The 249,168-nt window shown below is 35.5% G+C and overlaps 1 protein-coding gene and 1 long non-coding RNA gene across 3 annotated transcripts; one reads left to right on the top strand and one right to left on the bottom strand.

The window, feature by feature from the left end:
* Positions 1-141,115: 141,115 nt before the first annotated feature.
* On the bottom strand, positions 141,116-224,281 carry LOC101899248 (octopamine receptor beta-2R). The gene is given in 7 exon segments (XM_059120539.1): positions 141,116-142,688; positions 147,598-147,775; positions 152,065-152,429; positions 159,340-159,438; positions 174,021-174,119; positions 194,255-196,577; positions 223,982-224,281. Coding segments are annotated over 6 exon segments (2,637 nt in total). The 5' UTR covers positions 195,256-196,577; positions 223,982-224,281; the 3' UTR covers positions 141,116-141,793.
* Positions 198,811-207,636, top strand: LOC131801656 (uncharacterized). Of its 2 annotated transcripts, XR_009341893.1 has the most exons (3): positions 198,811-198,886; positions 198,981-199,939; positions 206,991-207,636. It is a non-coding gene; the product is annotated as an uncharacterized LOC131801656 (long non-coding RNA). The 2 variants fall into 2 exon arrangements; XR_009341891.1 differs by having other exon boundaries at positions 198,817-199,939.
* Positions 224,282-249,168: the final 24,887 nt, after the last annotated feature.

The raw sequence follows: 249,168 nt of genomic DNA on the forward strand, positions 1-249,168 counted from the left end.
CTCAGCAGTTGGGCATGGGTCGGTCCACTTTACAACGGATTATTCGCATTGATTTGCATTTGTTCCCGTACAAAATTCAATTGACGCAAAGAATGTTGCCTGCGGACAAGCCTCGTCGATTGGAATGGGCCCAAAGGTCCATCGAATATGGGCAACCCTGTAATTCGTCGAAATAATCGTTTTAGACCCAACAAAGTATATATATTCTTGATCAGCGTAGAAGTCTAAGTCGATTTAGCAGTCCATCTGTTCGTCTGTTGTAATCACGCTAGAGTTCAAATGACATGTGATATGAAGCTAAAATTTAGCATAGGGTTATCCTTTGTCTGCGGTCAGGGCAGATGAGCTATATTGGTCAACGTTTTCGTATAGCCCCCATATAATTATACCTTTCCATATTCAATATTTCGACGATTTTACACACACACTTTCTAGCGAAATAGTTTAAAATTCGGTATTAAGAGTTTATATTTGGCCATATAAAAGTCGACTCCACCTTCAGTGGTAGAACTTTGTCTTTACAGATCCACTTTTTCTCACAGTCCACATATATGTTATTTAGAGTTTGTATTGGGCTTTACCTTGTGTGGCAAAATACAGGGTGACATTAAAAACTGGAACAAAGTCAATCGTAAATTATGGCGATCCAATTTTTATAAGTTTTATTGAATGAAAGCAAAAAATGTCGCAAATAGCATCAAATTTTAGAATAAGTTTAGATTTGTTCGAATTGGTCACCTTTGGCACGAATTATGGCCTTCACTCGGCCAATGAAACCGTCACACGCTGCCCGAATGTTGCTCTGCGGTATTTTGACCTATTTCTTGCGAAGCGCTTGCTTGAGGTGATCGACACCTTGGTATTTTTTAGTGCCAATCTTGCTTTCCAAAATACAAAATACGGTATTTTGACCTATTTCTTGCGAAGCGCTTGCTCGAGGTGATCGACACCTTGGTATTTTTTAGTGCCAATCTTGCTTTCCAAAATACTCCAGACACATTAGTACAACGGATTGGTATCCAGAGATTTTGGTGATCATTTTGTAACCATTCTTGGGTGGCGCGTACTGTGCTGAGTCCTGTTGGTATGTCCAAGGTCTGCGGCCAAAATGTTTGCGTGCCCAAGCGTTTAATACACCCTCCAAAATATTTTCGCGATAAAATTGGACATTTATTCTCATGCCACGGTCTATTAATACGAGCGGAGAGCGGCCATCGGCTGTTATGGCGGCCCACACCATCACCATGGCCGGCGCTTGAGTTCTGGTGGCCAACCGAAGGTGCACATTTTCAGCTGACCTCTTTGGGAAGTAAACACGATAATTTTGTTTTTTTACAAACTGCTGGACAACGAATGTTTTCTGATCGGAGTAAACCAAATTCGGCAATTCACCACTTTCGGCCAAACAAGGCAACTCTTTAGCTCTTTTGAGTCTATTTTCTTTAGGTTGCGGTGTAAATTTTTGCACTTTTTGGAATTTCAATGGCTTTACCCCGAGCTCATTTTTTTAATATTTGCCGAATGGAATATTGGGATATGTTCAGCTCACGAGCCATTTTTCGGCCACTGCGACACGGGTTTCGATCAAGTCGCTTCTTTACTTTTCGAACCATTTCTGCTGATGTTGTTGTTTGCTTCCGTCCACTTCCTTGACGTCGGGCTACGCTATCAGTATCACGGTATCGAGCGATGGTACGAGGCACAAAAGATTTATTCACATTTAAATGCTGGATTGCTCTAACGAAAGCCACTTTTGGTTTTCTAGCCAAATACAAAGAAATCACACTATCACGCTTGAATTCCATCACGAATAATTTGTTTTAAGGAAAAATCTCACCCAAAATGCTTTTGTACGCTTGTAAACAATATAATAAGCTGTCACTGAAATAATTTTAACAGTTGTCGGACGAGTAGCTTAGAAATGACAGCAGTCTGAAGTTGGTTGCAGGTTTTTCATCTAACCCTGTATCAGGGTTGGCGAGACAAGCCATTTTTGGTCAGATTCTGACTGCTACTCCGAAATCGTCCTTTTGAATTACCCCGACTACGCTACGGTTTGCAGAAAATAAATCTTATTAGACCCTCATGGCTGCGGAGGTTTGTATATCAATTGATGCGGCCAAAACGTGTCTCATCGAACTAGCGGTTTTAGTCTCTTGGAACATATCCGTTTCAGGACATTTGGAGTGGACCTAGGTTGTCCGCCCGTCCGTCTCTATGTCTGACTGCCTGGTGCTCATTATAATTATCGAAAGGAGCATCAAGAGCAAAAGTTCAGAGATGAGCAAAAGGGACACCATTTTCATAAAACATAATGTTCCTAATAGAATAGAAAAGGATGTTCAAACTTTGCAAATCCCAATACTGGTAGCAGTGCTAGGTCAGGTATGAAAATGGACAACATTGGCCCACTTCATGTAACTCCCCCATTAAGGGTCATAATTCGAATAATAATAACTCTTATAAAATGTGAAATAAAATAAATGAGATATATCGGTCCATATTTTCGTATAGCTCCCATATATCGGTTGCTCCCGATATTCCACGGATTTGTCTAAAAATAGCTATTTGTGGGTCAGAATGGGTTCATTGAATATTCAAGTCCACATGTTCCTATAGCCCCCATATTCGGTATTTGATGATCTTGCCACTTTTTTCAACGGATTTGTCTAAAAATGGGAATTCGTAGTTTAAAATGGTTTCAAACTCCCGTGGTAGAACATTGAATATTGTTTTCCTATAGCCCCCATATAGTCGGTATTTGATGATTTTTGTCACGGATTTGTCTAAAAAATGGTATTTGTTGTTCGCAACGAGTCTTAGCTCCGGTGGCAGAGCATTGAATATCTAGGTCCACTTTTTCCTATAGCTCCCATATAATGGTAACTCCCGATATTCGGTATTTTGATAATTTTTGCCACATTTTACAAATTTATCTAAAAATTGGTATTTGCCAGAATATTGCATATGTAGGCCCACAACGGTACCATTGGATATTCGGCATTTTGCCGATTTAAGCCACATTTTCTAAAAGATTTGTTTTCATACAATGGTTCGGTATTTGATATATAGATCGATAGTCGGTATTTTGATAATCCTAGTCACATTTACCCACGAAATTATGTCAAATTTGGTGTTAAAGACTCGCAATAGATTACAATCTTTGTAATATAAAATTGTCTATAGGCTTCCGTTCTGGTATACCACCCCCCTCTATAACAGCCACTATATTGTTTTTATACCCTACACCACAAAGTGGTAAGGGTATTATACCTTTGTGCGTTTATTTGTAACAGGGAAAAAAGCAAGATAAGCCCATAGTTACTTTGCGGATCTACTTATAATCACTTTTTTAATCGATTTATGCATGTCAGTCCGTCCGCCGTCCGTCTTTGAATTCTTGTGAACAAAATGCAGGTCCCATTTATTATCCGAATGAGATGGAATTTGGCAAGCAATGGTGATAATCGGATCAGATTTAGATATAGCTCCCATATATCTTTAACGGATTTCGGTAAATTGTGCACCTAATGGCTAATATAAGTCCAAATGATCTGTATTTTGGTACATCCCTCCGAGTTCAGTCTAGAAGCAAGTGAACCCAATTGGGAGGAAATCGGTTCAGATAAAGCTATAGCTCCCATATATATGTTTCATCCGATTTGGTGTTATAACTCACTCACATTCATAATTTTCATTCGACAACAATAATATTTGGTACCAGTTATCAGATACAGCCCAGAAATACCTTTACCAAACTTTATTGAGATCGGTTAAGATTTGGATATAGGTCCCACGCATATCCTCAACCGATTTCGGGTTAATTGTGCACCAAATATCCAATATCACCCCAAATGACCTGAATTTTGGCATATCCGACCGAATTCAGATTAGAAGCATGTACATCAAATTTGAAGAAAATCAGTTCTGATATAGCTATAACTCGCATACATATATTTCATCCGATTTGGTGTTAAAGTCCCTCACATCCGTAATGTGCATTCGACAACAATAATATTTGGTACCAGATATCTTATTAAACTCGGAAACACCTTTGCCAAATTTTATGGAGAACAGCTAAGATTTGGATATATCTCCCATATATATCCTGTGATATCTATCATCTTCACACCAGATCTTGTTCTAATAGACGTAGTGGGATGGGTGGAATTTGAAGGAAATCGGATGCATAATGCGCATTTATAAGCGTTTTGTGGTAATTCAAAATGTTGACAATTTGTGCCGAAGGTACCAGAAAGAGTGGACCGATATAGTCCATCCTCACACCAGGTCTTATGTTAGCAGAAATATTGGAATGTGCTGTGTTTGAAAAAAATCGGATGCTCTTTTCGTGTTTTATAAGCTTCGTAGTTATTCAAATGTTGACTCGTTGTGGGTACCACCGCTCAAACATCGACTCTGAATCCTACAAAATTGTTCGACTCCAAGCCATAGCCTCAGACGACGACTCCTAAAACGAGCCTCACAACATCACCTTGTTTCCCTCTCAGAGTTTGAGGCGAACAAAACTGATGGACAAGTTCAAATGGACCTAAGATTTAAGACTAAAAAAAATTCAATTTTTCTTTGCATGGGTCCTCCACTAATGCTTCGAAATGTTCCCATCTTATAAAGGGGAATTTAAAATTTAAATTTTAACATTTGGCCATTGCATCAACAATTTCCCATTTTCCTGTCCTAAAACTTAAATTCTTTGCAACAATCATTTTCTTTTAGCATTTTCCTTTTCAATTAAATAAATTACTTTTGTACTTCTGCACACACACACACACACACCCAAACACAACTCGATGGCAAACAGATGAATGGATAGATAGACTGACATCAGGCCATAAACCCCATGTCTGTGACACATTAAATAATTCATTAAATGCTTAGAACGTTCATTTCGATGGCAAATGACAAAGTTGACGATGATGATGACGATGACGTTGGCGAGGACAAGGACGAGGACGAGGACAACGACGACGACACAATTCTCTAATGGCATTATTTCGAGTTGGTAGTAAATAATTTTACAGTTCCTTTTACAACTCAAAGAGAGAGAGAGAGAGAGAGTGGGAGAGAGAGAGAGAGAGAGGGGGAGATGTAAAGGGAGAGAGTGCTCCGTTTCTTCACTCACTTCTCAGGAAACAGAAATTGTTGGTTTAATGAAATGTATGACCGGACAAGACGAGATTTCCCCTTTTCCATGGGCATGATTAAACATTTCTGGGTTTTCCCGTCTGGCCAGTTGGCGGGAGATGACGAAGAAGTATCTAAATAAACAGTTCGTACGCACGAACGAATAAACGGAACTAGCTATGCATACAGCCAGCCAACCAAAAAATCTCTTGCTGCATGTCTGGTGTCTGGCCAAAAAGTATGAATTAATAATCAACTACCGTTTGGTTAACATGGCAGGAAGGAGGAAGTATGAAACACACACACACAACCACAACATTTCCTTGCACACCAGCAGTATACCAAACGATATATTACTCACAGACAATTCATAGCATTAAGGCGGCAACAAGCACCACCTCCGCCACAACGATACATAAACATCTACCTTGATTGGCACAATGATGACTTTGCAAAACTTTTACTCGTCCATGTTAACATAACATTACTGACTCATAGATGCGAGTGCACCACTCACACACACCCATACATTGATGCCGGATGCCGGTAAATTAATGCTGATGCAAAACTACACGATACATCGCTCACCGCTTACCGAACTCGTTGGGGGGAAGTCCAAACAAAAAGTATCCAACCGGAATCGACACTTGTTTGGTTAGCAAAACTATCAGTAGCCAAGACAAGAAGGCGTTCTGTTTGTTTTGTAGCAAAAACAAAAAAAAAACTTTGTCGAGCAAAATAAGTGCTGATGAAAGTGTCGGGCAAACACTGATAAGCTTTAATTAGTAGCTTTAAATAGATGTTTGGGGAAAAATTTTGAAAATACAAACATTTAAAATTTAAATAAGTTAGCAGAAATCAGTTGATTTGCCGTTAAATAAATATCCTCGGCATATATCCGATTATATACATGTGCATAAATATAAGGAGAATTTATAAAAAACAAGTTAAAAAGCCTTAAGTTCGGCCGGTCCGAACTTTGAATACCCTCCACCATTTAGAACGAATTTGGAAATAAGATCCTTTTAAAAATCCTGTTAAAATTTTAAAAATACGGAATGTAGCCGTTATATTGATGTCTATACGAAGTGAGCCTACGTGGGCATTGTTTGTCATAAGTCATTACCATATTCAAATTCGAAACTTGAAATAAACGGTGAATAATGTAGCTAAAATCATCAAAATATCGTATATAGGAAGATACCGTTATATCGGAGCTGTTCGAAGACCTGAACCTGCATAGACAATTTTCTGTCACAGACTTTAGCTTCCATTACGATCTTCAAATACGACATCTCAAACCATTTCGGTGCGTATTGTACCTAAAATCGTCAAAATACCGAATATAGGAAGGTAATGGTATATGGGTCCTATACGAAGACCTGGACCTGCATAGACAATTTTCTGTCTTAGAATGTAGTATCCATATAGAACTCCAAATACCAAATTTGAAACAATTCCGGTTAATAATGTTGCTAAAATCATCAAAATACCGAATATCGGGAGATACCGTTATATGGGGGCTATGTGAAAACGTGAACCTACATGAACCATTTACGAACTTAACCTACCAACTAGAAAAATAAACATGTGTGCAAAATTTTAGCCTTCTTTTTCAATTTTTCCGAAAGATAGCGTGATTACAACAGACAGACAGAAGGACATCGCTAAATCAAGAATATATATACTTTGTTGGGTCTGACATGAGTATTTCGAGGAGTTACAAACGGAATGACGAACTTAATATACCCTCAATACTATGTATGGTGGAGGGTATAACAATTGCTAGAGTCTGGAGTATTTCTCCATTGGCTTAATTTAATAATAACAAGGGTGTAGTCTAGATTTTGATGCTTGAGGGTTGTAGATTCCACTGTTGGATCTGAAACCAATATTTTTCATAAAACAATGTTCGCTAGAAGAACATTCTATGTATATGATGCACCTGCAAGTATCCACCACTTTGTCAGAAAGAAGCCACCTTAAGATTCTAGATTCGTTCCAACATGCGTGTTATGCCTTTGAAAAGGACTTCTAAATTTGAAACGACAATTTTTATTGTGCCTACGATCGTAAGTATTGAAAATATGATACATCCCTCCTTGTTTTTTTTTGGCCCACATATGAAGGTACCTCCCGATATTCGGTATTTCGATGATTTTGTCGTAAAATTGGTATTTGTAGATCACAATAGCTCCGGTGGCGAAACATTGTATGTATAGGTATAGGTTTAGATATAGCTATAGTTCCCACATATATATGTTTCATCCGATTTGGTGTTAAAAGTCCCTCACATCCGTAATGTGCACTCCACAACAATGATATTTGATACTGGGCATTATATACGAAAATATCTCTGCCAAATTTTATCGAGATCGGTTCAGATTTTTATATAGCTTTGATATTGCTCACCATATATGTAAATTCAGACAAACTGAATAGATTATTTCATATTCAACCGAATTTTACCATTTAGTGAAACTCGGTCCGGTCGGGTCTATTGCTCCAATAAATATTTTATACCCTCAACCATATGGCTAGATATGGTATATATCATTTGATACGACCAAAACATGCGTTATCGAACCAAATCCGTTTCAGGATCCGTCCGTCTGTCTGTCTGCCTGGCTGGTGCGCACGATAACTCTCAAAGGGAGTATCCGATTGGTACATCATAATACTATTATCAAACCTAGATCGAGTTCGTAGATGGGCAATATCGGTCCATTCCTTCTGGTACCTTCTCCACAAACTGTCGAAATTTTCAAAAAGAAAAACAAGTTAAAAAGCTGTAAGTTCGGCGGGCCGAACTTTTAATATCCTCCACCATTTGGTACAAATTTGGCAATTTCCAAAAAAAGAAATAAAATCCGTTAAAAATTATGTTAAAATCTTAAAATTACCGAATGCTTATACGACGACGTGGGCCTGCATAGGCAACTTTTGTCATAAGTAATTACAATATTTAAATGCGAAACTTGAAGAAAAATCTGTTTATAATGTAGCTAAAATCATCAAAATACCGAATATGGGGGCACCGTTATATGGGGGCTATACGAAAACGTGAACCTGCACAGACAATGTTCTGGCATGGGCTGAAGTATCCATTTTGAACTTCACATGCGAAATTTGAAACAATCCCGGTAAATAATGTCGCTAAAATCATCAAAATACCGAATATCGGGGGATACGGTATATGGGGGCTATGCGAAGACGTGGGCCTATATGGCCCATTTTCTGTTTTATGCTGCAGTATCTATTACGAACTACAAATGCCAAATTCCGCTAAATAATGTCGCTAAAATCATCAAAATACCGAATATCGGGGGGTACCGTTATATGGGGGCTACACGAAGACGTGGACCTGCACAGATAATTTTCTGTCTTAGGCTGTAGTATCCATTACGAACTTCAAATGCCAAATTGGAAACAATTCCGGTGAATAATGTCGCTAAAATCATCAAAATACCGAATATCGGGAGGTAGCGTTATATGGGGGCTATATGATAAATTGGACCTACATGGCCCATTTATGAACTTAACCTGCCTACTGGCAAAATATACATGTGTGCAAAATTTTAGCCTTATATCTCAATTTGTTCGAAAGATAGCGTGATTACAATAGACAGACAGAGAGACAGACGGTCATGGCTAAATCGTCTTAGAATTTTACGCCGATCAAGAATATATACATACTTTGTTGGGTCTGACATGAGTATTTCGAGGAGTTACAAACGGAATGACAAAATTAATATACCCTCCATAGTATGGTGAAGGGTATAAAAATTGTAGAGTATTTAGCTGCACAGAAAAAGAAAGGATAGGCCGATTTTGCTCCAACTGCAACAACAGTACTAGGACAAGTTCGAAAATGGATAATATCGCTCCACTCTATCATGTACCTCCCCCTAAAAGGGTCAGCATTTTGAATAATTATAACTCTTATAAAATTACATTCATTACAATATTTTTATTAACCCAAGGTCTGGTGTGAAGATGTAGTATATCGGTCCACTCCTTCTGGTATCTCCCCCACAAAGGCTCAACATTTTGAATATCCATGAAACTCATAAAACGCAAAAATAACAGCCGATGCACTTTAGACTTGGCACATCTCAATATTTCTATCTACAATAGATCTTTTATTAAGATGGTAGATATGGGGCCAATCCTTCTGGTGTCGCCCCCACAAAGGGTCAAAATTTTTAATAACAAAAACGAGATAAACATCCGGTTCTTCACACATCCCATTATTTCTACTAACACAAGATCTGCTGCGAAGGTTCGGCCATCTGCTTCTGGTTCCTCCCCCACAAAGGGTTTAAAATTTTGAATATCTATGAAGCGCGAAATTAGCATCCGATTCCATTCAGAATTGGAACATCTCAATATTTCCATCAACACAAGATATGTTATAAATATGGTAAAGATCGGACCACGCCTTCTGGCATCTCTCAAAATTTTAAATAATTGTATCTCTCATAAAAAGATGAAATAAGCGTCCTACTTTCTTAAAATTCCACACATCCCAATATATCTGCTAACACAAGATATGGTGTGAAGATGATAGATATCGGCCTACCCCTTGGGGGATCTCAATTTTAAGTACTTAAATCTCTCATATCTTACAAAAAAGAGTCAGTCAGATTCCATTCGAACCTGGTATATCTTAATATCAATATCTTATATCAACTCCCCCCAAAAACTCCTCCCCCACAAAGAGTTAAAATTTAGATTTCCAATTATTCGCATAGAATGGGAAATAAATGTTCGATTTTCTTTACATTTTGCAGGTCCCAATATTTTTTATTAGTATTATAAATGAGGTATGTGACATTTTCTAAAAAAATATCACATACCTCATATCTAGTGATGTAGTCCAAATATCATACCCATATATCAGAGACGAGTTGGATAATATTGGCCAAGTCCTTCGGAACCTCTCCCACTAGGGCTCAACATGATTAATAATAAATAAGGATAAGATAAGGGTAGATAAAGGGGTAGGGTAAGGATAGATAAGGGTATAAATTCGTCGGCAAAAACCGACTGATACTTTTTAACTCGTTTATCTCTAATTTTTTGTATTTGTAATGCGAATTTCATTTGTGAATGTTTCTAGAAAATACTTTTTAATTTAATTCCTAAATTGCCACATTGCATTTCCAAATAAATAAGTACTCACTTATTATTTCATTTCTTTGTATTGAAATTCCCATCCCAGTCCATTTTCGCCAATTACTCAAAATGTCCTAATTATTGAAATTGTGTACTCACGTTTCATGGTATCCGGATAACATTTCATAGCCACACAAATTTTCAAACACAAAGTTCACGAAAAAAAATTATCTGGAATTTCAAACCAATTTGTTGACATAGTTTTTGTTGCTACCAGCTGGCTCCTACAGCTGCCTGCCTGCATCCAATGAAGTGTTAAATTTTGTGTTTCAGTGATAATCCCTTTGATTGGCATTGCAATATGTTGCCAGGATAATGTTATCCTTTGAACAAGCAAATTGGGTATTGATTGAAAAAAGCAAGCAAAAGAAAAAAACCTAGCAACGAACAACAACACGGTTGACAGAGGTATTAAATCAAGCGGAAATAATTTGAGACTTATCAAATCAATGACTGTTGGAATGTGATGGAAATACAAAATCGGAAGAAAAAAACAGCAAAAATGCACAACGAAATCAAATGTAAGGCTTAAATTTGCATTAGTTCAAATTGATTTGCCAAAATTTGCAAAATAATGCAAATTCATCAAAAATTTTGACACATCACAGATATGGGGGTAAGTGGTGATTATTTGGCAATTGTTAGAGAGTGGGGAAACAATAGCTATATCAAATTAGAAGGCCAAAAAGGGTAGATATTGATCGTTGATTTAAATTCCAGTGAATATTGGCAGTTGCGCGACAAATTGGGCTTAATATGAATTATTAGTATTGTTTTGAATTACAATATAAATATGTAGTTCAGGTCGAATTATTTTGACATTTATAAGGAATTTAAAGGCAGAGAAGGTCCGCCATCCAACGTTTTTATACCCTACACCACAAGGTGGTCAGGGTATTATGTATTTGTGCATTTGTTTGTAACAGGCAAAAGGAAACGAGATAGACCCATAGTTCCTTTTGATGATCTGCATAGAATCACATTCTGAGTCGATTTATGCACATTCGTCCGTCCGTCTGTCTATGTATTTTTGTAAACAAAGTACAGGTCGCGTTTATTGCCCGATCCAGATGAAAATTTGCACAGATCATTTGCTTGGCCCAAGGACGAAGCCTTTTGAAATTGGAGATAATCGGTAAAAATTTAGATATAGCTCCCATATATATCTTCGTCCGATTTGCCTTTTATTGTGCACAAAGCGTGTAATATCAGTCCGAATGGTGTGGAATTTTGCACAAACAACCAAATTAGGCCTGAAAATAAGTATGCCAAATTTGATCGAAATCGGTTTAGATATAGCTATAGCTCCCATATATACTGTTCATCCGATTTGTCATATTTGTTACTCACAGCCGTAATATGCACTCCGTAACAACGATATTCAGGGTAATATATAAAATACAGCTCAGAAATATATTTGCCAAATTTTATCGAGATCGGTTGAGATTTGGATATAGCTCCCATACATAACTTCGTCCGATTTACTTTTAATTGTGCACCAAACGTCTAATATTTGTCTAAATGGGACGGAATTTGGCACTTACGACCGAATTGAGTCTAGAAGCTAGTGTGTCAAATTTGGTGAAGATCGGTTCGGATATAGCTATAGCTTCCATATATATTATTCATCCGATTTGTTATATTTTTTACCCACAACCGTAATATGCACTCCGTAACAACGATATTCAAGGAAATATATGAAATACAGCTCAGAAATATCTCTGCCAAATTTTATTGAGATCGGTTCCGATTTGGATATAGCTATCATATATATTTTTATCCGATTTTAAATTATTTGTGCACCAAATGGGCAATCTAAGTCCGAATTTAAAAGATACAAATGCTTCGGCATATTTTGTCCTTTGCACTTTAAATTATAATTACAATCGTAGCTTGTATGATTGAATTCTCCCATAAAAACTTTTAATTGTTATGTGGAGCTCTACTAAATTAGCAAAGTGGTGTAGGGTATCATAAAGTCGGCCCCGCCCGACTTTAAGACTTTCTTTACTGGTTTAATAAGTGCTTATTTAACTAGTCACATTTGGGGTTCAGACAACTCGCAGACATGCATTAAAAAGGCGATGCACCAAGACCGAGTTACTATTTGGTGCGGCTTTTAGTCCAGAGGCAGAATTGGGCAATTTCTCTTCAAAAATTAGCAAGAAGTGGCCATTACGATCCAATATCGTGTTGAACGAATTTTTGTTCACAAAAATTGCAGAGGATGCTATTGAAAACACTTGGTTTCAACAGGACGGCGCTATGTGCCAGACAACCGATGCTACAATCGATGTTTTGCGCCCAGTTCTTGAAGATGGCATTATCAGTTGCAGAACTAACATCAGTTGGCCTTCTCGGAGCTTTTGGGGGTATCTTGGTATTAGGGCTGGATATATATTGACAGTTTTTTTTTTTATAAACAGCATTCCAACATAATAACTACTTAAAATGCTAAAATTTGTGAGAATTACTCGTTAATGGAAAACATGACCAGAGCATAAAAAATCCGAAGTTATATTTACAAGGGGACTATATTAAAAAGGGGACCGATATGATTCATTTTCTTTACCAATGATTCTGGATATAATCCAAAGATCCCCATCAAATTTCAAAGCTCTCTCATAAAAATTGAGAGATATAGAGGATGAGATCAAAGAAACAGCAACCAACTTCAGACTGCTGTCATTTCTAAGCCACTAGTCCGATAGCTGTTAAAATTATTCCAGTGACAGCTCATGATATTGTTTACAAGCGTACAAAAGCATTTCGGTAAGAATTCTCCAGAAAAAAAGTTATTCGTAATGGAATTCGAGCGTGATAGTGTGATTTATTTTTGTTTGGCTGGAAAACCACAAGTGGCTATTGTTAGAGCACTCCAGCATTTAAATGTGAATAAATCTTTTGTGTCTCGTACCATCGCTCGTTGCCGTGATACTGGCCGCGTGGCCCGACGTCAAGGAAGTGGACGGAAGAAAACAGCAACATCAGCATCAGAAATGATTCGAAAAGTAAAGAAGCGACTTGATCGAAACCCGCGTCGCAGTGGCCGAAATTGGCTCGTGAGCTGAACATATCGCAATATTCCATGTTGCAAATATTGAAAAATGAGCTCAGGGTAATGCCATTGAAATTGCAAAAAGTGCATGAACTTACACCGCAACAGAAAGAAAATAGAAACAGAAACAGAAGAAACAGAAAGAAAATAGATTCAATAGAGCCAAAGAGTTGTTTCACTTGGCCGAAAGTGGTGAACTGCTGAATTGAGGTTTTTCCGATAAGAAAATATTCGTTGTCCAGTAGTTTGTAAAGAAAAAAAAAAAAAAATGATCGGAGTTTACTGGCCAAAGAGGTAAGCTAAAAATGTGCAGCTTCGGTTGGCCACCAGAACTCAAGCGCCTGCCATGGTGATGATGTGGGCTGCCATAACAGCCGATGGTCGCTCTCAGCTCGTATTAATCGACCGTGGCATCAGAACAAATGCCGAAAATATTATAGAGGGTGTTTTAAAGCCTTGGGCACGCAAACATTGGACATTCCATCAGGACTCAGCACGCGCCACCCAAGAATGGTTGCAAAATGAGGTTCCTCTCTTCATTTCCAGCACACAATGTCCACCAAAATCTCCGGATACCTATCCGTTGGACTATTGTGTCTGGAGTATTTTGGAAAGCAAGGTTGGCACTAAAAAATTCCAAAAATACCGATTACCTCAAAGCAAGCGCTTCGCCGGGAATGGACCAAAATACCGCAGTCCAATATTCGGGCAGCGTGTGACGGTTTCATTAGCCGTTTTTAAGGTCATAATTCGTGCCAAAGGTGACAAATTCTAAAAAAGCTAAACTTTTTCTAAAATTTGTTGCTATTTCCGACATTTTCCCTTTCATTCAATAAAATTAAAAAAAAAAATGTAAAAATTATGGCGTTTGTCTTTGTTGCAGTTTTTGTATGTCACCCTTGTCAAAAATTTTTCTTTTAATTTTTTATACTCTACACCACAAGGTGGTCAGGGTATTATGTCTTTGTGCATTTGTTTGTAACAGGCAAAAGGAAACGAGATAGATCCATAGTTCCTTTGATGATCTGCATAGAATCCGTCCGTCTGTCCATGTACTTTTGTAAACAAAGTACAGTTCGCATTTATTGCCCTATCCAGATGCAATTTTGCACAAATCATTTGCTTGGCCCAAGGACGAACCCTATTGAAATTGGAGATAATCGGTCAAATTTAGATATAGCTCCCATATATATCTTCGTCCGACTTGCCTTTTATTGTGCACCAAACGTGTAATATCAGTCCGAATAGTATGGAGTGTTGCACATACGATAAGGTTGGACCTGACAATAAGTATGGCAATTTTGATCGAAATCGGTTCAAATATAGATATAGCTCCCATATATACTGTTCATCCGATTTGTTATTTTTGTCCTCCGCAGCCATAATATGCACTCTGCAACAACAATATTTGGGGAAATATATCAAATACAGCTCAAAAATACATTTGCTAAATTTTATCGAGATCGGTTCAGATTTGGATATAGCTCCCATACATAACTTCGTCCGATTTACCTTTAATTGTGCACCAAACGTCTAATATTTGTCTAAATGGGATGGAATTTGGCACTTACGACCGAATTGAGTGTAGGAGCTAGAATTCCAAATTTGGTGAAGATCGGTTCAGATATAGCTATAGCTTCAATATATACTGTTCATCCGGTTTGTCATATTTTTTACCCACAGCCGTAATATGCACTCCGTAACAACGATATTCAGGGAAATATATCAAATACAGCTCAGAAATATCTTTGCCAAATTTTATCGATATCGGTTACGATTTGGATATAGCTCCCATATATATTTTTATCCGATTTCAAATTAATTGTGCACCAAATGGGCAATACAAGTCCGAATTTAAAAGATACAAATGCTTCGGTATATTTTGTCCTTTGAACTTTAAATTATAATTATAATCATAGCGTTTATGATTGAATTCTCCCATAAAAGTGGTGTAGGGTATCATAAAGTCGGCCCGACTTTAAGACTTTCTTTACTGGTTTTTAATATAATTCTTATCGAAGTCATATTATCCACTATACAGCAATGTTATTTGACTCTCTTGGTATGATAAATTTCACATAAATTCCCAATATAAACTTTTTTGTTACGGTAGCTCTACTAAATACGCATAGTGGTGTAGGGTATTATATAGTCGGCCGCCGCCCGGCTTTTGACCTTTCCTTACAGATTTTGAATTGTTTCACAAAAAGTTTGAAATCCTAAGAGCTGTCATATGTCCCGCAGGATCTGTCTGATTTCATATTCCAATTTATTTCTGCCCAAAATAAATTATTGCATTTTAAGCTTTTATGTTTTCCAACAAGACATGAATTTAAGAAATATTTGGGATGCCACATAACTTTTTCATTTACATCAGCAGATGACAATGCAATATATTTCAATTCCATTTCGAACAACAGTTTTAACGCATATTTTGGCCTCAAGCAGATATTGGGAAACAAACTAAAAATGGAAAAACAGAGAAGAACGAAGACAACTTTGTTTCCATTTCATTTGTGTCTTAATAAAAATCACAAACATTGAAAAGATACAACTTTTTTCTTTTTTTGTACACAAAACTGTCATTGTCTGCGGGAGGCCTACGTAGGACATAAATAACAACAAAAGCAACACTAACAACTATGACAAAAAAAAATGGAAATGAATGAAAACAAGCACTCAGGCAAAGCCAATGACAATGGCACCAATCTATATATCTGTGTGTATATGTGTATGTATGTATGGTCGTGTGCCATATACATATATACATTTGTGTGACAGAGCAACGTTCTTGAACTCTGCAGTTTGCACACACGTGCAGCAGACTTTTTCCGGCATATAGATGCACACACTCTCACACATACACACACTTTGGCAATTTTTCATTCATTCATTCATTTTTTTCCCTAATTCGATTCAATTCATTTTATTTCATTTTAGTTTTTCAACCATTCAATGGGTGGGGAGGGCCTTGTAACCCAGAACTTAATATTTTCTTCTGCTGCATTACGTTGCTTTTGTGCAACATTGGCCTGGCTGGGCTGGGTGGGTTTTTGTTGTTGTTGATATCCTGTGTATGGCTATGTGTGTTGTTGTTGCTGCAATAGCTGCAATGCAGATTTTGGCGTTATGCCAATACCAAATATCCCAATAGTTGTTGTGATATCCACCACACATCCTTGAAATACACTTTACCATTTATGTGTTGCATGAATAGGATGTGCAGTGTATACATGCATATCTGCGGTGCACTGTGGTCAAGAGGTTGACAAGAGAAAGAGAAAGAAAGGAATCTAGTTTTTTATATTCATATATTTTAAAGTGGAATCTGGGCTTATACTATAAGATATCCGCTAAAGATAATTGCAGGAAAATCGCTTATTTCTAATTCAGGCCTAAAAAAGCCTTCACACAGACCTTGTGTTAGTAAAATCGTTAGGAATTCTGAAATTTGTAGAGAATCGGATGCATATTTCACATTTTATAAGAGTTATAATAATTTCAAATTTTGACAATTTGTGGGGTAGGTACCCGAAGGAGTGATCCGACATTTTTCATCTTCACACCAGATTTTGTGTTGATAGAAATATTGTGCGAGCTTGAAAGGAATCGGATACTCGTTTTGCGTTTAATATTCAAATTTTTGACCCGATGTGAGGGAGGTGGAGGGGATCTTTATCTACCATCTTCACTCCATATCTTACGTTGATTAAAATATTGAAATCTGTGAAATTTGAGTAAAATCGGATGCATATTCGCATTTATGAAAGTATTCCAAATTTTGACCATTTATGAGGCAGGTACATTATGGAGTGGGCTATTATTGTCCATGAACCATGCACCTGACTAAGCGCTAATACTAATATTGGGATTTGCTAATTTTCAGCAAAATCGGATGATCATTTCTTGTTCTATGAGGTAGATTATTTGCTTTAAAATGTCTGCAACCTGCCCCTCGATCTTGACAATAATATTACGATGTACCAAGTTTGGAACAAATCGGGGTTATCGTGTGCATCAGCCACCCGGAGAGACAGTCGGATACACACCCCTAGATCGTCTCCAAATATCCTGAAACAGATTTGGTCCAAAGAGACCTAGGAACGTTTTTGCCGTGTCGAATGATACTCTTATATACCCTGTGTAACCATTTGCCTGAGGGTGACAGACTGACTGGTTCATATACGCCCTGGATTGAAGCTAGAATCTTGAAATTTTTCATTTGGGCCAATGTCGGTGGGTAGGGGTGAGGTAATGCTGGATTTTTGTAAATTCTGACTAGATGTGTCCGAGGGAGCAACAGGGATGGGTTGAAATGCGTTCAGCAAGTGTATGAAAGGTACTAAATGTCGTATTGCGTAAACGGATACTACTAGTTGAAACCTGAATTTTGGCATTAGGATCACAGTTTTGATACTTGGATGGATGATATTTGGAAAAACGTACTTAAAAGTACTAAATTGTGTAATTGGGTAAGGGAGTGAGTTAGAAGTCTAAAATTTGGCATTAGAATTACCTTTTGCGGCCTTGATTTGAAAATACGTACTAAAAAATACGAAATGTACTATTTAGCATTAACTTTGGTTTTTGGCGTACAAATGACGGATTGATACGGACATTTAAAATATTGGTAATGGGATCCCTTCTGGTGGGTAGAGCTCAAATATAGAGTTAGATTTGGAAAAGTGTTCAGTAAACATACGAAAGGTTAGTACCTTACCTTAATGGTACTAAATTTGGCAGACTCGCTGTTAGGATTGAGATTTTAAGGAGGTTCTGGAAATACGTTCTAAAAAGTACTAGATTGTACTTTATTTTGAACTGGCAATTTGTGCAATTTGTTTGATAAATGGCGGGGGATTTTGAAATACGTACTAGTGATAAATAGTATTAATAGTATATAGGGAATGAATAGAGCTGACAATTTGAAGTTTAAAAGTGAGAGTCTTAGACAACTTATAGGGTTTCTGAGAATACGTGTGCCAAAATGCACTAAATTTGGTACTATTTATAGTTATATGAACGAATACTGGTACAAACTCGAAATTTGGTATGAGCATCAATACTTGGAAATGAGGTTAATGTACGGAGGTGGTTTTGGAAATGCATACTGAGAGTAAGAATTGCATAAAATGGTACTAAATTTGGTACAATACAATTAATGTGAACGGAAGAATCTTCTAATTTGAAATATTGGAAAGGTATTAACTACAATTGATGTTGCTTAAAGTCTGAAATTTGGCATCAGGATCACTGTTAGTGTATAAGATTGAGGATTAAAGTTGGTTTCCGAAATGTGTACGGCAAGTGCACGAAAAGTACTTAATAGTACAGTATTTGGTACAATTTGGTATTGGATGAAAAGATAGCGCTTAAAATATGTATTTCGGTAATGGGGTCGCTGTTCATTCGTATGATAGACATATTGAGGTGGTTTCGTAAATGTGTACTATATTTGTACAAAGTACTAAATGGTACCACATTTAGTATTTGGTGAAGAGATAGTGATAAAATTCTGAATTTTGTATGGTATTTGTGTTTGAGACCTTTATTCGTACGAAAAGTACTAAGTGGTACTAAATTGGGCATTGGGTGAACGGATAGTGCTTAAAATCTAACATTTGGTGTTGGAATCGGTGTTTATGTGTAGCCTGGACATATGGAGGTGAAAGCATAGAGATAAAATTCGGAAATTTGATATTTAGATTACTGATGTTATCTGTGTTTGAGATGTGGCGGTGGTTTGGACATACATCCTTTATTTGTACGAAAAGTAGTAAATAGTACTAAATTTGGTGTTGGGTAAAGGGATAGGGCTGAAATCTTCAAAGTTGATATAGATGCCACTGTTGGTGTCTGTGGTTAAGATATAGAGAAATTCGTACTTTAATTGAACAAAAAGTACTAAATAGTACTAAGTTTTGTACTGAGTGAGGGAATATAGCTGAAATACACAACAATTTGAAATAGATGTCACTGTGTCTGCTGTTATGCTATGGAGGGGGTGTTGATAATGTGTCCATAATTGTTCGTAAAGTACTAAGTGGAACTAAAGTGGGTGTTTGAAAGACTCAAACATGTGTGTGGAAATGGAATTGGTGTTTCACACGCTTATCTAAATATTAATTAGTTTTAGTTTGCTTTATGCTAAGTACTTACATTCTTCTCAACATAGAATTTACTCTTCAGTTTATTGATAATTTTGTATTGAACTATTTACGTACGACTATGTTTAATAGTTTTTGTAAATTATAATCTACCCAACGCTGTGTTTGCCTGCTGCATAAGATAATGAGCATGTAATAAAGATTTTATGACCCCCACAAGAGATATGCAGGCAAGACAATGTACGCAAGATGAGTCGCGTTGGTTTATCACCAATTCATATTTATTCTTGAATAGAAAGTAAGGGTTGCTAGATAGTGTGTAAGGTTAAGAATTATTTTGTAAACTAGCACTTAAGATGGAATTATGAAAAAATAAATTCAGTGTCGAATCAAGCATCATACGAGCATTTTCATTCTCCTCCCGAACATTTGGTCCTTCGAGCCGGATCGAGAATGGATTCTACACCCGAACAAAGCGGTGGTCTATCCTTCTCGATGCAAGAATTGATTATACACCCGAACGAAGCGGTGTTATATCTTTTCTCGCTATAAGATTTAAATCAGCAACCCAAACGAGCGGTTGTGTTTTATTTCTCAGGAGTGAGATTTGGAACTGATCTCAACACAGAGTGGTTGGTTTCTCTTCTCACTTGTACATTTGGTCCTTCGAGCCGGATCGAGAATGGATTCTACACCCGAACAAAGCGGTGGTCTATCCTTCTCGATGCAAGAATTGATTATACACCCGAACGAAGCGGTGTTATATCTTTTCCTCGCTATAAGATTTAAATCAGCAACCCAAACGAGCGGTTGTGTTTTATTTTCTCAGGAGTGAGATTTGGAACTGATCTCAACACAGAGTGGTTGGTTTCTCTTCTCACTTGTACAGTGGGTATCTGTTGAATTTATCGAGTAGGAATCCCGAAATTTGATATTGGGGATCTAGTGGTGGTTTGGGAATGCAAACGTTAATTGTTGGAAAAGTATTATATGGTACTAATTCTGGATCACTATTGTTGTCTAGGATGGAGAAATGTTGATAGTATTGGATTTGTGTACTAAATGTTAATACATTTGGGATAAAACCTTCACCATTGGGGAAAAATATATATTTTTTTATATTTTCTATGTATTTTTTTATTAAGATGGGCTATATGTAATCGTAAGTCTATTTACATATTTTGGTCATAGTCATATCGGTTTCCAGACAAATCAATTGAAAAATGTGTTTTTAACCATCAAAATACCGAATGTCAGGCGGCACGGTTATATGGGGACTATAAGATAAGGTGGATCTATTTAAACCCTTTTTTTCAGGGGGTATAGTACCCGAAATTAACTTCATGTGCATAATTTCAAACAATTAGACTATCGAACATCTAGGGCTACTGTTATATGGGGGCTATAAGCAATGGTTAATCTATTTAAAGAAATGTTTGTCAGATTCATAATTGCCTGTTAAGAACTTCACACATCGGATCCCCCCCAAAAAAAAAAATAGTATCGGTCGGTTTTGCCTTCAGCAAATGTTCAATAATTGGCTGAGGGCAAAACCGAATCTTAAATTCCATATTCATCGCAGGATCCTGGTTAAGAGACATATATTTAGATGTAGCAAGTTGTAAAGAATCTCTAAGTTGTTTCGCAATCTATGACAGATAAAAGTATTGAAAATCATGTCCCTTTGTTGGTGAGGTACCAGAAGGGATTCTCAGATATATGGCATCTTCACAACAGATCTTGTGTTAGCAACAATATTTGTGTGTGTGAAATTTGAAGAGATTTGGATTCTTATTTCACTTTCTTTGAGCGTTTTGTTTTTCAAAATCTTTAACAATATGGTAGCAAAAGAAATGGTCCGATCTCCACCATCTTTATAACGTATTGATGGAAATATTTTATATGTACCATGTCTGGAAGGGAATTGGATGTTGATTTCGCTTTTTATGAGCTTCTTGGATATTCAAAATTTTGAGCGTTTGTGAGGGAGGTACCAGAAGGAGCGGACCAATATTGTCAATTTTTGCACCAGACCTAGCACTAACGCAAATATTAGGATATACAAAGTTGGAGCAAAATCGGATTATCGTTTTTCTTTCTGTGCAAATAATATGTATTTTTTGACTATTGGTACCAGAAGGAGTGGACCGACATATTCCATCTTAACATAAGACCTTGGGTAAATAAAAATATTGGGATTTGTAAAATTTGAAGACAATCGGAATCTTATATCACATTTTATGAGAGTTGTAATTATTCAATATTTTGACCATTTATGGGTACCAGAAGGAGTGGACCAATATATTTCATTTTAAGGCCAGACCTTGGATTTAAAAAGATATTGGGATGTGCGAAATTCGACGACAATCTGGCTCTTACATCACATTTTATAAGAGTTATATTTATTCAAAAATTTAGACCCTTTGTGGGGGAGGTACTTTATGGAGTGGACCGATATTGCCCATTTTCACACCAGACCTAACACTGATGCAAATATTAGGATATGCAAAGTTGGTGCAAAATCGGATTATCCTTTCACTTTCTATGCAAAAAATATATTTTTTGAAAATTCCGACATTTTGTGGGGGAGGTACCAGAAGGAGTGGACCGATATTGCCCATCTCTGAACTCGATCTAAATTTGACAAAAATATTTCGATGTATTAAGTTTGGACCAAATCGGATAGTCCCTGCGAGAGCTATCGTGCGCACCAGCCAGGCAGACAGACGGACTGACGGACATCGTTAGATCGGCTCCAAATTTTCTGAAACTGATTTGGTCCACAGAGACCTAGGGTCTAAAACCATTATTTCGACTAGGCACGTTTTGCCCGTATCAAATGATATATACCCTCTGTAGCCACATGGCTGAGGGTATAAAAAATCCATTGAAAAATGTGGCTAAAATCATCAAAATACCGAATATGGGAGCTATAAGATATCGTGAACCGATATATATTCGAACTTGACCTGCCTGCAGGTAAAAGACTGATATGTGCAAAAGTTTAGCCTCCCATCTTAATTCCTTTCGACTCTAGCGTGATTACAACAGACGGAAGGACGAACAGGGTTTAATCGTCAAAGCATTTTACGCGGATCTAAAATATACGTGCTTTACAGGGTCTAAAATTAAGTTGTCTTATTTGAAATCGTGTAGAATTGTTTGCCTTTCCAAAAGCCTTTATTCAGCCCCTTTTAATGAAATTTCAAAATCTAATACGAAAAAATTTATTTTAAAATTGGTATCTTTAGTATATTTCAAAAAATCCCTGATTATTTTGGTTATGAAATGTCGTTCCAACCAAATAAAAATACCCTTGTACTTTGTTCCCCAATAAAACGCAAGTTCTATTTCCATTTCAGTTGTAAATGGACAAAACTAGTTTTTAACATTTGTTTTTAAACCACTTTGCGGCAACTGCTGCAGCCACAACATACCAAAAAAAAAAAAAAAAAAAAAAACAAAACAAAGAAACCAACTATTTTCGAAACCATCTCCTCCACTAACCTACCAACCACCCACCCACCTTCCCACTCAGACAAACAATAATGGAATGACAACAGCCAGCAATCAACAACAGCAGTTCTGGTCGATTTGGTTGATTTGGTAGAGCTTTATGGGGGTTTAAAGGCATGCACCGCTTATTTTCCCATACAGTTGTGTACTTATGGTCGGTCTTTTTTAGAGAACACACGAACACACACTTCTCCCATGTACACACATATGTATCCACACATTTGGGAAAAGTGTGCAAAGGTTTTCTTTTTTCCAAAGAATATAAACTATTTGAAAAATTTGATTACAATTTTTTTGTTCCTCTGTTTGTTTGTTTCGATGTTTCTTTGTGCACACATCAGCAGCTATTTCCGAAAAAAAACCGAAAAGAATGAAAGCTCTAAACAAAAATCTCTCGCTTCTGTCAAGAAGTAAATCATCAGAAAATTACAGTTGAAGCGACTTGATATCCCATTTAAATTCACTTTTGGCCTCAATTCCTCTCCTCCTACCACTCTCTCTCTCTCCCTCTACGTGGTTTTCTTATTGTTGGTACTGATAATGTGAGAAAATGTGCTTTGCCATACGACTTTCTCTTATTTCTTTCGGTTTGTGTTTGTGTGTGTATGTATGTGAGTCTCTTTGTTATTGTGTAACATTTTACAGATAATCCTATCTTGTTTCTTTTTTGGCAACCGACATTGAAATTCGATTTTTGTGTAGGTGTTTGTTGCATTCCCAAAAAAAGTGCCACAGATGCTGTTGCATATTATATCACAGTTATCCTACCCCCAAAGAAAGTGACAAAGAAGGTTCTTGTTTGAGTTGCAAGGGGGATTATTTTTAATAGGATACTTTCTACAAAATTTTCAATAAGGAGGACTTAAATGCTATTGTTGAATAATTGAAATCTTATTGAAGTTAGGAGGAGTTCGGTAAGGTGATGATTTTCTATTTGTATGCTTCTCTTTTGGAATATTGTTGTCACTAAAGCCAGTTTATTTTAGAAATTGAAATACATGTGTATTGTAAAAAATGTGTATATTGCTATTGAAGAGAAATAAGCTTACCAGAAATATCGGAAAGTGCGTACCTGAAAAATAGACAAACAAAAACATTAGTTAGCAATTTAAAGCTTTAAAGGAACTATTTGATAATAGAGGAAATATTTTTTTTCCAATAATGAAAAAAATAGACTTTGGCCGACACGAATTTAGTTATGTGAAAATTATTATGAACAAGCAAAACTTAGCAATCGGTGTGCCAACAATTTTACAATTTCAAAATGGTATATAAAAGATATTCCTCAAAGACACTTTATTTTGTCACTAAAAAATCATTTTTCTGAAATAAATAATGGGATATTTTTTATTAAATATCCAAGGGAAAGTCATGCCTTTAATAATAATAAACAATAGCAGCCAAATGACCACCACATGGACACATACAGGATAATATCCTTATTAAAAAAAATTCCGTACAACCAAATCACAATATATCTGCCAAGACTCACGAATTCCATTATTGAGGGCATGAGTCACGGCTGAGTTCTTGGCTTAGACCTTATCTCTCACATGGATCGAAGGAAAATGGTGTTAAATCAATAAATATATCGTGCCTGATATCGGATATCGTATAGCACCCATATAACAGTACCTCCCTATATTGGTCATTCAATGATTTTGGCCACATTTTTAAATGGAATTTTGTGAAAATCCACACAAGAAGTTATTCTGAGTGTTTTACCCCTGGGAGAGTATTACATATAGGTCCACGATATCGTATAGCCCGCATATGACGATACGCCGATTTTATGATACCCTACACCACTTTGCTAATTTAGTTGAGCTCCACATAACAATTAAAAGTTTGCATAGGAGAATTCAATCATACACGCTATGATTATAATTATAATTTAAAGTTCAAAAGACTAAATATGCCGAACCAATTGTATCTTTTAAATTCGGACTCATATTGCCCATTTGGTGCAAAATTAATTTGAAATCAGATAAATATACACTGGTGGCCAAAACTAAAGCAACTGAAATTACAAGGAGAATGAATGCCCTGTAACTTTTTCAAAAATTAAGAAAATGAGAAAGATTTTCTTGTTTTAAATTAGGTACTTTATTCACTTTTTAAAAACCTAAAACATAAAACCAAAATTCATTTTTATATAAAAAATTATGTTTGGTAAATACAATTAACCCGATTTTGGTTTGGACAAAACAAAAGCAACTCTGTTGTACATTCATATAACCGCTGCAATTTTAGTTGTTTTTACTGTGATATTTATCGCTTTTTGCTTCCTTCGACAATTTCGCTTGTCTTTCCGTTTTTTAAGTACTGCCAAAAAAAATTTAAAAGTGGCTAGAAGCAAATACTGTACCTGAATAAAACAGCAAATTATCAGTGACTATCAAAACAACATATCACAGAAAATGATTTCCGAGAAATATTTCATAAATATTTATATGATTTCATAATTATGTCTGTGCACTAAGTCGGTTTTTTGAAACTGGATCAGTAGTAACAGTCCATAACGGATGAAGGCCGTGAAGAACTTCAGCCCATACTGATCCACAAATTGTGAGAGAAATAAAAACAACTATTTAAGAGTTCAACAGGATTGGTGAGAGAGCAATCATTGGATATAAGCTCGAGATCAGTGCGTAGACGAGTAGTGGCAGCTGGTCTGCGTGCCCGTAAGACATCAAAAACCATTTATATCTGAAAAAAATCAAAAAGGCTTTCGGAAACGATAATATTAAGTGGAATCAAGCTCAATGGAAAAAACATTATTTCTGGGATGAGTCTACGTTTAATATTAAAGGCTCAGACGTGAAAAATTGTACGCTGAGAAGACCAAAAAATGAAGGACTCAAACCGCAGTGTTGCAAAGGTACAGTGAAGCATGGGGGAGGGTCAAAAATGGCGTGGCGCTATTTTTCTTTCTATGGACTTGGGTCTATCCATAAAATAAAGGAAGTTGTGGATCCGTTTGTTTACAAAGATGTGTTGGACATCACGTTGTTCCCTTACGCTGAGTAAAATATTCGGCTGATTTGGGTGTTTCAGCATGACAATGATCCCAAACTTGTATCAAAACTTGTCAAATATTGGTTGCGGGAGTCAAAAATTCATGTTTTGTTATGACCGGCACAATCACCTAACTAAACTCCTTAGAAAGCCTTTGGAGTATCGTAGATAGGAAGATCAAGAGAGATTCGGAAATAAATAAGCACAACATTTTCTAAAGAATTCGGGGTGCCTGGGAAAGCACACCCAAGGATCAAATTGAGCGTGTTATAGATTCAATGCTTCGTAGGTGTGCAGCTGCTATCAAAAATAATGGTTATGTTATCGACTACTAGCCAAAATTTGATTATTTTAAAATAAAAAATCAAAAGTTGTTTAGTTTTGACCAATCAAAAATTGGGTCATTTTAGTTTTCCATATATTATTTTTCGTTCAAAATTATTTTTGTCTTTTTATTTTTAGTTTCTTAAAAGTGAATTAAACCCCTCATTTAAAACTGGAAAAATAATTAAGATTTGTTTATTTTTGTAAAAGTTGCAGGACATTTATTGTCTTTGCGATTTAAGTTGCTTTAGTTTTGGCCACCAGTGTATATATGAGAGCTATATCCAAATCTGAACCGATCTGGATAAAATTTGGCAAAGATATTTTTGAGCTGTATTTGATATATTTCCCTGAATATCGTTGTCAGGTAGTGCATATTACGGCTGTGGGTAACAAATATAAGAAATCGGATGAAGAGTATATATGGGAGCCATAGCTATCTGAACCGATCTTCACCAAATTTGGCATATTTGTTTCTAGACTCAATTTAGTCGTAAGTGCCAAATTCCATCCCATTTGGACAAATATTATACGTTTGGTGCACAATAAATGGTAAATCGGTCGAAGATATATATGGGGGCTATAGCTAAATTTTGACCGATTATCTCCAATTTCAATAGGGTTCGTCCTTGGGCCAAACAAATGTTGTTTGGAAAATTTCATCTCAATCGGATAATAAATGCGACCTGCACACAAGAATACATTGACAGACGGACGGACGGACATACATAAATCAACTCAGAAAGTGATTCTATGCAGATCATCAAAAGGAACTATGGGTCTATCTCGTTTCCTTTTGCCTGTTACAAACAAATGCACAAAGACATAATACCCTGACCACCTTGTGGTGTAGGGTATAAATACCGAATGTAGCCATATATTAGGGTTTATACGACGTGTCATGAGCCTGCACAGGCAATTTTTGGGCATAGGCTGTAGTATCCATTACGAACTTCGAATACCAAATTTGAAACAATTCCGGTAAATAATGTCGCTAAAATCATCAAAATACCGAATATCAGGGGGTACCATATATGGGGGCTATACAAAGACGTGGACCTTCAAAGACAATTTTCTGTCATAGGCTGTAGTATTCATTACAAACTTCAAATACCAATTTTGAAACAGTTCCGGGAAATTATATCGTTAAAATCATCAAAATATCGCATATCGGGAAATACCATAATATGGGGGCTATACGAAGATGTGGACATACATGGCCCATTTTCAATACCAAAAGTCCTGCAGACATAATACACATTTGAGTAAATTTTTATCAACTTACTTCATTTCATTTGGTAGCTAGAGTGATATCCACTGACGGATAGACGCACAGACGGACGGACATTCTTAAATCGACATAGAATTTAATGCCGATCAAGAAAATATATACTTTGTGGGGTCTAAAATGTATATTTCGAGGTGTTACAAACGGAATGACAAACTTAAATACCCTCCATACTATGGTGAAGGGTATAAAAAATGATTGTGTTTACTTGCCAAAGAGGTCAGCTGAAAATGTGCACCTTCGGTTGGCCACCAGATCTCAAGCGTTGGCCATGGTGATGGTGTGGGCCGCCATAACAGCCGATAGTCGCTCTCCACTCGTATTAATCGCCCGTGACATCAGGATAAATGACGAATATTACCACAAAAATATTTTGGAGGGTGTACACAAACATTTTGGCCGCAGATTTTGGACTTTCCTACAGGACTCAGCACCACCGCACTCAGCACGCGCCACCCAAGAATGGTTACAAAATGACGTTCCTCGCTTAATTTCCAGCGCACAATGGCCACAAAATCTCTGGATACCGATCCGTTGGACTATTGTGTTTGGAGTATTTTGGAAAGCAAGGTTGGATAACTTCAAGCATGCGCTTCGTCGAGAATGGACAAAAATACCGCAGAGCAACATTCGGGCAGCGTGTGACGGTTTTCATTTTTAAAAAATAAGATCAGTGAATTTTAGTTTGAGCAAAATTATATGTTTACATGAAGCAGAAGACTGCTGAGAATGCATAGCTATAACTAATCTGCTAATGAAGATAAGTCGATCTTAATATTTTGATTCTTGTACCTCTTTTAGAATTTAATCTAACCAAGCAAATATCAATTTGTTGAAATGGCCTTGAAATAATTTACGAAACTGCTCCTCCCTGCTGCTATTGTTGCTAAATGTAATAGGAACGAACTTCAAGTTCCATTGTAATTGTGTTTAGTTAGGAATTCTGTTCGTTTTGTTAGGTAGTCTGTTCGTTATCATTGCAAAACATGTTCGTCTGTAGGTTAAATTGTGGGCGTACAATGAAATCGGTTACATACATGAATATTTGATTTGATTCTTCGTGGGCCAACTAACTTTGGTGGTACTTGAATTAAATCGAAATTACGAAATATATTTTGATTATGTATTTAAAAACCATTTTACCAAATACCTCAATAGTGATGGTAAAATATTCAACATCAAAGTTAAATATTAAGGAAATTGTAATTTATATTTAATATGTAGGTAGTCTCTTATAAAAATGTGGAATATGGGTCAATATTTTAGAGATTGGTGTGATCGATTTATATATTGGCAGGAATCCACAGTTTAGAAATTGCAGGTGGCTGTTGATTTGGGACTCTACCGCTACAGAGAAAACCTGGTGATGCAGGTTTTTCATAAAATTTGAAAAAGACAATCGGTTGACGTCTTATGGAATTTTGTCGTGAATGCTACCAGGAGTGATGGAATTGGCAAGATGTGGATCTGTCTTCATAATCTTTTAATTGATTTGCAATATATGTTTTTTCAATAACTGTACAATGGTATCCTCGTGGGGGTTATATACACTAGACATTTCGACACAAATTTGTCCATTACTTGTAGCCGAAGAAGGCCATCTGGGAAATGGAGCGTTACAATATTTCACTTTTTACAGATCCAGACCAAGTATGATATTAAATATTTCATTTATTGCTTTCATTTTCTGTTTTACAAATGTGGAGATGGTTGCATTTCAGGATTATGTAGTGCGAAAACATTGGCTGGGCTTGTCTAATTCTATGTTAAATTAGCCTGATTTGGAATTTTAAAGCGACACAAATACTTTTGTTGGGAATAATTTGAGATTGGGACCTCGGAGAAAATTTTTTTAACGCTTTTGTGTCAAATGTTAGTGCTTAGTGAGACATCCGACGGTGCGAAATGTCTATCCCAAAATGTCTATCAACAAACGATCTGATACCGGCCCACTACTTCTGGTACCTCCCTCACAAAAAGTCAAACTTCAATAAAGGAAAATAATTGACCTCATGGAAAGCGAAAGGATATTGTGATTTTTTTGCAAATATTTTGCCAATCCCAATTTTTTCTCAGTGCTCCTTCCACGTGTAAAAATTGTCAATACCCCCTCCGCCGCAGAAGGATCCAAATTAAAAAAAATAATAACTTTTATAAAATGAGAAATAAGAGTCCGATTGGCTTTCAAACATCCCAATATTTCTACTAACATAAGATTTGTGTTAAGACGGGATATATAGCCCCTCCCCTTTCCCCTCGAAGGGTAAAAATGTTATATAACCAAAACTACCATAATATGCGAACTGAGCATTCAATTCTCTTAAAATTTCACACATCCCAATATTTTCACAAAAGCGAGATCTAGTGCGAAGGTGGAATATATAGGAACACTCCTTCTGGCACCTCCCCCCTCAAATGGTACAAACCTTGAATAAATTATCCTCATAAAATGCGAAACAGGAGTTAGATTGTCTTAAACTTTCACACTTTCGGACATTTTTATTAACCAAAAAAAATATATATATATATATATTTTTAGAGAACTCCGTGTAAATTTGGACAAAATTCATTACAATACTGAATATCCGGAGGTACCATTATGTGGGGGCTTTGCGAAAACTTGGACCTATATATTCTATGTTCTGCCACAGGATTTAGAACTACAAATACCATTTGTTAGACAAATCCGTGGTAAAATGTAGCTAAAACAATCAAAATACCGAATATTGGGGCGTACCGTTATATCGGGGCTATGCGAAAATGTTGAGGTACCGTTATATCGGAGCTTTGCGAAAACGTTGACCTATACAAACTATATTCCGCCACCGGAGCTAGAACCCATTACGAACTACAAATACCAATTTCTGGATAAATCCATGTACCTCGAATATCGGGAGGTAATGTTATATGGGGGCTATACCAAAACGTGGGCCTATATATACTATGTTCTGCCACCGGAGCTAGAACTCATTATGAACTACAAATACCAACTTTTAGACAAATCCATGGAAAAATGTGGCTAAAACCATCAAAATACCGAATATCGGGACGTACCCTTATATGGAGACTATACGAAAACGTGGACCTAAATGTACAATGTTCCGCTACTACAGCTAGAACCCATTAATAAATACAAATGGCAATTTTTAAACAAAGCTTCCACCGTGACTAAAACTTTCAAAATACCGTAGCGTGAACCGATATATCTCGTTTTCAATACCAACCATCCTCGACACAATGCAAGCTGCTACGCCAAATTTCAAAGTTCTACGTCAAATAATGCGAGCTCTATCGAGGTTTCAACAGACGGACAGACAGCCGGACATCGTTAAATCAACTTAGAATTTTATGCTGATCATGAAAAATTTAATATACCCTCAATTTCCAAGGTCCGCAATCTAATTTTTAATCACTTACTGACTTAATAAGCTCATTATTTGATAATGAGATTATTGGCTGGGTGATAGATCCATAAAATATTTCTCGAAAATTATAAATAAATTATAACAAGTAAAAAAGCTGTAAGTTCAGCCGGGCCGAACTGTTAATACCCTGCACCATTTGGTACAAATTTGGCAAATTACAAAAAAAAAAAAAAAAAAAAAAAATCCGTTAATAATTCTGTTAAAATATAAAAAATACCGAATGCCTATACGACGACGTGGGCCTGCATAGGTAACTTTTGTCATAAGTTATTATAATATTTAAATGCGAAACTTGAAAAAAATCTGTTTATTATGTAGCTAAAATCATCAAAATACCAAATATAGGGACCGAAGACGTGGACCTGCACAGACAATTTTCTGACATGAGCTGAAGTATCTATTATGAACTTCACATGCGAAATTTGAAACAACCCCGGTAAATAATGTCGCTAAAATTATCAAAATACCGAATATCGGGGGGTATGGTATATGGGGGCTATACGAAGACGTGGACCTACATTGCCCATTTTTGCTGCAGTATCTATAACGAACTTCAAATACGAAATTTGGAACGATTCCGTTAAATGATGTCGCTAAGTTAATCAAAATACCGAATATCGGGGAGTACCGTTATATGGGGGCTATATGAAGACGTGGACCTACATGGTTTATTTTTTTTTTATTTTATATACGAAGACGTGGACCGACATGACCCATTTACGAACTTAACCTGCCTACTGGCAAAATATACATGTGTGCAAAATTTTAGCCTTCGTTCGAAAGATAGCGTGATTACAACAGACAGACAGACGGACAGACAGACACACGGACAGACAGAAATGGCTAAATCGTCTTAGAATTTTACGCTGATCAAGAATATACATACTTTGTTGGGTCTGACATGAGTATTTCGGGGAGTTACAAATGGAATGACAAAATTAATATTCCCTCCATAGTATGGTAGAGGGTATAAAAATCACATATTCTCCAAATTTCGGTAAAGGACATCAAATTCCATTCTAGTGACCCAATGCTGTTAGGCACTATTTATTCTCACAGCTACATACTTATATACATATATATGGATGCTAGCCTTTGTATGCACTGCAATACACTTCTAGATATGTACTTACTAAGTGCATGAGTAGAACAGACAACGGATACTTTTGGGGATAGATTTTTTTCTCAGATTTTTTTCTCTTTTTTTATTTGCATTATCTTCTAGTTCTTCCAAGTCTATACTACATACAAATATACATGCATTTATATATGTATATGACTGGCATTTGCAACTCTTGTAGATGTAAAACAAATTTTTATTTCTGTATTTTGTGGTGGCAACAAAAGCATCATCGTCGTTATGTGAAGTGTATCTCTTGGCAATGGCGGTACAGCAAACAATTGCTGTTGCTCACTCTCTCTCTCTCTGTCAGGGTGCCTGCCTTGTCCGTTTCGAAGGATACCAAAATAGCTACGGCGGCGGCTACGACATTGACAGTGGCAGTGGCTGCTTAGTTGGTTGGCTCTCGACTTGGCTGGCTGGCTGACTGTCTCTGTCTGTACGTCTTTGTGGCATATCTGTGCCGTTTTGTGAATATCATATGACCATCAGTAGTAGTGCATTCTGTAGAAATACAACTCTTTAAGTTGTGTGATTTTCCTTCTTTTTGTGGTGGCTTTTTTATTCAAAATCCCATTGTAGATTTAATACACTTGTAGTTGTACTTGTGTGTGTGTGTGCGCGCTGTTGTATTAGAATGCTTGGTCCATTGAATGCACTGCACAATTGTCCCATCCTTTGGGTATATTGCGCTAAAACAGAAATCAAATGGATATGGGGACATAATCGTAATCGTAATCATAATCTGTATGAAATTACTCGCCTTGGGGTATTAGTTTTATTTTATTGTACGATATTTTTTGCATTTTTTTTCTCTCTCTCTCTCTCTCTCCTATTTCTTTCTATTATTATAAATATTGGAATTTAGCAAAATGGAAATCGAAAAAATGGGAATTACTTTCAAGCAATTTAAAATGCAAGAAATGTGAATAATGTGAAATATGTTGGTAGTGCAATGAAATGGAAACGAGGAGAATTGAATAAAACCTGTGGGAATATGGAAAATGGGGTAATTGATAAAAAGGATTGTATGTGGGAGGGTCAATCCGGTGAGTATTGTTTTGTAGATTCATAAAATATTAAAATTCAAAAATATTCTTACTTGTTTGGAATGGTGTAGAGAAATGAGGATATATAGAGCTCTATGTAATAGTGGCGAAAAGGATCATTTAAAAATTGCTTAAAGGTTAATATTCCTTAGTGTCTTGGGGAACACTTAGCTTCGCTGACTTTGAAAAATATGAAAAAAAAAAAAAATATTTATTCAATGTGTTTCTTTTCAAACATATTTCAATCAATTTCCTTTATAGTCAAATGTTATTGACTATGCAAAGTATATTTTCTATAGGCATGAGCCTGTATAGTCCCTCTTGAACTTTTAGAACACTAATTATTATCCAGCGGGAATATTCAAATTCTTGTAACATTCATAAAATGTTTGCTACAAAAAAAAAAAAAAAAAAAAAAAAAAAAAAAAAAAAAAATCCCAAGTGTAACCTTCCACTATATATCGGACTTGGTCTGTATGATAGTTATTTAAGTTTTCGACTGTCGAAAAGTTGTAAACGTCATATACCTGTATAAAATGTAGAAAAAGTATAAAACGTCATAGCATAATGTAATATCCCACAAAATACATCCCAAGTTGGTTGATAAACGTTTAGGTCGTATTATTGAAATCTCGTTGATATTATTGAGGATAGTTTCCTTGTGTAAGTCCCCCAAACCTGGCAAATTTATTGCAGAGAGCTTAAAACCTCAAGCTGGAGTTTTGTTTCAAAAATATAAAACTTTAAAGATTGAGTAAAATACAAATTGCCTTTTAATGTCTAGATCAGGCAATAGATGGCTGACAATATGCCAAACTAGTAGGGAAAAAGCCTAAAGTCGGATGGGGCCGACTATATGATACCCCACACCACTATGAGTATTTAGTAGAGCTCCCGTAATAAAATAACTTATTTTAAGTAGATCATACCACCTACTAGCATTTGGCTTTAGAGCAGCTATAATTTGGTTTCAGCGGGAATTAATATATCCGATTCTGGCGCATATTCAATTCTGAATCGATTTTCACTAAACGGAGACATTTTAATTAAATTCCTTCGGATGTTTCAAAATTAACGATATTGGCTTTTTGGTGACAGATATTGACTATTTGGTGCTCAATTAACCTGAAAGAAGATATATATGTGAGCTATAGCTATATCTGAACCGATTTCCACCAAATTTAATGTACTTGTTTTTAGACTGAATTCGATCGGATGGGCCAAAATTCAGGTCATTTGGGCATTTGATGCACAATTAATTCGAAATCGGTTTGAGGTATATATGGGAGCCATATCCAAATCTGAACCGATTTTGACAAAATTTATCAGAGGTATTTCTGAGCTCTACAAGATATCTGATACCAAATATCACTGTTGTCAAATGCATATTACGCGTGTGAGGGACTCAAATCGTATGAAACATATCGATGGGAGCTATAACTATATCTGAGCCGATTTACACCAAATTTAGAATACTGGTTTCTAGAGGGAATTAAGTCGTAATTTCAAAATATGTAGTCGATTTGGGATGATATTATCCATTTGGTGCACAATAAACTTTATATCGGAGAAAGATATATATGGGAGTGGACGGGCGGACGGACGGACTGACATGCATAAATCCGCTCAGAAAGTGATTCTATGAAGATCCTCAAAAGTAACTATTCGTTTATCTTGCTTCCTTTTTTCCTGTTAGAAACAAATGCACAAAGACATAATGCCCTTACCTATATATTAGGTGATTTTTTTGAGGTTAGGATTTTCATGCATTAGTATTTGACAGATCACGTGGGATTTCAGACATGGTGTCAAAGAGAAAGATGCTCAGTATGCTTTGACATTTCATCATGAATAGACTTACTAACGAGCAACGCTTGCAAATCATAGAATTTTATTACCAAAATGTTGGCAGAAAATCCGCTTTTTTATCGACAAATTTTGTTCAGCGATGAGGCTCATTTCTGGTTGAATGGCTACGTAAATAAGCAAATTGCCGCATTTGGAGTGAAGAGCAACCAGAAGCCGTTCAAGAACTGCCCATGCATCCCGAAAAATGCACTGTTTGGTGTGGTTTGTACGCTGGTGGAATCATTGGACCGTATTTTTTCAAAGATGCTGTTGGACGCAACGTTACGGTGAATGGCGATCGCTATCGTTCGATGCTAACAAACTTTTTGTTGCCAAAATGGAAGAACTGAACTTGGTTGACATGTGGTTTCAACAAGATGGCGCTACATGCCACACAGCTCGCGATTCTATGGCCATTTTGAGGGAAAACTTCGGAGAACAATTCATCTCAAGAAATGTACCCGTAAGTTGGCCACCAAGATTATGCGATTTGACGCCTTTAGACTATTTTTTGTGGGGCTACGTCAAGTCTAAAGTCTATAGAAATAAGCCAGCAACTATTGCAGCTTTGGAAGACAACATTTCCGAAGAAATTCGGGCTATTCCGGCCGAAATGCTCGAAAAAGTTGCTCAAAATTGGACTTTCCGAATGGACCACCTAAGACGCAGCCGCGTCAACATTTAAATGAAATTATCTTCAAAAAGTAAATGTCATGGACCAATCTAACGTTTCAAATAAAGAACCGATGAGATTTTGCAAATTTTATGCTTTTTTTTTTTAAAAAAGTTATCAAGCTCTTAACAAATCACTCTTTATAAGGTGCAGGGTATAAAAAGGTAACCATGCATTATAGAACTACCCAATAAAAATGAAGGTATTTTTTGGGTAATTGCTAAAAGATCAAGATCTCTTATATCTTATATCTTAGATATTCGACGGACCCATGTGTTTTTTTATTTTTTTGGCCCATTCCAATCAATTGAATTTTGTACGGAAAAAATGCAAATCAATGCGAATAATCCATTGTAAAGAGGACCGAGCAATGCCCAACTGCTGAGAACGGCGTTTTTGGGATGTTCTTGGGGACCTCTCAACACTGGCTCGTACGACAGCGATATTCTCGGCCGATCGCCTTGGTCGACTTTTATATGGCCTCTTCAAATAAGAAAGAGCCTTACCAGTCGAAAATTGTAAATTGGTTCATTGTGTATTGGTTCATGGTAAAAATCTGCTTGGACTGACGCTTCAAACGCGGTATGTCATTAACCGATGTGACATCTCTGTCAAAAGTTATGGCGTTGCCAGATGGGCAAACCTGTATCTTCCGGTTCATTAAATGAGGAGCGAAATGGACATGGAAATAATGGAGTTGGAAGGATGAAATGTTAACAAAAATATCGCCATTCAATTTCACTGAAGATATGTCATTTTACACAGATATCTAAGGCTATTTTATATTTCTATTGGTTCCTTTTGGGTTCCTAACTTTTCATCCACAATAAGAATTTTTCATCTCCGGACCTTGATCCCCATTTTGTGGTTGCTCAATACAAATGCTTAACATTTGGTACATTTAGTTTGTTATTTCTCAAACTAATTTAAAATACTGTTTTCACTGTTTCCAGGTAAATTTTGGTACCATTTGTACACTTTCACTAGGAATTTTAAAAAGAGAGGTACACAGAAATGCTTTCTGGTCGAAATCCTTTCCAGGACATTTGGAGTTCATCTGGTCATGTAAGCCTAGGTGCGGGACGAATCTGGATGTGATTACTCAATTTTGTTCCAACTTTGCACACATTCAAATATCAATCAATTCCTACATGTAACTTGGAAATCTAGAATTCGGAAATTTGGAACGAGCGCAGATTAGTTCTTTTTTTTTGGGAAATTGGAACTATGAGTGTAGAAAATGTACTACAAAACTCCAAAGCAGTTGGCCAATATTGTTCTATTCGTATCTGACTGATATAAATACTATAACGTGCCATATTTGGACTATATCGCCTACTTCCTATGCTTTATGTGAGATATTTGCACACTTTTGGAAAATGTGAAAATATGCGTGAGGTACAAGAAGAGGTTGGCAGATATCTATCATTTTCACAATTGATTTTGTGTTAGCAAAAATATTTGGATGTGTGAAATTTGAAGAGAGTTCGAAACATATATCACGTATTGTTTTTCAAAATTTTGAATCATTTGAGGGGACAGTACCAGAATGAGTGCGTCGATATATAGCATGTGTGAAATTTGAAGAGAACGGGAATCTTATTTTGAATTTTATGATCGTTTTGGTTATTCAAAAATCTGACCCATTGTGGGGGAGGTACCAAAAGAAATGATCCGATCTCTACCATCGTTTTAACAGATTTTGTGCTGATAAAAATATTAAGATGTGTCAAGTCTGAATGGAATTGGATGTTAATTTTGCGTTTTATGAGATTCGTGGTCATGGGGGAAAAGTCAGATTATTCTTACTCTTCAATATTTTCAATAAAATAGCTTACTACACTATTTTCTTGAAAATATTGGCATTTTGTGAGGGAGGTACCAGAAGGAGCTTACCGATATCGGCAATCTCCGACCTCGATATAAATTTGACAACAATATTACAATGTACCCAGTTTGGATATTACAATGTATCAGTTTGGAATATTGATCTTCCTATCTCGCCGAGCTTATCTATTATCTGGAGCTTTATATATGTCCGTCCGTCCGTCTGTATATGTTAATTTGTAATCACTCTATGGGTCGCAATTATGGCCCGATCTTAACGAAATTTAGAATGGAGGTGGGGCTAGTGTCAGAATAGAAACAAGTAGACGAACAGGTCAATTCTGACCGTTACGTAGATGGCGATAGTAAATATATCGGTTATATATAGCGAAATATATACAATGTGTATATACAATGGAAGGGGATGATAGCTATAATGCTTATATCTCAAGAATGGCTGGACCGATTTTGACCAATTTAGTCAATTTAGAATGCCCTCTTGACATTAAAGTATAAAATCTAAAAAAAATATTATAAAAATATTCCAATAATGACGTCCGTCCGTCCCAATAATGACGTTAATATAGATTTTGTAACATTTTTTTTTTTATTTTTTCATATTTTTTATCGCATGCGGTTTTTTCAATCTGACTTTTAATATTTTGTAATATTTTTCACCTTACAACACAGGTTGGGGATATTATATAAGTATTGCAAATATCGTACGATCCCTACGAAAATTTTCATAAGGCTAGGGTTGGGCTCAAAAGGGCTTACCCTTTTGTTTTCAAAGATGTCCGCAATATATTAGGGGGTTGACATGGACCAACAACTAAAAATTTTTCTGATTTTGCAGCCGTTATAAAGGTCACAAATAGAAACCAAAGGACATGAAATCTCGCATGAAGTTCGAGATTAGGACAGCGGGTACAATGGACCACTAATTTTGTTTGAAAAAATACCAGCATTACTTACAGGGGACATCCGAAATACACAAAAGGCGAACTTCTGGCTTTTTTATGCTGATTTCGTAGACGGATATAGCCAAATATCGTAGACAAGCAAATCATATAGATGAGTCTAAGTTTGAAGATACAGAGTGGCTTCTTGCTTTTGGAGGTGATTGCAAAATATTTAGGGGTTCAAATTAACCAAAAACAGAAATGTTTTTCCGATCACACAATTGAAGCCAATCGACACGGCTGTGAAGAGAGTTAAGGACAGGGAAGAATTCTAGCAGTTTGGATGACCATTGGCAGCCCGACGGACTGCATAAATGTTTGGCAAATGTCCCTCGTCAAAATCCTAATTTCAAAAGCGAAATCTTCCAATATGGGGCTTCTAACATATTGTAGTGTTGTAGGGTATTACATATTCGGCCCTGCACGACTATAGCCTTTGATTACTTGTTTTAATTTCACTTTTTATTTCCAATGCTACATAAAGCAATTGATATCCCCGTGAAATAAACTTCACAGTTTCGTCTCTAACCAACAAATTAAATTCTAATGACAAAATTTGTATTTTGTTTTCATATTCTTGGTACTTTTAATTTCTTAACGTTAATTTAATTTTAAATTCAATTTAGTCCAATGCAACTCTTCAATAACCTGAAAGTGTACTACAATCTCCACGTATGTATGTCAGACAGACATTTAGTTTCCTTTATGGAAATTTTCAATTATTTTCTATTTAATTCATTAATGTAAAATACCTTGAGACTTTAGCACTTTACCAATTGCTGCCAATCTTCTTGGCAAATAAATGTAAATTCATAGAAAAGTAATTGGATTTAAATAGAATTGCAAGGGTCATAAGGATGCATATGTACAAACACAGAGACCGAGGTGTGTAACCAATAAGGAAAGGTCAAAAGTCGGGCGGGGCCGACTATATGACACCCTATACCACTATGCGTATTTTGTCCGTTAACAAAAAAGTTTATACTAGGAATTTATGTAAAGTAGTTCATACCAACTATGAACCTATTTTGAATGCGTATCATGGTTTTAGAGAAGTCACAAATTGTGAATTATATCCAACTCTGAATCGATTTTCAACAACTTCAATAAAACCCCAAATCAGATGAAGCATATATGGGAACTATAGCTATATCTGAATCGATTATCACGAAATTTGAAGTACTTGTTGCTAGGATGAATTCAGTCGGATTCAAGTCCATTTGAGCTGATATTAGACATTTGGTACGCAAATGATCCGGTACCAAAGATCATTGTTGTGGAGTGCATATCACGCATGTGAGGAACATAAAACCCCAATTCGGATGAAACATACATATGGGAGCTATGGCTATATCTGAATCGATTTTCACCAAAATTGGAAGAACTTTCTTTTGGGCTGAATTCCTTCGGAAGTGCCAAAATTGAGGTCATTTGGAGTGATATTGGCCATTTGGTGCACAATTAACCTGAAATCGCTTGAAGATATGTATGGGAGATATGTCATAATCTGATCGGATGTCGACAAAATTTGACAGAGGTATTTTTAAGCTCCATAAGTTATTTGGCACCCAATACTATTCTTGTGGAGTGCATATTACGAATGTGAGGGACTTGAACACCAAAACTTGATGTCGGATATAGACATATTTGGATGTTATATACAAATCTGATCCGATCTCTTTACAATTTGACAGATGTATTTCTGCCCTGTATCTGGATCATTGTTGTGGAGTCCACATTACAAAGATCATTGTTGTGGAGTGCATATTACAAATGTAAATGGAATTAAGCACCAAATCAGATGGAACATATATATGGGAGCTAAAGCTATATCTGAACCGAATTTCATAAAATTTGATGTACTTGCTTCTAGACTGAATTCGCCCGGATTTGCCAAAATGCAGGCCATTTGGTGCACAATTAACTCGAAATCGCCTGAAAATATATATGCAAGCTATATCAAAATGTGAACCGATTCTCACCAATTTCAATAGGGCTCGTCGCAGGGCAAATTTTTAAATTTTATTTAATGAAAGCGAAAAATGTCGGAAGTAGCATCGAAGTTTAGATTTGTTCGAATTGATCATCTTTGGCACGAATTATGGCCTTCAAACGGCCAATGAAACTGTCACACGCTGCCCGAATGTTGCTTTGCGTTATTTTGGCCCATTCCCGGTGGAGCTCTTGCTTGACATGATCGTTTTACCACCAACCTTGCTCCAAAATACTCCAGACACAATAGTCCAACGGATTGGTAACCGGAGATTTTGGTGGCCACTGTTCGCTGCAAATGAAACCATTCTTGGGTGGTGCGTGCTGAGTGGGATTGTGCTGAGTGCTGTTGGAATGTCCAATGCGGCCAAAATGTTTGCGTGCCCAAGGCTTCACAATATTTTCACGATAATATTCGGCATTTATTCTGATGCCACGATCGATTAATACGAGCGGAGAGCGACCATCGGCTGTTGTGGCGGCCCACACCATCACCATGGCCGGCGCTTGAGTTCTGGTTGCCAACCGAAGGTGCACATTTTCAGCAGACCTCTTTGGCAAGTAAACACGATCATTTTGTTTGTTTACAAACTGCTGGACAACGAATGTTTTCTCATCGGAGGAAACCCAATTCGGCAGTTCACCACTTTTGGCCAATCGAAGCAACTCTTTAGCTCTTTTGAGTCTATTTTCTTTCTGTTGCGGTGTAAGTTGTGGCACTTTTTGGAATTTTGGAATTTTTTTTAAATGGCTTTACCCCGAGCTCATTTTTCAATATTTTCCGAATGGAGTATTGCGATATGTTCAGCTCACGAGCCATTTTTCGGCCACTGCGACGTGGGTTTCGATCAAGACGCTTCTTTACTTTTCGAACCATTTCTGCTGATGTTGCCATTGATGCTGATGTTTTCTTCCGTCCACTTCCTTGACGTCGGGCTACGCCACCAGTATAACGGTAACGAACGATGGCACGAGACACAAAAGATTTATTAACATTGAAATGCTGGAGTGCTCTAACCATAGCCACTTGCGGTTATCCAGCCAACAATAAAGAGATCACACTATCATGCTTTAATTCCATCACGAATAACTCTTTTTCTGGAAAATTCTCACCAAAATTGTAAACAATTTAATGAGCTGTCACTGGAATAAATTTAACAGCTGTCGGACGAGTGGCTTAGAAATGACAGCATTCTGAAATTGGTTGCAGTTATTTCATCTCACCTGTAATGGGTCTTCTTATAAAATACCAATTTGTCTTCTTATAGAAGACCAATCGGTTTTCCTACAGAATACCATAATGTCTCCTTAAGTTGACCTCTGGTCTTTCAAAAGATAACCTATTGTTCTTCTATAAGAACACCTATTGATATTCTGTCAGAAAATCTATTGGCCTTCTATAAGATCTATTGGCCAAATATTCTTCTATAATAACGTCTTCTGGTCTTCCAAAGACCTATTGGTTTTCAATACGAGGACCTTTAGGTCTTCTATATGAAGACCTATTGTTCTTCTATAAGAAGACCTTTAAGTCTTCAATAATAACCCCTATTGGCCTTCCGCAAAATAACCTATGGTCTCATATAAGAAAATATATTGAACTTTTATGAGAATGCCTATTGGTCATTTGTAAGAAGACCTGTTGAAGAAGATAAGAACATCTATATTTTGGTATTTTACAAGCAGGTCTATGTATTGATCTTCTATCAAAAACCACGTTCCTGAATATGTGAAAGTTTAATTTTATCAATTCCCAAAATTTCAAACTTCGCAGCAGATCAACCAAATTGTCAACCGCACATGTTCCACAAAACTGCGATGCAGCAGAAACCGAAAAACCACCTTGTTATTGAAACCACAATGTAAAACTATTAACCCGCTGCCAAAAAAAAATCACCGAAAATTGAATTCGAATCTTCAACGAACTATGCTCCAAATCGCTTGCAATTAATTTCCCCCAATAAACACACACACACACTACACACGTGTTGCTAACTGAATTTTTAAATGTGAAAATTTGTTTGTAAAACCTCCTCGTTATTTTTCTATTTCACTTCATCGTCGTTGTGTTCGAAAAGGTTTTGGGATTGTATCAGAATTTCTAATTGGATTGAAATCTTTTGTCCAGCAAAAACAACATTTGCAAAATCAAAAAAAATTTCAGTATCGGTCTTTTATGATCGAATGAATGTCGGTCGGACGGTCGGTTACTGCGGATATTTCAAAATCTCTCTGTGTGTTTGTGTGCATATGTGATTGTGTACATTTGCAAATTGAGGCAAATATTTTGAAATTTACACATCTATGCACTCTGCACTGCAAATGTTATAAATGAATGAATATTTGGCTGCTTTGTGCAGATGTTTGTGTCTGTGTTCGTATGTTTATATATGTATGTGTGAGAGAGTGTTTTTGGCATTCAATCCACACCACATAACCACATTTGCATCTGTGCATGTCAATGAAAGATATTCATGCTAATTTTGCCTGCACTTCACCCACTGCTACTACTGCACAGGTCCATAAACGAAGTATACATGTGAAAACAAAGGTTGTTATATTTTCCGAAGGCTTATGGGAATTCTAGGTAGCAAGTAATATTTTAAAAACGTTTCAAGATATGTCATAAAGCAAAATCTGCTAAAACATTCATTATTGCTAGATTATAACAATTAGTTCCATTAAACCATGTCTTTGGAGTAAACTATCTAGAGATCTGCAGACGTATTCAGTGATTTTTTAACAACATTACATTTGTTTATTTAACAAAAAAATTAACAAATTTTCAATCGTTAAAAATTTACAGAATAGGCCTTTAGCCACAGCAGAAAGGCGTATGCTTATTTTCCATGTTATATATGTCGCGTATACGCAATATTACCTCAGCCTATAGAGTCATTATTCTCAGAACTTTTATTTCAACTGGTGTTTATTCCGGGAATGGTAGCACTAAGCTCATGTCTGATTTGAAAGTTATTTACATTCATTCTTTCAATGAACAAAGTAATGTCTCAATACTTTGAAAATCAGGGTAATGTTGCAGCAAAATGGTCGCATTTGCGGTACAGACCCACAGTCAATTTTTGGTGCGGATTATTGGTCTAGAAGCATAATTGGTCCATGACGTGGTCGTTTCGTTATCGGATAATGTTCAGTGAATTTTTGTTCACAAAAATTGAAGAGGAAAATGTAGCCAACTGTTGGTTTCAACGGGACACAGATGAAATAAAAAAAAACAAGTAAATAAGCTGTAAGTTCGGCCGGGCCGAACTTTGAATACCTTCCACCATTTGGAACGAATTTTGCAATAATAAAAAAATAATAAAATCCGTTAAAATTTCTTTCTTAAAAATACCGAATGTAGCCGTTATGTATGTTAGGGTCTATACGACCACGTGGACCTTCACAGGCAACTTCTGTCATAAGCCATAAAAATATTCACTTGAAAAAAATGTAGCTAAAATCATAAAAAAATACTAAATGTCGGGAGGTGCCTTTATATGGGGGCTATACGAAGGCGTGGACCTGTATAGGCAACTTCTGTCATAAGCCATAACAATATTCAAATACAAGACTTCAGAAGATCTTCGATGAATATTGTAGCTAAACTCACCAAAATACCGAAATAGGAAGGCACAATCATATGGTTGTTACGCCAAAACGTGGGCCTACATGACCCATTTACAATACCAAAAGACCTGCGGACATAATATACTGGGTGAGATGAAAAAACTGCAACAAACTTCAGACTGCTATCATTTCGAAGTCACTTGTCCGACAGCTGTTAAAATTATTCCAGTGACAGCTCATTAAATTGTTTACAGGCGTACAAAAGCATTTTGGTGAGACTTTTCCAGAAAAGTAGTTATTCGTGATGGAATTCAAGCGTGATGTGTGATTTCTTTATATTTAGCTGGAAAATCACAAGTGGCTATCGTTAGAGCCCTCCAGCATTTAAATGTGAATAAATCTTTTGTGTCCCGTACCATCGCTTGTTACCGTGATACTGGTAGCGTAGCCCGACGTCAAGGAATCGAAGGGAAGAAAGCAGCAACATCAGCAGAAATGGTTCGAAAAGTAAAGCAGCGACTTGATCGAAACCCGCGTCGCAGTGGTCGAAAAATGGCTCGTGAGCTGAACATATCGTAATATTCCATTCCGCAAATACTGAAAAATGGACTCGGCGTAAAGCCATTGAAATTCCAAAAAGTGCAAGAACTTACAGCGCAACTGGAAAAAAGTAGTCTCAAAAGAGCTAAAGAGTTGTCTCGCTTGGCCAAAAGTGAGGAACTGCCGAATTTGGTTTTCTCTCTTTCCGATGAGAAAAAAATTCGTTGTCCAGGTGTTTGTAAACAAACAAAATAATCGTATTTACTTGCCAAAGAGGTCAGCTGAAAATGTGCACCTTCGGTTGGACACCAGAACTCAAGCGCCGGCCATGGTGATGGTGTTGGCCACCATAACAGCCGATGATCGCTCTCCGCTCGTATTAATCGACCGTGTCATCACAATAAATGCCGTATATTATCGTGAAAATATTCTTGAGGGTGTATTAAAGCCTTGGGCACGCAAACATTTTGGAAATTCTTGGCTTGGACATTCCAAAAGGACTCAACACCATCGCACTCAGCACTCGCACCCAACAATGGTTACAAACTGAGTTTCCTCGCTTCATTTCCAGCGCAGAGTGGCCACCAAAATCTCCGGACACCAATCCGTTGGACTTTTGTGTCTGGAGTATTTTGAAATGTAAGATTGGCACTAAAACATATCAAAGTGTCGATCATCTCAAGCAAGCGCTTCACCGGCAATGGGCCAAAATACCGCAGAGCAACATTCGGACAGCGTATGACGGTTTCATTGGCAGTTTGAAGGTCATAATTCGTGTCAAAGGTGAACAATTCGAACAAATCTAAACTTATTCTAAAATGTTATGCCATTTCCCACATTTTTTGCATTCATTCAATAAAATTTAAAACCCAAGTAAAGAAGCTGTAAGTTTGGCCGGGCCGAACTTTGAATACCCTCATCCATTTGAAGCGAATTTGACAATTCTCAAAAAAAAAAATAAATAAATAAATAAATAAAAAAATAAAATAAAATAAATCCGTTAAAAATTCTATTAAAGTCTTTAAAATACCGAATGTAGGTGTTTTATTAGGGTCTGTACGACGACATGGACCTGCATAGGTAACATTTGTCATAAGCCAATATTCAAATGCGAAATTTCAAAAAAAAATCGGTGAATAATGTAGATAAAATCATCAAAATACCGAATATCGGGGGGTACCGTTATATGGGGGCTATACGAAGACATGGACCTGCACAGACAATTTTCTGTCTTTGGCTGTAGTATTACGAACTTCAAATACGAAATTTTAAACAATTCCGTTGAATAATGTAGCTAATATCATCAAAATACCGAATATCGGGAGGTAACGTTTTATGTGGGCTATACGTGGACCTGCACAGACAATTTTCTGTTTTAGGCCGTAGTATCCATTACGAACTTCAAATAAAAATTTCAAACAATTCCGGTGAATAATGTTGCTAAAGTCAACAAAGTACCGAATATCGGGGGTACTGTTATATGGGGCCTATACGAAGACGAGGGCCTGCATAAACAATTTTCTGTTATAGGCAGTAGTATCCACTACAAACATCCAATACCTACTTTTAAAGAATTCCGGTGAATACTGTCGCAAAAGTCATCAAAATACAGAATATCGGGAGATACCGTTATATGGGTGCCATACGAAGACGTGGACCTTCACAGACAATTTTGACTGTGGTATCCATTACGAACTTCAAATACCAAATTTAAAACAATTCTGGTGAATATTGCCGCTAAAATCATCAAAATACCGAATATCGAGATGTACCGTTATATGGGGGCTATACCAAACCGTGGAGATACTTGGCCCATTTTCAATACCAAAACTTCTGCAGACATAATATACATTTGAGTAAAATTTTATCAACCTACTTCAATTCGTTCGCAAGCTAGAGTGATTTCCACAGACGGACTGACGGATACGCGGACGGACATCACGAAATCGACATAGAATTTTATGCTGATCTAGAATGTATATATTTTGTGGGGTCTAAAATGTATATTTCGAGGTGTTGCAAACGGAATGACAAACTTAAGATACCCTCCATACTATGGTGGAGGGTATAAAAATGTAAAAATTATGACGTTTGACTTTGTTGCAGTTTTTATACTCTCCACCTTGGAAAGGAGGGTATATTAACTTTGTCATTCCGTTTGTAACATCCTTAAATATTCGTCGTAGACCCCATAAAGTATATATATTCATAATCAGCATAAAATTCTAAGTCGATTTAACGATGTCCGTCTGTCTGTCTGTCTGTCCGTCTGTCTGTCTGTCTGTTGAAATCACGATACAGCCCACATTATTTGACGTAGAGTGCCAAAATTTAGCAGAGCAATTTGTATTGTGTCTAGGATAGTTGGTATTGAAAATGAGATATTTCGGTCCACGTTCTGGAATAGTCCCCATATAACGGTACCTCCCGATATTCGGTATTTTGATTTTTTCACTGATTTGTTTGAAAATTGGGATTTGTAGGTCATAACAGATCCCTGTATGTGTGGCAAAACATGACATGTATAGGTTCACGTTTTGGTATAGCCCCCATATAAAGGTACCTCCCGATTTTCGGAATTTTGATTAATTTTACCACATTTTTCCACGGATTTGTCTAAAAATTGGTATTTATTAGTCATAATGGGTTCCAGCTCCGGTGGCGAAACATTGCATGTATGGGTCCACGATTTAGTATAGCCCCCATATAACGGTACCTCCCGATATTCGGTATTTTGATGGTTTTTGCCACATTTTTTCACTGATTTGTCTAAAAATTGGTATTTGTGGTTCATAATGGGTCCTAGTTCGTGTGGCGAAACATTGTATGTATAGGTCCACGTTTTGGTATAGTCCCCCATTAACGGTACCTCCCAATATTCGATATTTTGGTGATTTTTGACACATTTTTTTCACGAATTTCTCTGAAAATTGGTAGTTGTAGATCATAATGGGTCCCAGTTCGTGCGGCGAGTCATTGAAATTATAGGTCCACGATTTGGTATAGCCCCCATATAACGGCACATCCCGATATTCGGCATTTTAATGGTTTTTGCCACATTTCTTTTAATGTTTCCTTTACCCTGAGGTGGAGGGTATTAAAAGTTTGGCCCGGCCGAACTTAATGTTTTTTTACTTGTTTTATCTCTCTCTGTATTTTGCTGTTGCAAAATGGTTAGGCTTAATCCTATTATCATTTGTTTATTAGTGGAGAACGATTTTTATTTTAAATAAATTTATGAACCTCAGCCATATGGGGTGATGTAAGAGTCCGTTGGATCGAAAAAACAATATGGATTAGTGTCGACAAAAGAAGGCTCGTATAAGAAGACCTCTCCACTCAATAACACCTTTCTATCTAAAATGTATTTTATCCTGACAGAGACTTACCAACAATACCTTCATATTCAACTACAGACTTACTGCGAAAAAAACCGAAATACATTGTATATGAAGATATCACTCAGTGGAGTATTCCGCATTAAACCTTGACATCGTTTTGCATATTTTTTGCAATGACAGAACAAAGATAAAACCAATCGGCATATTATTATTGTGTTCGTTAGACAAGTTCGCCCTGTTCAGGGAAATAATATTCAAGCGAAGAATTAAAATGAACGAGCATGAAACAAGAAACACATACAACACACACACGCACACATTCACACCCATAGAAACACACACACACATACACAAAACTACACATGTAACATAAACAAACATTGAAGAAATACAATAACATGAACATCGAAACAAATACGCATATGTAAATTTTTATGTTAATATCCTTTGTGCAGATAATGGCTAACATCCCTGTACGCAAACACTCAGGCACACACACACACACATACAATTTCAATAAAACGGATGAGGGACAACAACAACAGCAGCAACGACGAAACCTACTGCTGTCATACACAAACACTGGCACATATTTATATTAAACTATAAACTTTAATACAGCTACTGATAAAATTAGTATACAACATACACACACTCACACACAGCCGAATGCCAGTGGTGGTGGTGCTGGATAAGAATACAGATATAGGCAAATATATATACAATCCGTTGGATCTCCTCATATGATCATGTGTTTGTATCCGTGTGTTCGAAGATATGCAAATTTAACACAGAACATAAACAAAATGTGTTTATGGGCGTATTTGTATGGAAATTTATAGGAAATTGCCCTACTCTAGGATGAGGTGTCGGCTTGGTTGGCAGCCGGGCTGACAGCGCAGGCTGGCACTTTAGTTGCCAGAGGTGCCCACCTATGTTAGTTGGTGGTTATTGTTGCCGCCATTTTCTTCAAAACATATTTTTTGCTCTTGGCGTGTGTGTTGTGAATCTACCAACACATGTGAGCTTTTTATGTCACACACACACATTCGCAAAAGGAAACACATTCGATTTCCTGGAAGAGGTAAACTTTAAATTGAAGGTGAAAAGGCTGTTGAAACTTTTGTTGAATTTCCATAACAATGAGAGGAAATTGCTTTGCCAGCGGAAAGTCATTTTGCTGAATAACTTTAAAAGAGATGTTTAAACGCCAACGGCGATTAACTATTATATTCGCTATCAGCTTGTTTAGAAACTATGAAAATATATTCCGAAAAGAAAACGCGTACAGTTTGTGAATACGTGGTGAGGAACATTGTAGCGTATGGAGGACAACAATTGTCATACGCACCATAGTACAGCGATAAAATTAAATTTTAAACATTTTTATACCCTCTACCATACTATGGAGGGTATATTAGCTTTGTCATTCCGTTAATAACTCCTCGAAATACTCATGTCAGACTCAACAAAGTACATATATATTCTTGATCAGCATAAAATTCTAAGTCGATTTAGCGATGTCCGTCTGTCTGTCCGTCTGTCTGTCTCTCTGTCCGTCTGTCTGTTGTAATCACGCTATCTTTCGAACGAATTGAAATAGGTCTACGTTTTTATATAGGCCCTATATAACGTTACCTCCTGATATTCGGTATTTTGACGATTTGAGCGTCATTAATCCCCGGAATAGTTTCAAATTACGCATTTGAAGTTCGTAATGAGAACTACAGCCTATGATAGAAAACTGTCATTATTCACCGGAATTGTTTCAAATTACGCATTTGAAGTTCGTAATGGGAACTACAGTCTGTGACAGAAAGTTGTCTATGCAGGTCTAGGTCTTCGTATGGGCCCCATATATCAGTACCCCCCTATATTCGGTATTTTGACTATTTTAGGTGCAACACTCACCGAAATTATTTGAGGTGGCGTAATTGAAGTTCGTAAATGGATCCTGTAACAGAAAATTGTCCACGCAGGTCCAGGTCTTCGTATAGCTCCCATATAACGGTAGCTCCCTATATACGATATTTTGATGATTTTAACTACGTTATTCAACGTTTATTTCACATTTCGAATTTGAATATGGAAATGGCTTATGACAAACAATGGTTATGTAGCTCCACGTCATATAGACCCCCAATATAATGGCTATATTCAGTATTTTTAAGATTTTAACAGAACTTTTAAAGGATATTTTTTTTAAACTTCCAAATCCGTTCTTCTATTGTCCATAAAAGGGGCTAGAGGTCTTCTATTGTCCATAGAAGAGCTGGAGGTCTTCTATCGCCCATAGAATAGCTGGAGGTCTTCTATCGCCCATAGAAGAGCTGGAGGTCTTCTCTGGTCCATAAACGAGCTGGAGGTCCGCTATGGGTTCATAGAAGAGCTGAATATCTATTCTGGTCCATAAAAGAGCTGCATCTCTTTTCTGGTCCATAGAAGAGCTGCATGTCTTTTAGTGCCTATAGAAACCTTGAGGTCCTCTAGTGCCTATAGAAGACCTTGAGGTCTTCTAGTGCCTATAGAAGACTTTGAGGTCTTCTAGTGCCTATAGTGTCTATAGAAGACCTTGAGGTCTCCTATTGTCTATAGAAGACCTTGAGGTCTCCTATTGTCTATAGAAGACCTTGAGGTCCTCTAGTGCCTATAGAAGACCTTGAGGTCTTCTATTGTCTATAGAAGACCTTGAGGTCTCCTATTGTCTATAGAAGACCTTGAGGTCTCCTATTGTCTATAGAAGACCTTGAGGTCTCCTATTGTCTATAGAAGACCTTGAGGTCTCCTATTGTCTATAGAAGACCTTGAGGTCTCCTATTGTCTATAGAAGACCTTGAGGTCTCCTATTGTCTATAGAAGACCTTGAGGTCTCCTATTGTCTATAGAAGACCTTGAGGTCTCCTTCTATAAGCCCTTGAGGTCTCCTATTGTCTATAGAAGACCTTAAGATCTCCTATTGTCTATAGAAGACCTTAAGATCTCCTATAGTCTATAGAAGACCTTAAGGCCTCCCAGGGTCTATAGAAGACCTTAAGATCTCCTATTGTCTATAGAAGACCTTAAGATCTCCTATAGTCTATAGAAGACCTTAAGGTCTCCCAGGGTCTATAGAAGACCTTAAGGTCTCCCAGGGTCTATAGAAGACCTTAAGGTCTCCCAGGGTCTATAGAAGACCTTAAGGTCTCCCAGGGTCTATAGAAGACCTTAAGCTCTCCCAGGGTCTATAGAAGACCTTAAGGTCTCCCAGGGTCTATAGAAGACCTTAAGGTCTCCCAGTGTCTATAGAAGACCTTAAGGTCTCCCAATGTCTATAGAAGAACTTCTTCTAGTGCCTATAGAAGACCTTTATTCATCTATCGCCTATAAAAGACCTTGAGGTCTTCTAGTGCCTTACATGACCCTGAGGGCCTATAGAATACCTTAAAGGTCTTCTAGCGCCTACAGAAGACCTTGAAGGTCTTCTAGCACCTACAGAAGACCTTAAAAGTCTTCTAGCGCCCATAGAGAACCTTCTAGCGCCTATAGAAGACTTTGATGGTCTTCTAGTGCCTATTGAAGACCTTGAATGTCTTCTAGCGCGTACAGAAGACCTTAAAGGTCTTCTAGCGCCTATAAAATACCTTGAAAGTTTTCTAGCGCCTATAGAAAACCTTGAGGTCTTCTACTGTCTTTAGAAGTCATCAGGATTCCTCTCTTCCAGTCCCTTTGAATAACTACTACAAACTACATTGCTAATTAAGTCGATTCCTCTCATTGTCATTCCCTCAAGAGAAACGATAATTATTTATTCCCAACTTAATTTCCTTTGGTCTTTTTTGCGATAGCAAACTTTTCTCTGACGACTTTGTGTGTCGTTTCGTTTAACTTTTTTTCCCGTCCACTTCTTGAGCTTAATTTATTATGACATTTGGTTCAATGATTTAGCCCGAATTGGGGTATAAAATTAATGAGATCTTTTGTTTTTTAGACCCTGTCGTCCATATCCTTTTGCTATTTGCTTTTCAATTAACGTTGACGCGGCATCACGACGATTGCTGCACGATGTTCACTTGACAAGTTCAGGCAGTTTGTTGTTTGTGGCTGTTGCCGCGGCTGCCATCAAACGAAGACGTAGACCTTAGAAATGGTTGGCAAGACAGGCATCTAAACTTGTTGTACTCAGATGGGATGACAAGTGACATTAAGTTTTTGCGCTGCGAGATGATGGGGGCGGGCGGGAAGGCATCGTCTTATATGAAATAAACTAAAAGCATTTCTCTTTTTTTATGTTTTACAAGTTCGTTCGTTCTTTAGTTTTTTTTTTCGTTTCTTGGAATATTAATGTTTCATGAGGGCTGTGCGGTATACTTTTTCTGCTGCTGCTGCTTTACAGCTATAAACAATAGTTAAGGACATAGGAGTGAAAAAAAAGGATATGGGCTAGGAGTATATAAGCAACCTCTCACTCCTAGCTCCCGTGGTGGGGGGGCTAACCCACCACATCATGTTTATATTTTCTGAATGTTTTGTTCATGATTTGTTTAGTTTGCTGCCACAAACTTTTTTGTTCTGTCCAACATCAATGATGTTTTTTTAGCATTTTGTGTGATGTGCAGTTTTATGATGTTCGACGGAGTGAAGGTTCGCCTGAGCGTGTCTGCGAATATGTTTACCACGGAGGAGGTAGTGTTTATTCCTATGTTTGTGTGGTGTTGTTTTTTGTTCATCTCTGCTTCTTTTTCGTTTCTCACAGGCATGTTTTAACATTTGCTTGACTGAAAGAAAAAGAAAAACAGCAAAAAAAACTTGTTGGTGTTTTTCATTTCTACTCCTGCCCCTCTCCCCCTCCGTTAGTTTATTTATTGTTTATAGTGCTTTGTCACAGTTTGTTTGAGTCTAAGGACCCGGAGTTCTTTTGTGGGGTGTGGGTGCGGATGTGAGTGTGAGTGTGTCGGCGATTTATGTCTCTGCAGACAAGGTGTCGTTATATAAGTAGAGTAAAAATTGAATTATGTTAAGCGTTAAATCAATTATGTTATTAAGAATTACTGAAGGCAATACCCATCTCATAGTGACCAGTGCATTATGAGTATTTCCTCTCATAATAAGGTTTATGTCGACATTAGAGGATGGGCATTGGGGCATGTAATGGCCTGCCAGTGTCGACATCAAACAAGTAGAGAAGGCATAATGTACTATGGCCCTTTGAATATACAACACTCCGTGGAAATTAAATTATTGAGAGACATATGTCTTAAAATCTCCAAAATTGGGGTTTTTGTTTCATTTATAAACAAGTAAAAATGTATCGGTCGGTTTTTTCCGAAAGATGTGGGTACCCTCAGCCAATGTTCGATTAGTTTAAAATATTTTGACTTCTGTTATGATATTTCAAAATCTTGACCCTCTATGCAGTGGGTTTATATCAAAATTTTAAAAAATCATAAATTCTATATTTATGTCAGGATTCTGGATGAGAGACATATATTTAGATATAGCAAGTTGAAAAGAATCGCAGAGTTGTTTATGACAGATAAAAGTATTAAAAACTTTGTACCTTTGTGGTTAAGGTACCAGAAGGGGTTCGCAGATATATAGCATCTTCACAACAGATCTTGTGTAAGCAAAAATGTTTATATGTGTGAAATTTGAAGGGAGTTGACCATCTATGGAGTGGGTTTATATCCAATTTATCGGAAATCATAAATTCCAGATTCATCTCAGGATCTGAGGATGAGAAACATATATATTTAGATATAGCAAGTTGTAAAGAATCGCTGAGTTGTTTATAACATATAAAAGTATTGAAAATTTTGTCTCTTTGTGGGTGAGGTACCAGAAGGGGTTCGCAGATATATGGTATCTTCACAACAAATATTGTCTTAGCAAAAATGTTTGTATGAGTAAAATTTCAAGAGAGTTAGATGCTTATTTCGCTTTCTTAGAGCGTTATGTTTCTCAACATTTTTAACCCTATGTGGGGCAGGTAACAAAATAAATGGTCCGATCTCCACAATCTTTATAACAGATCTTGTGTTGATGGAAATATTGAGATATACCATGTCTGGGATGGAGTCGGATGTTAATTACGCTTTTTATGAACTTCATGCATATTCAAAATTTTGAGAGTTTGTGGGGGAGATACCAGAAGGAGTGGACTGATATATTCTGTCTTACTGCCAGATCTTGAGTTCGTAAAGGTAGGTAGTAGGATGCATGAAATTTGAAGACAATCGGGCTCTTACATTATATTTTTTAAGAGTTATAATTATTCAAAATTTTGACCCTTTGTGGGAGAGGCACTTGATGGAGTGGACCAATATTATTTCTGTTGGCACGAGACCTAGAACTAACGCAAATATTATGATTTACAAAATTAGAGCAAAATCGGATTATCCTTTCTCTTTCTGTCCAATTTTTTTTTTTTTTTTTTTTGAAAATTTCGACCTTTTGTGGGGGATGTACCAGAAGAAGTGGACCGATATTGTCCATCTTAACACCAGACCTTGGGTTAATATAAATATTGGGATGTGTGAAATTTGAAGACAATCGGGCTCTTACATCACATTTTATGAGAGTTGTAATTATTCAAAATTTTGATCATTTGAGGGGGAGGTACTTGATGGAGTGTACCGATATTGACCATTTCCACACCTGACCTAGCACTAACACAAATATTAGGATTTCCAAAGTTACAGCAAAATCGGATTATCCTTTCTCTTTCTGTGTAAAAAAATATATTTTTCGAAAATTTCGACCTCTTGTGGGGAAGGTACTAGAAGGAGTGGACCGATATTGCCCATCTCCGAATTCGATCTAAGTTTGACAAAAATATTACGATGTACCCAGTTTGGACCAAATCTTAGAAATGACAGCAGTCTGAAGTTGGTTGCAGTTTTTTCATCTCATCCTGTATGGTACTTCCCCGAAAAAATTTTAAATTGTTGAAAAAACCTAGTTTCTCTGTAATAAATGGTCACAATTGTTAATAACCTTAACTCTAATGAAAATTGAGGCTATTACCCAGTTCCCTTTAAAGTCATTATCTGACAAGTTAGTGTAAAAGGTGGCGATTTTAAATAGCAAGGATGATTCAGAAAAATCTAATCTTTTCTGACCCAAATTTTTCCTTTTTGAACTTTCTTAACAGAGTACGTTTTTGATAGTAGAATTAAATGATTGACCAGCGTTGTTCGTTTTTAAGACGATTCACGGTGATTTTATGGACCAAAGTGAATATGTCTCACATATTCACAGCGAAACAAAACACGAAATGCACATTTCGTGCTCTTTTTGTTCTAACTAATTTTAAAATATTTCATATCATAAATAAATCCAGGGACTTATTTTAAACAGAGATTATCCATGCAATCAACATCATTCCCTATATCAACAAAAATCCCCTATATTTTCATTTGAAATATTTATTTAATTTTTGAAAAAGAAAAAAAAAACTAATACAATAAAAGTCACAGGGCTACCCTTAGGCTACCAATGGGATTTATTTAATTTTCACACGAAGTGTATGCTTTTTGATTTATTTGTTTATTTTCCTGGAATACGAAAAATGTCTTTGACCACCTTTGACAAAGCAATCAGTCTCGTCCATAGAAACCTAATAAATTCCCCACCAACAAAAATGCCCTTTAACCCCCCTTCACAACCCCCAACCATTAAGATGCCAAAGAATAAAAGAAGTTCACATCTAAATGTAAGTTATTCTACTGAAAGGGAATGGGAGGGGACATGGAATAAACCCTGAAAGAAACGGCGAAAAAAAAAACTCTTCAACTGTCGTGTCTATGAAAACAAACAGTCTGGGAAAAGCAATGCTGAGAAACGAAAAAAAAGAGAAAGAAGAAAAACACTCGACCACAAATGACAGCAGTAGTGTCAAGCAGGACCCATGGCAAAAAAAGACAGCCGCCGTCTATGTATGTTTAACCGCTAACACACATATTCGCATACGTACATACATACATTGATGAAGTGAAAGAAATCCTTAAGCAAACATTAGCCCACTCAATACCGTGTCTATTCGAGGCGGTTTATCAATAGAAAACAAGTGTGATTTGGGATTCGTGTTTTTGCTTGGTTTTATGTGGAAAATACGTCGATAATGAAAAAAAATGATTTGGTTGTTATTCTTGTATATATATGGAAAATTAAAGAGAAAAACATATTTCAATTTAAATTTTAAAGTTATCTTTAGTGAAAACAAGGAGGAAAGAGGAAAACCAGAGTGTGATCGTGTAGAGAAAAAAATTAAAGATTTTTGAAAATTTGTTCTAAAACTTACAGGTCAAGTATCAAGGACTTCACAGAGGTGCGGTCTTTTGGAAATTTGTCTTTTGGAAATTCGTACTAAAAGGGTATGAAAATATACTAAAAAAAAATTAATAATTTGGAATAAGCTACAATTCTAAAAATTATATTGAGAGTCAATGACAAAGTGCAGGATAGATGCACCAAACGGTGGTAATGGTACTAAATTTGTAAAATTCTGGTTTGAGATTTTTAAATTCTCTATTGATGTCCTTGTTGGGTATGTGAGAAAGAGGTGATTTCGGAAATGTGTACTACAAGTGCATTAAATGTACTTAATATTACTGTATTTGGTACAATAGCACAGATAGTGTATGATATCTGAAATTTGTTATCAGGGTCGCTGTTCATGTGTTGCCTGGGCAAATGGAGGTGGTTTCAGAAATGTCTACATAAATTGTACGAAAAATACTGGGTACAAAGTTTGGTATTGGGTGAATGGTCAGAGTTGGCATCCCTAAATTTGATATATATGTCACTTTTTTGAAATGCGTACTATAATTGTACGTAATGTACTAAATATTACTAAATTTGGTATATTGCTTCACCCAATAGGTAATATTCTGTATTTACAGCTCCCTGAGTGCATATTACACATGTGAAGGAATTTAACACCAAATCGGATGAATGGGAAATAAAGCTATATCTGAACCGATTTTCGCTAAATTTGATGTACTTGCTTCAAGACTGAATTCTGTCGGGTGTGCCAAAAATGCAGTCCATTTGGGCTGATATTAGTCATTTGGTGCAAAAAAAACCTTAAATCGGATAAAGATATTTATGGGACAAAAAATTTTAGGTACTTATTTCCGAGTTGTATTAGATATCTGGTACCAAATATCATGGTTGTGGAGTGTATATTACACATGTGAGGGACTTAAAACCTCTAATGGGATGAAAAATAGATTTGAGAGCTATAGCTATACCTGAACTAATTTTCACCAAATTTGTACTTGCTTATAGAGTGAACTTGGTGGGATGTGCCAAAATTCTGGTCATTTGGATTAATATTGGCCATTTGGTGCACAATAAACCTGAAATCGGACAAAGATATATGTGGGAGGTATATCCAAATCTTATTCAATCTTGATCAAATTTTACAGAGGTATTTCTAGGATGCATCTGATATCTGATTATTCTTGTGTGTGTCTGAGGGACTTAAACACCAAATCGGATGAAACATATATATGAGAGCTATAGCTACATCTGACCCGATTTTCGCCAAATTTAATGTACTTGTATATATATATATATATATATATATATATATATATATATATATATATATATTTACATATATATATATATATTTACATATATATATATATATATATATATATATATATATATATATATATATATATATATATATATTATATATATATAAAGAAGAAGCTATATCTAAACATGAACCGATCTTGACAACATTTTAGGCACTTATTTCTGACGGTACCAAATATCATTCTTGTGGAATGTGTATAACGCATGTGAGGAACGAATAAAAAATAAAAAAATATATATGGGAGCTATAGCTATATCTGAACCGACTTTGATGTCCTTGCTTTTAGAGTGAATTCGGTTGGTTGTGCCAAAATGCAGGTCATTTGGACTGATATTGGCCATTTGGCCCACAATTAATCCGAAATCGGTTTAAGATACATATGGGAGCTATATCTAAATTTGAACCGATTCTCACCAATTTCTATAGGGTTCGTCCTTGGGCCAAAGAAACATTGTTTGGAAAATCTCAATTGGATAATTAATGCGACAGATCGACAGACGGACTCCATAAATCCAGAAAGTAATTCTTTTAAGATCCTCAAAAGTAACTATGAGTCTATCTCGCTGCCTTATCCAAGTGGTGTAGGGTATAAAAAGGATGTAAGAATGTTTTACCCTGTTCTCCGTTGGAGAAAAGTTAGGTAACCAACGAAAAGAGATCAGATATCAGAATGTAGTGCTGGATTATTGAGAGAATCATAGAACAATACATACTGTCTGCCTTTTGCTGCGGAGTCCATTATCCTTACCTTCACTATGAATTTCAAAGATTGATTTTTGTACTGTATTACATACATATGTATGTGTATACCATTTACATCAGTCAGTTACTACAACAATCTACCATTCATAAAATAAGTACAAAGTTTTTCATAGATTTTCCCTCTATACTTACCTTTTTCAAAACTTCAGTCGTTTCTGTGACATATATCAGACAAATAATGCACATGGCCCTTTTGACTTAAATCCTACATTTGGGGAAAAAAAAGCTTACAGATTTATCGAAAGTAGATAATAAAAATTTCAACTAAAAGCTAAGTTATAAAACTTTTAAAACTGCAACAAAAACGCAAATCTTTTCAAATACTTTTTACCCCCCTTCGAACTCAATTTAAAATGTCTGCCACAGTTGCAAGGACACATAAAATGGCAACCATAAAATTAAATACGCATTAGAATAGAACCAATAAAAAAACGATTGTCATTGAACTTGTACTTCGTAGAATTGCAGAACCAAACAAAAAGTAAAAAAAATCTCTCAAATCACTCAAATTTAGTTTGGTGGCATTTTTTATGTCCAAACCATAAAATTAAAGTAGCATAAAAGTGGCATTAGTTCTCACGGCATGGCGTGGCTTAGTTAGATATGAAGTTATTGGCCATAACATGTAAGCTTGGAGTAACGTACTGAAAATACGAATTGTTAATTGAATATTTATGATTTTTACTGCATTCGCTAAAAATCCCCCACAAAGCCCCCAAACATAACTATTATCTCTCATTAACATTATTCACAATTTCCTGCTCCTCCTCCGAAGGAAATAATGTTTTGAGGAAGTGTCGGAAATTATGTGAAATTTCCTACATTTCTTTGCACCACGCCACGAAAAGCTATAAAAATTCGACTCAACGACTTAATTAACGAATGTAATAAAGTGCGGTAAACATAAGTTGGATGTGTATGTGTGTGTTTTTGTTTTCATAATGTGGGGTTGAAAAAAAAAAAAACAACACAAGAAAATTGGGCAACGTAGTCGCAGGATAGAGGAAGCAAACCGGAAAAACATAATTGTTTTTTCCTTAAGACGCAAAAAAAATGTTGCCAAAAAAGATCGAGAAAAAAATTCAAAGTTGGAGGTTTTCTTTAATGTTGATGGCTTAATCAGCATAAGCGATTAAAGGAATTTTTTAACAAGTAAGAATGTTTCGGTCGGTGGTTGGCGTGAGGTATCAGATATATTGGACCACAGCATTTCACTCAAATCAAATGCTGATAAAAATATTTGGATGTGCCAAATTTAACGAAAAACAGACATCTATGTATAACCAATTTTTCGGGACTAATTGTTCATTACAATTTTAACCTTTTGTGGAAGAGGTACGAGAAGAAATATTCATGTATCATATTCACATCAGATGTCGTGTTGACATAAATATTTAAATATACAGAGTTCAAAAATAATCGCAAGTTACGAAAGAATAAGTAATTAAAATTAGGAACATTTGTGAGGGAGGTACCTGAAGGGGTAAACCGGTATGTATCATTGTCACACCACCAATTTTTTAAAATATTGGGATATGTAAAAACTGAAGGGAAACGGATGCTTATTTCGCATTTTATCAGAGAAAATTTTGAGCAGTTGTGGTGAAGGTACCAGAAGAAATATTGTCGGACCATATTCCATCTTCACACCTAGTTTTGTCTTGATACCATTATTGGGATGTATCAAGTTCAAAATAATCGGATGCTCATTTCGATTTTATTATCTCCATGGTTATTCAAAATTTTGACCTTTTGTGTTGGAGGTAACGGCTTATCCCTTCTTCTTTCCAGACATAGACTTGTCATAAATATTGGGATATGCGAAACTTCAAGACAATTGGACTCTTATTTCATGTAGCTGAGATTCTAAAAATGGACACGTTTCTAAATTTGAAAATGAACAAGTAAAAAATCTGTAAGTTCGGCCGGGCCGAACTTTGAAACCCCTCCACCATTTGGAACGAGTTTGGCAATTCTATAGCTGTTATATTAGGGTCTATACGACGACATGGACCTTCATTGGTAACTTTTGTCACAAGCCATTGCAATATTAAATCGGTGAATAATGTAGCTAAAATCATCAAAATACGAAGACGAGGACCTGCACAGACAATTTTTAGTCTTAGGCTGTAGTATCCACTACGAACATCAAATACCAAATTTGGAACAATTCCGGTTAATAATTTTACTAAAATCATCAAAATACCGAATATCGGGGTGTACCGTTATATGGGGGCTATACGAAGACGTGGACCTGCACGGACAATCTTCTGTCATAGGCTGTAGCATTCATTACGAACATGAAATACCAAATTTGAAACAATTGCGGTGAATAATTTCGCTAAAATGATCAAAATGCCGAATATAAGGATGTATATGGGGGCTATACCAAAACGTGGACCTACATGGCCCATTTTCCATTCCACAAGTCCTGCGGACATAATATACATTTGAGTAAAATGTTATCAATCTACTTCAATTCGTTCGGAAGTTAGAGTGATTTCCAAAGACGGACAGACAGACAGACGGACGGACATCGCTGAATAGAGATAGAATTTTATGCTGATCAAGAATATATATACTTTGTGGGGTCTAAAACGTATGTTTCGAGGTGTTACAAATGGAATGACAAACTTAATATACCCTCCATACTATGGTGGAGGGTATAAAAACTATCAGTCGATACCGGCGTATATATACCCTCAGCCTATTTCCATGCAAGCATAAAGTGTGAGTTTTTAAGAGATATAAGAAAATTTATAAAAACGCATATAACAAATGCAAAAAATCGTATTATGCCCTCAGCCATATGGCGGCTGGTCTAAATCCGTTTCAGGACATTTGGAGTCGATCTAGGGGTGTCCACCCGTCTGTCTATCTGGGCGGTGCGTACGATAACTCTCGAAGGTAGTATCCTATTTGATCCTAACTTTGTATATCGTCATTTTATTCTCAAATTTAGATCGAGTTCGGAGATGGGCAACGTCGATACGCTCCTTTCTCTGAAGAGGTCAAAATTTTCACAAAATTTTCTAGTAGAAAAAGAGAGAACAATTCGATTTGTTGTAAACTTTGCTAATCCCAATATTTTTATCAGTGCTAAATCAGGTGCAAAAATGGCTCACTGCATCATGTACCTTCCCCACAAAGGGTCAAAATGTTGAATACATATTACCCATAAAACGCGCTATAAAAGTGTCCGATTGTCTTCTAATTTCCCTCATCTCAATATTTTGAATAATTATAACTTTCATAAAATACAACATAAATTTGAAGAGAATTTCAAATCTCACACATTATAATAATATTATTAACACAAGATCTGATGGGATATATCGGTTCACTTCTTCTGGTACCTCCCACACAACAGGTCAAAATTTTGAAAAAAAATGAAGCTCATAAATTGGAAAAAAGCATCTAATTATCTTCAAACTCGGTACATCCCAATGTTTCTATCGCCATAAGACTTGGAGGAAAAATGACATAGATGGACCCACTCCTTAGCTGTCAAAATTTTGAAAAACAAAACGTTAATACAATTCGAAATAAGTATCCGATTCTCTTCCAATTTCAAATATCCCCATATCACTTTCAACACAAGGTTTGGTGTGGCTGAGGACTGTGTCTGTGGTTAAGGGTATACCCTGTCGGCAAAAGTGACTGATATTAAAAATATCAGTCATATTCATTATTAAAAATCCTTAAAAGAATCGAACGCATTTTGTTCAAGGAAACAAAGAGTCAAACAACCGAAATTTGGTGAACCATAGTTAACCATATCAGATGGCATATCCCTCCCAAAAGTCTTAGGGAATAACAGAATTCAAAGATTATCCTTTAAACTTAAAATATTTTTTTTTTTCAACTTTCCATTCAAAAAATCAAAATTTTTAATACTTGCTCTTTGACCACCAGCCAAAAAAAATCTTAAAAAATTGTCAGACATCATAAAATGCTTATGGCTTCCAACTGTGTGATATCCAATCACTGAAAAACAACACAAAATTATTCCCTAAAAACTTTCCAACAAAATAAATAATTAAAGAAAAAATTTGCAAAATTTCTTATTTAAGTTGTGTGTGTGTGTGTCTTTGTATTTTGGAATTATTCAAGCATTTCGAAAATTCTCAAGTCAATTAGGGCAAAGTAAACTGTAACTTTCCTCTTCTTTCGTTAATTTTACTTCGTCGTGGCATTGTTCGTTCTTTCGTTGGGTGGGTGGGGGTGGACATAGTTTAATTCGTTCCTAATGAGTGAAATATTTTGCAAATCCATTGGACACGTTTGTTGTTGTTGGTCTTGTTACTTTCTTTGGCAAAAAGAGAAAACGTGGCAAAAGTTTTTCCATAAATGTTAACTAGGGAATAGAGAGCTCGTGTTGGCCGTTCGTTCGTTCCACTTCAGCTCATCAACATTGACTTTTAACTTGCCTTTCAAGTCAGTCAGTCAGTAAGTCCGACAGTTCATTTGACACGCAGCATTTGGTAATGGGGCTACGTGGCTATAAATAGTCGATGGTTCATTTCCATTTCCAAAAATCTTTAAATGTTAATAAAAAACAAATCCGAAAGTTAAATGAGAATCTGAGAATGAGAGAATGGGGGAAGGGGGATTAAACGAAATCGGTAAACGATTAATGTCTTAACGGAAACCAATAAATTCTCACAATATGTTGCCATTTAAGGCCGGCCTAGAAGCAGCAGCAGCAGCAGAGCGACAACATTGCCAGTCAATTGAAGCAAATGTCGTTTCGACATTGACTTCGTTTCTTTTTTTTACGATTCGTTAATTGTGTACGTACGTCCGTACACACGAAGCATTTACCCCAAAACACATATTAATCTCCATTTGAAGCATATTGTCGATGGAAATCGTCTTAACGGCTTCAGCATGGGGCCGGGAGACATGTGGTTGGTGTTTGGTGAAAACGTTGTTTGGGGCGGGTTAATTCGCCCAGCTAACAATGACTTCCTTTTTGCCAAGTATTCGTTCTACGATTTTCTGTTGTTTCTATAACTTTTTTTTTGCTTTGCTTTGCCAATGTGTTTCTTTGCTCGTTCGGTGTTAACGGATTTCGACCTCGTTGTGTTGCAAATTCATTAACTCAAAGTAAATACCATTTAAAAACCAAAGTCAACTTGGCTAAATACACAAATCTTAAATAATTAGACACAGTGGGTTGGTAATGGCGAAGACAAATTTTGAAAATTGAATTCATTATTCAATACAAAAAATCAGTGTGAACATAGTTAAAAAGTATCAGTCGGTTTTGCCGTCAGATGTATACCCTCAGCCAATGTTTGATGATTTAAATATATTTGGACTTCTGTTATGATTATTCAAATTGTTGACCCTCTATGGTGTATTTGGGACAATATTGGGACAATATTTCGTATCGGACTTAAATAAATATGATATATATTGCGACGTGTATGTTTTTAAAAGAGATATGTGATCATTTTTAGAAAATGTGAGTGAGGTTCTAGGTATAGTCGACCGAAGTATTCCATTTTTATACTCCATTAAATACAGATAAAAATATTGGTATGGGAAAAATTACAAGAAAATCGAACATTTATATTCAATTTTGTGCGAAACAATAAATTCCATATTAATCTCAAGTTTCTTGTTGAGAGAAATATCTTGAACACTATGTAGGGAGGTATTAGAAGAAATGGTCTGATCTTTACCATATTTATAATGGAAGAGAAATATTGAGATGTGCCAGGTCTGTATGAAATCGGATGTTAATTTCGCGTTTTATGACGTTCATGGATATTCAAAAATTTTGATCATTTGTGGTGGAGGTACCAGAAGAAATGGTCCGATCTCTATCATCTTTAAAACAGATCTTGGGTTGATGGAAATATTGAGATGTGTCAAGTCCAAATGGGATCGAATGTTAATTTCGGGTTTTATGAGCTTCATGAATATTAAAAATGTTCACACTTTACGGAGAAGGTACCAGAAGAAGTGGACAGATATATCCCATATTCACAGCAGATCTTGAGTTAGCAGAAATAATGGGATGTGCAAAATATGAAGAGAACCGGATGCTTTTTTCGGATTTTATAATCATTTTGTTTATTCAAAATTTTGACCCTTTGTGGTACCAGAGGAATCTTGTATTGATAGAAATATTGAGATGTGCCAGTCTGAATGGAATCGGGTGTTAATTTCGAGCTTCACGATAGTATTTTGGCCCATTCTAGGCAAAGCGCTTGCTTCGACACTTTGGTATTTTTTAGTGCCAAACTTGCTTTCCAAAATACTCCAGACACAATAGTCCAACGGCTTGGTATACGGAGATTTTAGTGGCCGACATGCGCCGGAAATGAGGAACGAGGAACCTCATTTTGTAATAATATTTGGGTAGCGCGTGCTGAGTGCGATGGTATTCAGTCCTGTTGGAATGTCTATGGTCTAAGGCCCAGAATATTTTCGCCATAATATTCGGCATTTATTCTGATGCCACGGTCGAATAATGGGAGCGGAGAGCGACCATCGGATGTTAAGGCGGCCCATATCGTCACCATGGCCGGTCCTTGAGTTCTGGTGGTCAACCGAAGGTGCAAATTCTCAGCTGACCTCTTTGGCAAGCAAACACGATCCTTTTGTTTGTTTACATACTGCTGGGCAACGAATGTTTTCTCATCGGAGAAAACCCACCTTCGGCCAATCGAAGCAACTCTTTAGCTCTTTTGAGTCTATTTTCTTTAAGTTGCGGTGAAGGTTCTTGCACGGCTCACGGCCACTGCGACGCGGGTTTCGATCAAGTCGCTTCTTTACTTTTCGAACCATTTCTGCAGATGTTGCTGATTTCTTCCGTCCACTTCTTGCCATTGGGCTACGCTACCAGTATCACGGTAACGAGCGATGGTACGGGACACAAAAGATTTATTCACATTCAACTGCTGGACTGCTCTAACGACAGCCTCTTATAACGACAGCCAACTATGAATAAATCACAGTATCACCCTTGAATTCCATCACGAATAACTTTTTTTCCGGAAAATGCTCCCAAAAATGCTTTTGTACGCTTGTAAATAATACAATGAGCTGTCACTGGAATAATTGTAACAGCTGTCGGACGAGTGGAAGTTTGTTTGTTGCAGTTTTTTATATAACTCACCCATGACACATGGTTACTTTGGGAATCTTCATAGAATCGCTTTCCGAGCTGATTTATGTATGTCTGTCCATCTGTCCGTCCGTCCATGTATTTCTTGTGAACAAAATACAGGTCGCATTTGTTATCGGATATCCCATTGTTTGCCCCACAGACGAGCCCTATTGATATTGTTGAGAATTCAAACTCAGATTTTCAGATTTAGATATAGTTCCCATATATATGTTTCATCCGATTTGGGGCTTTATGTCCCTCACATGCGTAATATACACTCCACAAGAATGATATTTGGTATCCGATAACTTATGGAGCTTAAAATACATTTGTCAAATTTTATCGAGATCGGATCAGATTGGGATATAGCTCCCATATATACCTTTATCCCATAGCATGTTTATTGTGCACTAATATCAGCCTAAATAGACGGAATCTTGGCAATTCCGACTGAGTTCATCCTAGAAACAAGTACTTCAAATTTGGAGAAAATCGTTCAGATATAGCTATAGCTCCCATATATCTGTTTCATCCGATTTGGCATTTTAAGTCACTCACCTGCGAATATGCACTCCACAACAATTACATTTGATACCGAACATCAGATGCAGCTCGAAATTACCTCTGCCAAATTTTATTGAGATCGGTTTAGATTTTATATAGCTTCGATACACATCTTCATCCGACTTTAGGTGTATTGCTCACCATAAATGTAATATCTGCCCAAATTGAATAGATTTTTTCATATTCATCCGAATTTTAGCATTATGTGAAACTCCGTCCGATATACCTATTGCTCCAATAATTTGTTTTTAATATTATCCTTATCGAAGTCATATCATGTACTACATCAACGTTATGTTGTTCATAAGTGGTATGATCTACTCCACATAACTTCCCAATATACTCCCCTCGAGAGGAGCGTCCTCATCATCAGCCATACAGTTGAAAATTTATATGTCATTATTCATATATCTGAACGTTTTGTGAGTGGGGTACAAAAAAGTTATTCGTGGTCGAATTAAAGCGTGATAGTGTGATTTCTTCATATTTGGCTGGAAAACCACAAGTGGCTATCGTTAGAGCACACCAGCAATTTAATTTCGTCTCGTACCATCGCTCGCTACCGTAATACTGGTAACGTAGCTCTACGTCAAGGTAGTGGACGGAAGAAAACAGCAACATCAGCAGAAATGGTTCGAAAAGTAAAGAAACGACTTGATCGAAACCCGCGTCGCAGTGGCCGAAAAATCTCTCCTGAGCTGAATATATCGCAATATTCCATTCGGTAAATATTGAAAAATGAGCTCGGGGTAAAGCCATTGTAATTCCAAAAAGTGCAAGAACTTACACCGCAACAGAAAGAAAATGGACTCAAAAGATCTAAAGAGTTGCTTCGTTTGGACGAAAGTAGTGAACTGCCGAAATTGGTTTTCTCCGATGAGAAAACATTCGTTGTCCAGTAGCTTGTAAACAAACAAAATGATCGTCTTTACTTGCCAAAGAAGTCAGCTGATAATGTGCACCCTCGGTTGGCCACCAGAACTCAAGCGCCGGCCATGGTGATGGTTTGGGCCGCCATAACAACCGCTGGTCGATCTCCGCTCGTACTAATCGACCGTGACATCAGAATAAATGCCGAATATTATGGCGAAAATATTCTAGAGGGTGTATTAAAACCTTGGGCACGCAAATATTTTGGCCGCAGATCTGGACATTCCAAGGAAACTCAGCACGCGCCACCCAAGAATTGTTGCAAAGTGAGGTTCCTCGCTTCATGTGAAGCGCACAATGGTCACCAATCCGTTGGATTTTTGTGTCTGGAATATTTTGGAAAGCAAAGCTTGGCACTAAAAAATACCACTGTGTCGATCACCTCAAGCAAGCGCTTCGGCGGGAATGGGCCAAAAATACCGCAGAGCAACATTCGGGCATCGTGCGACGGTTTGATTGGCCATTTGAAGGCCATAATTCGTGCCATAGGTGACCAATTCGAACAAATCTAAACATATTCTAAAAATTGATGCTATTTCCGATATTTTTAGCTTTCACTCAATAAAATTAAAAAAAAAAATGTAAACTTTGTTGCAGTAACATACATATTGGTCATCCATCTTTTTTTTAAATTCTCAGTTTCCCTTCCCTTAATATTTTTTCTCACATCGAAGTACTAATTCGTTCCAACAAACGCATTATAAGAAAACAAAAATAATTTTAAACCGCCACCCCAGGACCATTGTGCCTACCCCCACACACACGCTCTTACATAAACACCCGAAGAACATTAATTTTTTTGTTTCCTTGAAAGGATATACGAAAATAATTTGCCTTTTTGACCGCAAGGCAGCGGCATATATTTTGTTGTTGACTTCTTACTCTTTGGCTGGCGGCCTTTGTATTTCCCTTCTACTCCATCTTCTTCTTTTTAGGGGCATAGAAATTATTCAGAAATGTGTGCTTTTTGTTTGAATGGACCTTTCTCAGAAAAATTTCGCAGCGGTAAGAAAGGAACCAACATTTTGCTAAATTTGCCATTTCCATGTTTGAAACGCAAACAAAAAAATCCGGTCATTTCACAAAAAAAAAGGAAAAAAACTTTTTGCCATTGTGATTTACTGGCCAAATGGAACCCGTTGTTTGTTGTTGTTGCTTGCCTGACCATCGACCAAATTAAAATTATTCAAATTTATGCACAAAAAACTGTTTTTAAAACTGTTTTAAATCGTATTTCATCTTTTTTTAGTTTTGTTGGTGTTCATGTGTGTCTGTGTGCGTGCGTACCCGCTGTTGTTATTTCAGTGGTTCCTCTTAGTTTGCTTACATTTTGCTTGTGCCTTATTCGTAGTAATTTGTAGATGATTTATTTTTAAATGAATTTCGTAAAAATTCTGCAGGTGGTGGTAACACGCGGCTTGTTCATTTAATATTCTCGTTAACGCTGAAAGTATGACGGGGGTGTGTCCTGTGCCGTTGGTGGGTGGGTGTTAAGATTTGCTGACATTTAAGTATCATTTAATACTGAATGCACACAAACACACACACACACAGATTTTTTTCTCTTTCCTTCAAATACATAAAAATACTGTAATGTTTTTAATGTGCGACCTTTCTAACACTAGGTCAGAATAAGGTCATGTGAAAATGTTAATTAAGGTTAATCGCATTTAATTATTATTTACTATTCCGGATTGTAAAGATTTTAATAGTTTATAGAGAGTCTTAAATACGGTATTACGAAATGAAGTGTATTTCGAATAATTACAAAACACTGTTCAAAATAGCTTCATCCCAAAAATGAGGAATTTGATATACTTGTCATATAAGGTGAAGTATTTTTTGTACTCTCCACCTATAATGGAAAAATAAATGTTCGACCCCATAAAATATATATATTCTTGATCAATAAAAAATCAATTTAGCCATGTCCATTCGTCTGTGGAAATCACTCTATCTTCTGAAGGGAATGAAGTAGATAGATACAATTTTGCTAGAAGTATTTTAGATAAATTTTTGGTATTGAAAATGGCTCATAAAGGTCCGCATTTTTTTTTTTTTTTTTGTAGCCCCCATATAAACTTAGAACCAGATTTAAGGTGTTTCAGCTATATTTTTAACGGAATTTTCTGAAAAGTGGCAGTTTGTATTCCCTGTAAGTACGAAGCATCTTTGTCCATAGAGACCCAAGTGTAGATATAGTTGATTTGTGTCACATTTTCATCGAAGGTGTATTAAATTTGGTATTTGGAGTACCCCCACTGACAGAAAATAGCTTAAAAAGGTCCGAGTTTACGTTTAATCTCCATACAACCTCCCACATTTTCAAAAAAAAAAAAAAAAAAAGAAATAAATAAATAAATAAAATAAACAAAGACTATTTCACACTTGATATTTGAAGTTCGTAACAGGCACCCTCTAGTTGGCGGATAATTGGCTGTAGAGGTCCACGTTTTTTATATATCCCCATATAAAAGCAACCCCTGGTATTCGGAGTTTTTACAATTTTGCGGCATTTTCAATGTTTTTTTTTTTTACATTCTGCCAATTCTTTCCAAATGGAGGATAGTTTCGGCCCGGACGAACCTACCTTTTTTATACCCTCAGCTATACAGCTAGAAAGGGTATGTATCACTTAATACGACAAACATGGCTTTATCGAAATAGCAGTTTTAGACTTTATGTCTCTTTTGACCACTTCCATTTCGGGGCATTTGGAGTCGATCTAGCGATGTCCGACCGTCTGTCTGTCTGGCTGGTGCGCACGATAACTCTCGAACGGAGCATCCGATTTGGCCGAACTTAGTACATCGTAATATTATTACCAAACTTAGATCAGGTTCGGAGATGGGCAATATCGATCAGCTCCTTCTGGTGTCTTCCCCACAAAAGGACGACATTTAAAAAAAAGTATTTTACTGCCCAGAAAGAGAAAGAATAGTCCGATTTTGCTCCATCTTTGATAATCCTAATACTTGCATTAGTGCAAGGTTAGGTGCAAAAATGGACAATATCGGTCCACTCCATCAAGTACCTCCCCCACAAAAAGGGTCAACATTATGAACATTTATAACTCTTCTAACATGTGATATTAGAATCCGATTGTATCCAAATTACACAGATCACAATATTTTTATTAACCCAACGTCTGGTGTGAATATTGAATAAGTCGGTCCACTCCGTCTGGTACCTACCCCACAAAGGGTCAAAATTTTGAATAACCATGAGCTCATAAAACGCGATCTGATTCCATTCAGACTAGGCACATCTCAATATTTCTATCAAAACTAGATCTCCCCACAATAGGTCACAAAATCCAAAATGGGCACCCGGTTCTCTTCATATTTCACACATCCCATTATTTCTACCAACACAAGACTTTCTGTGAAGATCGGATATATCGGTCCACTCCTTCTGGTACTTCCCCCAAAAAAGGGCACAATTTTGAATATCTATGAAACCAATAAAACGCGAAATTAACATCGGATTCCATCCGGACTTTGCACATCTTAATATTTTTATCAACACAAGATATATTATAAAGACCGAAGGGATCGGAACATTCCTTCTGGTACCACCTCCACAAAGGGTTCAAGTTTTAAAAAACGAAACGCTCAATAAAGCGAAATAAGCATTCAACTCTCTTCAAATTTCACAAATACATACTTATTTTATTTCCAAAAGATCTGTTGTCAGCGATTCTTTACAACTTACTATATCAGAATGTTTATCTCAATCAGAACCTTGAGATGAATATGGAATTTATGATTTCGCATAAAATTAAATATGAATGATCGATTTTCTTGTAATTTTGCCAATACCAATATTTTTAAATCAGATGAAATATGAAAATTAAATACTTCAGCCGACTATATCCGGTACATCACCCACATTCTGATATTTTCTAAAAACGATCACATATCGCATATAAAGTGAAGTAAATAACCAATATAGTCCAAACCTGGCACTTCGCAATATTTATAACATATTTATTTAGGTCCGATACGAAATAGAAAATATTGGCCCCTTCCTTCGGAACCCACTCGGATACCCATTCCGCGTTTCGTGAGCTTAAGGGTTATTCAATATTTGAACCCCTTGTAGGGGAGCTTCCAGAAAGAGTCAATCGATATTACCCATATTCACATCAGCTCTTTTGTTAGTAGAAATATTGAGAAGTGTGAAATTTGTATTTGAGAATGCTTGTTTTGTATTTTGAAGAGCTATAACTATTCACAAATTTTTCATTTTCTCCCCTAACGTAGCATTGATACAAATATTGAGATATGCCAAGTTTGAACAAAATGTGATGATTATTTCTTGTATTAGTGATAACTTTTTTATGAAAGTTTTGACCTTTTTTGGGGGAGATAACAGCAGGAGTGTACCGATATTGCCTAAATCTAAGTTTTAATAATAATATTACGATGTACCAAGTTTGAACCGAATCGGATACTCCCATCGAGAGTTATCGTGCACACCCGACACATCGATTCCAAATGTCGCGGAACGTTTTTGGTCTAAAGGGACCTAGGGTCTAAAACCGTTATTTCGATGACACACGTTTTTGCCGTATCAAATAATATATACCCCATGTAATCATATGACTGAGGGTATAATAATTTACTTTATATATAGCAATGAGGTTATCTGATTTTCGAAATCTTAGTATTTGATGAGAAAATGAACAAAATTGGTTCACTTCTTCTGGAAGCTCACTGACATAAAATGCAAGATATTTAAACGATATATCTTTTAACTCCTCCCAACGACATACTTCCACTTGCTACCCCTTAAAGGTTTAAAATCGTTAAGCTTACAGATTGTAAAAATATTACCGTTATAGTTCGCACTTTGCAATATTTGTACAAACATTAGATCTAGTATGAAAATGAAAATGTTGGTCCAATTTTTATGGTATATCTCCCAAAAGGGTATCCAAAAATAAATGGTTAAATTCTGAGGATGTATCTGTCAGAAATCGGATTGAAACTTTCTAACTTGTTTTATATATTTGGTGATTATCTATCAACCTACTGTCGGCTGATTATGTTTTGAAGGAGTAATGTAGTTTTACTGTTCAGCACTTGGTTTGTAGTTCAGATAGTTTCCTGTATTAATACCAGGGATAGCCCTAATGAATACATACTATACCTCAGTTGGATAATTGACAATTTCGGTAGGAGAATTTAGAGTTAAAAAAATTAAAAAAAAAAATACTTTACATTTACAATCCACAAAAAATAAATACATACTAAATAAATAAGTAAATAGAAGTAAAAAAGCTGTAAGTTCGGCCAGGCCGAATTAAAAAAAAAAAAATAAAATCCGTTAAAAAATCTGTTAAAATCTTAAAAATGCCGAATGTAGCCGTATATTAGGGTCTATACGACGACATGGACCTACATAGGCAACTTTTGTCATAAGCTATTACAATATTCAAATGTAAAACTTAAGAAAAAAATCTGTTTATAATGTAGTTAAAATCATCAAACTACCGAATAGATGGAGGTTCCATGGGGGCTATAAAACGTGTACCTGGACAGAAAATTTTCTGACATAGGCTGTAGTATTCATTACGAACTCCAAATGCCAAATTAGAAACATAGTTCCGGTGAATAATGTCGATAAAATCGTCAACATACCGAATATCGGAGGTACCGTTATATGGGGGCTACACGAAGACGTGGACCTGCACAGACAATTTTCTATCATAGGCTGTAGTATTCATTACGAACTTCAAATGCGAAATTAGAAACAATTCAGGTAAATAATGCCGTTTAAATCATCAAAATACCCAATATCGGGGGGACCGTTATATGGGGGCTATACGAAGACGTGGACCTACATGACCCATTTTCAATACCAAAAGTCCTGCAGACATAGTACACATTTCAGTAAATTTTTATCAACAGACGGACGGACATAGCTAAATCGACATAGAATTTTATTCTGATCAAAAATATATATACTTTGTGGGGTCTAAAATGTATATTTCCAGGCGTTACAAACGGAATGACAAACTTAATATACCCTCCATATAATGGTGGAGGGTATAAATATAATATCGGAGGACCTCCTGCGTACTTTATTGTCTTAAAGTCTACCAGGCTTTAATGCAACCTCGATAGATTAGCCTTCCAGAATCACCAGAGCCTGTCAAGACGTTTTTCAGTTTTAAAAGCGCATTGCCTATTGGAGACTGTGTAAGGTGTGTAATACTCCCACATAACTCCCGTGTCAGTTGCGCATACAATTAGGAGGGGAAATTTTTTCATCCCTACTTCATCCAATAACAGGATATTTCAATCAGAAATGTGAAATTCCATTCAGCATTTCGGATAAACCAATTTGTTTGGTATTCAATAACAAAAAAAGCAAACTAGAAGAACAATATACCTTAAGTCTGATTATGTTGACCGGTAATACCTTATGTCACGGTTGAATGCCAATGTTCGCACTTGTCTAACGAGCTCACGCGTCTCTACGAACACTTTTCTTTTCTTCATTATTTCCCAAAAAACACATTCTTTTTCCTGTTTTTTATTAGATCTTTTCCCCATCTATATCCTGATGATATTTCCATCACTTAATACAATTCCTATATATATGTGTGTGTGTGTATGAATGGCATAAATTCAGTTTCACTACAAAGCGTTTCGAGAGTTGGTCCTATTTTATGACTACCACTACATATACCGAATTCATTATGTGCCTCCTTTACTCATGTATTTTTCCCCAAAATTGGGAATTCTCCCCTACCTCTCTCTTTCTCTCTCCCATATTCATTCAAAATCATTGTTCTTTTTTTTCTTTTCTGCTTCTGTGTTATGTTGGCTTGTTACGGCGTTATTTATGGCTTTCATTCAATCTCATCATTTTGTTATGATTTTTATTGCCTTTTGTGTTGATGTTGATGTTGTTGTTCTTGTTCTCCTTCTTCTATGAGTTTGTGCGTAAACTCCACTCGTTGACCAATCCAGATATTGATGGCCAGTTTGTTCTACGTTCAAAGTACATTGCCGGGTCGTGTGCGTTTTTTTCGTCTACTGACCCCATAACACGTAGCCCCTTTTTTAGATTCGACACGTCTCTACAAAAAAACACATTGAATGGAGATCCTTTTTTTAATGGTTCGGGATAAAAATGGTCAACCACCTTACCCATACAAAGACATTGGGTTTTTTTTTTCTTTCTATGCTCATTTTGATTGTCTTTTATTGTCGTTCGTATTTGAGCGAAAAAAAAAAAAAAACTTTAAAGATTTTGTTAAAAGGAATATAACCAAAATGTTATTTTAACTGGGCGTTGATGATGCTGAAATTAAACCTTTTCCTTCTCAGGCTATTTGACCGTGATGTTTAACGGAAAGTGTTGGGTAGAAGACTTTGGAAAAATTATTTTATTTTGATGAAGTTTCTAGAATTAAATGTCAAAGTCCTTAAACTGATACTAAAAGGATACAACTTTTTCTCTTTTGACGAAAAACAAAGAAGTCAAGCTATTAAATCGATGGGATTACCTTTAATGCGCTTTAGCATGTGTGTATGTGTGGAGAAAACTGATATATACGCTTATGGTATGAGCGTTAATCTAAATTTAATGCATAAAAGACCAAGCAAATAAAATGAGATTGTCGGTTTTTGACATGACATCGTAACCAAGGACGGCGGAATGATATTGATGAAATTAAACAAAGAGCAAGTTAAAAAGTATAATAGCAATTTGTAAGGATACCAGTCCTCAAATATCCACTCTCTTTTTAATAAATTTATATTTTTTATGAATTTTTCATTATTTTGATATAACAACAATAATTTACTTACCTTATAATTTTCCAAAGAAATCAGCAATGATAAATGTTCCTCCTAAAAGCAGAAAATAGAAAAAATTATAAATAATTTTTTTATTCTTCAAATGTTTTGAAAACAGCAAATAGATACTAGAGCTAGAACATAAATGATTTTTTCATTAAATAATAAGGTCGGATTATTGAAAACCCAGAAGTTTTCTAGGAACTCTAGAAGACCTCAAGGGCTACTATGGACCATGGAAGATCCCAAAGTCTCCTATTGACAATAGAAGATCTCAAGGTCATTTATTCATTATTGAAGACAACAAAGGTCCTCTACTGACTATAAAAAACTTCATTGTTTTCAATAGAAAATAGGAGATCCAAAGTTCTTATATACTCAACCTCAACGTCTTTTAAGGACAATAGAGGACTTCCTGGTCCCCTACCTATCTTCAATGGACTATAGAAAACCTCACGGTCTTTTATGGATTATAAAAAACCTCATGGTCTTCTATGGACTATTGAGGACTATCAAGATCAGGGTTTTAGATCTATCGATAACCTTAAAGTTTGCTATTGTCCACATATGAGATCTTTTATAGTCCCTTGAGGCCCCCTGAATTCCATAGACGAAAACATGCTTTTCTATAGTCCATAGAAGAATTCGAGCTCTTCAATAGTCCATAGAAGAGCTGAAGGTCTTCTATAGTCCATAGAAGAGCTGAAGGTCTTCTATAGTCCATAGAAGAGCTGAAGGTCTTCTATAGTCCATAGAAGAGCTGAAGGTCTTCTATAGTCCATAGAAGAGCTGAAGGTCTTCTATAGTCCATAGAAGAGCTGAAGGTCTTCTATAGACCAAAGAAGAGCTGAAGGTCTTCTACTGTCGGTAGAAGAGCTGAAGGTCTTCTACTGTCCGTAGAAGAGCTGAAGGTCTTCTACTGTCCGTAGAAGAGCTGAAGGTCTTCTACTGTCCGTAGAAGAGCCACTCAAGGTCTTCTGTAGTCCATAGAAGAGTTCGAGGTCTTCTGTAGTCCATAGAAGAGTTCGAGGTCTTCTGTAGTCCATAGCAGAGTTCGAGGTCTTCTGTAGTCCATAGAAGAGCTCGAGGTCTTCTGTAGTCCATAGAAGAGCTCGAGGTCTTATATAGTCAATAGAAGAGCTCAAAGTCTTTTATTGTCCATAGAAGAGCTCAAGGTCTTCTATTGTCCAAACAAGAGTTCGCTATAGGTCTTCTATAGTTCACCGAAGAGCTCGGGTGTTCTAAAGTCCATAGAACACCTATGGAAAATAGAAGGCCATAAGGTCGTCCATGGACCATAAAAGACCTCAAGACCTCACGGTCGTCTATGAACTATAGTAGACCTCAAGGTCGTCTATGGGCTATAGAAAACCTCAAGGTCGCTTTTGGACTACAGAAGACCTCAAGGTCGTTTATGGACTATTCAGGGTGATATAAAAAACTGCAACAAAGTCAAACGCCATAACTTTCACATTTTCTTTTTAAATTTTATTGAATGAAAGCAAAAAATACCGGAAATATCATCAAATTTTAGATTAAGTTTAGATTTGGTCACTTTTGGCACGATTTATGGCGTTCAAGCGGCCAATGGAACCGCCACATGCAGATCAAATGTTGCTCTGCGGTATTTTGGCCCATTCCCGGCGAAGCGCTTGTTTGATGTGATCGACACTTTTGTATTTTTTAGTGCCAACCTTGCTTTCCAAAATACTCCAGACTTAATAGTCCAACGGATTGGTATCCTGGAAATGAAGCGAGGAACCTCATTCTCATCGGAAAAAACCAAACTCGGCAGTTCACCACTATCGGCCAAGCGAAGCAACTCTTCAGCTTTTTGGGTCTATTTTCTTTCTTTTGTGGTGTAAGTTCTTGCACTTTTTGGAATTTCAATGGCTCTACCCCGAGTACGGAACACAATAAGGGTAAAATAGTTTCTGGAAAATTCTTGAAATTCTTGAAAAATGCTTTTGTACGCTTGTAAACAATTTAATGAGCTGTCTCTGGTTTAATTTTAACAGGTGTCGGATGAGTGGCTTAGAAATGCAAGCAGTCTGAAGTTGGTTGCAGTTTTTTCATTTCACCCTGTATACCCTCTGTAGCCATATGACTGACGGCATAAAAATGTGAGATTCTAATATTTAACACAAACTAAAAGTATTTCTTTTTAACTTTTGAATTTCTTTAATTCATTCGTGGTTTATATTTAATATTAAAAAAAATGTTTGCCATCTTTTACCCTCTTTGCCACTGTGCCCTAATCGTATTCCTTCGCATGCCTTTTAATTAAATGGATTTATGGCTTATTCATTATTCCACATATCGACATTCGAGTGTTGTTGGCAAACAACAAAACAAAGATATTATATTTTACTCGAAATTGGCAAAATAAGAATATTATCCTACTTAAAATTAGTTTGTAAAATATGGCATTTCAATACACAAATACTTAAGGCACAAAGGAGAATGCGTTCGTCCTTAAGCCCTGGAAAAGCATCTACCAAAACAAAAAATCTTTGTTGCAAAAGGCACACCAAGCCACCCGTATGTGGAGTCTGTGAACTGGCAAGGACGACGATGGTTCATTGCACGAATCAGATATAAATACACGCACACACTCACACGCACTCACATTTGTATTCCATGCAACACAACTTAGCAGGGTTTTAGCATTTTAATTAAACTTTGAGTAAATTTTGTGCGGCTCTAAGCATTCGAAATGGATGCCACAGTCACAGCCTAGCACCAGCGCCATTCCCATAACCATCTCCATCATCCGGCGAGATTAAAACCCATAGAAAATTAAACATTAATTCGCAGGTAAAACAAATGCCGCACACGAAGATAGGTAGGAGCATTAACATTTGTTTGCATTAATTTTTATATAAACAAATTAAAAATAACGATATATCACGGCAGAGTTTAGCATGATTACAAATGTGGGGGGGGTGGAAGTCGAAGAATATCTAAAAGAAAGAGAAAAGGAGCAAGAGAGTATCTGCATTGTCTATGGTGGTTTTTGCAAAAATAACAGCCATTATAAAGGTGTGTGTGTGTGGTTACGAGAATGTAAATCTTGCCGTAATGGTGGCGAACCACAACTAAATTAAAGTAAATTTCTAGAACTTATTATATTGCAATATTTATAACACAATTACAATTAAATTGAATAAAGTTATTGGAACATGAATGGTCTGATTGTCTCGACATTAACGATGGACATAAATACGATAGCTTATTTCAGTAACTAAAGACTTATATATGTTGCGATATTTGTTAGCATTAGAAACTTTTTCAATTATTGACCCTGAAATGAACAGATGACATTGAGGCCTTCTATAGTCCATAGAGGAACTTAAGGTCCTCCATTAAGAGTTTGGGTCCACAGATGACCTTGGGGTCCTCTATAGCCCATAGTCGACCTTGAGGTCTTCTATTCTCCATAGAAGAGCTTGAGGTCCTCTATTATCCATAGAAGAGCTTGAGGTCTTCTATTGGACATAGAAGAGCTTGAGGTCTTCTATTCTACATAGAAGAGCTTGAGGTCTTCTATTCTCCATAGAAGAGCTTGAGGTCTTCTATTCTCCATAGAAGAGCTTGAGGTCTTCTATTCTCCATAGAAGAGCTTGAGGTCTTCTATTGCCCATAGAAAAGTTTGAGGTCTTCTATTGGCCATAGAAAAGTTTGAGGTCTTCTATTGCCCATAAACGAGCTTGAGGTCTTTTATTGGCCATAAAAGAGCTTTAAGTCTTCTATTGGCCATAGAAGAGCTTTAGGTCTTCTCTTGGCCATAGAAGAGCTTGAGGTCTTCTATTGCCCATAGAAAAGTTTGAGGTCTTCTATTGCCCATAGAAAAGTTTGAGGTCTTCTATAGTCCATAGAAATTGGGATCTTCTATTTTCTATTGAAGACATTGCGGTTTGTTCCGTAGAAGACCTTAAGGACTTCTGTAGTATATAAGAGACCCTGAGGACTTCCGTTGTCTATAAGAGACCTAGAGATCTTCTGTTGTCTATAGGATACTTTGGGATCTTCTCTAGTTTATTAAATCCTTGAAGTCTTTTAGAGTCCAAGGACTACCTTCAAGTCTTCTAGAGTCCATGCAAAGCCTTGAGCACTTCTAGAGAACATATCACTCGTATACAGGATGAGATGAAAAAACTGCAACCAACTTCAGGCTGCTGTCATTTTTAAGCCACTCGTCGGACAGCTGTTAAAAGTATTCCAGTGACAGTTAATTATATTGTTTACAAGCGTACAAAAGCATTTCGGTGAGAATTTTCCTGAAAAAAAGTTATTCATGACGAAACTCAAACGTGATAGTGTGATTTCTTTATATTTGGCTGGAAAACCACAAGTGACTATTGTTAGAGCACTCCAGTATTTAAATGTGAAAAAATCTTTTGTGTCGCGTACCATCACTCGTTACCTCGTCGATACTGGTAGCGTATCCCGACGTCAAGGAAGTGGACGGAAGAAAACTGCAACATCAGCAGAAATGGTTCGAAAAGTATAGAGGCGACTTAATCGAAATCCGCGTCTCAGTGGCCGTAAAATGTATGTATGTATATTCCATTCGGCAAATATTGAAAAATTAGCTCGGGATAAAGCCATTGAAATTGCAAAAAGTGCAAGAACATACACCGCAACAAAAAGTAAATGGACACAAAAGATCTAAATAATTGCTGCACTTGGTGAATTTCCGAATTTGGTTATCTCCGATGAGACAACATTCGTTGTCCAGCAGTTTGCAAACAAACAAAATGATCGTGTTTACTTGCCAAAGAGGTCAGCTGAAAATGTGCACCTTCGGTTGGCCACCAGAACTCAAACGTGGCGGTGGCGATGTGGGCCGCCGATGGTGGCTATCCGTTCGTATTAATTGACCATGGCATCAGAATAATAGCCGAATATTATCGCGAAAATATTCTGGAGGGTGTATTAAAACCTTGGGCACGCAAATATTTTGGCCGCAGACCTTGGACATTCAACAGGACTTAGCACCATTAGCACGGGCCACCCAATAATGGTTACAAAATGAGGTTGTTTGGACTATTGTGTCTGGAGTATTTTGGAAAGCAAGGTTGGCACTAAAAAATACCAAAGTGTCGATCACCTCAAGCAGGCGCTGCGCCGGTAATGAGCCAAAATATCTCAGAGCAACGTTCGGGTAGTGTGTGACGGTTTCATTGGCTGTTTGAAGGCCATAATTCGTGCTAAAGGTGATCAATTCGAACAAATCTAAACTTATACCAAAATTTGATGCTGTTTCCGACATTTTTTTTCTCTTTGAAAAAAAAAAAAAAAAAAAAATGTTTGATTCAAGTTCACTGATTGGTATAACCCCCATATAAAGGTAACTCCCAATGTTCGGTATTTTTAAGGTTTATGCCACAATTTCCAACCAAATAAGATGAAACTTTGAGGTTCTCGGAAAGTTTGTTCTTTCTTTACAAAAAAATGCTCGATTCAGTTCCAGTAATAGGTATAGCACCCACATAATGGTACCACTCGATTTTCGGTATTTTGAATGTAATTTCCACAATTTCTAACCAAATTAAAAGATAATATGGATTTCGTCATTTGGACTATTCTATTATTTATAGTACAGTATGGTATAGTATAGTATAGTATAGTATAGTATAGTATAGTATAGTATAGTATAGTATAGTATAGTATAGTATAGTATAGTATAGTATAGTGTAGTATAGTATAGTATAGTATAGTATGGTATAGTATAGTATGGTATATTATAGTATAGTATAGTATAGTATAGTATAGTATAGTATAGTATAAGGGTATAGTATAATATAGTATAGTATGGTATAGTATAGTATAGTATAGTATAGTATAGTATAGTATAGTATAGTATAGAATAGTATAAGGGTATAGTATAATATAGTATAGTATGGTATAGTATAGTATAGTATAGTATAAGGGTATAGTATAATATAGTATAGTATGGTATAGTATAGTATAGTATAGTATAGTATAGTATAGTATAGTATAGTATAGTATAGTATAGTATAGTATAGTATAGTATAGTATAGTATAGAATAGTATAGTATAAGGGTATAGTATAATATAGTATAGTATAGTATAGTATAGTATAGTTTAGTTATATATAAATACAGCATACTGGACCTACTTTCGACTTTTTAGGAGTTTTTCAAAAAGTTCCGGAACAAAAGTCATATGGCTACTTGTTGGAAAGATATTTCTTTGAGCTTTCAAATGATACCCATTTCGCACCTTTCAGTTTTGTCGTAATCAGTTTAAAAATACCAGTGATAAACATTTCAGGTCAATCCGAGCGTAGCCCCTAAACCCAACATAAGCCTTGTTTTCTTTATCACAGCAAACGGTCATGCTTCCCATGGGGAATATGTCCGTTTTGGAAGCGGACATAATCTCTAGACCAAAAAAACAGGACAAAATCCTTATAATTGAAAGGGGGATTATGTCTGCTCACCTAGTTTCAAGGCTACAACCGAGAGCTTTGGGAGTTTTTAGTACATCCACATGTTTTAAAAGTATAAAAAATTAAAAATAAAATATTTTATATATTTTTGTCATTTTGTATAGACAATTAAAGGAAAACAAAATTCTAATTTATTTTATGAAACAAAATATTATTTTTTGCAAACAGAATATCCATACCCCACACATCGTTGACGTCCCTTTTTTGTGTTATTTAATATTTGTCTAAACAATTTATCCGCTTTTCATTGTTAAAATGTGGAAAAACAAAGACGTTAATTGGACTGTAACTGGCAAATTACGATTTTTTGGCTTAAAGACCCTATGAGAATTGCTGGTATGTTTCGCTTGTCGCTCTGTTCTCTTTAAACATGTTAAAACCATAAGCTTATAATCCAAAAACCATAACGGCGTGGACGAGGACGACGGCGACAACAATTGCTCTTTCTTCGCCACATACGAAATGAACGAGGACACTAAATTCCCAACACGTTTTGGATTCCCAGGGTTGTTTACTTTTTTTACAAAAAAAAGGTAATTCCCTCTCTCTTCCAGGCCCTTTTGCCCTACTCGGGTCTTTGTGGTGAATGAATTCCGCAATACCTTGTCGTCGGCGAGCCTGAGAGTTGTGTTTTCGTTTTGGGGAGTGATGGTCTAAATGGAGAACAAATTTCATTCTAATTTTGGATTTATTTATTATTTATAAATTTTTGGTATGCTCTTACGCACAAACACACACACACATAGACCCACAAAGACGAAAACGTTATTCAATGGCACGGCTTTGGGGCAACGAGGGTAGTTAAATATTATTATTACTGTTTTTGGAGGAAAACTTTGCTGAAACTAAATATTTGTGTTAAGATAATAAATTATTTGATGTAGTTGCAAAAAGGGAAAGCATTTCTCTTGCCACGAAAAGCAATGTTTACTTTGAAGGTTACAGATTTAGCGGGAAATTGTGTAATAAGTTACGTAACAAATATGGGGCAGAAATTTCGCCACAACATTATTTCGTTGAAAAATTGTTTGATTATGTAATGAATCAGGTAAATATGTATTAACAGAATTTAGTATTTACAGAAAACAAGGTCAAAGGTATACTTTCAATGTGTTATGAAATAAAAAGAACTGAAATTATATTAAATTTCTGAAAAAATGAAGTTTTATTGAATTTTGCGGTAGATTTGTGCCCAATGGTGATGATTTTTTTTTTTCAAAATTAGAGCAAATAGCTGTGTTATCGGACAAAATTATTTCTTGAAAATTATCACATAATTGTAATATTCAAATTTCCCCAAATCGAAGATAGTTTTTGGATATTTCCTACAATTTTGGAAAAAATATGTATTCTGCCGTCAAAATACCACAACAACTCCTAAATTATTGAAAACTACTTTAAAAACCGATATTTCTGATGAACATTTCTTTATTTTCGGTAAAAATGTTAATAATGTTTCGATAAGTTTTACTTTTTAAAATTTTGTTTGAAACTGTAATATTTATTACCAGTTTCTTTAACAATTGTTTCCTATTCGTTCGAAGTTTTTGACAGAAAACATATTTTTATTTTTGGAATAACTGCTTTTTTAATCGTCAGAGACATGCAAAGGAAGGCTTCTTTTCCTCGTATTTTTATACCTTCCACCTTGAAAAGGAGGTTATGTTAACTTTATTACCCCGTTTGTAACATCCCTAAATATTCGTCGTATACACCATAAGGTATATATTCATAATCAGCATAAAATTCTCAGGCGATTTAACGATGTCTGTCTGTCTGTCCGTCCGTCGGTCGGTCTGTTGAAAACACGATACAACGCACATTTGACATAGAGCTTAGAAATTTGGCAGAACAATTCATATTGTGTCAAGGATTATTAGTATTGAAAATGAGATATATCGGTTTACGTTTTCGTATAGCCCTCATATAACGGCACCACCCGATATTCGATATTTTTATTATTTTTACCACATTTTCCACGGATTTGTCTAAAAATTTATATTTTTGGTTCCAAAATGGCTTCTAGATTCGGCGGCAGAACATTGAATATTTATAACGATATCCAGTATTTTGATAATCCTAGTCACAGTTACCCACGAAATTTGGTTTAGTGTTTTCTTTATCCATTGCTGAAGGAAATTAAAAGTTCGGCCTGGCCGAACTTAATTTGTTTTTACTGTTTTTTACTAAAAACATATTTCGATTTATGGAGAATATGCTTTTTCTTTTAGCGACGTACGCAAGGAAAACATAAAAATGATAACATTAGAAAGAAATTATAGGAAGGCACCTACCGTTTTGATCAGAAATTTACTGTTTGATACAGAATTACGACATGGTTGTACGTTAATGATGGAGACATTAAGACATCACAATTTTGCGAGCGTATCTTAGAGGAACAGGCTTTTTATTATACCCTCAGTCATATGGCTAGAGAGGGTATATATCATTTGATACGGTCAAAACGTGCCTAGTCGAAATAACAGTGTTCGACCCTAGGTTTCATTGGACCAAATCCGTTTCAGAACATTTGGAGTCGATCTAGCAATGTCCGTCCGTCCGTCTGTCTGTCTGCCTGGCTGGTGCGCACGATAACTTTCGATGGGAGTACCGATTTGGTCTAAACATGGTACATCGTATTATTTTTGCCAAAGTTAGATCGAGTTCGGAGATGAGCAATATCGGTCCACTGCTTCTGGTACATCCCCCATTAAAGGTCGAAGTTTTCAAAAAATATATTTTTTGCACAAAAAGAGAAAGGATAATCCTATTTTGCTTCAACTTTGCAGATACTAATATTTGCGACAGTGCTAGGTCAGGTGTGAACATGAACAATATCGGTCCACTCCATCAAGTGTCTCCCACACAAAAAGTCAAATTACAACCTTATAAAATATGATGTAAGAGTCCGATTGCTTTCAAATTGCATATCCCATTATCTTTGTTAACCCAAGGTCTGGTGTGAAGATGGAATATATCGGTCCACTCCTTCTGGTACCTCCCCCCAAAAAGAGTCAACATTTTGAAAATTCATGAAGCTCAGAAAACACGAAATTAACATCCGATTCCACTCAGACTTGGCACATCTCAATATTTTCATCAACACAAGATTTGTTTTAAGGATGGTAGAGATCGGCCTATTCCTTCTGGTACCTCCTCCACAAAGGGTCAAAACTTTGAATAACCCAAACGCTCATAAAAATACGCTCTTCAAAATACACACATCACAATATTTTTATTAGCCCATGGTCTGTTGTGAAGATGGGATATATCAGTCCACTCCTTCTGTTACCTCCCCCAAAAAGGGTCAAAATGTTGAGTATCCATGAAGCTCATAAAATGCGAAATAAATGACATCCGATTCCATTCAAATTAAGTACATCTGAATATTTCCATCAACACAAGATCTGTTATAAAGATGGTAGAGATCGGACCATTTCTTCTGTTAGCTCCCCCACCTAGGGTTCAAGATTTGTGAAAAGCAAAACGTTCATAGAAAGCAAAATAAGCATCCAACTCTCTTCAAATTTCATACACCCAAATATTTTGGCTAACGCAAGATCTGTTGTGAATATGTAATTTATCGAAGTTTATGATTTCGCTTAAAATTGGATATAAATGTTAGATTTAGCTGTATTAGATGAAATATGAAAATGGGATACTTCGGTCCGCTATATCTGTTACCTCACGCAACTTTCTTCATTTGCACATATCTCATATAAAATACGTTGTAATATTTTTATCAGTCTTAGGACAGATACAAATTGGCCAACTACTTCGGAACCAAACTTTGCACTTTACCATATTTATCATGCCTCAATGATTTATCATACCCCATATTGAATATTTTGAAATTTTTAATATATTCAATATTAGATCCGGCCATATATTATTTACTTGAAACAATAACAATTTAATGTTATTATTTCAAATTTTAATATTTATTAAGTTCCGAGAATAATTTATAGATATTGTTAATTCCATATTTTGATGGCAATTTTCCCCAACTCCTTTCCCCGTATAGATTGTCCCACCACACCTGGGCACGATTTAACCCAAAGGTCGTCGTCGCATGCCTTCAAATTTTGTAGCTATGTTTAGTTATCATTAAAACAAATTGTTCAGCAAAAAGGGTAGCAGCATTTTAGGCGTTGTATTTTTTTTATTTTTCCTCATTCACTTTGGAATTCGCCGGGTTGGAGCGCGCGCGTATGTGTGTGTGAGTATGTGTTTTTGGTAGAAAGGTGAATGTCGTATGCCATAGCGGAATGAAATTCGTTCGCGTGTAAATACCCACTCAGAGAAGTGTGAGTGTTGGCGAGAGAGCGAGAGTGTTGGTGATTATAATTTTGATTAGATGTACTTTTTGTTCATTGTCTGCGCTTTGGCGGGATTTCGCTATTACACGAAGGCTATTCTGTTGTTTTTGTTTTGCTTAAAAATCCCTTAGCGTCCTTGTCTGTTTTATTTTTATGGTAGTACAGCGATTTTCGTTTTTTTTTTGCTATTTTGCACTTGAAGAGGGAGAGAGAGAGTGGTAGATGAGGAAAAAAAAAAGGAAATTTAAACAACCTTGAGAGAAATTATGTAAAATGACGTTAATAGACAGGTCTTGTTGAAAAAGAAAAAAATGTTATTAAATTTTCAAAAATTATGAGCTGGGCACGCAAACATCTCATAGCGGAGAGGAAACAAATTCTCGCAATGTTTTTTTTCTCATTTTGAACCATAAAACAAGCTAAGGTCATCATTATTAAATAAAACGAAGTGCCTGCCCTTAATAGCACAATTAGCAAAAATTATTAGGTTTTTATGTTACTCTTATCATTCTACAACCACTTGTAAGGTAATGTTTATTATGCGACCCGAAAAAAATATAAAAAGTACCAGCAGCATAAAGATAAGAAAAGTTTTTGCTTTTTAGCTATAGAAAATAATTTAGATTATTTTTTAGCAGAAAAAAAAGAAATCAAGTAAAAAATCTGTAAATTCGGCCGGGCCGAACTTTGAATACCCTCCACCATTTGGAACGAATTTGGCAATTCTCAAAAACAATAAAATCCGTTAAAAATTCTGTTAAAATCATCCATTACGAACTTCAAATACCACATTCGAAACAATTCCGGTGAATAATGTCGCTAAGATCATCAAAATGCCGAAAATAGGGAGGCACCAATATATGGGGGCTATACGAAGACCTGGACCTGCACTGACAATTTTCTGTCCTAGGCCATAGTATCCATTACGAACATCAAATACCAAATTCGAAAGAAATCCGGTAAATTATATCGCTAAAATTATCAAAATACCGAATATCGGGGGTATCATTATATGGGGGATATACGAAGACGTGGACCTGCATAGACAATTTTCTGTCATAGGTTGCACTACGAACAGCAAATACCAAATTTGAAAGAAATCCGTTGAATAATGTCGCAAAAAAGTACCGAATATCGGGAGGTACAGTTATATGGGGGCTATAGGAAGACGTGAACCTGCATAGACAATTTTCTGTCATGGGCTGTAGTATTAATTTCAAACTTCAAATACCAAATTTGAAAGAATTCCGTTGAATAATGTCGCAAGAATCAACAAAGAACCGAATATCCGGAGGTATCGTTATATGGGGGCTATACGAAGACGTCGACCTACACATACAATTTTCTGTCTTAGGCCGTAGTATCCATTACAAATTTCAAATATCAAATTTGAAAGAATTCCGTTGAATAATGTCGCTATAATCAACAAAGAACCGAATATCCGGAGTTATCGTTGTATGGGGGCTATACGAAGACGTTGACTGCACAGACAATTTTCTGTCTTAGTCTGAAGCATCAATTTCGAACTTAAAATACCAAATTTGAAACAATACCGAATATCGGGAGGTACCGTTATATGGGGGCTATACCAAAATGTAGACCTACATATCCCATTTTTATACCCTCCACCTTGGAAAGGAGGGTATATTAACTTTGTCATTCCGTTTGTAACATTCTTAAATATTCGTCTTAGACCCCATAAAGTATATATATATATATTAATAATCAGCATAAAATTCTAAGTCGATTTAACGATGTCCGTCTGTCTGTCTGTCTGTCCGTCTGTCTGTTGAAATCACGATACAGCCCACAATATTTGACGTAGAGCGCCAAAATTTAGCAGAGCTATTTGCATTGTGTCTAGGATGGTTGGTATTGAAAATGAGATATATCGGTCCACGTTCTGATATAGTCCCCATATAACGGTACATCCCGATATTCGGTATTTTGATGATGAAATTGGTATTTGTAGGTCATAAAGGGTCCCTGAGCGTGTGGCAAAACATTGCATATATAGGTCCACGTTGTGGTATAGCCCCCATATAAAGGTACCTCCCGATATTCGGTATTTTAATTTTTTTTTGCCACATTTTTTTTACGGATTTGTCTAAAAATTGGTATTTGTGGGTCATAATGGTTTCCAGCTCCGGTGGCGAAACATTGCATGTATGGGTCCATGATTTGGTATAGCCCCCATATAACGGTACCTCCCGATATTCGGTAATTTGATGATTTTTGCAACCTTTTTTCACGGATTTGTCTGAAAATTGGTATTTGTGGGTCATAATGGGTTCCAGCTCCGGTGGCGAAAATTGCATGTATGGGTCCATGTTTTGGTATAGCCCCCATATAACAGTACCTCCCGATATTCAGTATTTTTATGGTTTTTGCCACATTTTTTCACTGATTTGTCTAAAAATTGGTATTTGTGGGTCATAATGGGTCCTAGTTCGTGTAGCGAAACATTGTAATTATAGGTCCACGTTTTGGTGTAGCCCCTATATAACGGTACCTGCCGATATTCGGCATTTTAATGGTTTTTGCCACATTTCTTCTAATGTTTCTTTTACCCTAAGGTGGAGGGTATTAAAAGTTTGGCCCGGCCGAACTTAATGTTTTTTTACTTGTTAATATTAAAAGTCCTGCAGACATAATATATATTTCAGTAAAACTTTATCAATCTACTTCAATTCGTTGGGAAGCTAGGTTGATTTCCACAGGTGGATAGACGGACAGACGGACGAACATCACTTAATCGACATAGAACTTCATGCTGATCAAGAATATATATACTTTGAGGGGCCTAAAATGTATATTTCGAGGTGTTACAAACGGAATGACAAACTTAATATACCCTCCTACACTATGGTGTAGGGTATAAAAATGCAAAGCATTCACAGCAGAAAAAATAGTTAACATTCTTTTATTACATTATTTTTTTAACCTTTTTCCTGAATTTATTTTTATACTTCTACCGCCTCTAGCCACAACCCGCCACTTATTACCTTATCTTACGACATTGTATTCGAGTCGTCAATTTCAATAGAGTTGTGGAAGAAACCTTGAAACAAGGTCGTTTTAGTTAAAAAAACACACACTCTTACACACACACACACTCACACACATAGAGCTAGTAACCTCACATTCGATTGACTGCCATTGGTTTCCATAATTGATATGTCGATGCCAAGGACTACTAGCGAGGAACCACCACCGCTAGCTAGCTGTTCTCTCTGTTATTTAGTTTAATAAATCATAAGCTATATGAAAGGAAATATTTTCGCAGCAGAGGAAAAAAACGAAAAACTGTAATCAAATTTATTGTTTTTCGCCATGGCATGTCTTTCTCTGCATGGATAGTAACAGTGGGATAGCAAATTGGAGATCTACCAAGCAAAAAATTTCAGGGGGAGTGGAAATAAATGGAAAGGAAGAATGATATTTCCATTTGTTTGTATGTCCGGATTTGACATGAAGTAATTGTTTTTTTTTTTTTTTTTGGCTTTTTTTTATAAAATATTTATTAATAAATAAATCCGGTATTGGGAATGGCTACCAGTAACACCAATTAACAAAAAACCTACAATTCTTCAAATACCTCCCTAAATTCCAAGCAAATAGCGTTGAAAATACAAAAATTGAAAATACCGTAGAATTGAAAATACGCCATTGCACTGTGTTTGCATCAGAAGGCTAATCAAGTTTAGTTAAGACAACAGCTTTAGCCGAACAATCATCAACAATATCGTGACTCTCTCACAAAAAGTCATATTGCCTAATGAGAGCCATTTCCACCTCGATTACAACAATAAGCAATTATTTTTAACTGGCATTCGGAGACCCATTTACTCTTGAGAATCATCTCCAAGCTCAACGTTGTTACATTTGAAAACAACTTTTCTTTCAGGGAGGTTATTGGTTCTTTTTTTTTAAAATGAAGATGGATCAACAGTTATTGATAATGAGTTGCGCTATCGAGAGATGATAAATAATTTTTTAAGGTCGGAGTTGAATGGTATTAATCACTACAACGGAACAAAAGCTATTTATAAAAAACTTATGTTGGTTTGGTTTTGTCTGTATCCCGAAAAAAAATCCAACACTGCAGTAAGGAAAGAACCGAATATATGATATCCTACACCACTTTGATATTGACAAAATTTTAGGCACTTATTGCTGTTCAACCAAAGATCATTGTTGTGGAGTGCATATTACACATGAAGTACTTATTTCTAGGATGAATTGAGTCGGAATTGCCACGATTCAGTTCACTTGGGATGATATCAGCCATTTGGCGCACAATACACCTGAAATCGGTTGAAAATATACAGGGTGAGATGAAAAAACTGCAATCAATTTTAGACTGCTATCATTTCTAAGCCACCCGTCCAACAGCCGTAAAAATTATTCTAGCGACAGCTTGTAATATTGTTTACAAGCGTACAAAAGCATTTTGGTGAGAATTTTCCAGAAAAAAAAAAGTTATTTCTGATGGAATTCAAGCGTGATAGCGTGATTTCTTTATATTTGGCCGGAAAACCACAAGTGGCTATCGTTAGAGCACTCCAGCATTTAAATGTGAATACATCTTTTGTGTCTCGTACCATCGCTCGTTACAGTGATACTGGTAGCGTATTCCGACGTCAAGGAAGTGGACGGAAGAAAACAGCAACATCAGAGGAAATGGATCGATACGTAAAGAAGCAATTTCATCGAAACTCACGTCGCAGTGGACGAAAAATAGCTCGTGAGCTAAACATATCGCAATATTCCATTCGGCAAATATTGAAAGATGAATTCGGGATAAAGTCATTGAAATTCCAAAAAGTGCAAGAACTTACATCGCAACAGAAAGAAAATAGACTCAAAAGAGCTAAAGAGTTGCTTCGCTTGACTGAAAGAGGTGAAGTGACGAATTTGGTTTTCTCCGATGAGAAAACATTCTTTGTCCAGCAGTTTGTAAACAAACAAAAGAGGTCAGCTGAAGATGTGCATCTTCGGTTGGCCACCAGAGCTCAAGCGTCGGCCATGGTGATGGTGTGGGCCGTCATAACAGCCGATGGTCGCTCTCCGTTCGTATAAATCGACCGTGGAAATATTATGGAGGGTGTATTAAAGCCTTGGGCACGCAAACATTCTGGCCGCAGACCTTGGACATACCAACAGGACTCAGCACGAACTACCCAAGAATGGTTACAAAATGAAGTTCATCCAGCGCACAATAGCCACCAAGAAAGCCATTTTGGAAAGCAAGGTTGGTACTAACAAATACCAAAGTGTCGACACCTCAAGCAAGCGCTTCGCCGGAAATGGGTCAAAATACCGCAGAGCAACATTCGAGCAGCATGTGACGGTTTCATTTGCTGTTTGAAGGCCATAATTTGATTAAAATTTTATTAACCTACTTCATTTCGTTCGGAATCTAGAGTGATTTCCACAGACAAATAGACGGACGCAATTTTTTTTTTTTTTTTTTTTTTGCATTTTTTGAGAGTTAAAATTATTTAATATTTTGACCCTAGGGGAAGTATCAGCTAGTGTAGACAGTTACATCACAACTTGTTTCGTATTAAAATAACTTATTAAGCATAAGTCGATTTTGCCGAAAGATATATATCCTCAGCCTATGCCAGTTTGTTAAAATATAATTTGATTTACCATCTTTACACCGGATCTTGTGCTAGTATAAATATTGGGATGTGTGAAATTTTGTTAAAAGCATCCATATGTATGTAAGTGTTACGTTATGGCAACACTAATCATTAGAAAGGCCATAAAAAGGTAAACTGTTGTTATTCTTTAGGTTTCGTGTGTAGCAAGTAAGGAGAATATGATCAATCTTAAAAAAAGATGCCGAACAGGTAAAACCTGCCTTTTTCCCCTGGACTCCACAATACTCTCGTGAGGATTTTGTATCAATCCAGTCATCTGTCGACTCAGAGAACTAAGATGAGTTCCTCATTTCAACAAATTTAAAGAAATTGATAAGATACAGTTTTGATATTTTGACTAAAAATTTCCTTAAGAGAACGAAATACAAAAACCTACTTGTTTTCTATCAGAACTCATGCAGATAATGACATCCTTTCATCTCTCTTTCCCTCTTTTAGACTTAATAAGCAAACCCGTTCTGGCTGTTTTTAATAATCTTTTGCAGAATCTTCATTTATTATCCGATTGAGATGAAATTTTGCAACCAATATTTGTTTGGCCCAAGGACGAACCCTATTGATATTGGTGATAATCGGATCAGATTTAGATATAGCTCCCATATATCTTCAACCGATTTTGGGTTAACTGTACATCAAATGGCTAATAAAAGTCAAAATTACCTTTATCTTGGTACATCAAACCGAATTCGGTCTAGAAGCAAGTAAATCAATTTTGAAGAAATGTTTCATACGATTTGGGGTTTTATGTCCTCACATGCGTAATATACACTCCAGAAGAATCATATTTAGTACCAGACATCATATACTGCTTGAAAATACCTCTGTCAGATTTTATCGAGATCGGTTCAGATTATGATGTAGCTCTCATATATATCTTTATCCGATATCAGGTTCATTGTACACCAAATGACTAATATCAGCCCAAATGGACTGAATTTTGAACATTGCGACTCAATTCATCCTATAAACCAGTACTTCAAATTTGGTATAAATCGTTTTTTTTTATAGATTTAGCTCCCATATATATGTTTTATCCGATTTGGGTTTTAAAGTCCCTTACAGCATTTTTTAGAGAGAAATCCAGAAAAAATGTGATATAGGGTATCATAAGGTCCGCCGAATCTAACACCCAATGAATTATGATAATGAAACACAGCAAAGCTCTCAAAGTAGGTGGCCTTAAATGCCAAATAAAAATTTCGATTTCTCTTTACATTATGAACAAACCCAATATGATTTTTTTTCAATACCAACTTAAAAAAGAAATATATATTTTTTGTTTTCTGACTCTAAGTAACTTTTTTACACTAATCTGAAAGCTGAGAACAAAAGTCGTTATTTAAGTTCATAATATCGACGTAATTGTACATGTATGATAAAAACAACAATAAAGGGATTGAGCCTGACCGTTTTGCAACAACAAAATACTATGGTATCCCGAACGAACAAGCCAACACTGTTTTTTCTCTCCCCTGAAATCCTCTCCCTCCTCCTGCCTTTCGTATAGATTTGCGTGCAAAAATAGAATTAACTAAATGGCATTAGTTCGTTTGGTTTGTTGGTGTCACAAAAGTCATTGGTGATATGGTCGAAATAATGTGTGACGAAAAGTCATTTCGGACAAGCCTTAAATTAATTTTTTTTATAAATAATTCCGTACCATAGATAAGCCTAAATGGCAGTGCATGCATTCAGACATATGTTAAATGAAATTCAATTAAACAAATTAATTTCAATTTTACAAAACTTACCTGACAGAGGCATACATGCAAAATGTGTGACTTCCAGTCAATTGAAAAAGTTTGTTTTGTTGATTCGTGCTGTTGTGACTGTTGGTTGTTGTATTTGTTGTAGATAACAAATGCCATAGAAGTTGTGCTAACGGTTCTCACTCAATATTCCACTGATAATTCTATAACATCATTTCTATTTCCGTTTCCCGTTTTCCAATAATCAATAGCAAATGGGCGGCGACAAGGATAAACTTTGTTGGGCCCATACAATTACAAAGCGACACACACACTCACACACATTCACTTGGAGACACAGACCGATATTCGTTTTGGAATTTATTTGAAATGACTTTGAAAACGTAACGAAGAACAAGAAAGAAACATTTCAACCAAAACGAAAGTTTAAAAGACGAAAAATTAGTTGTTGGCGGCGACGGCTGGCAGGCAGGCAAGCATTGCGTGTTTGACACGTTTATTTTTAGTTATATTATTATTATTTCTTGCTGTTGTTGTTGTTGCACTTCTTCTTTTAAGTTTCATCACGCAATGTTGTAAAAGGAAATCAAGGATAACTCATTTCTTTCTTTCTTTTTTTTCGAATTTGTTTTCTTTCATTTCATTTCTATTTTGGCCTTAGCGATTTTTTTTGTTATTTTCTCATTTATTTTTATTTATTTACTTAAACATTTTTGTTGTTGTTGCCAGCAGGGAGTAGTTTCTTAGCGGGAGAGCGGGTGGTAGTTGAAGAGGGTGGTTATTTTTTGTTTTTCATGTACCGGAATGTTGAAATTATTTACATATGTATGGCTATGGAGAATAGCATTGGCTTCGTATCGGTTTAGCTTTTGTTGTTGTTGTTGTTGTCGTCGTTTTTACCTCTGCAAAGAATGGAAAATCGAAAGCAATTAAATTTGTTATTAACACTGAACTTCATTCAGCAATCAAGCTAACGAAGCCACCGACCCAGACACCAGCCAACCAACCAACCAGCCAAACATTCACATTTCCACCAACACTTGTTCGCATAAGGATTGCTCATATGAATTTCAGATTGACTCACACACACACACACACACACACATATCCTAACACACACACAAATCGGTAACACCAATACACGAATAACGGCATTAGTAGGCTAGCATGGAAGAGCCGCAACAAATATATTATTGTTGCCTTTACTCTTTTTGGCCTGGTACATTCTCTTTGTAGCATTAGCACAAAAAATACTCCCCCCCCCCCCCCCCCTTTGCCAGGGACGGAAAGTTTTTTATACCAAAACAATTTTTGAAATGTTTGATATGAGTAACGAAACAAAATTGACAACCATAGATATATTAAGAAATAAACGGTCATAGAAGCAATTTAAACATTAATTGTATATTAAAGGTTTATAGTGGTTTAACTTGACTCTGATAAATTGATGTTGCATGTGACCTCTCGAACCAAATATCGCTCCAATAGATGGTATGTTATGACTTTCAGAATACTTAAATATAAAATCGAATGAAACTACTTTATTTTCTTAAATGAATTAAATTCTTGGTCTATTATATACATCAAACTAAAGGGAAAAATATATGTGAGAGAGGTATCCAAATCTGAAAAAGTCTCAAAAGTTTAAAAAGTTACATTAAGGATTGGTAGTCTTTGCCAAAATTCATTCTAATATTAGGCTGGAAAAGGTCGTTATAACCATTTGGCGCACAATAAACAAGAAAATCGGATCACGATATATATGAGAGGTATATCTAAATCTGATCCGATTTTGATAATATTTGACAGAATTATTTCAGGGCGGTATCTATCGTTGTCACGGAGTGCACATTACGGCTGTGAAGGGTAGCTATAGCTATATCTAAACCGATTCTCAAAATTTTACATACTTCCATCTAGGCTTAATTTGGTCGCATTTGCCAAATTTCATCCTATCGGGACTATAATTACATATGTTGTGCACATTAAAGACAAATCGGACGAAGATGTACAGGGTGAGATGAAAAAATTGCAACTAACTTCAGACTGCTGTCATTTCCAAGCAAGCTGTTAAAATTATTCCAGTGATTACTCATTATATTGTTTACAAGCGTACAAAAGCAATTTGGTGAGTATTTTCCAGAATAAAAGTTATTCGTAACGGAATTCAAGCGTGATAGTGTGATTTATTTATATTTGGCTGGAAAACCACAATTGGCTATCGTTAGAGCACTCCAGCATTTAAATGTGAATAAATCTTTTGTGTCTCGTACCATCGCTCGTTACCGTGATACTGGTAGCGTAGCCCGACGTCAAGGAAGTGGACGGAAGAAAACAACAACATCAGCAGAAATGGTTCGAAAAGTAAAGAAGCGACTTGATCGAAACCCGCGTCGCAGTGTCCGAAAAAAGGGCTCGTCAGCTGTACATATCGGGGTAAAGCCATTGAAATTCCAAACAGTGCAAGAACTTACACAGAAACCAAAAGAAACAGAAAGACTAAAAAGAGCTAAAGGGTTGCTTCGCTTGGCCGAAAGAGGTGAACTGCCGAATTTGGTTTTCCCCGATGAGAAAGCATTCATTGTCCAGCTGCTTGTAAACAAACAGAATGATCGCGTTTACTTGCCAAAGATGAAAATATGCACCTTTGGTTGGACACCAGAACTGAAGCGCCGGCCATGGTGATGGTGTGCGCCCCATAACAGCCGAAGGTATCAGAATATATGCCGAATATTTTCGTAAAAATATTCTGGAGGGTTATTTGGGCACGCAAGCATTTTGGCCGAGCCATATTCTGGCAGCATGTGATGGTTTAATTGACCGTTTAAGGGCCATAGTTCGTGCCAAAGGTGACCAATTCGAACAAATCTAAACTTATTCTAATATTTGATGCTATTTCCGACATTTTTTGCTTTCATTCAATAAAATTAAAAATTATAGCGTTTGACTTTGTTGCAGTTTTTGATCTCACCTGTATATGGAAGCTATATGTAAATTTTGACCGATTATCTCCAATTTTAATAGGGTTCGTTCTTGGAATAAACAAATGTCTTGTGCAAAATTTCACATTGATCGGACAATAAATGCGACATGTACTTTGTTTACAAAATTCATGGACAGACTGACGGACATGCATAAATCGACACAGATTCTATACAGATCATCAAAAGGAACTATGGGTGTATCTGGTTTCCTTGTCTATGTTACAAAAAATTTCACAAATACATAATAACGACCACAATGTGGTGTATAACAATTTTGGCAAGGAGACCTTTTGTATAGAAAGATTTCAAAATGTTAAAGAACAGTCACTGACTGACTGGAAGATTGACACTTAAAATCCCTACAAATTTTCTTCTCTAGCAAATGGGGGTCTGTTCTGAATATGAAGCTATATTTAAAAAAACATTTTATAGATCGAATTTTTATTCAATAAGAACTGAAATTGTCAAATAACAATCAATTATTTGAGTATTGAAGCTGAGTCCTTTTAAATGCGAAATATTGGAGAACTCTAAATGTTTAGTCATCTTTCTTGATTTCAATAGACATACAAGAATTAGAATTTTGTTCGCGAAAATTTGTGGGGTTTTAATAGGAAAAAAGGTCCCGAAAATGATAGCAAAATAGTGAAATTTAAGATATATTTTTTGGATATTAAAAAAAAAAATCCTTTTGAAACGGCACATTGTCATACTTCAATAATTTACCAATGTTTTTGAACATTATTGCAGAAATAGTCATTTTTTATACCCTGCACCACACTGTGGTCAGGGTATTATATCTTTGTGCATTTGTTTGCAACATAGAGAAGGAAGCGAGTTAGAAACATAATTCCTTTTGATGATCTGAATAGAATCAGATGCCGAGTCGATTTATGTATGTCCGTCCGTTTTTCCATGTATGTATTTTTGTAAACAAAGTACATGTCACATTTATTGCCCAATCGAGAAGAAATTTTGTACAAATCATTTGTTTGGCCCAAGGACGAACCCGATTAAAATTCCAGATAAAAACATTGGTAGGGCTCACATATATTTATTGTGCACCAAATGAGTACTATTAAAATTATATGGAATTTGGAATATACGAATATACGATCAATTTGAGCCTAGAAACAATTGTGTCAAATTTGCACACCGTAACAACGATATTCAGAGAAATATATCAAATAGTACATCTCTTAAATACTTTTGACAAATTTTATCGAGATCGGTTCAGATTTGGATATAGCTTCCATATCTATCTTTATCGGATTTTAAGTTTATTGGGCATCAAGTGGTTAATACAAACCCAAATTGAATGGATTTTGGCACATACAAACGAGTTCAGACGGGCAGAAAGTGTATCAAATTTGAAAATCGGTTTAGATGTAGCTATAGGTCCCATATATATTTCTCATCTTATTTTCCCTCACACGCGTAAATTGCACTCCACAAAGACGATATTTGGTGCCAGTTATCAGATACAGCATATAAATTAATCTGATTGGTTCAGATTTGGATATAGTTCCCATATATATCTTCTTCATTTCACGTTTATTGTGCCTAAAAAGGGTAATCAACTGAAAAATGAAGGATTTTGATGAATATCAGTCGAGATTCGCCGATTCAGAGGAGGATATGCTACCCATATAATAGTTCCTTTCGGCTTTACATTTTAACTGCTCCCATAAAATATTTATTACTTACGGGTAGCTCTACAAAAAATGAAAAGTTGTGTAGGGTATCATAAAGTCGGCCCCGTCCGACTTTTGCCTTCCATTACTGGTTGGCTATGGCGTCCCTCTAAAATGTTTACAAAATACACTATCAACTAGGTCGGTGTGTATACCTGACTTAATACTTCATATTAATACTTGCAAATCCGCTTTTCTTCCTAGAGGAAACCAACTAGTTCAAATGGAGATCGACCTGGTTCAACAAATGTACTGCCCGATTTTTCAGGCTCATAGTGTTGCTCTTCGCTAACTCCATTATTGTTTTACACAATTTGAAATGGAAATATTCAGAATAGACCCAACAAAGTATATATATTCTGGATCAGCGTAAAATTCTAGCAATGTCCGTCTGTCTGTCCGCCTGTTGTTATCACGCTATCTTTCGAACGAATTAAGGTAGAAAACTAATATTTTGAATACATGCATAGTTTACCAGTGGCAGGTTAAGTTAAGTAAATGGGCCATGTCGGTCCACGTTTTCGTATAGCCCCCATATAACGGTACCTCCCGATATTCAATATTTTCATGATTTTAGTGACATTATTTACCGGAATTATTTCAAATTTCGTATTTGAAGTTCGTAAAGGGTTCTATAGCCTATTACAAAAAATTTAGTAAGCAGGTCCGCGTCCTCGAATGGTCCCCATACAACACTTTCAGTTAAGTGGTAGTTTTCAAATTTTTTTGAAAAATTTTAAGTTCGTTGCAAATGTTGGAGGGTATATTCGGCCCGGCCGAACTTAGCTTTTATTTGTTGTCATTGTGATTTGTGAATTTGCAATCGATTAAGTAATTCATTTTAATGCTCCTTCTTCTACAGGGTTTTTTGCAGTTGTCTGGAATTTAAAACTTCCATCCCTGCATCGAACTCATAGAAAAGCGGCGGTATTGAAAACGTTGGATGGTTGTTTTATTTATTTATTTTTTTCATTTCCCTGTCAACGACTCTCTCGCTCACTCTGAGTATTGGTGATTTTTTTTTCTAGTTTCCCAGAGAGAGGGGTAGGGGGTGTTAAGTCTTAAGTTACGGTTATATGAATAATAAGAATAGTATCCTCGTTGTTGTTTTTGGTATTTGTTGTTTGTTTTTGTTGTTTTGGTTAGTTTTTTTTTCTGTGTGCCGTTTTCATGCAGTATGAATGGTGTTGTTGCTGTTGTTCTTTCTTGGCGAGATGGTGAGAGTATATTTATTATTGTTGGTTGGATGGTGGTGGTGATGGTGTTCCTGGGTTCTAGTTAGGCTTTCGCAGGTTGAAATTATTTTTAATTTTTATTTTATTTTTTTTTTTTTTTTGAATTAAAAAAATATTTTTGCAGAAACTCACTTTTATGACACTTTTTTGGGTTTTATGAACTTTTATATATTTTTTTTTATTTATTTTTTTTTGTATTTCTTATTTTATTGTGTTTTTTATTTCACCGTTTAAACTAATCGGATTAGATATTATTTTTTATTTACTTTTTTTATTACACAAGTTTTAAGCTTTATTTCTTGTTTTATCTCCTTTACAAATAATAAAAAAAAAAAAAAGTTAAACCAACACAAAAATCCTCATACAGAGAGACACAGAATAAAAATGCTTAATCCTCGTTTAGTTTTTTTTCTTTTGGTTTCAACAATCCGTCGCTATCCATGAACAGTAACCGTATTCGCCGTTGTCCTTATGATAACTAACTGCTGTTCCGCTATCTGAGCACCGACTTTCCAGGCCAAATCGCAAAGTTCCACATGTTTTTCTAATGAAAATATATTCGCCGGTTTATTTCACTCAGTCGCTCCCACTCTCTGCTCCCCTCTCAGAAAGATGGCGTGCAGCGGGGTTTTGCAGGTTTTATTGAACTTTTGTAATTTTACTATGTCCTGCTCTTCGTAGGATGTTGCTCTGTGTTTTACTGGCAGTTCTCTAAAGCGGCATATTTGCGGAACTGTTTTCGTTGTTGGTATGTGGAGATTTTTGCGGTAAGGCGAATTGGCTCTCTTTTGATTTTGGGATGGACATGCGCCGTAATGGTTTACAGGATTAAATACCGTTGAATTTTGAAAATCCGTTACATTTTGAATGCGGCACAGGGTTGAGTTTTATTTTGGACAAGGTTGTATGAATAAGGAGGATATAGACCGTTAATTTTGAAATCAAATAGGGCGAATTGAGAATTAATTCTTTATATATTTTTCACATGCCCTCCACTTTTTCATATACCCTCCACTTTTTCACATACCCTCCTTTATTATACCCTCTACCATACTATGGAGGGTATATTAACTTTGTAATTTCGTTTGTAACTCCTCGAAATACTCATGTCAGACCCAACAAAGTATATATATTCTTGATCAGCGTGCAATTCTAAGTCGCTTTAGCGATATCCTTCTGTCTGTCTGTGTGTCTCTCTCTCTGTCCGTCTGTCTATCTGTTGTAATCACGATATCTTTCAAACGAATTGATACATAAGGCTAAAATTTTGCACACAGGTTTATTTTGCTGTAGGCAGGTTAAGCTCGTAAATGGGCCATGTTGGTCCACGTTTTGGCATAGCCGCCATAAAATAGTACCTCTCTTTTTTCGGTACATTTTAAGCGACATTATTCACCTGGCTTGTTTCAAATTTGGTATTTAAAGATCATAATGGATACTGCAGCCTATGAGAGAAAATTGTCTTTGCAGGTCCATTTCTAGCCTTCCGATATTCGGTATTTTAATGATTTTAGCGACATTATTCACCGGAATTGTTTCAAATTTCGTATTTGAAGTTTGTAATGGATACTGCAGCCTAAGACAGACAATTGTCTGTAAAGGTCCACGTCTTCGTAAAGCTCCCATATAACAGTACCTACCGATATTCGGCATTTTAATGATTTTAGCAACATTATTACCGATTTTTTTAAGTTTCGCATTTGAATATTGTAATGGCTTATGACATGATCGTAATATGACAGCTACATTCGGTGTTTATACCCTACACCACAAGGTGGTCAGGGTATTATGTCTTTGTGCATTTGTTTGTAACAGGCAAAAGGAAACGAGATAGACCCATTGTTCCTTTTGATGATCTGCATAGAATCACTTTCTGAGTTGATTTATGCATGTCAGTCTGTCTGTCCGTCCGCCCTTCCGTCCGTCCGCCTGTCCATGTATTTTTGTAAACAAAGTACAGTTCGCATTTATTGCCCTATCCAGATGAAATTTTGCACAAATCATTTGTTTGGCCCAATGACGAACCCTATTGAAGATAATCGGTCAAAATTTAGATATAGCTCCCATATATATCTTCGTCCGATTTGCCTTTTATTGTGCACCAAACGTGTAATATCAGCCCGAATATTATAGATTTTCGCACATACATCCAAATTAGGCCTTATATAAATAAGTATGTCAAATTTGATCGAAATCGGTTCAGATATAGCATAGATCCTATATATATTGTTCATCCGATTTGTTATTTTTGTCTTCCGCAGTCGTAATATGCACTCTGTAACAACAATATTTGGGGAAATATATTAAATACAGCTCAGAAATGTCTTTGCCAATTTTTATCGAGATCGGTTCAGATTTGGATATAGCTCCCATATATATCTTTATATGATTATATGACTTTAGGACTTTCTTTACTGGTTATTATTATTATTATTATTATTATTATTATTATTATTATTATTATTATTATTATTATTATTATTATTATTATTATTATTATTATTATTATTATTATTATTATTATTATAATTATTATTTTAAATTTTAAACCTTTGTATTAAAAGTTATTACTATTACTATTATTCGTATTACTTTTTAATTGCTTATAATATTTTTTGTTTTTTTTTTGTTCTCCTTTTAACATTTTCTTCTTTTTAGCTTTTTTCGTTGCATCACTACGTGCACTTCACTGACTACTGAATCCGCAACATTTATTTTTTGCGAATCGTACTACCTCAATGCAATTTCGTATTCAACTAGAAAAAATCTTAATTAAGCGATTTAATGGAACCAGTTAAGCGGTTTAATTAACTCCTTAATTGCTTCAGGTTGATCGCACTCTCTGCAAAATAGCTGCTACGTGAATATTTTATTATGCAATTTTGTTTATTTTTAAGGCTGACGCAGTACCGGTTAATGAACTTCTGCTCTTTGAATATATTTGCATATTTTGAAGAACCCAGTTAAAAAAAAAAAAACAAAATCGTTTAAAATACTTCTTCGACATATTTTATTAATGAAGAGTATAATTTATATTTAATTTTAATTAAATAAAATCTACAAGCTTTCTGGTTAATTTGAGTGTTTCGAGAACCCAGTTTCTTCCTAATTGAATTTGAAATATATTTTAAATAAGTTATAAAAATTAATGGATTTGGCAACATCCGTATAGCCATATTTACCAACTATATACGCCTGAAAGGTATGTATTATAAATCTAGGAAGCCATAGCGACAATCGAATATAATACAAATAGCATTTGAGATGAGAAAGAGAGAGAGAAAAAGAGAACTACAATTGTTTATATAAATCTCATTTGACTGATGCAGGTAAAGTTCGAAGATGGCTATATAGGTCTGTGTTTTCCTATAAATACCATATAAAAGTACCTTCAGATTTCAGGTTATGTTTTGACGATTATAGACACATTTTCTGACGGAATCTTATGAAAAATATTCTGGAACAAAATTGTCTTCGTGGGTCCAAGTTGGGGTATAACTCCATAAACGGATTCAGATTTCAGGTTATGTTTTGACGATTATAGACACATTTTCTGACGGAATCTTATGAAAAATATTCTGGAACAAAATTGTCTTCGTGGGTCCAAGTTGGGGTATAACTCCATAAACGGTCCATTATAAAAAGTTGGTTCGGGTAAAGTTGTTCTTTTTAAGTTTACTGGTGGGGAAATGAAATTTGAAACAAGTTAGGAAGTATATTTCGGTCTGTCGAATTAAATATACAACAATTGTATAAGTGTATATGAACTAACCATATGCTACCAAAAGGTACATTTTGTATTCATGTTCCAGAAAATACATGGTTTTTGGCAAGGAAGTCCTTGGAATCCTTGTTAAAAAGATTTTTACAAATTTATTACTCTTTGGCAGGAAGGAATCTGAATCCAATATTTTTTCACGGCCTTGGATTTTTTAAGTCCAGATTTTGTCCAGAAAAATAGATTTTTACACATTTACAAGTAGTAATCAATATCTGAAATCGATAGAAATATTAGGATGTGCAAATTTTGGAAAGTCTGCAGAAATTTCCCGTTTTATACCCTACAACACAAAGTGGTAAGGCTATTATGTCTTTGTGCATTTGTTTGTAACAGGGAGAATGAAGCGAAATAGTCCCATAGTAACTTTTGAGGATTTTCATAGCATCACTTTCTGAATCGATTTATGCATGTCAGTCAGTCCGTCCGTCCGTCCGTCAATGTATTCTTGTGAACAAAATGCAGGTCGCATTTATTATCCGATTGAGATGAAATTTTGCAAACAATGTTTGTTAGATCCAAGGAAGAAACCTTTTGCAATTGGTGATTAGATATAGCTCCCATATATCTTCAATCGATTTCGTGTTAATTGGGCATAAGTCCAAATGTATTCTGGTACATCCCACCGAATTCAGTCTAAAAAAAATTAAATCAAATTTGGAGAACATCGGTAAAGATGTAGCTATAGCTCCGATATATATGTTGTTTAAGTCCCTTAAATTCGTAATATGTATTCGACAACAATGATTTTCGTAAGATATCTATCTTATAGAGCTCGGAAATACCTTTGCCAAATTTTATCGAGAATGGCTAAGATTTGGATATATCCTTAATATGATTTATTGTACAAATAATGGCTTATATCAGCCAAATAGAGTGAATTTCGGCACGTACGTTTCCATTTTGTGCAACTCGGCTCCGATACATATATTTTTAAAATGTAATCCTTCTCCAAGTGATATCATGAACTCTATAGTAAACTATAACTGTTCTAAAGCCAAATGTACATAGGTGGTATGATATACTTGAAAAAAATGCTTTTGTTACGTGACCTCTACTAAATATGCATAGTAGTGTAGGGTATCATATAGTCGGCCCGCCCGACTATTCCATACTGGTTTTAAATCTGACTATGATAAATATTTAACAAATTTCAACATTTGGATAAATATTTCTAAACAAAACTTCTGATTTCGGTTGAAACTTTTGGATGAGTGACCTTGAAAAATCTCGAAAAAATCGAAAATCGTAAAAAATCTCTTATTAAAAATTAAAACCTTTCCTGGGATAGATACCAAAACGATACGATGTGCAAAGTTCGGAGTTTGGTTCCCCACGGAAATCAATTTTTTTTATAATTCTAGACTTTTAGGAAAAAAGTGTAAATAAAAGCATTGGGATTTTATATACACCCTGTATTATTACTATTTATTATACCCTTACCCATATCATCGGTTTTCCACCCTAGGTCCACCCTTGGACCAAATCCGTTTTAGGACATGTAGAGTCAATCTAGGGGTCTTCGTTCGTCCGTCTGTCTGGCTGTCAGGTGCGCCTGCTCGAAGAGAGTATCCGATTTGGTGCAAACTTGGTTCATCGTAATATTATTTTCAAGCTTAGATCGAGTCCGGAGATGGGCTCATTCTTTTTGGTACCTCCCCCACAAGACATTGACATTTTCCAAGAAAAAAAAAAATACCTCCTACAATGAGAAAAGGCCTTCAAAAAAGGCCTCTTCAAACTTTGAAAATGCCAATATATTTGTTAGTGCTAGGTCAGGTGCGAAAATGGGCAATATCGGCCCACTCCTTCTGGTACATCCCCCATAACGGGTCAAAAATTTTAATAGCCACGAAGCAAAATGAGCGTCCGATTCCTTTCAAACGTTACACGTCTCAATATTTCTATTAACAGGAGATCTGTCGTGTACATGGTAGATATGGCAGATCTTTCGTGTACATGATAGATATTGAACCACCCTCTGGTACCCCCCCACAAAGTGTGAAATCTTTAAATAATCAAAGCGATCATAAAATGCGAATTGTACATCTAATTCTTTCACAATTGCACATAATCTAATATTTCTACCAAAACCAGGCCTTGTGTGAAGATGGAAAATATAGGACCACTACTTCTGTTACCTCCCCAACAAAGAAATTTTGAACATGAAGCCCGTAAAATGCGAAATGAGCATCCGATTCCTTTCGGACACGGCGCATCTTAATATATCTATCAACACAAGATCTGTTGTGAGTATGGTAGATATTGACCCACACCTTCTGGTACATCTCCCACACTCGTTTGTTTGACAAAGCAAAACGATCAATTCATTTCAAATTTCACAAATCCCAATATTTTTATTACAACAATATCTGGTGTGAAAATGTAATATAAAGGACCATTCCTTGTGGTACCTTCCCAAAGTGGGTAAACATTTGGAATAACCCAACTTCTCATAAAATGCGGAATAAGCATCCAATTTTTTCTAATCTATATCCATTAACACACAATCTGGCGTGAAGATAGAGTATATTGGCTTACTTCCTCTGGTAACAATTATTCCTATGGAATGTAAATAAGAGTTCGATTTTCTTTAAATTTTGCACATCCCAATATTTTTACCGGAATTAGATGCAGTGAAATTCTATGGTACACATTACGTAGTACATCACTCACATTTGGACATTTTACAAAAGTTATCACATGTCTAATAACAGGAAATAATCGATATAGGTCAAATCTCGCACCATGTAATATTTATATCAGACTTAGGTAAGATACGAAATGGACAATATTGGCCAAAACTTTCCGAACCTCCTCACAAAGGGTAAAAGCTTGAATAATCATAATGCAAGTCAATATAAGTGATAACCCCGACTAATACCTTTAAACTTGTCTTAATTAATAATTGCTTATATCACTCTAAACCATTAATTATTATCATTGTATATAAAAAGTCTCACGAAAACTTTTCCTTTAGGATTTCAACTTTTTCCAATTTTTTATTTTATTTTATTTAATTTTTTTGTTTTTTTGAAATTTATGTGTAAATTATTTGTCATTTCTAACTGCTTTATTAAAAAACATATGAAATGTTAATTCATTATTTTATATTTTGAACCATCACACTTGTAACGGTCAGTGACACACAAAATTTCCCAAAAATCATCTCTGCTGTTTAATTTCAAATATCTCCGCAAGAGGGCAACACAATTATTAAATATCCTTTAGGAAAAAATGCCTCATTCCTTCTTTTCCTCAGACCAACATTTCGTACTCAATTGACCTACCCTTAAAACGAGTAAACAAATATAAAGCACGTGGTGTCTGTGTTGTCAAACAGAGTCATATCACAATAAACATAGACTCATAATTTATAGGCGTTACATAGAAAAATGTGTATTTAATCTCTAGAAAACATTTATGTAAATTGTGTGGTCATTAACCCACTAAGCTCATTGATAATTGTTGTAATATTTGTGACAATATAAACGGGCATAAAATAATTTTGGTCGGTAGGTTTATACGTGTGACAAAAAAAATAGTTACTATCAAGTTTTCATTTGAAGTCTCAGCAAATGCGGGTTTACTGCTTCTTGAGTGTATTGTTTGAAAAATGTATTTAAAGATGTTTATATACCTTCAGTCATATGACTGCAGATGGTGTTTATTATTTGAGGGGAGTATCCGATTTGGTCCAAACATGGTACAATCATAATATTATTACCAAACTTAGATCGAGTTCGGAGATGGGCAATATCAACGGTCCACTCCCTCTGGTATCTCCCCCACAACAGTTCAAAGAAAAGATTAAAAAATCATGTATTTTTTCCAAGATTTCTGTGAAAAATATGTGAAATTAATCATAAGGTGATTGTAAAATTTTCTTGAAAATCAAACAAAAATTGTTCAGGAAGTAGTTAATTTTTTTCTGAAAAATCTTAAAAATGTATTATTATGGGAATTCCTAAGTATTTTTGAAAAATCTACGATTCGTTGGATTTTTTCTTTTGGTTTTTATTTTTTTTTTACAAAAATCGGAAAGAAATATTTAATTTTTCTTAAATATTTTAACAAATCGGAGATTCTTTCAAAATACCTTTTTTCACAAATATTAAAAAATTTTTATAAAAAAAATTTTCCCTTCCAGGAAGTCCTAAAAAATATGTAAAAAACATACGCGACTTTTGTTCGAGTAGGGCTATTAAAAACAGTTTTTAAAAACTAAGATTTACTTTAAGCTCGACTCGAAAAAGAAACAAACACATAAATCATAAACATATGATCTTCGCCTTAACAAGGCAAAACTCAAAAACAATGATTTATATTTTCCAGAAAATCCTCAAAAAATATTGTTAACATTTTGAAATTAGTAAAAAACCTTGGTTTTTGTTCAGAAAAATCTTGTAGCAATATTCTTAAAAATCGATTTTTATATGACAAGTGATTTTATACTTCTAAGCCCCCTTGATGTGGCTCAAGAAATTTAAATATATATTTTCAAATATCTAATATCAAAATGGGAGGGGCTTCATAAGAGATTGTTATTATTATTATTATTATTATTATTATTAAAAAAGCAGTAAGTTCGGCCGAGCCGATCTTTGAATACCCTCCACCATTTGGAACTATTCCGTTAAATTTCTGTGAAAATCTTAAAAACACCGAATGTAGGCGTTATATTAGGGTCTATACGATGACGTGGACCTGCATAGGCAACTGCTGTCATAAACCATAATAATATTCAAATGCGAAACTTGAATAAAAAATTCTGTGAATAAAGTAGTTAAAATCATTAAAATTCCGAATATAGGGAGGTGTCGTTATATTGGGGCTATATGAAGGCGTGAAGACGAGGACCTGCATAGACAATTTTCTGTCTTAGGCTATAGTATCTACTACGAACTTCAAAAGCCAAATTTGAACAAATTCCGCTGAATAATGTAGCTAAAATCATCAAAGTACCGAATATCGGGAGGTACCGATATATGGGGGCTATAAGAAGACGTGGACCTGCACATACAATTTTCTGTCATAGGCTGTAGTACTCATTACGAACTTCAAATACGAAATTTTAAACATTTCCGGCGAATAATATCGCTAAAATCACCAAAATACAGAAAAAAGGGAGGTACCGTTATATGGGGGCTATACCAAAACATGGACCTACATAACCCATTTTCAATACAAAAAGTCCTGCAGATATAATTCACATTTGAGTAAAATTTTATCAACCTATCTCATTTCGTTCGGAAGCCAGAGTGATTTCCACAGACGGAAAGACGGAGGGACCTCGCTAAATCGACATAGAATCTTATGCTGGTCAAGACTATATATATTTTGTGGAGTCGAAAATGTATATTTTGATGTGTTTCGAAAGGAATGACAAACCTCATATACCCTCCATACTATGGTAGAGTGTAAAAAAAGACGAATTGATAAAATATGATATTTGAAGTGAGTGACATCGTTTTATTTTATTTAACGGGTTATAGCAAGGTATGAAGTTTGAAAATGTTAATTAAATCTATTATATGCAGAAGAAGCGAAAGTAATATTTTTTTTTTGTTTTCAAAAAAACTTTGGCCACACATTTTGCAATAGAAGACTTTTGCTGACCATTACATAAAAGATGAATTACACTTTTCATCACGCATTTAACCAAAAGCAATGATGTGCTAAGCTAAATATATAGTAAGTGCATCGTCATAACTGGGAATTCAACATCAAAACCCTCTGACGAAAAGAGAGAAAAGAGAAAACTAATCTAGCCAGTACTTCTAAAGTACGTTTATTATTTCACATCAATGAACTAAGGTAAAACGTTGAGAAAATCAAACCGACGAAGCTTTAATAATTTTTTAGACAGTTTCCCCATTTCTAATTAGTTTACAAATTGCCATAATTCTCAAAAAAAAAAAGAAATTATTCTGATTTTAACTTCATACTCGGGATCTGGTAATTATTTTTATAACTTGCACCTCACAGGCAACAAATAATAAACAGCAATTCTCATAACTTACCACACCAGCCCCAATGAATATTTCCTTCCTTTTCTTCACATAAAAATAGGAGTAAACAGCATAAGAGATTGAGAGAGATGCAGCGACAGAACAAGAAATGTCGACGGCGATCACACAGGCACAGAAACGCTGACGACGACATTTGCATTAACAGAGGGAATACAATAACAATGATCAACTACGATTGCCTCTCGCGTTGGTAAAAACAGAACAAAATTTTAATGAAAATATAAAATATTTTAGATATTTGACACTAAAAGCAATAACTTTTTTCAAATTGTAACTTTTAATTGACAATTTTTAACACTACACTTCACAATTCTAATGATTAGCAAATGAAAACAACCGATTTCTCGAAACACGTACACCGGCCATAGAAAGAGCAACCGATAAGTTGCAAAGAACGAAGGAAACCGAATCGAAATAATAAGATGAGGTTGTCATTGCTCTGGATAATAACAAGTGTGCTGGATTATGTTGTAAAGTGTGACAAACCTTGAAAATGTGTCCCAAAAAATTAAATTGGAGAAGTCGTTGAATTTTTGTTTTAAATTCACGATATTTGGTATGAAAGACCTTGTAAACGTATTCTTTAAAATTTGTATATAAAAGTATATAAATTCAAAGGTGTTCCACTTTTAACTATAAATACCAGTAAGGCCGTTTGGACAATGCTGTTAAACTTTCCAAAAAAAAAAAAAACAAAGTGGGTGAGCCCGTTATATGGGGGCCATACAACAACGGGAAACTCTAGACAATTTTATACTTTAAGGACTGCCATCTACCATATCTTCTTAAATACCAAATTTGAAACAGTTTCATGGGTAAATGAGACTAGGATTATCAAAATACCGAATATAGGTGGGAATCTCTATATGTGCGCTATAGGAAAACATGGAACTAAAATTTTCTGTCACCGTCAGCTAGAACCCATTATGAATTACAAATACCAATTTTTAGACAAATCCGTGAAAAATGTGGTAAAAATCATCAAAAAATCGAATATTGGAAGATTTGGTGGTTATACCAAAACCATATATACTAAGTTCCGCCACCGAAGCCAAAACCCAATATAACCTCATTTCCAAGATGGAGGGTGTAAAACGTCTGTCACTACGATTAATATTACATTTGGGATTTTTTGAAATTTTGTAGTACATTAAAAGATTTTAACCACTAAAAATAATATCATCCCATGATCATAATAACATGATCACACCTTCTGACTAAGTTCAAAATTGGAGACAATCAAGCAGACCAAGGTGCAATAAACTTTTTGGACAGATTTCCACAGTCAGTTGTTCATATTTTTGTACATTCATTCACATACACAAACAAATAATAAAGAGCAGTTCCAATGGCCGCACTTACCATCCATAACATCTCCAATGTTTGTTTCCTTCCTTGTCTTGAAACAAAAATAGAAGTAAAATTCAAAAGAGATTGAGAGAGAGAGAGTTGGCCACACAATGAGAAACATCGACGGCGATGTTCACACCGACAGAGAGACGTTGACTACGACGTTTTCAGCGGCAGAGAAAATGCAATAACTATGATCAACTTCCATTGGTACTGCCGTTGGAAAAAGACGACACAAAGAATTGAATGAAAATATAAAATATTTTTGATATTTGACAATAAAAGTAATAACTTTTTTCGGATTTTAATTTTCAATTGGCATTTTTAACACTTTACTTCACAATTCTATTGATTTGCAATTGAAAACAACAAAATTCGCGAAACACTTACACTGACAATTCAAACGAACAACCGACAACTAACATAGACCAAAGGAAACTGAATCGAAATAATATGATGGGGTTGCCATTACTAAGGATAATTTAATGGGCAATGGATTATGGAAATTTGTCTTAATAGAATAGAAATTGAAGATCATGATATTTTCCCTGGAAGATCTTGTAAACTTATGCTTTAAGAATTTACGAGTTTTAAGATTTAGATATAAGCGAGCCGGTAACAAGTCCATAAATTACATCCAAAATCCACAGTATTAGTCATGACGTCATTGAGAATTTTCCTTAAAAATTCACAATTCTTATCTGGGAAGATTTTTTAAAGAGATTCTTAAAAATTCATCTAAAAATGTATAGTATACAAAAGAAACTTAAAAAAATCGACTGGTAAATTCAAGAAAAAATTATTCAAAAAATCAAAAAAATTGATAAATTAGTCACTACGCATTCGGATTTTTTTTTAAATTTTGTAGTATATTGACAGATTTTAACTACTAAAAATAATCTTATACTCCTTCTAAGCAAGTGTAAAACTTGGTGACAATAAAGCAGGCTATGCTGCCATATACTTTTTGAACAGATTTCCACAATTAATAATTCCTATTTTGGTGTACTTATTCCCGGTATCAGGCAACTTTTTTTAATTAGCACACACACACACAAAAAAGAACAGTTGCAATGGCCGCACTTACCATCCATAGCAGCTCCAAATTTTTATTTCCTTCCTTGTCTTGACACAAAAATAGTAGGAAACAGCAGAAGAGATTGAGAGGGATGCATCGAGAGAACAAGAAACATCGACGGCGATGTTCATACCGACAGGGAGACGTTGACAACGAAGTTTTCAGCGGCAGAGAAAATGCAATAACTATGATCAACTTCCAGTGGCACTCACGTTGGAAAAAGACGGCACAAAGAATTGAATGAAAATATAAAATATTTTAGATATTTGACAATAAAACCAATAACTTTTTTCACATTTTAATTTTCAATTGGCATTTTTAACACTTCACTGCACAATTTTATTGATTTGCAAATGAAGACAACCGACTTCGCGAAACACGTATACTGGTAATAAAAAGAGCAACCGACAAGTTGCAAAGAACGAAGGAAACTGAATCAAAATTATATGATGGGGTTGCCATTTCTCAGAATAATTAAAAGCGTGCTGGATTATGTTTAAAGAGTGACAAGAGTTAAATAAAAATATTGAAAACTTGTATAAAAGATGGAGAAGTCGTTGAATTGTTATTTTTAATTAATTCAATAACTTTGCTCTGAAAGACTTTGTAAACATTCTTAAAAAAATCCAGAAAGAGTTTGCAAAGATATTGCCTGGAAGATTTTAACCACTCAAAATAATATCATCCCATGATCATAATAACATGAGTGTGCATGACCATTGTCCAAGTGCACAACTTTTTGGGCAGATTTCCCCAGTCAATTGTTCTTATTTTGATACATTCATTCCCGATATCAGGCAAATTTGTTTAATTAGCACACTCACACACACAAATAAAAATAAAGAGCAGTTGCAATGGCCGCACTTACCATCGATAACAGCTCCAATTTTTTATTTCCTTCCTTGTCTTGACACAAAAATAGGAGTAAACAGTAGAAGAGATTGAGCGGGAAGCATCGAGAGAACAAGAAACATCGACGGCGATGTTCATACCGACAGAGAGACGTTCACTACGACATTTTCAGCGGCAGAGAAAATGCAATAACTATGATCAACTTCCATTGGCACTCACGTTAGAAAAAGACGGCATAACGAATTGAATGGAAATATAAAATATTTTAGATATTTGACAATAAAAGCAATAACTTTTTTCACATTTTAATTTTCAATCGATATTTTTAACACTACACTTTAAATTTCCAATGATTAACAAGTGAAAACAACCGATTTCGCGAAACACGTACACCGGCAATAAAGAGAGCAACCGACAAGAACGAAGGAAACTAAATCAAAATGAAATGACAGGGTTACCAATAATTAGGATAATTGAATGTCTGCAGAAAGGCAACAATTAATTCATTTTTACCAAATTTCAAAAAATATTTATTTTTTTTTACTAAAGTAGCGGTATATTGTTAATTATTGTATTGTAATGATTTCTATGCATTTATATTTATTTCACGAAAAAATGCCACATTAATAAATATTAAATTTATTAAGAGTGTTTACAATTTTGTGAAATATTTGCCGAAGAGAAACCTACAATGTATACCCTAATTTGTTATTTGACCTACTGATAAATTGCCATTTGTTTTGTAAATTTGAATCTTATATGTATCATTATAAACTCCAAAAGTCGTGGAAATTTTGCGGAGACAAGTTAGTGTTCAGATGCAATTTCTATTGGCAGTTGTCATGCAAATTTACAAGTTTTTCTGAGAAAGAATCATAAACAAATGGAAATGAAATACAATCGCATGAAAAACGAGTTTAAAACGAATTAAGTTGAACGAAAAATTAATGAAATGCTGTATTTACTTCTTTCTTCCAATCAATATTTGTTATACCCCCCACCATAGTATGGAGGGTATATTAAGTTTGTCATTCCGTTTGTAACACACCATATATTCTTGATCAGCATAAAATTCTATGTCGATTTATCAATGTCCGTCCGTCTGTGGAAATCACTCTAGCTTCCGAATTTTTTGAGGATTTTAGCGGCATTATTTACCGGAATTGTTTCACATTTTGGATTTGAAGTTCATAATGGATGCTACAGCCTATCACAAAAAGTTGTCTGTGCAGGTCCACGCCTTCGTATAGCCCCCATATAACGGTACCCCCCGATATTCGGTAGTTTGATGATTTTAGCGACATTATTTACCGGAATTGTTTCAAATTTCGCATTTGAAGTTCGTGAAGTTCGATATTACAGCCTATGACAGAAAATTGCCTTTGCATTATAAACAGATTTTTTTTTTAAGTTTCTCATTTGAATATTGTAATAGCTTCTGACAAAAGTTGCCTATGCAGGTCCACATGGTCGTATAGACTCTAATATACGGCTACATTAGGTATTTTCAAGATTTTAACTGATTTTTTAAGGGATTTTATTTTATTTTTTTTTTTGAAAATTGTTGAATTTGTACCAAATGGTGGAGGGTATTCAAAGTTCGGCCCGGCCGAACTTACAGCTCTTTTACTTGTTTTTAACATTTTATTTTTATCATGGTAGAACTAAGAAGGTAAAGTCATGCAATCATATGCTTACAATTTTTTTAATTATTAATTTATATTTACAAGTCCATTGTGTAGACAGAAATCCGAGACGGAACCTGTTTTTTTTTTCAGTGAGATTTGACAAGGTAAACTTCAGAAAATGCACAGATGGATATGCTTATTTCAAATGAGTTTATCCTCTTATTTTTACCATAGTTTTTATTTTTCAAAACAATAAATACATACACAATATTGGCAGAAGCCGGGCACACTTACCAAGAAATTGTAATTGTAGCTCTATCTATACTTTTTTTTGTCAGCTGAGTCTTTATTATCTAAAAAAATTAAGAAGGTTAACAAATAAGCATATCCATCTCTGCATTTTCTGTAATTTACCATGTCAAATTTCACTGTATAAAAACTAGGTTTCCATCTCTGATTTGTGTATTTACAATAGTTATATAAATATATATTTTGACAATGCGTCATCTCATTGACGCACGAATTATTAAAAAATTGTAAACATATGTTTACATGACTTTACCTTTTTGGTTCTACCATGATCTAAATTTCAATTTAGAATAATTTCCGTTTTGAGTTTGGAATATTAGCATAGACATACACATTTTTATACGCCATTATTTATAAGAAATAATTGTCTCTTTAGGCTGGGTTATGGTAGAATTAAGAAGGTAAAGTCATGCACTCATTTGACAACATCTCATTGTCAAAATATATGTTTACAAATCCATTGTATTTACTGAAATCAGAGGTTGGAACCTATTTTCTATACAGTGAAGTTTGACTTATTTGAAATGACTTTACCTTCCTAATTTTACCATGCAACCCAGTGCATAAAATCGTAACGATCGGCAGAGCTCCAAATAGTGTTGGTTAAATACATAGAAAATGTTTTCCCTTTTCTTGTTGTCCTAATTTCGAAGATCAGCATTTGTTATGAGCTCGTCGGTACCTTATGCAATCAAACGCGAATTTTAAAATGATATACCCTCTAAAGCCACATCTATTTTATTATCTCAAGAAATGGCAACCATGTCCTCTCATTTTAGTTCAGTTTACTTCGAGCTTTAATTGTTGTCGGTTGTTTTTTTAGTTTGTGGTGCTCGTGTTTCCCGAAATCGATGGATTTACCTTGTTAAAAAAGAAAATAGTAAAGTGTAGTGTAATAAAAGACAATTGGAAATAACATTTTCAAGAAAAAGTTATTGCTATTATTGTCGAATGTCTGAAATATTTCACATTTTCAAACCACTTCTTGTTTCGTTTTTTGCCAACGCGAGTGTAAATGGAAGTTGATCATGGGTATTGCATTTCCTCTGTCTCTGCCGGTGTAGACGTCAACACCAATGTCTCTTGTGCTGCCGCTTCCTCTCTCTCTGTCAAATATCTGCTGATTACTCCCATTTTGTGCCAAGAGCGAGGAAGGAAATACAAATGGGAGCTATTGTGGTAAGTTTTTTTTTATTAGAACAGCGTATTTATTTGTGTATGTGCATTGTTACCAGATCATGGGATTCGGGCTACCAAAAATTGAAAAATAGGATAATGGAAATCTTGTTGAAAGTTTTGTTATTAAAAGAAATATAAAGATATTGGTCTTTGCCGGAACCTGTAAGAATATATATCACACTTTTTATACCCTGAGCCATATGGCTACAGATGGTATATATCATTTGATACGGCCAAAACGTGCCTCATCGAAATAACGTTTTAGGCCCTAGGTCTATTGGGACCAAATATATTTCAGGACATTTAGAGTCGATCAAGCGATGTCCGTCCATCCGTGCGCACGATAACTCTCGAAGGCAATATTCCATTTGATCTATAACAAAAAGGTACAAAAAAGTCGAAACTTAAAAAAAAACAACAAAAAATTACTTCATAGAAAGGGATAGAATACTCCGATTTAGCTCCAACTTTACAAATCCCAATATTTGCATGGTCAAGTACCTCCCTCATAAAGGGTAAACATTTTGAATAATTATAACTATTATAAAATGTGATGTAAGAGTTCGGTTGGCTTCAAATTACACACAATACTAAATTTTTATTAACCCAAGGTCTGGTGTGAAAATGGAATATATCGGCTAACTCCTTGTGGTAGGGTCAAAATTTTGAATATTCATGAAGCTAACTCCAGATTTTCTCTGAAGATGTGTAATATTCCTCCACTCCTTTTGGTACCTTCCCCACAAAAGGTCGAAATTTTGAAAAAAAAAAATATTAGACTGCACAGAGAGGATACTCCGATTTTGCTCCAACTTGGAAAATCCAAATATTTGCATCAGTGATACGTCAGGTGCGAAAATGGACAGTATCGGTCCACTCCATCAAGTACCTCCCCCACAAAGGGTCATATGTAATAGACTGATAAAATTTTACTTAAATGTATATTATGTCTGCAGGACTTTTGGTATTGAAAATGGGCAATGTTGGTCCACGTTTTGGTACAGCCCCCATATAACGGTACCTCCCGATATTCGGTATTTTGATGTTTTGAGCGACATTAGTTGCCGGAATTGTTTCAAATATACTATTTGAAGTTCGTAATGGATACTACAGCCTAGGACAGAAAAATGTCTTTGTGCAGGTCCACGTCTTCGTATAGCCCCCATGAAACGGTACCTCTCTATATTCCGTATTTTTATGATTTTAGTGTCATTATTAATCGGATTTTTTTTCCAAGTTTTGTATTTGAAGTTCGTAATGAATACTACAGCCTAAGACAGAAAATTGTCCATAAAGGCTCAGGTCTTCATATAGCCCACATATATCAGTACCTCCCTATATTCGGTATTTTGATGATTTTAGGTAGAATACTCACCGAAATTGTTTGAAATGTCGTATTTGAAGTTCGTAATGGATGCTACAGCCTATGACAGAAAGTTGTCTTTGCAGGTCCACGTCTTCGTATAGCCCCCATACAACGGTACCTCCCGATATTCGGTATTTTGATGATTTTACCGTCATTATTCATCGGAATTGTTTCATGTTTTGTATTTGAAGTTCGTAATTGGAACTACATTCTATTACAGAAAATAGTCTATGCAGATGCAGGTCTTCGTATAGGACCCATATATCTCTCTATATTCGGTATTTTGATGTTTTTTTCACCGGATATTTTTTTCAAATTTCGGATTTGAATATTGTAATGACTTATGACAAAAGTTGCCTATGCAGGTCCACGTCTTCGTATAGACTCCAATATAACGGCTATGTTCAGTATTTTTAAAATTTTAGCAGAATTTTTGGCGGATGCTATTTTTTTTTTTTTTTTTTTTGAAAATGTCCATATTTGTTCAAATGGTGGAGGGTATTTAAAGTTCGGCCTGGCCGACGTTACAGCTTTTTACTTGTTACCATTTAACTCTACCAAATACATATAGTACTGTAGGATATCATAGAACTGTATCACATTTTCTTACTGGTCTTTAATATCACGGTACCAATTTGGAAATACCCACTCCTTTTTCTTCCCCCTTCTCGTCATCAATTGTCCCCTTCTCGTCCCTCTGCAAAATTTCAAGGTTTCAGCTTCAGTCATTTCTTCTGGGCGTTTATGAATCAGTCAGTCAGTCACTGATATTTCTTCTTGTTTGTATATAGAGATAATGTTCCGCTTTATATTTTCCACGTTGCTGCTATTGTTGAGGCAAAAATGTGTGATAAAGTCAACATTTACCCCGCAAACTTACCTTATTTACGCAAATATAAATAAAAGGAAATTCAGTTGACTTTTTGATTAATTTTTAACACTGTTTGTTTTTATTTAATTATTTGTTTGTTTTGTTTTCTTGTTTGTCTGTTAATTTAATAACTATATTTGTTGTTTTTTTTTTTTAATTTTATTCTCATCAGTTGTATTAAGTAATTTATTATTATTTTTCGTACATTTATGTAATAATAAATGGTAGTTAGTATGTTTTGCATTACAACTTAAGTTTTGTTTGGTTGTTTGTCTCTTTTATTTAATTTCACTCTTACAATTACATACAGAGTACAATGTTGTCATATTTTTTTTTTGCATAAAAATATTGATGGGTCTTAACAATTAATTTATTATTTATTTTTTTTTCTATTTAATTCTCACTATTGGCTTAATTTATTGCTAAGTATTTTTTTCATTATTATTAATAATATTTTGATTATTTTTTATTGTATGCAAATGGGCCAGGGGAAATGTTATGGAAAATTTTTATTTTTTTTATTTTTATTTATGTATAACGAATAATGTTTGTTTTTATGATTTACAACTACAGAAGACATAACAGTATTTGGTTTTGCTAACTTCTTTCACTATTTATTTCTAGTTTCTCATTTTATTTTTAATTAAATTAATTTCTTTTTATTAGCAACAGAAATTTAAGGAATTAACATTTGATGTTCTAAATTTTTGGCAATTGTCTTTCTTAAAAAAATAAATTAATAAATAAATGATAATAAATAAAATATCTTTAAGAAAATTAAAATTAGTTGCTAACAAATCTTGGGTTATGTGAAAAATTTTTGTTTTGTATTTTGTTAAACAAAATATTTGGTGGTCAAAATATCATTTGGTTGAACTGAAAACAATAGAAATTTCTTTATAAGAAATTGTAGCATTATTTTCTTTTAGTTTTTTTTTTATAAAAAAATCCATTTTTGACTTACAAAATATACATTTATAAAAATAAATTCTTTTAGAAAATATTTCTTGTCATAGATTAGTTTCAGGGAGAAGTTTTAAGTAGTAGTTTCCTTTTTGTTTGTTCACTTAGAAAAGGTCAGTTTATTTTTTTTTCTATTATTTTTTTTGTATTATTTTTTTAATATTTTCCTTATCATATAAATTTTTTCGAATCTATAAAAATTGTTTAGGTTTATTTTCGAATAATTTCACAATTTGTTTGATGATTGTTTAAATATTTTTTATTTATCTTTTTATAACAAAAAAAAAAAAAAAAAAAAAAAATTAAATACATAAAATAAAAATCAAGTTTGAAGACAATAAGAAGTAAAATTAGAATAAAATCCGTTTTTGATTGACTATAGCACATCATCCAATCGAACAGCTCTGAAAACAAAAAAAAATAAATAAACTTATGAAAAATAAACAAGTAAGAAAGCAGTAAGTTCGGCCGGGCAGAACTTTGAATACCCTCTACCATTTGGAAGGCATTGGGAAATTTTCAAAAAAACAAATAATAAAAAATAACATCCACTAAAAATTCTGTTAAAATTAAAAAAAAACAATGAACAATATTGCAAATATCACCAAAATACCGCACATAGGGAGGTACTGATATATAGGGGCCAATACGAAGGACCTGGACCTACATAGGAAATTTTCTGTCATAGACTGTAGTACCAATTACGAATTCTAGGTACGAAATTTAAAAAAAAACTCCGGTGAGAAATGTCCCTAAAATCGTCAAAATAGAGAATAACGAGGAGTACCGTTGTGTATGGGCTATACGATATATCGTGGACCTGTATACAAAATTTCTCTTCCAGGGAATAAAGTCCTTGAAAAGAACTTTTGGAATGGATTTTTAGAAAAAAAAAAAAAAAAAAACGCGTTGAAAAATTTTGCTAAAATCATCAAAATACCGAATATAGGGATGTACCGTTATAAGGGGGATATACGATATCCTAGACCTATATGGACAATACTCTTCCAGTACACAAAGTAAAGTACTCAAAACGAACTCCTTGTGTTTATTTTCAGATAATGTCATTGAAAAATGTGGCTAAATTCGGCAAAATACCGTATATCCGGGCTATCCAATATCGTGGACCTATATAAGCAATTATCTTCCAGAGGGTAAAGGACTCAGAAAAAAAATCCTTTTGTGGATTTTCAATTAGAATGGATTTTAAGAAAATTTCATCGGAAATTGTGGCTAAAATCATCAAAATGCCAAATATCGGGGGGTACGGTATTGTACCTACCTAATGACCTGAATATTGGTACATCTCACCAAATACAACCTAGAAGAACCTAGAGCTCCCATATAAATGTTTCACCCGATTTGGTGTTTAAGTCCCTCACATTCTAATATATATTCGGCAAAAGTTATATTTGGTACCAGATATCAGATATAGCCAAATTTGGATATAGGTCCCATATATAATGACTAATATCAGCCCAAATGGAATGAGTTTCGGGACGTACGTTTCAATTTTGTGTAACTCGGCTCCGATATATATTCTTAATATAATTCTTCTCGATGTGATATCATGCACTCTATAGCAATGTTATGTGGTATAAAAGATTTAAATGTCTCGGTCAAATTTAGTAAAAATCGATTCAGAATTGGAAATGCCTCTAATATATTAGTTCCCTCTGGAACCAAACTATAACTGCTCTAAAGCCAAATGTTGATAGGTGGTGTGATCTACTTTAAATAAATTCTTTTGATACGGGAGCTCTCTACTTCAGTTAGACAAAAATTTTTAATCAAACTTCATAAATTTTCAAACTTTCAAGGATTTATATATTATTAAAATGTTTCCTTTTTCAGAAAAAATAATACGAAAATGTTGAACCTTTATACCGGAAAAAATTTACCGAGGAGGATATTAGTAAAAGCATCACACTATGGACCCAAATCCAATTTTTCTGTACAAAACTATTTCAATGTCTCCATATTTAAACCCTTGAAACCAGCAGTGAACATTTATGAAATTTTAGATTTTCTGTTCCATCATTTCACCCAATACCAAACTTAGTACCATTTAGTACTTTTGGAACAATTATAGTACAACCAAAACAACCTTCATTCCTCAATTCCAGATACCAACAAAGACCTCAATATCAAATTTGAGGATTCCAGGCCTATCACTTACTCAATACCAATTGTGGTACCCATTTTCAAGATAATCTCCATATCACAACCTCAGATACCAGCAGTGACCTTAATATCAAATTTCAGGATTTCAGGTCTGTAATTTCCCACACAACTAAATTTAGTACCATTAGACTAGGCATATCAAACATTTTATGGCATTTTACACTTTTCGTACATTCAAAATTCGCATTTCCATATTAATCTAATTCTCTTAAATACAGACACGAACAGTGACCTTAATATCAATTTTCCTGATTGCATCTCTATCCCTTCACCCAATATTCAATTGTGTATCACTTAGTATTTTTGGAGCAATTATAGTTCACATTTCCAAAATCCCCTCAATGTCTTAACCACCGACACCAACAGTGATATCTATATCAAATTTCAATATTTCAGCACTATTCTTTCATCCAATACCGAATTTAGTGCTTTTCGAACAAATATAGGAAGCATTTCCAAACCCACCTCCAAATCTCAACCACAAATACCAACAGTTATATAAATGTAAAATTTTAGAGTTTTATCTCCATCCCTTCAATTTAGTACTACTTAGTACGTTTCGTACAATTATAGTGGACATTTCTGAAACCATATGTCCAGGCTATACATGAAGAGCGATCCTAATATCTAATTTAAGATTACAAGCGCTATCTTTTCACCCAGTACCAAATTGTATTAAATTTAGTACTATATAGTACATTTCATGCACTTGTCGTACACATTTCCAAAACCACCTCTTTATCCCAACAAGATCTCAATATAAAATTTCAGCATCATTCGTTCGCTCTAAACTAAACGAAATCTTTTAAACTTTATTATGTCGTAAAGTAGACAGAATGAGGTTATATATGGAAAGATATCGTGAAGATGGTCACCGCGGCTTTACCGGCACACAAGCTATATTTTAATGAAAATTTCAATGATGCTGCGGTTTTTCATTAATGCAGCGTCTAATTTTCTCTCTTAAGGTTTGGGCCATCGTTGACTTATTCGCGTAAACCACCGACCAACAAAAAATCCCAAAGAAAAAACCCACAGAAATTAAACCATACGATAAAGGCGGCCAATTCTGGTCTGCCAACACGAAATAACACGACCTGTACATGGCTGATGCAGCAATTGAATTGTATTTTTGTATATTTCGCCGTCTTGTTGAAACCACATCCACATTTATTTCTTCAGTTCTAGGTAAGAAAAAACTGGTTATCATTTCACTATACCGAACACCATTGACTGTTTTCACTTGACCTGCCCCATTTTCATAAAAAAGATCCAATGTTTCCTCCCGCCAAAACCACCTTCATACGTCAAATTTACTTTCCAACCCTGATTCTCCAACATTTTTTTATTCCTATCCATTCACATAATACCAAATTGTACCATTTTAGAACTTTTCGTAACCTATGGTACATCTATCTTGCACTCCACCAGTGATTATCATGCCAAATTTCAGAATTCTAATTCATTTCGTTTGTCCAATGCAAAGCATTACATTTTAGTACTTTTAGTATCCTTTTAGTACGAATTTCAAAAAACCCAGCACCAAATTTCGTGCGAAATTTAAAGATTCTGGCTTCAGCCGTTTCCACATAATACCAAACGGTACAATTTTAGAAGTTTAGTTCCATTGTAGAACCTTTCATGACCTTTGGTACATCTATTCTGCACTCCACCAGTGACTCCAATTCCAAAATTCAGAATTCTATCTCATTTGGTTTGTCCAATACAAAGTATTCAATGCTTAGTACATTTTAGTACTTTTTGTATCCTTTTAGTACAAATCTCCAAAAACCCGGTCTTATCACACACCTACGCACCAAGACTGACGCTCGTGAACATTTTCTAGATTTTAGCTTCAGCCGTTTCGTCTGGGCATTGATTCTCGATCAGTCAGTCAGTTATTTCTCTACTATTTTGTATATATAGATTCTTCTTAACCAGAGATCTGATTTGAATATGGAAGTTATCGGCCCACTCCTTCTTGTACTTCCGCACAAAAGATTAAAATTTCGCATAAAATGGGAAAAATTTTAGATTTTCTTTAAATTTTGCACATCCAAATATTTTTATCAATATTAGATGAAGTAGAATACTTCGGTCCACTATATCTTGTACCTCCCGTTTACTTCAACATCTACCAAAAATTATCACATATCTCATATTCAGTAAAGGAAGTATTCGATATAGTAAAAAACTTCCACCTTGTAATATCTATATCAGACTTGAGTCAGATATGAAATTAACAATTTGAGCCCCTCTAGAAATGGTCAAAACATGTTAAGGTAAACGGACAATGCAAAGTCGACTGATATTTAAACCCTACACCACATTGTGGTAAGGGTATTATGTCTTTGTGCATTTGTTTGTAATATGGAGAAGGAAGCGAGATAGACCCTTAGTTACTTTTGAGGATCTCCATAGAATCACTTTCTGAGTTGATTTATGCATGTCAGTCCGTCCTTTCGTATGTCCATGTATTCTTGTGAACAAAATGCAGGTCGCATTTATTATCCGATTAAGATGAAATTTTGCACAAATCATTTGTTTGGGCCAAGGACGAACCCTATTGGAGATAATCGGTAAAAAATTAGATATAGCTCCCATATATATCTTCGTCCGATTTGCCTTTTATTGTGCACCAAACGTGTAATATCATAATATCGAATAGTATGGAATTTTGCACATACAACCAAATTAGGCCTGAAAATAAGTATGCCAAATTTGATCGAAATCGGTTCAGATATGGCTGTAGCTCCCCTATATATTGTTCATCCGATTTGTTATGTTTGTCCTCCGCAGCCGTGATATGCACTCTGTAAGAACAATATTTGGGTAAATATATCAAATGCAGCTCAGAAATACCTTTGCTAAATTTTATCGAGATCGATTCAGATTTGGATATATCTCCCATATATAACATCGTCCGATTTACCTTTTATGGTACACCAAACGTCTAATATTTGCCTAATTGGGATGGAATTTGGCACATACCGAATTGAGTCTAGAAGCTAGTATGCCAAATTTAGTGAAGATCGGTTCAGATTTGGATATAGGTCTCATATATATCTTTATATGATTTTAAATTAATTTTGCACCAAATGGGCAATATAAGTCCGAATTTAAAAGCTACAAATGCTTCGGCATATTTAGTCCTTTGAACTTTAAATTATAATTAAAATCATAGCTTGTATGATTAAATTCTCCCATAATAACTTTTAATTGTTATGGGGAGCTCTACTAAATTAGCAAAGTGGTGTAGGGTATCATAAAGTCGGCCCCGCCCGACTTTACGACTTTCTTTAACTTGTTGAGATTTTTTAAGGATATATATCAGAATTCGTGTTTTTAAAAACGTTTAAAGGACTTCACATTCAAAAATTAAGGAATCTTAAGGGCTATACTCCAAAAATCATACCTATCTTTCGAACGAATTGAGATTGAAGGCTAACATTTTCCACACAGGTGTATTTTGCTAGTAGGCGGGTTAAGTTTGTAAATGAACCATGTCGGTTCATGTTTCCGTATAGCCTTCATATACCGGTACCTCCCAATATTCGCTATAATTTTATCGACATTTTAACGGAAATATTTCAATTTTTGTATTTAAAGATGTTAATGGGTATTACAACCTATGACAAAAATTCCTTATGCAGGCCAACGTCTTCGTATAGCCCCCATATAATGGTACCTCACAATATTCGGTATTTACATAATTTTAGAGACATTATAAACCGGAATTTTCTCAAATTTGGTATTTAAAGCTTGTAATGGGTACAACAACCTATGACAAAAAATTGTGTATGTATGTCGATGTCTTCGTATAGTCCTCAAACAAGAATACCTCCCCCCCTCAAAACATTCACCAGCATTTTTTCAGGTTTCGTATTTAAAGTTCGGAAACGGTAACATAGTCTATGACAGAAAATTAGTTATGCAGGTCCTGGTATTTGTATAGTCCTAAATAAAGTTTTTTATATAAACTGTATTTTCCTACAATATATTTTTTTTTTTTTAATTTTTTTCAAGTTCCTTCATAATGGTGGAGGGTATTAAAAGTTCGGCCCGGGCGTGTTTACTTGTTATTTTTTATTATTATCACACCGACTTGATTTATTTTAACTCAGCGCACGTTTGATAAATTAACGACCGACTCATGGTTACCTATTTTATTTCTATTAGTCGCTTGTTACTTTTCTTTAGCACACTTTAATTCATGTCTTTTCTTGGCAGTTAATCCTCTGAGTTTACTTCTTCTCGTATTTTTTGTTTTAATTGTTGAAATTTTACACAAAAATTTTAATTGTTTGGGGGTTTTAAGTAGCCGAGTTTGTCTATCCACACAAACACACACATAGCACTTAGATGGTTCCTTCGAAATGCATCTTAAGATGTTATTCTGACACCAGTGGCAGCTGTCGTCGTGGGGTTTACCAACGTTGTTGAGTGTTGCATCGCAATTGCTGGAATCAAGTTGCTGACTTGAGAATGGTGAGCTGAAGCCATTGCTTTAAAAAAAGGCTGCACAGTCAACTTAATTCCAGGTACTGCAATACACATTTCTGGGATTTCTTTGGACATCGTTTTTTGCTGCTACTTTTATTGCTGTTGCTTGGATGACTTGCCTTGGTGCTTGGATGGCTTACGTGGTCACTGTTGGTTTGTTTTTCTTGTTCTGAGGGTTTCTTCGAGTTTTCTTATATAACTTTGATTTCAGTTCTTTCGGTTCGTTGCTGGTGGTTTTGTTGTAACTTTTTCCAACACTTTAATTGTTCTCGAATACAAAACAAAAAAAAAAAATAAATTAATTACACTTGTTCGGTACTCGGCACAAATCATTCGCTTGCTCGCTCTCACGTTCACTCTCCCGCTTGTTACGGTAATGACTTTTATGGTTTGTTCTGATTTATCACTTTTTAATGCAGGAATTATTGCTGTTGGCTGAATGGCTGGATGGGGAGGATGCTTTGTTGTTGTTACTGGCTGTAATTCTCGATTGCTCAATCCTTTTGTTGTTCTTTGTTCCTTGTTAACAATTAAATTAAAACAACATCCACCGCTTGATAAGAATGGGATAATTTAGTTGTAATTTTTAGTTGAGAGTTGTGTGGCAAAATTTCTCTTTTTTTTTGCACAAATTTTTTTATTTTAATTTTAGAAAGACTTTTTCAGATTAAAAAAAAATTAATATTCAAATTTTCTATTTCAAATTTTCTAATTTTAGAAAGACTTTTTCAGATTAAAAAAAAATTAATATTCAAATTTTCTATCTTTTTAAATATTTGCCACCTTTGAAGCATTTAACATTTTTTGAAGTTTAATAACAAGGGAAGTAAGAATCCGTCTGTTTTATGGCATACAATACCTCTTAACATAATATTCTTCTCGATCACTTCAAGTTTCAGCTGAAGGGCTTAGGCTGAGATCTTTTATAACCTGTTATGTTAACGCTCCTAGAGATATCCAATAAAATGAAATAAATAAAAACCTGTCCGGGAAGAAAAATAGTTTATCCAGAACTAAAAGCAATAACCCTTTACGGCTTCCATTCCTCGGGACAGAAAATTTCGATAAAAGCACTAATAAATAATTACGTAATTTATTGTTTTTATACCCTCCAACACCCATGGTATGGCGGATGTATTAATTTCGTCATTCCGTTTGTAACTCATCGAAATAATAATTTTAGACCCATCAATGTATATATATTCCTGATCAGCGTAAAATCCTAGCAGTCCGACCGTCTGTTGTAATCACACTAGAGTCTAAAGATAGGAAGCTAAAATGCACAGATCTGTCTTTTTTCTGCAGGCAGGTCAAGTTCGAAGATGGGCTATATTTGTCCACCATATCATATAGCCCACGGTACCCCCCCCCAAATATTCAGTATTTTGATGATTTTAGCCACATTTTTCAATGGAATTATCTGAAATTCCACACAAGGAGTTCCTTGTAATTTTTTTTTACCCCCTGAAAGAAAATTTTCTATATAGGTCCACGATATCGTATATCCTCCATACATCGGCACCTTCCAATATTCAGTATTTTTAAGTTGTCCGTCTGTTGTAATCATGGTAGAGTCAAAACGAACTAAGATAGGAAGCTAAAATTTCCCACAGATCAGTCTGTTATCCGCAGGCAGGTCAAGTTCGAAGATGGATTATATCGGCCCACGATATCGTATAGCCCCAATATAGCGATACCCCTGGGTATTTTGATGATTTTAACCACATTTTTCAATGGCATTGTCTGGAATTTTACACAAGGAGTTCATTGTGAGTACCTTATCCCATGAAAGACAATTATCTACATCGGACTACGATATCGCCCATATTCGGAATTTTAATGATTTCAGCCACATTTTTCAACGGAATTGTCTGAAAATCCTCACAAGGAGTTCTTTTTGAGTACTTTATTCCTTAGAAGAGAATAGGTCCACGATATTGTATACCTCCATAAAACGGTACCCCCCGATATTTTGATATTTTTAGCCAATTTTTATACACCACAAGGTGGTCAGGGCATTTGTTTGTAACAGGCAAAAGGAAACGAGATAGACCCATAGTTCCTTTTGATGATCTGCATAGAATCACTTTCTGAGTTGATTTATGCATGTCAGTCCGTCTGTCCATGTATTCTTGTGAACAAAATGCAGGTCGCATTTATTATCCGATTGAGATGAAATTTTCCAAACAACATTTGTTTGGCCCAAGGACGAACCCTATTGAAATTGGAGATAATCGGTAAAAATTTATCATCATCAAATTTATGATCAGATTGAACCTGAAAATAAATATTTTTTTTTATTTTTAAATAATTTGATCGAAAGCGGTTCAGATATAGCTATAGCTCCCATATATATTGTTCATCCGATTTGTTATTTTTGTCCTCCGCAGCCGTAATATGCACTCTGTAAAACAATATTTGGGGAAATATATCATATACAGCTCAGAAATATATTTGCTAAATTTTATCGAGATCGGTTCAGATTTTGATATATAGCTCCCATATATAACTTCGTCCCATTTACCTTTGATTGTGCACTAAACGTCTAATATTTGCCCAAATTGGATGAAATTTGGTACTTAAGACCGAATTGAGTCTAGAAGCTAGTATGTCGAATTTGGTGAAGATCGGTTCAGATATAGCTATAGCTCCCATTTATACAGTTCATCCGATTTGTCATATTTGTTACCCACAGCCGTAATATGCACTCCGTAACAACGATATTCAGGGAAATATATCAAATACAGCTCAGAAATATCTTTGCCAAATTTTATCGAGATCGGTTCAGATTTGTATATAGCTCCTATATATATCTTTATCTGATTTCAAATTATTTTGGCACCAAATGGACAATGCAAGTCCGAATTTAAAAGATACAGATGCTTCGGCATATTTAGTCCTTTGACTTTTATATTATAATTATAATCACAGGGTGTATTATTGAATTCTTCCATAAAAACTTTTAATTGTTATGTGGAGCTCTACGAAATTAGCAAAGTGGTGTAGGGTATCATAAAGTCGGCCCCGCCCGACTTTAGGTCTTTCTTTACTGGTATTATATTAAAGGAAATTATGTTCAGCGATTTTTGAGTCTATAAATTACAAACAAACTATCAAACGTATAAACATCTTAGTTGAAACAAAAAATATTTTTTTAGAAACACTGTAAGTTAAAACACTATAAACCAAAAAGTAAATTTATTTTAGTAAATTTATTTTTTTCCTAAGTCTGGGTATGATGAACATTCATAAAAAATATCCAAAGGGCTCAGCCGTTCTCTACTGATTCCATTACCAACTAACGACATTTGATTTCTCAGTTGTATGTTTTAAAAAGTAGGCGTGGTCAGTTCCTTAGCCCCCAAATAAATACTTGGGGTTGGATGGATGTCAACAGTATCTCGTGTAATGGCTAAATCGGATTAGAATATTACGCTGAACATGTATAAATATACTTTGTTTGTGTGTTAAATGATTACTTTGATGAGAATGACAAAATTTAGTCTTGTGTGGTTTGGTGCAATTTTAAATGTCTATTTCGATTGGATTTAATATTTTTACACCACAAATGACTTGTAGAAATGAGTTCCTCACTCTCAAATAAATCCTAGTTCGAATTGCCACCGTTATGTACAGCATCCTTTATTTTGTAAACACATCAATATCAGCAACCCCGTGGCTATCAAAAGTCACAACCTTTATCGCAATTTGCGTGTTTAGTCTAACCTGTAATTTTCACCCGAAATTCACAAATGTTTGGCAAATCCAAATTACATTCGATTATACAGTTGATTGTAATAAAATAATATTTCAAAATTAAATTAACTTTAGTCACTTGAACCGAATATGAAATAATTGCAAATTGTTTTCATTTATTTGTTGTAATATCATTACAAAACAAATATTTTGATTACTGGAAAATTATGTGAACACACAAATCCGATCATATCAAAATAAAAAAAAAAACTGTTACAACAATTTATTTAATTTTGTTTTACTATTTGTTGTTGATGTTGAGATGTATTTTTTGTTGTTGTTACAAATGTTTTTGTTTTCAAATATTTAGGCCAAGCCTCTTGTTATATAAATAAATTAGGGTTAATATACAGGGTGAGATGAAAAAACTGCAACCAACTTCAGACTGCTGTCATTTCTAAGCCACTTGTCCGACAGCTATTAAAATTAATCCAGTGACAGCTCAGGGTATTGTTTACAATCGTAAAAAAGCATTTTGGGTGAAAAAAAATTATTCATGATGGAATTCAAGCGTGATAGGGTGATTTCCTTATATTTGGCTGGAAAACCACAAGTGGCTATCGTTAGAGCACTCCAGCATTTAAATGCGAATAAATCTTTTGTGTCTCGTACCATCGCTCGTTACCGTGATACTAGTAGTGTAGCCAGCAACAGCAACATCAGCAGAAATGGTTCGAAAAGTAAAGAAGCGACTTGATCGAAACCCGCGTCGCAGTGGCCGAAAAATGGCTCGTGAGCTGAACATATCGCAATATTCCATTTGGAAAATATTGAAAAATGAGCTCGGGGTTAAGCCTTTGAAATTCCAAAAAGTGCAAGAACTTAAACCGCAACAGGAAGAAAATAGACGCAAAGGAGCTAAAGAGTTGATTCGCTTGGCCGAAAGTGGTGAACTGCCGAATTTGGTTTTCCCCGATGAGAAAACATTTGTTGTCCAGCAGATTGGGAAACAAACAAAATGATTGTGTCTACTTGCCAAACAGGTCAGCTGAAAATGTGCACCTTCGGTTGGCCACCAGAACTCAAGCGCCGGTCATCGTGATTGCGTGGGCCGTCATAACAGCCGATGGTTGCTCTGCGCTCGTATTATTCCAAAGTGACATCAGAACAAATGTCGAATATTTTCGGAAAAATATTCTGGAGGGTGTATTAAAGCATTGGCCATCTAATATTTTGGCCGCAGAACTTGGACATTCCAAAATTACTCAGCAGCATTTGATCATCGCACTTAACATGCGCCACCCAAGAATGGTTGCAAAATGAGGTTCCTCGCTTCATTTGCAGCGCACAATGGCCACCAAATCTCCGGAAACCAATCGGTTGGACCATTGTGTCTGGATTATTTTGGAAAGCAAGGTTGACACTAAAAATTACCAAAGTGTCAATCTCCTCGAGCAAACGCTTTACAGGGAATGGGCCAAAATACCGCAGAGCTACATTCGGGCAGCTTGTGACGGTTTCATTGGCGGTTTGAAGTTCACAATTCGTGACAAAAGTGATCAATTTAAACAAATCTAAACTTGTTCCAAAATTCGATGCTATTTCCGACATTTATTGCTTTCATTCAAAGAAATTAAAAAAAGAAAACAAGTAAAATAGCTGTAAGTTCGGCAGGGCCGAACTTTGAATACTTTCCACAATTTAGAACTAATTTGAAAATTCTGAAAAACAATAAAATCCGTTAAAAATTCTGTTAAAATCTTAAAAATGCCGAATGTAGCTGTTATATTAGGGTCTATACGACGACATGGACCTGCATAGGTAACATTTGTCATAAGCCATTACAATATTCAAATGCGAAACTTACAAAAAAATCGGTAACAATGCAGCTAAAATCGTCAAAATACCGAATATCGGGGGAACCGTTAAATGGGGGCTATAAGAAGACGTGTACCGGCATAGACAATTTTCTGTCTTAGGCTGTAGTATCCATTACGAACTTCAAATACCAAAATTGAAACAATTCCGGTGAATAATATCGCTAAAATCATCCAAATACCGAATATCGGGAGGTACCGTTATATGGGGGCTATACGAAAACATGGACCTGCACAGACAAATTTTCTGTCGTAGGCTGTAGTATCCATTACGAACATCAAGTACCAAATTTGAAACAATTTCGGTGAATAATGTCGGGGGTACCGTTATATGGAAGCTATACGAAGACGTGGACCGGCATAGTTAATTTTCTGTCTTAGGATGTAGTAACTATTAGGAACCTTAAATACCAAAATTGAAATAATTCCGGTTAATAATGTCGCTAAAATCATCAAAACACCGAATACAGGGAGATAAATTTATATAGGGGCTATACCAAAACGTGGACCTATTTCAATACCCATTTTCAATACCAAAAGTCCCGCAGACATAACATACATTAGAGTAAAATTTTGTTAATCTACTTCAATTCGTTAGGAAGCTAGAGTGATTTCCACAGACGGACAGACGGACGGACATCGCTAGATCGACATAGAATTTTATGCTGATCAAGAATATATTAGCATAAAATTCTATGTCGATTTTATACTTCGTGGGGTCTAAAATATATATTTCGAGGTGTTACAAACGGAATGACAAACTTAATATACCCTCCATACTATGATGGAGGGTATAAAAATGTAAAAATTATGGCATTTGACTTTGTTGCAGTTTTTTTTATCTTACCCTGTATATGCTTGTTAGTGTGTGAGTGAGCTTTTGAGTTTATATTTCAGTTTTTGCTTAATTTCAATTTTAATTCAGTACTAGCAGTTGTTGTTTGTTATCTCTAATTTTTATGTACATTTACTAAATAGTTTTTATTTTATTTTATTTATTTTTTTCATTTAAATTATTATTATTGATATTCTAAACAACATTGTATTTATTATATTGCATATTGATTTTAGTAACTAAACATTATATGTCCTCTTGGATAAATATTTATTGATTTATTTATTCATGATTATATTCAATGTTTTGTTTTTTGTTGTTTGTTTATTTTTGGGATTAAATGTACGAATGATGGTATTGCTTACGATTGTCGTTATTTTTGTTGTTGTTGCTGTTGTTTGTGTATTTAGTTTATCTATAATTTTTAAGTTTGTTTATCATCAATTTTTGTCGCTTTGCTTTCATTAGCTGTTTAATTAGCCATTGGCATTCTCTAATGGTAGTAGTAGTGGTAGTCTGTGGGCATATTGTTTATTAATTAACCAATTTCAAAGTTATTATTTTTTGTTAATGAATTTTGTTTATCCTTTTTGGGTTTCGATTCATGCAGGAAATGCGTGAGTGTGTGTGTGTTTCTGTTTGTAAAAAAATTGGCACCTTTACATGAAGCATTATTTACTTTTTCTTTGTTTAGTTTTTCATTGGTTTACACTAGGTTTTTGTTAGGAATAAATTGCTCTATTTTTCTCTTGTTTTTTTTTTCTTTTTTAAATATTTACATTTTATTTAATATACATTTTTGTTTACTGGAAGTTTTTGTTGCTTTGAAAAACATGAAAATTAAATTAATAAAGGATAATGTGTCTTTAAATTAAATTAAATATTGATTTAATATATTAAAGCAATGAACTGAAAGTTATGTGGCCTTACACTCCTATTGTAGGACAAAAAGAGGAAGGAAATGAACGATGATATCCATATTTGGCCTTTGATTAATTGAAAAGCCATTGGAGTTTTGCTACCCTGAACTAATACCACCTCGTTTCCGTTTGAAAATGTCCATCCCCAGAGAAGGTTAAGGGTATGTGAGGAATACACCAAAAAATAAGAATGTTTTTTGACCCAAAGTAGCCTGAATACATTTTTTAGCCAAATCGATTGGAAAATCGATTCAAGACCCTGGAAATAGGTAAAATCATGGGGTACCAGAAAAGGAAATTGAAAATTTTCTGCTAAGAGGTTTCACACCCCCCACAACCAAATAATGGCCAAAATTAATTGAAAATCAGTAAAGAAAGGTAAAGTCGGGCTGGCCCGAATACACCAAAAGGTGGGATATTCTAAAAAATTCAGGTCATTTGGAGTGATATTGGCTAGTTGGTGCACAATTAACCCGAAATCGGTAGAATATATATGGGAGCTATATCTATACCTAATTCGATTACCACCAATTTCAATGAGGTTCGTCCTTGGGCCAAACAAATATTGTTTGGAAAATTTCGGATGTACCAAAATTCATGACTCTTTGACAGATATTGGCCATTTGGTCACAAATAACCCGGAATTGGTTGAAGATATATGGAAGCTATATCTAAACCTGATTAGATTAATACCAATTTCAATAGGATTCGTCCTTGGGCTTAACAAATATTGTTCGGAAAATTTCACCTCAATCGGACAATGAATGCGACCTGCATTTTCTTTGTAGGAGGTACAACAAGGAGTGAGGCGTTAAATTCCAATATTAAATTCCATATATCTTGTTAAATAAAAATATGTAGATGGATCAAGTTAAAAAAGAATCGCCAAATTGTTTCGCACGTTATGAGAGATATAGATATTTAAAACTGTGACTCTATGTGGGAGAGGTGCCAAAAGGGGAAGGCCGTTGTATATCATCTTCATACCAGATCTTGCCTTAGTAAAAATATTGCAATACACAAAATTTCAAAAGAGCCAAACATATTTCACATTTTAAAAAAAGTTATAAATATTCAAAATTGTTAACCGTTGTGGGAAAGGTACCAGGAGGCGTAGTCCGATATATTCCATCTTCACACCTGATATTTTGTTGATAAAAATATTGTGATGTGGTGCCGAGTTTGAAAATAATCTGATTTTTTTCGTGTTCATTCAAAAAAAAAGCTTCATTCAAAATGTTGACCCTTTGTGGGGTAGGTACCAGAAGTAGTGGATCGATATCTACAATCTTCACACCAGAGCTTGTGTTAGTAGAAATACTGGAATGGGAAGAGAATCAGAGGCATATTTCGCATTTTATGAAAGTTATAATTATTTAACATTTTGACCGTTGTGGGGGAGGTACCAAAAGGAGTTGTGCAATATATCCCATCTTCACACCTGACATTGTGTTGATATTAATATTTGGATGTGCCCAGTTTGAAAATCAATGATGCCCGTTTCACGTTTTATGAGATTTATGGCTATTCAAAATGTTGACCCGTTGTGTGGGAGGTAGCAGAAGTAGTGGACTGATGGAATGTTTCGCAATATCCCATATTTGCAAAATAATCTTATGTTGGTAGAACTATTAGATGGTATCAGAAGGAAATGGCCGTTTTATGCTAGCTTCGTACCAGACCTTGATTAGGTAGAAATGTCAAGACTTGCGACGTAGGAAGACGATCGTACTGTTTTTTTTTTTTTTTTTTTAATTTTTATACCTTCCACCAAAGCTAATATAAGCTTTGTCATTTCGTTTGTAACTCCTCGAAATATTCATAATAGACCCCACAATATATATATTTTCTTAATCTGCGTAAAATTCTAAGACGATCTAGCTGTCCGTCCTCTTGTTGCAATCACGCTATCTTTCGAACGAACTGAGATAGAAGGCTAAAATTGCATACATGCGTGGTTTACCAGTTAGCAGGTTAAGTGCGTAAATGGGCCATGTCGGTCCACGTTTTCGTATAGCCCCTATTAAACGGTACCTCCCGATATTTGGATGATTTTGGCGACATTATTCACCGGAATTGTTTCAAGTTTGGTATTTGAAGTTCGTAATGGATACTTTAGTCTATGACAGAAAATTATCTGTGAGGGTCCACGTCTTCCTATATCCCCCATACCTCCCAATATTCGGTATTTTGATGATTTTACGTATTTAGAGTTCGTAATAAGAACTACAGTCTCTGACAGAGATTTGTCTATGCAGGTCCATGTCTTCGTATAGTCCCCATATATCAGTACCTCCCTATATTCGGTATTTTGACGATTTCAGGTACAATACCCACCGAAATTGTTTGAGATGCCGTATTTGAAGTTCGTAATGGATGCTACAGCCTGTGATAGACAATTGTCTAAGCTGGTCCAAGTCTTCGCACAGCTCCGATACTACCTATATACGATATTTTGATGATTTTAGCTATGTTAGTCACCGTTTATTTCAAGTTTAGTATTTAAATATGGTAATGGCTTATGACAAATAATCCCTATTTAGGTCCACGTCGTATAGACCTCAAGGTAACGGCTATATTCGGTATTTTTAAAATTTTAACAGAATTTTTTAAGGATTTTATTTTTTGAAAATTTCCAAATAGTGAAGGTTATTCAAAGTTCGGCCTGGCCGAACTTATTGCTTTTTAACTTGTTTGTGGTTTAGTTTGCAGCTTTGAAAAAATACACATACATACAAATAAAACAACGGTATGACAATTACCAAAAGGGTTGGCAGGTATTAGGTAAGAATATAAATTTGCTTGATTTTGAGCTAACTTTACTCTCCCTCCAAAATTTTAAAATCTCCTTGGAAATTAATTCAACATATTTTTATAAGGGGACTATGCTCCTCGTGTCTGTGCTCTACAAGACAAGATATGTTCGCATAAATTCTGATTTGCAATATTTGAAAAGTTTTATTTTTTTCTATCGATTTTGACTTTATTCGAAGTTATGGGTATCTAAAATATAATCTACCGACCATATCCTTAGCAGTTTATGCAATAAACTTTCATGCACAGTAGTAGTAGTAGTACATGAGTGTTCATTACTTTTCGGTAACATTTTTCCTATTTATCTACATCCCAACAAATATTATTTTGATTATAGCTAGTATTCCATTGCTATGATTATCATTTGTTTAATGCAGTAAACTCTGGCAATAATAATATCAATATTTACTTTGTAATCTAGTAACGAAAACACATTACCATTACCATTACAAACTGTTACAATGATTATTGTTTGTTTGTTTTTACAACATTTTACTATTACACCAGTAAATGAACGTGGATCTGATGTATACAGCTACAGATCCACACCAACACAATAAAGTGTTTGCCAATTTTATTGCAATAATGAAAATTACTCGGGTATAATATGCCAATATATGTTTATCTCCGCAAATATTCATGCATAATTTTTTGCTGTTTTCCGAGGCAAGCAAACAAACCCGATATCCTTGACACACAATGTGTGGGTGTGTGGGAATCCTTTGCATATACTATATACACATGGAGATACTCGCCTGTTTACCAACTGCCATAATTTCCATTTGATATGATTAACCGACCAACCAACCAACCAACCAACGCAGCAATCAATCAATTCAATCTTCAACCAATATTATTGCCATTGTAAATGTGATGTGTTCCGTGCCGTACTAGAGGAAGGAAGGAAGTTGTAGCAGTAGTAGGACCAGATGGCATTAAAAGCAAATGTTGGCCATAAAAATTCTGTTTAAATGGCACAAAATTGAATGTAGTCCTTGGTTATCTCCGACTTTACTTTTTTTTGTTGGTTTAATGGCAAGTTATAAAATGGTAATGCGATTCAGGTTTGATCGTAGCTGCTTAATCTGTGTTTGTACAGTGTAAATGTTATAAACTGAGCAACGAGATAGTCGAACAGCTTGTTTTACAGAACGATGTTTATCTCACAGGTCAGAATTTGGGATATCAGAGAAAAGTCAGTTAATATGTGGGCGTAGGGAAAAAACTATAAATCACTCACAACTCACTAAATTTTAAGCGTTCGAGAGTTCAAGTTCGAGATAACTACAGGCAAAAGTTTAACAAGATTTAGGGATTGTACTTGTATTTGAATTGCTCCATAGCTAATGCCTTGAGGTGGCGACATTTACGACGATATTAAATCAGAGCACAGATTTACTCGTTTTCATTCGATAGTGAAAATTGCTCAGGAGCGGGATCTCTCTTTACCGCTATATAGGGATATACAAGAACGTGGACCTATACATACAATGTTTCGCCAATGGAGCTGGAACCTATTATGACCAACTAATTCCAATGTTTAGACAAATTCGTAAAAAAATGTGGCAAAAATCATCGAAATGCCGTATATCGGGAGGTACCGTCATATAGGAGGTATACCAAAAGGTGGACCTGTACATGCAATATTTTCCCACCGGAGCACGGATGACCAACAAACACCAATTTTAAGACAAATCTGTGAAAAAATGTGGCAAAAATCATCAAAATGCCGAATATCGGGATGAACCGTCATATAGAAGCTATACCAAAACGTGGACCTATACATGAAATATTTTCCCACCGGAGCTAGAACCCATTATGACGAATAAATAGTAATTTTTAGACAAATCCATGAAAAAGTGTGGCCAAAATCATTAAAATACCGAATATCGGGAGGTACCGTTATATGGGGGCTATACCAAAGTGTGGACCTATACATACAATGTTTCGCCACACGAACTAGGACCCATTATGAACCACAAATACCAATTTTCAAACAAATACGTGAAAAAAATTGGCAAAAATTATAAAAATACTGAATATCGGGAGGTACCGTTACATGGGGCTACATCAAAATCAGGACCGATATATCTCATTTTCAATACCAACCGTCCTAGACACAATACAAATCGATTTGCTAAATTTTGACGCTTTATGTCAAATAACGTGGGCTGTTATAGCTTTTTTTTGGTATTTCAGGAATTGTGAGGCTTTAATTACATTTCGCAACGGAATTGCCTTTAATTTGGTATTCGGGATTTTCATAGAACGTATGGTATGGTCCTCTTTTAAGAGTTTCCGTCAGCTATTTATCATTTTGAAGTTTTGGAGTATGTTTTCCAACAGAGTTTCACATATATTTATTTTTTTCAATTCCGTATAAAAAATTTGGAAATCGAACCATATTTTGGTTTACCTCCATATAACAATAACTCCGGATTTCAGATGTTTGAAATGGTTTGACATCATTTGGCAATGTAATTTGTTAAAACTTGCAATTTAATATTTCAATCGAAATATTAACGGAAATTGGTTTTTATTCTGGCGAATCTTAACTTAACCGGACGACCACTTGAAATCCTACCTCATTATACCCTACGCCACAAGGTGATCAGGGTATTATGTCCTTGTGCATTTGTTTGTAACAGGCAAAAGGAAACGAGATAAACCCATAGTTCCTTTTGATGATATGCATAGAATCACATTCTGAGTCGATTTATGTATGTCCGTCCGTCTGTCTGTCAGTCTGTCTGTCCATCCGTCTGTCCATGTATTTTTGTAAACAAAGTACAGGTCCCATTTATTGCCCAATTCAGATGAAACTTTTGCACAAATAATTTGTTTGACCCAAGATCGAACCCTAATAAAACTGGAGATAATCGGTCAAAATGTAGGTATAGCTCCCATACATATGTTCGTCCAATGTGCCTTATATTGTGCACCAAACTTGTAATATCAGTCAAAATAGTATGGAGTTTTGCACGTATAACCAGATTGGACCTGAAAAGAAATATGCCAAATTTGATCGAAATCGGTTCAGATATAGATATAGCTCCCGTATATATTGTTCATCCGATTTGTTATTTTTGTCCTCCGCAGCCGTAATATGCACTCTGTAACAAATATAAATCAGAAATACCTTTGCCAAATTTTATCGATCGGTTAATATTTGGATATAGCTCCCATATACAGGGTTGCCCATATTCGACGGACCCATGTTTTTTTTTTTTTAATCAAAGAAAAAATAAAAATTTGGCGGTTGGCAATGTTAATTATTTAATTTGTTCCAAGTAGATTTGTTTACATCAATTTTTGAATATGATATCTCTCAAATGGCCGCCTCTGGCGTTGATGACGTATTGTGCCCTTTTTGCTGCATTTTCCATCGTTTTTGCCAATATTTTGGCCGGAATAGCGGCTATTTCTTCACGAATGTTGTCCTTGAGCTCTTCTACGGTCCTTGGCTTGTTAACGTAAACCTTTGACTTCAAATATCCCTACAAGAAGAAGACGGGCGTCAAATCGGACAAACGCGGTGGCCAGTCCAAATCACCACTTTTCGACATCAAACGGCCCGGAAACAAATTCTTCAGAAAATCGATTGTTATGCGACTTGTGTGCGGTGGAGCGCCGTTTTGTTGAAACCAGAACTGCGTCATACGCTTTCGACGAATAATTGGCATCACAAAATTGGTCATCATGTCGCGATAACGCTCCTGATTGATGGTAACAGCATGGACATTTTCATTTTGGAAGAAAAACGTCCCAATGACCGTTTTCGCACTAACGCCGCACCAAACTGTGACTTTTTCGTCATGAAGAGACACTTCTTGAATCTCCTGAGGATTTTCAGTGGCTTAAAAACGGCAATTTTGCTTATTTACGGTCCCATTCAATGTGAAATGGGCTTCATCGGACATGATAATTTTGTTCCAAAATTGCTCGTCATCTTCGGCCATTTCGATGACTCTTTGGGCCCATTCCAATCGACGGGGCTTGTCCGCAGGCAATTTTGTACGGGAAGAAATGCAAATTAATGCGAATAATATGTTGTAAAGTGGACCGAGCCATGCCCAACTACTGAGAACGGCGTTTTTGGGATGTTCTAGGGACCTCTCAACACTGGCTCGTACGGCAGCGATATTCTCCGCCGATCGCCTTGGTCGACTTTTATATGGCCTCTTCGGATTAGAATTTTTCGTATAAATGCTTAATGGTGTTCTTAGAAGGCGCACTTCTCACATTTTTAATGTTTTAAAAGCACGTTGAGTTTTCACAATTGACTTCTTCTGTTGAATGTAAATTTCAAATTTCAATCGTGTTGTGTTGATGGAAATATTGGGATTTACAAAGTCTTGAATGGAATCGGATGTCAATTTCGCTTTTTATGAGCTTCATGGATATTCAAAATGTTGAGCCTTTGTGGGGGCGGTACCAGAAGGAGTGGACCGATATATTCCATCTTCACAACGTATCTTTTGTTAGTGAAAAAAATGGGATGTGTGAAATATGAAGATAACCTAATGCTTATTTCGGATTTTAAAAACGTTTTGGTTATCCAAAATTTTGACCCTTTGTGGGGGAGGTACCAGAAGGAATGGTCCGACCTCTACCGTTTGTTCAACAGATCCTGTGTTGATAGAAATATTCAGATGTGCCAAGTCTAAATGGATTCCGATGTAAATTTCGCGTTTTATGAGCTTAATGAATATTCAAAATTTCGACCTTTTGTAGGAGGTACTTGATGAAGTGGGCCGATATTGTCAATTTTTACACCTGATCTAGCACTGACGCAAATATTATGATTTTCAAATTTGGAGAAAAACGGATTATCGTTTCTCTATCTGTGCAAAAATATATTTTTTGGACAATTTCAACCATTTGTGGGGGTGAGATACTAGAAGGAGTAAGCCGATATATTCCATCTTAACACCAGACCTTGGGTTTTGGGATGTGTGAAATTTGACTCTTCATCACTTCAACTTCCTCTTCAATCGGACTCTTACATCACATTTTATGAGAGTTGTAATTATTCAACATTTTGACCATTTATAGGGTAGGTACTTGATGGAGTGGACCGATATTGTCAATTTTCGCACCTGACCTAGCCTCGATGTAAATATTAGGATTTGGAAAGTTGGAGCAAATTGTATCACCCTCTTTGTGTGCAGTACAATATTTTCCTTGAAATTTCGACGTTTTGTGGGGGAGGTCCTAGAATTAGTTAACTGATATTGCCCATCTCCGAACTCGATCTATTTTTGATAATAATATTATGATGCACCAAGTATGGGTCAAATTCTATACTCTCTTATCGTTCGCACCAGCTACCCAGGCAGACGGACGGACATAGCTAGATCGACTCCAAATGGTCTGAAACGGACCAAATCCAAAGACACCTAGGGTCTAAAACGGTTATTTTCATGAGGCACGTTTTGGGTGTTTCATATGATATATACTCTCCGTAGCCATCTGGTTAAGGGTTTAAAAGTCGGAGTAATGCAAAAAGCTGATGTATCGTTTCCCGACCCTGGTGCAAGGCAAGAATCATGTAAAACCCTCTCGACTTCTGTACTGGAAGTGTTTTCAGAAATTTTTACGTTGGCTCCTCACATGGAAGAATTCGATATTTTTAGATTTTCGTTGTCCCTTTTTCCTCACTTGAAATAAAAAAAAACTCAAAGTCCTTTTTGAATTATATTATGATAGAAAAGGACCATAATTTCTCTTGATATTTGTAAGTCATATAAAAATAATAGTATGTTTTTCATAAAAATGTCACTCCTATATTATTTCAAAATTAAATAAAAACAATATTTTCTAGTATTAAACACCTTGCAATATACTTCTTTCGAATCTACAAAAAACAAGTGTTATCAAAACATATGCTCACTCACTTCAACCATGAAAACTGTTTTCCATTGTCCCTAAGCGTAGATATTTACAATCGATTCTTATCTGCTAGGTAGAAAAGGTGTGTGAAGAATAGGAAAAATAGAAAAAGAAAGAGAGAAAGGAAAACAAAAAGATTTCTTTTTTTCTTTTTTTGGTCTATAATATCTTTATATGCATGTACGTATGTTTGTAGCACTAACAATATGTTTGTATGTGTGTATATCAAAGTACAAACGTCATATGGACGAATTGAAGAAGATGAAGAATAATAGAAAATAAATAAATAATAAAAAAACAATAAACAATAAATAAAGCTAAACAAAACAAATTCTAAAAAATAGGAAAGTCTACAACCACATATTTCACTAAGATGAGTTTCACAATTCGATTCAATCATTCGTCTCGCAAGGATATCCAGGCGATGGATGTTTCAGTTGCAGTTTGAGTTGCTGTCAGCTATTGCTGTAGTTTACTTTGGTTTCCGGTACACGTTGATTGTTTATGCATCACTTTGTTGCTGTTGTTGCTGCTGCTGCTGAAGGTTCGTTTCCCTTGCCTTTTGTTGAAATTGCTGTTATCCTTTCGGATGATCCTTTGGTATTTGTTAGTTTGCTGATGCATTGCAACTGCATATTTTCATGTATTATATTGGTGCAGGGGTTGGGGGTAGGTGAAGGGAGGCAGGGTCTTTGGTTACATGGATGGTGTGTGTGTATGTAGGTGTGGGATGCGTATTTCAGGAAACAAGTATATTTGAATGCTTCGGTATTATTCTACGCTTACATGCAGCTTCTGCCATTGTTGACTTTCATTCAGACCATTGTGTGAGTCGTGGTGGTGTTGGTACTGTGTATGGCTGTGGATGTTGGTGATGCGGTTGTTGCCGTTGTTGTTACTGTTGCTTGTACTGTACTGGCATTGGTATTGGTAGTGGTTTTGTTATTGTTTTTATGCCATTTGTTGACATATGCTAAGGGTATTTCAATTTGGATTTCCTGAATATTTTCATCGCCATCATCGTCGTCATCGTCCACAGCACCTGCTGTGCTACCACTTTCCAGATAACGGCCACCGGCTCTGGTGCCGCCCACACTGCTGACACCATCGTTCGCTTTGAGAAAACTGCTGGATTTATCCTTAACACTAATTTCACCGACACCTCCAACGCCACCACCACCACCACCACCGGTGGCACCGAAACTCTTCCATGTATCCAATGTACGTGATGGTGTACACAACAGGTTTGCGGTTTGGTTTGTCGACAAGGACAATGACGATGAGCCACCTCCCCCTCCTCCACCTCCTCCTCCCGTGCCCAACAAGTGTAGATTTTGCATTGATGCTGATGTGGGTGTGGGTGTAGGCGCCAATAGCGCCCCATCCCTACATTATAAACTTTCGACTAGTTGACTGGTACGCCTCTGGGCGTGGCTAGCATTCAAATAGCTCTCCGAGTAGACACTTTTCGCCCGATTGTCATAGCGCATACTGCCCCGTCGCATATCCATATCGAGCGCCATGTGACGATCGCGCCACCAATTGCAGAACAAACACTGCAAGGTATTTCGAAATGCCTCTCGAAAGTCACGATTGAAGTAAGCGTAAATAAGTGGATTCAGGGTGGAATTGAAATAGCCAATCCAGAAGAGAATGGCAACCACAATTTCGGGTACATCACATGCATCACAGAGTGTGGTAATTGTGTACCTGCAATAACAAAAAAAGCCAAATATGAAGAAATCTATTTTTAAAAAAATTGAGATTTTTTGGAAAATTCGATTAAATGTTAAAACAAATAAAATGGATCCAGATAAAGCGGTTTGAAAAAAATTATCTAAAAACATAAAATTATCTAAAAATATAAAATTATCTAAAAATATTAAAAATCTTCCAGGAACTCATTTCTTTAAATTTAATTTCAATATTTATTACATTCAAAAAAGAATCACGTATTTGACATACGCCCATAGGCATTCCTTCGAACCTTTCACAAAATGATTTTGAATTCTATTTTTCATGTCAAACCCCTCTTTAATCGGCGAGATCTACAATATATGACACATCTGGATACATTATAGGTTATCCCACTGAAAATGTAGTTAGGTTTTCTAAATATCTTAAAACAAACTATTCCGTCTAGGGATACGAGGTCGAACACACGGGTCAACTGCATCTTGATTTGTGTCTTCAACGTAAAAGTCTGATTTTTACTATTTCAAATCGATTCTTGATTTTGAAAACTTAGCGCAAATTTTTTTTATGTCCTCCACCTTGAAAAGGAGGGTATATTAATTTTAACATCCCTAAATATTCGTCGTAGACCCCATAACGTATATATACCGGGTGAGATGAAACTAACTGCAACCAACTTCAGACTGCTGTAATTTCTAAGCCACTCGTCCGACGGCTGTTAAAATAATTCCAGTGACAGCTCATTATATTGTTTACAAGCGTACAAAAGCATTTTGGTGAGAATTTTCCAGGAAAAAGTTATGCGTGATGGAATTCAAGCGTGATAGTGTGATTTCTTTATATTTGGCTGTCGTCAGAGCACTCCAGCATTTAAATGTGGATAAATCTTTTGTGTCTCGTAGCATCGCTCGTTACTGTGATACCTGTGGCGTAGCCCGACGTCAAGGAAGTGGACGGAAGAAAATAGCAACATCAGCAGAAATGGTTCGAAAAATAAAGAAGAGACTTGATCGAGACCCGCGTCGCAGTGTGCCGAAAAATGCCTCGTCAGCTGAAGATATGGCAATATTCCATTCGGCAATTATTGGAAAATGAGCTCGGGGTAATGCCATTAAAATTACAAAAAGTGCAAGAATTTACATCCCAACAGAAATAAAATAGACTGAAAAGAGCTAAAGAGTTGCTTCGCTTGGCCGAAAATTGTGAACTGCCAAATCTGGTTTTCTCCGATGAGAGAAGATTCGTTGTCCAGCAGTTTTTAAACAAACAAAATGACGTGTTTACTTGTCATAGAGTTCAGCTGAAAACGTGCACTTTCGGTTGGCCACAATAACTCAAACTCCGGCCATGGTGAAGGTGTGGGCCGCCATAATAGCCGATGGTCGCTTTTGGCTTGTGTTAATCGACCGTGGCATCAGAATAAATGCCAAATATCGCGAAAATATTCTGGAGGGTATATTAAAGCCTTAGGCACGCAAACCTTTTGGCCGCAGACCTTGGACACTCCAACACAACTCAGCGCCATCGCACTCAGCACTCAGCACGCGCCACCCAAGAGTGGCTACAGAATGAGGTTCCTTGTTTTATTTCCCGCGCAATGGCCACCAAAATCTTTGGATGCCAATCCGTTGGACAATTGTGTCTGGAGTATTTTTGAAAGCACTAAAAAATACCAACTGTCGATCACCTCAAGCAAGCGCTTCGCCGGGAATGGGCCAAAATACCTCAGAGCAACATTCCGGCAGCGTGTGACGGTTTCATTGGCCATTTGAAGGCCATAATTCGTACCAAAGGTGACCAATTCGAACAAGTCTAAACTTATTCTAAAATTGGATGCTATTCCCGATATTTTTTGCTTTAATTCAAAAAAATTAAAAAAAGTGTAAAAATTATGGCGTTGGCTTAGTTGCATTTTTTTATTTCAATTCTATGTACCAAATATCGCATATGACCGAATTCAGCCCTGAAAAAATAGGTCAACTTTGATGAAAATAGCTTCAGATATAGCTGTAGCTCCCATATACATTTCATAGAAAGGAAGCCCTCGTATAAAGAGACCCTCTATTTTTAAGAAGACCAACCATTGCATCGAAATATACAAATATACATTTTAGACTCAACAATATATATATATATATATATATATATATATATATATATATATATATATATATATATATATATATATATATATATATATATATATATATATATATATATATATATATATATATATATATATATATATTCTTGATCAGCATAAAATGCTTGCCAGCTTAAAAAAAGCAAATTGTTAAAACTTTACTCAGATGTGTTATAGGCCTGCTGCACCTTTGGTGTTAAAAATAGGCTATATAGGTCCATGCTTTATTTTAGGCCCCTGATCGAATTTGCTGTAAATATGTGTTCCCAGTATATAGTAAACATCCTTGGACCGGCATAAGTTTTAATAAAGCCCCATGAAACTGTGTCTCTGTATATTCGCTTTTTCTTAAACCGAGTATTTAATCTGGCATACAATTCACTATAGAGCTCCATATCTTCGTATAATTCCCAGATAATTGTTGCTCCCAATATTCGGTATTTTGTATTCGTTTTTTGGTCCCACAATTTGCAGTTTAGGATCCGCAGTGGATATGACAGAGAATTATCAACATAAATTTACGTCTTCGTATAGTCTCCCAATGGTACCTATATCGTTCAACAAAATTTGCTGAAACCTGGTGCTTGGAGTTCGTAAATGGCAGATCTTTGACTGTAAAGTTCAGCGTTTTCGTAAAGCCTCATATAACTGTAATACCTGATATTCGGAATTTTTAAGATTATAGAGGAATTTTCAATGATTTTTTTTACATATTGCAAGTTCCTTTGTTATTGCAAAATGGCTGCTCTTTACTTGGTCGTTATTGTGAGGAACTTGACTGTTTTTCTACCCTTCGCCACATAGTGTCTTTGTGCATTTATTGGTAACATGGGGAGATAGACCCATAGTTACTTTTGAGGATCTTCATAGAATCTCTTTCTGAGTCGATTTATGCATGTCAGTCTGACTGTCCATATATTTTTGTGAACAAAATGCTGGTCGCATTTATTATCCGATTGAGAAAAAAATTTTCAAACAATATATGTTTGGCCCAAGGACGAACCCCCTTTGAAATTGTTGAGAATCTGCCCAGATTAAATTATATTTATCTTCAACAGATTTGAGGTTATTTGTGCAACAAATATCAGTCCAAATAACCTGAATTTTGACACATCCAACCGAATTCAGTTTAGAAGCTAAAACATTAAATTTGGTGAAAATAGGTTCAGATTTGGGTTCATCCGATTTGGGATTTGATGTCCTTCACATACGTAATATACACTCTTTGGTACCAGATATCCAATACAGCTCAGAAATAAGTGCCTAAAATTTTGTCAAGATCGGTTCATATATTGATGTAGGTGCTATATATATCTTTATCCAATATCAGGTTTATTGTGTACCAGATGACTAATATCAGCCCAAATGAACTGAATCTTAGCAATTCTGACTGAATTCATTTTAGAAACAAGTACATCAACATTTGTAGAAAATGTGTTCAGATGTAGCTATAGCTCCCATATATATACAGGGTTGCCCATATTCGACGGACCTTTGGGCCCATTCCAATCGACGAGGCTTGTCCGCAGGCAACATTCTTTGCGTCAATTGAATTGTGTACGGGAACAAATGCAAATCAATGCGAATAATCCGTTGTAAAGTGGACCGAGCTATGCCCAACTGCTGAGAACGGCGTTTTGGGATGTTCTTGGGGACCTCTCAACACTGGCTCGTACGTCAGTGAAATTCTCGGTTGATCGCCTTGGTCGACTTTTATATGGTCTCATCGGATTAGAAAGAGCCTTACCAGTCGAAAATTTTTCGTATAAACGCTTAATGATGTTCTTAGAAGGCGCACTTCTCACATTTTTTTCACAATTGACTTCTTCTGTTGAATGTAAATTTCAACTATTTCAGAGCGCTCGCGTGGCGTGTATTGGTTCATGGTAAAAATCTGCTTGGACTGACGCTTCAAACGCGGTATGTCATTGAGCGATGTGACATCTCTGTCAAAAGTTATGGCGTTGCCAGATGGGTCCGTCGAATATGGGCAACCCTGTATGTTACATCCGATTCAGGTTTTAAGTCCCTCACACGCGTAATATAAACTCCACAGCAATGATATCAGATACAGCCCAGAAATATCTCTGTCAATTTTTTTCGAGATCGAATCTGATAAGGATATAGCTCCCATATATATCTTTGTATGTATATATCTTAATCCGATAGCAAACAGAGAACACGCCTCTGTATTGTCTCATGTTTCGCAACATATTTCACAAAATTATAAAACATATAGTTAAAAGAATAAATAAATAAAAACCATAAATCCCCAACCCCTTACATTTTCAGTGCAACATAAATTCTTTAACTAAAAATCAAACAAAACAATTTAACTGTAGTAGTGGCATAGAGTAGCAAAACACTAAAGTAGCAAAACAAAAAACTGGAAAACAAAATATTTGTAAAAGTTTATTTATGGTTAAATTGTTTTGTTTGTTTTCATTCTTTATTTTTCTATGACTAACAACAGCTGAATTTATGTTTATAGTCGTTAGAAATGTGTTGGTAAAAAAATACGTGTAAGGACCAGAAAAAAAAAGCACAAAACAAACTGAAAATAAAAACGGGTATACAAGATTTTCTGTGGAAATGTTGTGTTTTCCCAGAAAAAACGACCGAACAGTTAATTTAATTTTCCCATTTCATTTTTTTCGGATTTCAAGCGAAAAAATGCTTGAGTTTCTATTTAAAGATGAAATTAAAGATTTTATGTTTTTATGTTATATAACAATATTTTATTTTTGTATTTTGCTTTGTTTGCTATTCTCTTGAACTTACCACAAAAAGAATGGCAGCCAACAGAGTATGAATGTACCCATGATTATACCTAGTGTTCTTGCAGCCTTGTGTTCTCGTTTCATTTTAATTAAATGTTTATCTTTAGTCGGTGTATGATCCTGTTCGACCTCGTGCATTGTCAATTGTTTCGAGGAACCAGAACCGCTTAGAGCTTCACCTGGCAGGAATGGAGAAAGAGAATGAAGAAAATTAGAAAAAAAAATATTCTCCACTGCATTATAATGTGCAATAAAATAACACTTATAATAAATTATGAATATTTATGGCTTAAAACTAAAAAAAAATACTGTATTTCTTAACATAATAGTTGAAATAATTTCCACAACAATTCACCACCACCCGTTTGGCGTATGAGTAATATTGTATGAACTAGTTTCTTTCACACACACTCCATATATTTTCACATAACTCATACGCCACCCGTAGAATGATTTAGGTTAACAGCTCCATATTGCTGCCTAGTATGTAGTTGTTAACAAAACTATAGTTGGCTTGTGGCAGTTTTGTTTCTTTTTTTTTTGCTGAATTTGCAAAATTTATTTCACTTTGAGTTTTCAATTTTTCCATGACTGTTTTTATTACTTTTTGTTTACAGTTGCGTTCCGTTTTTTTTTCGTTTTTGGTTTTTTGTTTAGTGCTTATCTGCATGCGGAAGTTCATGTGTGGACATAAATGTGTTATAACCCAGCATAACGATTTTGTTTTGTTATTTTTCAAAGGATCCAGGGAGACAATGGTTTTGTACACATACATATTTTGAACTCGATTTTGGGTGATACCGCATATATATTTGGTTTTCTTTTGAGCACAATTTTATGATATTAGCTTTATTATGACAGTTTGTATTCATAGATTGGAGCAAAATACAGAGTATCTATTACGAGTACGATTTCTGGCATCAAAAAATTAATAGAGAGTAGCAAAAAAAATTAATACATATTTTTTAAAAATTATCCAAATTCATTAATTACTTTACGTGAAATTTTTCCGATTTAGATTTCTAACTTTTTTACTGTATAATTTTTATTTTTTAATATTAAATTTTAAGATAAACTCCTTAATTATAGCTTAATTAGGATATCATTAAAATGCTGAATACATATCAAATTTCAGACCATTCCATTTATAGGTAGGGCAGAAATCATTAGAATATCGAATTTCGGTATATAATAATATAATTCCTATCGTTTGGACCCTATCGTGATTACAACAGACGACTTGAAAAACGGACGTACAGGGCTAAATCGGTCTAGAATTTGACGCTTATATTTTTTCTGATATTCTTATTTCGATGAATTGTAAACGGAATAACAAAATTAATATACCCTCCATTTTATGGCAGGTGGTATACAAATGAAAGTATTTTCGATTTATGAAAGCAAATTCGTTTTATAACAGAGACTGTTATCCTACAAGGAATTTACCTATCTTTCCAGAGCAAAATAATGAAAAAATCTTAAATAACTAATGAAAAATTCTGAGTATTCTATCCTCCCGAAAGCCACTAATTAATGATAAAAACTCACACATTTACTTAAATTTAAATTTCGGGCGGGACCGACTTTATCATACCCTACACCATTTTGATTATTTAGTAGATCTTAACATAACAAATAATAGTTTTTATGGGGACTTTTTAAGAATTGAATCATAACAATTGTCGGGGCATCGGTATCTTTTCAATTCGGGCTGGTATTATAGATTTGGTGCACAATTAACTTGAAATCGGATAAATATATATTTGAGAGCTATATCCAAATCTGAATCGATTTCGATAAAAATTTGGCAAAGGTATTGCTGAGCTGTATTTGATATATATCCCCGAATATTGTTGACACGGAGTAAATATTACGCTGTAGGGAACAAATATAACAAATCGGATGAACAATATACAGGGTGAGCTAAAAACTGCAACAAAGTCAAGCGCGATCATTTTACATTTTTTCACGTTTAGATTTGTTCCAATTGGTCAACTTTGGCACGAATTATGGCCTTCAAACGGCCAATGAAATCATGACACGCTGCTCGAATGTTGCTTGCTTGAGGTGATCAACACTTTGGTATTTTTTAGTGACAACCTCACTTTTCAAAATACTCCAGACACAATAGTCCAACGGGTTGGTATCCGAAGATTTTGATGGCCATTGTGCGCTGGAAATGAAGCGACGAACCTCATTTTGTAACCATTCTTGGGTTGCGCGTGCTAAGTATGATTTTGCTGAGTCCTGTTGGAATGTCCAAGGTCTGCCGCCAAAATGTTTGCATGCCCAAGGCTTTAATACACCCTCCAGAATATTTTCGCGATACGTTTTACACCCTTAATACACCCTCCAGAATATTTTGCGGTGTAAGTTCTTACAATTTTTGGAATTTAAATGGCTTCACCCTGAGCTATTTTTTCAATATTTGCCGAATGGAATAACGAGCAATTTTTCGGCCACGAGCTCACGAGTAATTTTTCGGCCACTGCGATGCGGATTTCGATCAAGTCGCTTCTTTACTTTTCGAACCATTTCTGCTGATGTTGCTGTTTGCTTCCGTCCACTTCCTTGATGTCGGGCTACGCTACCAGTACCACGGTAACGAGCGATGGTACGAGACACAAAAGATTTATCCACATTTAAATGCTGGAGATCTATTCACATTTAAATGCTAGACTCTTCCTTACTGGTTCTGAATGCATTGGTAGCTTTTGTAGTGCTTCCGACTGATCTTCGCCCCAAATCGACGATTCTCCTTATTTACATTTGATCCAATTATGCTTTGGTGCTGGAAACTTTTTTTTTTTTTTTTTTTTTTTTGAATAAACAAGTAAAAACATTAATTTCGGCACCAAAGCTATAACCCATTATGATCAGCAGATACCAATTTTTAGGCAAAGCCGTGAAAAAATATGGCAAAAATCATCCAAATACTGAATATAGGGAGGTACCATAAGGGGCTACACCAAAGCTTGGACCTATACACACCACACGAACTAGGACCCATTATGACCTACAAATACCAATTTTCGAACAAATCCGTGAAAAAATGTGGCAAAACCATCAAAATACGAATATCGGGAGGTACCGTTATATGGGGACTATACCAAAACGTGGACGGATATATCTCATTTTCAATACCAATCATCCTAGACACAATACAAATTGTTCTGCAAAATTTTGATAATGTGGACTGTATCGTGTTTTCAACTGACAGACAGACGGACAGACATTACAAATGGATTTACAAAGTTAAGTCCAAGGATTTTTTTTTAAAGAGGATTTTTGGCTAACTTTCTAAAAGCCCATTCAACGAAATTTCTGCGTGAAAACAGGTCAGTCGGATTCAATTCTTTCAATTATATGTATTTTGAAAAGCTTCACCCGTAAATGTTTCCGCAAAATGTCACACTTTATTGATTAATGGACGCAATTGCTGTCACTGGCCGAACGCGTGGCATGTTGGTGATTAAATGTCAAACCTTATAAATTAGGTATGAAATTCAGACACTGTAGATCGAATAGCCGCATTGCTAAGCGTTTTGCAATGATGATTTTATTTCATTTGAATATTTTTTCCCAAATCTTTTAACTTACTATGCCATGGTGTCCTAAACTTCCTGGCAAAAATTGAGTCATTCTGGATTGCATATAAACACAAATTCAAATTTTCCATATTTCCTATGTTCTTTGAGTTTGATTGTTCTTCCAGATAGCCAATATACTCACAATTGATTCTGGATACCTCCCTGAGAACGAATTTTGTATCTTCTTCCATTTAATTTCATTCCGCATGTAGCATTACTCTTTGCTGGGTCACTTGTAACCAATGTTGGAGTTAATAATTAAAACACACACACGCCCACTTTTTTCACACCGAAAGTTGCGTCGTGTTTTTTTGTTTCTTATCTTGGACCTCATAAATAGAAAAACCCCATTATTGCACCTGTAGGCCAAGTGCATAAGCATAAAAAAAACTCTCTCTATCCCCCCACCGAACTGTCAGAATTTGCCATGTGGAACTTTTGCACTAGAAGCGTAATTCATGAAACTCATTTAGAGAATGTGTTGGCAAACTGTGGCCAAACATCAGCAATATTTTACTTCTAGTTGTTGTTCTTGTTGTTATTGTCGTTGTTAATTTCCACGAATTGCCATGACTTTTTAATGCAGATGAGTGTTCGGGCGATGGCTTGTGTATAAAACTTTGAAATGTAATAATTTGTTGTATTTGCCAAACAACTAATGATAAAATTTTCCATATTGAAATCAAAATATTTTGCTTGCAATGAGTTTGAGCTTGAGGGGGTGTGGAATTAATCATCATTTTGAAAATGATTTTCTCTTCTATTTATTTAACTACAACTCATTGCAAAGTTTGTTTTAATAGCACAACACCACCTCCTTTCCCCAACCCACCTTAAATATTTATTTTAATTTACAGTTATCTGATTGCACTACTTACTTCCGGTTCCCGCCACCGTCGAATGACGATGCATCAACATAGCATTGCCGTGACGCATCATCATCTGTTTCTCCTGACGATTCGCCTCACGGAATATGGCCAGGTAGGTGAATATCATTATCGTACAGGGTATCCAAAACGATATCGAACTGGAGATGACACAGTAGGGTTTATTCACAATAAAGGAGCAGACATCGGGATGCATTTTCACATAGTTCTTGTGATGATCGGTGGTATACCAGCCAATGAATATGGGCAGGAAGGAGAGCAGAGCTGGCGAAATCCATGTATTGAGTATCATAATGCCAACGACACGTTTTGTCATGCTGATGGGATATTTTAAAGGCTTTACAATGGCGTAATATCTGAAAAGAAAAACAATCAGAGAAATTGGAGCATTGCAAAAATGATAATAGGGAAAAATATGTATAAATATGAATGATAAAACCAATAAGGTAAGGTCAAAAGTCGGGCGTGACCGACTATATGATACCCTACACCACTATGGGTATTTAGCTGAGCTCCCGTACAAAATGATAATGATATGACTTCGGTAGGGATTATATTAAAAAATATTTATTGCCGCAATAGATATACCGGTGAGCAATAATCGTAAAATCGGATGAGGATGAATATCGAAGTTATATAAAATTCTGAAATGCTCTCGACAAAACTTGGAAGAGATGTTTTCGAGCAATATATAATGTCCGGTATTAAATATTATTGTTTTGGAGTGCATTTAACGCATGTCAGGGACTTAAACACCAAATCGGAAGCAACATATATAGGGTGAGACAAAAAAACTGCAACAAAGTCAAACGCCATACTTTTTACATTTTTTTTAAATTTAATTGAGGGAAAGCCAACAATGTCGGAAATAGCATCAAATTTTAGAAGAAGTTTAGATTTGTTCGAATTGGACACCTTTGACACGAATTGTGGCCTTCAAACGGCCAATGAAACCGTAACACACTACCCGAATGTTGCTCTGCGGTATTTTGGCCCATTCCCGGCGAAATGCTAGCTTGAGGTGATCGACACTGTTGTGTATTTTTTAGTGCCAACTTTGCTTTCTAAAATACTCCAGACACAATAGTCCAACCAATTGGTATCCGGAGATTTTGGTGGCTATTGTGAGCTGGAATCTCATTTTGTAACTATTCTTGGGTGGCGCGATCTGAGTGCGATGGTGCTGAAAATGTCCAAGGTCTGTATCCAAAATGTTTGCGTTCCCAAGGCTTTAATACACCCTTCAGAATATTTTCGCGATAATATTTGGTATTTATTCTGATGCCACGGTCGATTAATACGAGCGGAGAGCGACTATCGGCTGTTACGGCGGCCCACACCATCACCATGGCCGCTTGAGTTCTGGTGGCCAACCGAAGTTGCACATTTTCCGCTGACCTCTTCGGCAAATTCGGCAGTTTACCACTTTCGGCCAAGCGAAGTAACTCTTTAGCTCTTTTGAGTATATTTTTCCCTTCACCATTCTATGGAGGGTACATTAACTTTGTAATTCCGTTTGTAACTCCTCGAAATATTCCTAAAAGACCCTACAAAGTATATATTCCGAATCAGCTTAAAGTTCTAAGACGATCTAGCGATGTCCGTCTGTCTGTTGTAATCACGCTATCTTTCGAATGAGTTGAGATAAAAGGCTAAAATTTAGCATACGTGCATAGTTTACCAGTAGGCAGATTTAGTTTGTAAACGGGCCATGTCGGTCTACGTTTTCGTATAGCCCTCATATAACGATACCTCCCGATATTCTGTATTTCCATGATTTTGGCGACATCATTTATCGGAATTATTTCGAATTTCGTGATTGAAGTTCCTAACGGGTACTACAGCCTATGACAACAATTTTTATATGCAGGTCGACGTCTTCGTAGAGCCTCCATATAACGCTACTTCCTGATATACGGTATTTTGATGATTTCAGCAACATTTTTTACCGGCATCGTTTCAAATTTCGTACTGGAAGATAGCAATGGGTACTACAGCCTGTGTGAAAAAAATTGTGTATGCAGGTCTACGTTTTCGTATAGCCCCCATATAACGGTACCTCCCGACATTCGGTATTTTCATGATTTTAGCGACATTATTTATCGGAATTATTTAAAATATCGTATTTGAAGTTCGTAATGAGTGCGACAGCCTATGACAACAATTTTTATGTCCAGGTCTACGTCCCCCATATATGTCGACATTTTGACGATTTCAGCAACATTATTCACCGGAATTGTTTCAAATTTCATATTGAAAGATCTTAATGGGTACTACAACTGATGGCAAAAAAATCGTATGCAAGTCTACATCTTCGTATAGCCTCCATATGAAGGTACCTCCAGATACTCCGTATTTTCATGATTTTTGTGACATTATTCACCGTAATTGTAACAAATTTCGTATTTGAAGTTCGTAATTGGGCACTACAGCCTATGACAAAAAATTCGCATTCAGATTCGCGTCTTTGTATAGTCCCCATATAACGGTTTTCATTTAAGTGGTCGTTTTCGGAATTTTTTTGAAATTTGTCAATTTCCCTCGAAATGGTGGAGGGTATTAGAAGTTTGGCCCGGCCGAACTTAGCTGCTTTTTTACTTGTTTTGTATCAAATTTTTTCCCTTGAGAGTTTAGACCAACAATAGAGTTGGGAAGGATTTTTTGTTGGATTTTCTCAGGAAGTACTAAATTTATTATGTGCTCCATGTTCTGCTAAAGATTAGAGGATCTCGGAGGCATTTAAATATCCGATTTCCACACTTTGGTTGAAGAAATTTCATTTACATTTTGAATTGCTTCTGGTCTGCTCCGATAAGACCTTTAAACTTGTTATTAATCATTCACTACAATATAAATACCCTCGCTGCAATACTCTCTCCATGTTGTGCCCTTCAATCGTTGTTCCCCCTTGCCGCTTTACAAAAGAAACACGTAATAATTCATCCATATCCTTGCACAAATATAAAACACCGAACAAATATTCTTTCATTCCCTGTGTAAATTGAGATTTTACCAAATGTATGCCTTTCATTGTGAACTCAGAGTTTCTTTGAGGGTGCAGAAATAAAATTCATTGGTCAGTGTCGAGAGCTTTTAATTGCAGAGGCATACGCACACACACACAAACAAGCATTCACCACAGAGAGTAATTCAGGCGGGTGGCTTTATGAGGGCATCTTGTTGAAATACAGCTTTCATTTTGTTGGATGCTGTGAATTATGTTGATGGGGGGGGGAATGCTTTTCTGACGCCAGCCCCCAAAAACGTTTACACTCAAACGGTTACATTTGATCCCTTCCCAGCCCATGGCTATTGGCATGACCAGTAGCAGACTGCTGGACTGATGTGTGGTTATTCCGTTTCCCAAATGGCCATGTAAAGAATCGAAAAATCATACAGAATGGAAATTGCAACACTTAAAAGACGAAAGAAAGCAGACAGGCAACCAAACGAACGAGAGTGGCCGACACCCCATTTGGTTGGTTCATTCATTCAAAATGATTTTTGCATGGAATGGAAGGGGGGGCATAATTTTTCATTGTTCCCTCGCATTCTGCATTCGTCCAAAAATTTGACCAATTCGATTTCGCATCTTTGTGCGGCTGATGAAGATAATGATTGGCACCAATGCGAATACACACATTTTGCCCTGAATGGATTTCCCAAATGTGTGCCTCTCATCAGTATTCATTCCCAGCTACTATTCATGCGAACTGGAGTAACGTAATGCCCTGACGCATTAGCATTCACTTGGCTGTGTTTGTTCGTTCCTTCTTTTTTCCATGGTTACTACGGAACTGTCGATGATAAATATTCAGATTTTCACTTTCATTGTGACCTTTTTTAAAGGCTTAAATGCGAGCAGTTTTCGTTGGGCGGTGGACTTCAAGAAAAATAAAACATAAAATGAAAGGTGCCAAGAGCACCAAATTTCCTGTCGAAGAAATTTGAAGTGAGGGCAAACAACATAACGTTAATGGATTTTTCTCGGATTACCTACGAAAATGCATCATTGGCCAATGCTGGAACAGTTGGAGTTCAGGTTTTTTTCTCTTTTGTTACGAATTTAAAGATGAAGATAATGGCAAAAGTGTTTTGCCATTAAGGTTAAGTGTTAACACTTCAAAGAAGACTTTTAGCCTGAATTTGCATTTTATTACTTTAGTGGGAGTTTGAAGAATAAGAAAGAGAAGAAGCGATTTTTTTTTGGGTTATATTATTTTAAATGGATCTGTATTTCTTTTTTTGTTTAGGAAATTGTTTTAATTAAGCAGAAAAATGAATTGCCATTCAGCCTCGTGTCAAAGTAATTTGCATTCGTTTGTCATTTGATGGTTGCTTTATTAGGTTGGACAAATTTAAAGAAGAATTTTTTTTTAAATAAAAATAAATAAGGAACGAGACGATTCTCTTCGAAAAGTGACAATAAATTCTAGGGCTCGAAAATTGTAATTAAAACTAAATTATAAGGAAATCGGAATATCCGCCAATTTCTATGATTTTGGCAGTCTATTTATTTATAGAATGAATATACGACATTAAGGAAGGCTTGAAAACTTAAATTCAAAACATCTGAAATTTCCAAATTGCAAATTATAAGAAGTAATAGTTCAAAAATTGTTGTTTAGGTCATTATCGTACTGCAGTGGCCGCAATAACACTTGACATCAAAATATGGTCAAAGTCTGGGTGGTGGAAATTCCTCTTTGGTGTGTAATGAAGAATATTTTTTTTTATTTTATGCCAAAATCTCTCAAGGCTACCGGAAATGTGTACAAACAAGTTGAGAGTATCAGTAGGTTTTGCCAACAGATGTATAACCTCAACCTAGGTCCGTTAATGGACCAATATTGCCCATTTTGCATCTGATCAAAGTTGATATAAGTATTGCGGTGTAGCAGGTTTGAACTGATATGTGAAATATTTTCAAAATGTTGACCCCTATTAGGAAGGCCAGAAGAAGTGGGCCAATAAACTCATAGTTCTCATCAGATCTCTGAAAAAAAGTATTGACCTGTTTCGCATGTTTTGAGAGTTTTAATTATTCAAATTTTGAATATTTATGGACAGTATATTCCACATCACTGACGATCTTGTGTTAGAAGAAACATTGAGATGTGCCGAGTTTGAAAGTGATCGGATGCTCATTTAACGTTTAATGGGATTTAGGTTATTTAAAATGTTGACCCTTTGTGAAGGAGGTATCAGATGGATCGATTAAAAAAAAAAATATTGGGATGTGTGAAATTTAAAAAAAGACGGAAATCTGTTTCGCATTAGATTTATAGTTACCGATTTTTTTTTTTGAGGAGGTACATGGATATTGTCCATTTCATCCATTTTAACAACTGGCATAGCACAGATACAAATATTGCGATTTGTAAAGCCTGCGTAAAAGTGGATGATACGACAACCAATTTTCTGTAAAAAAATCAGATCTTTAGTGGGGAAGATACCAGAAGGAGTGGGTTGATATTGCCCACATCTAGGACGATTTATTCATATCCGCCCGTCTGAAATGAAATTGTCCACAAATTATAATTATATATAAATTATAATTATATAATTATATATAAATTGGTGAGAATCGATTAATATTCATAGTCGCCTTAATGGGATGTACTTCGGCATATCCGACCGAATAAAGGCTAGAAGCAGGCACTTCAAATTTGGTGAAAATCAATTCAGCTATATCTACAGATATAATAGTTCATATATATGGTTTATCCCAAGTCCTTCACATTCATAATATGCTCTCCACAACAATGATATTTGGTACCAGATATCCCACACACCCCAGAAATACCTCTTTCAAATTCTATTGAGATCGGTTCAGATTTGGATATAGCTCAAATATATATATTTCATCCGATTTAGTGTATAAGTCCCTCACATTCGTAATATAGAGAAGGTCATCCCATAACAGCAGATGGTCACTCTCCGCTCCTATTAATCGACCGTAACATCAGAATAAATGCCGAATATTATCACGAAAATATTTTGGAGGGTGTATTAAAGCCTTGGCCACACAAACATTTGGGCCGCAGACCTTGGACGTTATAACAGGACTCAGCACCATCGCATTAAGCACGACCCACACAAGAATGGTTACAAAACGAGGTTTCTCGCTTCATTTCCAGAGCACAATGACCATCAAGATCTCCGGATACCAATCCGTTGGACTATTGTGTCTGGAGTATTTTAGAAAGCAAAGTTGGCACTAAAAAATACCAAAGTGTCGATCACCTCAAGCAAGCACTTCGCCGGGAATGGGCCAAAATACCGCAGAGCAACATTCGGGCAGCGTGTGTATGTTTGATTGCCGTTTGAAAGCCATAATTCGTGGCAAAGGTGACAAATTCGAACAAATCTAAACTTATTCTAAAATTTGATGCTATTTCCGAAATTTTTTGCTTTCATTCAATAAAATTAAGAAAAAAATGTAAAAAATATGGCGTTTGACTTAGCTACAGTTTTTTATCTCAGGCAGATTTATATTTTCAGGATGGAGAGGCTTCGGAAAACCAAAGCGCTTGTGTTGAGAAGCCTCTCCATCCTGAAAATATGAATCTTTCGTGCGGTTATGGGTTCTTCGTGGTCATTGAACCATCCTTTTCGAAAATTAGGTGGTATCTTTAGAAGAGGTGATCACAATTGGCTACCGAGATCTTGTGATTTAACATCGTGCGACTTCTTTCCTTTGGAACTACGTGCTAAATAAGGACTACACCAAAAATCCAGCATCGATTCAAGACCCAAAAGATGATATTTTATCTCATTTTATCTAAGAGTGCCACATCTTCCAATTGTATCTCTCCTTCATAACAAAATTCAGAATTCTCGTTTCACCACTTATATCAGTATCAACAATAATAGATTCAGTACGTATTGCACTCTTCCAAAGATCTCTTTTTGTACCTTTTTGAACTTTTTTGGTTATTTTGTATTTTTTAAGCCGAACACACTTACAAAATTCACTGTTCTGGTTCCGTTCGCGCATTTTTGTTATTTTCGATCCAGAAGTGACATTGGTACAAAAATTCGCAATCCTATCTTTGGACGATTTATCAGTACATACACATAGTATGGAGGGTATTTCTTTAAGTCCAAATTTGTCAACTAATCCATATTTTCTATATGGCCTGATGCACAGTTTCTAATAATTGAAAAAAAAAATAATTTTTCTAAGAACTTTAAAAATTTGAATCGTTCTACGAATACAAAAATTTAATGGAATAAATAAATTAAACAATTTTTAATAATTACCTATCGACTGAAATACAGCATAAATGCAATATGCTTGCTGTTGAAAAATAGACATCCAAACTATTCCACAAATCGCATAGGAATGGACTGAAAAGCCAGCTGAAAGTAAATAAAGGAAACATACATATAAAAATATATTTAATTAAAAGTAACATATTAAAAATGAATTTTTTAATGCAAAGAAAATGTTGTATGTAAAAATGTATTTCAAGTTGCCATGTATGAGCTAGAAAAGCATGCATATGTGTGTGTTAAAAATTTGATCATAAAAATTCATTGAAGACTTTAATCTTGTGAGATGTTTCTATTAAATAGACTTCTAAATGTGTATATGTGTATGCATTTATGTTTGTGTGCGTTTACCGTTAAACGTTACCCACATTATTGGCCATTAGAGAAATCATTGAAAAGTGGCCAGATCAAAACATTTCCCAGTTGGCATATGAAAACGTTATCCTCTTAATGTCCTTAACGAATTCGAATGGCTTTGGCATTCCACATGTTGCATATTCATATGTGTTTTGAATATTTTATTTTCTTTTATTTATGAAATAAAGTGTGTTACCAAGCAAAAACAACATACAACACTAACTACTACTACGAGAATGACTATATTTGTTTATTTCGAATGGTATATGAAAAAAAATATTTTAAATTGAATTAAAGATGCATGCAAATGTCTTCAATATTCAGAGATTGGTTTAATTAAATTATGACATTTGGATGAAAATTGAAATTTCAAATACCACATATGTATGTTTATACATACGAGAGGATTTTTAAAGAATATTATGAAACGACACATAGCTTAAACCATGGAACCATGAATTGCGTATTTTTGGAAGTATTTTAAAGAACCCTTGGAATATTTTAAAGAACTTTTACCGCTGAAATCGTGGTTTATTTTTAAAACTATTTTAAAGGACCCTCAGTGCTACAATCTTGTTTTTTTAATAATATTAATTTTACTTATAATTCCTTATGTCTGTTTTTTAAAGACATTTAAAGCCCTAATTTATTAAGCAATATTTGTGGATTTTTAAAACACTTTTTTAAGGAGGGTTTTTAAATCGAAAAAAAAAAAATGTTTTTATTTTTTAAATATTTTTACAAACTATATTTATTGAGGACAATCAGATTTTAAATTAGAACAATCATTAAAGTCATTGTTGGTGCTTGCAGAAACTTTTTCAGGGGCTTCAGAGACTTAGTTCTGTGTTTTTAAATCCATTTTTATACCCTCAGTCATATGGCTACAGAAGGTATATACAATTTGATGCGGTCAAAAAGTGCCTATTCGAAATAACGGTTTTAGACCCTAGGTCTCTTTGGAACAAATCCGTTTCAGAACATTTGGAGTCGATCTAGCGATGACCTTCCCTCCGTGAGCACGATAACTCTCGAAGGGAGTATCCGATTTGGTCGAAGCTGGGCACATCGTAATATTTTTGTCAAACTTAGATCGAATTTGCAAATGAGCAATATCGGTCCACTCCTTCTGGTACTTCCTCTACAAAAGGTCGAAATTTTCAAAAAATGTATTTTTTGCACAGACAGAGAAAGGATTATCCGATTTTGCTCCAACTTTACACATCCTAATATTTACGTCAGTGCTAGGTCAGGTGTGAAAATGGACAATATCGGTCCACTCCATCAGGTACCTCCCCCACAAACGGACGGATTTTGTATAATTACAACTCTTATAAAATGTGATGTAAGAGTCTAATTGTCTTGAAATTTCACACATCCCAATATTTATATTAGCCCAAGGTCTGGGCTAAGCGAAATAAGCATTCAACTCTCCTCAGATTTCAGAAATACAAACATTTTTGCTAATACAATATCTGTTGTGCAGATGATTTATATCTGTGAACCCCTTCAGGTACCTCATTCACAAAGGGTCACAATTTTCAATACTTTTATCTGTCATTCTTCGACTATAGAATTCTTCGACTATAGCTGGTAGCACGCGCACGTTAACATTGAAAGAACAGTGAACGATGTTACCATTATAGTCCAAACCTGGTACGTCGCAATATTTATATCATATTTATTCAGGTCCGGTACGAAATGCACAATAGTGGCCCATTCATTCGGAACCTACTCCATAAGAGGTGAAACATTTGAATAATCATAACAGAAGTCAAAATATTTTTAAGTAATCGTACATTGACTAAGGGTATACATCTGTCGGCAAAACCGACAGATACTCTTTAACTTGTTTTTTTTTTTTTTGAAAATTGCCAAATTCGTTTCAAATGGTGGAAGGTATTCAATTTTAATTTTAGCTTTTTTAATTCTTTTTTGTTGTAATCACGCTACAGTCTAAACGAATTAAGATATTCGGTATTTTGATGATTTTATCCAATTTTTTTTAACGGAATTGTCTGATAATCCACACAAGGAGTTCCTTGTAGGTAATTTATCCCTTGACAGAGAATTTTCTATATAGGCCCATGATATCGTATAGCCCCCATATATCGGTACCCCCCGATATTCGGTATTTTGATGATTTTACCCACACTTTCCAACGGAATTGTCTGAAAATCCACGCAAGGAGTACCTTGTGGATACTTTATACCTCGGAAGAGAATTATCTATATAGGTCCACGATATCGTATAGTCCAAATGGTGGAGGGTATTCAAAGTTCGGCCCGGCCGAACTTACTGCTTTTTTACTTGTTTTAATTTTCATAGATCGTGGACCTAGACGAATTGTATATTAAGACCGTGATCGTATATTTCCAAGTTTTTTTGTAAGGATTATAATGGTGCATTTAAAGATTTTTTTAAAAATAACAATCTTATTTTTTTATTTGCGATTTTAATTTTAGTTGTGAGTTTTTAAAGTGTTTGCACAAACTCTTACTTGAAAGATTATTGTAAGGACTTTTATTCTTTATCGCAGTTGTTTAATGCATATTTTTATAAGGATTTAAATAAAAAATAGTTTTTTTTTTTAATTTTTGTTGTTTCGTCTTTTTATAGATTTTCCCGTGGATTTTTAGCATTTTTTTAAGAATTTTAATTTTAAGAATTTTTTATTAGTGATATTCTTTACTCTTTTCCTAAAGAATTTAATTTAAGAATGTGCAATTGTAAGATTATCTCTAAAGACTTCATTTGTGGATTTAAACCAATTGTTATGCGGACTATTTAATCAAAGATTTTGAAGTCTGTTTTTAAAGGATGTCTATAAAAAATATTATTTTTTAAATGGGTCCCAGTTTGCATAGTTGAACGATAACCCTCCAAAGGCCTTTGCCGTCAAACCACAAATATTTTCCCTACATTCGTTACACTCCGATAGTCATTTATACAAAACTCAAATTTAAGTACATTTAATTACCATGAAAGTTTTTCGAACTTTATTGCATAGTTGCAGTTGTATTTGTTACCCCTGCCATTCTCTTTGAAACTATTACCATTTGCAAAATGTCTGCTCAGTCAAGTTGTTAGGCTCATTGGAGTATTCAAATCAATGCACAGCAACAAAATGTGACCCAATTAAATTTAATTTAAATCATGTCTCTTCAGTGATATGCCACGACGTCGGCGGCGGCATTTCTTTGTCAGACTTTTTCCTAGAAAGCCACAAAACTAGGTTGGCATTTGTGAATTACAGTTTTTGCAATGCGGTAAAATTAAATTGTGTTTAAAGTTTGAAATGCCAAAAAAAAAAAAGTGAAATGAAAAGAAGTAGTTCAGCAAATAGAAAAATAAAATAAGTTGCACATTGAGGCCAATGAAACTTTTGGGGCAGACATTTTAATTGTGAAAATGAAATTATGTGCAAAGGATGGGTATTTTGTTGTTTTCTTTTGGAATGACGTGATAAGGGACTAATAGAGAGAGAGAGAGAGAGAGAGAGAGAGAGAGAGAGAGAAAGAGTTGTTTTTATATTGAGGTATTTTTAATGCCAGATGAAGCTTTAAAATGTTGTAGAGTATTTGAGAGGTATTCCTGATAGAGTAGATCTTCTGACTAGGGAAAACTAGAAAAAGGATCTCTTGAAAGTCTCTTTTTAGAAAATATTTTCTTAGGTAGAACATTCTCTTGGAATCTATTTCAATAAAATAGTAAAGTAATTGACAGACTGATTGACAGACAGACTGACTTAACGATTCCTCACCGCCCAGACGAAACGGCTGAAACTAGAATCTTGAAATTTTGGGTGAGTATCACTCTTTGTTCGAAGGTGTCAGATAATACTGGGTTTTTGGAAATTCATACCAGAACGGTACAAAAAGTACTAAAAGGTATAAAATATGATACCATTTGTATTTAACAAGACCGGAAAAGCTAGAACTCTTTACTTTCGGATGAGGTTTACTAATGGAGTATATTATAGATACATGGAGCTAAAAATGTTAAATTCGATATGAAAATCAGTCAAAGTCGAATTCAGGAGGTAGTTGTAGAAGTGTGTACTCATTTATACGAAAAGTACTAAACGATACTAAATTTGGCACAATTCGAATTTGGAGAAACGAATGAAGCTGGAAGCCTGAAATTAACATTATTGGCTTAGAGTAGGATTGGGATATGGAGGTAGTTTTCGAAATTTGTACTTATGTGCACAAAAGGTAGTAAATGGTACTAATTCGATTTGGGTGAACCGATAGAGGTGGGGTGCTGAAATTTGGAAGTAAGATCGCCATTGCATTGTAAGACTGAGGTATAGAGAGCAGTTTTAAAAATTCGTACTTATGTGTACTAAGTGATACTAAATTTTGTGCAATTTAAATTTTGGGAAAACCGATAGATTTGAAATCCTGAAATTTGGAAATAAGGTTCCTATCGGATTGCATGATGGAGATTTTGCACTTGTGTGACTAAATGGTCCTAAATTTGGAACAGTTTGGTTTATGGTTAACGAATGAAACTGAAATTTTGAAATTTAGTATTGCGGTTGCTGTTGCTGGTTTTGGAAATCTGTACTACAAGTGCACGAAAAGCACTAAATAGTACAATATTTGGTACATTTTGGTTTTAGGTGAACAGAATCGGCTTGTGTATCCTCTGCATATGGATATGGTTTCGGAAATGTGTACTATAATTGTACGAAAAGTACTAAGTGGTACTAAATTTGATATTGGATGAAGGGATAGAGTTAAAATTCAGAAATTGATATTTATATTACTGACGGTATATGTGTTTGAGATTTGGTGGTGGTTTGGATTGCGCCCTTTATTTATACGAAAGGTACTAAATGGTACTAAGAACTAAATGGTACTGGTATCGGATGGAAGAATATGGACAGAATGCTCAACTTTGATATTGTGGCCCCTGTTAGTATCTTAAATTGAGATATAGAGGTGGAGAAAAATTTGTAATTAAATTGCACGAAAAGTACTATATAGTACTAAGTCAGGCATCGGGTGAACAAATAGAGCTAAAATCCTGGAATTTGATAATTGGTGCCTGGCGTTAAGATATGGAGCAGGTTTTGGATATGCGTACCATTTTTTACTATGTTACTAAATTGTACTAAATAGTACTAAACATGGAAGTGGGGGAAATTGCAGAGCTGACATCCTGAAATTTGAAATTTGATTAAGGTTGAGTAAGGACCGTTGTTATCTTATGTCGTGATACAGAGATTCTTCTTAAATTCTGTACTATATTTGTACGAAAAGTACTAAATGGTACTAAATTTCGTATTGCGTGAAGGAATAGGTCTGAAATCTTCAAATTGAATAACGAGTTTTCTTTTGGTATCTGGAATTAGGATATGGTATTGGTTTTGGAAATGTGTACTAAATTTGTACGAAAAGTACTTATTGATACTAAATTGGTTATTGGGTAAGGGATAGGACTGGAATCCTAATTTGATATTGAGGTCTCAATTGTTGTCTGACGTTGACATATGGAGGTGTTTTGAAAATGTGTACTACACTTTTTCGAGAAGTACTAAATGGTACTAAATATGGTATTGGGTGAGCAAATAGAGCTAAAATCCTGACATTTTATATAGATGTTACTGTTGGTGTTTGTGAGAGAAGGAGCTGGTTTTGGGTATATGTACTATTTTTGTACCACATGGTACTAAATTTAGTAGGGGGTTAAGTACAGAGCAGTTAACCTGAAATTTGATATTAAATTCACTGTATGTACTGCATTTGTATGAAAAGAACTAAATGGTACTAAATTGAGTATTGGGAAAGGGATAGGGCTGAAACCCTAATTTTAAATTGAGGTCTCTGTTGGTATCCAGAATTAAGACGTGGATCTGAGGTCGAGATACAGAAATTGTTTCGAAAATGCGTACTATATTTGGACCAAAAGTACTAATTTGGAATTGGGTTAAGTGATAGGGCTGGAATCCTCAAATGTAATATTGAGGTCGCTGTTGGTATCTGCGTACTATAATTTTTCGAAAAGTACTAAATGGTACTAAATTTGGTATTGGGTGAAGGGATAGAGCAAAAATTCTGGAATTTTATATTAGGATCACTGTTGGTTCCCAGGGCTTATATATAAAGACTTTGAAATAGTTTTGGATAAACAAATTGGATGTGGGTCTGATGTGCTTCTCTACGGTAAACTTCAAAATGAGAGATTTTGAAGACTTTTTGGTGTAAAAGGTAAATATTTCCGTATTATTCATTCCGAAAAAGGAACAATTTTTTTTCAAACTGAACAAAATGTGAATTTTGAGTACTGAATAGGCCTAACACAAACAATTGGAACGAATCTTAATCTTTAAGGTGGAATTTTCGCTGATGGAGTAACAGGCAATTGCTTTTCGGTATATGTAGGGTATCATATAATCGGTCTCGTCCGACATTTGTCCTTTCCACACTGGTCTATACTGGTTTTATTTTTTAGGTAATTTAATCTTATATCCCTTTTGAAGATATTTTTATACTCAGAATGTCTCGTCAGGGGTTTTATGTGGATAGAAACAAGTAATAGAGACCTATATACCACTTCTATATTCAGAAGATTTAGAAACATTTTTTTCTTCAACCTTTAGCAGAGTCAAATCTCTGCTGCGTTTCTTAACCCCCTCCAACTTACTAAAATCTTATAAATCTAACAATCTTGCCATCATTCTACCCTTCATCCACCTACGACATGTTGACTTCTTGTTTGCTGCACATTACTCGCAACCCAAGTTGATAATAACCCTAACTTAAAATATTACGGAGAAAGAAAAAAAAAACAACAACGAAAGAAGATTTTGCAACTAATTTACATTATGAAAACATTCTTAAGTATACTTTTGGGTGGATTACAGGCAAAGGCAATCTTAGCTACCCTTTTGTCGATGGCAAAAAGACCAAAATGTTGAAACTAAGTTTTTCGTGAGTAATAACAGCTAAAGCAACTTAAGGTTATGCAAGAGGGTGCATGAATGCACCCCAAAAATTTGCTCAACGAAGAACAGAAAAAGCTAACAACTTATGACAGGCAACAGTTTGCGGAAAACGTAAGATTAAAAGCCACAAGAGTAACAACAAAAGCAACACCACCAACAGCATCGGTTAGTTAAGGAAAATATTAACAATGAGTTTGTTGTTCTCTATGGCTGCTTAAATTAAACCATGAAATAAAAAGCCCCACTAACAAATTGTTTATTTTTCAAGAAATCTTTTGTTTCCATAGCGCGCGTTGGGATGTAGTTGGAATTGAATGGGAAGAGATTGTCGGTTTGGTAAATAGGACGATACAATTTTTTGGGTTTAGACGGGTGCGGCCTGGATGAGCTACACTGATATCATTCGCATCAGGAAAACGTAGTATTTCAAGATTTAATTAGTGTATTTTTATAGGAAAAAATCAAAAAATTGTGTTGTACTTGATGGGACCACAATTAGTATTTTGAGGTGTAGCAAACTGAACGACGAAGTCGATATACTGCTCTCCTTATGGTGGAGAGTATAAAATTACAAAGAAGCATATTTTTACAAAAAAGTGAGATTTTGAAATAGATTATGAAACGAATTGGGTTATCAAAATCAATTTCTAAATCAGTGAATATTTTCAAAATTCTGGCATAGTACTATTGTTGTAAGAAATTTCATAATATTAAAAGAATAATAAATAAAAAAGCACCAAAATTCGTAAGGGCCCAACTTTTAATACTCTCCACCATTTGGAAGCACCTGAAAAAAATCCAAAAAAATCGAAAACTACCACTTAAATGACGTGGACCTGCATACGAAATTGACCTATGTTGATTTAAACAATGCATTCTTGAAAAAAAAACTACTTCTCGATGGATTAATTTTTTATACCCTCAGCCATATGTCTAGAGAGTCTATATCATCGAAATAACGGTTAAGACACAAGGTCTCTTTGTACCAAATCCATTTCAAGACATTTGGAGTCAATTTAGCGATGCCCGTCTGGCTGGTGCACACGATAACTATCGAAATGACTATCCAATTTGGTCAAAACTTGGTATATCGTAACATTATTCTACAACTTAGATCAAGTTCGAAGATGGTCATATTGGTCGGTTACTTACGGTACCTCCACAACAAAAGGTCGAAATTTTCAAAAAAAAATATATAAGTTTTACATTTTTTTTATAAAATTTATTGAATGAAAGCAAAAAGTGTCTGAAATAGCATCAAATTTTAGAATAAGTTTAGATTTGTTCGAATTGGTCACCTTTGGCACGAATTGTGGCCTTCAAACGACCAATGGAACCTTCACACGCTGCCCGAATGTTGCTCTGCGGTATTTTGGCCCATTCCGGCGAAGCGCTTGCTTGAGGCTATGGACACTTTAATATTTTTAGTGTCAATCTTGCTTTAAAAAATACTCTAGACACAATAGTCCAACGGATTGGTATCCGGATATTTTGGTGGCCACTGTGCGCTGGAAACAACGAATGTTTTCTTATAGGAGAAAACCAAATTCGGCAATTCACCACTTTCGGCCAAGCGAAGCAGCTCTTTTGAGTCTATTTTCCTTCTGTTGAGGTGTAAGTTCTTGCACTTTTTGGAATTTACCCCGAACTCAAAATTCTCACCAAAAAGGCTTTTGTACGCTTCTAAACAGTATAATGAGCTGTCACTGTCGGACGAGTGGCTTAGAAATGACAGCAGCCCGAAGTTGGTTTCAGTTTTTTCATCTCACCCTGTATAGAGCACTATGGGTGTTGATGCCACAAGCCCGTAAACCGCATTGAACAGGTACTTAGTCGCTCAACACTGTTTTCCGTTTTTAGTTTCTTAACAGAGCACGCATTTTTTACCCTTCGGCCAATATCAGTTTTTCACCCCAGGTCTCTTTGGACCAAATCTGTTTCAGGATATTTGGAGTTCATCAAGAAAGGATAATCCGATTGTGCTCCAACTTTGGAAATCACAATATTCGGATCAGTTCTAAGTCAGGTGCGAAAATGAACAATATCTGTCCACTCCATCATATACGTTCCCCCATGAGCTCCAAAAAGGCGAAATTAACATACGATTTCAATATTTCCCTCAACACAAAATCTATTATAAAGATGGTAGAGATCGGACCACTTCTACTGGTATCTTCTCCACATAGGGTTTAAGATTTTGGAAAACAAAACGCTCAAAGAAAGCGAAATAAGCATTCAACTCTCTTCAAATTTCACACAGACAAACATTTTTTTACACAAGATCTGTTGTAAAGATGATATATATCTGCGAACCCCATCTAAAACCTATATTTCTCTCAACCAGCAACATGTGATGAATATGGAAGTTATGATTTTGCATTTCGATTTTCTTGTAATTTCACCCATACCAATATTTACAGGGTGAGATGAAAAACCTGCAACCAACTTAAGACTTGTGTCAGTTCGAAGCCACTCATCCGACAGCTGTTAAAATTATTCCAGTGACAGTTCACTATATTTTGGTGAGAATTTTCCAGAAAAAAAGTTGTTCGTGATGGAATTCAAGCGTGATAGTGTGATTTCTCTATATTTGTCTGGAAAACCACAAGTGGCTATCGTTAGAGCACTCCAGCATTTAATTGTGAATAAATCTTTTGTGACTCGTGCCATCGCTCGTTACTGTGATACTGGTAGCGTAGCCCGACGTCAAGGAAGAGGACGGAAGAAAACAGCAACATCAACAGAAATATTTTGAAAAATAAAGAAGCGACTTGATCGAAACCCGCATCGCAGTGGCCGAAAAATGGCTCGTGAGCTGCACATACGGCAATATTCCATTCGGAAAATATTGAAAAATAAGCTCGGGGTAAAGCCATTAAAATTCCAAAAAGTGAAGAACTTACACCGCAACAGAAAGAAAATAGACTGAAAAGAGCTAAAGAATTGCTTCGCATGGCCGAAAGGGTAAACTGCCGAATTTGGTTTTCTCCCATGAGAAAACATTCGTTGTCCAGCAGTTTGTGAACAAACAAAATGATCGTGTTTACTTGCCAAAAAGGTCAGCTGAAAATGTGCACCTTCGGATGGCAACCAGAACTCAAGCGCAGGCCATGGTGATGGTGTGGGCCGCCATAACAGCCGATGATCGCTCTCGGTTCGTATTAATCGACCTTGGCATCAGAATAAATGCAGAATATTATCTCGAAAATATTCTGGAGGGTGTATTAAAGCCGTGGGCACACAAACATTTTGGCCGCAGACCTTGGGCATTCCAACAGGTTCCTCGCTTCATTTCCAGCGCACAATGGCCACCAAATTCCACCAAATACCAATCCGTTGGACTATTGTGTCTGGAGTATTTTGGAAAGCAAGGTTGGTACTAAAAAAATACCAAAGTGTCGATCACCTTAATCAAGCGCTTCGGCGGGAGCGAGCCAAAATACCGCAGAGCAACATTCGGGCAGCGTGTGACGGTTTCATTGAAGGTGACCAATTCAAACGAATCTAAACTTATTCTAAAAGTTCATGATATTTCCGACATTTTTTGCATTCATTCAATAGAATTAAAAAAAAATTAAAACATGGCGTTTGGCTTTGTTGCAGTTTTTTTATCTCACTCTGTATAGTCCAAACCTGGCACGTCGCAATATTTGTATCATATTTATTTAGTTGCGATACGAAATAGATAATATTGACCCATTCCTTCGGAATCTGCTCCATAGAGGGTAAACAATTTGAATAATCATAGCAGAAGTCAAAATATATTTAAATAATCGAACATTGGCTGAGGGTATAAATCTGAAGGCACAACAGACTGATACTTTTTACTTTGTTAAGCATCTTTTGGCTCAAAGCTAATTACAAAATGAATCCCCGGAGAATTATTTATATTTTTGTAATTACTCTACGTTGTCACAGAACAACTTAATCAAGATTATTTTTGAATGTGTTGTCAGTGAACTTGTATGGCACAGATTTTCATCAATGCACCGAATTATTTTTGTTTTGTTTTGCAAGACTCTAACGAATTTTATGCTTAAGAGTCTTTAGTCCGTGGTAGAGAGCAAAAAAACACATGCATGTTACAAAAAAGTTCAGCTCTCCAAGGTAAATGTATTTTTCCTTTGTATGTTTTTGTTTTTTTTTTTTTTATCCAGATTGTACAGGTTAATTAAAAGAAGCCACAAATATTAAAATTAAATCCATGGTTATATTATTTTTTCAAAAATCCAATTTTTTTTGGGCCAATTAAAATGACTTTTGTAAGGGAACATAAATTCCTGTAGGAGTACACAAAACCAACAATGCTACTGACTTCAAATGTTTCCTCACATGACTTACTTTGTATTTTCTTGGGAATTATGTCTGGCGGGTAGATGACATGTTCATGTGGAATTTTCAATGGTACTGGTTTCTTCTTCGAACGAGATTTATTTGGAAAGGTATGTAATTTTAGATAATATTTTTTTTAGGAAATTTGAATTAAAACAAAAAAGGAATATTAGCGCTGGAGATAAATTCCTTGGAATAAAAACATGAGTGGGAGAATGATAAAAAACCCATTTTAATTATGTTGAACTGTGTATAAAATGTTATCAGGACAAAAAAATGGCAAATGGAATGGGATATGGAGACCATACCAAATGTAATTTTCGTAAAGACTTTTTCGGAATTAAAGCTAATTTGATTTCAAAATGTAGAAAAATTCTGAGGCTCAATTTTTATTCCCTGCAAATGTGAAAGAAAAACTTGTATAAAGAAAACAAGTAGAGAAGCAGCTTAGTTCGGTCGGGCCGAAATTTCAAATTTCATTTCAAAAATACCGCTCAAATGAAAACCTTCATATGGGGGCTATACGGAGGCGTAGTGCTAGGATGTAGTAACGATTCCGAAAAAAAAAAAAAAACAAATAAATAAATAATACAAACTTAATATACTCTCCACACTATGGTATAGGGTATAAGAACGGTAGTAAGATTGACCGGCTAGACGTTATTATAACTTTCACCACTTCAGACTGCTGTCCTTTCTAAGCCACTCGTCCGACAGCTGTTAAAATTATTCCAGTTTCAGGTCATTATATTGTTTACAAGCGTACAAAAGCATTTTGGTGAGAATTTTTCGGAAAAAAGTTATTTGTGATGGAATTCAAGCATTTAAATGTAAATAAGTCTTTTGTGTCCCGTACCATCGCTCGTTACCGTGATACTGGTAGCGTAGCCCGACGTCAAGGAAGTGGGCGGAAGAAAACGGCAATATCGGCAGAAATGGTTCGAAAAGTCAAGAAGGGACTTGATCGCAACCCGCGTCGCAGTGGCCGAAAAATGGCTCGTGAGCTGAACATATCGCAATATTCCATTTGGCAAATATTGAAAAATGAGCTCGGGGTAAAGCCATTGAAATTCCAGAAAGTGCAAGAACTTACACCGCAACAGAAAGAAAATGGACTCAAAAGACCTCAAGAGTTGCTTCGCTTCGCCGAAAGTGGTTAACTGCCGCATTTAGTTTTCTCTGATGAGAAAACATTCGTTATCCAGAAGTTTGTCGCCGAAGCCGAAAATGTGCACCATTGTGCGATGGTGTGGGTCGCCAAAATAGACGATGGTCGGTTTCCGCTCGTATTAATCGACCGTGACATCAGAATAAAATGTGAATATTATTGGGAAAATATTCTGGAGGGTTATTAAAGCCAAACATTTCGGTCGCAGACCTCGGGTATTGCAACAGGACTCAACATCATCGCACTGAGCACGCGCCACCCAAGAATGGTTACAAAATTATGTTCCTTACATCATCTTCACCGCAATGGCCACCAAGATCTCTGGATACCAATTCGTTGGACTATTGTGTCTGGAGTATTTTGGAAATCAATGTTGGCACTAAAATATACCAAAGTGTCGATCACCTCAAGCAAGCGCTTCGCCGGGAATGGGCTAAAATACAGCAGTGCAACATTCGAAGTCTATAATTCGTGCCAAAGATGACAAATTCGAACAAATCTTAACTTATTCTAAAATTTGATGCTATTTCCGACTGGTTTGCTTTCTTTCTATAAGATTTAAAAATAATGTAAAAATTATGGCCCTGTATAGGCCGATCGAAGCTTAATTTTGCGTAAGGTTGGAGTTTAGAAGAGGAGAGAAACCTACCATTTGTGTGGTCATCGGATTGTACTTTGCGAAAATATATAATTTTTATATGAAAATTTCAATTAAACAGCGAATATTTGTAATACTGGAATTGTGACACATCTGGCCTTTAAATTGATGCTGATATCTGGCACTTATATAGTCTGAGATCGTAGAAATAGCAAAATAAACTCATGGATTAAAATGTTTTTCCGAATTTACATAGACACGACAGACGGGGTAAATATAAGGCATTTGGCAGGGAATGTGGCTCTGGTCATGTTCGAAAGGTCTTGAGGCATTGGTTCATTCCAGTTCAAAGGGGTTCAAATTTATATACATTTTATGGTAAACTGTGCTATTGTAGGGTATCCCATTATTGGCCCCGCCATGCTGGTTTAGCCTTTGCAGGTTTATTCATCTGGTCTAGTTGGTTGAGAATCAAAAAACCTTAAATCTATAAAGATCAGGCTTTATATGGAGGCAGCAATAATATGCGACGGTTTTAAAAAATGTGATTTCTGCGACTTATACAGCCTATAAAGACCTAGATTTAAACCGTAAATGTTATAAATGGACCTTAATATTGAGAAAATAAGATGTCGATCGCAGACTCGTTTTAGGGGAGTATATAAAATGTATTAATTTCCATATGAGCCAAATAGGTCATCAAATGAGAAATTAAGAAAAGGAAAAATATTACAACTTTAAAATTCAAATATGGTCCACGTTCCTTCCACACCTGATTTTCCCTTTTATATATACACAGGTGCATACATATTTTATTTAAAAATGCTTTAAGGACATGATATATTTATTTTTTATCATTTCTCTATTGCACTTTAATGACAAAGTGAAGATATCACTACCACATATGGCATTACATAATGTGCATTCGTTTATTTGTTGTTTGTTTTTTTGTTTCACTCGCATTTTTATGCAGCTGGTGGTGCTTGGATTCTCCAAACCATTTATGCCGGATGTCAACTAAAAAGCAACAACAACAACAACAAGTCCATGTGCAGCAGGCTCTTTTGAGCCTTGCGTCGTCTACATCCAATGGAACATACAAATGAATGGTTGACTAAATGAATGAATGAATGAATTCATGTAACAGGGTGTTTGATTGTGCATGTGCTTGGCTACATGTGTATGAGTGACTGTATGTAAGGGCATGCATGAATGTTTATAAATTCGTTCGTTCATTCGTTTTGTATTTTTGTACTTACCGTCCCGTTACTTGTACACTAAAGTTAAATGTCATGGCCATTATGGCGACCATAATATCAGCCATGGCTAAGGAGACTACAAAATAATTCGTTATGATTCTGTAAAGAGACAGAGAAAAAAAGAAGAGAGGGGAAAAATTATAAATCAGAAAAAAAAAAACTTTCATGAAGAACATAATGAAGGACACACAATGAATACAAATACATACATGGCTATACAGTTGTCATAAGTTAAATAGAAGTTATACATATTTATGCCCTTGAGCGGAATCTTAGATGTGTGAGTCTTTAGAAAATTACTCCAGAATGTCATTCGATTACATATTCATTGGATCATTAAAGCCAACTGATTCTTAGTTGGTAACGAGCGTTTTTATTCGTTGGCCATCAGAGAAAAAATTGAGCTATTTAACGTTAAATTGAATCATAGAAATAGATGCTGATCTACATTGTTTTTACTTTAAAATAGTAAAAGTGCTTGATACTCAAGATTTTGTAAAAACTTTCACAAACTATTGCTGGATACTCTGCGATATCGTAATTTCCAGTAAGTAAGAGTGAGTTATAAAAGTAATGCTAATAGTTAATTTATTGAGAACTTGCAAAACTTACTCAGCAAAAATGCTCATATTAGATTAGCAGATTTCTGGCCATATGAAAATATTTAACTCGCGAATTCATTAACTTTAATGTTGAGGTTTGTTTACTTGCTCACCGGTATCCACCAAATTGATCTGAAAGCCCACCAGAGATGTTGGGTATATAATATGTAATCGGCTATCGAATAAGAACAGAATTTGTTAGAAAAGTCTGCACAAACATATGAATTTCTAGTACCTTTTTATACCCTACAACACTATGCGTTGGGGGTATTATAAGTTTGATTGGGCCAAAAATTATGTAACACCTCGAAATATTGGTTTCCCACATAGGAAAGTATATATGGATCTTCCTATCACGCCGAGCTGAGTCGATCTAGCTATGTATGTCCGTAAGTCCGTCTGTCCGTCTGTCCGTCTGTCCGTCTGTCCATGTTAATTGGTAATCAAGCTACAGGTCGCAATTATGAACCGATCCTCACGAAATTGAAAATGGAGGTGGGGTTAGGGTCAGAATAGAACCCTATTGTTTTTGGAGATGATCGCATGCTATTTAGGGGTTGAAATGGACCAAAAACTATTTTCCTGACTTTGCAGTTGCTCTATAGGCCCATATTATGAATACATTATAATAATTAGCGGGTAAAATAGATCCTAACTTTTATGTTAGAAAATAGGAAAATTTCCACTAAACCGCAAATATTTTTAATCCCAGCCAAATCACAAATATATTAAAAGATCACTTCTGACCAATAAGTGATGCTAATAGCCAAGAAATCGGATATTGCTATATATATATATATATAATAGGTATGATATATATGTAAAAAAATTGATCTTATTTATTCTGCTTATAAATCAAGAACCGCTGGGACGATTTTCACAATTCCCATCAATTCGGAATAGTCTCTTTCGAGAAAAGGATAAAATCTAAGAAAATCGCGGGATAATATACCAATAAAAAAGTTATATCATTTGTTTCATTTTTGTCATATTTTTATCGCTCGCGATTTTTTCAATTTGACTTACAATTTTGAATTTTAAATTTTCTAAATTTTTAACCCCCAACACTACGTTTTCAGTTTATTATATCTACGTTGCAATTATTGTCCGATCCGATAGGGTCGAAATTGAAGCCTACTGTTCTTAGGATGTACATTTAGAGGTTTTGAATGGCTAAAAAAAAATTAAATTTTTCTAATTTTGTAGTCGTTCTATAGGCCACAATTGAAAACTATTCGACACGGAATTTCGCATCGGAAGAGAGTTAAGGACAGGGAAGAAGTCTAGCATTTTGGAAGACCATTGGATTATATTTAGCTGTAAAATGGACCACAACTTTCGTGTGCAATTGTTTTGAATACTTAACCACACTACGGAGTGCGTACATATTGGCCAAATTCTCCTGGTCAAAAACCTAAGGGTAACCTCTGGGCTGGGCTCTCTGGCATTATTTCAAAAACGAAATCTTCTAAAATGGATTTGGATATAAGGGCACTTCGAACATATTGTAGTGTTGTAGGGTATCATATAGTCGGCCCCACACGACTATAGCCTTTGCTTACTTGTTTCAAACTCGAATTGAAAGGGTTAGAGAGTTTAGAAAAGAAAAACAAGTTAAATATAATCAGTCGGTGTCGCCGTCAGCTACATACCCTCAGCCAATGTTCGGTTATTGAAATATATTTCGACTTGCGTTATGATTTTTCAAACTGCTAAACTGCTTCATTTCCAGCGCACAATGGCCACCAAAATCTCCGGGTACCAATCTTTTGGACTATTATGTCTGGAGTATTTTGGAAAGCAAGGTTGGCAATAAAAAATACCAAACTGTCGATCACCTCAAGCAAGCGCTTCACCGGGAATGGGCTAAAAAACCGCAGAGCAACATTTGGGCAGCGTGCCAAAATACGGTTTCATTGGCCGTTTGAAGGCCATAATTTGTGCCAAAAGTGACCAATTCGAACAAATCTAAACTTATTGTAAAATTTGATGTTATTTTCGACATTTCTTGCTTTCATTCAATAAAATTAAAAAAAAAATGTTAAAAATATGGCGTTTTCTATCTCACCCTGTAAACTAGGTACGAACTGCTTTTAAGAATATTACATTCAAAATGTAGGTACTACAGGGAAAATTATTAGCAAAATCTGGCAAATAAGGAGAATTCCTCGAAATTAGTAAAATCAGGAGTATCCCGTATATGGACACTACTCCGAAACATGGACTTTTTAATTATTTTATCAAGAGTTATTATTATTTTTCGTACATTTTACATGGAAAATTTAATTTTTTGTTAATGGGCTAAAATTTAATTCTGTGCACCTCTCTGCCACTATTTATACCCTGATCTCCCGAAATTATTTTTAATGTCCATTTTAAGAGCCAAAAAAAGGTAATAAAAATAAAACAATAACAAAATAAATAAAAATTCCCTCATCACACTACCGCACAATATGCCGCATAATAAAATATTGTTATTTAAAGAGTTCTTATTGCACGGCAGATAACATTAAAAAAATTCCACGAATATAATGTGCATATAAAAAAGCGGGCATATAACAACTTCAGCCTACCATAATCTGGTTATTTATGATTATATAAAATGCCTCAAATTAAAGGTAACACCTGGACAAAGTATTTCCGTTGCAGTACCGTTTTTGTACGTGGCTACTGTCTTTATCATTTTCGCTGGCTGCCTCTCTCCTCCTTCCCCCATTCCCTCTCTCTCTCTATTTATGGTCCTTTTCAAGTACTTGCCAACATGCCATCAGGAAATTATTTTCATTTTATTTTCAGACGAAATAACTCAAACATTCCTTAAAATATGAACAACATCAACAACAACAACGATGAGGACGCCAACAAAGAGTCTGCAAAAACAAAAGCAAAAAAAAAAAAACTCCACTGAGTTATGTCGCTGTAGACGAGAAGCTCCCATCATGATAGGCATAAAATGGCAATTCCGTTGAATATGGAAAAAAAGGAAGAAGAATCCACTTTAAGCACTTTGTTAATGGGGCCTAGAGAGTAACGACGTTATGTGGGGAGGCGGTTGGGGATGGGAAACAAAGTTTGATAATTAACGTTGATAATATGGCGGTATCTTAACATATTTTTATGCCATAAAATAAATTATATTACTGTGTGTTCACACACACACACAAACAGAGTGATGGAAGTTTTCAGTCAGAGTAAAAGTATATAAATTGCTGAGAACATTATTCCAACCATTGGGTATTTAAAAATACTGCTGTTGGAGAAGCTGAGAATGTAATAAAACGACTAAAAATAATGATTACAGTCAAAAGAGGTACGAAATGTTTTCTTTGCTGAAAAAATGTTCTTTTTTTGTGATTTTTGTTGGAATGAAATATAATAAATTTTACATTGCAAATTAAACATTTTTCGAAACTAGGGAACTTGTGGGATTTTCTGCTTTTGTCGTTAGCAATAATCGGTAACTTTTACAAGTATAAAAGTTGACAACTAAGGTGATCTAATATGAAAACGAATTTGATGTCAACTTAAATTAGGTATCTCTAAACTCGTATTACATTCCGCCAAATTGAAAATGTATTTTTTATAAAAGAGGAAAATGTTTGTATGTTTGTTTGCAATTTATGAACCTGAAAATTTCCAAGTATACTACAACATCGCCTGAAAGTAACATAGGCTATATAAGTTTATGAAATTCAACTTGAATCTGGAGATATAGTATCCGAATCGGAGGTACCTCCCAAAAATGTAGATTTTATATTCACATATCTATTAATCGATTACAGATATAGTCTACAAATTTGGAATGCGTAACGGAATTCGGAAGAAAAACAAATTTTCCAAATTATTTTGAAATCGATTCAGATTTGGATATGGCCCCATATACATTTTTGGCCGATTTCATGTATTTGATGCATCACACACGCTATGTATCTTCAATTTCAATGAAATTTGGAATTTGTAACGGAATTTAAAACGAACATACATTTGCCAAATTATGTTGAAATCTGCTCAGATTTGAATATGGCTCCCATATATATTTTCGACCGATTTCGTTTATTCGATGCACCAAACATGATATGCGTGTTCGATTTCAATGAAATTTGAAATGAGAAACAGGATTTGATTAGAATATAAATCTGTCAAATTATATTGAAATCGGTTCAGATTCGGATATGGCTCCCATATATGTTTTCGACCGATTTTACATATTTTATGCACCTAACGCGATATGTATGTCTGATTCCAATGAAATTCGGAAAGAGAGACGAAATTTGGTACCAAAAGAAAACAAAACGAAATTATATTGAAATCGGTTGAGGCTTGGGCAAAGCTCCCATATATACATTTCGGCCGATTTCATGTTATGATATGTATGTTCGATTCCATGGTCAACTGTTCCTGACATGTCCACGCGTTGGTAGACCGAGCTATTTGTTTGTTTACGCATTAAAATATTACAATAATTACGTTTTTAATTTTTTTTTATACCCTCAACCATACTATGGAGGTTAATTTTGTCATTCCGTTTGTAACTCCTTGGAATACTCATGTCGTAAAATTCTAAGACGATTTAGCCATGTCCGTTTGTCTGTCTGTCTGTCTGTTGTAATCACGCTTTCTTTCGAAAAAATTGAGATAGAAGGCTAAAATTTTGCACACATGTATATTTTGCCAGTAGGCAGGTTATGTTCGTAAATGGGCCATGTAGGTCCAAGTTATCATATAGCCCCCATATAACGGTACCTTCCGATATTCTGTATTTTGATGATTTTAGCGACATTAATTGTCGGAATTGTTTCAAATTTGGTATTTGATGTTCGTAATGGATACTACAGCATAATGCAGGTCCTCGTCTTCTTATAGCCCCCATATAACGGTACCTCCGGATATTCGAAATTTTGTTGACATTATTCACCAGAATTGTTTCAAATTTATTTGAGCTTCGTAATGAACACTACAGCCTATGATTGAAAATTGTCTGTGCAGGTCCACGTCTTCTTATAGCCCTCATATAACGGTACCTCCCGATATTCGTTTTTTATGATATTAGCGACATTATTCTTCGGAATTGTTTCAAATTTGGTATTTGAGCTTTCTCATGGATACTGCAGCATAAGGTAGAAAATTGTCTGTGCAGATCCACGTCTTCTTATAATCCCCATATAACGGTACCTCCCTATATTTGGTATTTTGATGATTTTAGCGACATTATTCTCGGAATTGTTTCAAATTTGGTATTTGAGCTTTGTAAGTGATACTGGAGCCCAAGGCAGAAAATTGTCTGTGCTGGTCCACATTTTGAAATAGCCCCCATATAATAGTACCTCCCTATATTGATGATTTTAGCTACATTATTCACCGACTTTTTTTTTTCAAGTTTTGCATTTGAATATGTAAAAGATGCCTCTACATGTCCACGTCGTCGGATTTTTAACGGATTTTATTTTTTTTTTTTTTTTTGAAAATTGCCAAATTCGTTCCAATTGGTGGAGGGTATTCTTAGTTCGGTCCAACCGAACTTACAGTTTTTTATTTGTTGCTTTAATTTTTTTACCAACAAATGTTCGTTTATAAAATTTTGAATTCATATAACATCAAAAGGTGTAATGAGGTGCACCGGGTTAACTAGTATTTAAATAAACCAACATTGGCTAAAGGTATACATCTGTCGGCATAACTGAGTGACATTTTTAAATTGTACTACATATCAAGAGTTTTCAGTACGAATTTCCCAAAAAATCAGTTTTGTCACTGGTCTACCCATCGAGCTAGTTTGCCTTTATATAGGGTCCATAGGGATCATTTTCACAAATTTAACAAATTCCTAAAGATATCGCCAATTTTCCCCATTTTGAATATCATCACAAATCTTTTCTTGACATTTCATTTCGAATTTTGCAAACTCTCTCCATCAAACATTTTAAAGCACTTAAGAGACTTTTATTAATTTTCCAACAAACTAATTTTCATATTTTCCTTTCTACCATTCAGTCACTCCGCAATTGTATAAAATGTAGATTAAGTTGGAAAACCGCGCGTAATCCAATAAGCATACATAATCAAGGTGGTGGTGGTTGTGGATGGAGAAAGCCAAAACTCTTGCACGTTTTGGACTGACATTTTTGCTTCTATTCGAATCCAAAAAAAAAGAAAAAAACGCTGTTGAAGTGCTTCAGCGGAAGGTGTCGCAATGTCTGTATTTTGATTTTCAATATGATGAATGAAAAAAATAACAACACTCGTATATACAATCCCTCCCCGCTTATCATATTTAAGCCCCTCTTCTATACCTGTTTTTTGTTGTAGCCATTTGAGCAAAAACTTGACTCTGCCTATCCTAACATCAACTGATTGAATCAACCATCAACCAAACATATGTATGTATGACTGTTGCCATGTATGTGGGTGATGGTTTTATGTCGATCTCCTTGTGCGGTTGCATGATTCCATGGGCTTTAGTTTTCACATCCCCCAACGAAATTGCTATGAAGATATTCCGAAAATGTCTATACCAGGATTTTTCCAGCTTGCCTGAAGAAATTTAATAAAGACAATATTTCTCAACACCATAGCTTTAGCTATTGTTGTTGTTGTTGTTTGTGACTGGTATTATTATTAATATTAATATTGATAATGCGGGCGGGAGGTGGTATTGCATGTGTCAGGTCGTTATGTCGGTTTATTGCTATTTATACAGAAGTGTAGTCGAACAAAATGGAATTGAGTGCCAAATCAAGAACACGAAAAAAGAGAACCCAAGTTTGGCAGAGGCAACGAACGAATCGATGACTTTGGTGTGTGAATGTGAAAATTATTAAAAATTGATCAAAAACACAAATTTGATTATTGAATTGTTGTAATGGCTTTCTTTTCATTGTTCGTGTTCGATTATTTGGTCTAGCATAGAATTTTGTTGTACCAAGCTTTTAATGAGTTCTTGGAAATTCCAGTAGGACTTCGGGTGATGAATACCGAAATAGAAGAAGAAAAAAATCATGCAAAAATTACGTGTAAAACAGAGCCAAAGGAGATAATGAGGACTTTTGTTCTGCTGTATTAAAAAATAATATTCAAATTATGCTAAAGCTCTTAGCAATATTCCCAAATTTATGAATTTTTACGAATGAATGGGAGACAAAAAAGCAAATTGACTGTCGTCATAATATCCATAGGCATTAATAGATAATGAGCAATGTTCTGTTTTCTATTATTGTTCAATAAAAATAATCTTTAAATAGAATTGAAAATAAATATGAAAAGAATTCAATGCAATACAATTGCGAGTAGTTTTCAGTAGGCACTTCCAAATCCCCCGCCAACCGCACAAAAGGTGATCCTAATCCAAATTTTAAACTTTCAACTCAATTCCTTACCCAATTTACCGGATTATCATTTCTCTTTCTGTGCAGAAAATATTCTTTTTTTTTTAATTTCGACCTTTTGTGGGGGAGATACCAGAAGGAGTGGACTGAAATTGCCCATCTTCAAACTTGATCTAAATCTGACCACAATATTACGATGTACCAAGTTTGGACCAAATCGAATACTCGCTTCGAGCCAGACAGACAGACGGACGGACATCGCTAGATCGACTCTAAACGTCCTGAAACGGATTTCTAGGGTCTAAAACCGTTATTTCATACCCTTCATAGGCTGAGGGTATAATTAGTACCATTTCTACGGTACGAAAACCAAAACCACTTCCGCTTCTCAACACTACATACCAATTCTGACCCCAACATCAAAACTCAGTAATCTATCCACACACTCAATACTAAATCTTGTTCCATTTATTACCTTTTGTTCTCTTGTAGTACTTATTTTCAAAAATAATTCCAAATTTCAGAACTCCAGCTCCAAATTTTACCAAATTTTGTTCACTTTACTACAAATTTTCATAGCTACCTTCATCATACAGTCCAATCGAAATCTTATTTCCAAATTTCAGGATTCCAAATTTTGCCAAATTTAGTACCATTTCGTACACATAAGTACGAATTTCCAAAACTATTTACATACCTCTGTTCTATTATGGAATAGTTTTCATATTTTAAAATTTCAGGATTTCAACTCTATTGGTTTTCTCAAAATTTAAATTGTACCAGATTTAGTACAATTTAGTACATATAAGTAAGAATATCCATACCCCAATTTTTTGGGCACATAACATTAACGAGTTAGGGAAAAATGCTTCCTCATTTTTTTTCAGAATGATTTGCCTGAAGCCATTATATTATGGCACAACTTTAAATAGGGTTAGACATTGGGTTAAACAAATAAAGTATGGATAATGTCATCCGAGGACAAAATATTTTCGTCATGTGCAATCATTTGGAAAAAAAATGGTGACAATATCTGCTTCTACACTGCAGCAAGGTGCAGCGCAAACTCCAAACCATTTAATTAATTCCCACAATGTCTCAAAAACAAAACAATTTTATAGACAATCTTCCGACAGTAATGATCCATTTGTCTCGGAAACAGTCATCATTCCCGTAACATTTACAGAGTATTTAATTCTAACGAAAAAAACACACATTTAAATTCCAGTACCTGAACAGGTGTACAAATGGCTGGATGATGAGTGACTGGCTGTGGGACCCTTCTATTTAATATCAACAACAAAAGCAACAGCAACAACAACAATGAACAACTCATTAATATTTGCTCAGCATTTTTCGTTAGTCGATGTTTATCGCAAAACGTGATTACTTCATTATTCATGGCAATAATTCAATTACAAGTTCTCAACATTTATTTACTTAGCTTCTCATATTTAATGCAACTACCGACCGACCGAACAACAGAGAGACAGACAAATAGACCAACTGGCCGACAGACAGACAATTCATTTGCAAAACGTAAAATGTCCAATTAAATATACATTTGAGAATACTGGACAACGGGCATGGACTGGAGCTCAACTAACCGTTGCGAATGGCCTGAAAGAATGATGAATGAATGAAATTTGAGAGAGAGACACAAATACACACACACAAACATAGCAACAGCAACAACTACTTCGAACAACTGCGAACTTATGAATGAATGACGAATGACTCTTGATGATGAGACTGTAATTTGAAAACAAGCAACACGCAAAAGGAAGCCGTTTGAATATTTGCTAAGGAATTTCCCTAACACCACAATTATAGGAAATATTAATTCGGAATGTCAACAACGTCTATTACGTTATGATAGATTGTCGGCTGAAGCGCAGAGGAGGAGGCAAGATTTTTATGAATAATTACGGCATAGCTAAACAGACAGTTTTACTTTCGTTAAAAGATTTAAAAAGATTTTCAAAAAAAATGTTGTTAATAGGGAAAGTAATTACACATTTTAGGGGATGGATTATGGTAATGTTGTAAATTAATGTTAAAATCGTTCTCACTGCCATAAGCTGAGTTTGGAACCAATTATATCACCCAATGCGGGACAACTTTCTATTGATGTTTTTCTTTTAAATTTCGAGAAAACAAATTGGAAATTATCAGTCATTTAGCAGACAGATATTCACGTTGGTCCCATATATGTATATGTGTATATACCCTAACTTAGACAGAGAATAAATTTAAAAAGTACTAATTTTTAGACAGAATTTTCTAATATCTTAAAATCTATTTAAAAAAGTCGAAAATTTTTCTTTACTTTGAAGCACAAGACAATACAAAATTTGGGTGACTGGAAATAAGAATCTGAAATATGTTTAAAAATCTAAGGACTAGCAAAAAAAAAAAAAAACAAATAAAACAGCTTTAAGTTTGGCCGGGCCGAACTTTGAATACCCTCCAACATTTGGCAAAGACTTTCCAATTTTCAAAAAAAAAAAAAATCTGTTTAAAATTCTGTTAATATCTTAAAAATAACGAATGTAGCCGTATATAAGGGTCTATACGACGACGTGGACCTGCATAGGCAACTATGCAAGCTATTGCAATATTCAAATGCGAAACTTGAAAAAAATCCGTTTATAATGTAGCTAAAATCATCAAAATACCGAATATAGGGAGGTACTATGGGGGTTGTAAAACGTGAACATGCACAGACAATTTTCTGGCGTAGGCTGTAGTATCCATTACGAACTTCAAATGCGAAATTTGAAACTATTTCGGTAAATAATGTCGCTAAAATCATAAAAATACCGAATATCGGGTGGTACCGTTGTATGGTGGCTATATGAAGACGTGGACCTACATGGCCCATTTTCTGTCTTAGGCCGTAGTACCTATTACGAACTTTAAATACCAATATTGAAACAATTCCGATAAGTAATGTCACTAAAATAATCAATTACCGCATATCGGGAGGTATCATTATATGGGGGCTATGCGAAGACATGGACCTACATGGCCCATTTTCAATACCAAAAGTCCAGCAGACATAATACACATTTGAGTAAAATTTTATCACTTATCACTTATTTTATCACCTACTTCATTTCCTTCGGAAGATATAGTGATTTCCACAGACGGATAGACGGACGGGACGACTATTGCTAAATCGACATAGAATTTTATGCTGATCAAGAATATATACCTTGTGGGGTCTAAAATGTATATTTCGAGGTGTTACACACGGAATGACAAACTTAATATACCCTCCATATTATTGTGGAGGGTATAAAAAACAATCAGCAGGGCCGAACTTTGAAACCACCTCGAACGAAACCACCTATTGGAACGAATTTTAAAAATCTTAAAATCATTAAAATCTTAAAAGTAACGGAGTTGTCGTTATATTAGGCTCTATACGAAAACGTTGACCTGCATAGACATTTGTCTGTCAAAGACTGTAGTACCCATTAGGAACTTTAAAAACGAAACTTGAAAAAAAGAAATACGGTAAATACTGTAGCTAAGATCATCAAAATATCGAATACGGGGAGATACCGATATGTGGCGTTTTTACGAAGACCTGGACTTGCATAGATCATTTTCAGTCATAGGCTGTACGAAATTTGACAAAATTCCGGTGTATATTGTACCTAATCTCGTCTAAATACCGAATATAGGGAGGTACCGATATATGCCATACGAGGTAATGTTTACAGGTTGTAAGGCAGAGAATAAAATACTTTTTAAAATAACTCCTGAGGAGAATACCCCTGACAAAAAGCAAAGGGAACTGATGAGGATTGGTGGATCTTTCGGAAACCTAGGTATTCTCTGCCTTACCCCCTGGTAAACATTACCATCATTCTCCACTAATAAACAAACGTTGTTTTTTTTTACAAAAAAAAATGGGATTAAGCCTGACAATTTTCCAACAGCAAAAGTCTTTGAAGAACATTTTTATACCCTCCACCGTCGAAAGGAGTGTATATTAAATTCGTCATTCCATATGTATTCGTCGCAGCCCCAATGATCAGCGATTTAAGTCAAATTTAAAGATATCCGTCTGTCTGTTGAAATCCCGATACAGTCCACATTATTCGGCATAGTGTCTATAATGGTTGGTGTTGAGCAGGAGGTATATTGATCTATGTTTTCGTATAGCCATCGCAACATTCAGAATTTAGATTATTTTACCCACTTTTTCCACGGAATTGTTCTAGAATTTGGTATTTAAAGTAGAAAATTGTCAACGGTGGGCCATGTCATTTTAGTACGTTTTAATTCAGATAATGTTATTTAAAGGTATTTTCTTTAGATAATGGTGGAATGTATTGCAAGTTCGACTGGACTGAGCCTTATGTTTTTTTTTTTTTTTTTTTTTTTGATAAAATTGATTTTTATATTTTTTTTTTTATTTTTTCATAAAAATGGTGTTATGCCCTCTACCATACAATAGAACAGGTTATTAACTTTGATATTCCGTTTGTAACCTCTCGAAATACCTCCCGATATTCGGCATTTTAGGATTTTAAACCAGCCAGCCCATGTTTCTGTACTTCTCCATATTCGGTACTCTGAACATGTTCCTGTCTTTTATGACAGAAGACTACTGGTATAGACTCATCCGAATATTTCCAATTTAATATATTTTTAATACCCTCAGCGATATGGCTAAAGGGTATATATAATTTGAACAAAACGTCCCTCATCGAAACGACATGACATGTTAAAAAAAAAACACATTTTCTGATTTTTTTGATCAATTTTTCCATAAAATCTTTGAAGCCTGTGTTCCTCAGAACCGTTTCTAAACCAGTAAAGAAAGTCTTAAAGTCGGACGGGACCGATTTTATAATACCCTACACCACTTTGCTAATTTAGTTGAGCTCCGCTTAATAATTAAAAGTTTTTATGGGAGAATTCCATCATACACGCATTTGTATCTTTTAAATTCGGACTTATATTGCCCATTTGGTGCAAAATTAATTTGAAATCAGATAAAGATATATATGGGAACTATATCCAAATCTGAACCGATCTCGATAAAATTTGGCAAAGATATTTTTGAGCTGTATTTGATATATTTCCTTGAATATCGTTGTTACGGAGTGCATATTACGGCTGTAGGTAACAAATACAACAAATCGGATGAACAATATATATGGGAGCTATAGCTATATCTGAACCGATCTTCACCAAATTTGGCATACTATCTTCTAGACTAAATTCGGTCGTATGTGCCAAATTCCATCCCATTTGGGCAAATATTAGACGTTTGGTGCACAATCAAAGGTAAATCGGACGAAGTTATATATGGGAGCTATATCCAAATCTGAACCGATCTCGATAAAATTTAGCAAATATATTTCTGAGCTGTATTTTATATATTTACCCAAATATTGTTGTTGCAGAGTGCATATTACTACTGCGGAGGACAAAAATAACAAATCGGATGAACAATATATATGGGAGCTATAGCTATATCTGAACCGATTTCGATCAAATTTGGCATACTTATTTTCAGGCCTAATTTGGTTGTATGTGCAAAATTTCATACTATTCGGGCTGATATTACATGTTTGGTGCACAATAAAAGTAAATCGGACGAAGATATATATGGGAGCTATATCTAAATTTTTACCGATTATCTCCAATTTCAATAGGGTTCGTCCTTGGGCCAAACAAATGTTGTTTGCAAAGTTTCATCTCAATCGGATAGTAAATGCGACCTGCATTTTGTTCACAAGAATACATGGACAGACAGACTAACATGCATAAATCAACTCAGATGGTGATTCTATGCAGATCATCAAAAGGAACTATGGGTCTATCTCGTTTCCTTTTGCCTGCTACAAACAAATGCACAAAGGCATAATACCCTGACCACCTTGTGGTGTAGGGTATAAAAAGCCAGAAAATAATATTATTTTGTTTTTGAAAAATACTAAAAAAATTAGATAATGAAGAAATTTTTAGAAGCAAAAATATTTTTAAATATAAATCATATAGAAATTCGAAAAATTTATAAAAATCTATAAAATTTATAAAAATTGGAAATGGGTGCGTAAAATTTTTAGGAGCAAAGATCCTGGAAAAAAAGTAAAATGTAATAGCAACATTGCGACCTTTTGTGCAAAATATTATCCCTTGTCCCTTTTAAAGTTATACATAGGCATATAAAACGCCTGAGTTTCCTTTATTCACCCCCACTATTTCTATTAGCTTTTCATTTGATTCAAAATTATTTCTTCCTTTTTCCAATCTTGATATCATTAAACCCAGCTATTACTCTTTCGAAAACGCATAATTATTTATGGCACGAAAAAAAATATTTTAAGAACTAACCAAATACCTCAACGCCGCTGGCAAACAACTCATGCATTTTTTTGCTGCATTTGCAAAAAAAAAAAAAAAACGCAACTAATTGACCTAATTTGCATATTTTGACTTAATTGCAAAAATTCGTGATATTCTTCCCCATCTCATTCGTATTCTTTATACAACCCGCTTTTTAACAAATTAAAAATATATAATTTTTGTATTTTTTTTTTTTTTTGTGTTTCTTTGATAAAATATGCAAAATACCTTTTGACAATTTCTAGAATTAACGAACATTCATTTACATGAAATTTCCTGCGCAGTCCAATGGCAATCGTTAAGGTTAAATTGTAATTAAAGACTTTTTAATACCAGTCAACAGCAGAAAAAAACAAAAAATTCTGTCACAAATTAAAAAGTCAAATAATTAACATAAGCTGTCGTCGCAGCCGTTGCTGGTGATGGTGAAGTAGCTGCTAGTATTTAATGGCGAAGGTGAAATTTTGTCCATTCAGTCTATTTTATTGTATTCAGTGAGAATACGGAATGCCACCCCCTCAACCCCTCTCTCTGTTGGCTCTGCCAATGTAACTTGGTTAACAATATTTTAAACGATTTTATGCAAATTTGTCCATTTTCTGAATTGGCTACGCTGACTGTCACATACAATGGCTCCCTTGCTCTTTTTGTCTCACACCCCTCTCCCTTGTAAAAGAGGAAATGAAAATTTATTTGTTTACAAGGCAACAAATTCTATTCATTTGGCCACAAATGATTTTAAAATAATTTCCGATTGTGGGAAGGTGGTAGTGACATTGGGGGAGGTTCTATCATAAGTTAATTTATTACTGTAGACCAAATTAGAGAGTGTAATGGAAATGTGTTTTATACCCTCCACCATAGTATGGGGGGTATATTAAGTTTGTCATTGTAACACCTCGAAAAATACATTTTGGACCCCACAAAGTATATTTTTGATCAGCATAACATTTTATGTCGATTTATCGATGTCCGTCCGTCCACCCGTATGTCCGTCTATCCGTCTGTCCCTCTTTGGAAATCACTCAAGCTTCCGAACAAAATGAAGCAGATTGATAACATTTTACTCAAATGTATATTATGTCTGCAGGACTTTTGGTATTGAAAATGGGTAATGTAGGTCCATGTTTTGGTATAGCCCTCATATAACTGTACCTCCCGATATTCTGTACTTTGTTGATAATAGCGACATTATTTACCGAAAATGTTTCTAATTTGGTATTTAATGTTCGTAATGGATGCTGCAGCCTATGACAGAAAATTGTCAGTGCAGGTCCACGTCTTCGTATAGCACCCATATAACGGTACCTCCAGATATTCGATATTTTGATGATTTTAGCGACATTATTCACGGATTTTTTTTTTTATTCAAGTTTCGCATTTGAATATTTTAATGACTTACGACGGAATTATCTTATGCAGGTCCCTGTCGACGTATAGACCCTAAAATACTAGCTACATTTGGTATTTTTAAGATTTTAACACAATTTTTAACGGATTTTATTGTTTTTGAGAATTGCCAAATTCATTCTAAATGGTGGAGGGTATTCAAAGTTCGTCCCAGCCGAACTTACAGCTTTTTTATTTGGTTCTTATTTTGAATTATTGAAGTTTATGTTTTCAAAAACATATTTTTGACTTCGTGCTGTTTTGTTGACTAACTATTTAAGTTTACACAGGTGTTGGTACAAGATTTCAACTTCTTAACTTCAACAATAACTGCCGTGTTTATTTATTTCCCCCATAGTACTTTTTTTTGAAAATTCAAATAAATTTGAAATATTTTTTTCATTATCCATTTGCAAGTTCATTGCCTTGATATAACATTTGAATACTCAAAATATATGCCAAATGCAATAGCGTAACTTTCTCGACAACTGTTCAAATATTCAAAAACAGTTATTAGATTAAAAAACAACCTTCACCGCATTCGTTGGAATGAAAACATCAAAAGCAAATTACGATTATCTTAAATAATACAAGCTCCGTTTTATACAGGTATTTAATTTTGAAAAAAAATGTCTACGTTGATAATTTAGTTCAAGGTCGCATTCAAGAAGAGAACAATAGATATATAATAAATGGAAATGAGATTACGATTGTAGATTAATAGCACAGGGCATATAAAAGTCACAAAGACAAAGTTTAATGACATTTGAATTTGGAATAATATAATATTAAAATAATTTCAAATGGGGTCCACGTTTAATATAATTGTACATTGTTTGAAGGTTTATATCCGTATTTTCAATAGATGCACAATAGCTTATGCAACAAACCACAACTACAAATAATTATATTCCAACAGTATTTGTTCTTTTTAAAATGCATAGTAGTCTCATTGCCGAAAAAATTCGTTAATTACTGAAATTATAAGCATTTTACTTTTACAGATTTTTGTCGGTAACTCAAATCACAGATTTATTTTTTATAAAAAATTTAAACGTTTGTAAAAACACCTTCGTTAAATTAGAAGAACTTGCTAAGCTTGCAATTAGAAAAAACTTGCTGAATTTCAAAAAAAAAATCTTTTGAAAAATGCTGTTAAAATTATAAAAAGACCGAGTATCGTATGGTACAGTAAAATATGGGCTATATGAAAAATGGACCTGTATAGCCAATTATCCACCTGGGAAAGCAGTGTTTTTTGCTAATCCATATACCAACTTAGAGATACTTCCATTTAAAAATGATGTATCAAAACATCAAGATATTGAAAGTGGGAGTTAACATCGTATGGGGGCTATACGAAGACGTAGGCCTGCATTGACAATATTCTGTAATTGGAGAAAGTACTCATGACGAATTTCAAATACCAAATTTTGAAAAAATTCCGGTAATAAGTATGGCTAAATGCATCAAAGTACCGTGTATAGGGAGGTAGGGTTATAGGGGGAGCTTGGTGAAGAAATGGACCTGCATAGGCAAATTTTAGCCATATGAGGTAGTACCAACTAAGAATTTTAAATATCAAATTTGAAACAATTCTCCTGAAAAAAGTGATACAAATCATCAATAAAAAAACGAACATCGGGAGGTATAATTATATGAGGACTATAAAAACAGCAAATTCGGTTTAAAATTGCGACTAAAATACCGGTAATAAGTATGGCTTAATGCATCAAAGTATCGTATATAGGAAGGTAGAGTTATAAGGGGTGCCTGACGAAGACATGGACCTGCATAGGCAAAATTGAGCCATATGAGGTAGTACCAACTAAGAATTTCAAATATGAAATTTGAAATGATTCTCTTTAAAAAAGTGACACAAATTATAGAAAAAAATTAACGAACATCGGAAGATATAGTTATATGAGGACTATAATAAAACAAAAACGGTTTAAAATTGTCACTAAAATGCCCGAAATAATTCCAAATTTTCAGAACGATTATATGGGGATTTACCAAACCATGGAACTGCAGGGTGAGATAAAAAACTGCAACCAAATTTAGACTGCTGTCATTTATAAGCCACTCGTCCGACAGCTGTTAAAATTATTCCAGTGACCGATCATTATATTGTTTACTGGCGTATAAAAGCATTTTCATTAGAATTTTCCAGAAAAAAGTTATTCGTGACGGAATTCAAGCGTGATAGTGTGATTTCTTTATATTTGGCTGGAAAACCACAAGTGGTTATCGTTAGAGCACTCCAGCAGTTAAATGTGAATAAATCTTTTGTGTCTCCTACCAACGCTCGTTACCGTGATACTGGTAGCGTAGCACGACGTCAATGAAGTGGGCGGAAGAAAACAGCAATATCAGTAGAAATGGTTCGAAAAGTAAAAAAGAGACTTTTTCGAAACCCGCGTCGCAGTGAGCTCAACATATCGCAATATTCCATTTGGCAAATATTGAAAAATTAACTCGGGGTAAAGCAATTGACTTACACCGCAACAGGAAGAAAATAGACTCAGAAGAGCTAAGGAGTTGCTTCGCTTGGCCGAAAGTGTGAACTTCCGAATTTGGTTTTCTCCGATGAGAAAACATTCGTTGTGCAGAAGTTTGTAAACAAACAAACTGATCGTGTTTACTTGCCAAAGAGGTCAGCTGAAATGTGCACCTTCGTTTGGCTACCAGAACTCAAACGCCGGCCATGGTGATGGAATGGGCCGCCATATCACCCGTATTAACCAAATCAGAATAAATGCCGAATATTATAGCGAAAATATTCTGGAGGGTGTATTAAAGCCTTGGACACGCAAACATTTTGACCGCAGACCTTGGACAACAACAACACTCAATACGCGCCACCCAAGAATGGTTACAAAATGAGGTTCCTCGCTTCATTTCCAGCGCTCAATGTCCACCAAAATCTCCGGATACCATTCCGTTGGACCATCTTATCTGAATTATTTTGGAAAGCAAGATTGTCACTAAACAATACCAATGTGTCGATCACCTCAAGCAAGCGCTTCGCAGGAAATGGACCAAAATACCGCAGAGCAACTTTCGGGTAGCGTGTGACGGTTTCATTGGCCGTTTGAGGGCCATAATTCGTGCCTAAGGTGACCAATTCGAACAAATCTAAACTTATTCTAAAATTTGACTTTGTTGCAGTTTTTATCTCACCCTGTATACACCATACCAAAGATACACTACGTCAAATACATTCTAAGAATATCTTTGCTAATTTTTTTCATTATCGGGTAAGTTTTTGGTATAGCTCCCAGAAATATCTTCATCCGATTTAAAGTTTATTGTGCACCAAATGTGTAGTTAAATGTAGGCAGCGAATTGACAGGTCCCGCGAAATAAAATTTGTACTGAACACTCCCCTCAATAAGTTCATTCTTACTTCTGCTGTGTAGCATGTGTCACCGTGTTACTGAAACTAAATGTCATTCAAGTCATGCTCTTGCAAAAAAGTTGGATATCATCTCACGGTGGCGCTCCCCATTCACAGTTGTTTTACCTCACAGCAGCTGTGACCTTTGTAGCTTTTACGATACGTAGGGCTTAACTCACTCCTAAATCGACAATTCTGCTTATTATCGTACACATTGAGCCAAAAATGAGCTTCGTTGCTGATGAAATAAGAAGCGCGCTACGCTATGAACTTTCTTAACAGAAAGTAAAATTCAATTAGAGAAAGATTTCGGATTTTCATTAGGACCAGTTTTCTCCTCTTAAAAAGTTTCTTCAAATATTAAGCATTTTGAAAAAAAAAACTTCCAGAATTACAGATGTTTGTATTATGCCTTAGATGTTCATTATTGTGATACATGTGATTTAGTGATCCACAATGAAGAATTGCCACATACAAAGGTGTCCCTAATATTCGGTTCTTCAAAATTTTTGGATTAAATTTTCAAAGAAATCAGAACGTTGAACAAAAATATTTAATGACATCCTTCTTATATTAGATTTTGAACCGAACCGAACCATTTTGGGGATGGGGTCTAACAGATAAATATGAAACTTTTTGGGCAAAATGTTTTCAAAACATCTAAAAATGCCATTTTGGAAGGGGGAGGTTCGCATTTCGGGCTACATCAATAAAATCAGGTTAAATTTGACTTTTCGGGTTCTTGATAATTTAACTTCTCTCAAAAAATACTCAGCATAGGCATAATCTCATATAACGTAACTGAAGCATTTTAAGGATTTTGCGAATAACCGATTTGACTATAAATCAAGTTTTAACAAGGTGGAGGATGTAATAATGTAGTTGTCTGAAATTCTACACAAGGAGTTCCTTCTGAGTACTAAAAAGTAAAAGTTTAGTCCACACGATATTATGATTGATAAAAATTCTCATGCTAAGGAGTTCGAGGAAGATATTATGGGAAACAATCATTGGAGGAACACTACCAAAATTGTAAGTTTCAAAACTTGTTGGATTCCTAACAACTGTATAGCATATGAAAACATCGGAAAACAATACGATTTTCTTCGCAAATGATCTGAAATAAGTTCAATTCCATTTTCAACTTACCTTAATTTTCTAACACGCATCACAGAAATAATAACAAGTAAATTTCCAAATATGGCGGCAATTATGATTATCAACATTACGGAAGCCTTCATGATCAGCGCCAAATCGTCCAGCCAATCTCCGCTCGAATCTGTCACAGTGTCATTGCCGCCGCCGCCGGCATCATCGAAAAATGTCGAATTAACAGCGGCCGCTGCAGCGGCCAATGCTGAGGTGGCAGTGGATGCCGCTGCATTGTGTAGATATTGAGCGGCGGTTGTGTTGGACGACGTTGAAGCCTCTTCCAGCTGCTGGGCCATGGAGCCGTCTAGCAATGACATGGAATGCGGTACATCGGCATCGTAGGACAGAAATGTGGAGAGCGCAGGAGCAGGTGGTTGTGATTGTACTGAATGATGTGATGGCGTCCGTGATGCATGGGCTGCCGCGGCAGCAACGGCATTAATGCTACTGGCGGCATAACAAACGGTGGCAGCCAATGTGGCAGCTAAACATTTTGTTGTACTTCTTGTTGCGGTGGTGGTGGTGATGGGAGTGTGCGGAGTTGTTGATGAAGATGCTGGAAGATTAGGCGACAAAGTCTGTCTCTCAAATGCCAATGATGCTGTCGATGATGTAGATGATGGGGGTGGTGTGGCGGGTGCTACGGAGTATGCTGCAGGTATTTGGTTTGCTATTGAATCTTTGGTTTTCGTTGACGGCCTGCAATGATGATGGTGATGATGATGCCGATGCCTTATTCGATGTAAAACATTTTGTTTCAATGTTTTTCCTGTTACAGCTTCATCAACCTCCAACGTTGGATCTTTCCGTGGGGCCACCACCGTTTCTGCTGCTGCAGCAGGTGGGGTGCCGTAGCCCCATATCGTTGTATCGTTCCCATGTAATGCTATTGCTTGGCTTGTAGTCTTTGTGGAAGTGATGTTAGAGGTTAAGGTGTTTTTGTTGTTGTTGCTGTTTAGGTGTGTAAATGTGATGGGATTTTTGGATTTTGTAGACATTACAAATATTTTTTTGTTGTTGCTGGATTTTGATAGAAAAATTTTTGATTGCGTTTTTTTATTAAATAAATAACTTAAATATATTTTTTTGTTTTTTTTTTCTTTCTCTCCCTTTATTATTTGAATTTTTTTCTGGGGTTTCTTTCTCTCCACTTTTTGTTATTTTCCTTTACTGTTTGCACTTTTCACATTTTCACTTTCACTTGTTTTGTTTTGCTTTCGCAGTGAATTCCTGCAATTTTTTTCCATTCACTTGCAGGTCAATCTGAATACTTTGTAAGCACTTTCAACACGTTTTTTTGCTCTGGTTAGCTTTCGTTTGGTTGGGAAAACACACGCGCGCGTTTATCTTTTTATGCCATCCGACGACTGAGGACTCGATTTCAGAAATTTTTTATTCAAAGTCTTAATTTTCCAAAAAATGATGAAGACAATAAACGTTCCGCAGCGAAAGTGAAAAACTCGGCGATTTTTTTGCTTTTCATTTTGACTGCCACGGCCGTGCCAAGAGTTGTCTCTCTAGTGCTTTGTTGTTGTCTATTTCTATATATTTGTTTTTTATTTTTTTTTTTAATTTTTTGTTGTTGTTGTTGTATTTGTTTGCTTATATTCGATTATATTTGTTTCGCATATTTGTTTTTTTATATTTTAAAATATTATTTTATTTTTTTTTTTTTCAAAAAAATTTCAAACAATTTTTTTTTTTTGGTTCTTTTGATTATATTTTTGAGGTGGCGTTGTTCTTCTTCATGATTGTATTGTGGTTGTTGTTGTTCTTGCTGCTGCTGTTGTTGTAGTGGCTAATGCCATTGATTGGAGAAATTTCCCTCATTTTGCTGTCGTGTGTTGGTTGGTAGTGGCTGTGGCGGGGATGCTAATGTTTTTTGTTGTTGCTGCGGAGAATGATGGTCGAGGTTGCGGTCACACCGCTCAACGACATAGCTCGTGCTGATATTGGGGCTAGAGTGTGGGTTGTGTGAGTCGGTTTTTTTTTTGTTTCTTGTAGAACACAAAAATATGTTTCTTTTTTTTTTTGCTATTTCACTCTCAGAAGTCGTTGTATTTTTCTAATTTAAATACCTATTTCGTTAATTGTTGTTGTTGTTGCTAGTTTTTTTTTTTTTTCTATTTTCAAATTGTGTTGCTTCTTATTTAATTTTATTTTTGTTTCTTTGTGATAAATTTATTTTAAGTTCTTTAGTTTTCTTCCACTACTTGTTGTCTAAATTAATTTTAGTTCTTTTTCTTAATTGTTGCTCTTGTTGTCGTCGTTGGATTTGATGCTCTTGTAGTTTTATTTCCGTTGGCGTTGCCATTATGCGCTAAAATACAAAGAGAAAAATAAAATAAATTACTATTTTGTTTTTGTTGATTTTTTTTTTCTAAAAAAGAAACACTTCTGTGTTTCTGTGGCATGTTTTTTTGCCGGCAAACAGGGTGTTAAACAGTTTTACGGGCAAGAACATTCGGGTTAATAAACCAATTGTTTATAATTTCAAAATAATTGTTAACACACAAAATAATTTGATTTCAATTATTATACACTCTTAAGGCACTGTGGGATGAAAAAAGACAAAAATAATTACATTTTAAATTCTTTCGGCGCCACATAAAATAATTGTATCGAAAAATAAAATCATTGCCAAATATATTTAAGGATTTTTATGTTAGAGCTATATTAGAGCTTATGTCTAAATAGACAGCCCTGTTCAATTTCAACATTAAAGCGGTAATTCGTTCGAAAAGTTGGAAAAAGTATGCCAAAACTGGACTAATCGGATGGATAATAGCGGTCAAAACTTGTATGACATAATCTTCAAATATTAAATTGTATCGACGATTCTCAATACAAATAATAATTTCATAATTATACCCTACAACACTATGTGTTAGGGGTATTATAAGTTTGATTGGGCCAAAAATTATGTAACACCTCCAAATATTGGTTTCCCACATAGGAAAGTATATATGGATCTTTCTATCTCGCCGAGCAGAGTGGACCTAGCTATGTCCGTCCTGCTGTCCATCTGTCCATGATAATTTGTTATCAAGCTAATTATGGCCCGATCCTCACGAAATTGAATATGGAGGTACCCTATTGTTTTTCGAGAAGATTGCAAAATATTTAGGGGTTGCAATGGACCAAAAACAGAAAAATTTTCTTGATTTTGCAGGTGCTCTATAGGCCACAATTATGAGCTAATCGACACGGAAATTTACATGGAGTTAGAGTTTGGGATTGGACAGAATCATAACATATTATTTAGCGGGTAAAATAGATCCTAACTTTTACGTAAGAAAATAGGAAAATTTCCACTAAACTAAAAGGTCACTTCTGACCGTTAAAGTGATGCTGATAGCCAAGAAATCGGATATAGGAAAATAGGTACAATATATATGTAACTGAATAGATCTTATTTATTGTGCTTATAAGTCAAGTACTGCGGGGCCGATTTCCACAATTCCCATCAATTATATGTTAATATCTTTTTTTTTCCATTTTTTTAAATTATTGTCATACTTTTTTATCGCATGCTATTTTTTAAATTTGACTTACAATTTTGGATTGTAAATTTTCTAATTTTTTATACCCACAACACTACGTTTTTAGGGTATTATATACATGTCGCAATTATCGTCCGATTCTCACGAAATTTAGCATGGAGGTAGAATTAAAGGCCATTTTTCTAAAAATTTACATTTAGAGGTTCAAATGCAGCAAAAAATTTAAAATTTTTCTAATTTTGTAGTTACTTTATAGGCCTCAAAAGAGAGGGACATTATTTTTCACGTTATTTCAAACCCGAAATCATGCAAAGGGGATTTGGGCATAAGTGGACTTCGAACATATTGTAGTGTTGTAGGGTATCACATGTTCGGCCCTGCACGACTATAGCCTTTGCTCACTTGTTTTTTTTCGGAATTTGATACTTTTTTATATGTTCCACCTTAAAAAGGATGGTATATTAACTTTGTCATTTCTTTTGTAACATCCTTAATAATGATCAGCCGACGTTATTTAATGTAGAGCTTGTAATGGCGCTTGCAACTTGTTAAAATATTTCAAAACTTTCGTTATTATTATTTATTTTTTTTTTAAATCCAATTTTTTTCAACTGCTTTTTTGAATAGGCGACCTCTATACGACAGGTTTCAATGGAATTGCGAAAGATTTCTATCAACCCTTTTGTCGTTTTTCTGCACATTCATGCTAGCCATTTTCTAAAGTTTTTGGAAACAATGATTGCTTGGAAGATTAAAGAAGGTTTCATCTCACCAAAAATCATAAGAATCGTCCATTTTGCCGTAACAGAGTCCAGCGATCAACACCTTCAATTACAAAAATTTCTGAAGTGGTGCAAATTTCCCTGTCATTTATCAGTAGATAATTTGGTTAATTGCAGTTTTTTTTATATTGTGGAAAAAGATTTTAATTTTCTGTAAGTACTCTGCCCGTTGCCGATTCGAATTAATATTAAAGAAAGTGTATATATTTTTGCTTAAAAATTTTCTTATTCTCAGAATATACCTTCGCGCAGTATCGTAATTTCATACTTTTATTAAAATCGTAAGCTCAGTTGATCATCTATTTTACTTCGCTTCCATCTTCCCGCATTGGCCTATTAACAAGGTAAATGGATTTGTTTTTGATATTGTCTATATTCCTTCCTTTACTAAATTTTGTATTCTCAGAAATTAATACGCAATATCATTTGGTTTGTCAGGTATTTATCGTAACTTCGTATGGAAGGAGAGAACCGAAATTGGAACAACTGTGCTGCAATCACATGTGCTTTATCCTCACTCATTTTTTATGATCATTATTGTTGTTCCACATCATAATTCGTCCCAACATACCTAGGCTTGATCATTGGTTTCATTTAGCAACGATTAGTAGTGAGTAAATAAGCTAGAGAAGAGCTACGAAAAAAATAAGGAAAGACGGTACAGCGTTGTCGTGTACAAAAATCTGCAATTTCCATCATAAAATTCTCAAAACTAAAGCAAAAATGCAAGCGGAAATCTACATATATACATAAACTAGAATGTGACCGAAAATTGGAATGGCGACAAAATGATATTTAATTCTGCAAAAGAAATAGTTCCCACGTTCGAAATATTAAGAAAAAACTCAAGCGAAACAACGTAAACTTCATTATAATATTTAGTGAATATTGTGAATCCTAATTTTTCTTTAAAAAAGTGTTACTTTCATTTCTTTGATTTAAATTAATTTTTCTGCATTCTTTTGTTTTTTTTTTCTTCTTTGCAAAAGTATAAAAAAAAAGAAACAACAAAACAAGAATTTTGTAAATTCCGTGGCGTTTGGTATAGAACATTAGCTGCTACACACTCGAATTACATATTTATCACCTGATTACAAAATTAATAATGATCATTAAACCTGTCAGTTGAATGTGCTGTGTGTGCAGTTATGTTCGATTTCAAACGTTGCGGTTGATATCATAAAAATCTCCACTAAAGATTATTGTTTGATCTCAACATGTCAGTCAAACATACAACGACCCAACATGCATGACACAACAATTTCAATTATCACAGTCTCTTACGTCTGAATTATCCGCATCTCTTATTACATGCACATTTACACCATTAAGCTGTTGTTGCTGTAACTTCATCTCTGAGAAAGTACTTTCAACGAGGGAGCATATCAACAAAGCACGTAAGTCATTAACCTCTTATTTTGATTTTTTTTGGTGAGAATACGATAAAGAAAAGAGAATAGCAATACAAACGAAAGGTGAACATATGATTTGATATTTGAAATGAAATTACTTAGAATTCGTCATTTTAATAATTTAAATGAATTGAAAGATTATGAATGAAGGAAATACAATCAAAAATTAATATGTCGTTTTTTTTCAAATATGATTTGGCCACCTTTCTTTAATCCCGAATAATTATTTTGTTATTCTCTTTGATAAATCTGTATAGAGTTATGTATAAGCCTGTGAATATGCTCTTATTTATCTGCGATATGAGTATTAAATGGTGATTTTGTTGACCTTTAAATGTTTGATGGGGAAATTTTTTTGAGATCAGAGTTTGAAGTAAAAGAAGTGATTTTATTTAAAAAAAAAAATTATGCCAAGAAATGGTACTCTTTCTTACAAACAATTTAGACTTGTTATCTTGTTTCTTGTTTTATATATTTAATTTTACTATAAGGTGTTAGATTAAGTCAAATATTTTCATTTTTATTTTTTTTCTTTACTTTGTTAATCTGATTCTTAAGATTACCAGTTAATCATGTTCAAATTTAATATTAATAAAAGCGCAAGCATGTGTTGCGAATAATAGAATAAAAATATCTGTTTGATATCTCTCGGATGTAGGCGAAGGTTTCCTGTAGCAATTAAGGGTTGCAACACGACTTGTATTAATGGAATTTGTTTTGTTGCAACTAGGTTGGGTGGGCATGTCGAGCAACACAACATCAGTTCGCTCTGCAACATTTTGGTTTATGTCCGTTTCCTCTTTCTACATCTTTCTCTCCAAACATCTAGGCATGCGTAGGTAGTGTCTTCCGTTTCCTAACATACACTTTTGAGATTTATGTATTTATCAACATCTTTTTCATGCACGCAAATAATATATAGTTCATGTAGCACAATGGCATTGGGACATTGATATTTTTGGAACCCCCCCCTCCGGCGAGCAGAAGGCTGGCTTTAAAGCGTGCATACCATTCAGTGTATAACCCAACAACAACACCAACCATACATACAGACGTTATATGCTACAGAATTATAAATGGCGCCCAACGTGTCGGCCCGAACAATAATTTTTAATATTTTTTTCCACCTGACTGATTGTCACAAATGTTCGGCTTCACAAAAGTTATAAAGTAATCTCATAATTGTGTCTCTTTAACTTTCTTTTCTTGGATTTACCAATCCTTTTGTCATTATTAAAATATTAGGAACTGCTTGGAATTTATTTAGGGTTGGAATATCCTGTGATAACCAGCATATTTCTATATTTTATCAGTTCGCTACTTGTCAATTCTAAGAGACTTGATGGAATACAGTTTTCTGGGGTTTTGTACTAGATCTGGCCTCAAATATTTTAGACTGACAAAATCTAAATCTGTCTCATTCTCGGGATTTATAGGAAATTCTCGGGATTTCTGTACCGGAGTTTGAATTCTTTTTCTCTTCTAATATATCTTATATTTTCTTCGCCACCAAATGTTGATGTTAAAGGGAAACCTGTCTAGCTAAAGAGAGTAATCAAACAGATAGAAATAAATTTGTAAATAAATTTGAATTTTGGTAATCCGATATTCATATCAGAATTGAGTACAGTTGAAATATGTTCCCAATTTTTGTTTTGGTTTTTTGAATTTCCAAAATTGTCAATCGTATTTCGATACATTATATACATTTATATGTATTTTTCATAATATCAGTTTTTAAGGGAATTATATTATTATTGTTGCTAACATAATTACAATCTTTGTTAATTTTCTCAATTAGGTGTTGGAAATTTTCTCTATCATTTAATTTTATATGATTCTAATGATTTTTTCGTTCATTCGAAATTAGAATATATTTTTAGTTTTACAAATCATACATTTTATTTTTATCAGGATTATAGTCGTTGGTCTACTGGGTTGTGGAATTTTGTCTGCGGTCTATTAGGATATTCATACAAGATGTCAGTTGAACAGAATAGTGAGGACGTTGTTCACGAAGCTTCTGGACAAACTATCCCAACATGTGGAGCATGCTCTGCATTAATTAATGTGAAAACACAGTTTTTCAGAACAAATTGTGGACATACCTTTCATAAGGCGTGTCTATCGAAATGTGAGAAAATTAGACCCTATTGCCCCATCTGTAATGCCAGGTTGTTTAATGAACCCTCTACCCCTAGTACATCGGGGATTAGTACTAGATCTCAATCCAGATCCACATCAGCTCAGCTAACAAGTAATAAATCTAGTATTGAGCAGCCCAGTACTGCTGCAAATGTACGTCCAAGTGGGGATGCCGCTGGCAATGATGTGAGCATGCGTCCTAGCGAACTTCAGGAGATGGTTAGATCTATTGTGTTTGCGCAGCAAGAACAGTTATTAGCTAGCTTAGGAGATCAAATATCGCGAATTGTCCAGAATAGTATTGAGTCTAAATTGGAGGGACTCAGTCAAAACGGTGCGAGTATTTCTACAGGTGTTGTTCCACAACCGAATACTCATAACACTCCACAGAGGCAAATGCATACTTTGCCTGCAGTTGAGGAACAAACTTTCCGTGAAATGTTAGGTTTATCCCACAATCACTCTCAGAGTAATGTAAATTTAAACGTTAGCCGTTGTGGACCTTCTGCGTCTAGTCACTCTTCGTCATCGGATTTGTCATCAAGACCTGATAAAGTTTTAAATATTATGTCCAATTGGAGGATAAAATTCTCAGGGAGTCCGAATGGTTTGACGGTAGAGAATTTTATATATAGAGTGAAGGCCCTGACAGTACAAACACTTCAAGGGGATTTTGATTTACTCTGTCGAAATGCTAGTTCCCTTTTTGAAGGTAAGGCTGCTGACTGGTTTTGGCGATATCACAGATCAGTTTCCAGGGTTTCGTGGAATGATTTGTGTATGGCATTAAAACAGCAGTTTAGCGATTCCCGTTCCGATGTTGACATAAGGGAATTGATCCGGGACCGAAAGCAGAAGCAAGGCGAAAGCTTTGATAGCTTCTATGACTCTGTAGTGGAATTGACTGACAGATTAAAAGAATCTCTATCAAACGATATGTTGGTCGAAATTTTACGGCGAAATCTTTTGCCGGAAATACAACACGAAATATTGAACATACGTATAACTTCTATTCAGGAGCTTAGAGACATATGTAGGAGACGAGAGTTTTTCCTTCAGGATATCCGCCGGAAACATTCCAGTGGTTTATCGAAACCATCTCTTATGACAAAGAAAGTTTATGGACTGGAAGAAGTTTTGGTCGAAGATGACATGGAATCATCAAGTACTGAAAATGATCATGTTGCATCGATTAGCCTTAGTTGTTGGAATTGCCGCCAGATAGGGCATCGATACCAAGATTGTCTATCAGATAGGACTATTTTTTGTTACGGATGCGGAACTCCAGACACTTACAAGCCATCTTGTAAGAAGTGCAATCCAAAAAACTCCCGATCGGGTGCGCTGGCAAGTGCACCGAAAAGGAAACCGGATTCAGAATAAATATTCTAAAAAGACCAGAAACCAACCCTACACCCAAATGTGACAACAAATTTACAAAGATTACTCCCGAATGCGATACGACCGATTCGATCCTTAAATTTAAGCCTTTGCATATTCGTATAAAGGAATACTATGAAGCCAGGGATAGGATTTTCAACAAGAAAAGTGCACCATCTAGATCGGCCAAGAGAATTCGAGAATTTTGGAGGAATATAAAGAGTTTTAATAGAAAATTCATGTGCTCTGTATTGGACAAACCCTCCGATATCCGGCCGTATGCTGAAGTCATTCTTTTTGGTCAAACAATGCTAGGCTTAATGGATACCGGTGCCTCTCTGAGTTGCATAGGGGCTACAGCTGCTAGAAACTATCTAGATTCAGGTAAACCTTATAAAAAGATAAGTTCCTTTGTTAGAACAGCGGATGGAAAGAATCAAGACATTGTTGGATGCGTAGATACAAAGATAATATTTAAGGGATCAGAAAGGAATATTACGATTTTTATTATTCCAAGCTTAGATAGAGACCTCTTTTTGGGAGTAGACTTTTGGAATCTTTTTGATCTTCTTCCTCATGGTTTGGTCCTGAATGACTATATTTCAGACAATTCGTCATTTATTTCCGAAATGGCTCCACAAGTTCAGTTGTCAGATAAACAGAGACTGCAATTAGATAGAATTGTTAGCTTGTTTCCATCATTTTCCAAGCAAGGTTTAGGTAGAACCCATGTTATAAATCATGTCATTGACACAGGATCCGCCAAACCAATTAAACAGAGGCATTTTCCAGTGTCTCCCGCTGTGGAGAAGCTAATATACGCAGAATTAGACAGGATGCTTGAACTCGGGGTCATTGAGGAATCCAATAGTCCGTGGTCGTCACCTGTGGTTCTTCATAGAAAACCGGGGAAAAACAGACTCTGTCTAGACAGCAGGAAGTTAAATTCCGTGACTGTTGGGGATGCATATCCTCTGCCCCACATTGATGGCATTCTAAGTCGTTTGCCGAAAGCTGAATTTATAACGGCCTTGGATCTGAAGGATGCCTTTTGGCAGATTCCGTTGGATCAACAATCGAGAGAGAAAACTGCATTTACTGTTCCTGGGAGGCCGTTGTACCATTACACGGTCATGCCTTTCGGCCTTTGTAATGCGCCTCAGACGATGTCACGTTTGATGGACAAGGTCATACCACCGGCTCTCAGGACAGAGGTGTTCGTTTATCTCGACGATTTGTTGATTGTTTCGGAATCTTTTGAAAGGCATTTGGACGTTCTAAGGCTCGTTGCAGGCAAAATTAAGGAGTCCGGCTTAACTATTAATGTGGAGAAGAGCAACTTCTGTGTTTCAGAAGTTAGGTATCTGGGTCACCTGGTTGGTGGCGGTGTAATAAGAACAGATCCGGATAAAGTTTCCGCTATATCAGATTTTCCAACGCCCAAGTCTGTTAAACAAGTAAGGCGATTCCTAGGCATGACGGGTTGGTATAGGAAATTCATCAGGGACTACGCGTCGATAGCCACGCCTCTTACCGATTTGACTAAAACCAAAAGAAAGTTTATTTGGAATGAGGAAGCTCAGAAATCGTTTGAAGCTTTAAAAACCTGTCTGAGTACCGCGCCAGTTTTACATAGCCCAGATTTCTCACAGCCGTTTTTCATACACTGTGACGCTAGTAAAACTGGAATAGGAGGTGTACTGGTCCAGAGAGATTCGGAGGGTGAAGAGTTTCCTATAGCATTTATGTCAAAGAAACTCAATCAAGCCCAACGAAACTATTCGGTGACCGAACAGGAATGCTTGGCAGCAATGCTGAGCATTAAAAAATTCAGAGCGTATGTGGAAGGACATGAGTTTACTGTCATCACTGACCATGCGTCATTGAAGTGGCTCATGTCCCAAACAGACCTCAGCACGCGGCTAGCTCGATGGGCCTTGAAGCTTCAAGGGTATAAATTCTCAATTCAACATAGGCGTGGTTGTCAGAACGTGGTCCCAGATGCACTTTCTAGGACTAACACTGAGGACTTGTCGGAACTAGGTCAAATTTTTGAGGTAGATAGCTCTTTAAGTTCTCAGTTATCAAGTGGTGTTTTCGTGGATCTTAGCTCGGAATGTTTTAAGTCGGATTCTTATAAACAACTTTTGGTAAAAGTGGGGAAAAGTTTGGATAAGATGCCCGATTTGAGAATAGTAGATGGGTTTCTGTATAGACGCACGGAGCACGCAACAGGGGATCAGGTGCAAGATGATCTATCATGGAAATTGTGGATTCCAGAGGAAATGATCCCTGATGTATTGAAAAGGGCACATGACAACCCCTTATCTGCTCATGGAGGAATTAACAAAACATTATATACCCTAAGAAAATTTTACTTTTGGCCAAATATGGTGGTTGACGTAAGAAATTACGTCAACAACTGCGAAATTTGTAAGACATCCAAACACCCAAACCAACCCATAAGGACACCAATGGGTAAGACGTCAGAGACCCACCGATTCTTTCAGAAGTTATATATTGATTTTTTAGGTCCATATCCAAGATCTAAAGCGGGTAATATAGGTATATTTGTGGTATTGGATCACTTTACGAAATTTCCATTTTTAAAGGCAGTGAAGAAGTTTTCTTCAGATATTGTAGTAGACTACTTAGAGAATGAGTTATTTTATACATATGGCGTACCAGAGACGATAGTATCGGACAATGGATCCCAATTCAAATCCAATCAGTTTGGTAGCTTTCTTCGGCGCTTCGGTGTTAATCATTTATTTACTGCAACACATTCTCCTCAGGCTAATGCCTCAGAACGTGTGAATCGCTCTGTTCTGGCAGCAATAAAATCGTATGTAACTCCAGACCAGAAGACTTGGGACCAAATGTTGAGCAATATATGCTGTGCCCTCAGATCCTCAATCCACTCTTCAATAGGAACCACTCCTTATTATCTTGTTTTCGGCCAGCATATGATAACCAATGGTTCGACGTATCCGCTTTTGAGACAATTAAACATGTTGGAAGATAGAACAGTAAGATTTAATAAAAATGACTCTCTAGCCATAATGGGGAATAGAGCTAGAAATCTTATCCAGAAACAATTCCAGAGAAATGAGAAAGCCTATAATCTGCGATCCAAAGAGGTATCATATGTTGTAGGCCAAGAAGTATTTCGCCGGAATTTTAAGCAAAGCAATTTTGCACAGGGATATAATTCCAAATTGGCTCCAAATTTTATAAAGGCCCGAGTTCGTCGAAAACTTGGTAACTCTACTTATGAACTAGAGGATCTCCGTGGTAATCTCGTCGGTATTTATCATACCAAGGATATACGGCAATAGTTCTTTATGCAAGCGTTATCAGCTTTGGTTGTAAATATCCTTACCCCCAAAGTCTGATTTTGGTGGGGGGAATTGTAATGGCGCTTGCAACTTGTTAAAATATTTCAAAACTTTCGTTATTATTATTTATTTTTTTTTTAAATCCAATTTTTTTCAACTGCTTTTTTGAATAGGCGACCTCTATACGACAGGTTTCAATGGAATTGCGAAAGATTTCTATCAACCCTTTTGTCGTTTTTCTGCACATTCATGCTAGCCATTTTCTAAAGTTTTTGGAAACAATGATTGCTTGGAAGATTAAAGAAGGTTTCATCTCACCAAAAATCATAAGAATCGTCCATTTTGCCGTAACAGAGTCCAGCGATCAACACCTTCAATTACAAAAATTTCTGAAGTGGTGCAAATTTCCCTGTCATTTATCAGTAGATAATTTGGTTAATTGCAGTTTTTTTTATATTGTGGAAAAAGATTTTAATTTTCTGTAAGTACTCTGCCCGTTGCCGATTCGAATTAATATTAAAGAAAGTGTATATATTTTTGCTTAAAAATTTTCTTATTCTCAGAATATACCTTCGCGCAGTATCGTAATTTCATACTTTTTATTAAAATCGTAAGCTCAGTTGATCATCTATTTTACTTCGCTTCCATCTTCCCGCATTGGCCTATTAACAAGGTAAATGGATTTGTTTTTGATATTGTCTATATTCCTTCCTTTACTAAATTTTGTATTCTCAGAAATTAATACGCAATATCATTTGGTTTGTCAGGTATTTATCGTAACTTCGTATGGAAGGAGAGAACCGAAATTGGAACAACTGTGCTGCAATCACATGTGCTTTATCCTCACTCATTTTTTATGATCATTATTGTTGTTCCACATCATAATTCGTCCCAACATACCTAGGCTTGATCATTGGTTTCATTTAGCAACGATTAGTAGTGAGTAAATAAGCTAGAGAAGAGCTACGAAAAAAATAAGGAAAGACGGTACAGCGTTGTCGTGTACAAAAATCTGCAATTTCCATCATAAAATTCTCAAAACTAAAGCAAAAATGCAAGCGGAAATCTACATATATACATAAACTAGAATGTGACCGAAAATTGGAATGGCGACAAAATGATATTTAATTCTGCAAAAGAAATAGTTCCCACGTTCGAAATATTAAGAAAAAACTCAAGCGAAACAACGTAAACTTCATTATAATATTTAGTGAATATTGTGAATCCTAATTTTTCTTTAAAAAAGTGTTACTTTCATTTCTTTGATTTAAATTAATTTTTCTGCATTCTTTTGTTTTTTTTTTTTCTTCTTTGCAAAAGTATAAAAAAAAAGAAACAACAAAACAAGAATTTTGTAAATTCCGTGGCGTTTGGTATAGAACATTAGCTGCTACACACTCGAATTACATATTTATCACCTGATTACAAAATTAATAATGATCATTAAACCTGTCAGTTGAATGTGCTGTGTGTGCAGTTATGTTCGATTTCAAACGTTGCGGTTGATATCATAAAAATCTCCACTAAAGATTATTGTTTGATCTCAACATGTCAGTCAAACATACAACGACCCAACATGCATGACACAACAATTTCAATTATCACAGTCTCTTACGTCTGAATTATCCGCATCTCTTATTACATGCACATTTACACCATTAAGCTGTTGTTGCTGTAACTTCATCTCTGAGAAAGTACTTTCAACGAGGGAGCATATCAACAAAGCACGTAAGTCATTAACCTCTTATTTTGATTTTTTTTGGTGAGAATACGATAAAGAAAAGAGAATAGCAATACAAACGAAAGGTGAACATATGATTTGATATTTGAAATGAAATTACTTAGAATTCGTCATTTTAATAATTTAAATGAATTGAAAGATTATGAATGAAGGAAATACAATCAAAAATTAATATGTCGTTTTTTTTCAAATATGATTTGGCCACCTTTCTTTAATCCCGAATAATTATTTTGTTATTCTCTTTGATAAATCTGTATAGAGTTATGTATAAGCCTGTGAATATGCTCTTATTTATCTGCGATATGAGTATTAAATGGTGATTTTGTTGACCTTTAAATGTTTGATGGGGAAATTTTTTGAGATCAGAGTTTGAAGTAAAAGAAGTGATTTTATTTAAAAAAAAAAATTATGCCAAGAAATGGTACTCTTTCTTACAAACAATTTAGACTTGTTATCTTGTTTCTTGTTTTATATATTTAATTTTACTATAAGGTGTTAGATTAAGTCAAATATTTTCATTTTTATTTTTTTTCTTTACTTTGTTAATCTGATTCTTAAGATTACCAGTTAATCATGTTCAAATTTAATATTAATAAAAGCGCAAGCATGTGTTGCGAATAATAGAATAAAAATATCTGTTTGATATCTCTCGGATGTAGGCGAAGGTTTCCTGTAGCAATTAAGGGTTGCAACACGACTTGTATTAATGGAATTTGTTTTGTTGCAACTAGGTTGGGTGGGCATGTCGAGCAACACAACATCAGTTCGCTCTGCAACATTTTGGTTTATGTCCGTTTCCTCTTTCTACATCTTTCTCTCCAAACATCTAGGCATGCGTAGGTAGTGTCTTCCGTTTCCTAACATACACTTTTGAGATTTATGTATTTATCAACATCTTTTTCATGCACGCAAATAATATATAGTTCATGTAGCACAATGGCATTGGGACATTGATATTTTTGGAACCCCCCCCTCCGGCGAGCAGAAGGCTGGCTTTAAAGCGTGCATACCATTCAGTGTATAACCCAACAACAACACCAACCATACATACAGACGTTATATGCTACAAGCTTCAAAATTTAGCAAAACAATTTGTATTGTGTCTAGGATGGTTGGTTTTGGAAATGAGATACCATCATTAATTTTAAATGGGTCTACCTGGTATTATAGTCCCTGCTAAAACAGGGATTTCAAACATTTTTTTACAATGTTGTCTTATTTTACATTTGATTTCGCCAAAAGGCCTATATTAAATGTTGCAAAATATATCTGAAAATATTGGAATCCATTTAAATATGGTCGAGGCTTAATAGAGACCTTAAACAAGTGTGACCTACGAATCAGAAACTCTTTTGGGGTTTTTATCTAAAACTTAGTATGAAACCCACTATCAATTTTCCCCAATTCCTAATTCCCAAAAGTTCTTAATTTGTCAAAAGGACAAAAGTTTATTCTAAATCGAGATTGATGCTATTTTTATACCTTCAGCCATATGGCCAAAACGTATCTCCTCGAAATAAAGGTTTTAGACCCTACGTCCCTTTGGATCAAATCCATATCAGGGCATTTGGTATCGGGGTGTCCGTCCGTGCGTCTGACTGACTGACTGTTGCGTACGATAACTAACGAAGGGAGTATCCGATTTGAACCAAACTTGGTACATGGTAGTGTTATGGACAAACTTAGATTGAGCTGGGAGATGGACGATACCCACTCTGATGGACGGTCCACTCCTTCTGGTACCTCCCCCACAAAAGATCGAAATTTAGAAAGTACTTAACATAGCAAAAAAGAAAAGATAATATAATTTTGTTCAAATTTTGTAAATCCCAATACATGTATCAATGCTAGGTCAGGTACGAAATTTGACAATATCGGCCCACTCCATCAAGTACCACCCCCACAAAGGGTCAACATTTTGAATAACTATAACTATATAAAATGTGAAATAATAGATAGAAAAAACCAAAATCCCAGCAACACAAAGATTTTTCTGGTTGACTTCCCTAAATTAGTGAATATTACCGAATGTGGACAGAAAATATAAATATTAAATATTTCAAAGTTTTAAAATCAGAAAATACTTTGGCACTAGCAATGGGCTTAGAAGGTACAATTTCTGCAGGGAAAATAGAAAATTCCTTTAAAACTTGGAATTTTAGACTTTAGTTAACTCGATGTAAAAAGGTGGCCGAAGCATTGTAATACTTGTTCATTGAACCTGCAAGAATATTGAAAAGCAGGCTCTAGGCATTCAAATTTATTAATATCCGTCTCTCCGGGTGTCTGTCTGTTATAATCACTGTAGAGTTTACAACGACTTGTGATTTGAAGCTTACATTTGGCACATCCGATTTGGGGGTTTAAGTCCATTACATGCATAATATGTACTCCACAACAATAGTCTTTGGTACCAGATATCAGAAACAGGGCAGAAATAAATGTTTAGAATTTTGTCAAGATCGGTTCCGATTTCGATATAGCTCCCATATAATCAGATAATGATGATTTCAGGTTTATTGTGCATCAAATGACTCATATCAGCTAAAATCCGACGGAATTCAGCCTAAAAGCAAGTGCTTTAAATTTTGGTGAAAATCTGTTTAGATATAGGTATAGCTTCCATATATATGTTTCATCCGATTTGGTGTTAAAGTTCCTCTTATGCTCTCCACAACAATGATATTTGATACCAGACATCGGAAAATTTAATCGAAATCGAAAATTTAATCGAAATCAATTCAGGTTTTTTATACCTCTGATATACATCTTCCGATTTTACGGTTATCGCTTATCATCTATGTAATATCATCTCAAATTGAATAGATTTTTTCATATTCAACGGAATTTTACCATGTGGTGAAATTCGGTCCGGTACATCTATTGCTACAATAAATATTTTTTTAATATAATCCTTATCGAAGTCATACCATGCACCATACAGCAATGTTATTTGGTTTATAGTTGGTATGATCTACTTCACATAAATTCGCAATATAAACTTTTTATTACGTGAGCTCTATGTAATGGTGTAGGGTATCATGTAGTCGACTCCGACCAATTTTTGGCCTTTCCTCACTGCAGCTGAATTTAATATAGAACCAAATTCACCAGATTTTCTAAAGATCTGCTTGCGCCCAGATTCGTACGCATCCCGAATGTGAAATAAAATATAACACTAAATCATTAGAAGATATATGGACCCAAATAGTTTACGTCTTCCCAAAATAACCATAGCTACTAATTTATCCGTTTTCCCAAAATATCATCAAAAAAACATTTTCCTTCTTCCAAACAATATCCCATTATTGTTTTTGTTCGATAATTGAAAACTCTTCGACAGACTATCACCGTCCACCATCCGCCATCACCACCTATTGCGCAGTGTCATAAATTATGGATTTTTGTTGTTTATAGAAATTACCTAATAATATTTATACACACACATTTTATTTATAAACGCCGCATAAAAACATATGTAGGTATTTGTATTTAGAGCGAATTGACAAGAATGCATAACACCATCACAGTCGTTATTGACATTCGTTTAATTTATTAAATAAATATTATTTATTGGCGAAATTTTACCAATAATTACGATCCGTATTCCGAGTGACACCCTGTAGCCGAAAAAAACGACAAAAATGAAAGAAAAAAGAAAATTTGTTGTGATTCAAATCTTTTTTTTGTGTGTGTATTTTCGTTGTGATTTATTTGCAACAGATGCTATTCCCAGAATGAGAACTCACCGAATATGTAAGTGAACGACTGAGTGAGTGTGCTTATTGGGTGTGTGTGTTCTTTGTTTTTTGTTTATTTATTTTGTTTTTTTTTTCCAATTGTCATTTGCACTTCAGTGGCAACGATGGACAGACGCTATGACGATAGATGACACAAAGAGCAACGGTGATGATTTCGAGAAAATCACAAAAGGTGTTCAGGCGTTGCTAGGGGGTATGTGGTTGTTGTTGTTGTTGATGCTTTTTTGTTTGTATTTGTTTTTGTTTTAATTTTTTACATTATAAGGTGAGTGCCATGATATTGGCAGTGACCAGTGATAAAGGTGTCGAATGATACATTGAACTTGCTTGCAAGTGCTTCCCATACAGTGAGGTGTAAAAGTTGGGAGACATTTTTAAATTGTCTTTGAAATTTAATTTATTCCATTACAAGCATATAATAACAAGTTTTCCAAAATAAAGGAACAGTTTCTTTTGATTAATGAAATCTTAAGGGAATATATGGAAAATATCAGTCCAATGATTCTGAAGCGTCCTACACACATAGTTACAATTTTGAAAAGTTGAAGAGCTGAATATCTCCTAGAAATATTGTTAAGGCTAGAATCTTGAAATTTAATAGATTAAATACTATAATATTAGGGCCTGAATACTGAAATATATTAAATTAAAATCTGGTCCCAAAATAGTACAAAAATTTTTTAAATAAAAAATGTGCCAACATTTTTAAATTTAGAAGCGGCGTGAAAAGTAATAATGTACAATAGTACTAAAAGCGAAGGAACAGAGCAGAGTTCCAAAATTTGGCATAAAAGCCAGTGTGATAAAAGCAGACTATTTGGAAAATTCATACCTCAGGGACATATGTAGCATAACACTGGGTGAGATGCAAAAACTGCAACCAATTTCAGACTGCTGTCATTTCCAAGCCACTCGTCCGACAGCTGTTAAAATTATTCCAGTGACAGCTCATTCAATTGTTTACAGGCGTACAAAAGCAATGTAAATAAATATTTTGTGTCTCGTACCAACGTTCGTTACCGTGATACTGGTAGCGTAGCCCGACGTCAAGGAAGTGGACGGAAGAAAACAGCAACATCAGCAGAAATGGTTCGAAAAGTAAAGAAGCGACTTGATCGGGGCAAGAACTTACACTGCAACAGAAAGAAAATAGACTCAAAAGAGCTGAAGAGTTACTTCGCTTGGCCGAAAGTGGTGAACTGCCGGATTTGGTTTTCTCCGATGAGAAAACATTCGTTGTCCAGCAGTTTGTAAACAACAAAATGATCGTTTTAACTTGCCAAAGAAGTCAGCTGAAAATGAGAACCTTCGGTTGGCCAGCAGAACTCATGCGCCGGCCATGGTGATGTTGTGGGCCGCCATAACTGCCGATACTCGCTCTCCGCTCGTATTAATCGATCGTGGCATCAGAATAAATGCCGAATAATATCGCGAAAATATTCTGGAGGGAGTATTAAAGCCTTGGGCACGCAAACATTTTGGCAGCAGACCTTGGACATTCCCACAGGACTCAGCACTCGCCACCCAAGAATGGTTACAAAATGAGGTTCCTCGCTTTTTTCCAGCGCACAATAGCCAAAATATCGGGAATGGGCCAAAATACCACAGAGTAACATTCGGGCAACGTTTGACGGTTTCATTGGCCGTTTGAAGGCCATAATTCGTGCCAAAGGTGACCAATTCGAACAAATCTAAACTTATTCTAAAATTAGATGCTATTTCTGACATTCTTTGTTTTCATTCAATAAATTTAAAAAATGTAATAATTATGGCGTTTGACTTTGTTGCAGTTTTTTTATCTCACGCTTTATAAATATTTCTAACCGTAGATGTAATTTGCACATATAATATATAGGTATACTTACTTCCTAGTAGCTCTAGTTAAATGTGAAATAGGTGTCCGGTTTTAATTATACATGGCACATGCCAATATTTATATCCTACACCACATAGTGGTAAGAGTATTATGTCTTTGTGCTTTTGTTTGTAACAGTCAAAAGGAAACGAGATAGACCCATAGTTACTTTTGATGATCTGCATAAAACATTTTCTGAGTTGATTTATGCATGCCAGTCCGTCTGTCCGTCCGTCCGTTTGTCCATGTATTCTTGTGAACAAAATGCAGGTCGCATTAATATCCGATTGAGATGAAATTTTCCGAACAGCAAACAAATACAACAAACCGGATGAACAATATATATGGGAGATATAGCTATATCTGAACCGATGTTCACCATATTTGGCAAACTAGTTTCTAGACTAAATTCGGTCCCATGTGCCAAATTCCATCCCATTTGGGCAAATATTAGACGTTTGGTGTACAATAAAAAGTAAATCGTTCGAAGTTATATATGGGAGCTATATCCAAATTTGAACCAATCTCGATAAAATTTAGCTGAGCTGCATTTGATATATTTCCCCAATTATTGTTGTTACAGAGTGCATATTACGGCTACGGAGGACAAACATGATAAATCGGATGAATAATATATATGGAAGCTATAACTATATCTGAACCGATTTCGATCAAATTTGATATACTTATTTTCAGGCCTAATCTGGTTGTATGTGCAAAATTCTATACTATTCGGGCTGATATTACAGGTTTGGTGCACAATAAAAGGCAAATCGGATGAAAATATATATGGGAGCTCTATCTAAATTGTTACCGATTATCTCCAATTTCAATAGGGTTCGTCCTTGGGCCAAACAAATGCTGTTTGGAAAATTTCATCTTAATCGGATAATAAATGAGCCTGATTTTTGTTCACAAGAATACATGGACAGACGGACGGACGGCAGACGGACTGACATGCATAAATCAACTCAGAAAGTGAATCTATGGAGATCCTCAAAAGAAACTATAGGTCTATCTCGCATCCTTCTCCATGTTACAAACAAATGCACAAAGACATAATGCCCTTTCCACTATGTGGTGTAGGGTATACAAAATAATGAAAACTATTAAAGTCTCCTGCATAACATGAGATTGCCACAGAATCAAAAGGTCATGTTGATAGAATAATAAAAACTGAACACAGAAACACATTCTGTTCACTAAGAATGTAATTTATAGAGATTTTCGTGATTTCTTTAATTATTCCTTAAAATTTTCCCATCGTACAAGTGATATGTATATGGTTTAAATTAAGTTCTATCACAATGATTTCAGTTTTAATTTTCTTGTCAAAATTGTATATAAATATATAAATTTAAAACATCACATAAGATATACAAATAATAAGTAGGATTTTCTTTTAAATATTTCCGTCCATATTTTCACATATTATTACCTCTTAAATTGCATGCCATGTAGTATTCAAAAACATAAAATGTCACTTAAATAAAATGCTCAATATAATACATATTCACATATATGCGTGTGTGTGTATGTATGTTTTTGTCATTAAAATTTCTGTTATTGGGGATAGTGGGTGTGACCCACACACACACACACACATACACCATTCCAACGAGATACCATCATTTATTGAGTTCATCACACCATATATGTGATTTTATCAGGTTTTATGGCCCAAGTCACACCAACAGCAACTGTAGGTGGCCAAATGAACATTAGGTCCGCTGTGGTGTACACCACTTTCCGCTGATGTTGTTATTGTTGTTGCTAATCGCCGCTGGCAGCAAAATTGTTAATTATACATTTTTCACACCATCTCACACGCAGCGAAAATAAGTTCTAATGTCTGTCTGTCTCTTTATTTTAAATTTTAGTTTTTTGCTGTGCAGAAGATTTGTTTAGAAATTGAAAAGTTTTGGGGCTGCCCGTTTGAGTGGTGATTATTTGACAGTTTCACATAAATTGGCAATTGGAAAAATTTGTATTACCATAAAAAATAATAATTTCGCAGTATGTGTATGCGGAGGTGTGAACACACATATTTTTCGCCCTCAAGCTGTTATTGATGATGTGTTTGACGAAAATGAATTTTTCTTTTTTATTGATTTTAAGTCAAAATAGTCAACATGTTTAAATAGATTTTTAAATTTATGTTGTTTGTTTTTCAGCACGCTCATTGACAGCGGAAAACTGTGGAATTTATAGTATGTTTAAACATAGAAAACATATTTATTTATAATATGTCCGAATATTTTATAATACTTTTAACCATATATTAAAAGCAGTAAAGAAAGTCTTAAAGTCGTGCGGGGCCGACTTTATGATACCCTACACCACTTTGCTAATTTAGTAGAGCTCCACATAACAATTTAAAGATTTTATTGGAGAATTCAATCATACACGCCATGATTACAATTATAATTTAAAGTTCAAAGGACTAAATATGCCGAAGCATTTGTATCTTTTAAATTCGGACTTGTATTGCCCATTTGGCGCACAATTAATTTGAAATCGGATAAAAATATATATGGGAGCTACATCCAAATCGGAACCGATCTCGATAAAATTTGGCAAATATATTTCTGAGCAGTATTTCCCTGGATATCGTTGTTACGGAGTGCATGTTACGGCGGTGGATGAACAATATATATGGGAGCTATAGCTATATCTGAACCGATCTTCACCAAATTTTACATACTAGCTTCTAGACTCAATTCGGTCGTAAGTGCCAAATTTCATCCAATTTGGGCTAATATTAGACGTTTGGTGCACAATAAAAGGTAAATCGGACGAAATTATATATGGGAGCTATATCCAAATCTGAACCGATCTCAATAAAATTTAGCAAATGTATTTCTGACCTGTATTTGATATATTCCCGCAAATATTGTTGTTACAGAGTGTATATTACGGCTGCGGAGGACAAAAATAACAAATCGGATGAACAATATATATGAGAGCTATAGCTATATCTGAACCGATTTCGATCCAATTTGGCACACTTATTTTCAGGCCCAATCTGATCGTACGTGCAAAATTCCATACTATTCGGACTGATATTACACGTTTGGTGCACAATAAAAGGCAAATCGGACGAAGATATATATGGGAGCTAAATCTAAATTTTGACCGATTATCTTCAATTTCAATAAGGTTCGTCCTTGGGCCAAACAAATGATTTGTGCAAAATTTCATCTGGATAGGGGAATAAATGCGAACTTTACTTTGTTTACAAAAATACATGGACAGACGGACATGCATAAATCGACTCAGAATCTGATTCTATGGTTTTTTTGAGATCATCAAAAGTAACTATGGGTCTATCTCGTTTCCTTTTGCCTGTTACAAACAAATGCACAAATACATAATACCCTGACCACCTTGTGGTGTAGGGTATAAAAATGTATTGCCAAAGAGACGGGAAAAATAGTGGTAACTCTTAAAAAATTGTAAAATTCGGAGCATAAGTGCTGAAGTTTTGTATAAGGAAATCGTTAGAATATCGAATATTGGATTGTATAAATATTTAGGGCTATGCAAAAGCCATAACCTAAAACTCGATACCAGAGGGGATGGTACCAGTATATTTTAATGGTCTCTATCCACTGGAAACACAGACAGGCGATTTATAATAAATTCCGTTGAAAATCTGACTTAACCCGAAAAAAAAACCAAAATAAGTCAATACTACGGATCTATAATAAGATTACGATTTTTTTTTTTTTTTTTTTTTTTTTTTTTTGAGCTAGACTGATTTTCACAGAGAGAGGTAGAGAAACCTTCCTCCGCTTGTAAATAGAAAAATGTACTTGAAAAGACCAGTTTCATGACTATGATAAACCCTTTGAAATACGCGATTGTGATAGTCCCCTTATGTATAAGTATATATCATAAAAACCCAGTATTAGGCTCTGTAGTCCTCAAAAATGCATATAAAAGATGACTATAACGACATTGATAGTCCTTCAATAAGATTGCTTCAAAATTGCTAAAAGTTCAATATTATGGCTCTGAAAATCCTCCAAAAATTACTAAAAACAGTCCAACAATGTTCACTATTTTAGACCTCATTAGCCATCGGAAGACCTCAGATATTCCGTAAAAAGTAAAATGATAGACCCTCACAAAATATACCTACATGGGGCAGAATTTTGGATTTGACAGACTCTCATCAGATATAATCGGCAAACATTAGAAATATCTCTTATAGTCCCTTCCATTAAATATTCCCTGATGTTATCTCAAATATATCCATAAAAACCTCTCTCAAAGTCCATCTAATAGTCACTCAAAAATGTGCTCAAGAGGAACGCATTTTTATACCCTCCACCATACTATGGAGGGTATATTAATTTTGTCACTCCGTTTGTAACTACTCGAAATACTCATGTCAGACCCAACAAAGTATATATATTCTTGATCAGCGTAAAATTCTAAGACGATTTAGCCATGTCCGTCTGTCTGTCTGTCTGTCTGTCTGTCTATCTGTTGTAATCACGCTATCTTTCGAACAAATTGAGATAGAAGGCTAAAATTTTGCACACATGTATATTTTGCCAGTAGGCAGGTTAAGTTCGTAAATGGGCCATGTAGGTCCAAGTTATCATATAGCCCTCATATAACGGTACCTCCCGATATTCGGTATTTTGATGATTTTAACAACATTATTTACCGGAATTGTTTCCAAATTGGCATTTGAAGTTCGTAGTGGATACTACAGCCTAAGACAGAAAATTATCTGTACAGGTCCACGTCTTCGTATAGCCCCCATATAACGGTACCCCCCGATATTCGGTATTTTGATGATTTTAATAACATTATTTACCGGAATTGTTTCAAATTTGGTATTTGAAGTTCGTTAAAGATACTTCCGCATAAAATAGAAAATGGGCCATGTAGGTCCACGTATTCGTATAGCCCCCATATACCGTACCCCCCGATATTCGGTATTTTGTTGATTTTAGCGACATTATTTACCAGGATTGCTTCAAATTTCGCATGTGAAGTTCGTAATGGATACTTACGTCCATGCCAGAAAATTGTCGCCTTCGTATAGCCCCCACATATCGGTACCCACTATATTCAGTATTTTGATGATTTTAGCTACATTATAAACAGATTTTTCTTCAAGTTTCGCATTTAAATATTATAATATCTTATGACAAAAGTTGCCTATGCAGGTCTACGTCGTCGTATAGGCATTCGGTATTTTTAAGATTTTAACAGAATTTTAAACGATTTTTTTTTTTTTTGGAAATTGCCAAATTTGTACCGAATGGTGGAGGGTATTAAAGGTTCGGCCCGGCCTAACTTTTTTACTTGTTAACCCTGTTTTCATAACCTACAACACTATGTGTTGGGGTATTATAAGTTTGATTGGGCCAAAAATTATGTAACACCTCGAAATATTGGTTTCCCACATAGGAAAGTATATATGGAACTTCCTTTCTCACCGAGCTGAGTCGATCTAGCTATATATGTCCGTCCGTCTGTCCGGCTGTCCATGTTAATTTGTAATCACTCTACAGATCGCAATTATGGCCCGATCCTTACGAAATTTAGAATGGAGGTGTGGTTAGGGTCAGAATAGAACCTATTGCTTTTTGTGATGATCGAATAATATTTAGGAGTGGAAATGGACCAAAAGCTGAAAATTTCCCAATCTTTCAGTTGAACTACATATCGCAATTATAGACCAATCAAAGCGGAAGCGGAGAAGTCTTCCAATTTTGACGGTCATCGGGTAATATTTAGTGGGTGAAATATACCATAACATTTGTGGTAAATAAAGTAAATTGTCCATTAAACCGCGAATATTTTTAATCCCGTCGAAATCACAAATAGACGAACAGGTCAATCCAGACCGTTGCGTAGATGCTGATAGTAAATATATCGGATATATAGCGAAATATTTACAAAGGGTAATATAGATTTTTCCATTTCAATAATGATGTTAATATAGATTTTTTAGTATTTTGTGACATTTTTTTTTTTCATATTTTTTATCCCATGCGATTTTTTCAATTTGACTTAGAATATTGAGTGTATATTTTGTAATATTTTTTTCCATTAAAACACAGGTTGGGGTTATTATATACAGATTGCAATTATCGTCCAACCCTCACGAAAATTTTCACAATAGCAGGGTTAGGCTCAGAAGGGCTAGGCAAATTTGAGACAGGTCGTATATAAAATCCCTTAAGAATATTGAAGTGCAGTTCATTCAGTTAATAATGTAGTTAGTACTTTCAAGACTCTGAATCCTCGAAGTTATATGGACACAGCAGTGAGAAATTTATTCAAGGACAGTTTCCACAGAGGATCTCAAAATAATAGATTACATAAATTTCGGATGGAAAATGTGACCAATGTTTTAAAAATACTTAAGAACGACCGACATACTATTGTGGCAGTAATCTTCAAAATGCCAAACCCTGATATACGTTTTTGTAATGAGGTATTCTATCTAATTAGCTCCCGAAATATACAATTACAGCTAATTCCGTTGCAACTTGAGGCAGAGATTTTCAATATACAAAAAAAAAAAACAAGTAAGCAAAGGCTACAGTCGAGTGGGGCCGACCGTTGAATACCCTACAGCACTATAATAAACGATACAGTTTATATAGGCGAGATACTCGAAAGAATTCCACAAGATATTGTGACAAATAATAAAAGAAAACCATCAGGTTTCGTTCTCTAATTTTCGAATAATAGCAACTGAAACTAATTTGCTCATTTCCAATTTATTTTGGTAGATGTTGCACGTAAATGGTCTTCCTAGATCTGGAACCAATATTTCCCAAAGACCTATAATCTCTCAGAAGTGGCAAAAGATTAACATTTATTATTGGTTTTTGACTGAAACGCATCTATATGAAATACGGATATTTGACTATATTCTTCAACGAAATCAGCGTTAACGAAATAGTCAGAAGTACGTCTTTCCTGTATTTGTGAATTCTCCAAAAGTCACTGGAATGTACATTTTCGTATTTTGTCTACATAAGTTGGCAAACTATTTCCCACATTGAATATTTTTGGATGGCCATCCAAAACTGCTTGGCTTTTGCAATGCCCGGTAACTTCCATTCAAATGTGCGTGAGGATCGGTTGATAAATACAACCTGCTTACAATTTTGCAGTTTTTTGGTCCATTTCAACCCCTAAATATATGGCGATTATCTCCAAAAAGAGTAGGCATCTATTCTGACCCTCATCTTATCCCCATGCAAAATTTCGTAAGGATCGGGCCATAAATGCTATCTGTATATGATATCCTAACTACTTAGTTTTGTTATCTGTAGAAATATTACCAAATGTTTAATTCAAAATGAAAATATGCCAAAAATATGACAAAATTGAAAAAATTTGAGAAAATTTTAAAAAATCAATATTTTCATCTTCATAGAGATATTTTTATGCGATTTTTTAGACGTTTCTTCTTTCCCGCCAAGAGGCCATTCTGAATTAATGAGAACTGTCGAAATCAGTTCAGCCGTTCTCGACATATAAGAGATCTTTCAAGCATATCTTCTTTTATAGACATATATATCGCACATATTTCGCTATATATCCGATTTGTTGGATGTTAACATCAATGTAAAGGTCAGAAGTAACCTTGTCATGGCTTTGGGATTTCGCCGGTATTTAAAATATTCGCGGTTTCATGAAAAATTTTGAATTTTTTTCAATACAAAAGATATGCTCTATTTTACCCGCTAAATATTTTCCGATGACCACCCAAATTGGTAGGCTTCTTCTCCGCCCTAAGCTCTAGCTACATGCGAAATTCCGCGTCGATTGGTCAATAATTGCGACCTGTATAGCTACTGCAAAATCCGATATTTTTTCAGTATTTGGTCCATTTCAACCCCTAAATATTATGCGATCATCTCCAAAATAAATAGGGTTCTATTCTGACCTAAGCCCCACCTCCATTCTAAATTTCGTGAAGATCGGGCCATAATTGCGACCTGTAGAGTGATTACAAATTAACATGGACAGACGGACAGACGGACGGACGGACATACATAGCTAGATCGACTCAGCTCGGCGAGTTGGGAAGATCCATATATACTTTCCTATATGGGAAACCAATATTTCGAGGTGTTACATAAATTCTGGCCCAATCAAACTTATAATACCCCCAACAAATAGTGTTGTAGGGTATAAAAACATGGGATATTTCCTACATCGTATGTTGGCACGAATTATGGCCTTCAAACGGCCAATGAAACCGTCGCACGCTGCCCGAATGTTGCTCTGCGGTATTTTGACCCATTTCCGGCGGAGCCTTTGCTTGAGGTGATCGACACTTTGGTATTTTTTAGTGCCAACCTTGCTTTTCAAAATACTCCAGACTCAATGGTCCGAAGCGAAGAACCTTATTTAGTAAACATTCTTAAGTGGCGCGTGCTGAGTCCAAGGTCTGCGGCAAAAATGTATATACCCATTAAAAATTTTGCAGAATTTTGAGCAGAGAATCCGAGGCTCTTCCTTAGGTTGTAGCGTTTTAAAATACCTTTCTGGGTCTAAGTTTGCGATTTCAAGAGAAATCACCAACAGTATAACTATTCTAATATTCCCCTCCCTTCCCTTACGAAGAGCACCTAAGAAAACCCCTTCTAGAAACTACACACTCATTATACAATGTATCAATCCCCCTCCCACTGTCTTGTACAACATCGTAATATTATTGTCAAGCTTAGATCGAGTTCGAAGATAATATGGGTCCACTCCTTCTGGTACCTCCCCCACAAAAAGTCCAAATTTTCAAAAAAAAGGAAAAAATATTTTACTGCACAGAAAGATAAAGGATAATCCGATTTTTCTCTAACTTTGCAAATCCTAAAAGTAGGAAGTAGACGGCATAGTCCAAATATGGCACGTTGTAATATTTATATCAGACTTAGGCCAGATACGAATTAGACAATATTAGCCAAGTGCTTCGGAACCTCCCCGATAAAGGGTCAACAGTTAGAATAATAATAGCTCAAGGTTGGGGGGTATACGTCTGCCGGCAAAACCGACTGATACTTGTTTGGTCTAATATAGTGATTTTAAGAAATCTCCAACAAAATAACTATCCTAATATACCTCTGCCTTTCCTCGTGAAGGACACCTTAGAAAAACCCCATTCTAGAAACTACACACTCATTATACAATGTCTACTATCTCTCCCTCTCTCTCTGGCTTGTACAACATCGCTTAGGATGTTAATAATTCCATTTGATACACTTCATCATCGTCATCAGCTGCAGGAGCAGCAATACCACATTACTGCCACTGCCCTGGTTGCTATTCCTGCTGTTACTTGTCGTCTTGCAAACCTTCATATTCAGATGTTGCAGACGGTGATATCCCACCAACATTTGTGCATGGGGCGGGTAGGTGGAGGGTAGATTGCCTGGTCTCGGATAAATGGCGTTTGGTTTTGTTGGCTTTTGGATTTTTGGTCTTTGCCATTTTGGCTTATATTAAATGAAATTAAGATGATAATGATGATGTGAGGAGCGAGTAGTCATTTCACATGCTCATCTGAGTTAAGGCCACAGCAGTAGCAATAGTCGCAGCTCATGCCATTTAATGGGCTGCGCCACCGATTCTCACGTTTTCTGATGCGGCTGCTGCCGCCCGCTGTTGATGAAGGTTTGCTAATGATTAAGACAATGTTGATGGTGGTATTTGAAGAGGATGATGATTATGATGCCGAGTATAATGATGATAATTATGACAATGACGACGATGATGATGAACAACAAAGTCCTCGTCATTTGAATTTATGATAAAGTTGGCTACCTTCCAAGGTTATATCGTTTTTTTTTCTGTCTTGTGTGACGCTGTCTGTGTGTCGCAGTGGCTGCTGCTGCTGTCAATACTTTTTTCTTTGCTGTTCGTTTGCCTTAACAAAGAATTCATATTTTTTTGATTTTTTTTGTTGTTGCTGTTTGTATCCGTATTTGTTATATACATACACACATACAGAGGGCCAACAAAATGTATTTGATGTTTGTATGTATGTATTCAGATAAATACTACAAAAATATATCAATATGTTGAATTTTATTTGGCTGCTTTCAAAGAATTGATATTCAAGTCATGGCGGCGCTTTTTGTTGCAATAATCTGCAAATAAAAGAACATAAATAAGAAAATTAGGAAAATTTAAAGAGAGATTTAAATCTTTTAGGATAATTTGACGATAAGAGAGGCTTGATTGATATGGATAAATTTATAACAAGCATTATTGAGAAAATTAATGTTAGAATTGTCTGTTATATTTGGAAAAACTTTTTCTTAAACTACCAACGGAGTTTTTATACCAAATTTTAAAATTCTAAATGCATCCGGGCATTTAATGTCAATAGAACCAAATAAATTCTCCACATACAATTAAAGTGTGATTTTTCTAAGCACCCCTTACAGGGAAATTGACCTAAACATCAAATGTTGTATTTTAATGGGTTCTCTGAAACAAGGCACAATCTTTCCGATTAATAAAGGAAAATAATATCACTCATATGGTTTATTCTGAGCTGAGCATGCATTAGCCTACAAACGGTCCAATTTTTAAACACATTATTGATTGTGTGCAGCTATGTTTTAGAAATGGCTTCACGAATATTGTCCTTCAAAGCGTCAATTGTCACTGGCTTGTCAGCGTAACACTTGTCTTTGACGGCATACCTGAATAACAGTCCGACGGTATTTAATCACAGCTCCAAGGTGGCCAACCGACTTTAGCTCTGAGGATGATAATTCGATCTTTAAAAACTGGCGCAAAATATCGAGTGTAGCTTTGGCTGTTGTGTTGTTGTAGAACATGTAAGTGTTTGCGTTCTGCTAATCAGGTACCCTAACGGGCTATAGCAAGAGATCTTCCGGAGTGAGTTGGGTAGGTTTGGCAGTGAAATTAAAGAGGTACAGCGTATTATGCGGGCCTGTATCACACGCCGGTCAGACATTTTCATCATCAATTCGTGCCTAATACGCATTACGACGAATACACCATAATGGCGGATAAACTATCCTGGTTTGTCTAGGCAACTGGCGTTCTTCAGCTGCATTGGATGGGGGGTGTACTCCGAGATTCAAACACTCCAGGATCTTGAATATAATCTCTAGTTCAACACAAATTCATTTTTTTTAATAGTTAGGCGGTTATGAAAGTAGAGCTAAAAGAAGAAGACACGAATATCGACATTTAGATATCCAAATAGGGGGGAAGAGGCAAGTTCCCCCATATTTCGTAATTCTGGAAATTTTCAGATTAAGATTCCTCGGAATCCCTGCATTTTAGGTACATAATGTCTTCGGAAATATTGCAGCAATTAATTTGTTGACAATTTTAACCCTCAAGCGATTCATCGAAGGGGTCTTTTTGATCCAATTTTTAAAATATGATTAAAAACTTCATTTAAACGGGATCATAGTAAGACAAAATATTCTTCAAAATTATTTCTCATAAAATCCCAATATAGGTCCTAGAAGACATGACGGGTCTAAATATTATATACAAGCCAGAAATTAATACAGGGTGATATGAAAAAACTGCACCAACTCCAGACTGCTGTCATTTCTAAGCCACTCGTCTGACAGCTGTTAAAATTATTCCATTCACAGCTCATTGTATAGTTTATAAACGTAAAAATCATTTTGGTCGCAAAAATGGCATCTGAGCTGAACATATCGCAATATTCCATTCGGCAAATATTGAAAAATGGGCTCGGGGTAAAGCCATTGAAATTCAAAAAAGTGCAAGAACTTACACCGCAACAGAAAGAAAATAGACTGAAAGAGCTAAACAGTTGCTTCGCTTGGCCGAAAGTGGTGAACTGCAGAATTTGATTTTCTCCAATGAGAAAACATTTGTTTTCCAGCAGTTTCTAGACAATTAAAACTATTGTGTTTACATGCCAAAGAGGTCAGCTGAAAATGAGCACCATCGGTTGGCCACCAGAACACAAGCGCCGGCCTTGGTAATGGTGTGGGCCGCCATAACAGAATAAATGCGGAATACTATCGCGAAAATATTCTGGAGTGTGTATCAAAGCCCTTGGAAAACAGAACTCAGCACCATCGCACTCAGCACGCGCCTCCAAAAATGGTGACAAAATGAGGTTGCTTGCTTCATTTCCAGCGTACAATGGCCACCAAAATCTCTGGATTCCATTCCGTTTGGCTATTGTGTCTGGAGTATTTTGAAAAGCAAGATTGGCACAAAACACACCAAAGTGTCGATCACCTCAAGCAAACGCTTTGCCGGGAATGGTACAAAATAACGCAGAGCCATTTCGGGTAGCATGTGACGGTTTCATTTTCCGTTTGAAGGCGATAATTCGTGCCAAAGGTGATCAATTTCAACAAATCTAAACTTGTTCTAAAATTTGATGCTATTTCCGACATTTTTTGATTTCATTCAATAAAATTTTAAAAAAATGTAAAAATTATGGCGTTTGACTTTGTGGCAATTTTTTTATCACCCTGTATATATATTCTGGTTCTGGACTTTTGGTATTGAAAATAGGTTACATAAGCCCAGGGTTCAGTATAGCCCCCCCAAATATAACTGTACCGGCATATAAACATTAATTTTGTTTGTGTTTCCAGTATGTAGGAAACATCCTTGCATAGAATCATAAATGGGTCCAAGTATTGTTGTAGTCCCCATATGACTGTACCTCCAGATATTCGATGTTTTCTGTACATATCAATACTTTCGTATAGCTCCCATATAACAGTAATAGATTCCACTTTCTCTAGCAGATAGAAGTCCGCATACAACGATATCTACCAATATTTGGTATTTTTATGTTTTTAGTTAGATTTTCCAATAGATTTATTTAAAATTCCGAATTTGGAGGTCGCAATGGGCTCTACTTCCTATGACGGAAAATTGCCTGTACAGTTACTCCTCTTCGTATAGCCCCATGATTTAAGCTAGTTTTTTTCAACAGAACTATCCCAAACTTATTTTTCTGAGTTCGTAACAGGCACGATCTTCTCTGGCAGATAACCGAATGTAGAGTTCGACGGAAAATGGGATTAAAGAGTGGAAGATACGAAGAATTTTCATCCGCGAGTGCTCAAAGCGAAATAAGCAACTATGGCTTTTGATGAATTGGGTCATATTTTCATATCGAATTGGAATATGTTTACACAAATCTGAGACCTGCATGCAAAAGATGACATAATGTCATTTCTCATAGAACGTAAATATAACACATATCATATTTTCATTTATAAAATGTGGTCATTGAAGTTTATTAAGATTTTATCTTAGTCAGATTCCAATAAAAAGGGTTTACTCATATATATTTTCAATGCGTAATCTTAAGATCATTGTGGCCTTAGAAGAGTGGCCTCAGATAGTTTGAAATGATGCGTGCAATATTAAAATGATAAAATGTGGTTTTTGAACTCATACTTTTTTTATATCCATATATGTATTCATGATTTTGATTAATATTACACATTAATTTTAAAGAGTCCGTCGTTTTTAAGAGCTACTGTTGTGATTTTCCTCAAATATTTCATCATCTTCCTCTTGAGAAAGAGGATCACTTTTATGGCGCGTGTTATGTTGACACAAAATTAAATGGCAAAAACAAAAGAAAAAACGAAACCGAAAACGTTCACAAAATTAATTTTGTGATTTATTGAATGTGTTGGCACTTTTGTGTGTGTGTGTTTTTTTCTTTTTTATTTGGAAAATTCTATCTCAGATATCTATCTAACAAACGATAACAATACACATGTTTGTGTGATTGTATGCCATTGGCATTGTTGAAAACGCAATAACAACGACATATTCCACAATAAAATTGAAATAGCAAATGTCGTTGTTCCAATTTTATAAACGACCAATGTTTGGAAAAACATTTCCAACGGCATGAAGCCGATTGCGAATGTGGAGATTTTGTTTTCACAATTTGTGCGGACATTTTGCAAACACTACGCCACCATGTCATTGTTTTTTTGCTTTCTTCTCAATGTTATGTTGAATGTCGAGATTTATGTGATTTTTTTGGTGTTTTTTTCAACGCTAATCAATTTGGAATGAGTTTATTTGAAAATTTCTATTATTTTTTCAAGCATATTCCCCGTTGAGAATATCAAACGAATGTCATAGCAGGGATAAAGTTATAAAAACCAAATAAATAATTAAATGATTTATTATAACAATTAATAAAAAAATGTCGAAGATGATATTGGTAATTAAGAAGAATAGAAAAAGAGTGTGATAAATGAATGGAATGTGAACGTCTATTAGGATTAATTAATTCGTATAAACGGAAATTGACCCAAGGGAAAAATAAAAATAAACCGAGCTATAGGTAAATATATGCATAGATGTGTGTGTGAGAAAAAATTTTATTATTGGAAAACAAAAAATACATTCTCTTACATATTTTTGAATAAATCTTTATGTGAACCATAAAAAAAAATACAAATTTATGAAATTATTTTTTAAAATTCCAAGAAATAATACTGATTTTGAGGGATAGAAATATTAACGTACTAAAAAGGCTCCATGATATGACCAACTTCAAATATAAATAATAAACAAACTCCCATTTGAAAAATTGGTATCTATCTTTATAAAACTTCCAAAAAGCTAAAATTTGGCAGACAGCTAGGGTATACTGATAGGGTTCGATGCTAGGGTCCAATGCTTTTTCACGACAAAGGAAAAATTGTTCCAAAAATGGGTTGAAAAAACTTGGAAATCATAAAATTTTCAAAAAGAGACAATGATTATTTCTCTAATATCGCTATTATACGAATTGGCTAATGAGCGCTTCAACTTTCGAAGAGAGTATTCGATGTGCTTCGAACTTTCTACATAGCAATATGCCTTTGAAATTTAGAGTGAGCGCGAAGATTTATAATATACAGGGTGAGATAAAAAAAAACTGCAACAAAGTCAAAGGCCTTCAATTTTACATTTATTTTTTTAATTTTATTGATTAAAAGCAAAAAAATGTCGGAAATAGCTTCAAATTTTAAAATAAGTTTAGATTTGTTGGAATTGGTCACCTTTGGCACGAATTATGGCCTTCAAACACTCGGTATTTATTCTGATGCCACGGTCGATTAATAGGAGCGGAGAGCGACCTGTTATTGCTGTTATGGCGGCCCACACCATCACCATGGCAGGAGCTTGAGTTCTGGTTACCCACCGAAGGTGCACATTTTCAGCTGACCTCTTTGGCAAGTAAACACGATAATTCTGTTTGTTTACAAACTGCTTGACAGCGAATGTTTTCCCATCGGAGAAAACCAAATTTGGCAGTTCACCACTTCCGGTGGAATTCAAGCGTGATAGTGCGATTTCTTTATATTTGGCTGGAAAACCACAAGTGGCTATCATTAGAGCACTCCAGCATTCAAATGCGAATAAATCTTTTGTGTCTCGTAGCATTGCTCGTGTCTCGTACCATTGCTCGTTGTGTCTCGTACCATTGCCCGTGATACTGATAGCGTAGCCCGACATCAAGGAAGTGGATGAAGAAAACAGCAACATTAGCAGAAATGGTTCGAAAAGTAAAGAAGCGAATTGATCGAAAACCGTGTCGCAGTGGCCGAAAAATGGCTCGTGAGCTGAACATATCGCAATATTCCATTCGGCAAATATTGAAAAATGAGCTCGGGGTAAAGCCATAGAAATTCCAAAAACTTACACCGCAACAGAAAGAAAAGAGGCTCAAAAGACCTAAACAGTTGCTTGGTTCGGCCAAAAGTGGTGAACTGACGAATTTGGTTTTCTCCGATGAGAAAAAATGCGTTGTCCAGCAGAACTCAAGCGCCGGCCATGGTGATGGTGTGGGCCGCCATAACAGCCGATGGTCGCTCTCCGCTCGTATTAATCGTCCGTGGCATCAAAATAAATGCCGAATATTATCGCGAAATTATTCTGGAGGGTGTATTAAAGCCTTGGGCACGTAAACATTTTGACCACAGACCTTGGGCATTCCAAAATCTTCGGATACCAATCCGTTGGACTATCGTGTCTCGAGTATTCTGGAGTGAAGCAAGGTTGGCACTAAAAAATACCAAAGTGTCGATCACCTCAAGCAAGCACATCGCCGGGAATAAGCCAAATACCGCAAAGCAACATTATGGCAGCGTGTGACGGTTTCATTAGCCGTTTGAAGGTCATAATTCGTGCCAAGGGTGACCAATTCGAATAAATCTAAACTTATTCTAAAATTTGCTGCTATTTCTGAATTTTTTTGCAATTCAATGAAATTTAAAAAAAAAGTAAAAATTATGGCTTTTGACTTTGTTGCAGTTTTTTATCTCACCCTGTATTCGGTATTTTGATGATTTAGGCGGCATTATAGACCGGAATCGTTTAAAGAGTCGTATTGGAATATGTCTATTTAGAGACTTTTTCACCGGAATTGTTTCAAATGTCGTATTTGAAGTTCGTAAAGGATACTTCAGCCTATGACAAAAATTTGATATGGAGGTCTTCGTCTTCATATACCCCACATAAAACGGTTTGCCTTTTCGGTATTTTGATGATATTAGCGGCATTATTCAAAGGATTTTTTTTAATTATTATTTAGGTCCGATACGAAATGGGCAATATTGGCCCATTCATTCGGGGCCTACTTCATAGAGGATCAACAATTTGAATAGTCATAACAAAAGTCCAAAAAAATATTTTAATAATCGAACTCTGGCTGATACCTTTTAACTAGTTTAATTTTAATTTTTTCCGATTTCCAGCTTTTATGTAAGTTAAAGAACTTGGATGTATTCTGGAATCTATAATATCGGATGGCTAACAATTTTCAGAAACATTATGATCTGATACTATCATACATTGAATGAGTTTTTTTTTTTTTTTTTTTTTTTTTTTGAAGGAAATAATATAATGGACCCATTGAATGACTCGACTGAGGATTATTTTGTCTCTCATAAATAATGCCTTGATTTTTCTCAGTTCTCTTGCCGACAACCCTATTTCCAAGGAATTTTTAACTTAAATATTTTCAAATATATAAAAAAAAGAGTGTAATTTCCCCGCTCTATATTAGTTACTAGCTAGCGTGATTCCAGCAGGGGATGCAAGATAAATCGCCCTTTATTATTCAAAGATGGGGAACCAAAACATTTTCTTCCGAAGGGTGATAAAAGTGGATATTTATGGATTTTACGATAAAAAATATATATTTATTTATTCTTTCTTATGGACCCCTTTCTACCTTTTACTTCCTGAGTTATTCATTCCACAACTAATTTAAATTCAATTCCATTTCTTGCACTTGTTCAGCTACATCATCCTTCTCTCGAATATATTCTAATTTCCATTTAAATTTTATTACGTTATGTTTTATTTAAAATCCATCCATTAATATCTTAAGTACATGATTAGTCAGTCAGCGACTGTCATTTCCGTCTGTAGAACAACAACACCAACAACAAAAGAACACATCGAAGATTTGAGGAAAACAAATACAAGAAAACAACAACATCAAATTACTTTGACACTGACAATAACATTCAAAAATCATTATTTCAAGATTATGAAAAGTAAAACAATATCCTTGAGCGAAAACAATGACATCGACATGGCTGCGGCTGGGGCTGTGACTGTGGCAAACGACAAATGACTGGCAGTGATGTTTGATGTCGACTAAGCGAGAACACACACACTCACATACACAATTTGTTGTGCTAATAAAATATGTTGTCAGACACACAAATGTACATCCGAAATAAATTTGTTTTTTTATTATTACACTTAAGTGAAAATAAAGAAAAAAAGAAAAACAAATATAAATAAAAAACCAGTAAAGAAAGTCTTAAAGTCGGGCGGGCCGACTTTATGATACCCTACACCACTTTGCTAATTAAGTAGAGCTCCACATAACAATTAAAAGTTTTTATGGGAGAATTTAATCATACACACTATGATTATAATTATAATTAAAAGTTCAAAGGACTAAATATGCCGAAGCATATGTATCTTTTAAATTCGGACTTGTATTGCCCATTTGGTGCAAAATTAATTTGATATCAGATAAAGATACATATGGGAGCTACATCCAAATCTGAACCGATCTCGATAAAATTTGGCAAAGATATTTCTGAGCTGTATTTGATATATTTCCCTGAATATCGTTGTTACGGAGAGCATATTACGGTTGTGGGTAACAAATGTAACAAATCGGATGAATAATATATATGAAAGCTATATCTGAACCGATCTTCACCAAATTTGACATACTAGCTTCTAGACTCAATCCGGTCGAATGTGCCAAATTTCATCCCATTTGGGATTAGACGTTTGGTGCACAATAAAAGGTAAATCGGACGAAGTTATGTATGAGAGCTATATCCAAATCTGAACCGATCCCGATAAAATTTGGCAAAGATATTTCTGAGCTGCATTTGATATATTTCCCCAAATATTGCTGTTACAGAGTGCATATTACGGCTGCGGAGGACAAAAATAACAAATCGGATGAACGATATATATGGGAGCTATAGCCATATCTGAACCGATTTCGATCAAATTTGGCATACTTATTTTCAGGTCCAATCTGATCGTACGTGCAAAATCCCATACTATTCGGGCTGATATTACACGTTTGGTGCACAATAAAAGGCAAATCGGACGAAGATATATGGGAGCTATATCTAAATTTTGACCGATTATCATCAATTTTAATAGGGTTCGTCCTTGGGCCAAACAAATGATTTGCGCAAAGTTTCATCTGGATAGGGCAATAAATGCGAACTGTACTTTGTTTACAAAAATACATGGACAGACGGACGGACGGACATGCATAAATCGACTCAGAATGTAATTCTATGTAGATCATCAAAGGAACTATGGGTCTATCTCGTTTTCTTTTGCTTGTTACAAACAAATGCACAAAGACATAATACCTTGACTACCTTGTGGTGTAGGGTATAAAAAGCCAGAAGCTCGCCTTTTGTGTATTGCGGATATCACCAGGAAGTAATGTTGGTATTTTTTTTTTACACAAAAGTGGTGGTCCATCCTACCCACTGTCCTAAACTCTAACTACATGCGAGATTTTGTGTCCTTTGGTTTCTATTTGTGACCTTTATAACTGCTGCAAAATCAGAAACATTTTTTTGTTGGTCCATTTCAACCCCTAAATATATTTCGAACATCTTTTAAAATAATAGACCTAGCCCTTCTGAGCCTAACCCTACCCTTATGAAAATTTTCGTGAGGATCGGACGATAACTGCAATCTGTATATAATAACCCCAACCTGTGTTGTGGGTGAAACAAGTAAAAAAGCTGTAAGTTTGGCCGGGCCGAACTTTGAATACCCTGCACCATTTGGAACGAAGTTGGCAATTCTCAAAAACGATAAAATCCGTTAAAACTTCTGTTAAAATCTTAAAAATACCGAATGTAGCTATTATATTAAGGTCTATACGACGACATGAACCTGCGTAGGTAACATTTGTAACATAAGCCATTACAATATTCAAATGCGAAACTAAACAAAAAATCGGTTATAATGTCGATAAAATCAAAATACTGAATATCGGGGGCTATCGGGGGCGCCTTCATATATATGGAGCCTATATGAAGGCGTGGATCTGTACAGACAATTTTCTGTCGTAGGCTGTAGTATCCATTACGAACCTCAAATATCAAAATTGAAACAATTTTGGTGAAAAACCTCAAATATCAAATTTGAAACAATTCTGGTGAAAAATGTCCCTAAAATCATTAAAATACCGAATACCGTGCGGTACCGTTTTATGGGGGCTTTAAAAAATGCGACTTTAATTTAACACAAATGTTATGGTCTGTTTCACCCACTAAATATTTCCCGATGACCATCAACATTGGAAGACTTCTGCCCAGCCCTAAGCTCTAGCCCCATGCAAACTTCCGCTTCGATTAGTCCATAATTGCGACCTGTAGAGCAACTGCAAAATCAGGAAATTTTTCTGTTTTTGGTCCGTTTTAACTCCTAAATATCATGCGATCATCACCAAAAGCAATAGGTTTCTATTCTGAACATAACCCCACCTCCATTATAACTTTCGTGAAGATCGGGCCATAATTGCGACCTGTAGCTTGATTACAAATTAACATGGACAGACGGACGGACGGACGGACATACATAGCTAGGTCAACTCAGCTCGGCGAGATAGGAAGATATATACTTTCCTATGAGGGAAACCAATATTTCGAGGTGTTACATAATTTTTGGCCAAATCAAACTTAAAATACCCCCAACACTATGTAGGATATAAATATCGAACTCCTAGAAAATTACAATTATCTAACAATATTTTAAAAATAATTTAACATTTTTATTTTTCATTTATTTCCCTCGTCTTTTGTAATATTCATAATTCACCACCATTTTCATAAATGTAAATTTCTGTGACATAAATATCACCCGAACGAACATGTCCATATTTGTCAGTGCCCAACAGACCAGGCGGATCCCCATCTGATTCTGATTTTGGTAATTTACAAATACCTCAGCAAATACTACACATTACATAGTTGAATGGGAAAACAACCTTACAATTAATATTTAAATAGCGAAGGCAATAAATGTGTGCCGCAGCTCATGCATGCCGACACATACATACATATCTACGAGATTCTCTACAAATTGTACATATGTCGCCATCAATTCTTTTGTGCATACCCAGTGAACAATTTTTCGCAATATATAATTTTTGAGATGTACTAAAATATCCGTCATTATTTCCATAATTGTCCTCACGTAAAACATACATAAATGTCCTCTTAATTATGGCTTGAATCATTATACACTAAACCATAGTGGTAAAGGTATTATGTCTTTGTGAATTTGTATGTAACATGGAGAAGGAAGCGAGATAGATCCATAGTTACTTTTGAGAATCTTCATAGAATCACTTTCTGAGTCGATTTATGCATGTCAGTCCGTCTGTCCATGTATTCTTGTGAACAAAATGCAGGTCGCATTTATTATCCGATTTAGATGAAATTATCCAAACAATATTTGTTTGGCCCTCGAACGAACCCTATTGAAATTTGTGATACTCGGAGCAGATTTAGATATAGCTGCCATATATCTTCCACCGATTTCGGGCGAATTGTGTATCATATGGGCAATATAAATCCAAATGACTTGAATTTTGGTACATTCCACCGAATTCAAATAAGTACATCAAAATTGGAGAAAATTGGTTCAGATACTGCTATAGCTCCCATATATATGTTTCATTCGATTTTGGGTTTTAAGTACCTAACTTGTGTAATATGCAATCCACAATAATGATACTTGGTACCGGATTTCAGATACAGCTCGAAAATATCGAAAATATTATTGAGATCGGTTCAGATTAGGATATAGCCCCCATATACAGGGCGAGATAAAAAAAACTGCAACAAAGTCAAACGCCATAATTATTACATTTTATTGAATGAAAGAAAAAAATATCGGAAATATCATAAAATTTTGGAATAACTTTACATTTGTTTGAATTGGTCACCTTTAGCACGAATTATGGCCATCAAATGGCCAATGAAACCTTCACATGCTGCCCGAATGTTGCTCTGCTGTATTTTGGCCAATTCCCGGCGAAGCGCTTGCTTGACAATAAGGTATTTTTTTAGTGCGAACCTTGCTTTCTAAAGTACTCCAGACACAATAGTCCAACGGATTGGTATTCGGAAATGTTGGTCACCATGAAGCGAGGAACCTCATTTTGTAAACATTCTTGGGTGGCGCGTGGGCGTTTCCAAAATAATCACAACGCCGAGCTGAGTCGATCTAGCTATGTATGTCCGTCCGTCAGTCTGTCTGTCTGTCCATGTTAATTTGTAATCACTCTACAGGTCGCAATTATGGCCAGATCTTCACGAAATTTAGAATGGACGTGGGGCTAGGGTCAGAATAGAACCCTATTTCTTTGGAGATGATCGCATAATATTTAGGGGTCAAAATGGGCCAAAAAATGAAAAATTTCCTGGTTTTGCAGTTGCTCTACAGGTCGCAATTATGGACCAATAGAAGCGGAAATTAGCATTGGGCTAGAGCTTAAGAATGGTCAGAAGCCTTCCAATTTTTATGGTCATCGGGCAATATTTAGTGGGTAACACAATTAGACTAACAGGTCAATTCTGACCGTTACGTAGATGCCGATAGTAAATATATCGGATATATATAGCAAAATATATACAATGTGTATAAACAAAGGAAGGTGATTTTAGCTAAAATACTTATATCTCAAGAATGGCTGGACCGATTTTGACAAATTTTGTCAATTCAGAATGCCCTCTTAACATAAAAGAATAAAATCTAAAAAAAATCGCACAACAAGATGTCAATAATGATGTTAATATAGATTTTGTAATATTTTGTGACATTTTTTTATTTTTTCATATTTTTTATAGCATGCGATTTTTTCAATTTGACTCATAATATTGAAGTGTATATTTTGTAATATTTTTCCACTTTACAAAACAGGTTGGGTATATCATATACAGATTGCAATCGCAATATATTCAGGGGTTGAAATGGACCAACAACACGAATATAAACCAAAGGACACGAAATCTCGCATGAAGTTAGAGTTTATGACAACGGGTAGAATGGATGGAAAAGCGAAATCTTCCAAAATGGATTTGGACACAAAGGGCTTCTAACATATTGTAGTGTTGTAGGGTATCACATGGTCGGCCCCGTACGACTATAGCCTTTGCTTAATTGTTTTTTTTTTTTTTTTGTAGAAAAAGTTATTCAAGGACATAAAATCTTTTATAAAAAGCCATCAAAACTTAGGATATTTAATTTTATAAATATAAAAATTTAACAAAAAAAAAAACAAAATTTATATGTGTTTTTCGCCGTTATTTATCACCGATTTATATAAACACTAGGACGTAATTGCGACCATCTTTCGTTCCCGTATTTCATGTTTTGTACATTGAGTTCAAAAAAGATGGAAATTGGAAGAGGATACAATTATAAGTATCACCAATTTTAATGGTAGGCTCTTAGTTGTTGTATATTTATATATTAATTTCCCGTTTGCTCTTACATCTTTCTCTTTCGAAAATTGTTTCCAAATATTGACCACAATTGTTCGCTGGGTTACTGCACCTCAATGTCCCTCTTATATATGTATATGACGATATGCAAGAGAAGGAAATCATATTCGAGTGGGTTTGTTCATTCGTTCGCTCGTTAATTTCGATGGCGATGCGTAGAAGGTGGCCCACTGCACATATGCTATGATTGCGGGTGGGTAGGTGGATGGGTGAGTACTGTATGTGATTGTATGAATGCGTACAATTGTCATGACAACAACATTGACAGAGGCCAATGTTAATGTCATTCAAATTACAAAAGAACTGCAAAAAATGCAGAGAGCAAAGCCAATGTACACACACACATACCTATAACTGTTTGCAGTCATATGCTCTCTGTTTGGTTGGCGTTCCACCTAGCCATTGGCGTCCAACCAAATAAATAAAACACAATTTTAATTTCATTTATAATGAATTCGTTCTTGTTGCAGTCATTGCACATCCGAACATTCGGATAAATTGTTTGTTTTTATTAGTTTTTATGCGATTTGCTAGCCAGTGTATGTTCGTGTGTGTGTGTGTTTCTGTGTGTGAACAAAATTTAATCTATTTTATATTCGTTCAATTTGTGTGTTGTCGTTGTTCCTCCAGATGTGTTTATTTTTAATTAATTAGTAGTTCAAGTGTTGTTGAATGGTGATTTAGATACTTTGTAGGCGGAAACTTTAGTGTCATGGATTTTTGGTGAATGCTGGGGATATATGGGTTATTTTAAATAACAATTTTTATAACCTCCACCATACTGTGGAGGGTATATTAACTTTGTATTTTTTAGAACATTATCATTTTAAAGACATTATTAAACGGAACTGTTTTAAATCTGGTATTTGAAGTTCGAAATGGATACTACAGCCTGAGACAGAAAACTGTCTGTGCAGGTCCACGTCTTCGTATAGCCCCCATATAACAGTACCTCCCGATATTCGATATTTTGGTGATTTTAGCGACATTATTTACCGGACTTGTTTCAATTTTGGTATCCGAAGTTCGAAATAAACACAACAGCCTAAGACAGAAAAGTGTTTGTGCAGGTCCGCGTTTTCGTATATCCTCCATATAACAGTACCTCCCGATATTCGGTATTTTGATGAATTTAGCGACATTACTCACCAGAATCTGGTATTTGAAGTTCGAAATGGATATTACAGCCTAAGGCAAAAAAGTGTCTGTGCAGGTCCAGGTCTTCGTATAGCCCCCTTATAACGGTACGTCCCGATATTCGGTATTTTGATGATTTTAGCGATTTTATTAACCGGAACTGTTTCAAATTTGGTATCTGAAGTTCGTAATGGATGCTACAGCCTGTGACAGAAAATTGTCTGTGCAGATCCACGTCTTCGTATAGCCCCCATATAACGGTACCTCCCGATATTCGGTATTTTGACGATTTTAGCGACATTATTAAGTTGGTATTGGCAACTACAGTCGATGACAGAAAATTATCTATGCAGGTCTAGGTCTTGGTATAGGGCCCATATATCAGTACCTCCCTATACTAGGTATTTTGACGATTTTAGGTACAACACCCACCAAAATTGTTTGAGATGTCGTATTTGAAGTTCGTTATGGATGTTACAGCCAGTGACAGAAAATTGTGTATGTAGGTCCAGGTCTTCGTATAGCTCCGATATAACGGTCCTCCATATATACAGTATTTTTACGATTTTAGCTACATTATTCACCACTTATTTCAAGTTTCGAATTTGACTATGGTAATGGCTTATAACAACCAATGGCTACGTAGGTCCACGTCGTATAGACCCCAAAATAACGGCTATATTCGGTATTTTTAATTGAATTTTTTAAGGGTTTAATTTTTTTTTTAATTTCCAAATTCCTTCCAAATGGTGGAGGGTATTCTAAGTTTGGCCTGGCCGAACTTAGTCCTTTTTAACTTTTTGGATTTAAGATTGGTAGGAAGAGTATCTGGGTAAAAAATCTCAGTTTTAAAGCGGGCAATATACAAAATAGAAAAAAAAAAAACTTGAATTCTGGTCGTAGGCCCAGAGAAAACCCTAAGGGACAACGAGTAAAAATTTCTCATGTATTAACTGCTGCATGTTTGCTCGTTAAAGATCTGAAATGAAATCAAAATTTTAGACAGAGGTGACGGCATTGTGTGATCCTCGTGTTATTTCTTATTAACCCAGATCTAGAAAATGTGGATTACAATTCTATTTTACCCTCCCAAATGAGCTTGCTACCATTTAAGGGTACTCATTATTTTTAACTTTATTACTTTGTAAATATAAACATTGTTCCCATATATTTATCGTCCTTTAAGTCATGTTGTTATCTTATAATTACACCTAACGAGTTATGCATTTTTGTGTTTTTTTTTTTTTTCGCCTTTACCAACCATCCCTTTGCTTCAGAACAACCCACCATTAAGGCATTGTGACCTGGGGATAAACGAGAATGTACAAAAACAAAAACTTTTTCCCACAATTTTTAATTAAAATAATGTCATCCTTTTTGAAAAAGCAACATTCCTTTTTTGGTAGACCTGCATATTATCTCCTCCTCTTCGGGATGTCTCATCTCGACTTTTGTATTTGGCGGCATAATTACATGGGATGAATGTCATTATCAACCTTAAGCTGTCTGTCGAAATATTTCTGCACCAATTGGCGGTTGTGGAGGTGTTGTTGTGTGGCAGACACAAACGGCGACATTGGTAGTGTTGCCAGTAACAGGGAATTGGTTTGGAGCTATTTAAATTTAGTTGAACGGCCCTCTTGTTCGTCGTCGTTTTAATTGAATTTCGTAATAACGTTCAATGGTCCGCCAGACAGGCATGTGCTAAAATGATGGTCATGTGCCGGAGGGCACTTATCATTAAAGTGAGAGTGAAAGGGAATGGAAGCGAATAACTTTTTTCAAAGATATGTAGGACTTCTATTGAAAGACAAACTGGTGTTCTTTAATAAGACAAAGGTTTTATTATAGAAGAGCTAAAGGCAATCTTATAAAAGATTTAAAGGTCTTTTTATAGAAAATCTAAGGATATTCTCGCAGAAGACTTAAACACTTGTAATAGAGGAGCTAAAGGTCTTCTCATAGAAGAGATCTTAATGTCTTCTCATAGAAGAGCTTAAGGTCTCTTCTCATAGAAGAGCTTAAGGTCTCTTCTCATAGAAGAGCTTAAGGTCCCTTCTCATAGAAGAGCTTAAGGTCTCTTCTCATAGAAGAGCTTAAGGTCTCTTCTCATAGAAGAGCTTAAGGTCTCTTCTCATAGAAGAGCTTAAGGACTCTTCTCATAGAAGAGCTTAAGGTCTCTTCTCATAGAAGAGCTTAAGGTCTCTTCTCATAGAAGAGCTTAAGGTCCCTTCTCATAGAAGAGCTTAAGGTCTCTTCTCATAGAAGAGCTTAAGGTCTCTTCTCATAGAAGAGCTTAAGGTCTCTTCTCATAGAAAAGCTTAACGTCTCTGCTCATAGAAGAGCTTAAGGTCTCTTCTCATAGAAGAGCTTAAGGGTCTCTTCTCATAGAAGAGCTTAAGGTCTCTTCTCATAGAAGAGCTTAAGGTCTCTTCTCATAGAAGAGCTTAAGGTCTCTTCTCATAGAATAGCTTAATGTCTCTTCTCATAGAAGAGCTTAAGGTCTTCTCACAGAAGAGCTTAAGGTCTTCTCATAGAAGAGCTTAAGGTCTTCTCATAGAAGAGCTTAAGGTCTTCTCATAGAAGAGCTTAAGGTCTTCTCATAGAAGAGCTTAAGGTCTTCTCATAGAAGAGCTTAAGGTCTTCTCATAGAAGAGCTTAAGGTCTTCTCATAGAAGAGCTTAAGGTCTTCTCATAGAAGAGCTTAAGGTCTTCTCATAGAAGAGCTTAAGGTCTTCTCATAGAAGACGTTAAGGTCTTCTCATAGAAGACGTTAAGGTCTTCTCATAGAAGAGCTTAAGGTCTTCTCATAGAAGAGCTTAAGGTCTTCTCATAGAAGAGCTTAAGGTCTTCTCATAGAAGAGCTTAAGGTCTTCTCATAGAAGAGCTTAAGGTCGTCTCATAGAAGAGCTTAAGGTCGTCTCATAGAAGAGCTTAAGGTCTTCTCATAGAAGAGCTTAAGTCTTCTCTTAAGGTCTTCTCATAGAAGAGCTTAAGGTCTTCTCATAGAGAGCCTTAAGGTCTCTCATAGAAGAGCTTTAAGGTCTTCTCATAGAAGAGCTTAAGGTCTTCTCATAGAAGAGCTTAAGGTCTTCTCATAGAAGAGCTTAAGGTCTTCTCATAGAAGAGCTTAAGGTCTTCTCATAGAAGAGCTTAACGTCTTCTCATAGAAGAGCTTAAGGGTCTTCTCATAGGACAGCTTAAGGTCTTCTCATAGAAGAGCTTAAGGTCTTCTCATAGATCAGCTTGAGTTCTTCTCATAGATCAGCTGAGGTCTTCTCATAGAAGAGCTTAAGGTCTTCCTCATAGAAGAGCTTAAGGTTTTTCATAGAGAGCTTAAGGTCTTCTCATAGAAGAGCTTAAGGTCTTCTCATAGAAGACCTCTGGGTCTTCTCATAGAAGAGCTTAAGGTCGTCTCATAGAAGAGCTAAGGTCTTCTCATAGAAGAGCTTAAGGTCTTCTCATAGAAGAGCTTAAGGTCTTCTCATAGAAGACTTAAGGTCTTCTCATAGAAGAGCTTAAGGTCTTCTCATAGAAGACCACTGGGTCTTCTCATAGAAGACCACTGGGTCTTCTCATAGAAGAGCTTAAGGTCTTCTCATAGAAGACCACTGGGTCTTCTCATAGAAGAGCTTAAGGTCTTCTCATAGAAGAGCTTAAGGTCTTCTCATAGAAGACCACTGGGTCTTCTCATAGAAGAGCTTAAGGTCTTCTCATAGAAGACCACTGGGTCTTCTCATAGAAGACGTTAAGGTCTTCTCATAGAAGACGTTAAGGTCTTCTCATAGAAGACGTTAAGGTCTTCTCATAGAAGACGTTAAGGTCTTCCCATAAAAGACCAATAGGTCTTCTCATAGAAGACCAATATGTCTTCTTATAGAAGATCAATAGGTCTTCTCATAGAAGACCAATAGCTCTTTTTATAGAAGACCAATAGGTCTTCTCATGGAAGACCAATAGGTCTTCTCATGGAAGACCAATAGGTCTGCTCATAGAAGACCAATAGGTCTGCTCATAGAAGACCAATAGGTCTTCTCATAGAAGACCAATAGGTCTTCTCATAGAAGGCCAATAGGTCTTCTCATAGAAGACCAATAGGTCTTCTCATAGAAGGCCAATAGGTCTTCTCATAGAAGACCAATAGGTCTTCTCATAGAAGACCAATAGGTCTGCTCATAGAAGACCAATAGGTCTGCTCATAGAAGACCAATAGGTCTGCTCATAGAAGACCAATAGGTCTTCTCATAGAAGACCAATAGGTCTTCTCATAGAAGGCCAATAGGTCTTCTCATAGAAGACCAATAGGTCTTCTCATAGAAGGCCAATAGGTCTTCTCATAGAAGACCAATAGGTCTTCTCATAGAAGGCCAATAGGTCTTCTCATAGAAGACCAATAGGTCTTCTCATAGAAGGCCAATAGGTCTTCTCATAGAAGACCAATAGGTCTTCTCATAGACGACCAATAGGTCTTCTCATAGATTACCAGTAGGTCTTCTCATAGAAGACCAATAGGTCTTCTCATAGAAGACCAATAGGTCTAATATAAGACCAATAGGAAGACCAATGGATAGCCAGTAGGAAGACCAATGGGTCTTATCATAGAAGACCAATGAGTCTCCCTTATAGAATAGCAATAGCAACTTTACTTGAGGCCTTTCCTACCTTTGTCCAATAATTGCTACAAGAAATTCTTATGTGGCAACTCTCATCTGTGATGGCATTTCTTTCCTCCTTTTATCTCATTTACCTTTGTCACCTGAATACATTTTTCACCAACAATAAAAACCATACTTAAGTTAAACACACACACTCGACAATCACACACACACAGACACGACGACTCACCACCGTTGGCTTTTGAAAGCACAAATAATACGGTCACTTGAGTGAAACATAAAAAAACCGAAAATATTCATCAAAAGTTCATAAGACCTTTTGTCATATTTCAGACAACATACAAATGCTGAGTAATGAGTTTTGGTGGTCACAGGTGGTCTGTTGGTCACACACACACTCATACATATATAAAAGTAATCCCTTTTGCCAGCCACCGATGTGTGTGCGTCTGGGTGATGCTGGTCACAAAACATATTTTTCTCTGATCTAATTAGTGTTTGAATTTGAATTGTCGGTATTATATTTTTGTTCCAGCTTATTCCCATTCAAATGGCTAGTTTTTGTTCTTGTACTTTATTAAAAAATATTATTTAAAAGAAGTACATATGAATATCCACCAATGTAGGTGTTTTAGTTTTTTTTTTTAATTATAGATTTTCATTTTCTAATTAATGATCGAACTTTTTAAATACATGGATTTGTTGTACGTGTTGGTGTTGATGGTAATGCTTTGGGATGTTTTTTGTGTGCCAATAGCCGCAAAACGGATGAGCAAAAAGTTCCATACATCAGTAGTAATAAAAATTGTAAGTGCACAATGTTCAATTAATTATCTGGTGTTGCCATGGGAAGTTTTTTGGTTCGATGTGTGGTCATATCAGAAATTTATTTTATAATTGAAAATGTTTTGTATCGGATTTCACTCGATTTAAAATCGAGTACCCCAGAATATTAGAAAAACACTTAAGGGCAGGTCGAGGCAAATGTCATCGAGTGTTCTCTCGGCAAACAAAATGTAAAAACCACACCGATAATACTTCTCATAGGAGGCCAGGATATTCACACAAAATTGATGTGACGAGATTCCCGAAGGAGATTTAATACAATTTAAGAAAAAGGACAAATTTCTCCTTTTTAATAACATAAATTAAAAAAGTACATAAAAAATTGGTGTTTTATTGAAAGTCTGAAGATAGATGGACAGAATATTCCTTCTCTGAGGATCAACAAGGTTTCAATTCTTCTTGTGAAGATCTCTTCATAAAGAGTTAGAGATCGGCAAAAATGCATACAATATGCAGGGTGAGATGAAAAACTGCAACCAACTTCAGACTGCTGTCATTTCTAAGCCAATCGCCCCCTCGCATAATTTCCAGCGCACAATGGCCACCAAAATCTCCGGATACCAATCCGTGTACTATTGTGTCTGGAGTATTTTGAAAAGCAAGGTGGCACAAAAAATACCAAAGTGTCGATCACCTCAAGCAAGAGCTTCGCCGGGAATGGGCCAAAATACCGCAGCGCATCATTCAGGCAGCGGAGATTTTAGTGGCCATTGTTCGCTGGAAATGAAGCGAGGAACCTCATTTGTAACCATTTGCACTATCGATTAATACAAGCGGAGCGCGACCATAGGCTGTTATGGCGGCCCACACCATCACCATGGCCGGCGCTTGAGTTTTGATGGCCGACCGAAGGTGCACATTTTCAGCTGACCTCTTTGACAAGTAAACACGATCATTTTGTTGTTTACCAACTGCTGGACAACGAATGTTTTATCATCGAACAAACCAAATTCGGCAGTTCACACCTTCGGCCAAGCGAAGAACTCTTTAGCTCGTTTGAGTCTGTTGTGGTGTAGCCCTTGCACTCTTTGAATTTTAATTGCTTTATTCCTAGCTCATTTTTCAAAATTTGCCGAATGGAATATTGCGATATGTTCAGCTCACGAGCCATTTTTCGGCCACTGCGAAGCTGGTTTCGATCCAGTCGTTTCTGTACTTTTCGAGCATTTCTGCTGATGTTGCTGTTTTCTTCCTTTCACTTTCTTGACGTCGGGCTACGTTACCAGTATCACGGTAACGAGCGATGTTACGAGACACAAAGATTATTCACACTTAAATGCTGGAGTGCTCTAACGATAGCCAATTGTTGTTTTCCACCAAATATAAAGAAATTACGCTTTGAATTCCATAACGAATAACTTTTTTTTTTGAAAAATTCTCAACAATATGCTTTTGTACGCTTGTAAACCATATAATGAGCTGTCACTTAATAATTTTAACAGCTGTCGGACAAGTAGCTTAGAAATCACAACAGTCTGAAGTTGGTTGCAGTTTTTTCATCTCACTCTTTATTGGTCCATTTTTATTATATCCCTTATATGTAACAATACCTTCGGCGATTAGGTTTTTCGACTATTTAATCCATATTTGTACTGGTTTTGTTTAGAATTCTATGGTTCCACGTTTCGTACAGCCTACCCATAATTATATTTCCCAATATTTGCTATTCTGTCCACTTTCTGGTATTTTGTAGACTAACCAAGGAGTGTATAAAAAATTCGTCCCAACCGATCTGTTACCCTTTATTTTAAGGGTATTATATTTTTTTTTTAATTATAAAATTAATTTATTTATAATTTCTAAATTATTTTTTATGGACGGCGAGAAGAAAGACGCGTATCGTTGGCGGTATAATTCACAACAATGACTTTATTATTATTCTTCTCATTATCCTATTCTTCTACATCTAACTTAATTGTAAATTTACATACTATTTAAATACTAATTTTTACAACTAAGGAATTCATATTATTAATAATTTAAATCAAAAATAAATAGAATAAAAACCATAAAAAAAAACAAATAAATTGAAATAAAATTACAATTAACAAAATTCAATTTGAATCAATAAAACTGCTCCAACATTCTGCCCCCAATTGAATGGCTGCAGGACTTCAACAAATCGGTATTGGAGCGAGCTTCCTTATTGGCCTCTTAAATGTGCCCGTCCTTGTTTTTACTTCCGCCACCCCTGGACCTTTCCGCTTTGGCCCTCGGTGACGTTGGACGATTCGGCCGGTACCACTCTTGAGGTGGCGATTGTCCTCGTGCACGAGGACTAGTTGACCGACCTCTATGTTGGGCTGGGGATTGTGCCACTTGGCCTTGTCCTGTAGTCCTAGGACGTAATCCCTCGACCAAGCCCGCCAGAACCTCTGCTTGAGAGCGGAGAGCATCTGCCAGCGCTTGCAGTACCTCTCCTTGTTGTCGCTGTCTTCTCCGACGGATTCTGGCGGCAGCGAACGCAGACCCGCTCCGATTAGTAGGTGCCCTGGAGTCAGAGCTTCTCCGTCGTTGGGGTCTGGAGACAGCGGTGCTATGGGGCGACTGTTTAGCACCGCCTCTACTTCTACGAGCACTGTGACCATCTCTTCTTGTGTCAGCAGCACTTTGCCGACAGCTCGTAGAAGCAGGAACTTCGCCTGTTTACGGCAGCTTCCCACAGCCCTCCGAAATGAGGCGCCCTCGGAGGAATGAAGCTGAACTGCACGTTCAACGAGGCAGCGTATTCCTCCACGGTTCTCGGCCTGCTAGGAACTTCTCCTGAAGCTCCCTCAGCTCTCTGCTGGCTCCCACGAAATTCGTCGCGTTGTCGCAGTATATCCTCTTGGGGAGCCCACGCCTCGCGGCAAACCTTTTAAAAGAAAGAATAAAAGCATCAGAAGATAAATCAGATACTAATTCTAAGTGAACCGCTTTGGACGTGAAGCAAACGAAGACGGCTATATACATTTTGGTAGGTGGTCTTCCGCGAATTTTTAAAGTATATTTACGGGACCACAGAAGTCTACGCCTATTATTAAAAATGGACGTAAAGCTCTCACTCTATCAGTGGGAATATTGCCCATATTTGGGTCATCAGCTTTGGCTTGTAGCGAAAACAATGGATACAATTTCGAACTATTCGATTACATTCTTCTCTGGCATTGATAAGCCAAATTTGCTCTCGAGACAATGCAACTAAGGCTTTCGTACCAGCATGGCAATTATTAAAATGTAATTATTCAAATATATGACACAAAATGATGTTTTTAGGAAGTAAAAGTGGAAACTTTGTATCATGGGCAATTGTGCATTTAACAGTCTTCCACCTACTCTAAGCAGAGAAAATGTCCGCTTACATTCAGTAAAATCGTGGATAAATGGTGTCAACTTCTGGATATTGGATTTTAAGCATATTGACTTTTTTATTTGAGAAATCTCTTCTGAGAAACTCTCTTTTGAACTGCCTCTACTAATTTAAGAAAAGACCAATTCAATTCTTGAGCTGTAAGACAGATAGATTTGGATATCTTTCGTTCTTAACTCGATCGACAAATCGGAAAACATATGAAACCACTCTGAGAAGTTTTTTATATGAAGAATGGTCATTTATTAATTTCAAAAGAGTGTTCTCAGAACTCCTTATCTTTCTTACTATTTGAGGTCAGTAATACTTTGGATTTTCTTGTTTCCAATAATTTTCCTCCTCAGTCAACTCGAAATGCTTGTTGACTGGCCATTTAGAGATATCGTCTAACAAAAATTTGGGTCCTTCAACCCATATGGATGATTTAATTCATCTACACTGCATCCTCTCGACACAATGTCGGCTGGATTCTGTTTAGTTGGCACATGACGCCAAATACATTTTTCTGACCATTCTTGAATTTCTGCGACTCGATTTGAGACAAATGTGGCCAGAGAAGAAGGATGGGTTTTTAACCAGTATAGGTAATTTCAGAATCAGACCAAAAGTATATTTTTTCAACATCAAAGTTCATCATTGGTTTAATTCGTAACCACATATTTGCCATGAGATGTGCTGCTGAGAGCTCCAACCTCGGAAGAGATATAGTTTTGAGGGGAGCTACTTTAGATTTAGCTGTTAGCAGCCTGCAAGATACTCCATTAGAGTCCTGCGAACGAATATAGAAACAACATCCATAGGCACGCATCGATGCATCTGAGAACCCATGAATTTGAATTCTAGATGAAATATTGGTGTTAACGAATCTGGGATTTGAATCGTATCCAACTTCGAAAGATTGAATTTGAAAATTTCCAGACTGAACTCAAACGCATGGGAATCGATTCATCCCAGTCTAATTTATTAATCCAAAGTTCTTGCAATAACATTTTGGCTTTGGTATTATTGGACACAAAAGGCCGAGGGGATCAAACAAACGTGAAGATATTGACAAAATGTCTTTTAGTAGCTTTCAGATCTTGGAAGCTCCCTCTATGTAAAATTTGAAAACATCATTTCTTGGAGCCCAATGAATTCCCAATGCCCTTGCAGTCTCGGAATCCAAGTGTAACACTTTTCACCACAAGTTGTCTCATTAAAATCTGGATGATTAGAAAACCATTTTGTGAGATTTAATCCCGCTGAACTGAGAATAGTAGTGACTTCATCTCGAATTGTGAGAAGACTATTCAAATCAGCAGAACCAGTCAACAAATCATCCACATAGAAGTCGTTGCTTTAACTTTGGCACCAATAGGCCAAGTCTCTTTGGACAAATCGCTCAAATGGTTTAAGCAACGAATTGCTAGAAATGGAGCGGACGAAGTACCATAAGTGACCGTATTCAATCTGAAAATTTGCAGCGGATCACTTTCGTTTTGTCTCCAAAGGATCAAATGAAATCTCTATTTTTCGTCGATTAAAACTTGACGATACATTTCTCAATATCTGCAGTAATTACGTATTTGTGTAAGCGGAATCGAAGTAACGTTGAGTACAACTCTTCTTGAATAGTTGGACCTACCATCAAGAGATCATTGAGTGAAACATGTGAAGATGTTTTACTCGATGCATCAAACACGACGCGAAGTTCGTAGTTGTACTTTGAGGTCGGGAAAACACATTGATGAGGAATGAAATAATGTGGGTTATTAGGAATTTTATTGTTCGTTCTTCATGTGGACCTAAGTCAAGATACTCTTTCATGAAAGATTGTACATTCCTTTAGATGTGTCGTCATGTGAAAGTTTTCTTTCCACATGCCAAAACGCCGGCTGTTTCAAATGACGAACCCAAAAGTTTCACATCTTCTTTAAAAGGTAAAGACACTTGAAAGAGTCCTGACGATAAACGTGAACATATTTTTGGAAATGT

Source organism: Musca domestica, unplaced genomic scaffold (genome assembly GCF_030504385.1).
Source record: "Musca domestica strain aabys unplaced genomic scaffold, Musca_domestica.polishedcontigs.V.1.1 1, whole genome shotgun sequence".
Lineage (NCBI taxonomy): Eukaryota > Metazoa > Arthropoda > Insecta > Diptera > Muscidae > Musca > Musca domestica.